The sequence below is a fragment of the Synchiropus splendidus genome, chromosome 2, assembly GCF_027744825.2.
Source record: "Synchiropus splendidus isolate RoL2022-P1 chromosome 2, RoL_Sspl_1.0, whole genome shotgun sequence".
Classification (NCBI taxonomy): Eukaryota; Metazoa; Chordata; class Actinopteri; order Syngnathiformes; family Callionymidae; genus Synchiropus; species Synchiropus splendidus.
In genome coordinates this window covers 34,117,229-34,405,586 of record NC_071335.1, presented here as the reverse complement: position 1 = coordinate 34,405,586, position 288,358 = coordinate 34,117,229, and the positions used below count along the sequence as shown (strand labels likewise).

At 41.8% G+C, this 288,358-nt stretch overlaps 14 protein-coding genes and 1 pseudogene across 21 annotated transcripts; 7 read left to right on the top strand and 8 right to left on the bottom strand.

Moving 5' to 3' along the window:
• The first annotated feature begins 24,485 nt into the window (after nt 1-24,485).
• Nucleotides 24,486-31,738, top strand: LOC128753689 (uncharacterized). Of its 2 annotated transcripts, none has more exons than XR_008413869.1 (2): nt 24,486-31,394; nt 31,645-31,738. XR_008413869.1 is itself a non-coding variant. In XM_053855633.1 (2 exons), exon 2 carries the CDS (start codon nt 25,324-25,326, stop codon nt 31,159-31,161), a length of 5,838 nt encoding a protein of 1,945 aa, XP_053711608.1. In that variant the 5' UTR covers nt 24,486-24,887; nt 25,138-25,323; the 3' UTR covers nt 31,162-31,690. The 2 variants fall into 2 exon arrangements, 1 of the variants encoding a protein (XP_053711608.1); XM_053855633.1 differs by having other exon boundaries at nt 24,486-24,887; nt 25,138-31,690.
• A 938-nt stretch (nt 31,739-32,676) lies between these two features.
• On the top strand, nt 32,677-39,958 carry LOC128753691 (melanin-concentrating hormone receptor 1-like). The gene is made up of 2 exons (XM_053855636.1): nt 32,677-32,780; nt 38,934-39,958. Exons 1-2 carry the CDS (start codon nt 32,720-32,722, stop codon nt 39,956-39,958), a joined length of 1,086 nt encoding a protein of 361 aa, XP_053711611.1. The 5' UTR covers nt 32,677-32,719.
• Nucleotides 39,959-58,223: 18,265 nt separating this feature from the next.
• LOC128753752 (ubiquitin carboxyl-terminal hydrolase 43-like) lies at nt 58,224-103,771 on the bottom strand. The gene is made up of 16 exons (XM_053855807.1): nt 102,937-103,771; nt 96,712-96,849; nt 84,316-84,419; nt 80,888-80,980; nt 79,265-79,400; nt 77,814-77,958; nt 74,823-74,988; nt 74,552-74,663; nt 72,782-72,885; nt 71,287-71,364; nt 71,050-71,179; nt 68,822-68,941; nt 67,548-67,782; nt 66,723-66,881; nt 61,059-61,211; nt 58,224-60,969 (listed from the first exon to the last, which is right to left on the bottom strand). Exons 1-16 carry the CDS (start codon nt 103,510-103,512, stop codon nt 59,909-59,911), a joined length of 3,510 nt encoding a protein of 1,169 aa, XP_053711782.1. The 5' UTR covers nt 103,513-103,771; the 3' UTR covers nt 58,224-59,908.
• A 1,415-nt stretch (nt 103,772-105,186) lies between these two features.
• On the bottom strand, nt 105,187-114,913 carry LOC128754409 (cilia- and flagella-associated protein 52-like). Its single transcript, XM_053857008.1, has 14 exons — nt 114,813-114,913; nt 114,345-114,544; nt 113,564-113,700; nt 113,130-113,258; nt 112,955-113,054; nt 112,767-112,883; nt 112,565-112,665; nt 112,290-112,460; nt 111,444-111,592; nt 110,771-110,916; nt 110,503-110,654; nt 110,263-110,365; nt 106,750-106,861; nt 105,187-105,376 (listed from the first exon to the last, which is right to left on the bottom strand). The coding sequence occupies exons 1-14, from the start codon at nt 114,871-114,873 to the stop codon at nt 105,195-105,197; spliced, it is 1,860 nt and encodes a 619-aa protein (XP_053712983.1). The 5' UTR covers nt 114,874-114,913; the 3' UTR covers nt 105,187-105,194.
• A 968-nt stretch (nt 114,914-115,881) lies between these two features.
• Nucleotides 115,882-122,702, bottom strand: LOC128754341 (cilia- and flagella-associated protein 52-like). The gene is made up of 14 exons (XM_053856883.1): nt 122,612-122,702; nt 122,035-122,234; nt 121,316-121,452; nt 120,913-121,041; nt 120,734-120,833; nt 119,700-119,816; nt 119,532-119,632; nt 119,276-119,446; nt 118,720-118,868; nt 118,497-118,642; nt 117,239-117,390; nt 116,812-116,914; nt 116,314-116,425; nt 115,882-116,145 (listed from the first exon to the last, which is right to left on the bottom strand). The coding sequence occupies exons 1-14, from the start codon at nt 122,670-122,672 to the stop codon at nt 115,952-115,954; spliced, it is 1,872 nt and encodes a 623-aa protein (XP_053712858.1). The 5' UTR covers nt 122,673-122,702; the 3' UTR covers nt 115,882-115,951.
• A 593-nt stretch (nt 122,703-123,295) lies between these two features.
• LOC128754310 (zinc finger protein 501-like) lies at nt 123,296-128,369 on the bottom strand. Of its 2 annotated transcripts, XM_053856834.1 has the most exons (4): nt 128,227-128,355; nt 127,682-127,874; nt 127,457-127,514; nt 123,296-125,146 (listed from the first exon to the last, which is right to left on the bottom strand). In XM_053856834.1, the coding sequence occupies exons 3-4, from the start codon at nt 127,503-127,505 to the stop codon at nt 124,023-124,025; spliced, it is 1,173 nt and encodes a 390-aa protein (XP_053712809.1). In that variant the 5' UTR covers nt 127,506-127,514; nt 127,682-127,874; nt 128,227-128,355; the 3' UTR covers nt 123,296-124,022. The 2 variants fall into 2 exon arrangements, with proteins under 2 accessions (XP_053712809.1, XP_053712808.1); XM_053856833.1 differs by lacking the exon at nt 127,682-127,874 and having other exon boundaries at nt 128,227-128,369.
• Nucleotides 128,370-131,291: 2,922 nt separating this feature from the next.
• On the bottom strand, nt 131,292-137,412 carry LOC128754351 (cilia- and flagella-associated protein 206-like; annotated as a pseudogene).
• Nucleotides 137,413-138,009: 597 nt separating this feature from the next.
• LOC128753783 (TBC1 domain family member 24-like) lies at nt 138,010-142,059 on the bottom strand. Its single transcript, XM_053855857.1, has 11 exons — nt 141,808-142,059; nt 141,519-141,688; nt 141,178-141,439; nt 140,979-141,092; nt 140,430-140,846; nt 140,115-140,354; nt 139,893-140,048; nt 139,252-139,315; nt 139,059-139,157; nt 138,590-138,854; nt 138,010-138,528 (listed from the first exon to the last, which is right to left on the bottom strand). Exons 1-11 carry the CDS (start codon nt 141,972-141,974, stop codon nt 138,350-138,352), a joined length of 2,133 nt encoding a protein of 710 aa, XP_053711832.1. The 5' UTR covers nt 141,975-142,059; the 3' UTR covers nt 138,010-138,349.
• A 1,054-nt stretch (nt 142,060-143,113) lies between these two features.
• Nucleotides 143,114-174,837, top strand: LOC128753785 (syntaxin-8-like). Its single transcript, XM_053855863.1, has 8 exons — nt 143,114-143,222; nt 144,639-144,738; nt 144,819-144,913; nt 145,258-145,368; nt 148,203-148,336; nt 149,387-149,479; nt 164,303-164,404; nt 172,728-174,837. Exons 1-8 carry the CDS (start codon nt 143,206-143,208, stop codon nt 172,790-172,792), a joined length of 717 nt encoding a protein of 238 aa, XP_053711838.1. The 5' UTR covers nt 143,114-143,205; the 3' UTR covers nt 172,793-174,837.
• On the bottom strand, nt 174,016-218,025 carry LOC128753784 (netrin-1). 4 transcript variants are annotated; one of them, XM_053855859.1, is made up of 8 exons: nt 217,804-218,023; nt 215,980-216,503; nt 214,881-215,909; nt 194,454-194,642; nt 190,099-190,248; nt 187,010-187,063; nt 179,192-179,266; nt 174,016-176,806 (listed from the first exon to the last, which is right to left on the bottom strand). In XM_053855859.1, the coding sequence occupies exons 3-8, from the start codon at nt 215,893-215,895 to the stop codon at nt 176,478-176,480; spliced, it is 1,812 nt and encodes a 603-aa protein (XP_053711834.1). In that variant the 5' UTR covers nt 215,896-215,909; nt 215,980-216,503; nt 217,804-218,023; the 3' UTR covers nt 174,016-176,477. The 4 variants fall into 4 exon arrangements, with proteins under 4 accessions (XP_053711834.1, XP_053711835.1, XP_053711833.1 ...); XM_053855860.1 differs by lacking the exon at nt 215,980-216,503 and having other exon boundaries at nt 217,804-218,024; XM_053855858.1 differs by having other exon boundaries at nt 215,980-218,023.
• Nucleotides 218,026-218,839: 814 nt separating this feature from the next.
• Nucleotides 218,840-233,489, top strand: LOC128754028 (phosphoinositide 3-kinase regulatory subunit 5-like). Of its 3 annotated transcripts, none has more exons than XM_053856332.1 (18): nt 218,840-219,025; nt 224,120-224,234; nt 225,132-225,247; nt 225,310-225,378; nt 226,214-226,352; nt 226,463-226,532; nt 226,646-226,820; nt 227,802-227,970; nt 228,051-228,119; nt 228,197-229,080; nt 229,160-229,285; nt 229,359-229,490; nt 230,703-230,796; nt 230,895-230,971; nt 232,392-232,485; nt 232,561-232,643; nt 232,718-232,830; nt 232,927-233,489. In XM_053856332.1, the coding sequence occupies exons 2-18, from the start codon at nt 224,135-224,137 to the stop codon at nt 233,075-233,077; spliced, it is 2,661 nt and encodes an 886-aa protein (XP_053712307.1). In that variant the 5' UTR covers nt 218,840-219,025; nt 224,120-224,134; the 3' UTR covers nt 233,078-233,489. The 3 variants fall into 3 exon arrangements, with proteins under 3 accessions (XP_053712307.1, XP_053712306.1, XP_053712308.1); XM_053856331.1 differs by having other exon boundaries at nt 232,715-232,830; XM_053856333.1 differs by lacking the exon at nt 225,310-225,378 and having other exon boundaries at nt 232,715-232,830.
• Nucleotides 233,490-234,327: 838 nt separating this feature from the next.
• Nucleotides 234,328-251,030, top strand: LOC128754073 (phosphoinositide 3-kinase regulatory subunit 6-like). The gene is made up of 21 exons (XM_053856400.1): nt 234,328-234,417; nt 241,871-241,942; nt 242,016-242,111; nt 242,267-242,358; nt 242,487-242,555; nt 242,714-242,846; nt 243,269-243,338; nt 243,420-243,615; nt 244,622-244,760; nt 245,177-245,263; nt 245,932-246,154; nt 246,372-246,626; nt 246,857-246,947; nt 247,401-247,520; nt 248,157-248,264; nt 248,371-248,467; nt 248,570-248,631; nt 248,718-248,808; nt 248,881-248,942; nt 249,007-249,113; nt 249,187-251,030. The coding sequence occupies exons 2-21, from the start codon at nt 241,897-241,899 to the stop codon at nt 249,338-249,340; spliced, it is 2,298 nt and encodes a 765-aa protein (XP_053712375.1). The 5' UTR covers nt 234,328-234,417; nt 241,871-241,896; the 3' UTR covers nt 249,341-251,030.
• A 992-nt stretch (nt 251,031-252,022) lies between these two features.
• On the top strand, nt 252,023-257,897 carry LOC128754588 (bMERB domain-containing protein 1-like). Its single transcript, XM_053857305.1, has 6 exons — nt 252,023-252,133; nt 253,291-253,429; nt 253,825-253,898; nt 255,445-255,559; nt 256,228-256,298; nt 257,615-257,897. Exons 1-6 carry the CDS (start codon nt 252,055-252,057, stop codon nt 257,710-257,712), a joined length of 576 nt encoding a protein of 191 aa, XP_053713280.1. The 5' UTR covers nt 252,023-252,054; the 3' UTR covers nt 257,713-257,897.
• A 4,261-nt stretch (nt 257,898-262,158) lies between these two features.
• On the top strand, nt 262,159-268,096 carry LOC128753885 (phosphoribosyl pyrophosphate synthase-associated protein 1-like). Its single transcript, XM_053856048.1, has 11 exons — nt 262,159-262,394; nt 262,504-262,701; nt 264,251-264,303; nt 264,382-264,448; nt 265,857-266,029; nt 266,179-266,294; nt 266,360-266,415; nt 266,522-266,667; nt 266,797-266,867; nt 267,014-267,160; nt 267,755-268,096. Exons 2-11 carry the CDS (start codon nt 262,544-262,546, stop codon nt 267,911-267,913), a joined length of 1,146 nt encoding a protein of 381 aa, XP_053712023.1. The 5' UTR covers nt 262,159-262,394; nt 262,504-262,543; the 3' UTR covers nt 267,914-268,096.
• A 1,696-nt stretch (nt 268,097-269,792) lies between these two features.
• On the bottom strand, nt 269,793-270,952 carry LOC128754517 (GTP-binding protein Rhes-like). The gene has a single exon (XM_053857202.1). It carries the CDS (start codon nt 270,809-270,811, stop codon nt 270,185-270,187), a length of 627 nt encoding a protein of 208 aa, XP_053713177.1. The 5' UTR covers nt 270,812-270,952; the 3' UTR covers nt 269,793-270,184.
• Between the last annotated feature and the right edge of the window lie 17,406 nt (nt 270,953-288,358).

The window sequence follows — 288,358 nt, the reverse complement described above, 5'->3', positions numbered from 1 at the left end:
TGACACCTCTCCTAAAAACCAAGCTTGGAAGGCTCAGTGGACTGTAAACTGTGAACTGTACATAACAAGAATGAAGACAAATGTATGAACTGAGGAAGGAAGAGAATTTCAAGTTGAGGAGTCAGGGTGACCTACTTGATCTCCAACAAACAAGAGTCAGAAGGTGAATGAAATAGCGCTTGGCACTAAAAAAAAACAAGATTATTAGAAAAAAACAAACAAACAAAAATCATATTTGGACTGCTGTCATCGATTCAGACATGTACCTCCTCTCTCCACTGAAGTGGGCATGGATTAATGCTGTCCTTGCACAGTAATAATGGCTCAAACAAAGATTTAATGAAAACTAATCCCACTGCATTCAATCACATCGGCAGTACACTAAATCCTCATTTCCAAAGACAAAGACTTGGATCAAACTGGAGGAGAGGAAAAGGCTTTTGCGATGCAGACAGGTTGTTCAAGGAGAAACTTGAATAGCACTCAAACTTGGGAATTAAAGTTGCTTGGCTCTGTCTTTATCTGTTCAATGTGAAACTATGATTCGTCGGCCTTGTGACTGCGGCTCCGTGTGATCAGCTGTCAGTCAAGCCTTTTCTTGGCAGTGAGATTTTCACACAGTGGGACTGCCAGCATTTCCACAAGTGACTCTTTTTTCTCTCCTTTTTTTCATTTACAGTCCACAAAAATGGCAGAACCCATCTGTTGCAACTCACGGTTGTCTGCTAGCATAATATACACACAAAAAAGAAAATAAAGGTTTGTTCATCTTGTGCTGCCGTCACTTTACCATACGCTGATAGATATTAAACATTAAAGCACAAGTGAAACAACGCTCTGCTCCAAGGCAAGGACACAGCAGGGGAAGCTGGGGACACTGGTAGCTTTGAGAACAGGTTAGTGACATAGCCACTCTGCCTTGAAAATAATTTCTTATTGCATTGACAACACTTAAACCCACACCATCCAACATCATTTCTGTATCCTTGCTACTTTTCAATGTCTCGTATTCGCCTATAAAACCGGAGCATTGACACCTGAATTCTTCCACTGCAGTACAAAACATCAATATGCGCTGGCTGCCTGTCAGAGAGAGGTTTATGAAGAGCTGTTTCATTGAGGGAAATGTTAAACATGAATCAACTTACCGTTCAGATATTTCATGAAATCCACAGCTGCTTTATCCACGGTGCACAAGTGACCTGCAAAGAGTTCATTGGTTTCACCCTCACTTCTCTCTCTTTATGTTTAGTTCATTTTAGTTGCTCCTATCTGCCAATCACTTTCATACACGTCAACTCTTTCATGAAAGTTAGTGGAAAGTGTCGATTAAGAATCATTTCCTACATGTTATCATACAGCTTCAGTGTCAGAAGGATGACGGAATTCTACAATTCAGTGGAGACACTGCTGCCCTGACTGACCTGGAGCGGTCTCCTCACATTTGTGTTTCAGCGCATGTAAAAATGGGTTTTAATAAATACCTTCATTTAAAATCTGCACTTTGTGTTTACTGTAGACACAAGATTTCATGAGTTGGTACTTTTAAACACAAACATTTAAGTGTCACTAACATGCAGAACAATGACAAATCTGGAGTAGTTGTTGCTATATGCCGCGACCATCCTCTGCCACATCTACAACCTGAGCCTCAGCCTGGACAAGGTCCCCATCCCGGCTCCTAAGACAGCGCACACCAGGGAGCGAAAACATGATACAGAAAGTTATGTGAGTGACCATCAACTATCTCACTGACCATCCATAGTATGTGCGGCTGCGTAGCTGTGAGTCAGAGGTGGTAGTCAGCAGCACGGGGGCGGCCCAGGGCACCGTCCTCTCACCCTCCCTCTTCACCATCTGCACTTCGAACTTCACTTACAACATGGACAGCTGCCATCTCCAGAAGTTCTCTGATGACTCCATCATTGTGGCCTGTGTGTCTGAGGGGAACGAGCTGTAGTACCGGTCGGCCATCATGGACTTTGTGGACTGGTGTGAATGTCAGACTGCACAACTCTACTGTGTAGTTACCAGTCAACCATCATCATATATACTCCCTGATATTTCTCCTATGCGATATTAATAATGTCTTTCTTATCTTATCCATAAATGTATGGGCGTTCAAAATATTCATATTAAGTTTGCAGAAGCACCAACTGCCGTGATTCCATGTTGCATAGGGGGTTTGCCTTACATCTTTTCTCTGGTCACTTTTTTAGTGATGGGCTGGTGAGGCTTCATGAAACAGTGTGCTCTTTTTCTGTAGGTGGCGCTCTGTGTTTTAAAATGATGTGACATCTCAGTGAAAAATCAAAAAATTCAAGAGTGGAGAGTGCCATCTAGCGGAGTCTGAAAGTCAAGTGGACTCAACACTGTTTCATGAAGCCTCACCAGTCGAATCAGTGACAGGCTAGTGGGGCTTCACGAAACTGCTTTGTGTTCTTATGTTTCAGTTAAACTGTTTTTCAAATCCAAAGATTCCAGAGCAGACAGTGCCATCTAGTGGACTGGAACATGAGGACACTGGTCCATGAAGCCTCAACAGCACATCACTACTCATGACTGAAGACTGGTGTCTGCGGCTGTCAGAGTTGCAGGGAAAAGCAAGCAAACCCTAATGATCGAATGAATATTTCATTGTGATATGACACATTTCCAAGAAAAAAGAGAGAACAAAACTGTTGAAAGACAAAATTAATGGACACAATCTGTAGACACAATTCTTCTGTGTGACTGATCAACTAATCTGTCCCAAAAAAAACAAGTTTAACAACAAATATGAACTAGATATTTTACCAGAGAGTATAATTTAAAGCATTAACCATGATACACAATATGACATACATCCATTTTACTTCAGTGCCTCTAAATTAATGCCCTGTCTGAAAGCATGTCTATTTTTAACTGATCTGCCAGTTTTAGAACATATTCAGGCGTCCACAAAAAAATCCTGAAACAGAGCAGTACTCATGCCAGTAAAGCTTACTTGCTACTTGTAATAATAAAAGGGATATCATAGATTTTGTGTTTAAATTTCCTGTAGTCTGCCCCTGTTGTTGTGAAGTGACCACTCCAGGGGTAAAAGACTGAGGGACCATATGACAATTGATGAGTGTAATAAGAAATGCTCAAGAAGGGCAGGTCCAGCTCCTGTTGCCTCAGCAGAGCACCACCACCCTGGTCAGACTGAAACTCTTGTCCAGGGACTGACAGGACCCTGAACTCATGGAGACAGGTGGCACACCTCTTATCGAGACTTGCCAGAACGTTTTAATGCCTTATTTGCCCTGACAATTTAGTGCCTGCTTTGGAATTTGAAAGTGATGCGATGAGAAGTGCTCAAACACCCCAATCGAAAAGAACTGAAATATAGATGAAAAGTAGAGAAACGTTTGTTCAATATTAATTTCAATTCCTTGCAAATGACTGTGCATGTTTGAAAAGTAATAATTCGATTTCTAGCACCCGTAAAGATCATCATCTCATCATCAAACAGCTTTCTTTTTCCCTGCCATGTTCTGAACAGAGCTGTGGCTTCTGTGAGACGACATCAATTAGTCAGACTCACCTCTGTTTGCACAGCAACGATAGATGTGTGGAAGAGACTGGAAGCAATGAAAAGAACAAGGACAGACATCTAAAAATGTCAAATGCAACAGCGTATTGCAAAGCGACATCCATGTTCTTTAACTGATCTCATGAAGGCTCTGACACGATGAATAAAATATCATTAACTTAAGACAAAGCAAGACACAGACAAAGCAGTACATCGATCTCAGTATCTCACTTTTGGTTTTGTATTCTGTCGATGATTTCACCGCAGGTTTGAGCCACATTTTCCTCTTTGCTTGCATGTGAGCTGACAGCAACAAAGGAGTTGGAAATATTGACTGCAGGAATTCTACACTTCATTGTTATTTTTTTTTTAATTACATGACTATTTCACCCACCTGGACTGCTGGAAAGCAACGTCTGTGTGTTTCCTACACATTTGATTTCAAATGTTAGAAGGTTGATAAGCTTTCTTTTTAGTAACATAACATGATTTCCATTGATGCTGGTCTAGAAACAAACAAAGTTCCTGGTCCCTAAGGTGACATGTACTAAGTACATCACACAGGAGCTTATTAACCGCACCGCTCTCATTATTTCAAAATGAAACATCTGGAAAATCACAGCCTTTCGGTTTATCTCAGAGGTGCTGAAGTACCTGCACCCACACACTTGTTGGCTGTATGCCAGGGCTTACGTTTTCACAACATCCACTGTTTCAGAGGTAAAAGTCTGCAATGCACTCATGGACCATTTTTATAATTATATACCAATAATTCAATGGTTTTACCATTTTCACATTGAAAGATCCATGAGCTCGTTCAAACTGTCATGGTTTCTCAAGGAGGGACCCAGGTGCAAGAAGTGCTGGTCAACAGAAGGTACGGGAGATGAGAGTAGATTAAAGAATTTAACCGATAATGAAACACTAAATGAGACAAATAACCAGAACAAAAAGAGCCGGAACCAGAACGTGGACCGGGAACTACACGCAGGTACTTGGGAAGAATATGGAAGACAAGAAAGGTGAATTAGAACTCAAGCCTGAAGTACAGAGAACACAAAACACACTCAATAAACGGAAAGCGCTCGGTGGTGGAAACACACACACACACACACACACACACACACACACACACACACACGAATAACTATGTCCAAGAGAAATTAAAAGTGAGACTGGAAAACTGCTCACACACGGGCTGAATAGCGAAGGGGAGAAACAGAAACGGAGTGAGGAAGAACGAGGAACTATGGAAGTGGCTGAATAGGAATTCATGTGCACACAGGATTTAGAAAAGTCAGTGAATGGCACGAAAGATCTTGGAAGTCTTGGAAGAGTTTATCTTCACGGAGTGCGAAGCAACCATCTGGCGTAGACAGGTTCATCTCCTTGGGAGGCTTAAATCAAATGAACGCCAGCTGTGTCGCCCATGAAGCGGGAGAGAACGAGGGAACAGGAAATAGGAGAACAACCGGACACAGAGTGGTGAATGTTCAAAATATGGATCCACGTGCTAATCCAATGGGACGTCACATGACCTGCCCAGTTAGCTAAACAATACTCATGCAAAGTTAAGTGTTTTTGAAATAGGCCTTCAGTGGGATTCGAGGCAGAATGGTCATAATGGTGACCATTATGGTGTCATTAGAAACACAAGAAAAGAGCAGCTATTGTTAAAGTTGTCGCTAAGAGTTTAGGATGAGTGCAAGGTGGTCATTGATCCGAGAATGTGAAGCCTGGGCAACATTTCAAAGAGCAGGCGCTGTTTAAATGGCTGCCAAACAAAACACACATCTTAAAAAGGCCTGAAGGTAAATGCCCATATACTGGGTCGATTCAGCCTTTCAAAAATAAAAAAAAATCTCGGTGCTAAAAAAATAAAAAAGGTAAAATAACACCCTGAACCTTTCAAAAACCTTTCAGACTCAATGCCTGACAGTGAGCTCGCTCACAGCTCCACACTGGACCTGTTTGGTTTCTAGTGACCAGAAAGATGTTTGGACACCACAAATGGGATAAACCCTATTCAGCTCCATTTCATGAAGCGTAATAAACAATGACACCAATTTCCAGTGTGTATCTTTTCATCAAACATGAGACATCTTGAACAGCATTGTTTGTTAGTGCTGGAGAACTGAGCTCACTGCGGATCAGAAAAAAATAGTTTATCATGATTAAAAAAAAGGCAAGCAATTGATAGGATATTTGCATGGTCAGCTTCTAAGTAATACGGCAAAATTACAATACACATTTAATTACATTTATTCTTACAGAAATACATGGGCGAACTATGAGGTGCAACTTCGATGAAAAGGAGCTTAACTACAGAGCCCTGGAAGTGACATGCATGTGTTTATTTTTTTGGATGTGACATGCATGACTTTATTGATTGATTGATTTATTATATTATTTTTTTATCCCGAGATAACAGTTATCTCGAGATTATTTTTATCCAAAGATAGTTGTTATCTCGAGACACAATCGTAAATGGCAGCGCATGTGTAACTGCTTCTCTGGCAAAGCATTTGTAAACATCTCCCATGGCTTTGTTGTCATTCGGTGTCGGTGCGTTTCTAACACTCTGATCAAGTGCCTTCTCCTCAAAATAATACCACATGTGGCTAAGCTATACATATTAGAATTGAGATAATTGTTATCTTGTGATGCCACTGGTAAAGGAAGTGTGGCGCCTAACGTCTCTTCCAGGAAGGGATTATTATTACTTTCATTTTATCATTTCGGTTAAAGTGAGAAAATTAACATTTATATTACTACCGCTATGTTTCATAGACCAAATGGTGACCAAATAATGGTGCTAACATACCGGTATGCTTCAAATTTAAATGGCTTTCACACGTCTTGTAAGAGCCAAAGTGTTTTCTGTTCTTGTGTTTCACTCAGTTGTGTTTTTGGGATGAAAAAAAATAAAGTCATGCATGTCAATTCCAGTACGTATAGCTTAGCCACATGTGGTATCATTTTGAGGAGCTCTTGATCAGAGTGTTAGAAACGCACGACAGTGAATGGCAACGTTGATGAACAGTTACGAAGCCATGGGAGACATAGTGGTTACAGGAGGATGTGTACAAATGCTTTGCTAGAGAGGCAGTTTACGATTGTATCTTGAGATAAAAATTATCTCTAGATACATATTTTCACAAGATAAAAATGATCTCGAGTTAAAATAATAAAGTCATGCATGTCACCTCCAGGGCTCCGTACTTAACATACCTTCAAGACAAAGAAAACCAAAACATTCAGTGTAAGTGATTGAAAAGATTGTTTGAAACAGCCTATCACGTAAACAAGGAAGAGTGAATTCTGTAGAGCAGCACTATCAAAAACTGGACTGGTTCCACTTCAGACGTTGCCGAGGCTGGACTTATAATAATGTGTGTGTATCCAAGCTTGAGCATTGAGTAAACTAACTGAGACACATACAAGTCTCCCCACGTTGGCAGAGGAGCAAGGCGCTTTCTGTGCCTGGTGATTTTTATGCTGTGCTCCCTGTTGCTCCGCAGATAGGCTGACACAGTGCCACATCATCAGCAATATTTGGGGGGTGGCTGTTGAAGCTAATCCAACAAGCAATTGCATCCGGAATGGCATTAGTTTCATTAGCATCGCTGGCGTTGATCTGCTCCAAAGCTGTTTGATGTTGCTGCTCCGGGATGCTTCGCTGGTCGTCTATACGCTACGGAAGAATAACCACAGTGCTAATTAAATTCAAAATGTCATGTCAACACACCCCTCGCGCAATTGTGTTCATTCTTTGCCACAAGTCATTCGTTTAACTGTTCAATATCTCTTGCATAGCTCGCTCAGCGTGCTGCAGGGCGAGCCACAGGCAAAGGAAGCGTGGCGCCTAGCGTCTGCTCCAGGAAGGGATTAGTATTAGTTTATATGTCATTTCAGCGTGCTAAAGTCAGAATATTAACATTTACATTACTACGCCTATGTTTCATTTGAAAACAGTAGTAAAAATAGACCAAAAGGTGACCAAATAATGGTGCTAACATATGCTTCAGATGTAAATAGCTTTCTCACATGTTGTAAGAGCCAAAGTGTTTTCTGTTCTTCTGTTTCATTCGGAAGTGTTTACACCGATGTCTTTGTGCTCTGGTGCTTTATATCTACACAGATTTTAATTTGAAGGCCTTTATTGTCTTTGGGGGTTGACAGCGCATACGCCAAGTATGTTTTTGGTTGTGGGTAGGAATATTGAAACATCACCGTACATTTTTGGCAACTGGAATTCGTGACTTACAATAAAGAAAGGCATTTCAAGTTCTACGGCACAAGCTTCAGTTTTTCTTTTTTCATTGCTGTTGGAGAGAAACTGAGGGAAAATGTTTGTCTGGTTGTGCTATTGATCGCAAAAACATCACAGCGAAAACACTCAGGACAAAGGAGGAAGAAGTCAGAGACTAAATGGCGTCTATTTTGTTCAGGGACAGCAAACGAAAGACAACGTACTGTAAGATCTCACTAATGGAAAGTACTTTCTACCTCAGACTTTTCTTCAGGGTTCACTCGCAGTGTGGGCTCTGTCCAAGTAATCGAAGAACGCAGTTGACAAAGCTAGGTCCAGCGAAAGCTGCTCAGTGAATTAGAGCATCAATTTTCCTCACTCTTTTGGGGACTGTTTATTCATTTGATGCTGTATTCGACCAGAGAAAAATCCAAATCAATGTCAAACAAAGCTTCTAAATCACTGCACGGTTGTTGTTAAGAGAATCATTTTGTCTTTATGATTCCCTCAAAAGTGCTGAGGGTGGAGAGCTGGTGGTTACTGAGTTGTTCTCTGGTTTGGTGCTTGACCCAAAGCAACTCCCAGGCAGCCTCTGCAACAGACTGTCAAGTCAGCAGCCGCATTAGTGCAAGTGAGTGTGGCCAGGAGGGCGCCTCGAAGGATTGAAATAGATGAGCGGGGTCGAGTCAACCCAGACATCTACACCTCCTGTTTTTATCACAGAGCCTCCACCTCCATCCATCTCACGGCCCGCCTCAGTACCGTGGGGAAAAGCCCTGTCAGGCGCTTGGCTACTCAACTCTCTTCCAACTCTGGTTCGCATCTTTTCATTGGTTCTGACCGTTCTGGACTGTTGAAGCACTAAAATACCGCTTTCCTTTATTTCAGCAAGTGACATCGTGGTTCAAGTTCTTGGCCCCTCAATTCAGCAATGTTGTTGATGCCATCAATTCGTCACGATGTGCTTCGTGATGAGCCAAAATAAAATGGAGGCACTTGAAGACTATCAAAGCTAAAAGTAGTGAATCGCTTGAGGTCAAATGAAGAAAAAAAGCATGTTTTTGCAAAAAATAAACTCAGAAGTACTGAATGTTCATCTCCAGATACTCAAAGATCTTTGTTCTGTCTGGCATACAGACTTTGAGTCGCTTGTTTCAAGTCTTATTGGTTTAAATTGACATCACATACTGAAGACCCTCAAAGTCTTGTACGTTGCGCCGGGACACACTCGCACTGACACACTTGTGTATCACTGTCCACTGATCAGTTTTGGTGAACTGAGAAAGGTATGTGTTTTGCGAGAAAGCCTCTTTTGAAGAGTCTCATTTTAAACTGGTTTCCTGAGAAATGAATGAAAATGAATAGAAATAAAGTTTTTTTTTAGCTTTAAGGTGTTTCCATTATTGTGTCCAAGCCCTGTATGTTGCAGTCCAGAGTGTTCCCTGTAGAGATGGGATTTAAGGCTCTTTGATGGGCTCTTTCAAAACAGTCGTTCACAAGAGCTTTCCAAGGACACTTCGGCTTCAAAGTTATAACAAATAAAAATAATAAGAGAGAACAGTTTCCCAGTTATGCATTCATCAGTAATCACGTTTTAGTGCATATTATTTTCCAGACAGATTATATGAAATCTGACGGCAGGAAAATGTCCTTCAGTTCTGTATTTACCCTGAAATATCTGCATATTTAAATGTTAAGCAGGGGTAACATATTTTTTTTTATCAAGGAAATGATCACGGAGTCAAGTAATATCATACGATTTGGATCAAAGCAGAGCAAAACTGGAACACTGTTTACACATGGATCTCGCGATCATGCCACATAGATGTGTCCATGCAGTGTCCTCACTGAATTGACCATTACAGAATACCAGTGGTCCGGCTATTTGGTGGGTTTCATCAGTGACACAGCTGAAAATGTGCTTCCAGTCCAGTCACTCGTTGTGTCTCTCTCTACATAATCTCTCTCTGTCAATGCATTAGCATAAGGAGATGGACTGCATCACAAGAAACACCGAGATAAAGAGCTACACAGTCTCAGTCTTTTATGTCCTGGACTCCACTTTGTTTACTGCTGTTGCATCAGCGTCTGCAGACACCGCACCGCGACGTACTTGGAAAAAGTTTTAGTGTCCATGCTTGGATTTGAGTCTCCTTGGAATGTGCACGTCAGCTGTTTGTTCCTGTGTATTCCCCAAACTTTCCGTTGTGAGTAGCTGCGAGGCAAAGATTCGGAGCTTTGGCGATATCATCCAGGGCTTTACACCAATAGCCAACCGCATATTTCAACCTGACACCAACAACACTGTGGTGGAGGAAATGATGTCCAGATACAATCGATCATCCTAGAAACACAACTGGAAAAAAAGTGACGATCACATCTACACTGAATGTTTAATGTGATTCAGAATCTTGGAAGTATTTTAATCTGGAACCTGATGCAGTTGCTCCAATAATTCTGGAGCTCACTGGGAATAGTAGTGGCTGATGATCAGTTTGACTATAGCACAATGAATCACGATGATGGCTATATTCAAGGTTTTATATCACCTTATTTAAACTAAAGCTCTTTTAATGTTTTGAAAATATTTGTATAAGAATTTCAATGTTATAAGAATTTCAAGTACATTCAGAGTAGTGGAAACCCTGACCATTGTGTAGTGAAAAACCTCCCTGAACAAAAGTAAACAGATGCTTTTGTTTGCTTTTGTTCAGGGATTCCTCCATGTTTGTTGTTGTTGTTATCATCCCAGCTGCCACGTGTCTTGTGCATCAGTGTGATCGGTGGACCAGGAACTCCTGCACTGACAAAGGTTCCCTGTCGTCTGGAGAGCACAAATTATTACACGTCAACATTTTTGTGTGTCCCATTCCTTGGCATTTTCTCCACTTTAGGAAAGCCAAGTACTTCTCCTACAGTAGACATGTCAGGACAGGGCATTTTTATCAACAACTTTGAAAAGTAGGGGTGTTTTCTAAAACACCAGAGATTCATACAACGGTGCTACACAAGAACATTACAACACCCATGCCTGCACCTGGGAATCGTTGAATGGAGTCATGCAACACCTTACCAAAAGGCGAACGTCTCACAGCTTTCCATTGCTTGTCAGATGAAGCCAGCTACTGGTGATAACTGCTATGCGCATTTCAGTGTGCAAACCAAGGCAATTGATGCAATGGAATGATGCAAATTCAAAAACGTTTACATTTTAACTTGCAGGCGAAACAGGATGCTGAATTTCTTCCAGAGATTCTGCTGCTCTTGAGGAACCTCTGCCTGTGGTTTGTCCACCAGAGGGCAGTCCTTGATTCTAAAGAGCCATGTTTGAGCTACCTGGGGGACAATGGAGACCTCGACAGGAAACCTCTGGAATCAGCAGGACCTTCAATGTACCTCCACTTTTGTTGAAAATTAGAAATTTAGAAAATTACATCTATTCTGCTCAGAAAGATGCAAGATGTCAAAGATCAAGTCAAATTTCAAATTTGTCAGTTGTCACAGCCTATTCATTGAGATGGAGATTACTGAGTCGGCATGATGACTTGCTAGTGAAAGAAATGATGAAGGCTTTTTCAGAGGGCAACAGATTTAAAAAATCATTTCCAAATAAGAATCACTGCCAACTACGAGTAAGTAGAGAACTTACATCATATGGAAATTTCCACTCGTGATGCCTATGAATTTGTCATAAAAAAACAGGGGCATCATTTCAACTGACCAACATCTAGTGGCAGAACAGTGGAACTACAACAAGTGTCAGGCAGTCAGTGCGCCTCACAGAGTCCAGGTGAGTCCACATGTTAGAACAGTGTGACACTTCAGACCATACGTGTGAGGAAATAACTCCATCATGAGTCAACATTTTCTAGTTTGTGATACGCAACTTGTGTATTCGCAGTATTTGCGATGTTGGTCAGTTGATCCTTTCTTCACGGATTTGGTGGTGCCTGGTTGATTGTGCAGCCTGCCTCTGTTGGCACCCTGACAGTGTCATGTTTGTTTAAGAATAAATGCTTTTCATTTACCTGCAGAGAGTCTCTCCCTCCATCAGGTGTATTGTCACATGGTGTTGTGTTCCTGCAGACCAGAGGTGAAAGCTGTGTTGTTGCTTGTCCTCCATCAGTGAAATAGTTTGCGTCTTTGTGTCGCATCCAAAATCACAGGATTAAGGATCAGTTTTCTTACAGTATACGACATGCCATAATGTCTGAATATGGTGTGTTAAAAACGGTGCACACCTTGTTTTTTTGTTTTGACAGGCTCTTCTTCAACATGGAACAATAGAGAATCGTGACAGGCAGGTGCAATATCCCATTATGATGCGGATATACGGTGTGAAAAGTGTCTGTCCACAGGTCCCTCTGCTGCAAATCCTGCTCATGACAACCCACCAGATTTTGTACGGGAGGGTTTTGAATTGACCTTCTGCTTCTTAGACAGGATACATTCCCCTGGAAACACTATCAAGCATATATATAGTCCATGAGTGACCGAAAGCCAACACTTTTCTTGGATGCAAAGCCTGCTTAAAAAATGTGTTTTCTCAGATTCAATTGAGTTGCGTCAAATTTAGAGAGCAATATGTGTCTGTCAGACGACTGACACGACTCTTTGTCCAAATACATTTTTTGGTTTCCATAAACTGGAGTTGCTCCATGCTGTTTGCCAATGTTTACCAATGTGAATCTTAAAGAGCAGCTCCTGGAGGCTCAGCACACACTTCATTTCACTGAGCTCTTCAAAGGTGGGAAAATCCTTTTGGATGTAATCTAGTGGAGCTGATGCAAACTGGCAAGGAGTACGGTTTCATAACCTGGAGGGTTCAGATATATCTGGATGATTTATATCGATCATTTATCACCCACATATTCAAAGGTATTTTAGGTGACAGCATGAACGTGTAAAAGAGTGACTCACTCGGGCTGAGGTTGGGCATCACTTACAACGTGACTGACTTCAGTAATCTGCCACAACTTGACTTAACTTTCCATAAATAATTGAAGTAGAATGAAGCTCACATAGCAGCAGCATTGTAACAGGAGTGTATGATGCCAAATGAATGAAGCTTTTCTTTGTCAGCAAGTGCGACACGCAGATCCAACCAGAGGTAAAGAGAATTTAAAAGCTTCTATTCATCTTCCGCTATGCAGTATATGATCAAGGCCATCAACATTTATTTATATTATACAATTTATTTTATATTATATTATATATATATATATATATATATATATATATATATATATATATATATATATATATATATATGTCTTTATCTAGTTCACGCATTGGAGCTTTATAAATGCTATTTGATGAAAATATTTAACATTCTGGCCGGACGTTATTTTGATAAAAATTAAATGGAAAAAAAAGTAGTTCTCAAGAAATGAGTGCACAAATTCTCACTGTTTTTGGACAGTAGACAACAGCACAGCAGTAAGTTATTGTTCATTTTAACATATAGAGGTGATCTTCCTCAGAAACAAAGTTGATAAGCTCCTGGCTGCTGACAAATCAGGTGTGTGTCAGTCATTATACTATGTGATTCTTTAATAAATTGTCTGATGCAATAGTATCATGCTTGAGACCTTCGGCAAAGCTAGAAATCGAATACAAGCCCTAGTGAAGAAGAGACCATTTCTACTCTGCAATAAGGAAGGTGACAGACTGATCAGATGACGTGTGTGTTGTGTACATACCTCAGAAAGAACCCCAGTTCCAATGCAGATAATGGAATGGATGCTGTGCCTAGAACCAAAAACAGCGTGTAAGACACTAGGAAACGATAGTGGAGGAACTCGACCCTGCATCCCACTAGATGGCCATGACACCTGGGATCACACTGTAAACAAAAACTCACAAGAGCTGCGGGGAAGTCATTTTGTAGCCATTCTGGTGGGTCCTGGTGGAGTCAAGACTTGACACTGACTGGTACACACCTCATTTAAGGCACATTTAAACCACGTGGAAACACACGTTTGCATTGCAGAACATTTTCCAGGTTGGTATCAAAAAAAGTGTAAAAACAAAGGCTTATCTGTCTTCCACACAAATCAATTGAAAGTGACTGGAGGATGTCGTACATATGTCAGGGTATAGAGCTGCTTTAATACTATAACAAAAAATAGAGAAACAGCATTGTATAATGAAAGTGAAATACTACTTTGTCCGGCAGGAAACACTTATCATGACCTAGTCTACCCTTAGCAAAAAGAGTTTATTCAAGTGTACGATGAGTGTAGTTATTTTATACCAAAACTGAGGAAGTATACTTGAAGTTTACTTATGACATACTAGTTTTGAAATACTTACTGTACTTACACTTACACCCTAGTATACTAAATAAAGTTAACTTCAAGTATACTACTTTTTTTAAGCATATTAATAAGGCAATCCAGAAGCTAGCTGTGGGAGTGGATGACTGGGGCAGAAAACAGACATTTATTGCTATTGCAAGATACTTTTGCTCTGTAATAGTTTTGTAACCCTCTGCTGTCAACCATATCTGGCATGTACTGTACTCTTCAATCATTAGTTTTTGATGTACTAGGGCGATACGCACATTGCCATCTGTACACAGCTGGGAGGTGAATGTGTGCTCCTTGGGATGGTGTACATGATCTACAGAGATTTTGACTATAAATAGTGTGGCCATAAAATATACATCAATTCTTTTTAAATATGGATGTGAAGTACATGCCATGTACACTAGTGGTATACTTCTTATATACTTACTGACTTACTTAAAGTGTACTTTTGTAAACTTAGAAGGTTCCAATTTTGGACAAAGAAGTATTAAATTAGTATGCTTTTAGTAAAATAGAAGTATTTGATTGGTAGTACACTTGCTGTACTTATTCTCAAGTATACTTGACAATATGAGCTTCAAGTATACTACTTTTTGTTAAGGGTAGACCTAGACAAGATAAAAATCAAAGTCAGTACAGCACTGACTTACCACACGTGGAACTCTCCCAAAGTGAAAGCTATTAACCCATATTTTGCGTGAACTTATCACACCTTAGTGCATGGATGTGAGTCAGTCAGTGTCCAAGCTGGTTGTCTTCAGTGGCCGGTTTGTCTTTGGTTTCCGTCTTGACCACCCCAGGAGAACTTGAGCACTAGTCACTTTTGGGTCAATCTGGGCCACCGTGGTGCGTTTGTGGGCAACTTTCTCTCTTTCAATTTGGGATCAGGACGCCATTTCCACAAGACAGCCCTAAGCGATGGAGGCATGGCCGGCTGACACTCTACTAAACTGAACTAGGGTCTCTTCAGCACTCCATCTCCTGGATAGAGAGGGAAAAAATAAAGGTTTTCCAGCAGGTCTCTCTCCCTCTCTCTTTCTGGAACTGACAGAAACATCTGTTTGGGTTCTTCGGGTTCTTCAGGAACTTACCTTGGGAGACTTATTAAAGGTAATAGTTAAACATGAAAAATTCAGTTGGCAGATAAAAACCCATCTGTGATTCTACAGCACGAGGTGCCTGTATCTCCGGAGGCTGGCAAGTGCCTCAGCAAAAGCTGGCGATGGAAAAGCCTGAGGCAGCACTGCACACCTTCTAAATGCATGAGTGAACAAAAAAAAACTGAGCAGTCTAATGTTCTCTGAGCGGAGCGGAGACTGCACCAGGCGGTGGTGATGAATGAAGGTCTGAAAGTAGCGATGGAACTAGCACCAATAGATAATTGAAGATGTCTGATTAAGTTAGCTTCAACACATTCATTTGGGTCTTCACAATGTACAGCATGTTTTCACTGCTTATGCATCTGGGCAAAGCAAGATGGAGGCTGGGGTTAGTGTTCAGCCACTGCTCTGGAGACTCACTTGCTAAAGCACTGAGCCACATACAGTGAACTGTGAACAAAGTGACATTGAACATGAAGGAGTGATGAGAACCAACGTGTCCCTCTGGAGCAACAAGAAACCAACAAGTCAGCCGAGGCACATTTTGGCCATTTCCAATGGCACATGCAGAATAACTGAAACATGGAACACCTAGTTCTTCCTTTGTACCTCCACATTGCATCATCATGAAATGCAGAAGGTTGGCTTCAACGCTGGGATGCAGAAGTTCACTTGCAAATGGCTGGTATTTGACCCCCTTGGCAAGGGAATGTGTTGTGATCTAAGGATGAGGTAAGTATGAAACATGTGGCTGAAACACCTTTTGCACTGAATCCCTGGCCCCTCTGTTTGACATCATGATTCTCATTTATGTTGCTCCTTGTTTTGGTCCTCCTCCGCTCTCCCTGTCTAAACAGCTCGTCCTCGATGTTGTCAGCAGAATATCACGCCTCCAGCCGCCTGTCCTGATCCCATTTCTGTTTGCTCTCATTCTGGCCCATTTGACCGCACTTTGGATTTACCTTTTGGACATTGTTATTTATTTTAGACATGAACTTTTACCCCTGAACAGTACAAGTGAGGCCACGTTCTGAACATGACCCTCGGCTGTTCTGTAAATTCTTGACCCCTCAGGAGTCAAGCCAGCAGTCAATCCGCTTTTTCAAAAGAAGATAATCGAGCGAGAGGCAGAAGACACAGGACCTGTGTCCATTCCATGCTGCAGAATAGCACAGAGATACAACCTCTCACTGAAATGTTTACTCTGAGAGCTGCCCACCACACTGCAGGTTTTTAACAGTTGGAGGAGATAACATACAGTACTCTGTGACCTGTGGAGCTCGTGCACCACTGTGCCTTTATGATCTCTGCCTCACAGGAAAAGCATAACAAATGTAGCTACAGGTTTTTGATTTCAAATGGACAATGGAATTCTCACTGAATTTGAATATTCAATAAATAAAAGACAACCTCAGTTGCCGTCCGAATACAGCATGTCAAAATTAGGAATTCAAAAAATAAAGAATTCAGCATGAAGTGCATACATCCTTCAGACCTGGGATCAGGAACCAGTGGCTTTTTCTTTTTAGTAAATTCATGTTTTTTGCAGTAACATGTCCATTTCTGCAAATAGATGAATGCAATTGAAAGAACATGAATGGAAATAAATAAGAGCTATGACCAGCAACCTTGGAACTCATTCTAGGACTTGCAGGTAGTCCTCACTTTGTTATTGACAGAAGCAAGATGAATGTATTTAAAGGAGATTATTTGTTTTGATTTGTAGATGAGGATTCAAGTTCTTAGATTTTTTTCACATTCATTGACAAACTGCAAAAATGTAATTGACATATGCAGCAATGTGCTTTCATTGAAAGAGAGAAACATGGACACATTTTCAAAAAGGTCAGTGGAATTTGCCATTGACCGTTCAACTAACAAATAGATGGCCATCACAATTTAAAAACAGGATCTACATAAATGAGTGATTATTGAATTCGTTTTTCAATGCACAGATGGAAACTGGGGAAAATGAACTTTCTCTTCAATCTAAAATAAGCTGAATGATGTTTCTCATGACAGTAATATCTGCAGTCTATTGAGAACAGCAGTCATTTCATACAAAATATAACTCAAATGGCACTTCTCCTGTCCTCATCACGACCTTTGCTCACTTCTCATCTGTGCGTTTCACAGAGCTTTGTTTCAGATGAAAGAGAAAACAGGAAGCCATGGGGCGATGTCAGCTTTCCTCCTGGGGATCATCTGTGATTGTCCGGAAACAAAGCAACAGTCGTGACACAGAAGACCACAAAAGAGTGAGTGAAAACTGCCATGCATGTCAACTGTGTCTGATAACAGCAAAACGTGACTCATTTCTTAACTTCTGACTCGCAAACTTGGGCGGGTGCTTTAATGCATATATGAAACAAAGAACAGAAACACTCCCACAAAGATTGAGTTCATAGATGTCAACAGTTTCAGACAGAGTCCTCGGAAGATGCCTGACATATATATATATATCTAGCTATTCATATTCAACTGAGCAAACATTTCCATTTGTCAGTAAAATCAGCCTCACTGTCGCAGTTCATATTTAAAATGTGTGATGAACCGCATAACCTCAGGCACAGACATAGATCTCTGGTTACCACGAGTGGGCGAGACCTGGAGCCTCTAGACAGTTGTTGTTTTTTAAGTTTGTTCTCGCAGCACCTTCATCATCAGCAGACACGCTCTCGTTCAGAGCCAGTTATGGACAGAGGGTCAGCGGAGCGTGGGCTCATGATCTGACAAATGTGTCGGCAGCGGGCCCAAACAGAATTCAATTACAATTTTCCATTCAGCACATACTCATTTGCAAACTACCGGGATTTAAGAAGTTGTACTCTGCATGCCGGGCCGCTCCAGTTTGCAGAGATGGACGGCCGATATCAGAGCCACAAATGGCACTAACAAGCCTGACTTGCAAAATAAAACGGGCCTGTCACTGCCTGATCTGGTCAGATGGAAATTCTGGTGCTGGAACCGACAATTACGCATGTTTTACCAACTGACTGGTAAGCACTTGCGTACATGGTTATTATCGTGCAAAGGTGATGTTTTTTTTACTTTTTACAATAGTTTTTTTTTTTACTTAAAATAGTGTAGATTTGGAAATTCTATGTTTTTATCTGTTTTTTATCCAATATAAACGTGGACATGGACAGAAGTGCTCACTCCTGCTCCTGTTAAATCTATGTGAAACAAATGTAAGGAGAAATGCTTCTCATACAATAATGATAATATATCAGAAGCAATACAATGGGCAGGTCAAATGTAATGGTGGAGCTTGAAATGTTTATTGATTCAATAATGCAGGATTTATTTGTATCCCGCAAAGGTGATGATTTTTTTTTACTTAAAATAGTCTACATTTAGAAATGGTATGTTTTTTTATCTGATGTTATTATTTTTTTAATCCAGCATTTTTGAATTAATAAGATTTCAACCTCCTCCAATAAATTTGACCTGTGCAATGTATTGTATTATCATTATTGTATGAGAAACATTTCTCCTTACATTTGTTTCACATGGATTTAACTGAAGCAGGAGTGAGCACTTCTGCACCAGAACAAGGTTTATATCTACCGTGGTGCCATGGTGCAGCACTTGAGTCTGTTTACGTTGAAAAACAACCCCCAAAAAAAGTAGAATATAAGATAAAACATACACTTTCTAAATCTAGACTATTTTAAGTAAAAAAAAACCCCAAACATTATAATAAGTTATCACCATTGCGCGATATAACCATGTACGCATGCGCTTACCGCCAAATGTCAATTTCCGATTTATTCTTACACAACATCATATCTCCAACCTCCTGACCTTAAACTTAGTGATTCGATAAGGTATCATGGTTTGAGATTACCAACATAACTGAAGGATGATATCGGTTCATTGTGAACAATATGATACAGTGACTTGAAATCGATTGAGTTTCTTACAAGCCAAATTTCTAGCCTCAGTAACGGTGAAATCATGGCCTTAATTCTTGCTGTTTCAAATGGATGAATCCTTATACTCCTAGTTCAAAGTCATCTAGTCATAGTTGAACATTGTTGAGTCGTGTCGTTGGTGTTTTTGCGAATTTATTTAAAAAATATAGAACTAAGAAATCACATTTACGTAAGTATTCACACCGTTTACAGTGAAGCTCCAAACTGAACTCAGTTTCATCCTGTTTCCACCGATCATTCTTGAGATGTTTCTGGAGCTCAATTGTAGACCATCTGTGGTACATTTAGTTGGTTGTACCTGTTTTGGAAAGACACACACCTGTCTACTGTACATAAGGTCCCACAGCTGACAGTGCATGTGAGAGTGCAAATGCCAAACATGAAGTCAGAGGAATTGTCTGCAGACCTCTTGAGTCAGGATTGCCTTGAGGCGCAGATCTGGGGAAGGATACAGAAAAATGTCTGCTGCTTTCAAAGGTCTCAGTGAGCACAGTGGCCTCCATTGTCCGTGAATGGAAGAAGTTTGGGAAATGACCAAGAAACTGACGCTCACTCTGTCAGAGCTGCACTGTGGAGAGAGGAGAACCTTCCAGGTCTGCTAAGCTTGTGGCATCATCTACAAAAAGGCTGTTATTGCTGTCAAGTATAAAGCAAAGGCTGCGAATGCTTCTGTAAATGTGATTTCATAGTTGTTTATTTTTAATAAATGTGTTAAAATATCCCAATATTTTTTCACATTGTCATACTGGGAAATTGTGTGTAGAATTTTTAGGCAAGAGATGAATTTAAAAACTTTTGAAATAAGGCTGTTTACGTTGAAAATAAAAAGTATTTTTAATATTCAAGTGGCTGATATTTGGCAGCTCATGAAAGCATCGCGTTCTATTTTGTTGGTTATTGTTCATGTTTTGACTTTGATCCTGCCTGTTAGCAAGAGCAGCATTCGGGGAAAGGTAGACCCACCTGACACAAAGAGAGAAAGAGCTGCTGAGCTATAAATCAGCCCTTCTCCATTGTGCCACTTCTGCCAGAGTAAAGTCGGGGCTTTTGCTGTTCCATTTCATTTTCTCGGCGGCTGTTCCGTGGCGAGCAGGGAAAACGATTTTAGGAACTTCCTACAGAACCGTCCCCAGTCACACACGACGGTGTCAGTTCTGCATGTCCATCCTATAGTGTCCTGTCGTGCAGTGAACAAACACCCTCAACAGAGAGGACAAAATCATTACATTGACACAGGTTAACAGCAGATCACCAGGGAATCACTAGGTGCGCAGCTTAGTCCGACAGCCGCTGGAGAGCTGGGACAGACACTGCTTCCCATCAAGGGAAAGGGAAATACAATTGCGGATTCATTGCCAAAGCAAGACTTTAATCCACAACCGCAGCGACTGTGATTGAATATTTCACGCCATTATTTGCAATATGGAATGCCTTCTGAGGTCAGAGCACAGATCTCTGAAGTAGAAGGAGTAGTGTAACTGCTGGAATACCACCCCCAATGTGTGTGTGTGTGTTTTTGTATGTGTTATATATGTGTTTTTTACTCTTTTTTTCCACAAACTTTATGACTGTCAATGAACTTTATGACTGTCAATCCGTGGTATTATTATATTGTCAAATAAAAAGTTGCTATTCTAATGTTTTGAAGAAGGAATGGGGCTCGTGCAACATTTTCTCTCTCTGGCATAAGTTTGAGATTATCATCCCTTATTTCTCTCATACATGAGTGGGTTCAATAATAACACAAGAGATGAAAGAAGGGGACAATTCAGAAAGAAAATCTGATTAAAGAAAGTGGTGAGCGGTGAAGACATTCAGAGAAGATTGTTTTTTACATGCTGTATCTCTGCATTTTTAGGGAATCCAAATATTGCATTTTTTATTTGTCAACGGGGGAAAAAAGAAATCAGTGATGGTCAATCTATCGTTTCTAATATTCTGAACAAGTCATTCCATTTGAGCGACGCTGTTTCCAATTTCAATTTCCTGCTACTATTTTCCAGTCAGTTTTTTAGTAACAGTCAGAGACTGTCATGACTTCTGTGAAATGATTTGAATGAATATACTGCATTCACCGCGCTTTTAAGATGTTTTTGCTGGAGGCGATTTCTCAGGCAGTCTGTAGGCAAAAGGGAACACGCCATTACGAATGTATGTCAATGAAATTTGGAGGAGAAAACGAACAGACGATTCAGTTGGATTCAGTTGATGGTGTTCCAGATTAAAAAAAGGTTGAATAAGATAACTGAATGTAGCCACCTTTTGCTTTGTTGGCAGCGCTGCAAACCCTTGGCCTTCTGAATAAGTTACCTGATAAGGTTTTCCAACAGGTGACTACATCATGAAGCTCACCGTGAGAATGCCAAGAGTGATCAAAGTAGTCATCGCAGCAAAGGGCGGCTGTTTTGAAGAACCTAAATTATATATAACGTTTTGAGTAATTACACACTTCTGTTCTACTTCTTCTTCTGTTTTACTGCATAATTCCATATGTGTTCATTTTATAGTTTTGATGCCTGCGTTGAGAATCTACAATGTCAATAGTTGTGGAAATAAAAAAAAAAACCCAAAAGCATTGAAAGAGAGGTGTGTCCAAACTTTGGGTCTGTACTGTACGTCTTCATCGCCATCACCTCGGTACCAACAGTGCAGTACCGTAGCATAGTCCCATATAGAATTGTTTAATTCCTTTCCCCCAATGAACGAACTAAGCTGCGAAAACGCATTTTATAGTTCTATCTTACCAGGACTAATGCACATGTTTCTGGGCCGTCATGAAACCAAGGTTACTGATTCTGTCACAGATCTTTGGATGCATCTGAAAAACTGCAAAATACATGAATAAAATAGCGAACAAGACATAAATGATTTGCCGAGCTGTTGTTGTTGTCTCTATGAGCAGTCTGCTCGACTTCTACTGTGGGTTCCAGTGCACATGAAGGATTATCAACCTCATGACAGTATATGAACCTTCCTTGCAATATACAAACGGATCAGCCAAGATTATGAACCTCAGATGGCAAAGCCAATATAGATGATCAAGTTGGATTTGTTCAGGTAAATAGTTGACTGGGTCATTCTTTTTTCTAAAGGTGATTGAGCTGCATTTTTCCAACTCAATTTCCTTGTAAATGTTGTGAGGTTGCTGAATAATAAATACGGCTTTCATCATCAGAGCAAGAAAAAAGTCCGAAGTTTTTGCCTGCTTTAAAGTACTTTAAAGTGACTACATTTAACAAGCAAGGAACTGACATGTGTTTCTCCAAGTCTCCGAACTCCTTTTGTGAAAACTATGAATGAATTGTCAAGTAGTCTCCCTGTAATAAAGTGCGCTCTGGAGCAGTCCATCAGTCGTTCAGAAACACAGACTATTTTGAGAGTTGCCTGAAGACTGAGGGCAAAACAACATAATATACAGATACATGAAACACTTGTGGTCCTTCCTAGTTCGTCTGCTCACGCTGTTATGGCCGTGTCTGCAGCCCTCAATGAAATCGATTATTTCTCAGATCATCCTCGAAGACACAGGTATTAGTGTGATCATCTGAGATTATAATACATCCTGTGAGCCTTCACTCCCTCGGAAGTCTGCAGTTGAAAATGCCAACATGCACTCTGTCGATTGCCTCCTCAGTGATGTTGATACACCTTAATCCACCACGCTCGTCCTCACAGGTTGGCAAATCAAATTCCCTGGAAAATTAGAAAAAAAAGACAGGAAAAAATGCATCATACAAATGTTTTAAAAAGTAAATATTGTAAATAAAAAGCACAATTGTATTGAAAACCAGGCATAATATGCAAAGATGAATGCCTTCCTCACACGGGCCCCTGTAGCTGGAGAGTGTCTTTAACTGCGGACAGTCCAGGGAGATGTTTCTACCACGACAAAGCTAAAATCCACCTCCTTCTTAAATGTCTTTGCTGTTGCTGCTGTGACACACGAAATTTCCCCACTGTGGAACAAGTAAAGGATATCAAATGTAATCTATACGTGGATCAATTCAAGACACCTGAGTGAAAAACTGGGTTGATTCGCAGTAGTGGAGGGTTTATATCAGGGGCTCAGGGTGGAGAGTATATGAGAGATCTTAAGGGCAAAGGTGACGCATTATAAAGGATAAACCAATAGCGAAGGAAGTGGAGGGCGGAGCACGTACGAAATAGAACTGGGGTTACATGCAGGTAACTTGTACATATAGTGATTAGCTGACGCAGTTACACTCTGATCTGGCCTGCATTTGGATAAGAGTCATTTTGATTAATTTTCTGATGCTGAAATGCCATTTTTATAATTTCCTTTTTTTTTTTTTTCAATAACTGGCAAATATCACTGGAGGAAATGTGAAATGCTGAAGTGACGGTTCTTTGTGCATTGAAAAATTTCTGTTATAACGGGAAAATACATGGACTTAGGGGAGACTTGCTGTAAAACTGTGGGCTTTACACATTGTTTTAATGCAGTTAAAAAGTTTGGCAAGGTCACTCAGTACACAGTGAAGCTTCTGAGGTATACAAATGATATTACCAGGATAGAACGAAGGACCTGCGCTGCCATCACCTTCACTCTGAATTGCTGTACTGTGGACATCACTCCGACCTAGATCCACTTCTTATCTGAAACAATGTTGATGCAGTTCAACGCTTCCATTCTCCCCTTCCAATGCAGCCAGGTACTCAGCTGCAACTGTCAAGCATGAGGTGAACTAAGATTTTCACCTGAGGAGCTTGTTGTCCATGGACAAGATCATGTGTTTTTAGGAGTCTTTTTTAAAAGAGGTGTTTACCATCCGTGGTTAGAAAGGAGTAGTTGGGACAAGAAAAGCCCTACTGTCACTATGTGTGTGGCTCCCTTTAGGTGAACGTCTGAAGGGCAGTGGGTGGGTGATGTGTACATGGCAGTTGAGAAGACGGAATTAGTGCCTCAGTCAAGACTGGCATTTTAAATGTGAAATGTCAAGCCCAAATAAGCTACTTTGGTATTCAACTTTTGCAGTCCCACATTTATTCAAGTGCGAGCTCAACTGGAATCAGACTGCACTTGTGACGGATTCTGTGGCGCTTTGCACAGGAAGTTGACACTCAGTTAAAAAGGGCACAGCAAGAGAATGACAGCACTGAGGCACTGGTTGTGTCGCAGTTCTGGTTTGGTGCTTGATTTTGCTTTGTTTATTCCTTAGAATCTAGGACCAAAGAGCCAAAACCAAAACTCCATGACACTGAGGGTTTGATCTCCTTTGTTGAGCTTTGTTGTATTTGTGGCTTAATAGTAAAGTGTGACTCATAGTGACAGTGCAACCTCATCCTCAGTCCACGCTAGTGCATCATTTGGTTAGCAATGCGAATGACACACGACAGAACCTGTCTTCTTCTGTGGTTCCTCAGCGTTTTCATCATTTTTTTCCTTGTGGATTGTTCCCTGCATTTGAGTTCGCTTGGACCCAGGATCAAGGCAAACTCCTCGCTCTGATCTGGATATGGCAATAGACATTCTGATGGAGCAGTGAAACAGGACGCAGGAGGATATAATACTCTCACTGTATAAAAGGCTCCCACCATGAGTCTGTCACTTTAAGAGCCTTTTGCTCATTTGCATTTACGTCACGTTCCTTTTTCCCATCGTTCCCTTTTCCCATCGTTCCTTTTCCCTATGTGTGGAGCTCGTGTTCGGTCGTGGTCGCGTCGGGTCCTAGTTCAGCAGCACTCAAGCGTTTGAGTGACTGAGCAGAAGTAAGTTGAGCTTCACTCATGTTAAGCACCGTGTTGTACGGATGCACATGTTGCACAGGTCGTTGTTTATATGTGTCCGTAACGCTTGTCCCAGAGTCCGAGTTGCGTGTAGTTCTATGTCGGTCACTAGATGTCGCCGTTGGGCCGTTTATGGATCTGTGTTGCTTGTGTTGTATGTGGACTTAGAGACGCCTGCATCTTTGTTCAGTAGTTAGTAACCTGACGTGAATTGTGATTTCCTTTATTACAGAAACTAATATTGATGCTGTACTGAGTGCTGCAAATAAACACCTCTGAATCAGGACCATCCTCCTCCTCTCTTCGACCTCCTCCGGTATTCTAATCGATACCCCATCTTGAACTGCTGTAGCACCTAATTGAACCCGTGCAATCACTCCTGTTTATTTGGTCCTTCGAGCCGGATACAGCGTCCAAGATGGACTCAGATGGAGAGATCCACCCTGTCGTCAGACCTCGGCGACGAACACGTCCTCCTGTCAGACTTCTAGACTTTGAAGTGGAGTATGCAGGCATCCCTCACAGTGGACAGAAGGGATTAACATCATCAACCACCAGAGAAGATTTATCGCGTACCATGCCCCGCTATTCAGACCAAGCCCCCTACAGTGGACTTTCAGGGCTTGCGGCTCAACCAGAGACCCCTCGACGAACCCCCGGTCATCTCCAGGGAAGCGACTGGCACTGTCCCGATAACCCTTCACCTTCCTACTCAAGTCAGGAGCCCTACTACTCCGAGATGAGAGCCATCCAAGAGGAGAATGCTCGACTTATGCAACAACAACAAGTTTTTCAGTCCGGCATGAGAGCACTGGACGAGGCGCGGTGCGAGATTAAAGAGCTCCTCCAGTTGGCCTGTTCCTTGAAAGCAGACATTGGTCAAGCTGCTAGTCGAGCTCCATCACGCATAGGTCGGGAGCCAAGACCTGTCGTCGTTGGTTGCCAAACCTATAGTGCAACAGATGAAGACGAGGAAGAGAACTGGCCTGATCCTCCACCCTGGCCCTCAGCGGAGACTGACCTTTATGACAGTATTCACAACCTTCAGCTTGATCAACGACAACATGCTGGTCCAATCTACTACGCGGACAACGCTGCTGCCTACCCTCCTCCCCCTCCACCGCTGGTGAAACCAGGCCAACCAGATCACTCCCATGCTTCGGGACCCTTTCCCCGAAGACAACCGACTTTCTCACAGCCACGGCTTATTCCCTCCTACCCAGGCCGCACACGCCCCACGTCTACATCAGCCTATCAGCTTCCAGAAGTCTATGCAACGTCACCCAACCCGGGTCGTCATGTGCCTGAGCAGGTATATAGAGGCCCACAGCCGACCATCCCAAAGTTCCTGCACCCTGACCCAAGTGAGTTTGCGAGGCTTCGCATAGCTTTGGAAAACCTCCTGCCAGTCGATGCTACTGAACTCTTTAAGTACCAAGTACTGGTTGATCATTTAAAGTTCGATGAAGCCAAACTCATAGCGGATGCTTATTTAAACTCACCAACCCCCTACACTCACACAATGATGGCCCTACATGACAAGTTTGGCCAACCTCATCACCTGGCTCTACGAAAAATAGCTAGCGTATTAGAGGCCCCTGAAGTTAGGCGGGGAGATGCCGCAGCATTCCAAAGGTTTTCACTTCAAATCCAGTCATTGGTAGGCCTGTTGCAGACCCTGGGACCTGAAGGTGAAATTGAACTGAACTGTGGCTCACATGTAGCTCGATTGCTGAGCAAACTACCTCCAGAACAGCGAGCTGACTTTCGTAGACACCAGGGCAAGCAACCAAGAGCTGGACATACATTGTATGAGCTATCCGAGTGGCTCCGTTATGAGTCATGGTGTCAAGGATTCGATAATCAGCTCGGGGGAAGAGGAAGCCGAGATCGAAGCTATGCTAAGAGTGAGAGCCCCAAGAAACAAACAACTACAATCCTGCATGGTGCTGAAGAGCCACCAGTGCCCCCCATACAGCCAGGTAAAGAGAGTCCAGTGAAGAACCAAACTAAGACAAAAGCCTACTGTGCTTACTGTGAGAGCAAGGAGCATTATTTCAGTCAATGCAGTGACGTCGCCAAGCTTTCCAAAGATCAACTGAAAGAATGGATCCAGGCTAATAATCGGTGCTGGCGATGTGCTCGGCAACACCAAGCAGCACAGTGCACATTGAAGAAAGCCTGCAACATTTGCCAGAAGAAACACCTATTGGCCCTTCACGAAATAAATACAAGAGCAACAAGTGGGAGCATGAATACTGCAGTTAGAGAAGAAGCCTGCCTAACTAGTTCCACCTCAGATGCCCTCTACCTTGACCGTCATGGAACTGGGAACAGAGTCCTATTGAAAGTTGTGCCAGTGCTCGTACAGTATGGGAAGCGAACTCTGGAGACCTTTGCCATTCTAGATGACGGGTCAGAGAGAACTATGCTTCTCCCTGCTGCAGCTAAGTTCCTTGATATGAAGGGCCTTCCTGAAGATCTCCCACTGCGGACAGTACGTCAGGACATCCAGGTGCTCCATGGCCATAAGGTGTCTTTCAGCGTCTCCCCAGCTACCAACCCTGAGAACAGATACAACATTGCAGGAGCGTTCACAGCTAGCCGTCTCAGCCTGGCTCAGCACAGCTATCCTGTTGATCGCCTGCAGAGGAGGTTTCGACACCTCAGAGGGCTTCCCATTCCAGCTTTGAAGGGAGCCCAGCCCTCCCTTCTCATTGGATCAGATCAGCCTCATCTTATCACCCCTGTGGAGCCTGTCCGGCTTGGACCGCCTGGGGGTCCAGCAGCTATCCACACAAGACTCGGGTGGACCCTCCAGGGTCCTGTGAGAAGCACGGGGCGGCTCACTGACGAAACCCAGTGTCTCTTCATATCCTCACCATCGACTGGCGATGAATTGTTCAAGCACGTCAAAAGGCTTTGGGAGATAGATACAGTCCCCTACCGAAACGAGAAAGAGGCTACTCGTTCAAAGCAAGATAAGCTGGCTGTTGCGGTGCTTGAGACCAAGACTGCCCGGACCAAGGTGGATGGAATTTCGAGGTATGCCACCCCATTGTTGCGCCATCCCAACATGCCACAGCTCAGTGCTCCAACTGATTCAGTCATGCCGCTGTTGCGTAGCACCGAGAGACGTCTCCGTAAGAACCCTATTCAAGCTAAAGCCTATAAGGTGGAGATGCAAAGGCTCATCGACTCTGGCATTGTGCAAGAAGTGGCTCCTGAAACCATTCCACCAAAAGAATGTTGGTATATTCCTCACCACCTTGTCAGCCACAATGGAAAAAATCGCCTTGTGTTTAACTGTTCACACCAATACTTGGGACAGACCCTTAACCAATACCTTCTTCCTGGACCTACTCTTGGCGCTTCCCTGCTCGGAGTCCTGCTAAGGTTCCGTGAATATCCTGTGGCGGTTAGTGGAGACATCAAAGGAATGTTCCACCAGGTTCGACTCCTACCTGAAGATCGACCACTGTTGCGGTTCCTGTGGCGTGACCTAAATGGGGATGAAGCTCCCAAGGTATATGAGTGGCAAGTCCTTCCATTTGGCACCACATGTAGCCCATGCTGTGCCACTTACGCCCTGCAGAGTCACGTTGCAGCCAACAGCCAGCCAGGTGATAAGCTGAGATTTTCAGTTGAAAAGTGTTTCTATGTGGACAACTGCCTGCAGAGTGTGTGCACTCCTGATGAAGCAAAACTTTTAGTTGATCAGCTCAGAGAACTTCTGGCCCCCGCCGGTTTTGATCTGCGACAATGGGCCTGCAACAATCCAGATGCCCTGAGTCACCTACCTCATGAAGCCAGGTCAGAGAGCCTTGACCTGTGGCTTATGCAGGACAAGTCAAACCCCCTCGAGTCAACACTTGGCCTCAGTTGGAACTGGAGCACGGACACCCTGAGTTATAAACATCGGCCAGTGACCTATGAGATACCTACCTTGAGGAACATCTATCGAGTTCTTGCCTCTCAATATGACCCTTTAGGCCTCCTACTGCCCTTCTCTACTCGGGCCAAGCTCATCATTCGGCAGCTATGGGACAAGCAGCGCAGCTGGGATGATCCCAATCTACCTCCCGAGCTCCTACAGGCCTGGTCAAACTGGGAGGCCGAACTGCAGTCCCTACCTCACCTATCCTTCCCACGACCATATATGCCTAAGGACATCCAGCTAGAGGGTGCTACTCACGAGATCCACATTTTTGCAGATGCCTCTGAGCAGGTCTACGGAGCAGTTGCCTACCTCAGGACACAAAGCCCTTCTGTAGGGACCTGCTTGTCATTCATCATGGCTCGATCAAGAGTGGCCCCCAAGCGTATCCAATCCATTCCACGCCTAGAACTCTGTGCAGCCCTGGTGGGTGCCAAATTAGCCTATCTCATTGAGAAAGAACTCACCCTGAATCTGGACCGCATTGTATTGTGGTCAGACTCCACAACTGTTTTGACCTGGTTACAATCTCAGTCCTGCCGGTACAAGGCCTTTGTAGGGGTGAGAGTAGCAGAGATACAGGAGTTAACTGAGAAGTGCACTTGGCGCTATGTTGAGTCCGAGAATAACCCAGCCGATGACCTGACTAGGGGGAAGACCCTAGCATCTCTGGTAGAGCCAAATAGATGGGTTTGTGGACCTACCTTCCTCCTCCAAAGCCCTGAACATTGGCCTGAGCAACCTTCCCTGGCATCAGCCGAAGAGGAAACCGAGCTCCGAAAGGTCACTCACTGTGGACTAACAGCTACTTCACCCCCTCTTACAGGTGACAAGGTGCACAACACATGGCAGGAGCTCATAGATGCCACTGTACAAGACATGTACCAGTCAGAGACATGTAGTCCTTCCCTGATCGCAGAGCATTACCACCAAGCGGAGAATCAGGTCCTTAGACTAGCCCAACAACAGTCCTTTCCTGAAGACTACAAGCTCCTAGCAGCAGGCAAGCCCGTCTCAGCGGGGAGTCGCTTGCTCACCCTCTCCCCAGAAATGGACATGTCATTGAACCTTATCAGGGTCGGCGGTCGGTTCAGACGTTTGGCCGGTCAAGAACACCCATCATTGCACCCTATAGTCCTGGATGCCTCTCACCCTACGACACACCTACTTGTCCAGAAGTACGATAAAGACCTACACCACCCTGGCTCAGAACGGGTCTTTGCGGAGCTGCGAAGATCATACTGGATCCTTCGAGGGCGGGAACTGATTCGAAGATACCAACGTACGTGTCCTGACTGTCAACGCTGGCGAGCGCGGCCTTCTGTTCCTAGGATGGCAGATCTCCCTGTTGCCCGCCTCAGACTGCACAAGCCAGCATTCTACTCCACAGGCGTGGATTGTTTTGGGCCTATGGTGGTGAAAGTTGGAAGACGACATGAGAAACGCTGGGGGCTCATATTTAAATGTATGACGACCAGAGCTGTGCACCTGGATCTCCTCAATAGCCTGGATGCTGATGCTTACCTGATGGCCTTGCGGAGATTCATTGCAAGAAGAGGAACCCCTGCAGAGGTGTGGTCAGACAGAGGGACCAACTTTAAAGCTGGAGAAAGAGAACTCCAAGAGGCCTATAGCAGCATGGTCCAAAGCTTGCAAATCCAACTGGCACAGCAACAGATCAAGTTCTGTTTCAATCCTCCAGCGGCCCCACACTTCGGAGGAGTGTGGGAAAGGGAAATTCGGTCGGTCAAAGCTGCCCTCTATGCCTGCCTAGGCTCCCAACCAGTCCAAGAAGAGGTCCTACTTACCGTTCTGCTGGAAGTCGAAGCCATCCTCAACTCAAAGCCATTAGGCTACGTGTCCGCGGATATTGCAGATCTCGACCCCATCACTCCAAATAGCCTACTCATGGGGCGGCCTGATGGATCCCTCCCCCAAGTAGTCTACCCAGAAACAGAGATTCTGAGCCGTAAACGATGGAGGCACTCCCAGGTTCTTGCGGATCAGTTTTGGTCCAGGTTCATCAGGGAATATCTACCCAGTCTGCAGGTCCGCCAGAAATGGAATTCCTCCCCTCCTGAACTCCTGAACGAAGCAGTCGTCATGGTGGTGGAGCCTCAATTGCCACGCGCCCAATGGTCTGTAGGACGCGTGGTGAAAGTTCATCGCAGTACTGACGGGTGCATCCGGTCAGCTGATGTGAACATCAAGGGACATGTCTACACTCGACCAGTTGCCCGGCTCGTGGTGCTACCTGCTATTCCATCTGGGGAGGAAGAACCTCCACCGTGTTCAGGGTCAATGGTCAGGAACGGTTAAGATTTATTGTAGCAAATGTGCCTTACACATTTGGGGGCGGCTGTATAAAAGGCTCCCACCATGAGTCTGTCACTTTAAGAGCCTTTTGCTCATTTGCATTTACGTCACGTTCCTTTTTCCCATCGTTCCCTTTTCCCATCGTTCCTTTTCCCTATGTGTGGAGCTCGTGTTCGGTCGTGGTCGCGTCGGGTCCTAGTTCAGCAGCACTCAAGCGTTTGAGTGACTGAGCAGAAGTAAGTTGAGCTTCACTCATGTTAAGCACCGTGTTGTACGGATGCACATGTTGCACAGGTCGTTGTTTATATGTGTCCGTAACGCTTGTCCCAGAGTCCGAGTTGCGTGTAGTTCTATGTCGGTCACTAGATGTCGCCGTTGGGCCGTTTATGGATCTGTGTTGCTTGTGTTGTATGTGGACTTAGAGACGCCTGCATCTTTGTTCAGTAGTTAGTAACCTGACGTGAATTGTGATTTCCTTTATTACAGAAACTAATATTGATGCTGTACTGAGTGCTGCAAATAAACACCTCTGAATCAGGACCATCCTCCTCCTCTCTTCGACCTCCTCCGGTATTCTAATCGATACCCCATCTTGAACTGCTGTAGCACCTAATTGAACCCGTGCAATCACTCCTGTTTACTCACATATAACGGTAATTTGGGACAAGCAAGTCCAGAACAAATACAAAGACCGAGCTCAATCGATACTTTTGTCTGTCAATAATGCTGCAGAAGAAGAAACACAGGAGACGAGCAAAACGATGGAAGAAAATGCCCCTTGCTTGTTATCAGATGCATTGAAGCAGTTGCATCTGAATCGTAGCCTCTGAAAACCACACACCTCCATCAGTCCAGGCTGAATCCATGTTTGTTTAAAAAGGAATAAAGTTATTGATTGAGCAAACAGGCTTTGCAGTGTGAACAATTACCTTGTGCTCCTGGGCCTTATTCATATTCTGAGGTGGTGATGAAATAACTGAAGTGTGGACTGAACAGAGCATGTTGAGGGACGGGTCCCCTGCACCAGGAGAACTGCAGTATGGAGGTGAAGCCAGAGAGATGGACAATCTCTCTTTTTCTACGTTTTATAAAATAGATGTCTAAAACTTTGTATATAAAGTGTCTCATAGTTTTTTTTTTTAATCATTAAAAAAAATCCCATCTCTCAATGTCACACCATTGATATTGGTCAATTTTTCTTTTTATTTTTATTTTTTGTATTAATATTTTTTCTTTCCCTGGAAGATGCGTGGAGGACTAAAGGGAAATATTTATATAAGTATCAAGACAAGTGTTTGATTAAAAAGACGCTGAGAGTAAAGTCAGACTCTCTCACACCTCAACAGCGCACAAGAGGATGGTGCATTTGTTTGGGTCATTTCAACGCTCAAGCGGCGGCTTTCTCTCCGTGGCGAGCAGCGCCGCGCAGCGCAGACAGCGCAGGATAGAAGCGGCGCGCTCCCTCTCACCTCCCGCTCCCGCATCCACCTGTCCGTTTCTGCTGGAATCATTCCCACCTCTGGGATCCGAAGAACACGCTTCTCGACTTGTATTCCTTCAGATGGATTTCCTGGACGACTCCAATTTTTCCGTGGCGGACACCAACTTGACGTCACCATCAGGTGGGTGCGCTTCACGTTCACGGTCCTTTGAATGGAACTTATCGCAGCATCTAACTGAACCACCTGCGTAATGTTCCTCTGCTCCTCTTGTTGTCTTGTCGCACTGCCACTGTAGTTGTATATGAACTAACGCTTGTGTGATCTTAACAAGAGAAAGTTATGTTCATCATTATTTCTTCGTTTTCCACACCGTTGGTTAACACTTAAATTCACATCTTAATGAAATCCATCACCTTTTAGTTGATATTTGCATATTTTGTAGAAATAATTATTTATATTTTAATTATTTAACTCCCATTTAAAAATGCTGAATTGTTCTTTCAGACTGTATTAAATAGAATTCTATTATTATACGCAACTATTAAGCCAGCAGAGTCATAAACAGGAGCATATTCAACTTTTATTTTTATTTTTTTTATTTTATTGCATCAAACTGCCTTTTCTGCAGTGTTTGTTGAGGGCTGTCAGAGATGTCCTTCCTAATAGCCATGTGTGACTTGATGTTTGCATGGAGTAAAATCAATGGCAACAATAACAGCAGTCCAGAAATTTTAATGAACACGCTGGAGCTGTAACCATTGGAAGCAGTGGAACACACGTCAGCTTGGCAGCAGAAGAATGACACTCATGCTGCCGCCACAAATGAAGAACGCACATGCAACGTCAAAACTTCACCACCAGTCTTCGAAAATAAGGAGCCACCTGGGATTTAAAAACACTGGACTGTCACTGTGCTGAGTTTTTAATTCAACATCCATGTCATCCGAGGTTGGGTTGCAGCGGCAGAAGCTGGAGAAAGGGACTGCCCTCTTCCCAGAGACCTCAAGCTCTTCTGGGAAATGTTAGCCGGCAACTGAGAGAGATTCTCTCCAATGTGCCCCAGGTCTGCCCCGAGGACTCCTCCCACATGGGTAACTCACCGGGGAGGACGCCGAAAAAGAGGTTAGGGTTAGGGTTAGGGTTAGGGTTAGGGTTAGGGTTAGGCTTGCTCTCCAACAGTTCCCATTCATAGCCAGAGTGAATGAGAGGATGAGATGTTCAAGTCGGCTCACTTTATTTTTAAAGCAAGAGTGCCACCGTCTGAGCTGTGAAAATGAGGCGCCACCTGTTATAGTGGGTCAAGCTGACTGTTCAGGGATGTGACTGAATACTGTGAGCTACTGAGAGGGAAACTTTGGCTCACTGAAGGGATACAGATCTCCGGAGTGCTACATTTCAAAGAGAGAATTCAAAAGGTTGGATCCTGTTTCTGACTCATTCCAGAATGGGAGGACATTTTAGCTAGTATCAGTAGCTAATATCAGATGGACACCAACAAGGCTGCAACCTCATTGAAGCATCTGAATAAAAAATGGAAGTCTTTTAGCAGCAGTGTGCATTATTTATATTCCTTTGGCCATTGTGGGTTAAAAAAGCAAGTAGATATACAGTGGTACCTCAGTTTTCAAACGGACTTTGGACAAAAATTTCGAGATTTTTTTTTTGCTTCGGATATTGAATGAAAATCCAGAACTCGAAAAAACATCATGTGCGCGGACCGATCAGCTGACCCACGACGCGCTTTGTTATTGTGTATAACGCAGCCTCAGTATGTAGACGTGTCCCGTTAGCTACATTTACTGACTGTTTTTTCATCATATTGAGGTGTAAAACCTTTCCTGTCTCCACACTGGACCGTGGTAGAGTGTCACAGGGGAGGAGCTCGCTCTCGACAGGCTGGAGCGCACACTCCAGGGTTTAATGTCCTGTTGTGGGCTGGAGCTGGGACAGGGATGAGGCGAGTCTGGGACAGAGCGTGACTTGGTTTATGACTTTGTCACAGCCAAACTGCACAGAAGCGCACATTCAGAGCTGGACACGCACCGGGCACCTCTTCACTTCTGGAGAGACCTCACTCACTCGGCAACCCCTCCCACATGCAGCGGCCACACACATAGAGGAACAGCGCACCTGCAGCAGACACTCTACATTCACTCCTACAAAAGCCTGTTTTAAGGCTTGGAACGCATGATTTCTTTTACCATTCATTGTAATGGGAAAAATCGATTCAGATTTCGAACAATTCGAACGGCTGTCTGAAACAGATTATGGTCGAGAACTGAGGTACCACTGTATTCGATATCTCTGCTGACAGGCCCCGAATGTGGCTCTGGTTCGACTCTGTTGAATGACATAACACAAGTGAACAGCCAGTCACATGACAGGTGCAAGTCGTGTGCTATGTGAGGCCAGGTATAAGGCCTGAATGTCAGCAAGTCATCTACTTCGCTATCATATTGATCTATCACTCTACTTTCATAATGTAAAGAAGGTCAATAGAAAATGATGATCATAATTTTGGTAGCCCTGCCGACCCACCACAGTGGAATCAGCCTCTCTACTGAAATACAGTAATGTAACTTGCCAACAGTGTGAAAATGTCTAATGCAAACACACAATATCTGTCAGCAAAACCTTGCAGCTTACAGCATAAACTAAACTTGAACGAAATGACATATTTTGTATCATATTATCAGCAAAATAAAACTCAGTAAGATCCTAAAATATCTTCTTTTCACATGGGCCATTAAACATAGTTCTGGAGCTGAACCTTTCAAAATAAGAGACTTACCTTTCAATTAAGTAGCTTTTTATTTTGTTGTATTGAAAATATGTCTTTAAAACACAACAAGACAAGTTACAGCTGTTCATACCAGACCTGCAGAGCTCTTCACAGTGAGGGAAAAAAAGTTATTAAAGTGTACTCAAGAAGAATGCTGGGGTAAAATCTATGGTTTGTAAATTTCCCAACGGGGTTTACCATCACAACACAATAAGCAAGCAAATATATATCCATATAAATGAGAAGACCTCTCCTTGCCTGTGAGCTTGTTTTAAACCAACATGGTGTAGTCATTACCTCTGTCACAGTGCAAGTTGGGACTCAAGGCAGGACTCACAGGGTCAAGTGTCCCAGTGCAAGCAGCGACTTCCTGGAGCTTGACAGAAGTAATATAATACCATCTAACCAGCTCAGTCTGACTGCACTGTCGCTGAGGTCTACCAGACTGTGGAAGCTTCAACTAAAAGAAGACTTGGCTTCTACATAAATAACTCTTGAAGGGAACAATTCAAACCTATGGACAGCATTAACAGAGACAGCCAGTCAGATAGCTGCATCACTGCAGACACAGTGTCACTACTGACAGACGGGTGAACTCAAAACCCTCACATTGTATCTGACCCTGAGTTCAACAGCGCACACATCGACACAATCACCATCTAGGACAAAGACACAAACTCTTACACTTTGACAGTTTAAAATGAACGCATCTGTACAATCACTCCGTCACTCATGTAGAGCACAGGACCGTGCTGAGAATGACTGTACCGTCAAACTTGATCCAAGGTGTGGAGCCTGTTTCACACTCAGCTTTCTGCCTTGAAATCATATTTGACAAAAAAGGACAGCAGTCTGACAGCTGTCATGCAGACCCTCTGACTGATGCTTTAATCCCAGGTCTCATCAAACAGACAACTTTTTAACAACCTAAAAAATACATGTGTGAGGGTCCTTCATCAAGTGGTTCTATTGTGGCACGAATGTTGGGCCACAGCAACTGTCTTGTGAATACTGACTAACATTTAGCAGCCAATAAACGTCGACACTTTCTGATTCAACGTCCACAAAATCAGACCCAGCAGAACCACCTCTTTGGATTGCACAGTTGATGCACCAGTGTTACTCCAGGTTTCCTCTCACCGCTTTTAGAATTCTCCGCCTCAAAGAACCGGCTGCAAGTTCTATGTTCCTGCCATCCGGAGCACAGCTCTTTTGAAGGTGACAACCTGCAGTTTAGAGTGGAGCTGAGCCGCAGTAGCTTTAACTAGCTGTCACCGTTCTCAAAAAAAAACATTCTAAATGGTGGGAAAAGATAAATGGTGGGGATTGGATGTGAAATATTCCAAATGTAAGTGGATTGAACCATTTAGTGAGATAAAAATCAGATAAAACCACAGCAAGGTTAATTCGCTGTCTTTCATGACACACACTGTCCCTTCGCTCTCTCTGTCCACAAGTGATTCAGCCTAATGTCTCCCCTCTCCCTCCTCGGTCCACGCCACTCATTAATCTTTTGCCATGGAAATACCTTCATATTTTATGTCTGATCAACACTTGAGTTGCAGTGCACCTACAACTGAGACCATTGAAGTGTACTGTCCTTTCTCTGTAGCTAAAACTGCTGGAGACCAGTGCAGTTTCAGGACATCCACCACCATATTCTTTCAAGCATCATTCATTCAACACAAGAATTAAAAAGGGAAAAATAGAAATCAAATGAAGAACGAATACCGGTCCGATACCAGGTTAAGTACTCATACTAATAGAATGGCCACTGATACCATTTGTCTTTGTACTGCAGTGAAACTTGTGACCATCGCCAATGTACAAGAAAAACGTACGAGGACTGTTGCTCAAATAACAATATACAGTGGTACCTCGGTTCTTGACCACAATCCGTTCCAGACGGCTGTTCGAGAAGCGAATTGTTCGAAATCTTAATCGATTTTTCCCATTACAATGAATGGAGAAAGAAACAATGCGTTCCAAGCCTTAAAACAGGCTTTTGTAGGAGTGAAAGTAGAGTGTCTGCTACAGGTGCACTGTTCCTCTATGTGTGTGGCCGCTGCATGTGGGAGGGGTTGCTGAGTGAGTGACGTCTCTCCAGAAGTGAAGAGGTGCCCGGTGCGTGTCCAGCTCTGAATGTGCGCTTCTGTGCAGTTTGGCTGTGACACAGTCATAAACCAAGTAACTTAGCTCTGTCCCAGACTCGCCTCATCCCTGTCTGAGCCTCGGAGTTGTGGAGAGCGAGCACCTCCCCTGTGACACTCTACCACGGTCCAGTGCGGAGACAGGAAAGGTTTTACACCTCAATATGAAGAAAAAACAGTCAGTAAATGTAGCTAACGGGACACGTCTGCATACAGAGGCTGCGTTATACACAATATCAAAGCGTGTCGTGGGTCAGCTGATCGGTCCACGCACGTTATGTGCGGCGTTCGAGTTCTGGATTTCCGTTCAAAATCTGAAGCAAAAAAATCTCGAAATTTTTGTTCCAACTCCGATTTGTTTGAATTCCGGGACGTTCGAAAACCGAGGCACCACTATATATGGAAAAAAACCCTCAAAGTAACTTTTTGTTGTTTCAAAAAGTTTAAAAATTCCCTACAAAGTACACATGCCAGAGTACAAAAGTTTCACAGTCATTTTCTGCACAAAAGCCAGACAGTAACTACTGCAGTCCGGCAAGTGTCAAAGTAGGGCTGACCTTTGAACTGCTGATCGGATTATACAGCCTTGTTTCTGTCCTTTGTAGCACTGCCATTCCTGCGTCATTCTTCAATTGATTTAAATTGTTCTACTTGTTTGGATGTATTTTTCAACCATGTTATTTATTCCAGTACCACAAAAACTGAGCTGTATACTGTGGAAGTTTAACATAGAGAAATAAAATGCAAGTAGTTAGGCAACAACAGCATGTTTGTCCGGCCTGCCACCTTATACGCATTCAGTTTTAAATTGAGATTTTAAATGAACATTTCAAAAGCAGTTTCTGCCACATGTACAAGTCACTTTTGTAGCAACAGCAGGTGATCCTTGTGAATGTACGGTAGATATGTGACAAAACCTAGAACCACGTGGAATTAACTGCAAGTAGTGGAGACAGGGAGACTCGAAAATTAATAAAATGGCAAACAATAAAATCAAGACTGACTCAACTTGAGACCTGCCAACACGTGTGGTTACAAGTGTCTCAGGAGACCTAACTTTCGGAGCGTGTGCCCCTTGTGAGGAGGATTTTGTTTATTGTTTATTGTTTATTTTGTTATCACACCACCCCAAAGCAGCGCTACAAGATGGATGACGGGGGAACCGAGGAGGAGTGGGGTGAAATGACTCATGGAACAATGAAGCATTGAAAGTGCACTGTTCTCTATTCATGTAATGTATTACGTCCAGGTCGTCCCTACTTATTGGCCCACAGGTCCTGAGATATCCTCAACATCTTTGTGTTGTTTGGGGTTGTTTTTTTGTGTTTCTGATGTCTGCTGTGCTTTCAAAAAGGGTGATGCGCATAACAACCTCTTCGCTCTTGTATTCTCTTGCTTCAGTTCTGGACGGAACCCTTCACTGCAGCGTCATCCTCCCTGTCATCTTCAGCATCATCTGCGTTCTGGGCATAATGGGGAACTTCATCGTGATCTACACTATCATGAAGAAGACCAAATGCCGAGCCAGACAAAGCGTCCCGGACATCTTCATCCTGAACATGTCAATAGTGGACGTGCTGTTCCTCCTGGGAATGCCTTTCCTGCTCCATCAGCTGCTGGGCGACGGGACCTGGCATTTCGGAGCCACCCTCTGCACGGTAATCACGGCCCTCGACTCCAACAGTCAGATTGTAAGCACATACATCCTCACGGCAATGACCTTTGACCGCTACCTGGCTACAGTCCATCCTATCCGCTTCAACTACATCCGCACGCCGTACGTGGCGGTGCTGGTGATCGTCCTGGTGTGGGTCCTGTCCCTGTTCACCATCATGCCAGTGTGGATGTATGCCGGCCTCATGCCGCTCACCGAAGACTTGGTGGCCTGCGCTCTCCTACTCCCCAACCCGGTCACCGACACCTACTGGTTTACTCTCTACCAATTCTTTCTGGCCTTCGCAATTCCTTTAGCCATCATCTGCGTTGTGTTCCTGAAGATCCTGCAGCACATGTCCACCAGCGTGGCGCCCCTGCCGCCTCGCAGTCTGAGGGTGCGCACGAGAAAAGTCACCAGAATGGCCGTCACCATTTGCCTGGCCTTTTTCATCTGCTGGGCGCCTTACTACATCCTGCAGCTGGTCCATCTCGGAGTGCAGAAGCCCAGCATCGCCTTCTCTTACGCCTACAACATCGCCATCAGCATGGGCTACGCCAACAGCTGCATCAATCCCTTCATTTACATCATGCTCAGTGAGACTTTCAAGAGGCAGCTCCTTCGAGCTGTGCGGCCCCTCAACAGGAAGTTTCAAGTGAATCCCAGCACTACGGATGGAGGGAGTCTGAGTGTCAGGATGGTACCTGAGGAAGCTCAGCAGGAGAACCCGGCGAGCGAGGTGATGCTACCTTCGAATAAGGAGTCTGAGTAAAGTGCTCTTTCAGGTTGAAGCGAAGGCTTCTCTCAACAGAAGAGTTTGGTTCGTGGTAGAAGCCAGACATCAGTGAAACAACCAGGAAAACAAAGGATGACTTTAGAAAACACAGGATATCCTCAAGCCAATGGAACAACCTCTCCACGCTCACTGGCTCAAGAAGTGGATTGTTATTGCGCTCAAGCAGCTGACACCTGATCGGTTGAACTCTTGTTCGGTTGGACCTCCCCGGCCTTTTGAGGACCAGTTTGCCCAACACCTGATCTAGTTTATATGGCGCTGTTGAATGAATTTCGCATCCGATTGAAGATTAAATTGCCTAAGAAAACAAACAAACTTAATGTTTTTAGAGCTGCTGTGGTGTAATGTATTTGTTTGTTTTTACCTTGCAGCTGCTTGTGTCTTTTGTCAATCAGTTACCTGTTTGTGTCTCTTGGCTTCACCAGCTCAGCAATTTACTTCAATGCGTCGCTACTTATAGATGTGTTCCTTGAATATATGATATTCATGATTACAGCGCTGGTGTCATTCATCGGCAGCCAAAATGCCCAGATGCATCACTGGAGCTTTTCATTATACCAACTTCACAGTCATGTCAGAGCAGATGGCGTGTTACACATGAAGCCAGCGCTTGAAGCAAGGTGTGTGAAAATTTGTGTAGATCAACTCAGTGAACAGGAGAGCTGACTCTAGCTTTTTTAAACAAACAAACAAAAAACAAAAACGTGTCGACTCATTCAAAATGAACAAGTTGCATGAAAACATGACCAACAACGCTGGCGACCGCTTCTGTGGCACTTTGTGGACTAGTTCTGTTGTTCTGTTTCCTGGTCTCTGTCTTGTACTGTGTTGTGGTGAAACCAGTGCCCATCAAAGGGACACTCCAGTCTACATTGGCTTGTCTCCCATTGTAAGTATTTCAGCAGAGTTTGCACTATGGTGAGTCATTCAGTACAGGGTCTTCATCCGAACTGAAAGGCTCCGCTTACGAAGTGAATGCATCACAAACAAAGCAGCTTCTAAACATCAATGGCTGGAGCGTGGAAGACATTAAATAATTGACATTGTTGTTGGAAAACTGAAGCTCCAGACTGTTTTACTCTTCTGATCTTCTCTTATGTGGATGTTCTTGATGTGAGTGATGATGTGAGTCATGATGTGAGTTGACTTTCTGTAAAATATTTTCCCAATTGAAAGAAAAGGGGGAAAAAAAGCTGTACTCATCTTTTTTAATGTCTGCAGTGTTTGAAAAAATGACGCAGGAGTTTGAATGTCAATACAAAACGCTTTAGTATCATCAGTCAGAATCTTGTGCCACTAAACCAGAGGAGACCTGGAAAAGTGCTGCACTTCATCCTGTGGATTTGACGGTAAATAAAGTGAATGATAGTGATGTTACCGAGACCACTTAACCCAAGAGAAGAGCACTGCGAAACTGAGATAAGAACAAGCGTTTGAGGCCGCAAGACTGAATAGCAAAGCATAAGGTTACAGTCATACAGTCACACACACATATTTATGTCTTACTAGAAAAGATTTTCCATTTTCAAAACATTTCAACAGCTGACATGCTGTCATTCTGTGTTCAGTTTGGTTACGGTCTAGGCTTCGGTCTTCTCCCCCTCATTGTTTCTGGTCTCACATTAGGTGGCCTTCACTACAAGTCTGAATAGCTTCAGCAAATTGATTTCTTTTGATGTGAAACTGATGTGACACTCACCATGTCAGATGGACAGGTAAGCTAGTCGGAACTCATGGGAGTCACCCAGGCAAAGTCGCAAGTCCAGAAGAACACGTGTCACATAGAAGCTTGAAGGGGTCAAACGTTTCATTTAGACAAAAAAGAAACTGGAGTGGGACCATAACCAGAGCAGCACTAGACTGCACTGAAGCTAGAAAGGCACTGGGACAGTGAAAATATCCACCAAGCCGCTCATTTTTTTTTTTAAATCCAATGTTATCACCCTGTATTTATTTTATCTTTAATAATCACTTTGTCTGGCAATGAGCTCATCCAGACAGAAGGTGGCAGTAGAGCTAGGAAGCTCCCATTACCCACCGGTGAGGAGAAAAAGAGGCCACTCACCAGTCTGTTCTCACATCTATTTACCATTGAAGTTGTTTTATGAGATTGAGCAACACATATTTACATTTTACTTGTGTAATTAAAAAAAAAATGAAGCACAGTCACTGTCTCCCTGAACATTATATTTCCTCAGTTTCGACCCAGGAAATCAAATTCACGCTGTCAGAATGATGTAATATTCAATTTAAATTCCAATTTAAGATTGAAGGTCAATAGAAGAAGCATTGAAGAACAAAAGCTTCTTCTCATCCTTTTAATTCAGATTAATAAAGTATATGGGGAGTGTGTAAATATAATGCCACCTAGTACCTGCAACAAACAACTTTTCTCTGCTGTACTTCTTTAAGTATAAATTGTATATAAGGTTTAAAACATCAGCAATGATACACTGTCAAGTCAAACAATGGCAAACAATCAAATTCTTAAGTCAGGAATACAATGTGAAACGTGCATCAAAACAATACAAAAAGCTAATGAAGGAGTGTTCAGCCCCACTGTTTCAAACACAACTAAACAGGTTGTATGCACGTCTTGCAGGTTGCCAAATGTCACAACAATAACAGTTCACTCAACTAAAATGCTTTGGTTGTGTTTGCAGAGGGTTGTTTGTTTGATTTAGAATTTGAAATATGAATGAGAGCATTACTGAAATTGCCCAACAAATGAGGTGGAAGGACGGTGCCAAGTGTTCTCCAGTTCACAGACCAAAGAAAAGCGACCAGTGTGGAGTGTTCGATGCTGAGAGCACCTGATTTGTTCAAGAATTTCTCAACAACGTCCATTCATTGCAAAGCATCTTCACCAAATAGATGTCCTGAAACGACTCTGTTGTTCCTGTGATTGTTTCTTGAACTCTCATGGGAGGCCTTTTTTTCAGTTTGATTACATTTCCTTTTTCTCTTTCACTTGGCTTTTTATTGGCTTCATGACGTCATATTATCTGAGAATGTATCTGCAGACAAATATAAAACATTTGCATATTTATCAACCTGTGACGTGTCACAGCAATACTTTCTCATCTGCCTTCTCCTTCCTGAGGTTTATTTAGTCTCTGTCAAGTGGTTCTCCCTATTTTTGTTGGCTGTCCAGAAAAAAACGTAGTGAGTCATCACCTTTCCTGTTCTGCACCTGCGCCAGGGTCAGTCTTTTCTGTACTCCAGCAGAAACCATGGTGACATCTGCAGAGCCATCTGACAGTAACTAACAGCCTTCCAGCTGATGACCGTCAAACAGACTGCAGCTACCGCGTGACCAGCCTGCACGCAGATCTCATGCAAAGGCTTTATCTCCAGCAGCATTCTAAGCCATAAAGACATTGACATATAAGAGTATTGTCTCTCTTCTTCTGTTCATTCACCCCCTTCTTCTATCCTCCTCTGTGCACGTGCCTGCCATGACTTTTTTTCCACATTTGCCAGGTGCTTCATTCTGCAGAACATCTTTTGCAGAGTGGTTCTGAATTCCTGCAAAGAGAAGGAAAAATGTGTGTTTTGGAGAGTGATAAATCCCTCGGCACAAATCCACTTTTATGAGGGGAAGAAAAACCTGCACGTGCACGCGGGCTTGTTGTGTTTCAGGGAAGTAAATGAGGTGGAAGAGGAAGGAAAGAGGAGGAAGAATAAGAGGAGAAGTCCCACCTCAGAGAAGAGGAATCCCACCCTGGAGAGGAGAAATACCACCCCGGGAGGAGGAGTCCCACCTCTGAAAGGAAGAGGACTCACCATCGTGGTCCTGCCCTGGAGAGGAGGAGTCCATTCCAGAAAAAAATAATTGAAGCAAGCTTTGTGTCAACAATATATATAGGTGTTGAGTTCCTCTGTTTGGAGCCTTTTTCCATTCAAGCCGAATTGAAAGTTGGCCACACATGACCCTGTGATTGTAAAACCTTACTTGTGATCTTCATTAAATGCTTTTCTACTTTATACTTTGTGTCCTTTTTGAAGTACCCCATAGTTAGTGACGGAGCACGGACTAAACAGAACACTTTTTCAGTCGAACCTACAGCCAGACATCCGCCTCAGAGTAGCTACTAGACTGGTCCGGTGTTTGTAAACAGTGAGGACGAAATATGGCGGACAGTTGTTGTCGTTGGATATGATCTGCATAATCTCACAGTGGCGGATGGAAAAAGGACCTCAGACCTGAACAACATCCGGAAGCGGTTGAGGATATCAGCAAGTGGCCGTATATACAGAGGTAGAACTTCAGTCCACAGAGAGAATACAACTGACAACCGACCAGGCAACATATTAAGAACCGAAACTTGTGTTTAGTTTGGATTACTCGATCAATTCTACACCCTTCCTTGCACTTGAGACACTCAGATGTTCTTCACCATCAACCCCTTCATACTGTGGCCTGAGCATTTCTTGGACTCCAAAAAATGAGGTCACTTTTTGGTTCCGTCAACAATTCCTGCAACATTGATACAGTATTCCTGCGGTTGGCTTGGGTTACTCGACGCCACTGGTGGAGGATCCCAGTGTTGTCCAGGTTCAAACCTGATCAATGGCTTGGACCTGGAAGGAATAGAACCTACAACTAGAGACGCGTTCAGAATTCCCCCCATTATGAGATCTTCAGCCTCATTGCTACGTTGCTTATTATTTCCCCACTGGCCTTTGAAAGGGCCTTTCTCTCTCCCATGTTCATTTTTCTAACTATAGACTTTAATCGCAAAAACACAGCTCTGACACATATCTATCTGGCCACGCTCATTTCACAGAGAAGAAAGCTGTATTAAGTTTAATGTCCTACATTCAGCAATGTGCACAGCTGATGATGGGGCGCCACATTCGCTGCAATCCTGATTTTTCCACTTTCTTCTTCCAGCTCACTCCAGCGTCCTGACGTTCCACCAAAATATTCCGAATTATGACCTTGTCATTTTTCTGACTGCACACTCAATCACTCACAGGCAACATTGGTGGCTGTTTCCGAAAGTGCTACCCTGATAATGCTTGAGGGCTTGTGACTGACACGTGTTCTGCTGTAATGCCGACTGATCTTAGATGAAGATGATGAATAACTTGTCGGTTACACCTCATAATCTTTTTAAATGTGACGTTCCTAAAGGGGAGAGGGAGAAAGCTGCCCCTACACAACACCCCACCTGACCAAACACTTCAAAATACATGGAAAAATATTCATAGAATGGGCACTCCCACCAAAATAAACAAAAGAAAAAGACTCTTTTGGGGCAGCAAAGCTTCCACTGAATGATATAATTTTCCCAACCTTCGACATGTTTTGTTGGCATATCCTCAAAATATCTGCGACTCAAAGCTGCCAACCTTTTCTCTAAACTACACCTGCCCTTCTCATTTTGGGCGCAGATGTCTGCACTGCACTGCTCGAATGATGCATGGAAGCCCTGCTTGTTTGGCATTGTTTACAGCCAACACTTACTCTCACTAATGAGAGGAAATGCTGGGCACGTACTGGGTGATGCCAGACCAAGCTTCTTAACTGAGCTCTGCAGCGCAGCCTGAAACTCAACCAATGAAGTGTTGCATCAGGCTCTGAGGCACAGGCGTCAAACATGACCCACCAAATGTTTTCACAAACACGCGGTTGACTCAGAAAAAGGTACAATTGTTATTTCCAGAGCGCTCAAAAGTGGATGACCTTCAAGCACATTGATGCTATGACCTACAAGCCCTCCAACAGGCTGTTTTCTTCTATTTGAAGATCTCAAGCTCTCAGAGAGTGCAAGCATGAGCCAAGCAGCATCAGTCCAACATGAACACAATGATCAAGTGTCCATCAAAAAAGTCCAGGTAAATCCTGATCAGTCACAAATACCAAAAATGGTCACGCAATGTCAAAGAAGCCTTAAGAAAAAGAGTGGTCCGGATCACTACTAAAATTGAAGCATTTGTTCCTTGTTCCGTTTCACGTTCCATGTAAATCTGTCCATAACTTTCCAGACATTTTGAACACAAACAAACCAATGCTGTCGGAAAAATAACCTCCTCAGCAAAAGTCAACAAAAAAATAACCTGGAAACTTGCCACACTTAAAGCATATGCCACGATGTAGAGGTAAATATTTGGAAGAAGAAATGGCTTTTCAATTTTGTCCACAAGTATGTTCGATAACCCGAACCCTAAACCAAGCCTTCCATTCATTTTGGTCCCTCTGTTATGTTTTTATTTTGTTATTTCCTGTCTGTGTTTTCCTTTTCTTTCATTCCCTCCAGCTTTACAGCAGCGCAGCTGAAGCTTGTCAGATGATCAAGCCGCACTGATTTCTAATTTCTACACTTGGGTTCCAATCTGCGCTGCCTGATGGTTGTTCCACGTCCTCCGGTAAAGTCCTCCTCAAAATTAGCTATTTGAAAGCCATCTATTGTGCGTGTCGTTTCTGCCGCTTCCTTGTTTGTTCTAGTGTGTTTCCTGCCTTGTATAGCCGCGTTGTGCACTCAGCGAGAGTTTTTCTTACTTGTGTCTTTTTTTCTCTTGTTGGCTTTTTCTTCCTCACATGCGTGTTTGAGTCTTCCACCACCGAGCGTTTTTTGTTGTTGGGCCATGTGGATATATCCGAGTGCGGTTTTTGTTGTCCCCTTTAGTTGGCTTTATCATAATTCTTTTCTGTCTTCTGCTTTTCCCCCTCCCTTGAGTGTTTCCCTTGCTCCGTGTTTTTGGTAGTGACGTCCTTAGTTCTTCGTTTCCCGTCTGTGCCCTGTTATATGTTAAATATTGTTAAAACTTAACCTCGTCTGCGTCGACCCTTCTGTAAGCCACTTACTATCTAGCACTTGGATCTGTTCACGTGAGCCAACCATGACACTCTCGCCCCCATGCAATCTACTTCTACTAAATATTTATTTGACAATGTCAGTTTTTTTGTTCAGTTTTGAACACATTCGCTGTTATTTGTTGTTTTTGACACCGACAAACTCAAGTCAATATAAATTTAAACAATGGTTTGTGTTACAATGGTTTGTTCTTAACCTTTCCTCATCTGGTATCCCGACCTCTGAATCCCTCTCATTCGAACCCAAACCCAAATTTCACTTACTTTCGGATTCAATCTTGGTCTGAGATTGTTCCCATCACTGTCAAGCTTACGCTCAACTGAGAAGTGTAGATTCTGTGATGGCACCTGCAGTCAACAACCACGTGCCTGGGTCTCTTAGGAGTGTGTTTACTTTGACCAGTGGTTCACCAATACAGACGTCTCTGTTCATGGAGAACTGGGGAGTGTGTGTAAAGCCTCCATATGGCACACAATACATTGCCTCACGACGGAGAACATGATTAGTTTTTAAGGCATGGTACGTCTTGAGGTCATTTGTTTTGAATAATTCCCCACCTGCATGAGTACAAATTACTTCCCAAGTTAGAAAAGAAATGACCGAGCTATTCTGTTAATGCTGGTGTAGTTAACCAGCAGCCCTTAGTGGTTCTGCATTCAATCTGCCACAGCACTGCTTTTAACCAGCTCACAGAAGGATGCACGAGTGTCATGGTAGAAACGCTGTGACTGGCTCTGAATATCCTCCTCTGACATTTCCTGCCACTGATAGACGTTCCGGTTTGTACTGCTGTGACACAAGAAAAACAAGGGCCACAATGTACAAGCTCTTGGTTCAGCCACACTTTATTTTGTATTGCTCAAGGAAACTACAGATATGAGCCCTTAAAAAAACTTTTTTTGAACAGAAAAAAAAAAGAAAACACAAAACATTAATGGTCTCTGAAAACCTGGAAATTTTATGTTACCAAAACATGCCCTTCAAGTTCAATCTTGTGCCATTATGATTCATTTCTGTGTTGATGTCTTGAGACAGAGTCAATTTGAAATAAATAATAGATGATTCTGCAATTTAAGGACTTGTGGATTTGCTTTTCATTTGCCAAAAAAATGTTCAAAATGTTTCTAGCAGTGCTCCCTGTTAGAAGTTAAAAGTCCTATGCCCTGTTGGCCTGCAGCGGTCACCTTCAACATCTCCACTGTGGCCCCTCATAACTGAAGGAAACGTGAGCATTACGAGTGTGTTTCAATTTTTGGACAGCCAGTGAATTTCATTGTTGCAAATGAAAGCTAATAGGACCAGTTGAACCACCCAGTCCTCCCCACTCCTCATGATTCTCTCCACCTGTTGCTGAGCACGTTCAAGCATTCGACCTCTGCTGCCTCATCACAGTCAGTCAGTACTGGATACGTCAATTCTGGAGTAAACAAGTATGGAAGCTAAGCTACTGAGATCAGAAGAGACAGTCCAAACACCACACGTGATCCCGTAATGCTGTGAGCGCCATGACCCCTTATCGAGCTTGCTGCTGCTGCACTTCTTGCTCTCTCGCTCAAACCACTATTGTCTACATGCAGCGTTACCTGAGGAACAAAAGGAGCGCCATCCCGTGCATCACCTGACCTCACCCTCTGTCTTCCTTGACGCTTCCTAGGACGCACAAGTCCACTTTCCCAACCTGTATTGACCTGTGTTGAGCAATGAACCCACACTGAAGTGTACAGGAGAAAGGAGGTGAAAACATCTCCACCAGTGGCTCCAAATCTGAATTCAAAACAGCATCACTAGATCTGAGGTGACTAGATTTGAAGTGACTCACTAGAAGTGACGGGAGGCAGATTTGACTTGTTGTATCTGTTGAAGCTGAAAGAATGTTTAAGTAGACACAAAGCAACATGAGTGAGGGAACATGCAGCTCACTACCTGCCATCCTCTTGATCAATCACGCTGGTGCAGATCCTACTTCACTGCGTTCATTGCCTGTTGTTTGTTCATGCAGACACGTGCGCAGTCAGACTCCTGGTGCTGCTCAAGCACCAGCACATTTTCCCAGCATGAGAAAAGTGTCTATTATGCTGGAGCCATTTTTCCCTTAAATTCTGGGCTTTGCTTTGAGCTCCTGTGAAAATCGTACCACAACCGCCCGAAAAAGCTTTTTTTGGGGGCTTGACTGTCCTTGACCATCCAGCAGAATATGTGTTTTCCAACCCAGAGGACAGCCATATTTTTTCTATTTACTCTTAGGAAAAGGACGGATGTTCTCTATAGGATGTTTGAATTAGCAGTGAAGTGCTGACCTCTGCTCCCTCATGTTCCTCGCTCCAAGAGCTCTTCATTCTACTCTGGAAAACACATCTCTAGGGCACATGCTGATATAAAAGTACAGGTGGGAGCAGAGTGAAGCAGAGAGGGCTCACAACACCATGTACACTGAGGCTTTGGAGTGTTCAGTTTGAGTCCAGACACGGCATGTTATCATTATTCATTCAGGAACAGTCTGCAGGATGTGAGGGTGCATGTGTCCTTTATGACTTCAATGCTTTTCTCAGATGCATTCATCTTTGCACTGATTCAGTCTTTCAGTCTTTAACACTCCCTTCATCTCTCCCTCTGATCCCTCATCCATGTTTAAGGCTGGAAAACCTTAAAAAGAGAAACTACACACAGCTTTGAAAACAATATCTGAGGAAGAACCTCTGGCACTCAGGGAGCACCTTTCGTGATCTTGACCTTCAATATTGTCCCTGCTGGCGACGGTGACGGATCCGTCTGCAGACACCACAGGTGCTGTGACTCGCCATGTGAATTTTGATTTGTCCAATTTATCGGTGTGAAACGCTCCTTTAAGACTGACCTTTGCTGCCAATGTCGAAGGCGGCAAATCTCCTAGATCAACAACATCAAACTCTGCACACATATTTCTCTATTTGATTTAGTGGGAGATTTTGGTCTTACTGAAAAGCACGTTCTCTCCACGAAGCTAAAAGATCGATAGAAATTTGGCCGTGATTCTTTGAAGACTTAATGAATCAATTTCAAATAAGCCGTCCTCCTGGGAGACACAATGTTTCTGACAAAGCAGAAAAGTCCAGCGTTGATGTTCAATGAAGGTAAAACTATCGTTCGATTTTTGGTGGCAAATAATTCAAAATAGAGGCAACGACCTTGGTCAGATATCATGTGACCTGCAGCCTCTGACTGAAGGAATCATGAGCGTACTAAGACTGGAGGAAACCAGTTTGCTAACACTGGAAAAAGTGATATATCAAGATAGTATTTTTCGTAAAGGGGCATTTAGCGCTCAGGCGGCAGTGAATAAGCATTTTGGGGCGTACTGCAGGAGCTATTAAAAATCGGAAATGGGTGTTAATTTATCCTGTTCCAGAGGTAAATGCATTATCGTGCACAAACTTATGCAGAGATTGTAGCGACAAGGCAACGTCCTTCATGCTTCTTCTTCATTCTTGTGTGTAGTAAGAAGACGTGCCAGGCTGCACTGAATAAAGCACTGGTTTTGCTGAGGGTGAAGGCATGAACATTTGTGTCACTGACAAATGTGTCAGCGAGGACGGATGAGTAACTGGCAGCTGTTTATTGAAGTCTGATTTGGGCGAAAATAGTTGGCCCGCTGCCCATAACATGGCCATGTGTTGTTATGCAAGAGCAGTCTGGGGTGAAACATTGAGATCTCTGTAGATGGATGCCTTTTGCGTTGGATTTCTGGCATCCTTACATTGAGATTCATGTACCTCAGCATAACCTGTTACTGATGGAAAAAAAAAGAGGTGAATCTGTTGCTGGGGTAACATGGCGGCTCAGAAAACCAAAGTTCGGACTTTTAAAATCCAAAGTGATAGCGGTGCTAACCACATTCTAAACATGCTGTAAATATGAACATGAATTATCCATTGATTCAAGTGTGTGATACACTGGTGTGTGGCCTTGTTCATCGTGTTTTCCGATGAGCTATTCTATACTGTCTGTCTGAGGACGGATTTGCTGTTGGAGTTTGTCTCTGCATGTTACAACTTTTTCAGAATTTCAGAAACAAGAGGAATCCAAAAGGATTTTCCAAACAATATTTATTTATTTCCTCGTACTGTCACCAGTGTGTTTACTTGTGCTGCCAGCCCTTTGTTTTCTGTTCCCCCTCTCATGAACACAGAAAGGCTCTGATTATCCCCTCTGCATTGCTCTCATGTCACCAGTTTTACTGTGTTCGCAGAGCTTCGCTCCACATTCATAACCAGCCAGGGCAAATGGGCATCTGCAAAGGTGCTATTAAGATGTCAGTAGCGCTGTGCGAGGAGGGGAGAGCAGAAGTGAAGGACACAACCGATCGTCCGATCGTTCAGCTAGATAAAGAAAGATTTCACACAAAGGCTTGCAGAAGTGATGTGTCCACAGAGTGAACTCAGCAGCAGTGAAGCGCAGACTAACAGAATAGGGCTGTTTCAGCGAAGAGGAACGTTGACAAGTCACATGATCTGACTAGTTTTACCCAATTCATTTCTCATTCCACTCTGAATTTGTGTCAGCAGTCTTTACTCCACTGCTAGTACTGTAGCCATGGCATTAAAATGAACATCAAAACCGCATTCCCCCGGACAGAGTGGTAAATCTTGACATCCCTGGGTTAAACTAGAACAGCTTCAGACCGACGGAGCGTTCCAGAGAGGAGCCTGTTGGGGCCTCATTTATCATTGGTGCAGAGAAGAGGTTCTGAATTCAGCATGCAGGCTGCGGCTGAACGCACCCCAGTAAGCGATCTGCAACGATACATCCCACTCGTCCGTAACCATCATGCTTGTGCACGGATGGGGTCATTTTGCATTCGGCGGGAGTATCAGGAGTTTTGATGGGCTCTGGAGGCAGATCTCCAAAATCAACCACCAAGAGTACGTCCCAAGAGTGAGCACACTCCTCAACACTGAAGACATGCCACACTGCTACAGTGTGTAGTAGTCTGTGTACAGCTTGAGTTATCCCCTTAAAAGAACTCAACACACAGCCATTGTCGTCTGAACTGTCTGCAACAAAAATGAGTGTCGCAGATGATGATGGACGTTTGAGTTCAGCTATATTATGGCTGGTTTGTTGCATGGACTGGGGGAGACTCGTGTTGCCTCCAAAACATACATATATACATCGGCAGTTAACCAGCGTTTAGTCCTGTTCATGGTTGCGGGGAGTGCTGGAGCCTATCCCAGTGGTAGTCAGTCCATCGCAGGGCACACACACACCGAGTGTCATGAGGAGTTCTCAAGGAGTTCGACCCAAGTGCTGGATCGTCGCCAGTACACAGAAAACTAAGATACACAAGAGTGAATTAACAATGAATTTAACATTGTTTTCTGGTGGTGGAATAGAACACGCTCACACGAGGAGAATATATATATCGAGAGAAGAACTAAAAAGGTGAGTTACACAGAACCCTCACACGCAATTGTAAAACCGCAGAAGAAAACAAAGCGAGGAGAATAACAGAGGAGGCGGCGTAAACAGAATAAGCAAAGCGGAGGGTCGAAAGGGTTTACCGTAGGAACACAAAGCAACCATCTGGCAGCGCAGACTGGAACCCAGGTGTAGGCTTGATCAGCGGATGGGATCTAGCTGCGCTGCTGTGAAGCTGAACAGAACGAATGAAAAGGAAACAACAAAATAAGAGCAGAAAAAATGAAACATAACACAGAGGAGGAATTTTAGAGTGTCCAATTGACCTAGTGAGCATGTGTTTGGGGTGTGGGAGGAAACCAGAGTTGCTGGCGAAAACACACACACGGGGAGAACTTGCAAACTCCACCCAGTAAGGACCACAACTGGACCCAAACTCTGAGCCTTGTTCCATTGTGTGCACTGTTGATGCACGGTTTTTAGGAAACGCAAATGCATGTTCCTCTCCTTCACAGCCAAAACACACTTGCTTCAAGACAACAGTAGTGGGCTGCTCTCTGGAGTCTGACTGTCCCATTTGTCCCACATCTAGTCCAGATATGTCCGGGCCATATCTTCACTTGACTTGCCACTGGCCAATTGTTCAAACAGCATGTGGCTGAGATGGTGGACCATAATAGGGCTCCTTTAAATAAAGTAAATGTTGAACTAGATTATTTCCGCTTGCACACTTTCGATCTGACATGTGACATGCAGACTCATGTAAAATCTGGGGGACTTGTTGACTGGAGCTGGGTTCGCTTTGTAGTTCTATTGTTCTGCCTCCAGATTTTGTGTGTTGACATGGTGCAAGTTGTGCTTCAGTACAAGTACAAGTTGATGAATTCCATACTCTACTTGCGAATATATTTGAGGACCCATTATACTCAGAGATGATGAGCCTTTATTTTCCACACTTAAAACTTGCTCAAAAAGATAATTTTTTATATGGTTTTTTTTTTCAGTTTGTAGTAAAAATATTCTTTTTAAACTGTGACCAAATAGATTCGTGTTTTAGCAAGGATAAGTCAGGGTTCTTTCTCATAGCGTAGACAGGCTCGGAGATTTTGAAACAGAAAGTACATCAACATGAAACGAAAGGTTTTTATAGAAGCCCCAAAGCTGTGAAATGAATCTGGACAACTAAGAGTGAAATCGCCTCGGTGTCAGATGACATTCCCACCAGATCAAAGCTGCGCCGTCTGGTGTTATATACTGGCACCACTTCTACCGTGCACGATTCGTGGCCTAGATTTAAACCAAAGGCCAAGGCTGATTCGGACGCCCACAGAGCTGAGGTTATAACTCTCACTGAGACTGACTGATACAAGGCTGACAGCCAGCGGGAAGTGACTCCAGCGAGGCTTCCCAACAACTGCATCTGACAGAGATTCAAAAGAACATTTGAGAAGCCAGGTCTCCAAAACTCACCTCTGGGGAAGAAAGATGGCCAGAAAGCATCTCTTCACATGACCCTGACATGGAAGCTGTGGGACCCAGGGAATGCCTTCATGAACAGAGGTATGTGTTGGGTCACTGCTTTGCTCTGCAGTTTCACAGAATATTTGCTGGAAAGCACATCACACAGTCATGAACTTCAATCGTGTTGGTGTATAACTCATACATCGGTGACAACAGAACAGCAGAGGGAGCCTTGTTTCCCAAATAATCCATCTGTGCAGGACATGTGGAGAAGGTGGAGGCTCATCCTGTCTTACGAGGATATATCCCTCGCCTAACTCTCTCAGATGTTCCCTTTGTGACAGACGAAAACATCCACTTGCAAATCATGAAGTTTAAATTTGGGATGCGGTGAGAATTTTCCCAAATCTAATGTGGCCCTTGAAAGGTAGCGGGTCAGTGATAGGCCTACATGTCCTTCAGTTTCAACAGGTTCCATCCATCCATCCGCTTCAACTTATCTGCTGCCGGGTCGCGGGGGCAGCAGCTTCAGAAGGCCACGCCAAACGCGCTTCTCACGGGCAACATCCACCAGCTCCGTGTGACGCTCCCAGGCCAGTGTAGAGATATAAGCCCTCCATCTGGTCCTGGGTCGACCCCTCCCAGCCGAGCCTGAAACACCTCCAAAGGGAGGCGTCCACCTCAACTGACTCCTCTCAAGGCAGAGAAGCAGCAGCTCTACTTCAAGTCTCTCCCGAGTGACAGAACTTCTCACCCTATCTATCTCTAAGGGAAACGCCCGCCACCCGTCGGAGAAAACTCATTTCATCCGCTTGTATCCGGGATCTCATTCTTTCAGTCATGACCCACAGCTCATGACCATAGGTGAATGGGTGAACAGAGAGCTTTGTCGTTTTGACTCTCTGTTACACACAACAGTGCGGTAGAGCAACTGCAATACTGGCCCTGCTGCGCCGATTTGCCAACCAATCTCCTAGTCTCTTACCCTCCCTCCCCACTCGTGAACAAGACCCTAAGATACTTAAACTTCTCCACTTGAGGCAGGCACTCATTCCACCCTTTTCCAGTTGAGTTTCAACAGGTTATTGAGCAACAGGTTCTGTTCTTTATCACAGAACCGCATAGCTCTCTCAGCAGTCCTTGACTGCTTTTGCTCATGCAGTCAGGAATGTAGGTGGAAGCATGATGCGGAGATGAGGCAGGAGCCAAGGAGAGGATGGATATGGTCAGTGACTTTCCTTGTTGGTATTGTGGATAGTGCTTTTTAGCAAGCGGCAACTCTAGAAGTGAACTGGGCCTGAGTGGAGTTGTATGTTCTCCCAGTCTTTGCGTGGCGTAAGGGAGAGAAGCATGTCACAAAGATCTTGCTTTCATCTTGTCTTAGTGATGAATTATCTGGACTCAGATCCGAGACAGGAGTCTGCTCTAAAAATGAAAGTCTTTGTTCATATCACATGTTCACTTCTTGTCATGGTCCATAAAGCAGGGATTTCCCCCGCAAGTGTACTGTTCCAGCAGTATGAGTGACAGGGCTGCACAGGCTGGCAGAGCTGACAGACTCATGGGTGAGAAGAGGAGGTCAGTCGCAGTGTGGTGGAGACTGACACAAGAGGTCCGTTGGGTCCAATCAGCAGGACTAACAGGAGCTGCCAGAGTCAGAACCAACCGCTGAACTGGAGGACAAAGCCTCTGTGGCATCAGCCTCAAACTGAAAAATGAAGCACACAGCCTGTACAGCAATGAAGAATGTGCAATGTCTCTTCCTACCATTTTGACTCCTTCAAGGATTTCACTAACTCCTCTCGTTGGTTAGAGATAAAAAGACTTTATTGCATTCTTCTCTCCTCATCTGGTGTTGCTTCTTCTTTGGGGTTTTCTGAGCATGAAACCAAAACAAACTTGAACTGCAGGTAATAACAGTGTTATTCAGTGTAAAGTAGGGTAATGATACTATCATATCACTATATCCATTCTTACATATACTTTTGACATCAAGCTTTGACACAGTGCTACATGACTTTTACTTGTGCAAGTCGATATGACTGAATGGTTTTACTCTACCGTTTTCTCTGGTCACTTGTCGCAGGTTAGTCAAATCTATTTGTTTATAATGTATGTTATTACAGTTTGGATTGACTGTTTCAGGGTCTGAGTGTTTAAATATGCTGTTTTTTCTTTCGTACGTTGAGTTATGTGTGGACGTGGCTTGCTGTGTGGAGTTCGGTTGCTACCATAAACAGTCATAAGCGTCTAAAGACTTAAGTTAGGCTGAGTAAATGGTTGAATGTCCGACATAGAAGAAAAGCCAGTGGGAGGAATCAAACAGAAGAAAATAATGTAACAAGCAGAGACAGAAAATCCAGAGCCCATGTCGACAGGAGAGAGAAAAACACGAGTCCACATGAGGACATGAACACACACATCCATGCTGAAATGACAAGCCTTTACAAAGGATGTATTGTTTGTGGTGGATTCGAATGTGAGACCCCACAGTGAAGTGCGGTGACGGTGGTTAGTGAGGAAAAACAAGCAAAGGTCGAGCCAACGCTGGATCATGTTGTGGTCTCCGCTCTGATCCAAATGTAAAACGTCTTCCAGACCAGCGTCTCGGCTGGATGAAACAAATATCCACATCTGTACAACACCATCCTCGTGTGTCTGAGTGTTAAAGCCTCAGGGATCAACAGGCTTTTTATCAATCCACACACCGAGGATTGGTACGTCTCTCTGCAAACACCAAACACAATAGCTGAGTCGTGCCCTCTTGCTTGTCCTAACAACATCCCACTGATCTTTGCTTGTGGGCTCACAATATGCCGCCTCTTGTACATTGTGAGGCTGAATGTCCGGACCTGTGCGATGTGCTGCAGAGTAGTTTGAACACACTCCTTCACAGGGTTGTTCCCAGTGACTTGGTTCCCAGTGGTTGAGCTGCTTATAGTGGCAAATATGTTTTAAGTTATGGTCGCCCCAATACAAGTGAGGTCCCGGGGCCGCACTGAAGCCATAACACTGATCTTGTAGAGATGCAATACTGCAATACTGTCTCATGATACCTCATCTACCCATCGCCTGCTGGCTTTGGCTTGGCTTCCCTCTCAACTGTCGCAGTATGTAATGTGGCCACTGAGGACGTTTGAAAGTCCAGCCCTGCAATGGAGGACAAGCAATTGAATTGCACTCTTTAATATTATTTTCTCATGGATTAGATTATGACTCAGAAAAAAAACTTCATGTTTTGAGATCATTGTGAATCGCATTTATGCTTTTGGGTCTAATTATGTTGAATTCACTTAAGTTGTTGCAGTGCAGTATGAGACAGGCAGCAGGTGTGAATGACCCAGGTTAAGATTGACAAGCGAAAGATAAGGTTTCCACTCATTTTCTGCATTTTATTTGGCTGCACAAGCCAAAAACGTCTGACCAATGACACAAGAAAGAATTTTTGGCATGTCAAAGTGGGTCAAAAACTTTGGGTCCGACCTCAACAAGAACAAGCCCGACTCATCCCTGCAAGAGCGCTCTGGTTATTGCTTGAATTCTACAAAACTGGATTTTATTTGATCAGTTTACTTGCCTTCCATTCAGACTCATTTATTCCCATCTGGAGAAAGTGTTACACAGCGAAGGACGATGCTCATTCTCATGTCAACTCATCTGTGAGGGTCAAAGGAATGTTTAAAGGCTTTCATGTTCTTAAAGGTGAGGCTACTATTGTGTGAGCTTTAATATGAATTGTGCAGACACACAGCCAGTCTCAGTAAAGAAGACACTGCGCTCACATCATTGGGTTTTATTATATTAGGTCTGTCCCAGTAGATTCAGTTTCTACACAATGGAGTAGCAGTGTGACTCACTCCTTCTGAAGATTCTTATCTTGATCAGTCTCCCTAATAATACTCATTCACATGTCCTCATTTATCACGTACATGAGCCTCATCCATTTAAGGGATCGTCCCCCCAATGGTTTAACCTTACACCAGTCAATATCTTTTTTTATGTGAAGCGCTGCCTACCGCATCAGGGTACGCCACGGTTGCAAGGGTTGGTCTCAACCAAGTTTGCTACGGACGTCCCAGTACGTTTGCCGCCATGTCCGTATTTGACATGTATACAGAAGCATTTAGAGGGGCCCTGAATGCAACACGGAGCTGCCAGGTTTGTGTTTCTCCTACTGAGCGAAGACGTGTCATTTCCTTCTTTACCTTATTTGTGAGGCAGAAGCAGAGATGGAGACATCAGAGGCAGAGCCTCTGTTTGTTTTTTTGTTTCTGACAGTTTCACCCCGACACATCTGCATGTTTGTTTTGCTATTTTAGTGATTCATTCATTGCCAGAATGCTTTCCCAGCCTCTCACCCTTAACTTCACCATCCAAAACAATGAAGAATAAAAATAAAAACCACAGTTTCGCAAGGTTTGTGGAAGTTTCAAGGCAGCTTATATTTCCCAGTCTGGTTCCTAATGAGAAGAAGCAACGTGTGAAGCAACTGCTCAGCTGCCGAATGCAACCGTCTTGAGTAACTGGAATAGTTGAGGAGTGGCAGGAGATGTAATGAACTCAGAAACTGTAATCCAGGAAGAACAGCAGCGAGGGTAAGTCATAAATATAATCTTTTATTAATCTTTTGATAAACTGTCTCTCAAGACACTGACGTCTGATGGGAGTAGACCCATGTCACCTCATACTGATTTGTTCTTTTTCTGTGATGTACACCCACATACAGAACAATATTAAACACACATTCTGTAGAAAATGTACAAAACTGGCATAGATTAAAAAAAAAAAAAAAAAGCTTCATTAAAAAGGGTTCAGTAAACAGTGTGTGGCCAGGACAGAAAGCGCAGAAGAAAATTCAGATGTTCATTTAATACTTTCGATGTCTTGATAGTGTTTTCCACTCCCACGCCTGCGGGACCACCCCACCAAGCCTTTGAAAGGCACAAATGACGCCCAGCAGTTAAAAGAAGAGACAAGGATTGCACCTCTGCAGTAAATCTCAAATCAAAATATTTGAGTCCGGCGTCTTCCTGTGATCGGTTTGGCGCTGAAGTGGTGAAGCAGGGTTGTCACACACTCACACAAGGAGCCAAGATTCTAAAGTGTTTGAGCTGAGGGACTGAAAAAATGAACATTCATCGAGCCGCCCTGGACTGGCAACTCCAGCAGCAGAATCTGACATCAGATTCCCTTTTATCATCGCTTGTGTGCCATAAAAGAAAACTGACTCATGACGTCAGACTCTTTGGAGAACAATAATACATCCGCTTTTGACCAAAACCAACACATTCTCACTTTTAATGTGGCAAACAGCGACGAATTGCGAGTGGACTACTGCGTCCCACAGCTTTCAATTGTGGCATATTTTCCCTTTGGTGGCATATCCTGGCTGCACACCATGAAAAAGAAAGATGGAGGTTGTGGTTAGGGTAAGCTGAGCGCCACATATGGTGCTATAAGTACCAAGTGACAGAGTCTCTCAGCTTCCCCCCGTGACCCCTAAGCTCAATCCCTTTGGCTATTGGGAGCGGAAGGACTCGACTCCATTGAAACACCTTAGCACGCATCGCAGGAGGTTGACTTTGGCTTCAACATAGCAAAAAGTCCACTACCAAATAGTTGCTATTTGACGCCTTAGGAGTGACAATATGTCAAATTTCTAAGTTTTCAATTAGTATTTCAAGCTCTCACAGGTCACACGAAAAAGCTTGGTGTACCGGATTTGGGCCCTGAAGCCTCGAGTTGGACATGTCAACGAAAAAGACACATTAATTCTCATTACATTTTAAGACACAAATGTAATGTCATTTGGAGTAAATTCACCATCTGGCCTGGAGTCCCAGACCTTCCCTTAACACAGTGCTGTGTTCCTCCAGCGTCTTGGCTTCATGGGGATAAGCGCAGTAAAACTCATTACGCCAGCTTGTATCCACCATCTCGTTCTTTCAGTCACAAAGCTCATAACCAGAGGGTGGTGAGGTCAAAGAAGACAATCAAAAGTGTCATTAGCAGCATCGATTCATCTCACTAAGACACTTGAACGGTGTGTGTGCTTGTTTGTGTGTGTGTGTGTGTGTGTGTGTGTCACTGCCACTGCACATAAAGTCTTCACCACAAATGCATAGTAGTTGCTCAGGCACTTGGTGAGAGAGCGCGAGAACCAAACAGTAGTTTTGACGCACATCCTTCATTTGCTTTTCACCTTCAAGAACTTCCGTTCAAACACTTGAACGCCCCTGTGAGTCCTTCAAAAGCTGGATTCTGGCACGACTTTTTTCCGACCCAGCGAGGTGGTGCTGTAACGTGTCCTCTGCAGCGTGCTGTAGGACGGCTTGTCTGTGGTCAGGCTGCGTGCTGGGCCGCCAGACTTTCCATTACGATGCAAGGAGCCGGTTCGACGCATGGCCGACTCTGTTTTGGTTGGGAGGCTAATGGAGCTCTGAGATCGCTTGATATCCAGCGTCGTCTGCCCCAGCTGTCCGTTGACCAGTTCAGTGCGCGCATGACCCGAGCCGTTGCGTCGCTCACTTCTGTTTCCGACGGCTCCGTTGGACAATGACGCTCTAGAAGACGTCACTTTGCTCGCCTCCCCATTTTCCGTTCTCCCCGTTTCACTCGGCCTCCTTTGCTCCTTGTCTTTTTTCAGGAAATTTCCTTTGAAAAAAGACAGCAGACCTTCGTGGCTTTTGGGCTTCGAGGTTGGTTGGTTCTCTCCGACTGAACTGTCTCCACGTCTTCTCAGGGTTCCTTCATGGATGGTGGGAGAGCTGTGGCTGGTCTGCACTCCAGCACTGGGAAGTCTCTGCTTCTTTCTGTTGAGGCCGCTGCTGCTGCTGGAGCTGCCGGTCACATTCGAGAGCCCGTCGTCGACCCGTTGACTTCCTTTGCTGCGCCTTGTGCTTCCCACTTTATCTGACGGTCTGCTCTGGCCCTCAGGTACCTGCCCAGACTCCGCCCGGCGCTGACTCCCTCCATTGGCCGCATGGCTTATACTCCCAACACTCAGCGACCGAACATTGCCACCGGCTTGGCCCTGGACTGGCTCCCCTTTGGGTTCATTCATGAGCGTTACAATGGAATCCTTGGTGCAGCGCGGCCGTCGACCAGACTCCAAGTATTGCACCAACTCAGCCGGGTCCGGATCCAGGTCTCGTGTGGGCACGGACTCAGGTTTTCGTCTTTCTTTGGAGCCTAATGACCAGCGAACAGGGAGCACCTTGCTCAAGGTGTCCTTGGTTTTTGTCGGGGCTCTCATGCTCATGCTCCGACCTTTTTGACCTCGCACAAAGGGTCTGCTCTCCGCTGCACCTGCCGATTAAGTCGAGGTAAACTTTGAATTTCTAATCCACATCAAGCTGCAGTAAGATAAAAGCTATAAAGAGACAGGAAATGCTCACGTTTGGCTTCCTTTGGCTCATTGTCCAGGGCGTCCGAAGGCTCGGGCTGAAAAGATGGACAGGCTGTGGAGGAGCGTGACACCATGCTGCCTCTCTCACTGTCTCCTGTCAGTCTGATCAGCCAGTGGTCTGACATCGATGATCTTGTGGAGCCTACGAGAGGGAGGCAGAATAATTATCAGCAGTTCTAGATGCACTGCACGTTGCAGCAGAGGCAGGTGCCCAGACAGCTTTGGATCATCCACCACTTCAGAAGAGAGAGCACTGAAGACGCATTATTTAGACCACAGACGGAACCTGTCATCGGTAATTATTAAGCGAAGCCAGACACCGCCGGTTCTCTTCCTCTGAGTCCAAGACCATGGTTCTCAGCAGTTCAGGAATCTTAGGGAATTGTTCACAAGTGAGGGAAGGAGTAGCTGAGACCAAACTGAATGTGTAAGCAACAGGCATTTAGCAAAAGATGTAGGTCTGCAACAATAAGTCGTTGACGTCAAAATCTCTGCATCGATGTGTCATGTTGCTGTTGGTGTAAACACACACGGGCGATGTGCATCGAGAACTGGTTGTTATTCAGAAGCAGTGAGAAACTGAGGTCCGACTCCAACTGGGCGCCGTCGCTGTACGCCCCAGGATGCACGTCACCACCTCCGGCTGACCGCCTCAGTCACAGTCACGGAGGAGTTCAAGCGGTGTAGTGTTCAAAAGTGTGCCTTCATTTTGGTGCAAAGATAACGCGTCTTACGGATCAGCAAACTTCTTCGACACCATCGTAGAATGATGAACGAGTGTTCCGTGCCATGTCTGCGACAGCTAGGATGTCGGTTAGCACGGAACTAACTTGTAAGAGGAGATTGATTTGCTTTTAATGGTGTCACACACGTCACATCTGTGCTACTAGAGTGGGTTTTTTTTTCACAGTGATGTAGTGAAGTGTCCTCAGTGTCTCTCCTCCAAATAACAACCAGAACTGAACTAGAGAGCTACAGTGAACACATCGATTACGATTCAAATAAGACCTTTTGATGTGGATGTTGATGGGATACATGTATGTATAGTGATGATTTTAAATTCTTCTCAAAGACCAATAAAGACCGCAGTTTTAAAGAAGTGGAGCTCTCTTCATGCTTCACAGGGTTAATACATGATTCTGTGTCATTATTTTAATACACTTGTTTAATCATGTATAGTGTCTGAGTGAGACAGTGAGAGGATTTAAGCAACTTTAGCTCCAACTGAAATTCCAAATGGGTCCACACAAAAGTAATCGCGATCAGTTGACTCACTGAAAAAATAATGAATAGATTAGTCGACAACGACAATAATCTTTAGTTGCAGCCCTAAAAACATGCACAATATGAAAAAATGGACGATTCTCGACCGCAGCTTAGCCACCAAATGCCGCCATATACCAGCGTAATCTGGTGGCCAAGCTACAGTCGAGAATCGGGTGTCCATTTTTTCATGTTTTGCAGATGCCCAGACGCCCTCCTAGCTAAAAGCCTGCTATTAAGCAATAGTCCTTTAGTCATGTAGATGCACATTTATTTCTCACTGTAAAAGAAACTTTTGTCATTTTTTCAAACTAAGTCAACGACTGAAAACACTATCAGTGGAACAAACTTGTTTGTTGTGTGGTCAGTTTGGTCTCGCCCCCTTCCTTGGTCTTTGTCTCAACTTGGTCTCCGACCTTCAAAGTCTTGGGCTAGGTCAAAGGGGAGGCGCTAGAGGGGTTTTAACAAGGATGCCTGGGCTTCAGATAAGGAGGAAGGCAATGGATGGAATAGGACAAACATCTTAACAAAGGCTCTCTAAATCTGGTTTGTCCATTTATTCCAACTGTCTTTAGTTATCTGGCAACCACTTTGTCAGTGTTTGTCCATTCTGCATTACATCACGACAAAAAAAAAGAAAAACCTGAACAGCAAAGAAGCAAATACTCTAATAATAATAATAATACCAGACAGATTATTAGATTGCATTAATGCGAATATAAAAGTAAAATATAAGAGTAAAATCACACACCCCCAAAGATGATTTTACATTTTGTACAATTTTTATACTTGGAAAAACATAACAGATTTTTTTTAACCTCAAAAAGGTGTAAACAAGTTTATTTATGCAGGAAACAAACAAAATATATCATTATTTTTCAGTCATTTAGTGACACTTATTTTCAGTGGGAGTAATTTCAATGTTATTTTCAATGGTCTGAGGGTTAATGCAACATTATATGAGCTGCAGTTTTGGCATCAAAAGACTGTCCAACACTACGTAAGCCAACCAGACACAAGCACCTACTCCAAAACTCCACACAGATGAGAGTCAGGTTTGTGTGGGTGTTATTTATTTGACACTGGAGCTAACTACAGTCTGCAGCTCACACACATCCTCAAAATAGGCTTGTGCTCTGCCTCACCCTTCAATAAAGACTTTTCAAAGTGTCAGAGAGGAGGCTTGAGCTGTCTGCATAAGTGAGCAGAATCTCTTAAGTGTAATGGCAGTGGTCTCAGGACACACTGTTTGGGGATGAAGAAATGTCTCAGACGTGACAGAAATGAATCAAGTCAACACATTCTCTTGCACGAGCATCTCCATTCTCTAATGCAGCAACACAAGAACCTCCATCCCACAGTTTGCCGCTTCATATCACAAGTGCTTTTTCAGATCCCATCTGTAAGCAGCAGCTCAATACAACACTCACTGGATTTCTCTACCAATGTTTTGAAGCATCTCTGCAGTAAAAATCCAGCCAAACTGCTAGCTTTCCAGCACCTGATCTCCTGATAAGAGAAGCAGCTTGGTCATTATTAAAAACACCTGTTGATCAGAGTTCTTCTTCTATGATCTCACAATTCCTGTGCCAGAGGTTCTCACCTGCAAATCTAAGTTTGAAGTCGAAAACACAGACGCAAATAGATAAGATGACAAAGATACATGTAGGTTTTGTTTTATGATATCACCACTGTGGAAGAAAGAGTTATATGAGTAAATACATCTTTATCAGATCAAACCCAAAAATCAAAATGAAAGATGTTCGATAAGGAGACTGTTCCTTGAGGACAAGAATGAAAATGAAGAATGTGATGTGAGGTGAAAGATGGTCTCAGTCGCTGCTGTCCAATGGGAGACACTTCACACACACAATTTCTTATTGAACCACAAAGGTCAGCTCATAAGCACTGTGAACTGTTCCATATATACAAAAGGAGGAGCAAACCACACCTTATTTTTCAGTGAGATTGGAAGACCCACATAGATCACTTGGAGACAAGCTAAGCAGCGGGCATTACTCAAGGATATAAATAAATAATGTGCTCCAGAAGAAGATGTTTTGCAGACCCTCCTCCTAGCAGCTCATTGATTTATTTCATATATAATTAGATCACTTTTTTAATAAATCTTTTTTGGCATTTGAAACCATTGAAAGGTGACGAATGGGACAGCAAGTGGCAGTAGTGTTGCAAAAGCCACTTGCAAATCTCAGCAACTGAACGGACCTTAATATCACTTTTCCATCCTAATATTGTCATTATTTTTTATTGCAATAAAACAAGTCTAACAATGTACAGTATATGCGCTGGAAATAAATAACATTGAAACACTGTCTTTAATCAATTTGGCTTAACTTGTCCTTTCAATTTTGAGTAATACACTGATTTCTTATTATTAAACTGTGTCAAATACTATGATATCGTGATATCATGTTGCCAATACTCCTACCATGCACAGACTATAGGATAAAGACCGACACCACCAAAACTGTACCAGCTGTTTGTAGTACCATCTACTGAATATTTCACTGCAATATGAAGCTTTTTGAGCTATTTGCAAAATAATTCCGGGGTGCGAATATCCTAGTACCTGCAGTGCAGCTGATGTCAGACCAGTGGCTGCCCACACCTCACAGCACCTGCATAAATCCAGACATTTTTTTCTCTTTCACCAGCTGCCACTGTATGAGGCCATTTTCTATGCTAATAAATCAGGGAATGTATGTATAAACATACACATTGTCACTTCAACTTTCTTAATTCTCTTCTAGTCTCAAGAAGCATGACTCATTTTCCCTTGTAGGTGCGAGTGTTGCACCTGGATAACTACATCACAGGGAAGATGTGACCCACAGGCCTTATCTTCTCTGTGTTGACAAAGTACTGCTGCAGCCAAAATGCCTGTTTTGTTATTGAGGTAAGGCTTCAACTATGATGACATTCATAAGCATTGCCAGATTAAGGACACCTTCAGCAGCTTCCTGAGATAAGAAGTATGAACTGGCTCAAAGGAATGAAACACACCTGCACAGACTAATAAACACTGAAGGGCAACCAATGTCGCTAACATGAAAGAAAGTGGTGCTCATTGCTCAGCTGAGGTGAGTGTTACTAGAGGACACACTTCAAAGGTAATGGAACTTACTAGGAAGCTGTGCGAGCGCTGATAACCTGACTATTGAAATGAACACAATAGATCGGGACACCCTTGATTTCACACACAGCCATATTTGTCGAACAAAAACTTAAGACGCAAATCAAAACCTTCCCCTCTGACCCAGACACAGGTAGTGAGAGCTAGTTTCTAATGTCAGCAACGGGAAACACCTGACAAGAGTGAGGGATCTGACACCACTCTGGTCATGGACACCATCCGGTGTTCAGTGCAAAGGAGTCCTCCCTTTTTGACAGCATTGGTTTGTTGGTCTGTGTTCAAAATAACATGGAAAATTATGGATTTCATTTTTTAAGGACATAGGACCATTATTGGCATTTGGTCCAGGGTTGGTGTGTGTGTGTGTGTGTGTGTGTGCATGTGTGTGCTTGTTCATCCTACTTTGTGGGGACAAAACACTATCCTTGTGAGGACCATATGACTTTGTGGGGACCCTACGAAGTTCAACCTCAGTTTAGGGACGAGGACTTCAAAATAACTGGGTTTTTATAATTGGGTTTACGTGTTTTATACTCCTGGTTAAGGTGAGCCATTTGTTGGTGAGAGGCTGTGAAAAGCATTATAGCAACCTCACAATGTCCCCATAAGGAGAGAAATACAAGTGTGTGTGTGTGTGTGTGTGTGTGTGTTAGGGGTGGACTGAAGTTGTTTGGCGGAGCATTGCACTCACTGAGAGTTTTTCTAGTGATAAAAAGTGGTCCGATTCTGTGAATCGCTGTTCGAGCAGCAAACACTCCACACATTCATCACTTGGCAGAGCGACGCGTGCACTTTCCAAGGCCACAATGAACGGGAGGGAAAATCATGAAGCGATGCCCTTGATGTGGCGAAGGACTGATATATAAATACTGCGTACTGTAGGAGCACTTCTACTCAAGAAATAATGCACAGCCGGCTGGTCTCGTGCTTGACATGAACGCATATTAATGTCTGATGCATGCATTTTGAAAAGGAAGATCACTTTTTGGAATCAAAGCATATGTAAATCAATGGGTTATATGGAGAGCTTCTACTCCAGGAGTGAAGGTTAATTCTTTTTGTGCGGTCTTTACCACTTTACCAACATAGATCGATGAAGCAGGTGATTTACACTACGACTCTTCTGGAAATGTTTGTTCATGTGTATCTTAATAGAACTAAGAGGTACTATTCCTACAAAGATATATATATTTTTTCAGGTTTATCAAATGAAATGAATAATGTTGGATACACTACCTCGTAGGGAAAAGTTTGCTGACCATTCAGGGATGATGTTCCGTCTCTGGTAGAAGAGAATGTAGGCTCCTCTGGTACACACTTCCTCCTCTGGAACAAGGTCAACACTGCTGTCGTCGTAGCTGTACCACTGGCCGTCCACTGAGTTCCTGCAGTATGCTGGGTGAATATCTTTTGTCAGTGACCAAGCATCCTTCCACAAAGGCAAACAGGAGTACAATAATAATGCTTCTTTGGCTTCCTGCATTTCTCATCAGAAGCCTCTCCCACCTATCTTGATCATCCTCCCGAGTCACACCTATACTCTTCACATCCTCCTTATCACATCTATAAACCTCAATCGACGTCTTTGTCTTGTCCTTTTTCTCAACACTTGAGCATCTACTCTGCTTTCAGTGTCAGAGCTACTGTCTCTGAGCCTACACATCATGGCAGAACTCACAAGAGACCTCGACTCGAACAACAGCTGACTTTTCTCTCATCTTCAGAGTTCGCTTGCACAACACAACAGACAGATGAGTTCACTGCGGCTCCCAGACCTCCTTTCACTGACTCTTACTTCCCAGCAGGAGGGTGTCTAGCATCTCCTGTCCTGTCCACTCAGTGCAGCCAATTTCCTCCTTCTCACTGGAATCAGTCTGGGCTCACATTTGTCTTTTAAAAGACAGAAGCATGCAGATAACTCTATACTTCAATTCATACAAAGGTATGAGACAGACTTCACATCCATTTAGTCCTGTTGTTTTCTCCTCATCGGTGGGAAAGATGTAAAAGCTTTTTCGCCTTTTGGCTGGAAGCATGATGGATGATGGAAGGAAAGCTCACCTGTGTAATGTCCTCCATGCATTCCTCCGTGATGGTTGCACACAGCATAGAGGTCGTACTGGTAGTCGTGTGGGAGGTTCAGGTCAGAAGGTTGCGGATGTGAACCGGACTGCGGCCAGGCTCCGGGGTTCAAGTTCTTCATGCTCTGACTCCTCTTCACCACATGGGGAGCCATGTCCAAAGTTGTAAGAGGGAAGTGTACCAGTGTTGACAGTTTGTTCCTCTTCTCCCCGACCTGTATAAACAATGACGCTCAAACATTAAGATTTCGTTTTTTAATACGTTAAAAATGTGATGCACTATTTGATGGTTGGCTTTTCTCTACTTCTACCAAAGAGGATTATAAAAGTTAGAGCAGAAATCTTTTATTTGCCTCTGAGTTGCCTGACTCCACATTGTTGAATTCTCACCATCTCTGCAGTCAGCCTGCACTAAATCAGATCTCAGGTGGATAATTCTAGCCATGAATCAGTACCTAGTTTGAAAATGTGCTGTGCCTGTGTTTGCTAAATATGCTCTTCGGAAGAATGGACCTGCTGAACATGTTCCGCGCCTCTCGTCTGAGACTCAATTACACAAATAAGGGCTCGAAAATGAGTGAACGGAGGAACAATTTTCCAACAGTTATTGTGGTAAACACAACATGAAAAATCTGGAACATCTTCTCATGATGTATCTTCTTCAAAGAAAACATTAACCAGGTAGCTTTTACCCCCCCCTACATGCCCATGTACAGAACTGACCTTATATCACCACAAAATAAGATAATAATGTACCATTATGAAAGCGGGAATTCTTCTCTGACTCTGACACACGCATGCAAAAAAGCAAAATCTGAATGGCGCACCAAGACCGGCTTCGGAGAGCCAGACTCTCAGTGCCACAAAGAGAGACACAGGTTGACTCACTTTCACATGACTCACAGTACTTGGTATGCCAGTACTCGTAAACTACTTGTTTTGGGAAAAAAATTGTATCGGTGCATCCCTTGTTACAAAGACTAAATGTCAGGAAATCCAGGTTAAACTCCATTGACTGTAAAAATCTGAATTATTTTCAGCATTTAAAGCCTGGTGATATCATAAGTCAATATTATCTCACAAAAGTTCCACAACAAAAAAATTATAGATGTGTGTGATTCTAAATTCATTTCAACTAAAAGCTCTGGAGTCTTTGGTGCTCAAAACTGCAGTTTAGCCAGACTGTACTCACATTTTCTCAGTGTGAACAGCTCAAAAGTTTACCAGAGGCAGTGCTTCTCAAGAAGCCTATACCTGTCTGAAGCGCTTGAGATGGAGGATGAGGATGTCAGGCAGGGTCCAAAGGCTCATCTTCACCATGCCCTGCTGCAACTTCTTACAATGGGGGCACTTCCACGCATCATCAGGAGCCAGCTGGGAAAGAGAGCAGTGAGTTCAAACTGACTGCAAACTATTACCCAAATGAAAAACAGAAAATGAAGTGTAACTACAGTATATTCTAATGTTATGTAATGTAATGCTGTTTCATCAGTCGCAGCTCTGACAACAACATAGGCGAGCTGGTTATTTTCCTTTCTACTGATACATTCCAGTCCCTCTGAGAAATGACCTTATTTCAGAATGTCTTCACCTGTTTTGATGCACTGTAAATAAAACCAGGAGCAGCAAAACAAACTAAATGAAAAGTTGAGCTCTGTTTTGCATTATAGATTTAGATATTATGAGTGTGAATATCTTGTCAGCCATTATGTGAGCTGAATAAACCACGTGATATTGCACATCCTGGTGGAAGCTGGATCCTTTGTAGAACTGGGAAAAGACCAGAAAAACAAAACAGGACCAGAAATACCAAGGTGCTAAGATGAAGGGGTAACACGAACATAGTTCAGGGCAGCCCCCTGACATGGTTCAGCATGGTTCAGACTCTGAGGAGCTTGCGTTTCCTCCTCCCAAGAACCTCTCCTGCCACAATAGTCCAGAAAATCACTCTGCAATTCGACTGCCTTTGAAGGCATAAAGTCGCCCTTCAATCTCCGCGCGCTGTGGCTGTGACCAACGAGCACGAGCTTGCCACAAAATCTCCCGCTTTCAATTACTGATCCGTGGACACTCTTCTGTCTGATGCACTTGTCTTTCATTTGCCATTTAAATGAGGCTGACTAACTTTCTGTTTTCTCCGGAGCAACATTTAAAAGCCAAAGTTGACAAAGTTGTTTACTTTAATTGCTGCTGAATCTTGTTACCTTGCCATAGTGGACTTATATGTATATATATATATATATATATATATATATATATATATATATATATATATATATATATATATATATATATATATATATATATATATATATATATATATATATATATATGTATATATATATATATATATATATATACCCTGTGCATTCTTTCGAACACCAACTTTGCTTGTTATTCTTCCTCGCCACAAGCAATGTTCTGTCCTCATCTGCACCTAATTTCAAACTCAACGCAAGAATGGGATTTCGTCAGCACAATGAGAGTGACACACTTCTGTTTCACAATCAACCAGGCAAAAGAGGCAGTGAGACTTGCTAAGGGTTCTCTTTTGGACCTTGGTTTAAGAGGAAGGTGTGGGAGTACAGACAGACCGCATCTATAGTGCTGTGCGAACAATGTGCACTCATTCATAAGCAGAGGGAGAAATAATATTCAGCTCCTCTGCTCCTAGCAACAGATTTTTCCTCATTTCAAGGGCTCACAACGTGAGTCGTGTTGCACCTGGCTTCTTTGTGCACACCTTCACTTCAAATTGTCTGGGTCTTTCATGCAAAAGCAAACAAGAAAATGTTAAACTTCAAGAGATGCCCTTTGGAGCCCGTACACACAAACTTCCCAAACACCACACAAAAAAAATGTGGTATTTGTGATATTAAATGTCAAGATGTCTCCCAAGAATTGATTATTTCCATTTTTTTTCTTTTTTAACAGGCAGTATCAATGTGACGTCCAATCTGTTTCTGGGTAAAAAGAAGGAGAGCTCTGCTAAAGTGTGCCTTGAAGGTGTCACAGATGACGTGTAGAAACACCCTCAACAGAGCCACTAACCAAACCCACACATATAATGACTTTTATTTTTAAACCTAAAATGAGAACTTGAGTCAAATGTATACCAAGGACTGCAGCCACGTAGATGCAGCTTACACCGCTAGCATGCTATGCTGACCACTGCTCTTTATCACTCCTCTGTGGCAGACAGGCTCTCATTCATGGAAACTATTCAGCTTGTTATTGCACATACACTGCTTTGTCTTTTTAGAAAATGTGCGTGATATTCGACACACAAACACTGTCACTATGTTGACAAACCAACATTGAGCTTTTATTTTGACATGTCTTGTCTGTTTTAGATTTCTTATTTCATCAAGTGTCATATTCTACTTATTTTTTACATTATCCTTTTAAAAGGATAATGTGAATTTATTTCAGACAAACTGTGGAGTGGATTCAAGTGTGCTCCAATCTTGTTTTCCTCTCACCTGTTCTTCTTTGGTGTACAATTGAATACACTGATCCAAGGTGCAAGTGTGCTGCTGCATGTGCTGCTGCTGCTGGTTTCTCACGCTCTCTGCATCCTTCACCACCTCCTCTTGGATGGTGCCGAATAGCCTGAAGCAAACACAAAGAGCAGAGGGATCTCAGTCAGTCGCCCTTCAAGAAGGCTGAGAATTGGATGCATTCTTTCAGCCAACACTGTAATTATGCAAAAATCCTACCGTTCCTTCATTGTGTGGTCCCACTCAATGACCACCTTCACATGTGCAGGTCCACCAGGGCCGCACAGCTTCAGGGCTCTGAGGAAAAATTACATTGTAAACAGACAATTCACTCCAATTGTAGAAGACAAGGGGTTTGTCAAGTGTTCCAGCACAGGAACTGTGGGCACAGGTGAGACCAGGATTGATGTTTACATAACTAGATATGTCACAGATTCAGAAAACAAACCCATTACTCGCCCAAGCTGCTCATTTCCATCTGCAATATGTTTTTCTACACATTTATTTGCATTAATTCTCTAAATCTATGCTAGTCACCCTTTAAATATCACTGCTCTCAATCTGACAGCATGTGGCAGTAGAGTAACACAGTGCCTAGAACAGACAACGGTGGCGCAATGACAAGGTTTCACAGCAAACTACCATAATTCCCAGACTGTAGCGTGCACCAGAATGTTAAATGCATGAGGATCACTTCTTAAGTAGTTCTGAAAACAGGGGCATCGAGACTGACTCATGAAACAAACTCAGCAATATTCTGAACTTGAATCATGAACTCCTCACATCTTTTATTTACATTAAAACACTCAAAATGTGCTTTTTTTCGCCCGAGTGCCTACATTTCTGTCACCACAGCTAGTCTCAGCTGTTGGCGGAGCTGCAGACAACAACAAAATCAATCAATAAAAATAATGCAGTAACGATGACCTTGAGGTGCCGAAATGTGATTACAGAGGCTTGGCTGCTCCGACACCACGTAGATAGTCTTATGTTCTTCTATTTCTAATGTATATAATTTCAAGTACATTTCCATTGTTTAATGTGTGAATAAACTCCTGCTCCTCTACAGATACAAACGAACAACACGGTCAGCTCTTTAACAACCTAAATGGAATTTCTCCCATTTACGTTTTTAGCTACTTCCCTTATCCATATATAGGCTGGTGGCCTTCCCATTATTCTATCTGCTTACACAGCTTTACATAATTGATTCCATAAAAGAGCCCATACATCAAGTAAATTAGAGTTTGTTCTGAATCTGTTTTGTATTATTGTGCCGGCAGTAAATGAGTGGATGAACAAGCTTTGCCTTCCGACCAAGTTTAAAAGTAAGCCTTACATACAAGATGTCTTGAGGGGTCTATTAATCATGACTAAACATTTTCCCACAGTAAACAGCAAGCTAGACTTCATTGTAGGGTGGAATAGAACAGGAGCTTTTGTTTGAAATCAGAAGGGATAGTTTCTGGACGGCTCATCACTGGGGAGAAGAGAATGTTGTTATTGCAGCTTCACTGACTCCTGCTTCACTCTTTAGCCCAATTTTCCATTGTTCCGCATTGAGTTTTCAACTGGTTCTTTTTTTCTCGTAAATCACATCTCATCAACAGTTCGGCTTGCACATGATGATTAGTCTCACAAAGATTGCAATAAAAAGATGCTCAGAAGTTCTCCCCTCTACATGTCTGCGGACGTGTGATGGGGTGTGTTGTACCTGTCAAAGGCAGGGTGGTACAGAGGCCTGCTGTCCTGCGACGACAAGTAGCTGTAGGCTGCTGAACCTCCCACCACTCTGATCTTAAACATCTGGCCGAAAATCTGCAAAACAAGCGGGTTAGTTACAGTGGTGAAAAATCACTAGATAAGCTGCATTTTCAATCTGAAATTAATCAGAGGTGGTTGTGAACCTGAATAATCACAAGATGAAACATTCATTTAAGCTGAGTATATACAGTAGTTAGAATGGAGCAGGGAATGCACTTGTAATGAATGAGAAGTCTGCCAAAACTGTGACAAAACATCTGCTAAAACTTCATCCAAATTAAGTTTGTTTACCAGTCTTTATCTACAATATATTTATGGTAAAATAAAGTTTTCTCATTTAGCATTATGTTTTTTGGCAAGCAGATGACAGAAGACGACACACTTAAGACTGAAAAAACATTGAACAATGTCACATTGAAAAATCTGTGAAAAGAAAATGAAAAGAAAATCTCTCCGGGATAGAAAAGATTGTTCAGTAAGTAGAGTTATGTAAGAGTAAGTGAACAGCAACAACATAATTGTTCACAACACACTGTTGAGATCTGCTGGACGGCGTTTGAGCAGGAAACATGTTTCCTCCAGTGGTTACACATGATATCATTAATGCACATGCAGAGTGCCCACCCACACATCATTGCTCTTGTGCGTTAGGCTAATAGAAAGACATGAGAGTCTCAAAGCCAACTATCAGTCAGCAGTTAGTGTGATGCCTACAAGTGAATAAATGTTGATTCAAATTCTGATGGACTCTCTGTTTTTTGTACAATATATATGAATAATTTTCATAATATTCTGAAATGTAATTGTAAACTCATTCACCTCATATTCATTTCAGGAGAAAAAAAACATCCTGGAAATGCAGGTGAATGCTGCTATAAATAGCCACCCAGATCACATGACATGGCTAATTCTTCAGTGTAAAAGGTAATGTTGCAACACATGTATGATGTTTTTTGTCTTCCTATGCATGAAAGACTGTGAACTAAACTCCTGCTGATGGGATAAGCGCTAGTTCCCTGCGACCTTTGTTGCTTGAAAAAAAATCTTTTGTCGCCATCTACAGGGCTTATAAGATATTACATCAACAAAACGCAATGCAGACAGATGTGATCTTTCACTTCCATTATCAAATATTAGACGAGTTAATTCAGAAAAGATTTTACAACAACACTCCCTAACGAGTCCACTTTCTAGCTAAGACAAAATTTCCAGCATCAAACCTTATAAACCCCTGCTTTCTGTTAGTCTGTCTCCCTCTCAATAAACATGCCTGCAGTCAAATTTTGACCAGGATCATGGATGTGCATGACTGCAAACCTTTCATTTCCTGCTTTCTGAAGCCATGTGGAGTTTTCACGCTGATAGTTCAGGCGTGAACTGAGAAGCCTGTGTTGACAAATAAGTATGCTGCTCCTGGTCTGTGTCTGGGTAGTGCTACTGCAGGTCTATAGTGACAGTTAGGTGAGCACTGTAACACTTCAGATTGGTGAACACATACTAGCTAATCGCTTGCTAATATGAACTGTTCAGTCATATTAACAGTCAGCACAGTGTTGTTTTGATGCGGAGACGATTACAGGGTAAAACATATTTAGACATAACAAGAACCAAATCAGTACTTTATCGTGACCAATAACGGACTAATATAGCGCTAGATAGGACAGACCTTTGAGGAGCTTTGGAAATTTTAAAATGGCCAGAACAAGACATCAAAAAGTACCTGCGCTTGGGATCCATTCACCATCAAGTAATACAGCTTGCTCAGGATGCTTTGATGAAGCTGGTCCCATGAGATGCCCCTGTCCTCCCACATAAGAAATGGAGGTCCAAATCTGAGACGAGAGCGAGAGGTTAACCCAGAAATAACTCACTATTGTGAGTACAGAGTATTCAGTATTTCCACTGAATACTTCACATCGAGTTTTTAAAGTACAGAAGATTTGTAAAAAAAAAAGAATTATAATAAGTACAAGAGACACAGTAATGCTCACCGTACAGCCTGCTGCCCAGATCCTGCGGTGTTGCAGATCAGGAGCAGGACTTTAGAAGAGCCACCATGGTTCAGGTATTCAGAGGACACTGTGCTTAATGATGGTAACCTCTGACCATCAGGACCTTTGGCATGGTAGGGGGAGGACGGGAGGCTGTGGTGAAACCCTGAGTAGAGGAGGCAGAATATACTATAGTACAAATCCCTCATGAAACATATGACGTCAAGACGGCTGAGTTAAAAAAAAAACCCCAAACATGCTATTTTAGTTAAAGTATAAGAGCGTTTATTTACAATGGTGGTCAAACCTTCAACGAAAAACACCAGCTTCAAAGGCTTTAGTCAGTCGATAGATTTACTTTGGGAAATTACAGAGTTCCAAGATTCTAAATGATGATCATGATGCCTAAGTGGGACAGTGAATCCTCACAGGCCTTCATGTTCATCATCCAGCTCTGCCCCACAGAACGGCAGGGGAAAGTGTGAACACAGCAGACAGCCTGAAGTGAGAAAATGTGATTGCTAAGTGGGCAGTGTCATTCCCTGAGCAGATGTGGCAATGTATTTGGATCACATTCAATTACTTGTTGATAGGTTTGTCTCTGTACCGACTGCTCAGCGTAACCGATGATAAAAATGACGTTTCATTAAATGGTCTGAACACATGGGAACAGGCTTGTTTGCAACTGAAGATAAATACCACAGTGGTACACGGAAATTCCGAATATTGTGCAGCAACTCAACTTCAGTTGGAAGTTTGATGTTTGATTTCAAAGCTTCACTCTTTGTCCCCTCCCTTGGTAAATGTTTCGTGTGGTGGAGCAGATGGGTTAACTGGCAGCCAGTGCCCATGTTAATAGCAAGCAAATAAAAGAGGAACTCAATTGACTCAAACATTCAACCTGTTTTTTAGTCCCATGAAAGAGAAAACTATCTTTCAAATATCAGATAAAGAAACCATCTAAAAAAATAAGTTACGAACATCCAGTTTTCGACAGCCAACTCTTTGATGATTGATCAGACTGGCATCACTCACTGACATCATCAGCTCATAAAATATCAAACACTGCTGTGCCTTTTACTGCCAGCAACAGACAGAGATATGCAGATAACCTCTCATGGTAATGATGACTAAATATCTGAAGCCCAAGGCAAGCTTCACTCCTCCTCAGGCTACACTCTGTACTGCTCCTCTCATCAGCTCCTTCCTCCTTTTTCACTGTATTAGTCCAATACTTCCATCCTCCCTCCCTTTAAAGGCATAATTATTATTTCAAAACTGAAGAGCTCCCTCGCCTATTTTTGGAACTTGAACTCAGTTGACTTAATACAAGATTTTATTAAAACAGCTATAAAGAAGACGAACAAGAGCTGATTGAATCCATGCTTCAAACTGTAATGGTTTCAAAAATACTGAGTGCAATTAATACAAGAAAAATGCAATACCGAAAACAACCAAATGACTGTAAAATGACTTGTGTGATGACAGTGCTGCGTCCATCTGTACCATCTTTTCATTCACGTGCTGTTGCAACAAATAGACAATACAAAGACAAGAGTGGAAATCAATGGATAATACAGGAAAATAATTTTAAAAAAACGTTTACGTGGTAGATTAACAACATTACTAGATTATTTAAATATTGTTATCAATTAATCTCTTACAATTTCAAAGTGCCACCATTGAAAGGGGATCATGAGCAGGTAGGCTGCACCCATGTGTTCAAAACACAGCTTGACAATGGACCTTAAGACTTAACACACTGATAGAGTGCCCTAATAGAGATCTACATTTTATCCTATAAATAGAGCCATAAGCCAGATCAGTTCCATAAAAGATGTATTTCCAATCAAACTCCATGGGAATTCACTAGTGATATGAATGTTTAATGGCCTTTAAAGTGCACAGCTACAGTAAAACTCATATCAGGCAGCTGTTTAGATGCCCCATCTTTTTACTTTGAATTTATTCAGGTAAAATGAAATGGTAAAACGCTGTCTGAACAGCTTGTCTGGTTAATGTCACACACACACATCTTTCAGAGGGGGTGTGGCGGAGGAAATTAAACTCAATTTAAAGCTAGCTTAAGATCTGGCCCCTTGTAAAAGAACAATGTGCAATAAATGTCGCCATTTATCATGCTTATCTACTTTATTTCCCAGGCCACACTGAGGGTATAAATCCAGGTCTAAGTTTAATAAAACATGACATAAATCCAAAGCAGCGACTCAGCAGAGCACCTGCGAGTTACCCCAAGATAACTCCCATTTTTCATCATAATCATATCACCACTAATGGCGTTGAAATTGTTGGGCATCTGGTTGTGATTCATTATTACCATGGAAGGTGTCGTGTCAATTTTCCGCTCCTAGGAACTTGGTAATTCAGACGCGCCACTATTGTGCTGATGAGTGAGTACGTCGCAGTTTGAGTTGATGTAAATTCAGTTTTTGTTTTGACCTGAGCGAGGCAGAAAAACAATAATAAATGTATAAAAGGTAAATAAAAATAATATCTTTGTGGATATGAACTGCCTGTCATGTAAAAATATAGCAGTTAATACTAATAAGAGCGTGAGTACCCAGCAGTTTTAAATAAAAAGCCAACTTTCGTCTGAAAGTAAAGTTGAGAACGGGTTAAATAGCAGAGCAAAAAGCAAAATTAACAACGGAATCCTAAATTTTCTGCTTTTGACTGGAGTTATAGGAGGCTTAAACCAACCCTGGCTACACTGAGCTAAAGTAGGGGGACACCCTGATCTGATCATCACAGGCACACACAACCACCTCGCGACCAAAAGCAACTGAAAACTTCAGATTCCTCACTGAATCTCTGGATGTTTTCAAATGCAGTGAAAGCCACCTTTTCCACCATGTGGCCCAGTATGAGGTAACTACAGGAACACCATTGTTTCTCAGACATCACGATGCATCGGACTAAAAATGGGACTACTTCTTTACAGGTCACACGTATATCAAACACGACACTCACCTGAGTTTGTGGATGAGCCTCCACGACTATAAAGGGGAGGTGCCTGAAAGGCATATATGACGTCAGTATCCGAAACCGAAGTTAAATCGTCGTCGTCTGAAAAGGATCGCTGAAAACCTGTGGAGTACAACTCCGAAAGGATGACCTGCAGAGAGTCAAAGACAGAAATATCATGTTAACCATTTGACACCTAAATAAATTCTGGTTTGCACATAAAAGTTTGTTCCATCCGAAAGAAAATGTTACAATCTACCCTAATGCTTAAATTGAAATCGAGTAATCCGTCACAGAAATTGTTGACATATCAGTTAGTCAGTTAACCACTTCAACGTTTGGATATATTTTCTCAGAAGAGGGCGCTATTCACCTAGGGATCATTTAAGTTTAAAACACAACAATCTTGACCAACTGTTGCAAGGTTTAGATGACATGTGGAAAAAGTGCGGGCGTATGAGCCACATGCAGCCCTTTCAGTGAATTTCTTTTTGCCTGAATTTTGCCCTCATGAAGTCAGAGACAGTACAAATGACTGCAAAATAAAACGTTTTCTCTAATTCATTCCCATTTGAAATTCATATACAACAAATTAGTCTTTTTAGGCCTTTATTTTATTTTTTTTTTCCTTTATGAAATCGATTATTTTTTTAGTAATAGGTATTTTAACAGCATTATTGGTCCCTCAGAAAAAAAGAAGAAATATATTTTAGGAAAAAAATCATTTGAATAAAGGGCTTTTATAACGTATTTAGATGTTAGATCCATAGTCACCAAGTTATTCAACGCTATTGAGAAACTTTAAATAAAAATGCATGCAAAAATATGGTTGATAAAATAGTTTCAGTGCAAAATGCTACTTTATGTTGAACATTTAAGTCACATTTAAGATCAATCCTCTCTTTTGAATTAATGATATGTAATGTCTATCTTTAAATATCTGGTTTGTGAAATGTGTTGTGTGTATCTTCAAATTATGTGACAGGAAGGCTGTGGCAGAGGAGAATTAACAACAGCTATAAATGGTGCTTTAGTTTGACACATAAACAGAAGGGATGCCCTCAACCACAAACTTTGCATTTTGAACATTAATCAGATTCAAACAACACTGACTTCAAAGAGAGCAGTCATGAGGCTGCGTGACTCTGGACCGAGATGAAAGCAAACTAACAAGCTCTCTCCTCAGCCTTCATGATGGACTTGCTTTGGAGAAAAGAAAGACGGGGAGATTGACGACAAAACCCTGACCACTTCGGGCAGAGCAATTCAATTCCGCGCACAATCATCGGCAGTATTTCACAGCTGTACATTTTAAGAACCACTTCACAGTCAAGAATACTGAGCAGTGGTTTAAAACTGATCTTGTGAGGAGAGTGGGCTGGAACGGCCAGATAAAGGTGAGAAGTTTCTTCTTAAGTGGTTTTTCAATGGTTTTCCATTCATTTTACTTCGGTTACCTGTTCAGGAGAAATGCTGCCCTCTTCTGCCACCATTGCCCTCAGAGTTGACATGGGTCCAAAAAGAGGTATGGCCAGTCCAACACGAAGGTACCTCTGGCCCTTGGTACTGAACACCAGGGTCACACACAGTGGCCTGAATCACACATTCACATTGGTCACTTAGTTGCATCACTGCGGCGTATTCTTTCAAAAACTAAACACATGGTAATGACATACTAATACGAATACTTCTGTTGAGCATCAATCAGATGGGAAATTATCTACGAACAGCAGGAGGATTGTCACGGCTGACATTTCAAAGGACTTCTGCCAGATAGAAATCCACAGGGGTTTAACATCTAAAGAAGTGAATGACAACAAGCATGACGAACAAAGATGTTATCATGTCACATCAGCGGAACAGAAGCGTCATTGTCACAAGTGCATTCAGCATTGCACATTCATCAAACATACGGTTTTATTAGATAAATGCATACAATTAAAAAATGATAAATACTTAAATCCGTGACTAACAGAACTGTGCCGTTGAAATGCAATGAAGATCCAAATCAGGCAGATCTGAGCAGTCTCGGATGCAACACAACTGAACACATCCTAGCTTGTGGTTCATAGCCTCCCCTCCTCTCTTCTCTATATTTGAAAAACACCCCGCCAGCTTGGCTTGTGCCTCTCAGGGGCTCTGACTTATCAGGCATTCTGTGGGAATACTGCTGCAGCAGGACAATCCCTGAGAAACGTGTGTGCAGCTTGTGACAAGTCAAACTAAGGCCAGCATCAAGAAGAAAAAGTAATTGCATTTGTCCCTGTATGTCTACAGACATGATGACGTTTGTTAACTCAGACAGGTCAGAGGAAGATCGATCATCGGGAGTGTTTAAATAAGCCGGAGGTTAACAGGTAAACTTTTGTTATCATTGTCTCAGACAGGAAGAAGCTGTTTTCACCCAAACCTGTTGCCATACTGTATATATATTACAACACGGGAGGATTCAGTGAACTATTTGAATGAGGATATGAATGATAACATTTAAAACATGATCAGTATATATATATATATTTGCAGCACAGTGGTTAATATTTTCATAATGTCATTAGGTCTGTCAGTATATTAAAATTTTAATCTCAATTAATCGCATAAAAGGTGAGTTAACTCACCTTAGTAGCAAATTAAACGCACACTCTGTATATCAATGTAACTCAAAGGAAGATTTCTCCTCATGCAAACATTTGTTTCCCACAACAACCCAAAATAACTAATACTGTCAAGAACATTCTTTATAATAACCTTAGAGGCTCTGAGAAGGTTCAAAAACATGCTAAAAGCATAACATTGTAAGCATCAATGGACACTCTTGTGGTGATTACATTTTCCTAAGATACAATACATCACACAGATACATGTGTAATTGGCCATTAAACACGTGATAAGTTGTGCGATTAACTGAGAATAAAAATCCTAATAATTGACTTGGAATTGGAAAAAGTTGTTTTGGTCACCAGGATAGCAAAAGTGATCGTGTAATATATGGGATTTTCAACTTGATTATTTTCTATCCCCACACACACAATATATGAATAGATGGTTTTGTCGCTACAGTGCATTTCTGAGTTATATCTCACCTGGTTTGTCGCAGAGGAATCGGCAGAGAGATGCATAAAAATGGGTCAAACGTGTTGCTCTGTTTAAGGCAATGAGGGCATGTGAGAGAAGACCTAGAGAGCGATAAGAATGTGACAAAATAAATCATTTAAACCATTAGAAATGACCACAAATGAACTTCAATTCAAGCTGTCATGTTAAATAATACAGATAAAAAATGACTCTAAATAAATTTCATTTCATATGGGGCCACATTCTCTCCTGTGACTATCTAGAGTCTTAAACAAAACTTACATTTAGTTACTTAAATGTTTAAAAAAGGGGGAAAGTTTAACTATGCCCTGACATTACACATTTGAAATATGTTATCTGATTATATACCATTTCATTTTCTATACTCACAATAAAAAAAACATAACTAATGGAAGACCATATTTAAGTGGCAACTGTCTTCTCAGGGTAAAACATGTAAATATGATTTTAAAAGGCACTTTATTAAAAGGTATTTTAATTTATTTATCTTGAGGGAAATAAAAATATTTAAAACTAATTTTTCTTTTGCTCCATTCTACTGAGGACCACACAAATAGAGGCAATGGACCACATTTGCCGGTCTGCACTTTGCTCACCTCTGTTCTACAACATGGTTTTGATTTCATATTTTTTCCAACAAATTCCATTTCATTAGATGACCATATCTTGACTTTATTCAGGAAGAAAATTGACAGTAAAACCAAAATATTTGGGGTCAAATTTCAGAACTTTTCAATTAAAAAAAAAGAAATAAATAATAATGAAGAGGAAATAACTGAGGAAAATGAGAGTCAGGACGGAGTTAAAGGGAAACACAATAAAACAGTAGACTGCCAGAGAAACAAGCTTCAAAGGGTCATGTCCAGATATTCCGAGATGACACGGGAGAAGAACAAGCAGATAGACACAGCCTTGAACAGAAAAGCGGCAGAAGGCGACACTTCAAAGTTGCGTGAGCAGCTTAGGAAAAACATGGAGAGCTACTGGATGTGAAGTTTTACTTTTGATTCTAAATAACACGAAAGCAACGTGAGGCAGACTGAAGACATACAGGTTAACAGCAGACACGGCAACGCTGGTTTACACAGTGTATTTATACATTTGGAATCTGGGAATTGCACAATAGTACATAGTCCATAACTGAGTGGTTTTCATGTACAATATTTTCCTTTGTGCTTGTTTCACTGCTCTGTAAGCTTGAAATGACAACACTGTGATGACGATAATTGCTATCCAAACAATCACACATTCGTCAACCCTTGAGGCATCAACTAAATCCAGGAAGTCTCAATGACAAGTACTGAATGGAGGATGAGAAAAGATTGAGATTGAGATCAGATTGTACAAAAGGGAATCCCCACAGCCTGAGGGGTCATCGTGAAACCGAGACACATAAATGATTAAACTCGCATCTACTTTGACTTTATGTTTTCAGAACTTCCGCTGCAGTTGAAGGGTTTAAAAAGATTTGTTTAAGTTCACAGAAAATCATATACTGTAGTTTCATGATGAGAGCTTTGACTGCATTATGATTCTGACTGAGATCCTTTTTGTCTGTTGAGACCCCTCATTCCACGTGAGCATATTACACTGCATCTCTCAGTAACTCAACATTCTTAGACAAATGTTGGCTTTAAAATGCTGTAACTGAGGACGGGGTATCACTGACTGCTAAAATACATATCTGATGATTCCATGTGTGGATGGAGGAATGTTAGACCAGGGTCACTGCCATAAAAATAAATAATAATAATTAATAGCAGAGCCAAAAAGCAAAGCTCTCTATTGACCACTCTTCATCCCAACGGTCATGAGCTGTGAGTCATGATCGATAAAACGGGATTCCGGATACAAGTGGCTGAAATGAGTTTTCTCCGACAGATGGCAGGCATCTCTCTTAGAGCTAGGGTGTGGAGTTCTGTCACTCAGGAGGGACTCGGAGTAGAGCCGCTGGTTCTCCACGTAGAGAGGAGTCAGTTGAGGTGGTTCGGGCATCTCATAAGGATGCCCTCTGGACACCTCCCTTTGGAGGTGTTTGAGGCATTGCCAGCTGGCAGGAGACCGAGGGGTCGACCCCGGATCAGGAGGTGGAATTATACCATGCCTTATATCATTAAATTCATAAGCCTGGCAGCGTCTCAGGATCCCCCAGTAGGAGCGGGTGGATGTGGATAAGCAGATGAGGATGGATGGAGATTGTTGCTCTACAGCTTGGCTGTGATGGATAGCTAAACCCTTGAAACTAGAATCCACAGAATTAATACAAGAATAAATGTTCATTGTAAAAAAAAAAAAACGTCACAATGTGCAACACTGATTTACCTTAAGTTTAAAAGGGACGAGAAATGGACTAGAATAGGCACAATATAGTGGATCATATATTGTTTTCTTTCTTCCCCACTGATAACGAAAGCTTTTCTGTACACATTGGTGCCTCCATTTAATAAGCTGCTGAAGAGTAAAGGTTATGTGTGTGGTGGACAGGCAGCAGACAGAAAACAATAGACAGCAGAAGACAGTGAGCAGTGTTACAAGAAAGTCTGGCACAGGAAAGGTTTTCCGTCACATATTCCAGGTGTCATGAAAAGGACGTATCTTGTGGCACTTCAATATTTTTGTCATCTTCACAATCATAATGAATATATTTGGGTTATTGGCAAAAACACTCAAACATATGTTTTTTTCCCTAACTCAAACTGGAGTCAGTCATTAAGCCATTTTTGGCAGCATGGCAACACTGAATTCAGAATAGCATATAAAACATAGTAAAGATGAACTTGATATCGCTGCTGGTACTGAAGATAAAAAACAAAGAATATATTCTCAACTTCTGAATTATATAATGACTCACATCTATATATCTATCAATCTATCCTCATGCTATCTTTAACTTCGATGTAAGCAGATCTCCCAAAAACATTTTTATTACGTATGTTGTAATTTTATGCACGATACATACAGAAGTAAGTGCTAGTTCAGCCAAACATGTAGATGAGAAAGGTCACCTGTCTGGTCAAACCAGCTACTAATGTACAGGTGACTTTCAGTCATTGAAAACAAATATTGTTGTTCAACAAAGCAAGATGCAAAGATTATCAAGATGAACCTAAATCGTAAGAACTTTGACAGAAACTTGACATAAAACTGGTTGTCTCTGACAGAAAAATGCTAAGGATTTGTATCTTTCATTCAAATTTGAGTTTGATCCACTGACTTCTCAACTGATCAGAATATATTACCTTCAGTTCCACTCTATGAATGTAACTCCACACTATTTATTAATGCGTTTGTAAACTCTAAAGTTGTATTTTTTAAAAACACTTAAAAGTTTGACTCTCCCCTCAGCATTGCTTGTAACAAGGACTATATCCTGGTTATACAATACTAACATTCATTTTCTGCGTTGACACCTCACCTGTACTGAGCCTGGAAGTGCTCTTGGACAAAACTATGGCGGCTCTTGGGCTGATGAGCGCTGGCTGATCTGGGACTGGAGTCAGTGTCCACTGGATTAGACCCCTGTAGACAGGAAAGAAAGAAATTCACACCTGCACAAGAGAGAACTGAATAATACTGCACCTTCAGTGTATGTATAAATATTACGATAGATTCATGAATGAAACAGATTCTTCACTTCAAGTAATTTTACACTGATGTATCTCTTCACATGAACCTAGAGATGATGCAAGTTGTTTTTTCTTTTCAATCTGTTTATCATATAATGAGCCTTGAATTGAGAGACATCTAGTGGCGTATAAGAGCACTGCCAGGAATAACCCTGGTGGAGGATTTCCCGTGTTTGTATGTCAATAATAACAGAATATTGAGCTCCATATAATGCTGCGTTTCTCTGTTAGAAGCACTGACAACGTCATAGTTGAAGTTTGAGCGGTCTGACCCTGATGATCAAAGGAAGCTCAGTCTTTCTGGTAAATAGCATAAACACTCAAAAGTAAAACCTTGACATGTGGACCCATGCAAATTGGTAAAAAAATTCAATGTCAATAATTCATAATCCTCAGGCAAATTATTCAGTCCAAGCCCACTGCCTTAAATAACCTTCTGTTCTTCCACAGTCAAACATTCTATTTTTATATCATATATTTGATGTTAAGCAAACTACTTCTCTCTAACACATATCTTAAAATATGATACAAAGCATCAAAAGAAGTCCAAAGCACGAATGTTAATCATACAAATGAGTTTTAAAAGCAGCAGTCCAGCATGACTGCCATGATATCTTTTTGTTACGTTCAGTAGGGGACACAGTATTTCATGGAAAAGCTATTTCAAACAGCTTTCTTTTTGGGCATGTATGTTTCAATGATGAAATTGAGTATTCATGTCAGAAGCAGCTGTGAGGTGAAAGCATGTTCTGGACCAGACACATCGCAGCAGGTTGAAAGACAGTCCACTTGTTGCTAGGAGTTCTATCGGTCCGGTTGGCATGCAGATCATTCGAGTGCATGCAGATCTAAATCGCTGACGTTCTCACACGGACACAGACCAAAAACACAACAAATCAACAACTGGATAGTGATGCGTCCTTGTGTCGAAACCTTGATAAATTCGACCTCGAGTAATTTGGCAGGTGAGTTTGTGAAGCCTGCACCCAAGCATGCTCTGATGACATAGCTGTTGACAGTTGAAGCCATGCAACCGGTTGAGGAACTGGATCGCGCATTTTAATTTCCAGATTAAAGAGGCAACGAAACACAACGGCGATCCCCTGTATCCACCGCTGTCACACAGTAGAACAAAAGTTTTAGTTAGTTCAGCATCATCGTCCCCACAGAGAGAGTGTTTTTTCAGAGAGAAGAGTGACGTTGTTGCTTCAAGGCAGGAGTGCCGAGACACACAACTTATGAGGTGTAAGCAGCACTTATATTCACTATATTATTGACATATCTCAAAATCATAAGAATTATTTTGTGTTCAAATATAAGTAGAATGTTGCCACAATTATTACAGGCTTTTGTCTGTGTTCTTTACAAAAAAAATGCTGCACTTTAGAGGAAAAGAAATTCTGAATAAAAAAATAAAGTGTGCCTTGTTGTACTGAAAATGCACAGGACTAAGGTTTTTGTGTAGCGTTACACCCCAAGATACCTGAGGACAGGTACCTTGAACTGTGTAAGCATGGCAAAAACCTGAAGAAAGGCCTAAGCCACTTCAGGTGTAAACACTTCATGGTTAATGCTGTGAACGACCGAGTTGGATAAAGGCAGAAGAGAGATATGTTTGTTGAGAAACACAGCCAGGATAGTTTCTCAGTGGGGCTGCCACTGAGGTGTCATGGATGAGTGGACGGAACAATGAGGGAATGAGGGGGGGATCACAAACTCCACTTTTCACTTGTCAGCCTTGAAACCTAACTACCGGTACTGACAGTGTACTGTAGCTACTTGAGGATGAACACAAGGGCCATCATCTAATAATATAGCTTAACATTGGAACCTGATAATACAGTTTCATCTCTGATTCAGGATTCTAAATATTCCAGAGGACATTGTCCTACATTCTTCTCTCAATGGAAAGTCCAATAACTCGCCCTTCAAACATGTGAAAACCCATAAATCACAGTGAATTGTTTAGCACTGAGCACAAGAGTAAGTCGCCTGCTGCGGGTGTGAATTAGAAAGAGTCATTGAGGGGGTTATGGCTGCCACTACCACTCATGTTATTAAAGAAAGCTTGTCCCCAGATAATGGCCCCCACCCGCCGATTCAGTCAGGTCATTACAAGCGCTCGTGCGCGGAATCCAAATGAATACAGCCTCACTCCATATTGTTTAGCGGCTAATTCTGACTGCGAGGATTAAGTGGGAGCACAGGTGAATAAAAGAAACGGTGGCGCGAAGAAAGACGGCCAAACCTCAAAAAGAACAGAACAACAGGAATAAAACCAGTGAGTTGACACCACTTTTAGGAACGCAGCAAAGTTGATACAAATAAGGAGGTCATTTGTTTTGCAGTACAAAATATGGCAGATAATGCCAAGTCTGTGCAATGTAAATTGACAACTATGGCATGACGTTTCATAAACATATTTGTTCGATAGGAATATTAATTACAAAATCCTATTCGAAAAACTGGAAAGTGTCAGTCAGTCACTATTCACGCTCGTTTTATTTAAACTCTACACAGCATTCAATCCATTTTTGTGACATGATAAGCTAAAATAAGTGAGGAAGAAAAAGAATAATACAGTTAATTTATTGTTAACATTGCTAGCCAAATGTGCCTAAAGGTTCTGGTTTTGGAAGCGTCAACCAGAGATGCGACGTCTACCTAGTCTATTGGTTTATAGGGTTTTATATGGCTTTTAAAGCTAGACATGAAGCGGTCAAGTGAAACGTGATTACGCCTTCTCCGTCAGTGACCAGCCTCTGTGAATCACTTGCTACACAGAGGAAAGGTTGACATATTCGCCATAAACGGTTGAAGGAGGACAGCAAGACAGAGAAGAGTGGACATTGTCAGGAGGGGATGAATGATGAAAGAAACGCTGTTTGAGCACGAAACCAGCTGACTCACACCAATTCTTTGGGCTCCGGATGACTGCTGCTAATTCGGCCCATTCAGAGCAGGCTTACGGGGACAAGGCTGGCTGGGAGATAATAGCAGGACTAACCAGCAGTTTTTTAACCCCCAGCTGTCCAGTCTGAACAGTCCAACCCATTTCCATATAATCTCAGGTAGTTTTGCAGATTTTTGTTAGCCTGCTCCTTTGCAAGTTACATTGGAGCTTTTTTTTTTTTTATCACTGCCAAAGCTCACGATCAACTCATCCATTCTCCTCTACACCCCTGACTTAAGTGGAAAAACAAGCAGAAAGTGGACACGCTAACTTTATAAAACACAACTGAATCACTAAACTAGATCAACTTTGGTGTGAATATGGTGACAAAATATTTATTTCCCAACATTTAGAAGGGCTTCTCCATCATCTATGTATGTTATAAGAATGCCGTAAAGCTATCTCCACCTACTGCCTGAGTGCACTCACTGCACATTTTAAACAAAAGTTATGCTACATATAGAATGCAGGGCAATAATCTTGTGTTTATAAAAAATCACAGTTAGTGTTGAAACAAGCAGCTTGGTGGAAGTCGGTGCTGTCCTAGCACCATTGTAGTTTTCTTACTAGTTACTCCAGATGAGTAGATTTTTCACAATACAGTGGTACCTCGGTTTTCAAACGTCCCGGACTTCGAGTAAATCGGAGTTCGAACAAAAATTTCGCGATTTTTTTGCTACTGATTTCGAACGAAAACCCTGAACACGAACAACCCCGAAAAAAGCCGGAAAACATAACGTGCGCGGACCGATCAGCTGACCCACGACATGCTTTGTTATTGTGTATAACGCAGCCTCTGTATGCAGACGTGTCCCGTTAGCTACATTTACTGGCTGTTTTTTCTTCATATTGAGGTGTAAAACCTTTCCTGTCTCCACACTGGACCGTGGTAGAGTGTCACAGGGGAGGTGCTCGCTCTCCACACCTCCGAGGCTGGAGCGCTCACTCCAGGGTTTGATGTCCTGTTGTGGGCTGGAGCTGGGACAGGGATGAGGCGAGTCTGGGACAGAGCGTGACTTGGTTTATGACTTTGTCACAGCCAAACTGCACAGAAGCGCACATTCAGAGCTGGACACGCACCGGGCACCTCTTCACTTCTGGAGAGACGTCACTCACTCGGCAACACCTCCCACATGCAGCGGCCACACACATAGAGGAACAGCGCACCTGCAGCAGACACTCTACATTCACTCCTACAAAAGACTATTTTAAGGCTTGGAACGCATTATTTCTTTTACCATTCATTGTAATGGGAAAAATCGAATCCGATTTCGAACAAATCGCTTCTCAAACGGCCGTCTGGAACGGATTGTGTTGTCCCTACCTCATTTCCAGCTCATCATATATGTGTGTCTGTGCTGAAATTTTATACAACACAACATTTCTAGCTGTATCCAGGAAATACCAGAATGCTTTCTGGCCTTATTTACGATAATGTGTCACCAAACTCATTACTGCAATATAGACAATTGATATTTTTACCATTTCTCGTGAATATACTGTGCACAACACACTACAATGTTGTAACTTCTGGTGCAATAAAAATTTAAGTTCACCCACAGTTAACTTTATTAATGAATAAACCAGAAGCCTGCTGAAGCTCATTATTTTTAGGAATATTCTTTTAGTGCATAACTTTACTATGTAGCACACGCTGTTAAAAACACAACGTTGTTACCACTGAGAATCCTGTACTTCAAAATAGTTTTCAAAGTGTCACTTCAAATTACACAAGACACATGCGGGCTCACGCACGCACACGACATGTAGGAGGTTTTGCTTTAATGCGCTTAGCAAACTTGAACTAAAAAAACAGAGCAAATGAGGTGTGTAGTCTGGCACCTCACCAAGCGCTTCCGCAATTTAAGCCGTTTCTGTTTTCAAACTCTTCTCTAACACCATATCCAACTTCACATCTGCCACACCGGCTGGCACAGCACGAAAAAAAAAAAAAAAAGACACCCACACAGAGATGTTGCTGTGCTAAAAAAATGAAATCAATTATGAAAAATGTTTCAGAAACTCAGCATAAACTCAGGTTCCACATAGCAACAAAGGAGCAGAAGCCTGTGTGTGACACAGGGAAACTCTTCAGCATGGGTGTGGTGGCGGTGACAGAACAATGAACCTGACGGACAGGCTTTATTCACATGCTGAGAAAAAAAAATACACATTTCTGCACTCGCTGGACCAGTTCCTCCAAACACTGATTACACAGCTTGAGCATGAGCTGTAGAATTTTTCTCTGTCTGGAATGCAATCTTGAATTCTAAACGCTCAAGCAACACAATGTCAAAACAAAGGTACGATTATATTTCATCATATTTATTACTACAACACCTTCAGGAAGATGTCAAATTCTTAGTTGTGGACGAGTCATTTATAACTGCCAGCTGACCTGACGTGAAAGGAAGGATGCAGTTGCATCACTCTGTGCAACAATGTATTCTCTTTAGAGGACATATTTAATATTTCACAAACTCCTGCTGAGTTGGCATTTCAGTCACATTGCTTCCCTTGGGGGAAAAGGGGGGGGATTCACACCTGGATGCATGGTGGCAGACGTTCTGCTAGTATGTGACAGCGCCTGTTTCTACTGTAAACATGACCTTTTGCTACCATCTTTAATATACATTGTTATGATCGGGGGGCATACAAATACATACCAAATGGCAAAGCATAAAAGCACAATTAATGTTATGAAATTTTATGTTACAGTATTTACATTACATGAAAACCATTTGTCTTAGTGTATTTAAATGACTGAATTAAGAAAACTTATCACGCTAAATAAGATTACAGTTGCACTGTTTTTATTATAGAAAAAGCCAGGCAATAATTCAGATTCAAAACCTCATGACCTCATTAGGTAATTCATTTGTTTGTGGATCTATTTCTTCCCGACAACAAATCGATTGGTGCGCCAGTCCTAATCCAATAATCACATCTCTCCCTCGCAGAATGCAATACACACCTGTTGGCGAAGCTCCATTAATAGCAGGATTATAGTACTCTGAAGTAAAATTATGCATATGAATTTGAACACAACTAATCAAATATTAAATGAGTCATGATGTCATCGCTCTCTTTCCCACGTGTGTACCGCTTAGCACCGGCCGCTAGAGGAGACAGGGCAAAGGCTCCGACACCTTCACGACCCCAAACATCCAGAATATGGGAACACCATGGACATATCAAAGGTCAAAGTGAGATGCAACATTCTTTCGCACCACATTTTGAGCCATTTAAACAAAATAAAGGCATAATTCATTCATTTTTTATGACTATTTGCACCACAATCAGACAAGTTGGGGTCGACTAGTTCATAAACACATCACATCAGAACAAAGAGGAGACACAATTCTGTGTCACATTTACAATTCTGATTTAAAAAGATTGACATAACATGAAGTATTTCAGTGGTGAAACATTTTTACAAAAGGAGGTTACACAACAGCAGAACAGAGAAAATGTTTAAAGGGTTCTAAACTAATGAGACTTATGCCTCACACATACATCAAATGTACTTTATTTCAATTCAACTGCCTTAAAAAAAAAAAAAGATATCTCAAACAATGACGTTTCATTTGATCATGTCGTGAAAGACAGTGAAACACAGCTAGATTTGCCAATTTATAGAAGCAAATGATGCTCAAGCCTTGCTTGTCTGTAACTGGCTAACATAACAAATAGTTCATATAATAAAAGAGTTGATATAATAGCTCATGTCCGTTGCTGCTGCATTGCCGTTGTGAGTGCTGGAACATTTTTCAACACCATTCAGTCGAGCATCGCAGCACAAAAGAGGAAAGTTGCCAAGTTGAGGACAAACTAAGAGCAACTACTGTATGACAGACCTGGCTCTGTTGGAGTGCAGGAGAGAGGTTGTAAAGGCTATCAGCTGGAGAGTGAGAGGGAAAGGAACTACTAAGTCATTTATTCCCCACTTGCTGATCGAGACATTACGTCAGAAAAGAAGCTTTAGAAAAGGCTCTTGAACAGGCTAAGTGAATTATGGATGAAGCCTGTGCAAGGACACAGAAGGCAGAAATGTATGACCTGAAATATTCCACAAAGCATTGGTTTTAAAGTTCCACCCACATAGCTGATCTTATCAGGGGAGAAGAGTCGCACAATGGGATTCGTGACCCAGACCACACAGTCAGTGCTGCGTCTCAATGATAACCCAAAACTATGTGTAGTTATCTGTGACTGCAATAGTTTAATAGATTGTTTACAACCAAACAAGGACAGAATATTTCATTTTAAAGAAAATGACGTCTTTGATAACCACGCCCTTTTAAATCATTTTATGGAACTAACAAACTTCATTTTTGCCTCCACCGCAGTGGTTATGCGCCAGTCAGCTGTCAGTTGTTGTATTCTGTAAATAAAACAAATCAACTGAATTTCAGATGCATGTTTAAGGAGGGACCAAGTCCGCAGTCACGTGCCTGAAAGTCTGGTCAAACTCAGTCAAATTTATTGAATGACGTTTCAGAATGTTAACGCACCTCCCGTCTAAATGAGTTCATCTAAATGTGACTATCGTGATGACAGCATTGTGTAAGCGGTGTTATCCTTGGCCCTCTCTATGCTGAGCGAACCCTAATATTTATCGGCTTCATGAGTGCAGAAAATAAATAGGTAGCCTGTCATTTATTTTTCGCGCAAACCAAGAACAGCATGAAAGGTTAATAATATAATAATGAGGCATTAATACTGGATGCATTGATGAAACATTAAGCATTTGTTGACTTCCTCACCACAACATTCTGATGGCAAAGAGATATTTAATTACTCATGAAAGTAAATATTTATAGAACATTTTGTCTTCAAAGCGACTGGGAAACGTGGTTATGTGACAGCTTCACTAATGACATAAAAAGGAGAAGACAAGAAGAACTAGTTCAAATGTGTTGGCTAACTAAAACAGGAAAAATGACCTGAGATCAGTCGCGTCACTTGGACACACTTGTGTACACCAATAACAAAGCAAATATGGCACATGGGGTTTGACTTGAGCGTCTCACAGGCATGAGAAGAATAAAATAATGGAACAAGGTGCAGAGGGTGGTCATAATTAGGCATTCATCACACACACACACACAGTCCCCCACTCTTTATCTCCGACTGAAGTTGCAGGGGAGGGCTGCGATACTTCAGAAACACACTTGAGGGATTTCTTTTGGTGGTGTGACAATGTCAGAAACCTTTTCAACATAAAACACAGAGGCAGAAGTCCTATCTTGCAGCAGGTCATGACTTAAATCACTCCAGCCTTCTTTAAGCTGCTGAAGAATGCTGTTTGTGTGGTGCCACTGCGCCACGAGGGAAACCTAGCAAGTTTATCAAGATCTTGCTAGAAGGAGGATTTAGGTGAGCGATCTGCTTTTGTTCACAGTCTTGGCTGCATGTACGGTACTTCAGTACAGCCACTACACTTCTCTGATAAACTCACACAGATTACATTTTTTTCCACAGTCATTTAAGTATTATGTGACTACAGTCAAATACACAGTAATTGGAACAATTACTCCTGTATGAGACGAGAGATATCAATGTGTTTGAGAGAGAATTATCTTAAACGTGAAGTGTGTGCTGCAGTGTTTACAGATCCGTGTGTACCATAATCCAATTCTTTCGCCGCAGGTATTGGTAAAGGTCATAAGTCAGACTAGTGAAATAGTCTCACCAGAGACAAGGCTAAGACTTTCACGGGGCAGGAGCCTGTCCAGGCAAGGATCAAGGAGGGGGGAGATCCAGACAAAAAGCAAACTGAACTCAGAACACATTTTCGCGATCATACAGCCAAACAAACTTACAGGTCACCACCTTACTCAGTCCCTTCTGAGTTAGCTCACAGGTTTTAAAAAGAAGCTAAGTAAGTCAGGGGTGAGTTTGTAGACTCTCTCACCAACCACAAGGCCACAAGAAGGAAACAGTGGGGAAGCCAATCACCACATCACTAGTTTAAGGCTCCAAACTAAAAAAAAGTGAGCACTATTCATCCCTGGCCACCTTTTATTTGGCATTGTTTACCATCTGAAACAACATAGTTTCTACACAGATTATGTTTTCAAAAAAATGGTAGGAAGACTTTCCACCAAGATTTTTTGGTTTTGTTTTGGAGCAGCCACCTCACGCCCCTGAATTGGTGACAGCAAAAACAATAGCATTTCATCATGAGAAGTAAATCTGCTGCCAATCCAAGTCGTCCTCACGCGGTCCGTCTCTTGATATGTCCGACAGGAATGTGCAACTTGAGTTCCGCCAGCAACAGACTTCAGTCATTACGTGGTTTCTTTCGGGATTTTTCCATGAATAACACAGCAAAAACCATCATGTTCATGTTCACCTCTATGATGTGTTATTCGCTTTTTCCGATCACGTGACATTCCGTCTTTTAAAAGCGATAATTTTTCTGTCATTTAAGCCGTGGCTGTGCACCATGCAGGTTAATATGTGGCAGCAACACTGGTGGGATTTTGTTTATGTCAAGACAATGCCTCTCAAAACAGCATGCATTTCACCCTTGAACAGGACCACATACTACAAGTTGCTTTCTATAACATTGCAGCTGCAAGTGAATATGTATAATGTATTTTTCTCAACTCAATCTCAGTTTGATAAATTGATAAGTAAGCTGCAAAAACATCAGTGACAACACCATATCACTCTCAGAGGCTAATGTTTGTTTTTGGTACATCACCGTCTATGCATCTTTTTTCTTTGAAACCATGCAATAATCCTTCATCGCGCTGAAAACTTGCCAGAAGTTCTGCACTTGACACATGGCAATTGTTTCAGAAGCTAAATTGGCTAAGACACACAGCAATGTGGATGCTCTTGCGGTAAATGATGGCATGTTCCACGCTCCTGACAGGAATATTGATTTTAGGAAGTGGAGGGATGCAGCCCCGCCCTGTTACACCAAAAACTACACCCTGCAGGGTTCTGAAAATAAACTGACTGAAGCGTGAAGGTCTTTCCTGATTTTCTTTGATAAGACAAGACTCTTGTTTGTTGCTTCATTTTTGGCAACTACTGCTTTTGACCCATCTCCAAATCCAAAATGGTTTTAAAAGAAAAACATGGAGCTCTCTGGACATGTGAGTGGTTGCTAGGCAACAAGTGGGAAGGAGACAGAGGTGACGCAGCGTTTTGGTTTTTGGTTGATGTCATGTGATGAAGAAAAGCACCGTTTTTACACCAGAACGAACAGCTTTGCTGTTTTGTGGAGAAACAAAGCAGGGGCACTGCAGCTGACTGTGATATCAAGGAGGGAAGCAGGGAAACCAGGCAAGCAAACCTGCTTGGTGTAGACTTTGTGCAGCTTTGAAACACAAAAAAATCACAAGTAAACATGAGAAGGGTTCTTGGGCACAAAGGCAGAAATCGTCATGGAGTGAAGAAAAAAAGACATGGTCCCAGCAGCCCTCAAACATTCCGATTCTGAATGCGGCTCTTTGGATGACACAGGACGACAATGGTGAGATCAAGTACATAACCATCAACTGCAGAGGCCCAAAAGTCATTTCACTATGGAAGACTATACTTTCTTAACAGCCCTGATGAGATGAGAGATGACAATTCGACAAGGGATATTCCACAGCAATCTATGGAGTCTGTGCAGGGAAGAGATTCTCAGAAAACTAGCGCCCTAAATACTTGAAGAACCTTTGAATTTGCCACATAAAATAACACACGAAAATAATAATGTTTACACTCTGGTTCAAACTACAGGCCTGTACTACACTCAGAGGAATACATTTGTGGATGAATAGAAATTGGCCCACGAGAAAACCAATCCAATTGATTTTTAAAATGTTATTTAGCAATATAATAATTTGTGTGGAGTGCAAAGTAAAGCAGGCTTGTTTTAACACAACTACCCAGTGCCGAAAAGACCAATTGGGTCAGAGGCTAAAAGGAACCCATGTTGCAACATCAGAGGGAGACAAGCATGATGGAAGCCATATGATAAATTATTTGTTCATAATTTAGTTTATTTAAAGCTAATTCACCTATAAAATCATAGCAGAGTATTGGCAGTCACACCAAAAGATACTTACCCCAACCACTAGCACATGCTCTCACACCGCTGGGGAACATTGCAGGTACTAAAGTTGTCAAAAATATCAATGAGGGCTGCTACGACTAGTCGATATAGTTGACTATAATCCACATTTAAGTGAGTAACAGATGGGTTCATCAACCACCCCGACTCAAAACGTCAAAAGTACGAGGCCAGTTGACAAAGAACACATCAAAAGACACTTACCTTCCACACCACATTTTACAAAAGAATCAAATATAAAGTTTCAAAACAACAATCCATTTTCTTTGTTTTTAATGAATCTGAATATTTCATAAAGTACAATCACTATCAATACGACGACTAGCCAACTAATTGTTAAGGTTATTGGTACAAAAAGTACTCAAATACTGTATTCAGACACTATGATGCCCCTTGCAGCAGTGAATTCTGACAGGTTAGTATAGCTTCTGTTCATCATTTGCCTTACTGTATAACACTGTTTACTGGTGCAATGGCCAACGCGCCACTGGAGTGTGCGCCAGCGGCCTTTTGCTTGCTGACATTTTCTATAGAAGACCCAAAATGAAGCAAAGAGAACCTGCTACTAAACCTACAGTATGGAGCCAACTCTACCAGTGTCAAACAAATGATCCCAAGTGTCCTCAGCTGTGACACAATACATGAGTGAGAATCAAGTACCAAAATATTTGGGTTACTTATTAAGTACTTTGCAATAAATGACTGTTTTTAATATGTTTAAATAACTAATTATTTACCTGTTGTTCTGTTTTTCATGTTAATAAAATATAAAACATTTTTATTCAGCTTCAAGTATGAATTCTTATCCAAAATACCATGATCACACACGACTACCTCTGACCTTGACCTTTTCCGGGACAAGCCGCAAGTTTCAAGATGAAAGAAATACCCAATAGTTGCACCAGTCATGCATTAGATGTGGTGGTTTTCAAAGAGCACTCTCTTTAAATCAAATATGTATTTGAGTCAGTTTATGAACAAGACGGTATCCATAAGGTTATTTATAAGGTCAAGTGTATGGGAAGCCCAAAAGGAAGTGTATCGATTCGAAAATAAATTAAGGCACCGACACGACTATTAAACTTACAAAGTCAGTGTAGTGACTCAGAGCAGTGTGATAAGGTCAGGGCAAGAAAGCATTTGATCACTCACCTTAACTTTGGCTTTGGTGTTGCTGCTACTGGTGTTGTTGGCATCTTCATGAACTCTGTCCAACAACCAAAGGAGAAACTCCAGGGCATCATGTTGCGAGTTCCCCCGGAACTGTGACGCATGCTTGGCCACCGTACTCTGGAGCGGCAGAACATGAATATTAGCTCATCGTTCCATCACTGCATCAAGCGCTTACTGAAGCAAGGATTTTTACAGATCAAAATAAAGGCAAGTTAAAATTAATAACTTGGAGCACTCAAGAGATGAATTATTTAAAAGAATATGCCATGTCGCTTTCAATCACCAGTCAGATTCAGGGTGACTCTGAATATGATTAAATAAAGTAGATAGAAAAAGTTAGGGCCTAAATTATTGAGGCATTAATAAGACTTATAACTGAATGTTTATTTCGATTAATTATTAAACGGCTTTTATTAACATGTAACAATAAAGGAGGGGCAGAGTTAGCACCAGGGTTTTTCAATTTCATTTTCGCATCGCTCACTCTGACAATAACTTTTCCTTTGTTGTGTAGCTACTACCACCACTGGATATTAGCAGAGTGGAAGAGCGCCTTTTAAGTGAAGAGAAGAAAGGTTGAAATTGATAGACTGTTTTGCTGAGAGTGATAAATGAACCTCTGGGTCTTTTGGGGGAAAACAGTCAACCCATGCCAAGGATGTCAAAGTCACAAGCTGGATTCATTTGTGAGAAGATTAACTGACGAACAGACCGGAACAAAGCGCGGCCCGAGGGCCACGTGCTGCATTTATCCAGGCCTCCTGAGTTCAGAGCAAAAAGGTTTTTCAGAGAGTTCCTGCTAAACTTTAAACAGTCCATATGTGTTTTTAGTTTCAATTTTGTGTCCATATGGCTAAAAACAATTTGAAGTTACTTTGATATTATGACTTTCCCAAGGGCCACACGGTGACTCCCAGGTCGGACCAGTGGCCTGTCTGCAGGAGTTTGCATGATCTCCCCATGTGCGAGTGGGTTTTCTCCGGTTTTGTGTGTATATGTGTGTATATATATATATATATCTTTTAACAGTATTGACCTTTTAGGACTTTTTTAAAGTGTGGAAATCTAAAAAAAAAGGTTTTACTTCACCTTGATACCTGGATAAAATGTATTTTCTATGAGTAACAGTTTTTTTTTTCACTGGTACAACTTGTGTTTATTAAAATATATAATTTACTTGTTCTTTAATCTGACATCACACTGACCGACATGACCAAGCGGTGAACATTCCATTAAGCCCGTGATAATCTTGATTCTGTCCCAATCGAAGCGGTCATGGTGTTTTTTATTGGAAAATCCTTAGAAAAACATCATGATAACAAATATTATTTTGACTGTTTATTTCAACTTTTTTTTCTCTTCACACTTCACTTGTTGTAAGGGAAAGAAACATTATAAAAATATGTATTTTCCTTCAGTCAGTCAAGCCAAACAACTCCCCAGGAGACTGCATCTGAAAGGGTTATTGTGGTAACTGCTACTGAGTTCATCTCTGATAACGACTATTTGACTCAGATGTTTGTTTTCGTATAAAGTTATTTTTGTACAAATATATGTTTACAGTTATGACCTGGCGTGTGGGGAGGGGAGCAGGCTTGGGGCGGGGCTTTGGACGCCCCTGTCCTAGCAGACAGCCTGCCTGAAGGGCCGGACTATATGAGCGCAAGTAAATGTCAAAAATCCCCACCTTTGTTTCCTTGTTCGGCTTGGTTCTTGGCTATGTTCAGTTCCGTGTCATGTCACCAGTGAAGACAACTAATGATTTAGCAGGAGGACCTTCGTGTCATCACCCCTGATGCAATGCATTTTTGTCAAATAAATTCCGCCCCTGCGATTTACATTTTATCTTCTTCATGATGCATTCTTTGACTCACGTGACTTGTAAAACACAGCACTGAACAGCCAATAAAGAAACGACAGAGAAACAATGAATCAAATGGGAACGTTTTGACATTTACTGAATTGGTGACAATAAAAGTGCTAGTTCTTTATCGTGATGAGTAAATCTCTCTCCAATCAGCAGCGGTCCGTCTCTTCGTACGCCCGGCCAGAATGTGCGACTTGAGTTCCGCGAGCACCAGACTTCAGTCATTATGATGTTTCTTTTAGGATTTTTCCGCTAAAAACACACAGAATACTGTCACGTTCAAGTCCACCTCCACGATGTGTTATCAGTTTGTTTCGACATTTCCACTTTGTTTCAATACCTTTGCTCATGTGAGAGTTCACCTGAAAAAGATGTCATGGCAGTGCGCCACAGCCATTAACATGTAGCGGAAATCCTGCAGAGAATATTTTACATTTTATATATTTAGGTTTTTAATACTTTTGTTTTGTTAATACATTGTCACATATATTAAAACAAATATTAATTATTATAGGCTTTCCAATTACTCTACTTCTATTATTTCATTGTTGTACAATAATTCTTAGTTTCTGATTCCTTTTTCTAATTTGCAGAATCAGTATATGATCCCTCACAACTAGTGCTGTGTATTGGGAGGAGTCTGGTGACAAGACATGCACCCTAATGTTGGAGAGACGAAACAATAGATTCTGACACTCTAACTCCATAATGTCAATATAAGTCAACGAAAGTCATTATTTAATGTGACCAAACACGTCATATAGAGAACTAGATGCATGGCAAAGTTGTCTCAGTAGCATCCACTCATTCCAGGGAAGAGAGGATGTATTAAATAATGATACAGGGTACAAGAGATATCGCCAACAACATGACCATATTGCCAGTGCATGACTTGGCATCACTGAATTGTGCCAACCCCATTACACATCAATGTGTAACAGAGTGGCATAAGACACAGCCAACAGTAAAAACCATTCTAAGAATCATTGTGAGCTTTGTTTGCTTAGTCGCTGTTGCTTTGTTGATTCACAGACCATTTAGCTAAGTGGAGTTTCCGTCCCTGCATAAACCCGACAGTATAATTGAAGAGGGTCAGAAGGGCTTGGAAGTTTGACTACAATGTTTAACTTAGGACGTCTCTGCAAACAAGCGATGAGTTGTAGCTGACCTCTGATCAGCTGAGGACAGATCTGGGTCGCAGGTTACGTAAACATCTTTCAGGTTCTTTTATTGGGAAGGAAAGCTTAAGGTACAACCTGGGCGTAGCAGGGAGTTGTACGTTCGCTCCCTCATTCATTCTCAACTGTCTGTCGGCCAGGGATTCCAGCATGAATGAATCAGTTTCAGCTCAAAAATTATCACAGTAGTAACATAAATCTCCTCCAGACAGATGCCGACAATTAAGTCTGTGATATGTGTAGAACCATTTTTGGAAATCCTTTAGTGAGGTGGCAGTGAGTCAACACTGAGCAAGGCAACATGGATTTCCCAAATGTAAATTTGAGACAGAAATACAGAGGGATGAGACATGGTGAAAATAATCAGCTTTGAATCCTGCATTGTTGCTGGATAATAGCGCTACAATGGAATAACAGCTGGAGTTCAAAAACTCCGTATTTAGTTCCACAATTAAGAGCAAAAAGCAAACATTCATCTGTTTTCTGCTCACACTTTAATGCTAGTTGTGTTAAAGATTATTAGCGACCAAATTGGAATTCTGAGCACATTGTTTTTTACTTTTTTATAGTATTTATTCACATACAAAGAACACAGAGGAATCTATCACCTGTCTGCTAAAATAAATTGAAAGAATTATATTTGATAAAACCATCTGCTTTATCTAAAAACACAAGAATCTCACTAAAAGGAGCATCTGCCTGACAACTTTAAGATCCAGCCAGTGTGACGCACCTGCCCGCGACTTCAAGTGCTGCCAGAGAATAAGGGAGCAGAGACAGATGGGTGAAAACAAACCATCAGTCTCGTCGGGCATCCCTGACACACATTTCCAGGACAAAGAGGACTACTTTAGACTTCCGCAGCATCTTTCCTGGTGAGCTTCTGAGGCACAATAAACATAAAAAAAAATTCTCATTTGAGCCCCAGAAAATTCCCCTGCTTTAACAACCTTTGGGTCAAAAGGAGAATATGCTCAGCAGAGAAAAGATGCTGAAAAAACACGCACCTTTACGCTCAAGGCCAAACGTCAAGGAAGACACAACAATGACAGCTTGACTGAGCTGTCCACTGGATCTTAATAAGCCAGTGGCCAAGAACCAGAAAGCGAAGCAGAGCTCTTGGATATAAGGGAGAAAGATTTCCTTCTGCTGCTATTGCAGACAACTTTTTTTCATCACTTGTCAAATATGTCAGCTCACATTACAGACATCAGAAGTGGGAAGAGAAGCGAAGTAGTCGGGGGGATTTTACAGGTTTATGAGCAGCGGTTTTCCTGCGCTCCTTCTCTCCCTCGCTAAGTGCACATCAGACGAGATTCTCAGCAGGAAGTCTGTGTTCCAGACTCAAACATGCAGCAGCATCCATTCACTCTCCACCGTCGCCGGGGGACGAGGAGAGGTGAAGTCCCCGAGTTGATGTACTGATGAAAGGTAATGAAGGAGGAGTGAAGGACACACTTGCTTTTAACTCCATATAACATTAATTACAGGCATTAGACATAAAAAGAGTGGCATCTGAACCCAATCTGCTCCATAAAACATGACGTGACTTCGAGTGCAGCCAATCCCTGCAGTGGAAATGACTATTATTGCAGCAGAAGTGAATGTAGATGAAGCTCATGTGGTTGAAATACCACAAACTAAACGCTTCCTCAGGGCAAATTATGGTACTATTAACCAGTGAGTACTAGTCACTCGACTCGAATAAAGTTCAGAGCTTCAGAGGTATATACAGGTACTTAAAACAGTGTGATAATAGGTCTCTTACTTGAAAACAGTGTGACTGGCTTATGCACTTTGTGAACACAAGTGCTTCAAAAATACTGTAATATTTGAAATATGCAGCCCTTACGTGACAAAGCATGAGGAGGAATAAAAGTGTGTGCAATCACACACACTACAACACGCCAGAGCTCATTAGACTTTAAAATCAAACCATGCTATGGCAGTACTCGTCGTCTACTTTGGGTTCAGAGAGGGTCACTAGTATCCCACAGAAGCCTTCGCTTCATGTGTAAATAGGGATGCCACTGCAGATAAGGCAGAAGATACAACTTGTCTGGGTCAGTCAAGCTGGATCAAAGCATCCAACGCTTTCCAGATATACGTTTATCTGTAGCTTAAACAAACAGATGCTATCATCTCCTGAAGACAGTCTTCAAGATAAAAGCGGGTTTGAATACAGATGCAAAAACCCATCCATTCTGACATGAGAGTTAAACTGTTGCTTATTCGCGCATTTATTTTGAGAATTTAAAAAAGGCACTTAGATTTTAAACTGATAAAAATAAACATTACACTGTCGGAATTCTAAAAAAAAACAATACATTATAATGACTTGATAATAACTCTGCCATGTTTGGTTCTAAAGACCTTTTGTTATCATAAATGATTCATTTACTTTATTATTACTTTTATCACAATACAAATGTACAGTGATCAGAATGTATCTTTACGAATGTTTACTCACTTGCTAAACCAAAGTGTCATGTGCCACAGGCAGCTGGTGGGCCTGCAGCACCTCATAGATAATTCTGCTTGCCACTACTGGTTCTAAGACTAATAGAAGAACTGATCAATATTTGTTCAATCCATTCCTGAAACTTAAGCAGGCCTTTAACCCACTTGCCGAGCGCACGGTAACCTGTGTCTGTGTTGATAAGAATGAATGAACTGGGAATCAGTCACATGATTAGCGAGGAATGCTGACAAACAACCGCAGAGGACGGGAAATGTTCAGCAGGTGAATCAGACAGTGCAAGTATGTGTGACAGATAAGATTCATGGGAGTGAAGTGGCCCGGCGGTCAAATTGCTGCTGCTCCGACGCCACTCTGTGCAGCACTCCTGAAGTGATCTGCAACCTTGAGAGGACTGACTTCACCTTTGCTCGGAGAAATCAAGCAAACAAAAGACACAACATCATAACCAAGAGTTGACTTGTTCACTTATGCTGTGCTCAACACACTACATTAATATGTCTCCCAGTCAGGTCAGAGGTCAAAGTCCTGCTGCAGGCAACTCTAGGTTTGGTCCCAACTGAGAGGACGTGGTATGGCGATTTCAATTGTGTATGACTTCAACATGATCCATGCACCTGGTTACATCCCATAGATGCTGGTGTGGGTGACTGACAGGGATGTTGGACCGGTGTCCTCACCTTGAACTCCACTGACAGCTGCGGCGTGTACTCCAGCGTCCACAGCGCTCGGACCAGAGAGGCCAGTTGCTCCGTCACCTCTCCCCGGGTGGTCTGCTGCTCCTCGTCCGCAGAATCACCGTTCACCTTGCGATGATAGACATCCGTGCGATACCGCTCCAGGCCCAGATACTCGGCCAGCAGGTCGGTGTTGCTGAGACACTGAACCACGGCGTTCATGAAGCAGGTGTTCCCGTGGTTCTTCAGCCCCAGAACCCCGGGGGTTTTGTCGCCGTAACACCCGGACAGTCGCTCTTTCACCAACCCCTGGGACGACACAATGGAGCTTTTCTTCCCGGGCGCCTCATCTTTGAATCCGCCGGTGTCGCTCTGGCCGAACCCGCCGTCGTCGTCCTCCACATCCGGCGGTCTGCCTTCGCGAAAGTGAGCCAAAGTACCCAAAGTTTTGAGTATCCTTCCCATGAAATCCCCAAAAGATCGCAAGGATTTCCTTCTCATGAACCTCCCGCTCTTATATTTCTTTTCCTTGCGCTTTTTCGGTTTCATCGCCTGTTTCTTCGACTTGCGGGAATCCATGGCTCCTGTTCGGGGCGGCGAGAGAGAAGGAAACCGCGGAGTTGCACCTGTCTGCCACACTGTTGTCGGCGGTCCTCGCGTCACTTCTCACCGCTCAGCCGGAAAGCACGAGTCGCCGAGCAGGCACATGGTTCATCCAAATGGTTTCTTTGACCAGCCAGCCTGTCTCCCTATGTGCCGCCGTCACCGGTCCACGCAGACAGGCAGGGTATCGAGTCCTCTCCTGGAGCCGGGGAACTGCGCTCCATCGCGGGTTCAATCTCACTTCCTCATCGGTGGCTCTTCCACTCACTCACCGTGGCTGTTCCGTCTTCCCTCCCTCCGCTCCGTCTGTCTGCAAAACAATACACAACTTATTGACCAATATTAAGTAAAGTACATTAAATCAGTTTTGTTTGAAATGATATACTTCGTCATAATATACTTACGTCAGAATTGTATTTTATTTTACTTTATTTATTTTAGCTTTTTAACTTGGATAAGTCAGGAATGTGTATGTGTGTGTGTGTGTGTATATATATAGGTGGAATTCGATTAATTAATCTACTTAATTTATGTCAATTAATCGCAGTTTAATGGTATGAAAATATTTGTCACAAGAAGCCACATTTTTCAATTTGAATGAATTTGGTATATTACTGAATCAAATGATGGACCCATACATACATTTAAACAACAACAAAACAACAAAATATTGTTTATTTTGCATCAGTTTGACAATGGCACAATAAATCACGATGGTGTCTATATTCAAGTTTTTATATCACCTTATTTAAACTAAAGCTCTGTTGATGTCTTTAAAATATTTGTATAAGAATTTCAATTTGTATAAGAATTTCAGGTACATTCAGAGTAGTGGAAACCCTGGCCTGAACAAAAGCAAACAGATGCTTTTATATATATATATATATATATATATATATATATATATATATATATATATATATATATATATATATATATATATATATATATATATATATATATATAACAAACTCCAAAAGCAAATAAATAATTTTCAGCTTACGTTGACTGCAAGTAAATCACCGAAATAGTAACACATATAATCCAAATGAGGTCAAGGGGCCATTTGTGGCTCTTGATCAAAAACTGCAGAAGTCAGTTGCAGCTCATGTATGGATTCATAAAGAACTCAATGGTTTGAGAGCAAAAAAATCACTCCATCTGTGACAATGGACAATTGACTACAGATGCATTTTTTTAAATCAAACAAACCCATTTGAAATGAAGAAATTAGAAAATTTCTTTATTACATTTTCATTATTACAGCATGAAGACAGACATCAAATACCCAACTGACTTCTTTCCTACTGTGTTCCAGAACACCACATTATAAAACTCATTTGTAAAACTCCCTTACTCACTCTCTTAGTTAGACTTTGAGACACATGTTCCATTGAGATCCACGGTGGAGCCCCTGATGGCTGGGTTTTATTTACCTTATCAGCAGCTTCACTATGTATATGTACAGTAGTTCTGACAAATGGTACACAAGCAGCATGCCGAGAGAGGACTCTATTGTGGCCAAGTCTCAAGCATATATATATATATATATATATATATATATATATATATATATATATATATATATATAGTAGACTAACTAGCAAGAGTCGTTGGTAAGACAACTGATGCTTTGTTGCTGTGCTGATTCTGGTGTTTTATGAAGAAAGGGGAAAAGGAAATTTCCAGCGGAGGATGGCTCCGTCTTCACTGGTGCTGATAAGGGTCCGGTTGTTGGAGCAGATCTTCACACTGGTGATTGTCCCACCGTGTGTGATGCCAACATGGGTCATTTCACCCGCGATGTAATCCCACACCTTCACCACCTTGTCGTTCCCACCTGGAAGGCACAAAAACATGAATTGAAATGCAGAGATGAAAAGCCCTGAAATGGTTCCCAATCATTTTCTGCAGCTGGTTGCTGTTGGTTGTTTGGCTGGGACAGAGTTGGCAATGTTCACATCCTTCAGCACGACATGTCCAGCAAGCTTGCAAGACATGCAGGCTTTTCAAGAGGTACCATAAGGATACACCTGATTCAAGAATGCAGGGAGCACCACATGACTGATGCTATCTGTGACAACTAGGGCCCCGTTTACATGTTTATCCAGCTGTTTTTAAAAACAAAGAAATACACAACTGGAGTATTTGCCTCTCAGCATGTTTGCATTTGCCGATACTGGCCGGGACCCATGGTTGGGCCGTGAGCGCCCCCTAGAAGGTCACTGAAAGTTGTTTTGTTTTACACCTTTGGGCCGTGAGGGTAGCCAGATGCTCAGTTTTAATACATTAGCCACATATGGTGGCAGTAGTGTGTCATTGAATTGAGATGACAGCTGCAAATCTGTGATAGTAAACAACTATGAAGAAGTTCTTGAAAAGAAAAAATGATGGTGCCCCCAAAAACTGTTCATGAAAGCGCCTGTTGAAGCAGTTTTGAAAATAAATAAAACATTTTACATTTTACAGTTGTATTTTCTTTGGAGTTTAAATAAAATATATCATTTTTATTTTATGATATTTAGACATGGTTTTATTATCAAAATCATAATCATCATAATTGCATTCAGTTTCTAGAAATTTTTCAACAGTTTGCATCAAGTTTATTCTTTTTTTTTTTCTTTAACAAATTTGATGAAAATGACTTGCCCCTGGTTCCGCTGCTGGTTGGACTTCTCGATGACGAATAAACATCTATGCGATGATCACATGGTTTCATGTCATTTCACAAGGTTTTGGTTTGTTTACGTGTCAGTAGATGAAATATGGTTATTGATCACAAATTAAATCAAGAGTAATGAATCAGTTCTATAACTTGAGTGGGCCATGGGTCCATTTGTTCTGGGAAAGTTGGGCCCTGAGATCAAAAAGGTTAAGACCCTCTGCTCTGCTTTTCGAAGCAGCAGAGACGCTGTTGTTGTGATTTTCGCCATTCTGATCAGTAATGTGGGCTTCAGCTTCTTGCTACACCACCACCTAAAGTTTTGGAATATCCTGGCAGCAGACATACAAGGGTTGGTACGAACGCAATGTTATTTTAAAATATTTCCAAAGGCATGTATTGCATATCACTTAACATTCAATAATCTCAAAAATCGCATAGATTCTCAACCAACTATTACAAATGTATGACAGATACTCATCGCTAGGGTGTGCCTAACGGCAGGGAAATCCTATCGCAGCACGGGAAGATTTGCGTACAATGAAACGTACCTGTCACAAAGTGTTTGCCGTCTTGTGTAATGTCCATGGCGTTGATGGCTCCACCCTGCGTCACCACCATCTCCCTGATGGCTGTCCCTAGGTGCAAGTCCCAAAAGGTGACCTAAGAGAGAGACACATAGTACTCATGTCATAAACATTTAACGTCTTAACACCGATCCTCCACAATGAAACTATTACATCACTATTCGCGAAGACAGCTAACACATCCCCGTAATGACTGCATGAACATTTGTTTTAAGTCAGACCTCTAAAAGCATTACTTGAACTGCTGTGAGCGGAAGTCTGTGGGCGAAGAACTTAGACATCCAGGGCAACTGTCGATTCATAAAATGTCATGCACCTGTCATCAGGTCAAGTGCTTCCTTCTGGTTTAAGGAAAAATGTTGAGAAAAAGGCAGCAGATTTTGCCAATAGAACATTAAATTTGAGCCACATTTAACTTCGTAATAAAATTTCAGATTATGGCTGTACTGTTACATAAGAAAGACCACGACAAACAGAAACCACTTTGACTAAATAGATGGTTTTACAGAAAAGACGCCGAGAAATGAACATGAATAAACTGGGGAACATATTTATCCATAAATAAACCGCTTATTCATATTTGTATTAGCAGCATATTGGCCAGTAATAAATCATTGTAAAGAACCGCTTCTTGTTGAGTCTGACTATACATCACCCTGGAAAAGTTCACACTTAACAGCACCGCAGTTATAATAAGCAAGTACTTAATTGATCTACTGAGAGTAGACATAGTGATTTAAAGTGGAAGCCTTTTTAATATTCTGGAGACAATAAGTGAAGCTGTCTTCCATGTTGAAGACCCTAATCCTCTTCATGAGAGCCAAACATCACCGTGCTGCACGTCTCAGCTGCTGTAAAGAAGATACCTTTGGTCATTTCTACCCGTAGCTTTGACATCAACATTTGTTCTCTACATTATGTTCTTTGTACACACTCTATTTAGTACCAATACTTCTGTCCGTTACACAGTCTGTAATCACCTAATATCTTTTTCATCCTCAATAATATCAAAATATATCTGAACTCTAACAAGCCTAAAGATTGAGCTCAGTTGTCTAAACAGAATGACAATAATCCCTGGGCCTTGAAGCCGACATAAAAGCCTTTGGTTTCGCCAGGTTGTCACTGAAGTTATTTTTAGCACTGATGGCAGATATTTTTGAGGTGCAGTGACACACACCTCAAGGTTATTTGCATAAGAGTACTAAGGATCTCTTCATAAAAACACCCTTGGAATGCTCTTTTTACGATGCAGATTAAGAGACATGAAAATGTTTCCATCAGGAGAGTGATCAAAACAAAAGTTCTAAATTATGGAGGCTTCATTTCAGACGTGTTTCTTCAAGTGTTTACACATGGCATCTTTGCAACAAGCCTGAGAGACAAGATTTAATTTTGTTTGGTGAGGGCGACACAAGAGCGGGGACGTAATCATTGTGAAAAATCATTCTGCTGGTTTTGGAAGGGAAGAGCAACAAAAGGCTCCGTAACAAATCGTTTTATTTATAGTTTCCTATAAAGCAGTACAGCCTTTCTATGGTGGGGCTTCACTGCTCAGTGTCCTACTTAACATTTTCTCTCATATCGCTGGGATAAAAGTTTTGTCGAAAATTAAAACTGAGGTATAGAAATTGGTTGAGAATCACATCTCATTTTCCTGTTTAAACTGTTAGTTTTACATGCCACACTGTAGACACTGGCTCTGAAAGTGACATCACAGACAGATGATGACACCACTCAAGACATAAAGTCAGGAGCCAAGGACTCAAGCAACCAATACAATATAGTCATTTGTTTGTGCTTTTGGTACCGAGACAGGGTCTGTTAAGTGTAACGTTAAAAATGTCAATTCTAATGCCAAGTGAAAGGTAGTATAATAGTATTATATCTATCTATCTATCTATCTATCTATCTATCTATATATATATATATATATATATATATATAGAGAGAGAGAGAGAGAGAGATAGATAGATAGATATAGATATACATATAGATATATATACATATAGATTGGCTGAAAAAAAATAAAATGACTACTGTCTACATTTTAACACCATTGTGTTTTTCTTCCTTACAACAAAATGTTCCAGTTCAATTTATTATTATTATTATTATTATTTATTTACACTGCAAATATTATTTTTCAGGCAATATTTTTTAAATGCCATGGTAAGTTGTCACTGAAGTTGACAATTCAGACGACATAAATCGTAGGCTTTCATTTGTTGAATCCACTGGTCGTCTTCTCTTAACATGCAGTTAAGTCAAAAAGCTTGGACACGCCTTCTCACTACACACCGCAAAGCAACGGGTGGCTGTTTTGAAGAACCTTCACTATATGTGTTTACTTGTAGCTTCAATGCCTTCATTGAGAATCTGCACTGTAAATAACGGTGAAACCAAAGAACAACAGGGAAATGAAATGAGAGGGCGAGTCCAAACTCTCGGCTGGAAATCCAGATGCAGCGACTTCAAACAGGTCGCTTTCTTACTATTGTATATCTTGAAGGGAAAAACAATGGGTAAAGGATCAGGAAGCAAGGCTGCATTAAATGATCCACAGTTGTGACACTCCACGACACACTCAAGACTAGTAGAGTAGTAGAGTAAGGCGGCTGTCCTTTTTTCCGCCTGCTATACTTGGATGCAGAAAGTCCAAGTGGTGAAGGGGCGAGGAGAGTGTAGGTATTTGTTCTAGCAGACAGAGTGCCTGTGTCCTTGCTTGAGCAGATGGTGGATCTGACTGGCACTTGGGTGGCACATCCGCAGGAAGGCACCAACTACACAACACTCCCCATTCCACGAGTCCTTCCCTCTCTCTGTCTTCCACTCAGTCCGTTCTTCATTTGCTTTAAGCTGCCGCGATGCAACCCACCGGTACACTTCTCACCTTTTGTGGGGCCGGGCCAACCACGCTTCAAAGAATGGGGATTTTTGTCACAGCAGCTTTCATTTCACATTGTTAAACGGTTGTGAAAGGCATATAAGACGCTTACATAAGCACATTCACGGTTACTTTAGCAGCAGGATTTTCCTACGCTTTCAAGGACGGCCTAAATTTCGCCGCGGCGTTTACCTAAATGGCCGATTGAAAGGATTCACATGGATTTTTGATTCTCAAGCACACACAAGTTTGAGAAGCAAAAATGCACCTTGACTGCAAGACATAAGGAGTTAAAACCAAGATGAAAACTCTAAGTTGAAAGATGTGTGATTCATTGTTTCATAGATTGGCAAATTGGATTTCATTACCAACTCAAATGAGTGAAGTGCTTCACACTTCAATCCACTTTATTTGGTTCTTCAATTAATTCAGAATCACATTGCACCAAGTGATTACGCTCCACACAGTTTTACGTAATCCTGAAGTATTCTAAAACTCAGCCACCATTGTCTCTCGCTCCTCAACAGTCCTGCATTTGAAACAGACATGCAATATGCTGTCGATATGAGATAAATACATGTGAAACGCACCTTTCCGTCAGTGCCGCTTGTGATCATCTGGAACTCCTCTGGGTGGTAACACACCGTCTGGAACATGGAGTTGGCTGTCACCAACTGACGGCTGACAAATCGCCTGCAACGGCAACAAAGTGACAAAACCCATTCATGAGAGCCACTCTATTCTATTGAAAGTATAGAACTACTTCCAGCCAGCTACGCTGCGAAGCAGTTGTTTTACCCAGTTTTTCTAAGGAGACGTATGCGACTCACTCTAAGTCCCATATGATGCAGGTACGGTCAGAGCTGACCGAGACACACTCCTTATCATCGCTTTTGATTTTGATGCAATTCACAGAGCTTCTGTGTTCTTTCATGAACTGAAGAAGTCGAGGCTTCGGCTGCGTCAGCTCCCAAACGCACACCTGCAGTACAACGACAGGGGAGAACACTTCCATTGAAAAGGCTATACATTCTTAAGCAGTGAGATGTTTTGATTCTGTGGAAGCAAATTATGGTGAGTCAAGAAAGAATAACTAACCTGGCCCTCTCCGCCTCCGCTGACAATCCTCTTGCTGTCTTTGGTTCCAGCGACAGCAGTGACCCCATTACTGTGTGCATTATGAATGATGAACAACAGACATCCACTTTCCGGCCCAAAGCCCCGAATCTTGCCATCGTTCCAGGCTGGATGAGAGACGCAGGTCAGCATGCTAACACGCTTAACTAGCAAACACAATTCTGAACAATTCCATCTCCAGGTTTCCACATCCAACAATGTAATGTATGCAAGGGTGCCTATGTTTTCAAGGTCCAGTCCATCAGAGCAAAGAGGCCGAGACCTGAACACCTCACCATGGAGATGTTGAGAAGGCAGCCTGACTGACAGTTGTGAGTCTCCCGGATGACTAAGATGCTTACCCTACCGCTAAGGTAGAGACCAGAAACCCCCATTGATATATTAGCTACACCCCCTCATGTGCACACATTACCTCATTGCATAAACAAATAAAAATAAAATATCATTTTGCACTACTTTGCAACAGCAGGAATGAAGTTCAGGCTACATCAACTGCGCCTGTCACTCTCTGTCTAAAATGAAAATGGGTTGTGATGGGATATATGAATTTAATACCCAGCCTTAGTGCTATATTGGTGCAACCACAGATGGAGAGAACCCTGTCGAGACTTCCAGACTCCGGAGGCGTCCTCACCACTGATGATGCTGTGTCCGTCCATCATGAACTCCAGGGAGTTACATGTCATGTTGGGCACAGTGATTCTCAGCAGCTCCTTTGACTTGTTGATTTTCCACAGTCTAATGTCGCCCTCAGAGCAGGTGGCGAAAATCTCAGACGTTCCGCTGACGGCGAAAACAGAAAGTTGTTTGATTATTACCACCATACTTGTGAAGAAAATAGTTTTATATTTGCCTTCATATGCAACTGAAACAAGGAAAATATGGTGACTACACCATGTGGTTGAACAAACCACCGAGGACTGACATGGATAACAGGAAGTTTAGATCATGGTGGACTACATTCCCCACAACATACTGCCAGGTCAAGTTTTAACCTGGGAATGTGTATTCCTCCATTACTTTGAAAGTAACTCAGCCTGCTGTTGATATGTACAGTATAATGGCTCTTGCTTGTGACAAGAGTCATGGGTGACAAGTCTCATTGTTTACACTGATGATAAAGGAACACTCAGCTGTAAGCTATCATCCAAAGATGGTTCTTACTGTATGTTTCCAGCGATTTCAACAACTTCACTTGTCCTATGAAAACTGCTCTGATCTCACCTGATCAGAAAGGCTTTTGATCACTTGTACTTTTAATAAAGCAAACTTTTCAGAAGAGAAATTTCATTTCAAACGTGGTTGTGAAAATGTATTCTGTAGCCAAGATGTTCGTGGAGATACACAAATATATATTGTGTTTCTAGCAGTTAACAAGGAATGACAAAGTAACTATTCATTTCTTGGTTTATGTCATGGGTGAAATAATATTTTCATTTCTTAAAAGAAGCCATTTTCTGCCTATGTCTTTATTACTCACAAGGGAATGGCCACATCTTTGACAGCTCTGGTCGGACAGGAGGTTAAGAGCTCAGTTTTGAACTCTTCACAGTGGAACCCGTATATATGGGAAGCCTCGGTTCCGATGACACACTTCTGATCATCTCCAGTCATCGTGATCGAGGTCACCCGCTTTTCCACCTGGACTTTTCTATGTGAGGTCACAAAGATAAAGATAAATCTCTCCAGTTCACTTCCTACAGTTTGTAATGACTGCCTGAGTCAAGGGATTATAAAACCTGAAGTGAAACTCACTTAAGAGTTCTGAAGTTTGACCCAGAGCATAGCGCGACAGTGCCAGATCCAGACCCGACAATTAGGTCACCTGACTTCAGTATCTTTATGACGCTGACTCCCTTGATAGGAGAGAACAGATCCAGTGTGTGTAACACAGACAAACACAGAAGCCAGGCCCAGCGAAGGGAAGCACAGCACTCAGTAAATAAAGCACTTGTACCAGGTTGTACTTGGTTTTGACAGGACCACAGCCGCTCAGGCGTCTCATGTTCATGTTGATTTTCATTATGTCGCCAGTCGTGGTGCCGCAGAAAATGTATTGATCGTCCTCTGAGATCTGTTGTGAATAAACGCAAGTTAATACTGTGGTGATGAAAAGTTTTTTTTTTTTTAAAAAGGATGAAATACCTCAATGCATTTCATAACTCTTTTCAGCTTGTCAGTTCTACACTCAGTGGGGATGATTTTTTTGCTGGCGACATCCAGCTCCCAGACACGCAGCGTCTCACTGTCCAAAACAAGCAAAGCACATTCAGATCATACAGACTTTTAACACCACAATTTCAGCTGAATCGATACTCACTTCCCGGCTGAGACGAAAATGTTGTCATTTGTGTTTGAGTAGCGAACGGTGAAGCACTGACCGACATGCTGAGCGGAAGCTTGACATCCACAGATTGCACGCTTTGTCTCAATGTTCCAAATCACAATGCTGGAAATACAATAATGAACAATGTGATTTAAGAGCGAGCCTTAAAAGCATTAAACCAGGACAGGTTTCCGAAACAAAAAACCGTCTTACTTACTAAGAAAAGCAACAACAAAAACAAAGTTTTAAAAACATCCTGCTACAGCTTATTCCTATTTAATATTTTGTGATATATTTCAGAGAATTTTCAAGTGTTTCCTATTATGTAGGCGTACTTACTATCTGTTACTGCCTGAAGCTAATGAAATATTTGATGTAAAATGTCTTTTTCAACTCCAAATAAACCTAAAACAAGGCGTTCACTGTACCTGCCATCATCCAGACCTCCGAGGGAAACCAGGTACTTTTCATTTGGAGAGAATGCCAAAGCTTCTACCTTTGTCTTGTGATGTTCCCACAGGGCATAGATGGCCCGGTTTGCATAATCCCAAATTATGAGAGGAGCCTGTTGAATAAAACATCCAACAACAAAAAACACACTGTAGGAAATGAATGACTTCATAGACTTACAAAATACCAGTTGGATGCCACAAAGTTGTCTCCACATGAAGTCAAACACAGAACTCACGAGCTTCCTGAATGCAATGTGTAGTGCGTGATCATGGCGTCCTATTTCATTTTCATATGTTTCCTTAAATTCCCCAGCAAAAATCAAACCCATCCTCTTACAATCTAACGCAGAAACACAGCCCTGAGGACCAGGTTTCATGTGACGCCATCTCACTCTGCTTTTTTATTTACCATCGCTATCATGAGATTTTCTTCTGTAGTATTGTTTCTCTTATTTTATTTTCTTATTATCTCAATTTCTTTGACAACAGCACGGATTTGGATTTGTATTATTTGTGTATTTTCGGTTTTGTATTGCTGTTACATAAGTAAAACACCGTGGTGGACAGTGTGTTTGGATTGCTCAAGCTTTTCATGGTTCATGGTTTGATCCTGTTAAGAGCCTGAGCTGCAGAAAAACCCATTGCAGTAAAAAAGGGAATATTTAGCCTCACACTTTTGGCTGGTCTCCGAGTCTAAAAGTAACCTGGATGAGAAGGATCAACAGCAAAAGCAAAACAAAAGAGTCCTGAGATATACCTTGTGATTCATGAAGTTCACCTGTCCAGAGGCAATAAAAGAGCCTTTTCTGGAAACAGCAACACAGGTCACGTTGTCTGTGTGGCCCTGCAGGAACTCCAGCTTCCCATCTTTCACCCTCTTGATGATGACAGTGTTTCCCAGAGGATAGACGAGGTTCTCTTTGTCGGGATGAAGCCAGAGACCAGAGAACACGCGACCTGAACGCAGATGAATCAGAATCTGAATCAGAATCAGAATAGAATTTATTGCCACGGTCAGTGGGGGTTCCACCAACTCGGAAAGTGCTTCAAAATAAAGTGCTGTTACTAAACTAAAATAAAATAAAATAAAATAAAAAACAAAGGCTGATCACAAATTTAACTGAGAGAAGTCAGCCTTTTTTCATTTTAAGTTTAAGTCATTGTCTTTATGCTAAATTTAATGTCACGCCTGCAACACAATTAAACACGAAAGAGAGACAATTACCGTTGAATCCAATGGCAGACTCTAATTCAAGGTTAGCGACCCCCTGCGTCTCCGAAGCCATTGTTGACAAGACAAAAAAATAAATTGTATTTTAAATTAATTTCCTTGTTCTGACTAACAAACAATAATAATAATAAAATCTTCCGAAACGGGGCGACGCTGTTTTAAGTGGCGGACCCCCGGACACATACAAGTAACACACGTTACTTAGCAACAACAAACAGGAGAGGAAAAGTCAGCCACAAATTATTTCTAGCAGAGTGTCCACCCAAAACAAAACACATAGTGCACTGCGGTCAAAAATACACTTTTGGTTGCGTAATCACCTGCACCTACAAGAATAACTCAACCTATTTGAATTTAGTTACTTGTTCTACCCCCAACTCAGTGTGCTGGCTGGATCTGCAAAAATAATTCGAGGCGAAGTATGAGCATTCTTGCGCGTGGACCTGTGACGATAGAAAGAAGCGTAACAGTTGGAAAAACTTACAACAAAACTCATAACTAAGCCAGTTAACATCCGCATGTTTACCCCACAACCCAAACAGAGAAAAAGTGGATGGGTTATCACAATATTTGGTGAAGCTGTTTATTTAAAAATACAGTTGACTACAGTAAGTGGAATGTTTTTTTGGGTCAAAAATGATCAGCTTTTATTTTACGAAAGCTTCAATGTATCGAATATGAGGTTGAAATCACATATTCTTTAATCGACTTGGGTCATGACTTGTGATTTAAACGTGAGAACCAACGCCAGACAGACGGGAAGCCATTTAAATTGATAAAAATTTAGTAGGATTGTATTTTTATAATTGTAAAAGAAATAGAATATTTGACTGGAATGAGTAATTTTATTATGATTGAAGTTTTTGAAGGCATGTAATACAAAAGAAATTTTAATTCAAAGCAAAGAAACAACAGAATAGAGGATCAAACCCAGCTGATGTAGTTTTATGGCCGAGCATCTTTTCTGATCCCCACAGTATGATGCAATCCTCGTCCTCCTTGTACTTTCACTGAGTTCACTGAACTTTGTAATGACAGAAAATGAAAACCAAAGATTGGCAGAGACAGTAGAAGTTGTTTTATTGCATACACAACGATTTAAAAAAAAAAAAAAAAAAGGAACTGTTCTGGAACTAGAACTGTTCAGGTGGAGGCGGGGCATACGGGAACTTCCAGCGGAGAATACCTCCATCTGCACTGGTGCTGATCAGGGTTCGGCTTCTCGAACAGATTTTGACACTGGTGATGCTGCCCCCATGCGCAATCCCTACGTGGGATATAGATCCTGCGATGTAATCCCAAACCTTCACCAATTTATCATCTCCACCTGGCGAATTGAAAAGTGCAGACAAAAAAGACGTTCTTCATTTGACTTCAAAAGAAAACATAACGCAAATCTGCCTCTTTTATAAATAAATTGAACCGTCACGGAAATAAACGTGTCAGTTATGATTTGATAATAATAATATGGAGCCCAATGTTCACATGTATTCACCTGTGACGAAGTATTTTCCATCTTTGGTGATATCCATGCCATAGATGGCTCCGGCCTGCGTCACCATCATTTCTCTGACCGTCGTGGTCACAGTTAAGTCCCAAAAAGTCACCTGGATGAGAAGTTTGTATTCAAGTTTAAGTTGGTCGTGTAAAGATACACAACTCCACAGAGAATTGTATGTATTCATATACGACCTGCACAGCTAATACAGGTAACACATGACATCAGACTGTAGCTGTAGACTGCAGTCAAGTGCCGCGTCAGCCCTCACGCCTGTTTTCTATTTCTATTTCACACCACCTGGACGTTTGACACATTTTTAAATAATATAATAATAATTATATATTTTTAGAATGATTCGTTGTGTTCTGTCTTGTAGTGTTGTTCGATATTTTATGCAACTATTTAACTGATGCTGACTGATCTTTTATTTGTCCAACCGTGGGGAAATCCCACCGAATTTCCATGATCAGGAAATGAATCCAAATCAAATACCTTTCCGTTGCTGCCGCTGATAATGATCTGGAATTCCTCGGGGTGGTAGCACAGCGTCTGAAACACTGAGTTGGCGGTGACTAGCTGGAGACTCACAAATCGCCTAGAAAGGAATGACTACAGTTCATACAGTTCATTTCTAATCTGTCATGCAGGACATAATCCCCCTTTCTAGAAGAAAAGTCTGTGATAACATGATGCTATCGCCAACATTATAGTGAGATGCAGAAATAAATGTATTAAAGTAGAATGATAACACATCAAAAAGATACATAAATATTTGCAAAAGTCATATATATATATATATATATATATATATATATATATATATATATATATATATATATATATATATATATATATATATATATATATATATATATATATATGAAGAGAAAGAATGTATAGAGAAGTGGGCAGTACTCACACTAAATCCCAGATTAAGCAGGTACGATCAGAGCTGACTGAGACGCACTCTTTGTCGTCACTTCTGATTTTGATGCAGTTCACCGACGCCTTATGCTCCTTCATGAACTGCAGAAGCTTGTGGTTGTTCTGTGTCAGTACCCAGACACAAATCTTTGGGGTCAAATAAGATGCAGATTACACAGTTATATCATATGTAACAAGCCTGGGGGCTTTAACACCACTGTTTTTGACCATGGTTTTTGAGGTGGATCATATATTATATACTGTGACTCTTGAGAGGGGCCAAAAGCAAAAAAAGATACCTGAATATATGGCTTAGATCTAACTTTAAATTTGCTGATAAAATTGTATAAATAAGGAGAAAATAAATTATTCAAGGACGGGGCTAATTTCTGGAAGTTTACAGGCTAAACAGGATGTTTACAGACCATAAATTGAGCCTTTTTACATCAAACTGATGAAATCACAGGTGTTTTATTTGCCTTAAAGCACTCAAAATGCATTGTTTTCGGCCGTGTGTCTGCAGCTCCACTAACAGAGCCGATCTCCTGGAGAGCCAGAGAAGAGAGGAAGCAGCTGAGACCAGCTGTGGTGTCGGAACTTCGAACACATCGGCAAAAACGGCTCATTTAAAGCACTTTAATGTAAATAAAAGATGTGAGGAGTTCATGATTCAAGTTCAGAACATTGCCCTGTTTGTTTCATGAGTCAGTCTCGATGCTGGACCCTGTTTTCAAAACTAGTTTAGAAGTGATGCTCATGTATTTTTAAGCTGGGTGCACTGACCTTTCTACAGCGCAGACAGCACCACTGCACCCGTGGCTTATAGACCTTATCATATTATAAGGTCTTATATTAAGTTTGAACAAGATCTATTTTCCCTCTTCCATTTAGTGGGTGTGTCTAAGATGCCGGTGCACAATATGGTCAAAAACGTCATCACCGCATGAGTGCCTATAATGTAATTATGTTATCTCATTTCATATACACTGTATCTACAAGAATAAACAAAAAATATTGGAAGATCTTTTTAAGCAGTGAATAGTAGCAGAAAAACATCTACGATAGAAAGGCACTTTACTATATCTTTTATTTATTTTGATTGACAAAAATACTGTAAAATGACCATTACTTCGACTAAAATAATGCCATTGCGACCTATTAGGAGCAATGCAGGAGGAAAAACAATAAAATGGCTAAGAAAGAAAACAAAGCCATCTGTCTGATCAGTGATGTCACATGACCTACAAGTCTACCTGGCCTTCTCCTCCACCACTGATGATCCTCCTGGAGTCACTTGTTCCAGCGATGGCTGTCACACCCATGCTATGTGCATTATGAATGGTGAACAATAAGTTTCCTTTGCGGGGACAAAATGCTCGGATCTTGCCATCATTCCACGCTGCAAAAATGTAGACAATTCGGAAAAAAAAAAAAAAATCAGACACTTATATTAAACAGTTTTAGAGACGTTCCTACCACTGATGATGCTTTGGGAATCCCTCATGAACTCCAGGGCGTTACAGAAGACGTTGGGCACAGTGATTCGAAGCCGCTCTATGGGGCTCTTGGTGTGCCATAACCGGATGTCTCCCTCGGAGCAGGTCGCAAATATCTCCGGTTTTTCGCTGAAACACATGAAAATGTGCTCTAGAGAAATAGTAACGTAAATATTGGAAAACAAGGAGAAGAACAGGGAATTACATCCATTATATTCTTAAAAATGTTATCTGTGTTTCATTTGGTATTGTAAGACCTTTTAAAGCGGTGAAAATCTTAGTGATAAAACATGTAAATATAAAAGCATTTTATTTTTTATTTTTTGGGGGGCCAGAAAAACAGACAGGGAAATGAGGGAAAACAGAAACTAGAGACCGAAGAAGTGACTGACTTGTACTTCAATTCAAATAGTAATACACAACACACACACACACACACATATATATATATATATATATATATATATATATATATATATATATATATATATATATATATATATATATGTATATGCCTGGCCTTGTAATTTACTCACCATGGCATGGCAACATCGGTCACAGCTCTGTTGTGGCAGGAGCTCAAGAGGTCAGCATTAAAGTCATCCAAACTGAAGTGATACAGGTGTGACGCCTCCGTGCCGAGAAAGTACTTCTCATCGTTCCCTCTCGCCGTGATGGAGGTCACCTTTTTATCCAGCTGGAGTTTTCTGCAGAGTCACAATTTGAGCGAACAGTAAATGCAGTTATTGAGATAGACGTCCGTCTAAAGCAGTATATGGTGGAGGTCCCTACTTGAGAACTTTGAAGTCATCTGCAGAACAAAGAACAAAAGCACCGGATCCACATCCTACGAGCAGCTCGCCTGACTCCAGAAGCTTCAAGGCTGTGACTCCCTGAACAAGAAAAGATAGTGGAACTCTGATCAAATGAACACAGAGCAGTATGATTGGCTCCATGTACCATGTGGTATTTGGTCTTGGTTGGACCGTAATGGCTCATGTGCCTCCTATCCATGTTGACTTTCATGATGTCGCCAGTTGTTGTACCACAATAGATGTGTTTATCGTCCTTTGAGATCTAGGTAGAAAATGATGCCATTATTGAAGGGAGTGACTGTTCAACTTGGATTTTTAAGACCAAAACAATCCAGAGCTTTGCGGTACAACGACTGCAATACGGGCCCTGCAGCGCCAATTCACCGACCAATCTCCAACTCCCTTACCCCCCCACTTGAGAACAAGACCCCAAGATACTAAAACTTCTCCACTTGAGGCAGGGACTCATTCCTTACCCGGAGAGAGCAATCCTCCCTTTTGCGGCTGAGCAATTCGATAAAGCAGTACAATATGATGTGCATGAAACTGAGTTTATTATTATTAAATTTCACAGTGCAACAGAGGAAATTTTCACTCATCAACAAAATAACTCCAGTGTACAGAAAGAAAATGTTAGTATCAAATGCCTCACAAATGCAGAAGCTTTTCCAAGTATCTATGTACTAAATATTGATACAGCCCACATAAATATCAAGATGATGTTAGACAAACAAGTATGTAGCAAAAATACAGGTACAATACCATGCAATAAAGTATCACAGTATTTTATTGTATTTTCCATTAGTAATTACTAGTAACAACACATATTTATTTTATTTTATTTTATTTTCAACTGATCACTAAGATAGTCGTGACTAGTCCATTCTCTGTTGTGTTGCAACTAGACTCTTTCACCATGTACCATATTTTATGATGGCCTTTCTGAAAAACAGCTCAATATAAAAAAGAAAAAAAAAACAGGGAACAAAAACACATAGTGCTCTGGGTGAGAAAAGGAAACAAATGGAAAATGATTAAGGAATGTAAAAGTTTGAAATGTGTTGTAAGTGAATAGATCTGACAATAGAGAGAATCAAAACAAGGGGAATTATGGAGTTTTTACAAAACAAAACACATTCTTCTTTGCAAACAAGCTAATAAATCACAGAGATGAAATACCTCAACACATGTCATTATCCTTTTCAACTTGTCCGTCTTACACTCGGTCGGGATAATCTTCTTGTTGGACAGGTCCAACTCCCAGACCCGCAATGTTTCACTGCACAAAAACAGAATTCAAAGGCAACAATACTCACAATACGCAGCTTGTTTTCGACTCAGATTTCCTAACAACTCACCAACCGGCCGATATGAAAATGTTTTCATTCGTGTTGGAGAAACGCACAGTGAAGGACTGGCCGACTCGGCCGGCGGACGCCGGACCCCCGCTGATGGCTTGCTTTGTTTTCAGGTCCCAAATCACGATGCTGGGGAATCACAGAGATACGGCCGGGCATTAGGAGTGGGGTCTTTCATGTTCATCTCAATACTCAACTGCAGTGTCTGGACTTTGATTTAGAATCTAGACATGATATACAAGGCTACGGGGAGAAGAACTCCATTAGCAAGAGAAGGACTGGACTAATAGTCAACAGAAGCTGATGGGTTTTCATAGTTTAAAGCTATTTTACCTTCATAAACCTTTTACGCTGCAAAACTAGAAATGCTTTTTCTCTGACTTGACACCGATCTACCGAATACCTGCCATCATCCAGACCCCCGAGAGAAGCCAGGTACGTTTCACTGGGGGAGAAGGCCAACGCCTCCACCTTCCCTTTGTGATGCTGGAAATTCCCATGGGCGGCTCGCTGAGCGTAGTCCCAGACAAACAGGGGAGCCTGGCGAACCAAAGCATATCCAAAATCGGCCAAGGCTCAAACAGAAGGAAGCACAAGTGGTGCATATTTAAATCCTAACAATGGTCTCTGCGATGAAAGGCTTGAAGGAAGGTGGGTATAGATAGAAAGCAGGTCAGTCGACATTTTTGCATGAGCTTCTAGTCTATTGGGAGTTGGGAGCATATCCCAGCTACCTGGGGTGTGAGGCACATGTAGAGCCACTGAAACCGCTTTACACTTGTGGACTGTGGGAAACCAGGAAACCAGAATGTCTGATGCAAATAAATAAACAGAGGGGAGCACACTATACAATGACAGAGTAAATGAGAGACTCTTGAGTTACAACAGCAGGAAAGTGTTGCGTTCAAGCACTTTCTTCTCCAAGATTCCTCCATTTATCTTCATCACTACACCATCACGAAGAACCACAGTTAGGCTGAGTTCAATCATTAACAATGGTCTAACTGGAAGATACAACCAAGGAAGCCCTAAGACAGTGAGGTGACATATTCAACAAATACCCAGCTATCGCTCCTGAAACTAGAAAAACAGACTCCCGCCATTGACCTCAGTCGGCAGTACCTTGCTGTTCATGACGAAGACCTGACCAGAGGCGATATATTTCCCACTTCTGGACACAGAGAGGCAGGATATGTTGTCCGTGTGTCCATGAAGGAACTCCTGTTTGCCATCACTGAGCCTCTTGATAACCACTGTGTTTCCCAGAGGGTAGACCAGGTTCTGCTTGTCGGGGTGAAGCCAGAGACCAGAAAGCACATAACCTACAGAAATGAAGAATTTGTGTAGTCAACAGTTACCCAATTGAAGTGCAGTTTATTGAGGTCTATTTTGGGGTTTCCAAACCCTACAAGGCTCACAGTAACCATGCCCTTACACTTGTCATGACCCTTGCAGGATACCTTGGTGTAAGACCAGTTCTGGCACTTTAAAACTGCTGCGATCCTTTTCTAGCAAGCTTGGAAAAGAGAGAACTTGGGACTTTATTCTTATATAATTAGTGTTTAATTTTTGCTATTTTTTCACTTCTGCCTTCTCGTGAATCATGCATTCATATCGAAGATTCTCAACCCAATATTATTTATTTATTCCGATTCAAACAACATGTTTCTCAAACAAACGCATCCGTTGACCGATTTACCGTTGAATCCTAAAGCAGATTCCAGTTCAAGATTTAAAATGCCCTGAGTGTCAATTGACATGACGCTTCATGAGTATATGTTCCACTTGTGTGTCGCTTGTACTGCTTCTACAGCTGCTCCTTTCTTTTCTTATTCACCCAAGCTTTGATCAGTCGGTGCTGCCTTTCATTGTCCGATAACGCTTTCATTTTCATTATTACATTCCATACAGGTCATTCAGCAGACACTTTGATCTCAAGCGATTTAAGTTCATGTCACATCATTGGAGGCTTAAACCTTGAGCAACAATGGATTCAACAAACGTCAACTAAAAGTAACAGTGACACAAGTGTTATTCAGTGTTGTTTATACTAATAAGCTTCCGCGAAAGTATATTAGTACCGTAATTTACGTGAGGATCATTGAGCTGGGAGCGCCACCTACTGGACTCTGAAAGTAAAGCAATAGTGGACAACCTGTGAGAGACGAGATACTGTGTATGTAGCCAGCGTCGGAGTGGCGACCTTTCCAGGGTGTCCCCCATATATCTCCCTAGGAAGCAGCGGTTGAACAGAAATGGAGTTTTGTCAGCCCAATACTCATAATCTAAATTATCATTTGGATAGTTCAATACTCTCACCCTTTTACCGAGAAAATAAAATTTAAAGTAATGTAATTCACTTAAAAATAATGTATCAGCAGAACTTTTTAATGTATATTTCAACACCAGTTACAGTCACGTGAATGAAGCAATCAGTACAGTAAAACAGTATGAAAGTATGTGGAATTGAAATGTGAAGAATAAATGAGGAATGGGGGTTCATTATGACATGCACTTCAGAGATGCAAACACCCCAACAATGAAGCACCCTTGTTGTATGAAATAACAGTAAAAGCAGTGCGAACAAGAAGAGCACACTGGTCAGCTCTGTTGTTTGAAGACACTTAACCGAACTTCAGAAGTCCAAACAATTTGGGTTAAGAACACAAAAGGTATAAACATATATGAAATAATAGTCTTGATAAAGCGATTAAATATTCCCTCCCGCCGCATCATTACCTTGCACAGTCGTATTTGTAGCGTAAATGATTTTGTTACAAATCTGAATAGTAATACAGTATACACTTGAATGGAAGCAGGTCTCATGTCACCTGTCTGCAGGTGGGTTATTTACACATGCAGGGAATAAATGTCCTTTAAAGTCAAAGCATTGAGGAAAGTGCGCTGATAAAAAGCAACTTTTTCTGATGATTCTTGGCGAGAACATGTCCATGTCTGAAGTGATCAGTCCCTGTTATTAGTGGTCCAAAAGAGGATTTGGAAAAGTGAATCTAAATGATTAAACAAAAATATCTTTGATACCAATCATCAAAACAAGTCACCATGTAGAAATCTTACATGATGTGCTTCCATGACCCTCGGACATATGTTCAACTCTGGCTCTTCTCAGTGGTGGCTTCACAGCTAAGAGGATCTTGAGACAAGTTCATTGGCACCTGCTGCTCGGTGTGTGTCCTCATGTGACGATTGAGACAATGACTCCAGGAGAACCTCTGACCACACGTCAGGCACAGATAGGGTTTCTCACCCGTGTGTATCCGCTGGTGCTTCAGCAGTGATCTGTACCGTGTGAAGCTGGCTCCGCACTCTTCGCAGGGAAAATTATCAGATTTGATGTGTACGTGTCGCTCGTGCTCCTTCATGTTGCCCAGTTGCGAGAAGCCTTTCCCGCACACAGGACAGAGGTGCGGTTTCTCCCCGGAATGGATCAATCTATGAATGTTCATATCTCGGCGGGAAAAGAATCCTTTGCTGCAAATGACGCACTTGAACGGTCGCTCCCCGGTGTGGCTCCTCATATGTCTCTTCAGTCCTTCGGAGCGGGAGAAGCAGCTTTCACACACGGTACACTTGAACGGCTTCTCACCTGTGTGAGAGCGTACGTGGCGCCGGAGCTCCGACGCCTTGAAGAAACCCAAGCCACAGTCGCTGCATTTGTGAGGTTTCACCGGCTGATCCTCGTGAATCATCTGATGCGTCTTGCAGTGGCCCGCCTCAGCAAAGCCCTTCCCACAGACGGAGCAGGTGAATGGCTTCTCCCCAGTATGAACCCGCTCGTGTCGGATCAGTTTGTGCAGTTTCTTGAAAGATTTGTCGCAGTAGGAACACTGATGAGGTACCTTTGGTCCTTTGGCGTGCGTGCGTCTGTGCCTCTCCAACTTGGACGGCCTGTCGAACACTTTACCACAGTCTGGACACGGGTGCTGGTTAGTCCTGTTGTGGGTGTTTTGGTGGCGAAGCAACTTCTCCAGCTGTGTAAAACTCTTGTCGCAATCTTTGCACTGATGGCGTGTCTTTGGCATCTTTGAGTGTATCGGTTTATGTCTCTCCAATTTGGATGGCCGGTCAAAGATTTTCCCACAGACGGGGCAGGGGTAACACCGGAATATGCGACCTATCTCTGGCTCCCGGGGCGTAGGGTCGTAGTCGCTTGAGTCATCGGTGGTACCTGAATCAGACTCTTCTTCAGCGTTGTCATTCACCTGGTCTATGTCTGCAGAGCAACCACAAAAGAACAGTCAGTCAGTCATGTTTCAATCACAATGTTCCTACTAGTGTGTTACACGTTTATGGGTTGATAATATGGATGGTTCAGGACAATACTGGATTGTAACGGGCAGGGATGGTGGAGGAGAGGAGTCACGGGTGGAGACGGCTGTCACAGAAGAAAGGCAGTGAGAGTGAAAGGAACTCTATAGGACAAGCTGTGACACCTGCCACGATGTACAGTTTAGATCAGTGATTCTTAACCTTAGGGCTGAGGCCCACGGTTGGGCCGTGAGCGCCCCCTAGAGGGCTCACTAAAAGTTTTCTTGTTTTAGCTGCAAATCTAAACAACTACAGAGAAGTTCTTGAAAAGAAACGATGATTAAGAAAGTGATGGTGCCCCCAACTGTTCATGAAAGCACCTGTTGAAGCAGTTTTAAAAATGAATAACATTATTTATGGCGATACTTTCAATTACATTTACTTGTATTTTCTTTGGAGTTTAAACAAAATATATTCTTTTTTTACTTTATGATATTTAGACACGGTTTTATTGTATTCAGATCTCAACAGTTTGCATCAAGTGTATTTTTTTCTTTAGTAAATTTGATGAATATGACTTGCACCTGGTTCTGCAGCTGGTTGGACTTTTCTATGGCAAACATATTTGCAATGATCACATGGTGTCGTGTCATTTCTCAAGGTTTTGGTTTGTTTTACCTGTAAGTAGATGAAATATGGTTATTGATCACAAATGAAATCAAAAGTAATGAATCAGTTCTACTGAATGGGCCCCGGGTCCATTTGTTCAGGGACAGGTGGGCCCCGAGATCAGAAAGGTTCAGAACCCCTGGTTTAGTCTCAAGCAATTCGCTCAACTCGTGAGCTTGGAACGCCCCCTACTGTCTATACACGCACACCACACGAGCAGAGAGATATGAACAGCAGGAACAGACAATACTTTTGTTTGGTGTATGTCATTAGAATGTTAAATCCAAGTTGCTAATATATTAACCTAGTGAAAAAACGTTCATCAGACGCCAGCAATTTGTAGACTAGATCACATCACCTACAGTCTTCCCTCAATGGAGAATTTAGTTATTTTACACTGGTTAGATTGTGAGAGGAACTGTCCTGCTCGAGGGGTCGGGTAAAAGGAGAAGAGAAACAAGTAGAAGACAAAAAAGGTGACAAATGAGGGCATGAAGAGGACGGGTGCGACGACGGCCATTGAAATATGTCAACGTACAGGAGGCTGACATAGTCTAAAGCCAAAAGAAGATAAGGATGCTATGGTAATGAAACTAAGTACTTTTGAACTTCATTCATAGGTTGACCCATTCTATATAGCAGAAGAAATAAGTTTAAAACTACTATCGTGAACAAAAGTCCACCACACGCTCCACAACTGTCACACACCGGTGTCGGCTGTCAAACGCCACGGAACTGGACAGCACGCCGCGTCATGTTCACATGAAAGTGCAATGCTGCGAGTGAGGCATTATCGTGAGATGCAGAATTGTCATCATGGAGTTTGTGTTTGGCGGTAAATCGTGTACGATATGTTATATACCCATCCCTACTTTTCACCAATCAGGTGTCTGAAGACTGGAATCCGTTGTTTCAGCTGGCCCTGCTTGGTTAACCAATGTGTGCTTGTTTGGTTGGCACAAATCTGTGCACCCACTGCAGAGCCTTTGTGAGTTACCCCTGTATTAGTGTATACCTGCAGAAAATTGGTGGTTATTTTCACCTACATAATTTTTTCCATTGTTATCATGGGAACTCACAGACCAAGCAATGTCCAGAGCGGAAATGTCATGGACAATCCTGCCTAAGTGAATGATGGGAGCCAGATTAGGAAGTGGGTCAGGTGCAGACAGGAGAAACCTTAGAGAGAACTTTGTGCTACAGATTCAGGAGACTACACGCTAGAACGGTAGTGTGGTAGTTGAGACCACAGACAGTCCAACACCAAGACAGTTAGGGGCCAGAGACTGAGTCGAGGCCGAGGACCAGGGCGAGACCAAGTGATAATTCTCTTACACCACACACTCGTGTATGGGGAAAAAAACAGTGATCAAATTTATTACAAAACCTATACAAACAAAATAAAATTGTCGTACCACCCAACCCTGGTCACACTGATTCATAAAACATAACATTTCACAGCAAAAGTGGGTTGCGCCACTGTTCCGTTTGAGTGATCTGAGGCAATAAAGTTTTGCTTAAATCCCACAAATCTGTGTGTGCAGATAAACTAACATGACTATTGATATATATTAAGTGAAGCCACATCTAATAGACAAACACTTACATTCTTCCTTGGGCTCCGTTTTAAATTCGGGTTCTGTTTCTGGTCCCATGACTACAGTCTGCGAGGACACACACAAACTCAAGGTCAAACATGTTTGTTCGTATCGTTCCAGTACAACAAACACAAGACAACCATGCCACTGTTCCAAAGTCGTCTAGCTCGGCGAAGCACTGCACACCGACACCATAATAACGTTTGGTTGCGCAAAACATTTCTCTGCATTACCTGGGTGCATCGAATACTGGTTGAACATTAAGACCAAGAACATTTCATGGATTAGAAACCATCGGTTGAGAAGTTCGCTCTGACGAAAGGTGAACGCTGCAGACACAAGAATGTAATACGACCATGATCATAACTTGCTTATGATTCGCAGTTGCGCTCAATGGGGCGAGGCAAATCGCCGAGGCCTGTCTCACTGCAACAAAAATGAAATGTATCACACAGACACGTGTCCCATTTAAACGTACATACAGTGAATTGTGCAAATTGTTGCCAACTCGACACAACCGAATGGCTGATTCTAAGACATGCAAAACCAAACAAAAGAGAAGCCACCTCTGTTTGTTCGCGTTAATATACTAAATAACCTTATCTGACGTCCTAGCTGTTGTATCTACCTCCCGCCGCGACCGTTTCACAAAGACAGATGTGCAGAAGAGGTGAATTTGACACCCAAATTCTGGCGAAACGAGCTGGTAAATAAAGCTAATGGCTAATGCTAACACGCAATAATTAGGTTAGTTTGTGTCATAAAAAACAATGCATACCTGTTTGCAATCGCGGTTTACGACTAGTTACTTCAGATACCACACCAACGCCAGATATATCGTGTAGTGTTGCGAAATATATTGTGTTTAAAGGAGAAAATACATGGCTGGACGAGCAGACTGGCTCTGATGCCCCAGGGTGCTGCTCGCGTGACGCGTTCAAATGCTCGGCGTAAGCTACGTAAAACAGTGTTACATTATGTTACCTACATTTACTGTGAACGAAAAAACGCTTTTGATCATCGAAATGGAGATGATTATTCTTGCAAAATCAATTTCTTTGATCGTATATTTCACACACAGTTTGGGGTCTGACCGAACAAGTGTGTACTACGGTAATACAATAGTAAGTACAGTAATCGTACAGTGGATTAGTTTGTTTCAGGGTCAATTGACAACCATGTGTTTATCATATTAATGGTTTGCAAATTCCTATTCACTCCGGACTTAAATGAAGCCTTGCATGTACTCTTGCAATCAAAATGTGATGAACATACATTTGTCACTCTGTGATGGGATGTGCGGTTTTAGATTTACTCTCCATGTTTATCTGAACGCCGTGAAACGTGTCATGTATCACTTTCATCAGAATCAGAATCAGAAATCAGAAGAATATATTTATTAATCCCAGGGGAAATTATGTTCGTATCATGCTCTGTACTCAACATATCACAATAAATTAAAAATAAATAATATTATAAAGTGCAAAAAAGCTATTCTGAAGAGCTTAGAAACCATGTGAACCATGTGCAAGAATCCTTCACTGTGATTTTTTTTCAGAGATGAATTGTACGTTTTCATTGCCACAGGAAGAAAGAACCGGAAGCGTATGAGTCTGTTGAGTCTGTTCGTGTCCGGCACCGTTAATCTGCTGCCCCAGCAAACCATAGCGAACAGAATTGCACTGGACACCACTTACTCATAAAACATTCTCAGCATTGTCTCGCAGATGTTGAAGGACCTGCGCCTCCACAAGAAATAGAGACGACTCTGTCCTTTTTTGTAAAGGGCCTCAGTGTTCCGAGTCCAGTCCGGTTTATTGTCTATGAAGACCCCAAGATATTTATAGTCCTCAACCATATCCACATTGACCACCCCCGTATGGAAACGGGGGTCACAGGAGACTTGGTCCTCCTTTTATGGCTCTCAATTCACAGTCACTGAGGTAACACACATTGAAAAGCAACTACAATTAATCCAATCCCTTAAAATCAAAAGGGTCACATGCACACGCACTCATTTTTTAAGGCCCACAACCTTAAACTGTTGAAACATTTCTGATATTGGATATTTCTGATACAATAATTGACAAATGGATTAGTTGCTCTCAGATCAGGCTCTGGGACCATCAGCGCAACAAAGTATTGAGGCCACATTTGGAGCAAATAAAATGTTACTGTTAACTACTTACAACGCCATCATTCGACGAGTTGCATTTTTATCAACCTGTACGCATCATATGCTGACAAGATGACTAGTCAACTGTCAATATAGTTGTAATGTAACACATAACCAGTGTGTGTGTGTTTATGACAATTTATATATACATTTTCTAATTACTCTTTTTAAGTCCATATTATTGGATTAGGTCAGATGTCCTTTATTTGTCCCACAGTGGGGAAATTCAATGTGTCACCGCGGCCAGGAATTAATCACCACGAAGAATCAAAGACATTAAAGATACACAACAAACATCAAAGACATTCACAAAGCATCACCAGATATAAAAACACAGAGCTAAAACAAAAACCCTGAGTGAAGTCACAAATTATCAAACACAAGACAATAAATAAAAACCCCTAATATTACAAGCAAATATAATGACAAAAATAAACTGTAATAACTGTGAGAAAAATGCACCATTATTCCCATCAGGTTACACTGTGGTACAATCTGACAGCACTTGGCAGAAAGGTGCATTGAAATCTCTCCTTCATACATGAGTGTGGATCAGCCTGCCACAGAGTCATAGAAGGTCCTCAGGAGCGTTCCCTCCACCCCAAAGGACCGCAGCCTCCTCAGCAAGAACAGAAAAATCCGTGTGTTGAGACCAGTCCAGGTTGTTGTTCAGGTGAACACCCTGGCATTTGTATGATGAAGTCAGTTTTGCCACCTCTGGAGGTGAACAACATGAAGCAAGGAAGCACGTTGTTAACTGATGAGATATAAAATAACAAATAAGAGGTTGAAACTATTCAGGATACTGATGACTGACAAGCTACCGCCTGCTGAAGAACGACGGTGGCCAATAATTCCATCAGATGGTCCAGTGAAGGTGGTCAAAGCAGCAGAGCAGCATCAAGGTCAGCTGAGTCATGACATCGTAGTTATGGTTGGCACTGTTATCTCCAACATTGTTGGCACGGTGGGAACGTTCATTGCAACGGTCAACAATAACTGGTTGACTGTCTGCATGGAAGACTGGAGCATCTGCGAGGAGTCGGACACCGTGAGAAGACAGGGACTCAGGTCAGAATGTGTGGTGACCTCCGGCTTGCCTGACTGCACCCGCTACAAGGACCCGCCAAAAGATATTTCACTTTCTGTCTAAAAACAGGCACATACAAAAAGAAAACACAGCAATCAGTAAATTGTTTTTTTTTGACAACAGAGGTGCCTCATAATTGCAATATAACTTTATTATAAATGTATTCCAGGTGCTAGAAACCAAACCACTGCAGCATGTTTCTAACACCTTCGCGTTGAATGCTGTTGAGAATTGAATAAATCACTGAATCTCAGTGAATATACTTTTATTCTTAATTATTATTATTATTATTGTGGTCAATACATACTGACCAGGGACCTTAAAACTTCATAAAAACTTTGTACTTAGAATAGCTTTACATTTAATAATCAAAAAAATACATTTAATCTCTCTCTCTCTCTCTCTCTCTCTCTCTCTCTCTATATATATATATATATATATATATATATATATATATATATATATATATATATATGTGTCACCCAATGTTGGATTTGTTGGAAGGGAAAAATCCTCACCACCCTGCAATACAAGAAGAACAAAAAACAAAACCAAAGACAACATAAAAAAGCATTTATTGATTTTTTATTGATTGTTTTACTTGTGGCCAGAGCTGGAGTTAAAGCCTTAAAAGTGAAATTAAAATCACATATTAGTCGTGTAATGCATTTTTCAGTTTACAGTTTTCAGGGGTGACATATGACCAAAAAGCAGAGTGTGAAGTTTATCAACCACAAGGGAGCAACAAGGTAGCGAAAACAAACAAGGACAATAACATTAAGAGGAAGGTGAGAGCAAAGAATATGACTGTCGCCGGAGCTAGTCAACGCTGATGCTCGCCATAACGTGGATGAAGAAGGGGCAGTACTGGAGGAGAGCGCTGACTCAGCGGCTGAAGTAACTGAATATAAGAAGATGAAGGTCCAGGAACTGAAAACTCAGCAACAGAAATGAAAGACAGCAAGCGAGAGAAAGGCAATTCAGCTCAAGACCGGATGTTGTTAAAATGACATCTGTGCCAATAGATGTATGTATTTGCTGAGTTGGGCTTATTCTCCACAGAGGTGGAAGGGGTGCGCTTCATTCATTCATCCACAGCTCTGGTCAGTTTTATTGTCCCCATTCCTCCTTCTCTCTTTCCTCTCAGGCCACCCACATAGACATGAGGCCTGGGCACGATGCTCTCGCCATCTGTCCTGGTCTGGCATCGTCCTTCGGGAGCCAAGTTTGTGTCGAGTTCTCTATTCTGACATGGCTCATGTTGGTCTGGGCCGAGTGGGTCACTGCAGTGCGAAGGTCAGTCTACAATAAAGCCAGAGTAATTTGAAACAAAAATCCAAGTGGAATTCAGAACACAGTCGTGGCATTGAGACACACCAGTTTAACAGCTTCCCGTCGCAGCTCCCATTCATTCCACTCAACTGACTGATCAGAGAACGTCTCCATGGGTTCCGTGTCGGTCTGTGTGCTGACCTCACATTTGGGCCGAGCATCCAAACTGGTTCGAAGCTGGAAGGATGAAACTGCATTTTAGCTGAAATCTGGTAGAAACAGTCCTTTGTGAAGTGCAACCGCTGGTCAGACTAGAAGGAGGCTGAAACATTGTGTAAGAATCAGTTCAGTGTCTTTTGTTCTCAAGTCCAAGTCAAGACTCAAGTCGCTGATAGGTGCAACTTAAAAGTGACTCGAGTCCAAGTCGTAGACTTAAGTCCTCATCTGTTTGACCACAAATCCATTTTATTTTTGTGATTTTATTGTAGTTAGTTATTCCTATCCTGCTATTCATCTTCTGTTTGTGTGTATGCTTTTATTTTAACAGACTTTCTATCCATCCATTCTTACAAGAAAGTTCACAACAAGTGAAAGTAAACATTTAAGGAAATGTGACAAATTTGAAGAAAAAAAAGTTCACGTCACACGTCTATCACATTGTACGTATACTTTGTGGTCCAAAAAATGGCAGCAGATGATAAAGTTGATTTTGTGTTTACTGTTGTGTCCGGCCTTTGTTTCATTTCATAGATAGTGACACCCACCTGCGAGACTTCATAACCCTCCTGGTTCCATCTATGTGGTAAAGTTGAAATATTTGCTATTTTCAGAAGCGGACATTTCACCCTCTCCGTTTTCAAAAAATAGTTCTGAGCTGAAAACATTGCTTTCACGAAAACCCATGTATGTTTGCAGACAGGACATTCCAAAACTGTCGGTGGCAGTGTAACAAGAAGCTTCAATACAAATAAAAAGTTACATTGTACAGATGCATTTTATACACAGAGCATCATTTTTTAGTTGTTTTTATTGGATTGCGTTTTCACCATTTTGTGTTCTTTATTATTTTTTTTAATCATATCCCTCTTTTAGTCCTGTTTCTTCTGTATTTGTAATTGTAAACTTCCTTTTTGGTCATTGCTGTGGAAATGTGCTATATAGATAAATTGACCTTGACCTTGACTTTAAGAAGGCTGCGGACTCACCTCTGAATAGGTGCTCACGAACTGTTCGTGGAGTTTGAAGAGTCTGATCAGTTCTGGGTAGCGTTTGCTTTCTTCTTCCACCATTGAAACGAAGTAATCCGGCATGCAGGAGAAGCTCAGTGCAGCTTCTTTGGAAGAGAAACTGTAGAACTTCCCCTTATGTCTGAGGAGCCCAATAAGTGGATTCCCTGCACATCGAAATCAGACCAGTCATTGTTATCGAGTTAAGACAGCTGTGTGCAGAATGATTCCCACCTGGAAGTAGAAGACCACCAGTTTTTACCAGCGTGTAGCCACAGAATCCATTATACTGCAGTGGCAGCTCATTGAAACCTTCTGTCCTTCCAGGCAGGAGCCAGTCCTGGTTCTCCATCTCCTCTGGATCAATGCAGTCAGCTGTAACATTAATTCAAGTCTCATCCTATGGGGAAGCAACTTGGCAAGCAGAGCTTGTGAAACAAGGCAGTATTCTGAATTGTTTCTGCTCTTGGATGAATGTACTTTGTAAAGCTTGAAAAGCAGTTTTATCAAGTACCTATGTCCATTTTACAAAACATATTATCCTACAAATAATTCACTTACAGGCGTATGTCTCGCCTGTAAATGCTTTTATAGCCAACATCAGCTTGAGGGTTGATGTTGAGGCGCATTGTACCACATGACCTCTGCAGTGCACCGGGGTCTTCCTTGGCACAAATTTGTATCATGGAGGTGTTGAGAGATTGTCCAGCTCAGACCACCACTGTTGAGTGAACCACTACTGGAGGTGTGACGGGAAGCGCAGCTGAGTACATCAGGGTTTCCCAAACTTTTCAGTCCACAACCCCCAAAATAACGGTGACACTGACTGGCAACTCGAACCCAACAGTAGAATACAACCACACAAATGTGTCGATTTAAGGCTAATACAACATGTATAGGTCTGAACAAAAGAAGACAATATTACCACCTTCAGTTATCATTTGCAGTTCATGTCAACATTTCACTTTTTTTTTGCAATGATTTAGCAAAAAAATATTTTTTTCCAACATCCTCCAACCTATGCCCTTTGATCCCTGCTTAGGGAACCTCATGCAAGAGAACTTAGAATAGGTTTACATGTACTAAACGTGATGCAGTACGAAATATGAATGGATTGTCACTACCAACAGGTTACTACAAATTGTAGTTAGACTTAGTTGTTGGACCACATGCCATTTAAGTCTCCCCCACGATGCTTAAAATCTGGTTGAAGATGGCTTTCCAGACAATTTTCAGCATGTCTCCCGTCTCTCCACGTGACTACAGGATGGAAAGCCACTTCATAAGAGAACAGTCAATCCCAACACAGAGAACAGCAAACATGCAGCAAACAACTTGTAGTAAACACACCCAATGTCACCCACAACACCAAAACAGACCACTGCAAAGCATGCTGGGGGAAACCCCTCAACTCCGCCTTCCCCAAAACGCCACAATACTATGTGGTACGCTAGTGGTAAACCAGTAGGGGCCAGTGCTGTGTGATGCGGCTCAGTCGTGCTGTGGACGTCATCTCTCAAGTCCAACCTGAAAACTGAAACACACCTGTGCTTTCTGTCATTCTCTCAGCGTCTGTCTTAACCACAGAGCCTCCCAGCAGCTTGTCAAAGTCAGCCCCTGAGAAGATCTGGGCCTCAGAGGACAGGAAGGGCTGCAGCCCCAGCATGACCTCCCCAGGTGTGTTGACCATCTCTGCCTCCTCCTGAAGTTCAGACCAGAGCTTTGACAGCTTCTTTAAGAACAGCTGTATTGAAACAGATTCCAAAGGTTGAAGGTGTGTAAAATAAGACCATTGCAAAGAAGGCTCAACTCACAAAAACAGCCCCCGATAGCAGGCGCTCCTTTGACTGGACAGCTTCTATCAGCAGCGTCAGGTGTGATGACAGCTCAGACTGGAGGTTCATGACACGTTTTTCACTGACTTGGGCATCAGTCTAAAGAAACAAGCTGTTTTGTTATGGTTGAATCATCACGTCCTGTTCTCAGTTGTTCAGGTCACAAGTGTTCATCGTAAGAAAACATAACCTCATCATCGACAGCAGGCTGGAGTAGCTCACCAGCAGCAGCTTGAGGAAGCCCTCATACTGTCTGGCGTTGTAAAGAGCCTGTTTGAGTAACAGCAGAGGAGCAGCGCCACCTTCAGACAGGCCCTTCACATCCTCACTGTGCACTAACTTCTCCAACACTGCAGTGTATTTCCACACCAGAGCCTGGCAAGTGTTCAGCTCCTCCTCAATCTCTTCACATGTGACTCTTGGAGGATTCTGGAGGCAGGAAGGAACTGCAACCCGGGATTCACAGTGAGGAACAAGTGACTGACCATGAAAAAAAATAACAGTACAGAATGTGCATGCTGCATTAAAATACTAGAAAATCTGACGTATAATCTTTTCAATATCTGGGTCTCATTTGAACCTGAATGTGGAGCCTACTCACATCTGTTATTCACCCAAACAGACACACTAGATGTATGACCATAAACCAACATTTCAGGGGGATAAAGAGTGTCAAGCTGCTTGGTTCATACTTATCGCCCGAATGCTGGCATCCTCATCAGCCTGCCCGCAGACTCTGTTGAAGAGCCAGACCCCCGTGACCACCATGGCCAGCTCCTTCAGATGCCGCTCCTTCTCACTCCTCAAAAGCTTCATGAATTTGCCCATGTTGGCTGCGGGGAAGATGCTGTCCAAGGCAGCTGTGAGAGAAGGAAGCGTTAGGCTTGGGTGTGACTGAGACCTGTCAATGGGCACATAGTGGCTGTGATTCAATTGAAAACAACCAGTTAACCATTGTAAAAAAAATAAGTGACACAGTCAAATAAAATTTGGAGTAAATGTTCGATTATGGGAGGAGGTATAGTTTATTACATTTTGGTGCTGATCTGCATCCATAAATCATTTGAAGGACTCATCACTCTCTTTCCAGAGGGAGCTAAAAGACTTCTGAACGCTACTGCCACCTGCTGTCCATTTAGTGACATCAAATTTCATTTAATAAGATTTCTAAAACAAATGCATATGGATGAAAATGAGCAGAAAATGAGCGTAGCAGAGGTCTGCAATATCTGTATATATTATAATATTTGATAATAATTCTATTTGTATTTTTCTGTTGTGTCTCACTTCAAATCGTCAAGCCACATCGCACTAGATACTACTTCCTGTTTTTGGTTGAGTGTGAGGAAAATGCAAGCCTTCTGTGCAATGTTCAGTTAGCATCAGTGCTTTCATCTCACGCTGCAGCCCTGTGGTACAAGTTACCTGCAACCTCTTGTACCATGTGATCTGACGGTGAGTCCACCCCAGAGCTCAGCAGGATGTAGGTGATGATTTGATGGTAAAGAGCGTACAACTCCTGGCTGCTTTTGGCTTTGCTTTCAGCGATATCTGAGCCCACTGGTCTCACTCTGGACTCTCTTGCTTCACAGATCGCTGCCAAGAAGTCACCTGCTCAGATAGAGAACACAGATGAAGTGTATGACCACGTTACCACTGTTAGGACTGAAGTGTGGACGGACGGTGACTCACGTCGGGTTCTGTAGTTCCTTGTGAAATTGATCTGCATTTTGATGGTGTCCAGAGATGGATTCAGTGTAGGAGCAATTTTCTCCAGTTAATGGAAAAGAACAGCGACAACGTCAACCTCTCAAGTCCTACTTTAAAAAAAATTCAACTTTTCTTTCTCCAATAATTTGTAATTATTATTATATACATTTTAAATATATATATATATAAAATGAAATAAATATATATATATTTCAATTTCAACATAAAGAACCTCTAGTCTTGAAAGAAAGCTAAGCAAGAGTTTCGTTGAAGAGCGAAGCCGGGACAGTGACACAAGCAAAGTACAGCAAGTGCACAGTAATCCCTACATTTTTGTGCTATTCAGACACACAACTTGAACATTTACACTCACAAAGACATAGTTGCTATGTAACAATCTAGGTCACTTTGGAGCAAGAAGCTCCATGGCCACATATCTGACCTTGATCTGAACCCACTGATAAAGCTTCTCATGTCACTGCTACAGTATGTTTTTGAAAGGCACAGAACATTTCCTCACCATTTTGGCGAGTGATGGCCCCATCCACCGACCACAACTGTTCGCCAATTGTGAAATTTGAAGGTGACTGTTTCTCCCAATTCAATCAGGCTGCAGTGGTTTTATACTCTTTGATGAAACGTGCATACATTGTCCAGTAGATACAGTACTAACAAAGACATGAGCAAACAAGGGCATCAAGGCCCATTGTGAAGACAGGAAGTGATGAAGACACGGTTACAAAACGAAGCATGTGACAAATTCAAAGTTGATTTAACCCTGATCCTGATGGGGACATTTTTGTCCCAACAGAATCACGTCATATTTGGGTCAGGTGTGTGGTGTTTGACTGTTAATTTCTGAAAAGATACATTTCCCCACACTTCTATAATGTTGTAATAGTTTTATTCCATTTTTTCCCCATTAAATCTTTAATTCCACTTCTTCGCTAATCATAACTGCCTAGTACTAAATATACAATTTTAAAATCAAATCCCTTCTTGCTAGTTTCAACTCAAAAAGGCTTTATTTAGGTTTGTTTTTGTTATGGGTGCTTTATTTATGGATTATTTATGGAATGCAAAGTAAAAAATTTGGAGTTAAAGAGTTTGACAGTGTTGGGTGTATTTTTCCCCAATAGTTGAATACAAAGCAAGACTTAACACACACACCTCCGCATGTACAGGAGCTGACCTTGACCAATCATAACAGGCAGAGATGATGAAACAGAAACTCAGAAGAGAATAATAATAATAACGATTTTATGCTTCAATGCTTGTTTTATTTAAATACAAAGGTGATGTGAGACTTTGATCAAATCTTTTCTCAGGAATACATTACTTACAATGTAGTGCAAATGGATGAGTTGAAAAATGTGACAAATTTTGTTAAACAAGAAACAGGATCATTGTCATTGTAAGCCTTGTTGGGTGCAAGTCAAAACAGCAGTTTCGCATGAATAAAAAAGAAAATACAAGCAAAATCCCATTAAATATGCTTACAAAGAAATAAATAGGATTTAATCTGAAACTTTAGGTCTCACTGTTTTAACAAAGAAGAAGCTGGCAATGCTAGATTGAAATGGAATGGCTGCTTAATTTTGCGTGGAGAGACATTGTGACAGTGAAATAGAATTCTGGATGCCCCAAACTTCCACAGCCTGGATCTTAAAGGGCCCCTTGCAGAGAGGGGTATTTTTAAACGTGCTGCATTGTTGACTGTATCCTGCCTCCAGATCTTCATGCAAGCACAGCGCACAGCCACCGTCACCACCTGCAACAACACATTTCATGATGTTAGCTTTGAAGCCTGAATCGTTCTTCTTAATACGCACCAATGAGAAGCTGCCGGTCATCTCCGGCTATGAACTTGGATGCCCTCTGTTCTTTAGTTCTCTTTGGCTGTTTGGCTGTCAGAATTTCCTCTGCAGGGCCAGTGAATGGGATTGTCAGGTAGCTGGGGTTTTGAGGGGTCCCGGCCGGACATGTCAGAGTGGCCCCAGTAGTTTGGCAGCTGCTGCCGTTGACTTGCTGCGGCGAAGCTCCTCTTGTCATGATGTTTACCATTGCTTGCTGATAGCGCTCCATACTGGGTCGCAGCTGAAATAGAGACAGTCATTTTTGACAAGTTAAAATATGTCTTTCTATTTCTTTTATTTTTTCCTGTACACCCTTACGTACAGAGATGTATGGTTGATAATGCTAGATTTATAATGTAATGAAAATGAGAGAGCGATTTATGAATGGCATCATCCACTGTTTCTCATCAGAAAGGCGTGCGACATGTATAAAACTTCAACTTACCGTGAAAACAAAACATTCCCCGGTTCCAAAATATTGCAGCTCTTCACTGTCATGCTTGTGTCTTTCGCTCAGATCAGTCGATATGAAGGCACCAAACACCTGTGTGCAGAAAAAAATAATGTTCGCTTTAGTCACTGTTGAAAAAAAATATAATGCTGAGCCAAGCCATATTTTTTTGGAATAAGTTGTGTACCTCTTCATCAGTAGTTTTCACAACTACTACTGCAGGTTCATGTCCCTCCACGTGGGAGTAAAACCTGCACAAAAGAATGCGTTATTAAATGATACGTTTACCACAAGAAGATGAGCACAGGGCAATCCACATGACCTTCAGGTTGACTGAGAATAATTTCGACTGGAAATGAGGTTACTCTGGAACTCACAATCGTTCATGACCAACCACGTCACCTGACTTCAAGTAAACATGTTGACAGTCTAAACTTGCTGACAGAAGTTACGTAAGCAGCTTTGTGAGTGCGCTTTCTTTTCATAACCCACATTCTGTTTGTGGTCAAGACTTGTGTATTGTGACTCACATCAGTGAAACAGTGAAAGATCCACTTCACTGACATGTGAAACAAGCTCTTCTCAAAATGGCTGAATTGGATCACAGACGAAAGAGCGCCCTCTTTTGGACAAAAGAGTCTTGTGGCGTTACGGCACAAAAGCTCAGCAACTACATTTGTTAAATCAGACATTGAATACCCGTTAGGAGGTGGGTTGTCAGTTGCTTTCAGGGATTGTAAGAAACCTCCTTGTTACAATGGATTTAAAGAATTTTTTAAAAATGAGCGAAATGTAATCGAAGGTGGGAAGACACATCAAGACACGTACGACGCCAGACACCCTCCATGCTCGGCTTTGCTGAAGATCTTGATGGGACTGAAGAGGGCAAAGCGCTCAGGTATCCACGCCCAGACCACTCTCATCTCTGTGCCAGTCACAACCGTGGAACTGAAGTTGTTGAAGTCAACCGAGTCCACTGACTGCCTTTAGAATGAAGACACAAATCAGAATTTATTTTCTACAAATAATAAATAAAAATCTATGACACACCTCTTCTGGTGGCTACTGACTCCTTTTTGCATGAGCGAACTCCTATTGGCGTTAAACAGAAGGTTGAGCTCCTGCCTGGTGGCCATTGGGATCATGAAGGCCTTCTCTAGAAGAGTCTCCGCTGAACAGTGGCGGGCAACATTCTGCACGAATCGTATCATGTCTGTTCGGAAGTCTTGTACGTCTGCCACACGTGAAGACACGGATACTTTGTAGAGACTTAACAAAGCCAAGGCAACCCTGCAGGGGTCAAGTAAATGATCAGATGGCAGGTATTTTGAGCAGAGCAGTCAAGATGGATGACGTCTCACTCACCTGTAAAGAACCTTGTAGCCCTCCAGCAGATACACATCAAGCACTCGGATGGCATACGTAAAAGGCAGCTCCGCAAATATCCACATGATCCAGTCGGAGTAAAACTCAAAAAGATTTTGGTGCGAGCTGGCGATCAGTTTGCGGATACCCCTGCAGCACCTGTTGGCAAGGTCTCCGAAGGTCATGCAGGAAGCGCGGTACGTAAGAAAGGTCTGGTCAATGTAACGCTTGTTCGGGTCTTTGAAACAGATAAGTCTTGAAACGCTGTGGAAGCACTCGGCTTCATCTTGGCTGAAGTGCAAAATGAGGGAGACCAGAGCTGGGAGGATGGGGCAGAAGTTCATGTCGGGGAAGTAGTTGCCAAGAGAGAGGAGGATCTTTTTGGCGGAGTTTAGACCAGCTTTGTTAAGACAGTACCTGGAATAGCAGGAATTTGGAAGATATTATCCATATTTCTTCCTATATCACAAGTGGAGTCATGACAGAAGGGAACCCTAAATTTCAATCATGGTCCAGCTCTAAAAGGAGGTTACTATGGCAAATGTTTACCTGGGTATTTCACCGGCCTCCATGTAGTCCGGGACCGGATGTGAGCTTAGTTTTTTCTCCCCAAAAAGCCTTTTGGACAGTTCATAGTAGACATCTCTCTCCGGAGTCACAGCGCTGCAGGAGATTTGAAGCATTTCATGTTGAAATACACGACTCTCATCCTTCATCAGGTGTCCTTGAAGATCACGCAGAACATTACCTGGAGTGAATCCCATGGATGATATGGTAGTAAGCTTTGGCTCGCAGTGTATGTGGCGTAGCCCAGAATCCTTTACGGGCCATAGATTTCAGTTGATGATGGCCACTCTGTAGAATCTCCTGATATCTCATAGCAGCTTCAGGGTCGATCTTCTCCCAGTCGACAAACTGGCCGTACTTCATCCCTGAGCTGGAGCAGATCTCCCAGTTGTCCGACTCCGAAATAGTCATCATGGATACTGACTTCAGGCTGCCTCTACTGCCTACAGGAGGAAATGACGCTTGAGTCACGTTATTTACGACTTTAAGGGGCGGAATTATATATATAAAAAATATGATCACCATCTAGTTCTCTTGAGGGTGAGTTCTTTTTTTGTTTTGTTTTCCTTTCTTTTCTGGACGCCTGATTCTGCAAAGTGGAGTTCACCTTTTGACCTGACGGATTTGAACTTGTGAAGTTGCCTGCATCAAAGTCAGAGTAATCCTCTGATGTTTCGTAACTGTAGAAAGACCTGAAGAACACATCCTGTGTTAGATGAACTTATTTAACCGATCGAACCAAATCTCAACGTCACATTAACATCCATATAAAACCTTACTGTACAATCTTGTGCTTTTGATTGGTACGTACCTGGAGCGAGGTCTTAGAATTGGATCCTTGGTCTGTGTCTGCAAACCATAATTCTTAACGTCTTCGGCATTATAGTAGGAGTGGGACCTCTGTCTGCTGCGTCCTCCTGCTACTGGCGTCATGTCCAAGTCATGGGAGAACTCAACTGTTCCTAAAACGTTGATCATCTGGGAAATGATTCTTGAACCAAGCTGGTCACTAAAACGTTCCCGTTGCAGACTGAGGACTTTATATGTTTGTGGACAGCACGGTGTGACTCAAGCAGTGGGTGTGTCTCCTGTTTGGTGTTTACAGACAGTGAAAGGCAAAGGTTCCTTTGAGTTTACACTGTTATACATGAGAACTGTACATAAGATAATGGAAATATACAGTCACAGTTACATATAAGACACATCAAACCACCAATGGTGATTCTAAATTCTGATGATTCACATTGAATTAATATTCATTTTCAAGTTTCAAGTGTAACAAGGTCCCATTATCACCGGAATGATACATAACCAAGTTATGATTAAACTTGCCAAAACTGTTCAATAGTTTCAAATGAAAACATTGTAAGGTCATGAGGAATATTTGCAAGACACAAGTGTTTTTCAGAAAACTCTGCATTCTCAGTAGTACTCAGCAAAATACAAGTATTCCAGGAACCACCAAAAAGTTATTATTCGACAAAACAGAAATCTGTTTTCATCTAAACAGACACGTTGTTTGGCCATGACACATAAAACCTCTCCACGTTCTCCTCCCATATAAGGGCTCCACATGGAATGGGGAATTTCTCTCTCCTTTTATGGCGCTGTTTTTTTTTTCATGTTGTATCGAATGGAAATACACAGATCGCAGAAGCAACCCTTATAGTTATTTATTGAATTGTAGAAAATAATGTTCCACTGGTTTCAACATTGTCGATGGTTATTCAATCTTTTAATATTTAGATCATGTGTCATTGTTACCATATTTATTCTGCACATTAAATTCAAATCTGAAAAGAAATATTAATTATAGAATTGAGCTTTTGTTTAAGTTGTTCTTCATGGACAAAACCTTCATAAATATCTGTTTTCTTTTTATTGTATTGTATTATTTATCAGCATGTCGCACACTAAACAAAAATAATTGCATATTATGCATATAGCATGGAGGGCTTTCATTTTTTGCTTTTTTTTTACAGTGTTGAACAATAACATACATTAATGCTCAAATAATTCGGAATAAATTAAGTGTTTGTTTCGTTTTTAAATGAAGATAGAATGGGCGCATAGAAAACGAATTAAATCAATGAAAGAAGGTGGTCCCTCGCGAGCTACCGTAGTTGAGTCTCGCTAAACCAGGAAGCGATTCTCACTATTTACATTCTGTTTATTCGGGTTTCGCGGATTTTCCTCACACTTGACCACCATGTCACAGGATACCTGGTGAGAAGGTTTTGACGGGTTATTATACACATACTGTATGTCGTAGATGGCATCAATCCCAAGTAATCCGTATGCAACTGAGCCAGTTCTCTCTTAAAGAATTCGATGCCGCAAATCACAACAATATCGATCACATACACGTACAAACCTGAGTTTCAGGCGATGTTTGATGGCAAGCTGACAAAGACGGGTTGTTGTTTGTGATATTGATATCTGTGGAAGTTAACTGTAAACGAGAGGCGACTCAAACAAATGTCACATGATGAATTCCAGAGCAGACGTCACAACAAACTGGCCAAATTTAAAAGAATGTATCAAATGTTGGAAACATCCTACCGCCACCCTTTTCGTTTGCCGTTCCTTTCTGCTAAACAACAATCGGATATCTGCTTTTTATTGACGAGAAACAAAGTAACATGACCTTAACAGCACTCAAATTCTCCAAATGTCAACACACGCCAGCTTTAAATGTGTGACAATTGTCCAAGTATCTCATCCAGCCTGTCATTTTCGGTCCCAACGAGCTTGAAATGATAATTTAAAGTCAACTTAAATGTGTTGTGTTGACCCTTAGAGACCAACAGTGCATTCGTTTTCAATGGCCTCATGCAAATCGAAGTGTCATTAGAATTGACATAAATTATTCCGGAAACAACCAAAAAAAATGAAAGAAACTAATATTGTCGTCAGATAATTTGACAGAACTAACACGTTTGTGTTAGATTTTCTTTGTGTGCTGAAGGAGGACAGTTAAATTTCTGATAACAAACTCAACATCTCTCAGTCTCAAAGCGATAAATAAAAGTATATTGTTCAGAATCACGATGTCTGAGGCAGAGCTTTTATGGAGATGCTGGGAGTCTATGTCGAATATACACTGTTAATGCATCATATTTAATCTCTTGTCCATGATACAAACCAGGATATTGCAGGCTCTTAGTGGTACTGCAGCGTCATCAGATCTGCACTCAGAAAAAATGTCTACATCTGGTCTAGGATCTCATCTGTGCCAATGTCACCCAACGACTTTGCCAAGGATAACAACACTTTTTGCCATGCGAGTAAACCATCGGCTCCCTGCTCTAAACAAACTGTACGGTCAGGTGCTGCACATGAATCTGTCAAGGCTTAATAAGTTTCACTGCCACATTTAAGACAAATAATACATTAAATGTAATTCTTACAATTAAATGTTGTGTATGTAAGATTGAACTCTGGCTGGAAGCAAATACCTTTCACTAATTTGCTGCAATGTAGGCATTATAAACTTTTAAAAATCTGAATATCTTAATGTTAAAAATCGCTATTCACTCTATGAGTAGTGAACTTGTGTATTATATGGGATAAATGTTTTCTTATGAGTGACACAAATATTTTATTTTTTTAGTTATATCTTCTCTCTTTTTTTGTGTTTAGGTTACAGAATTATGATGCTACCTGCCGCCTGGCACAGGAGGTTGCTGAGAACATCCATGAACGGAACAGGCAGCAGAGAACAGGCGGAAACCCTGCCAAGGTACGTCCGTCTGTCATTAGCTATCGGAAATGTTTATCCTCTCCTGATGTTCTCCGCGATTGTCATCGTGTGTGTTCCAGATCAACATGACACTACGGGCTTCACTGCAGAAGCTCAAACAGAATATTGCTCAGCTGAAAGAAAGTTTGCTGCGGGCCTCGTCATCTCGTCGGATGTATCCTTTCCTCCTGCTGTGGCCATCGTGTAGTAACAGAAGTCCTTCAGTAGGGGGCAGTATAGGCTTTACTTTAGCGCGATACTAGTGCCAACTTCAAGTTGTGCCCAGTGGGTTTCCTTAGAGGGAACTAAAACTAATGGAAGTTTATTTATGTTCATTGTTATTATTTATTTATTTATTTATTTTTACAAATATATCCATAGGTAATGTTTAGAATTCAATTAGTATTTACTGTTTTAAAAAAAGTTAATTTCTTTTGTGGTTTTTGACACATATGTTCTTATCACAAATGCATATGGCTGGTAGTTGCAATGTTTTGTTCTTTGACATGGCCTCATCAGAATGCAGTCAGAAGCGGACAGACGGCAGAATCTCATTGATGACCTACTCACCAGAGAGAAGCAGCTCATTGCTACTTTTAAAGGGGAAAGCACCGATCCTCAAACAACTAGGTAAATATGGAGGTTTGGAGGCAAACATTGTTTTTTCCCTCACATCGTCAGGAAGCGCTTGTGTTTACAATGTTTAGTTGCGCACACAAAAGCATATGTTCAATTTTTATTTTAGTTTTCATGGGTGGTTTTCCAAATTCAAAGCATTGTTATTGTTATCTGAAAACTGCTGACTTCATCATTCAGTTTATTAACTTTTGTCCTTGTTTAATTGACAAACAAATTTGAGTCGGCCTGTGAAATTGTCTTCAGTTTTTGTCTCACTTTTGTATATTACATGCAAACAGTATTATTCAGTCCTTTAAATGAAGACTCCTGTCTTTGGTTATTAGAAGGAAAATATGAATATATAATATGGGAAAATATTATGTATTAATTGTCTATGTATTAAGTATGTACTGTATTTATTTTTTAATTCAGTGTGTTACTAAAATTGATGACCAGTAAATGTTTTTATGCCATCCCTTTTTAATATCCCAATATATACTTACAATTAAATGATTCTCAATACAGAACAGAACTTAGTGGGTTTAAGTTATTTAAAGAATAGGAAAGTATTTTTTATGACTTGTAATAGAGGAGTTTAATAATGGTTGCATAAATAAAGCAACTTAAGAACAGCCAACTTTTAAAAGTCCCTGCTCCTTTTTAGCGCCATGCTAAACACACTTTTATGGAAAGTGACTCATGGTTGTATTGCAAAAGGGGCCAAACTAACATTTTTTTTGGGTGAGTCAGTTTTCGTTCTCGCCGGTAGATATGGATCCTTTTTATTCTCCTCCAAGGGGAGGAACCAAGGGAATGTCAAACAGAGTTGAATCTGATAGTGATTTGCCATTGCTCATCTCCAATATGACAGAGAGTGTTGAGCACCGGAGTAGAGGGCGGCACCAGCATCTCTATAGCTTGTGTATTGCCACTGAAATCCTGTCATTTGTTATTTATTTCTTTGAGTTAACTGTTTCTCTGTCATTCTGTGTCAAGAGTTGGTTCCAAGAGCTGCTTTTATGGGCTTCATTTTTTTTCACTGAGCCAATTCCATTAAAGATCCTGTTTAAAAAAAACGGCCATCAGATTGGCAACATTCAGCGCTTGGCGTTACATGTCAGGAAGACTTTTTAAAGTTGATGTGCTGTGATCTCAGTCTGGGAGTGAAAGCCTCTTCCCAGTGTGTGGTCTAGCTCTTGGACACAGGGGTGGATGTGAGCGTACTGCAATTCTCAAATCATCTTTCTTACGTGGGATTTTTTTTTTTTTTAGTGAGAGGCAAATTTCCATCACAGTCTGAGAAAAAAAAGGACCAACATGGCGCCTTGAGTCCAGTCTCGCTTCACTCCCTTGGCCTCTCTCCGCCACCTTTCCTCAATTATCCACTAACCTTTCCCTTTTATCGGATTGCACTGGAAATAATTGTAATTAGTTAAATCTCTGCTGTCCGAGTCACTCAGTCACAACCGGGATGCTCCGGCCTCAGTGGCGGCACTTTAGTGGTCTGTGGCTGCCAAGAGATGCGCCTGACTAGGTTCTGGCGCTTCCCACTGACTGGCTAATTGGATCTTCACACACTGGGCACTGGCAGGAAGGAAGCAGAGGCCTCACACACGCTCGCAGAGTGATCAAACATGTCAAAGAGATTAGATGCTGGGGCCTAAATCCCTTATCTGGCCAGCGGTTCTATTATGGCCTTACCATCAAGCATTTAGCTACACCTCACACACAGCAGCCAGAAATCAAGAAAGATCGATGTAGTGTCTAAAGTTAGCGTTTATAACTGGATCTGATGTGAGGTTCAACAACATAGATTTGTGTGGTGCTTTCATGGGCTTCGTCTGTCTGTTAGCACGTGAACCAATTCCTCATGGCCATGGGTGTATTCATTCATCAACAGAGGCCTCCTCCATTTTGGGGCATCTCTGCAAGATCTGAAAATGACTTGCTTTAAAAATGATCATCATCTTAATACTTACAGTTGTGTACAAAGTAGTGGTGGGACGTTAATGATTTAAGATTTATTAATTACAACAAAAATTTAATTTAATTTAACAGTCTGCTCTCCAGACGACAGGGAACCTTTGTAAGTGCAGGAGTTCCTGCTCCACTGATCCCACTGATGCACAAGACACGTGGCAGCTAGGATGATAACAACAACAAACATGGAGGAATCCCTGAACAAAAGCAAACAAAAGCATCTGTTTGCTTTGGTTCAGGGAGGTTTTTCACTACACAATGGCCAGGGTTTCCACTGCTCTGAATGTACTTGAAATTCTTATAAAATTGAAATTCTTATACAAATGTTTTCAAGACATTAAAAGAGCTTTAGTTTAAATAAGGTGATATAAAAACTTGAATATAGTCACCATGGTGATTTATTGTGCTATTGTCAAACTGATGCAGAATAAACAATATTTTGTTGTTTAAATGTATGTATGGCTCCATCATTTGATTGAGTCATATACCAAATTCATTCAAATTGAAAAATGTGGCAAATATTGGCAAATATTCTGATACCATTATTATTATTTTTTTGATCGAATCGCAGCCCTAATACAAATGCACTCTTAGTTTTAGTAAACAGCAATGTTGCTGTCAAATTCCATGACATGTTACTCCGTCCAGAAGATAGCTGAGAAAAGATGAGCCGTGTAGCTAGTAGAATGTTGCCTAGCTTCCTAATTCACCAAGCGTTTTGTGGCAGATTCTAAGGTTTCTCTATTGAGTGTTATGCTCAATACCATGCTTTGTTTTTTGTTGCCAAAACTTGTTTCTTTCATAAGCAAATTGTATCTTGAAGTGCAAAACTCTTGGATTCCGTTTGCTTGCACTTGTATTTCCAGGTCAACTCTTATGTCCGGGATGCCGCAGACAAGCAGCGGTGTAGCGGCCAATCCATGGCTGGTCAATGAGTCAGAGGAAACCAGAGGGCTTAGTGTTGGGGAGATCAAACAACAGCAACAGAGAATCATTGAAGGTATCATCACACATGACTGGAAACTCTTTGCTGTTTATTTATTCCACAGTCGGGAAAAGTGCTCTTTAAAACTGGTGCGTTTATCAAACACGTGTTAAGTTAAAATGAGGTAAGACTCACGCACGGCACATGAGGCAATACAGAATGCAGTGGAACATTAATCCTTATGATAGGTTTTTGTTTTATATTTTAAATGTCATATTAATCTTTCACTCGATTTTAACTGAAACATAAATGTAAATAATTACGTTTACTCCAGAAAACATGTTGTTGAAAATATTCCAAGAAGATTTCCTCCCATAAGCGGAGCGATTTTGGCAAATACCTCTGAAACTAAAACAAGCTGTCATGATAAATTAAACCCATTTATCTCAAAGTTAAACAGCAGTAAAGGAACTGATTTGATCTTTGGCATGTTAAACCATTTTGTTGCCATTCCAATGAACATTTTGAATCAAAGTTTTGCTAGTTTTATTTAATGTTACTTGGAAGTCTTACATTTCCTTGTGTTTGCTTTTCTTTTTCTCTCCATCTTCAATACTTTGGTATCTTCACCGGCTTCTCAGAAGGCACTGTGTGAAGTCAGTGTCTGGACACATGTCCACCTGAATCCATGTGACACTTCATTCCAGCGTCTCCTTCTCTGCGTCTGGTTATTTTCAATGTGAGGATCAGAGATTCATGTAAAGACAGTCAAACTAAACCACATGTACTTTTCTTTTCCCCTGTGGGATTTCTGCTGGAGTGTGGCAATAGCTTGTGCCTCAATCTGCGGTCGTTTAAAAAAAAAAAAAAAAAAAAAAAAGGCTGCGGTTAAGTGTCAAATTTTGAGCCACAACTTTCCTTCCATGTTGATCTTCATTGTTTTTCCTCTCTACTGTGGATCTCAGCAGCTGTAATAGCAGGACTCGTGGTATCTGGATCCCAAAGAATTGTCACTTGTGAGATATAAGAGCCAGTTGTATCAGACTCAAATATCTTGGCACCTTGTGATCTGGAATATCAAACTGAATGAATAATATTATTCTCTTGGTCTCTGTCTCCCTTCAGCCCAGGATGCAGGCTTGGACGCACTTGCCGCTGTCATCAGCAGACAGAAGATAATGGGGCAGGAGATTGGCAATGAGCTGGATGAACAAAATGGTAACGTTTTGCTCTGTGTTTCTTTCAGAGGAATTCAAGACACATTGTCTCACAATTGAAACCCAAATGGAATAAGTCGACTGAACATTATGGTCTATTATGGTCCATCGTTTTTATAGGAGCTTTATACAATGTTAACAAGATGAAGCGTCCTCTTAACAAAATAAGTGTTCATAATTCATATTTGACAACAATAAGTAGCATATATAGAAATGTTTCTGTAGTGTAATTTAAAATGTTCTGGATATGAGAGCTACAAACAGTGTCTATCGCAAGCCTGGTCGATGCAGAGTGTCTTCCTCTGGTAACTGGAACGCTCTGAACTCGACTGTGACGTATTTCCCACCTCCCAACTTCTGAGGTAAATATAATTCAGCAATAAAATAGATTTGTCGCAGCAGATTTGCGATTGTTTGTAAACCTGTTGGCCATTGTTGCTTTTTCCAGCGAGGCGGACATTTTGTTAAATACATATTACCTCATAAATGCATCCGTTTTAAAGGGCAATAGAGCCCTTTAAAAAACAAACATAGGCAAAATTCAGGTTGTTGCATAACAAATATTGTTATAGCAAAAAGCCAACAAAAGTTGTGGCTCAGCAATTAACAAGAAAACAAACTGTTTGCTTTAGTGTCATAGGTTCCAGCATGCTGTTGGTCCCCTGCTCATTGTTGGAGAAGTTTGGGTCACTTGCACTGAAAAATAAAAAATGAAAACTTTCCCTGAGATGCAAAGAGCCAAATTCAGTCTAGAAAGCTGCACAGTGGATTGCAATATCCTGTCTGGCCCATTGGTGGACTGAGTTTAGACTTGAAACTGAGTGACCCTTCCTTCTGCAGAGGGATGGCAGATGTTCACTGATATTGGTTGTGGCTGATGCGAGAAAATAGCATGTTTCCCTTTCCTCATTAATTTGAAACACAAATGCTTCAACACCATTTTCATCTTGATCTTCTCATGGATGTAAATTCCAATGGGCCTCGACTACCCCATCGCGCTGCGAGACGCATGCCACCTCTGGGAATGTAACGACTTCCATGTGTCTTAAACCCGAGTGGTTCAAATCTGCCCAAGCGTTTGCACCTGTTTTCACATTCTGGCATGGTAATGGCTGACTCACATATTCAATTTCAAATGTGCGCCTGAAGGTAACAGCAACAGTGCTGTGACTCCAGGGCTGGATGGAGTGTGGATAAAATGTTAGGCATTCACGTTCTTTATCAACCCGTTCGAGCTCGTGGTGATTTCCTGCGGATTGTGCTGCAATATTTATGGCCGACATTTGGGTTCATACAGTGTGCCGTCACCCGGGAATAATTTATTGGGCTCTGGCGCTCCACAGAGTTCCTTTATCTTGCCTTATTTCTTTTGGGACTTTCGCTACAGCCCCATCGCTCATCTCACATCCTGCACACTTTTTTTTATCAACTGTTCCATACAACCACTTCCTCAGCTGTCTTCCACCATTTTTTTTTATCTATTGGCGAGAGCTTTTTCACCCTTTCAAAGGAATCCGGTGTAGCATGTATCCTTGTTAGCAAGAAACCCACTAGAGATATCAAACTGTTTGAGGTGCTACCATGTGGCTTGTCAAGCAAAGAAAATGCGATGGGTTAATGGCATGAATGTTTCATGTGTGTGATTAAAAATGCATTTGGAAATATGATAGGAATAACAATATTATGGTTTAAAAAATAAGTATTACAGTGAATGCATTCCAATAAAAGGCACAGACTCACACCATTTCAATAGAAAAATGATTTTTTTTGAAAATATTGGAAGATAACATGATACCCTTGAAGTATGTGACTTATTTTGTCTGCTAATCTAAATTGTATTGTATGAATCGTTCAATATCTGCGCACATACCTGACGCTTGATAAGAATTTTACATATATTCAGGAAATATGACACAAGCAAAACCGTTACCATTTTTTAAACTGTTTTAATATTATTGTTTTCTACATCCCCATGGTGAAGATAAAAGAAAATATTGTCTGAGGTGCGCACTGATATTCTCAACGCAGCACACCACACGCATAAAGATCGAGAAGCTCATCCTCCCTCACTGTTACAAAGAACCTTGGAGGAAACCCAGAATATGTGTTTTAATATTACTAAGGATTGGGGAAAATTCATGGAAAAAAATGCATCACTTTCTTACTGTTAGTAGCCAGTTTGAAGTTCTGAATCTAAGATAGAAACATGGATGTTTTTTTCATGATCGGAGTCCGCTAATCTTTGCTAAACCTTTCTATGTTACAACAAGAGACCGTCTAAAATATGAACGTTCTTAAGAAACAAATTCACAAGATTAAAGCACACATAGACAATCCAGCGAGTCTTTGATGCTCTGCAAACCTGTGTAATGACTTATTCCTCCCCTGATCACTGTACTGTGAGCGGACTGTTGCCATATAAATAGATTAAGTTCCTTGTAATTTTTTCCTGCTGAAGTGCAGCTCATGACCCCGGTGCGGCGGAGGCCTCAGTCATTTCCTTTTCGAGAAACAGATCTGCGTGAGATCAGAAGTTGACCGCTTCACAGGTTTCATCTCTCGCTCTTCACTCCATCAAAGTTGTAGTGTTTTGTAGGGAAGCTTGTTATATAAGTATAACCGTCATTATAAAATTATTATTATGTATTTGAGGACAGTCATTTTTATTGAAAGGGTTTTGGCTTTTTTTCTCTCCACCATTTTATGTGTCTATTTGCTTTCTTCCATCACTTGCTGTATAATGTATTTGAAATATTTAACTAAAATGTGTCATACTCCTTTAAAGAAATGCTGCTTCATAAAGTACCTTTATGTCACACCGTTACACTGATAAAACCAAAATATTTACTTAAAAATATTTATCAATAATTTATATTAGAATATTTATTTATGTAGAATCTAGATGTAAAATGGAATTATATATTAATTTTTTTTTGCTATTTAATCCTTGTTTCATCGTATATAAATCTAGGTCAAATTTAACTTTTGACATTTCTCTTAGCCTTTTGGGTTGATGGCTTCTCACAACAGTCACTATATACAATCCAGAGTGCTGGTGTTAGTCAGGCAGTGTAAAGAATGTTCTGTAAAGATTGTAAAACAATCCATATATTCTCAACATCAGTGGGACCTGTTTCCATCGTCCTTTTCATCTTGTTTTGCAAAAAAATAAATAAAAACACTGTAGTACTGCTTAGCTCCACATGATGGCATTACAAATGAACGTAGTTCCTTCACTGGGTCACAAGGTCAGTACCTTTTCATTGGAGAGTTTTAAAATTTTGTTTTTTCAGTCTGATAACTGCGGATTTTTCTGAGAGCCGAGAGAGAAGAAGAGATGTTGCCGCATGATGGAGTTTATCGGTGTCCACTTGTGTGTCAGATTAGATGATCATTGATGTTCAAACAAACAATCTTAAGAATGGGGAGAAGCACTTAGCGCTGCAGCGTAGTGACATCAGTGGCCACAGCTCCGAGCTCCCTGTGAAAATAAACTCTCCTAATGATGACAGTCGGCGGAGCGTCAGGCCTGGAATTGAAGATTAATTCTCTGTTTGTTTGATTTGCTGTGTTTGAAATTGAGGCTGGTTGAAGTGAGTGCTGTTTTCCATGATGTTCAAAGGAGTGTTGTCATCAGCCGAATGTCAGGACTGAAATGAGGCGCAAAATGTAGCATCAACTTGTGTGACCACAGTTTAGATGACGAAAGTTGTAAAAGGCTGGAACTATAAATGGATGAGGAGGTAATGTTTCGCTTCTCCCCTGTGCTCTTATTGTGTGTGTATATAAATGATAAAAAATGAGCAGCATAGTAAAGCCTGGAAGGAACTAGAGATGTATCACTGCAAAAATAAATCGTTTCAAAAGTGGGCTTGTTGTCAAGGCGGCTAAAACTTTTGTGGCTTTCACCTGGCATGATGTGGATCTGAGGCATTCATAACATTTGAATCATTCATGTCTATGCAGTGAGACATGGTGGATGAATCTCAATCAGCTGTTACATTCTGAACATCCAACTTATGATATGTCTGGCCCTTTGCTGCCATAACCATGGGAGGTGTTTCTGTCAAAACTTGTCGAAGGAAAGCTCAGGGAAAGCTAGACTCAAGACTGAAATGTCAAAGCGCAGTGTAGTAGCTTGTTGTCTTGTGTAACTGTTTCTGTTGTGCAGCTCTCTGCAGTAGCTATATGCTCTGTCAGCTGCACTACAAGCACCAATTCAGTGCAGCCTGAGAAGGGGAAGGGGTTTTGTTGGAGAACCTTTCAAAATAAAAGAAAATCTATTTGAAAAGTGATTGCATTTAACTGAAATCTCTGTAAAGAAACCAAATCTCACTCCTTCTTGGGCAATGGATTTTTGCTAGTACCGCGGTTCTCGAGCACAATCCGTTCCAGACTACCGTTCAAGGAGCGAATTGTTTGAAATCTGAATCGGTTTGTCCCATTACAATGAATGGAAAAAGAAATCATGCGTTCCAAGCCTTAAAATAGTCTTTTGTAGGAGTGAATGTAGAGTGTCTGCTGCAGGTGCGCTGTTCCTCTATGTGTGTGGCCGCTGCATGTGGGAGGGGTTGCTGAGTGAGTGACGTCTCTCCAGAAGTGAAGAGGTGCCCGGTGCGTGTCCAGCTCTGAATGTGCGCTTCTGTGCAGTTTGGCTGTGACAAAGTCATAAACCAAGTCACACTCTGTCCCAGACTCGCCTCATCCCTGTCCCAGCTCCAGCCCACAACAGGACATCAAACCCTGGAGTGAGCGCTCCAGCCTCGGAGGTGTGGAGAGCGAGCACCTCCCCTGTGACACTCTACCATGATCCAGTGTGGAGACAGGAAAGGTTTTACACCTCAATATGAAGAAAAAACAGTCAGTAAATGTAGCTAACGGACACGTCTGCATACAGAGGCTGCGTTATACACAATAACAAAGCGCGTCGTGGGTCAGCTGATCGGTCCGCGCATGTTATGTTTTTCCGGCTTTTTTCGGGGGCGTTCCAGTTCTGAATTTTCGTTCAAAATCCGAAGCAAAAACATCTTGAAATTTCTGATTTGTTCGAATTCCGGGACGTTTGAAAACCGAGGTACACTGTAAGTGTCTCTCCGCTTGAGCAATACACTTTGCCACTGATAAGTTTTGAAGCGGCCATTTTGTTCTCTCCTGTTTTCCATATTATGACCTTATTAAATTGCAATAGTTGTTTTAAATTTCATTGTAAAGCTCTTTGGTCAGTACCCTGCGGTGGAAATGTGCGAAACTGTACAAACCAACTTGACCCTGTCCTTTTACTGCCCAATATATGTTAAGGTGATGATATGCAGCCTATAATGTAACAAATCACACATGTTTATACTCGTACATGGCCATTTTTATTCAGAAAATGAAGTTTCATTTCTTGTTGCTGCCTTTGAGTCAAACATACTCGTACTTTTAGTGCAAATTAGAGCAGGCACTGCCTTCTTACATCATTTCTTCAAACTATATATCCAGTTTAATTGTGAATTCCATTTAATATGTGTCGAAAAATAATTCATGTCTATCAGTCCACTGATCTCTGGTATCTTCACTTCATGTTTATGACTTATAAGTCATCCTTATGGAATTCATAGTTGTGCTTTATCTCTGTGTTTGGGGCATCTAAGGTTAATATAGTTGAAAGTAAATGTTCAAACACCTGTGTTACAGCCGGACTGCAATCAATCATGAGGCCTCGTCTTATTTCTTTATCACTTCCCGCAAGCATCCATCCTTGTCTAAGCTCTGGCGATGTTTCAGGCAAAGAGAGGGAGCGCAATCCAAGTCTTTTCGTGTACGTGACATGAAAATTCATTGTTTTTTTCTTTTCTTTACTGTGTTTTCTTTTATCTTTTACCACAGTTTTATGTATCTATTTCAATAATAATCTTTTTATGGGAGGAGATAAATGAATAAATGGAAGAAGTACTACATACATTTTTCAATGATATCATTTGTCATGGCCACAAGCACAGAACTTCTCCAGTTGCTAATCGCGTTACATTTCCTGCTCCGTTTTCACTCACTTAATATGTCTCAGCTGATTACGCGAGTGTCAGTTGTATTATTTTATCGTAAACATAATCGTTCCCACTCCTGCTGGTTTTCTGGAAAAGCTTTCCAACCTTTTTTTTCCCCTCCAAAGTGATAAATAAGACAGATATTTTGCCACCAGAGAAGCTCATTGTACAGTGTGATTTAGTAGGTGTGGTCGCGCGACTCATCTGCAGAGCCGGATAACATCCAGATGTCCACTAGCAAGACCTTTCAGAGACTGGAAGTGGTTGTTTCCCTTTCTCTTCTCACCCATTTATCATGTAAAACACACACGCACACTTTGGCTGGTCATTGTCGGGGGGGGAATCCCAAATACTCATTTGTTAGAAATTGAGAAAATTAAACCACTAAGGTATGATTTTGCTGGGTATTTCCCACCATACTGTGTGGCTCCAGTGAAGTTAAATAACTTATTGCTGGGGTGGCAGCTACTTTGAAACAACCACACTATAGAGCTTCTTTGCTTTTTCAAATGCGTTGATCTATCCATCTGAGTCATGTTGTGGTTGTTTTTTATGTCAACCAATTAACTTGCTGTAGTTGAGTCCACCTAACCTTAGCTCGAGTCAAGATCTGGAACAGAGGGATCAAGAAAAAGAAGACTTAATTGGTCGCATTCACTCTGGAGTTCCCCACATTTGTGATCTAAATTCAGTGTAGCTGCGAACTGGACTGGTCTCGACAAAATAAAAAAGGCTGAAAACAAGACCAGGGCCTTGGAAATGTAGTCTTAAAACCAGATTGCGTTTTGAGTGCTACAACACCAACATGCTGGTGGTGCTGCGATGTGTCAAGCTAATGGCGCCAATTGGTATTGTCTAGCATTTTTCCACAGTGACAAATGTCATGGTGAGGATGGCATCTCTCACTTGAGATTAAAGGATTTAGCAAATCATGCGGCATAAGCCTGACTGAAACATCGCCCTGGAGGAAACCACGTTTGAGGATTTTAAAGAGGAAGATACTGATATGCCAGATAATGTATTGCTCCCGACATGTTACTTATATAGCGCTTCAATAGTGCTTTCCATGCTTATCCAGCAACTATATTGCATTACAGAAAGTCACCCATTCACACACTGGTGGCAGGAGGCTGCAAACCAGGGTGAAGTGTCTTGCTCAGATGCACAACACAAGCACATCTTGAGCTATGACCGGACTGACAGCCTCTGCAATACACTTCCACAGCCAAATAAAAGCCTCCATGCCTTCATATCTTTTATTTTTTCAATGTCACAAATGTAAATTATAATGCGTGATTCATGTTAATATAAAGTCTATATCTGTACACATTTACGGACCATGATAATAATGAAGGTGCTGTCCCAGCACCAATCGAGAAGCTTGTCCTCCAAGCCAGAAATCTCTTGTGGTCACACTTGACAAAAAACAAGTGGAACCCTCACAACATACTGAATACACGACCCGCAACATGGAAGTGGACATTGTTTAAAAAAAGTCCTTGCGGAAACCCTGCCTTGTTGCGGTCTTTTTTTAGGGTATGTTGGAGTGGTGTGTGCACGACCCAATGACAAGCCGATATTGATACGGTGCTGTAATATTTCCGAGGAGAATATTTCAGGCAGATGTGCAGGAGAAACACATTAGCTGTATGTGTTGGTGGTCGGGAACCTCTGCAATCTGAGCTGCCAGTTCCTTTGGCTCCGAGCGAAGGATTCCCTGCCATGTTGTTGTACTAAAGTCTGACTCAAACTGAGGTTCAGGTTCATTTTGGCTAATGAAAGTGACAGCGCTAACAAATCCCCTCCTGTGTTTGTCGAATTGCTCACCACTCTGGTTGTGGGACCCACGCTCAAAGGGCCCTGAAGAATCCAAATCTCTCCTTCGCATGGGTCATCCTTGTTAATGAGTGGAAGGACTTACTTTGCAAAGTGAGCACGTGGTTGTCATTACGCTCCAGGGGAAGATTGCACCTTCATCTGCTGGGCATTTGAAGTGTGTGTGTGCACAGGTTAGACATCTGTTCCGTAACAGCCTGTACTCGCTGTGTGACTGTGTTACTGGACGTAAGTGCCGTACTAGTGTGTGAGCTCATAGTGTTTGCACTGCACAACACATGTCTAGCACATGTTTTAGGGTGGTGATTGGCACAGCGGCTACAGTTATATCTGGATTACAAGCTTGGAGGCCACTGTCTATTGTTTATGAAGCAAAGTTAGGAATGTTTTCAATCACACAACAATATGTTTCCGTGAGGAATCTGTCAGTACCTTGTACCTCAGTCTTAGTTGTACTGGGCGGAGAGGTGTACAGTGCCACGTTTAGACTTTGAAGTGGACTCTAGCGCCGTGACCACATCAGCTATTTTCATCATGTTATGTCATTGACATTATTTCAGTCACGTTCCAACACTGGTCCCGCAGTGTTGTCCCACATGACCACCCACGTTGACATTCCTCCCATGGTATTACAAAGGTTTTTCATTGAAGCCGCATGTTGATGATGTATTTGGCAACTTATAGAAGGGGTGATACATGTTTTCATGGTTGTCTTTTGTTTCATGCAAAATGGATTGAGCTAAGTACATGGAACTTCAATGTTGGAATTATGCATGCGTCAGCAACACAACGTCATTGTCTTCTTCTCTGTATTTCCTCATAGATACCATGAAATCTTTTATATTTCAACCTACATGAGTAGGTTTCCGTCTCCCACGATAAAGCCCTCCGCCTGTAGACATAACATTTTCCATTCGACTGTTTTTGTCTGCGAGTGATGCTGTGAGAAGCTTCCATGATAGCGATCACCAGGCTTTTAAAAATGATTTATCTCTGTCATTTCTGACACTGTTGCCAGTCTTTAATCTTGCTATCTTCTTAATAGAAGCACATCTTGTGGGTGGGGAAACGCTCGATGTTTGGTTCATCTCATAACTTTGAACGCAGAGGCTCAGATGTGGCGCGTACGCTGGCGGATATACCTATTCATTTACTGGTTTCAGATATGATCCTCGCAGTTTGTTTGCTTATTATTCGCTACCTCACAGGTGATGCATTTTTCAAACTTACAGGGCTCATATTATGCAAAAATAAATCATATTTCTTAGGTCTTTGGTGCCCGCCCACCCTGCAAATAATTTTTCCCCTTGATAAATTATCCAAGTGACTTACATTCACAATAGTTTTTATTTGAGCACAGTCTTCTATCTGTCCTGCTGTCACCGGGATGAGAGCGGATAACTTTTTTTTAATCTCCTGAATTAACTGTGAACAATTTTAGTACTTGGCTCACATGAAATAGTTTTTGTTTGGTCCAAGCCTTTTGCCTGAAAGACAAATCACACAGATATTTTAGATGAAAATACTCCTTGAGTGGTGAAATGGTTAAAAACAAATGGCAGAAACTCATATGACTTGAATAACAAAAGCAAGTAACATAATACAGTAAAATAATATGGAAACCCAAGAGAGATATTAAGCTATGTGTTTTGGCAGTCAACATAAAATAAAGCTATTGAATTTATTTTTCCTAATTTTCTTCAGGAAGAATCTCATTTTCCTTGACAAGTCAAATCCACATTTGAACGTTGAGCTTTGCAGGCAACTGATGACCTACACAGCATGTGGTCTTTGTTGCATCAAACCTTGCCGTTTGCTGTCTACAGCCTTTGCAGGAGGTGGTTTCTTCTTCACGTGAGGAGTTGTTTCAGCTGTGTTGCTGGCACAAGGTTTAGACTGGCCTCCATGAGTTGAGGGTAATTATAATAACTGCACATCTTGTTAGCGTCACTGACAATCGTTTCCATACTTGCTGTGTATTTCACCAACATCGTCATCTATGGAAGGATATGTAAAGGTTAATAGGCAGGAACACTGCATTTGCTTTTTACAGCTTTTTATTTTTATGTTTTTAGCCCGTGAACCTGCTCAATGTGTCTATTTATACTTTGAAGAATGGGGTCCTGTGGCTCATGAGGAAGAGGAGGAGTCACCTGAAGAAAACATTCACAAACATGGCCTCGTGTCTGCTGCCAGGCAATAAGCAACAACCAGTGATCTCCACTCGCGTGTACAAGGCTAGTCATGATGCCCAGTGTTGTGCACCTGAACACATCTCCAGTGTGTGCGTGTATCGTCTGCCGCCTTGTAATGACGTGCCAAGCGCTATAATGTCAAATGTGTTAATATGTGAGTCAGCGTCTTTTTATCGGAGCATGTTTCTTTTTGCGTGTCGTCTAATGTGATCGCCACGGGGCCTGGCAGAAACATCAAAGTCCAACATCTCAGTCCGTCGCTTCGCCTGCCAGTACTGCCAGGAAGCTCTGTTCACTTCGTGGAATGTTGGGTTGTTAGACCAGGATCGTTTCTGAGAGACCACTGCGGTTAGTTTACAGCTCTGACGGTCTCCCGAGCCGAACACAAGGCCTTTGACTGTCGCTTAATGTTTCTTTCTTCTTTTAATTTGTCTATATTACTCTTGATATTTTGATGGTTTGGAGACGAAATGGTCTTCATGATACCTTTTTTTGTGGTAGAAATGTGTGATCCAAATGAGTCCCCAACACATAGGACCCAATTCATCATGACCTGGCATCACTTTTATCCAGTGATGACCACAAATGTTTCTAACTATCAGACGACATCTCTAGTTTTCTGTGATATTGAATCAGTTGAATTGACCACATTAGTAATGATGCCTGACTGTGATTATTCACGGACAATTTTGCCCGGTACATTCTCAGTGTCTACAGAAGCAAAGCTAGTATTTGTTGATAAATGCTTCAGCGCTATTCCTATTCATGCAATGCTCTTGAAAAGGCCCAGATTCCCTGCCTTCAGTTAATCCATTTGAGCAGAACGAGGTGATGGAGCGTTTTGGCGTCTCCAAATAATAAAAGGTATGTGTGATGACATACATGTGGCACGAGCCATCATCGCGTAAGTTGCAATGACAAGTGAGGTTCTCATTCTTTTTTAGAACAAGCTATCTCAGAACAGATGTTCAACCCCAAGTTAGTTTGTAGAGTGTTAGATGTTTGTTGGAGGAAGCAGAAAAAGGACCAAAGTTCGGGAAAACTTACCCTTAAACATTGTAAGTATGTACTTATATTTTGATACATACCTTTCATCTTGACACTGCCAGCAATTTCCTGTTAACACAAGAAGAAAACATAGCTATAATTCACCATAACTCAACATAGTGCAGGACATTCACACTCTATGGCATCACATATCGGCTAATCTCAGGTGGACTTTTGTGTCCAGTGTTGACGCACAACCTTCCACATTGCTTGTTGACACTCAGGTGTTCCAATGGAAGCACATGCTCATCCTCCCGCGCAATGATCCAAAAGAGGTTGGAGAGTCGGACGTGTGGGGGGTGGTGTTGAAGGGTCGATTGTCACTTCGCTTCATGTGCTACGTGTGGATTTGCGCCTCATATGCCGCACTGCCAAGTGTTATCTCATGAATGCCACCAATGGTCATGTGACAGAGATCGTTGTGAAGATGTTTCGTTGAACTGATTTTATGAGCTCCATCGAGCTATAATCAAAGCATTAATAAAACATTTTATTTTATTTTCAAAAGGGAAAATGGCCGAGTGAAATTGGAATATTACGTTTTTGTCATTGAACTGCAGAGATGAAGATGCTGCGCTTCTCTCTGGGAGTGAGCAGGATGGATAGGATCAGGAAGCAGTAGATCAGAGGGACAGCACATGTGGTGAGGTGTTTAGGAGACAAAGTCAGAGAGGCTAGATGGAGATGGTTTGGACATGTACAGAGGAGAGAGAGCCAGTACATTGGTAGGAAGATGTTGAGATTGGAACTGCCAGGCAGAAGGTGGAGAGGAAGGCCAAAGAGGAGGTTTATGGAGGTGGTGAAGGAGGACATGAGGTTTGTAGGTTTGAGAGAAGAGGAAGCAGAGGACAGGGTGAGATGGAGGAAGATGGTCTGCTGTGGCCACCCCTGAAGGGAGAAGCCGTAAGGAAAAGAATATGTTTTTGTCAGTGAATTACATTCAACGTAATCTCCGACTCACCATTTTGTGTAGATACATAGGCTATTGCCCAGAATACATATGGAACTCTGAAACAAAATGCAATTTGTGACCTATGAGATGCATCGATTTTTGTGACAAATAAGTCTTTTTATGCAAGGACCTTGTCAGTGGTGAAGATTTACAACCATAACATTTTGCCACTGAATATTGATGCTAAATCTAAATGTAAAGTCAGATGGATGTTGCCTTTACTCTTGTTTTATTTTGAAAGAATTGAAGTTATAAGTTGTGTTTTATATTAGTAGTCCTTTGTCTAAGTGAGATCTGTTGTGCTGGTGTAACAGCTGCTGCTGACTGTAACGTCAGTGTGAGCTGAGTGCCACATGATGCACCGGTGTTTGGCTGATTCACTTCCATGGCCTCTGATTTCCATATATTTAAGTACAGTCACGTCATGTGCTGGACATAATTTGGTATAATGGTTCATTGTAATTGGGTCATAGTCACAGCGTTGGTTCGCACCTATTAAACTGAGTAAAACTACAGCGATCCGACAGTTACCGAGTGAAATTATTGCTTAAACATTAGGGCACCAAGCCGTGACATCTCAGCATAGAGATGTTAAGTATCATTTCTTCCAAAGCCCCAAACGTGCCAACATAACGTTTTCATTTGCGGAGTGTACTACCTCACAGGACATTTATCATCACTCGGCTAACTGCAGCCCCAGTGTGAAAATCAATGATGCAGAGAAAGACCCCCAACCTGCTGTCCGAGGGGGGCTGTCAGTGCGCTGAGACTGACTGCGGCTTGGATGCTCATGTCCAGCAGTGAGACTAATCTTTACACATGTGGCCCAGCACTTCACAGGGCCAGATGTTGGAAAGGTATAGTCCATGAAAAACTCACAAGAACATCTGCAGATTTTTTCCTCTCTTTGACCCACTATCTTGTTGCGGCAGCAATTCCGACATGTCTGTGGAGAGATTTGCACTCCGGCCTGACAGTTTGTACTCTAAACCCTCAAGCCTTCACTATCCAAACATTGAAAGGCTGACTTTGTTTACAATAAAGACTAGATCCAAAGGAAGAAAAAAAAACAATAGGCTAATATAAACTGTTAGAACGCCGTGCAACCTCTTGTAAATGCCATAATTGCGCTGTGCAATATCACGCTGAGCGCCTCTGTGTATGCCAAGCAAAGTTTCAGTTCAGTTTGCAGATGTGTGTGTGTGTGTGTGTGTGTGTGTGTGTGTGTGTGTGTGTGTGTGTGTGTGTGTGTGTGTGTGTGTGTGTGTGTGTGTGTGTGTGTGTGTGTGTGTGTGTGTGTGTGTGTGTGTGTGTGTGTGTGTGTGTGTGTGTGTGTGTGTGTGTGTGTGTGTGTGTGTTGGCAACGGAGTGTTTCCCCCATACACAACCATTAAGCCCAACTATTCCAACGTCCACTGATCCTCACAGAATGGAGTTGAGTAGGGTAAGAAAAACACCATTTTAGTTTGGAAATATCCTCCTGAGAAATCATCCCCTGAATAAGTACCAGGTTTGAATTGTTAGAAGAAAAGAATTAGCTCTGGGATTTGAGCCCACAGTAACACACAACTGCCCTGATGCTGGTCGCTTTATACAATATTCATTCAGACACCACAAGAGACGGATCCACATCATCCCTTCATATTTGCACAGTTGTCCACAATACTTCAACTTTACCCGAGAAAAATGAATCCGTGTATCTGTGGCATTGCAGTTGCTGCCACTCATGACGGTATTATCTCAGAAATATGTTTTAAAGAAACTTCAGCATTGTTTTATTCCTAAAAAGGTGAAGAGAATAATTGTTTAACTGAAATGTCAAGTCTACCCTTCAGTTACTTGCTTTTAAACCTGTAAATCTCAATTATTTAGATGGTTTCTGCAAGACAACCATAAAAACAGAAGGAAAAAAAAAGATGTTCAAACAGTGTTGTGGAAAATATATACGCGCTGAAAGTCCCTGCTTGACTACGAATCTAAAACGTTGATTCATTTTCGGTGTAGTCAAAGGTCATGTTTTAACTGGGCTCCGCTGTGGCACGGCTGTGAAATCATCCGTGCGTTGAGATGTTTTACAGAGCCAGGGCTGAATCACGAAACTTGGCATCAGCTCAGCTAAAAACATCCGTCCTTGCAGCACTAAAGACGAGTGTCTTCACCCCACTTCTGCCATTTCATCTTAATCTAAATTATTGCCTGATGTGTGGACGGTGTGCGGAATATCTCTCAGGAGACGACGCATAAACCTATTCTACGTCTCCCATCTCCATCTCATTGCCACACAACACAGTACTCACGTGTCTTACTTTCATTCCTCAGATTGTTCGCCAGCCAAACATAAGCTGGCTTGACAAGTGGTGATGGATTTTCATGAAAAACACTTCCATCTATAAGACAACACCATCTCAGGCCAGGCACAAATATTGCAGATAAACTTGAGAGTTCATCCGTCTTTTGTACTACTCTGTAACACTGGAGCTGCTCCATCTGTTGGCAGCCAAGGTATTTTCACAAAACTGTGGTGGTGTGAGAAGTGAGAATCAACCTGTTCACGGAGATCACACATCATTGATAGCATTACTATGTCTGATAAGGAGCATGTCTCACAGCATGTATTTGGTTATAAACTGCAGAGAGTAGTTTGGGTGTGTGTCACATAAAACGCAATGTGAAAGGAAAGAAAACCCTCACCAAGTTTTCAAGTCAAATTCTGTATATAAAAAGTTTTTAAGATGATGCTGATGATGTTTTCCATCTTTGTCTCCTAGAAATCATCGACGATCTGGCGCACCTCGTCGACAAGACGGATGATCGGATTCGCAACGAAACGCGGAGAGTGAAATTGGTTGAGACGAAATCTGCCTCATGTGGTGAGTTTTCTGATCAGCCATCCCTTTTTGTTTGAATAAACATGTTGCTTAGCTTCAGGTGAACATGAGCAACTGTAGGGAGCCTAGAACTGAAAAATATTTGCTTTTAAAACTGTTAAAGCAACAATACGTAGGATTTTGGCCTTTTCTTTTTTTTTTTTTCTGTTTCAAATTGAATAGCGATAACTTGCTAAATTATTACTGACCTTATAATGGCAGATATATATTTCCATTATTAATATAATTCCCTTTGCATGTATATGGTTTGTATTCCCTCATTTCCTGTGATGACAGTATTTGCTGTTCACTGTCCACGTGAACAGATAGAAGTGTGGGCAGCAGGGGCGGGGCTGGATGCCTGGTGTCCGTAACTTAGTCTCTCGGCTACTCAAATTTTCTCAAGGTGGGACCACCGGATATTTCCACCAACGACAGTGATGTCACAATTGAGATACAAATCCATTTTGTAAAACTGTTTACAACAACATTTATACTTAAACACTCAAACAGCGAAGCTTCGTGCCACTAGAGTGCAAGTGACTTGCGTTGCTACATACAGCAAGTGAAGAGTGTTCTGAAACTACCATGATATATAAACATGAACAACATTAGCTGCATTTTATAGTTAGATACATGCACCGATAACTTTGTATTTGTATCGTAACGTCGTGAACGAAAGGTTTATTTATGCTTTTGTGTATATATTATATATAGTAGACATCGATCGTGAGTCGCAACAGATAGAATCTGCAGTTTTTTGTTTCAAAACTTGTCAGGCATCATGAGTTGGAGGAAATGGCCAGTAGCTCTGCCTTGGGAATATTTGAATAGCAGAGAAAATAATTCACCTACTACAGTGTGCAATTGCACACATATTCCTAAACTAGATTGTGGTGCTTTAATAAAGTCAAACTATCAATGGTCTGCTAATATCCTTCCATCCAATGGAACTTTTTCAATATTTGTCGTCAAATAAATGTAGCCAGTTGATATAATTTTACAGATTCACATAAGTATAATTTGTTTTTTATGATGTAAGTTTTCTCTTTTAAAATGAAGAGCTCTCCAATTTTATGTTATATAATTGTTTATATTATATATTATATTGTTTTATATTATAAGAGAAAATGTTTAAACAGATTGTCTGGACAATTTTACCGTTCCCAATGAGAAAGGGTATTTTGAACTCAACACATTACATTTCAGCTATATAATATCATCAGGAAGGGAATTCAAATGGGACAGGAGTTTGCTGCTCCACACTTCCTCTCCAGAGTGATGCTGTTTAATGGAGCGGAATAATGGCTCTGATGAGTACAAGCCCTCTTGCACATAACTTGTAGGTGGTCAATGGTGAGTGGATTGACTTGGCCTGTCACGCCTGCGAGCATGCTCTTGTAGGCTTTAGTTCTCTATTGAGGATTCACAAACTGCCTTTTGGGGGTTGCAAATCAGGCCCCAGCTCTTTTGTCTACGCACCAGATTTTGCCGTGGCAGTGACTGAACGCACGGTACGTCATCATTGCCTGCTGATGGTGTCACTTTTGTTTGACTTTTGTCAGTGTTTGTTTTTCTAGAATCTGTAGCTCGTTCCTCTTTGAGACGGTTGCTCGCCGGTAAATCCGAGGAACGTGCGCGGCATTAGCCCGGCTCAGTTTGCACTGTGAAAACACACGGTGTTGTGTTGTCAAAGACAGTATTATTGCGCCATAAAACTAAGCTAACAGGAGATGGTGGTAAGAGCTGAGGCTGCACTCTGGAGGTCAGGACCTAGAATGCTTCATTCTGTTGGTCGTGTCCCCATGGTACTTGATGGTCAGTTTATTTGTAGATCCCAGAGCTCCCATCCATTCGCACCACAGCCCCTCCCTCATCCCCGGCTCAGTGGAATGTGTGTAGTTGCAGCATCTTTTGAATACATGCTTCTTTGTTTTGTGTTGTTACCTCGCTACGTACGTTTATGCTGTGAATTCCAACCTGTGTATGTATGTCTGTCTGTGTCTCAGAGCATCAGTGGAACATTCTCCATGGGCTTCTTCACGGTCCCCTCAATGTACTCTTTCTTTTCCCATTCCTCTCTGTCATCCCCTCGCCGTTGTTTGACACTTGTCTTTGTGTCAGGCAGAAAAAGAGCTGAAAATGCTGCATGCCACGAGTGGTCGCAAGTCTTCGCCCCTTTCTTCCCGGCAGCGTGTTTATAATTCCTGAGTTTGTGGTCCTATTTATTTTTGAAAGCAGCCCTCGTCCAACGGCTGGCGTTTGGTGTTGTGTCCCAGCTGAGTTTGTGTGAAGACTTTGACAGCAGACAGCATAGTTAAAATAGTTTCGCTGGTAGATAAACTGAAGACAAGTGAGAAGTCGAGAGTCTTCCGCCAATGCTGAATTATGAGGAAAAAAAAAAAAAAACCACTGGTGAAGAGGCATGTTGGAAACATCGTATGCTCAGATCAGAAGAGTCAGTTTTGCTTGGCTTTAGCACAGTGTAATCATTTCTACTGAATTTCTTTTTGAAATTACTCTTTGATTCATTTTGCAGTGTTGATGTTGCTCGGTATTTTGGATTCTTTTTCGGTGTTGAACTTTTGGCAGTGTGTCCAGATGGAGCCAGTCATGGGCAGAAACTACAGTCAACTTTGGCAGTGGGTGTACTGGAATATTTCCATCACTCAGATTTCAGATCTTTGCTGTGGCCAGATAGTAGTTTAATATGACGGTACCTAAAGTCCCAGCACAAGAAACTATTTATTACTCCAGTCATTCATGTTTTTATTTCATCATTCATTATTATTTATTTTGACTCCGAAGAACCACCCCACCTGTGTGGAAACTAGACTCAGCCCAGGAGTGGCACATCCCAAGGCATCTAATAGTGGCTTTAAGAAAGTTGACTTTTACTTTCTATGATGACGCCGAAATAGCTGTCTATGTTGCTCACACTGGTGTGTCAGTGGAGTGAAATGTTTCCCTTCTCATGTGATATTCCAAAAGCAGGTGTTGGGGTTTGAACATGGAAGAGGCAGGGCATAGTGAGCACCTAACCCTACTACAACTTTTACTTGGTATTCATATCGTGTTACATGGCTATGCGCTATAGTCACGGTTGCCTCCAGGTCGGCCCTGCGAGTGTGATGGGCGGGTAGGGCTTCATGAAACAGTATCCGCATTTTCAGAGCTGCAAAGATATTTGACTTTAAGCAAGGTTTCATTGATGCCTTTTAAACTGACAGCCCTACACTCGAGAACACCGTTTCATGAAGCTCCATCAGCCCGTCATTGGGTCAATTGCAATCCAGTTTGAGGTGCTTTATATACCAGGTGGCTCAAGTGTCGACGCAGAACGTAACCTTAACCGCCATATCTGTCTTTGACTCACGTCACGCATTGGCCACGGCATCATGACATGATGCGGAAGGCGAAACATGCTTCATTTCAGAGGCTGTTTCACCAAGAGGCAACGCAGAAGGCTGACTTTGGGCTAATGCTAGGACCTTCATTAGCAGACCAGCCCTACGACATTACATTACCTTTATTCTTCCCTAATGAAAAGAGACATCAAGGTGCCCCAGAAAAAAAGGAGATTGGGCAGGTGATACTTGTAAATATAATTCCAACTTTTTATCTCCAACATGTCCGAGCTGGAACTCAATCAATAATTGTCATGATACTTTAAAAAAACGCCTCTGAATAATAGATTTGTGAATGTTTCTTAATGTTTGTACCATGTAAACCATGTCTATATGTGGAGTGTTGCTATTTCACAATACTTCAATTTACCTGTATATGTGAGAGTCTTCATTTAGTTGCGCTGCTTGTCTTGCATTTTAAAATATTTGTCTTTTTTTATCCTCCATGATGACTAATATTTAAGAAATGGAGAGCAACAAAGAAACTCTACTGGGCAGTGTTTGTTGTCGGTGTGCGGTTTATATATATATGGTCTTTTATGCTGATGCCAGTTGTCGTCTGGCCAGCAGCGATCCGTGAACCGTAGACAAAGGGGCAGAGATTGCAGGAGGTTGACTGGTCTCATGTCTGTTCCGAGCCTTGGCTAATTCTTCTTTTTCTCTGTGACTTGTCTTACTGATGTGTCTGCAAATTGCAAAGATGGGATGAACCCAGTCTGTGACCTCCAGAGCTCCTGGGTGGTCAGTCTGGCTGCAGACACACATCATCTCCCCCAGAATCCTTGTCACAGGCGGGTTATCATCTGTTTGCCAAGCAAGAGCCATTTTCTTGTGCATTTCCGTTACCTGCGATATGCAAATTTGACAATGTAACAATAATGCAACAATCCAAAAATATATAAAGACTTTGTTACACTTGTTTGAAGTATTCCTTTTGTTCTGCTTGATGTTGTGAATAGTAATTTGAATATTCAAAATAGCTAGCAGGGTTTGCCCTTGCTAGTGCAACAGTGTCAGAGAACTTGACATCAGCACGGTGCCATGTTGTCAAATGCTTGGCATGAAATCAGCTTGCGTTTTCTGATTTTGAAGAGAACAATATTCTTCTTTTGATGACCTCTCTTCAGCATCATGTGGATCAGGATCACCACATCCATGGTAATCCTGGCACTATGACTGACTCGTACCCCATGGAAAACAGTGGCTAGAATTTAGGTGCTGACTTTGGGATCCTGGTTTTGGCCTTACCCTAAGGTGGTGCCCTAGTGTACCTAGGGGAACACATTTTTTATGTTCAAGATTGTCAAGGGCAGTGTTTTAGCTGGTCTCCAAAACCAGACATTTTCTGAGAGACCAAATCAGGCAATGTTGTCTTTGCAACCACCGTGAGGTCATGAGGAAGGCTGCCCTTACCTGTGGTCATAATGTGCCAAGACTTTCCGACTGTGGTCGATGCTGGGCTTATTATCATGATATTATCATGATTCTTATAATATTATCCGATGGAAGAATCCGCATGTCTGGGGGGGGTTAAGAATGAATTTGTCAAGATAGCAAGACATGTTCAATATTTATGGACCAAAATCCTGTTCCCGATCTGAACTGTGCCGTGGAACGAAATGGAGTTGATCAAGAAGCAGAGAAACAAAGAAGCAAAAGAGGACATTTGAGATTTTTTGAATCGAAGATCTTGCTCCAATCGTAATTGCCTGGCCCGTGTCTTCCCACATCCGAGTGGCACATTTTAGTTCTGTATTCTTCCAGTTCTTCCGGGGAAAAAAACCCCAAAATAAATCAATAAAAATGCACAAAACCGCTATCACCTGATGCAGTTTCATATTGTGAGCTGTGTTTCCTCACTTGTCTCCACCTTGTTTATCTCATGTGATTTTGTAAGATATCTGGCTTGGAGGAGGTGATTCTTGGTCGGCGGTGGGCGAGGCAGAATCTTTACCATTCAGCTGGATCTATCTCTCTCTTTTTTGTTTTGAAAATCCTAATCTGTGTGTCGCCCCCTTTAGCGAACCCCTTTTTTCGCCCCCGATCATACAGTTGGGGCATTTGCCTCTCTAGAAAGATGTCAACAGAACTTTGCCCCATCAGTATAAAGCTGTTTGGAAGCCAAAAACAGCCTTACACCAGGATCCCGTGGGTCCTTATAAGCAAGTTCCAGAGTGTTAGAGGGTCCTGTTTCCAGTCATCCAAGGTCACCAATTTGTCACCAGTTCTTCTCATACCTTTTAGTCACAACATTTCTTCATGTGAAGGTGACTTCCTTTTTGTTGCTTTCAGGGTCTTTGCAGTCGCTGTGTCCTTGTTGACCCTTTTGGATCATGACCTCCTCCAGATGAACAACCCGTATCTCAGATTGTGGGGTTGATGGGAAGATCAGTGCAGCGTCATTTCAATGCCTTAATCCTTCTAGAATTTAACTTTCACACTGAAAAAAAAACAAAACAAAAATGCATTGACTTTCCTTGTTACACCTTGTCAGGTGTATTTAACTCTCCACAATTATTATTATTTTTATACTATGCTTACTGGAGAGTTTGTGGACCTCTTATCCCGGGGGTCTGTCTCTGGCCAGAAGATACGGAGATGAACAACACATGAGTCCGCAACTTTTAGAAAATGAGGTGCACAAATGTGACTGTCTCATCATCTATTGTCTTAAAATAGTAAGCTCTTGCATGCACATTTTTGTGGGGTGACGTTTTAGAGAAGTGGAAAAACAGAGTGGGAGCCGCGAGGTTGGTGGAGGAGGGTGTCAGAGTCGGAGAAATGTAAATATCAAGTGAACGCCAGAGTGAAATATGAGTCAGATGCCATGATACAACAGAGGCAGCATAGCAGTCTTTTGTCAGTTGCCCAAAACGTCTCTTCAATATTTTTGCTGAGGGAATGATGAATATACCTCGTGGGATCAGTGGTGGAATCCACTCTGAATTATTCCTCACATGCACAGCTTTTTCCTATTGGTATCAGGAACCCTCTTTGTACGTCAGGTATCTTGTACATGCTGAAAGTCCAACCTGTGACATTCACTCACCTCACCCTTTTGTTTTGCCCACAGTCTGGACTTGTTCCTCTCGTACTCACTGATGTGTTCATGAACAGGATGTTGAAGCGCCACCTCTTTCTCAGGGTGGTGTTCTTGTCTGAGGGTGTTGTCTGCTGTAGAACTGTAATATTTTCAGGTCGTGGGAGCGAAGCTCTTTGATGAAGTGTGAGTGAGCGTTTGCACGTTGCACTTCTTTCGTAGTATCGGTGGAAAACAATGATTCCCCTCGCAGGGCGGAATCAGAAACACATGCTTATCACAGTGTGCGATCCGCTGCAATAAAAGCCTCCGCGGCGCTTGAGCGCATGTAAATTGCATTAAGTCATCAAACGCAGAACGGTATTATTTGGTGCGGGCAAACGCGCCTGGGACCCGCCGCAGATCAAGGAGCGCAGTAATTAGGATTGAGTTATGCGGACCTCTTGTTTTCCCTCCAGACTGTTGGATTCCCCTCCGTCTGACTCAGATCAGGTGAGTTCCTCAGCTGCTTGACATTTGAAGGTTCAACTTTAAAGTCCACGAAAATTTGTTGGACGACCGAGGTTTTGATCGGAACCAGATTGGCGCGAGGGAACCATGAGACAAAACAGTTACGACGGCTACGTCTGCAAACGACTTGAAGGATATTATTTACACGCATATCGACTATAAATCCTATAAATGTTGATAAAGTTTTGTCTTAATTTCCAAAAACACTTCATACGACACACATACACCAAGACACATGTTCCTCCATAACTTGGATGTAGCCTGTAGAATTTTGGACTCTTGGACAAGGGAGGGGTCAGTGGTCTTTAAAATACTTCTCAGCCAATGAAAATCTCAACTAGATATGCTCCTGTCAGGACGAACACTGATACTGGCTGGTAATTTGTGATCATAATGCAGTTGTGATTGACTATAATAGGTCCATGATGGGTACAGATGAACCATAAATATAGGTTCTGGCAGGCTTTGAGCTAGGAGAGCGTCTGCAAAACATGTAAAAATGGACGCCAGATTCTCGTAGCTTGTCCGCCAGATGCCACCATATACCAGCGTAATCTGGCGGCCAAGCTATGTCAAGAGTCAGGCATCCATTTTTACATGTTTTGCAGACGCCCAGACGCCCTCCAATACATGCTGCTAGCTAGCTACAAGCCTGGAGCATGTATCGGGGCTCCAAGTGAGAGAGAGCCCTCAGCGGAGGCTGCTGCCTTCCTCCACCGAGAAAGGGCTGGACCTCTGCCTCCATCTTCCCACTGTCACGGTTGTACAGGCAGGTGTTGCTCAAGGCTTAACCTGCCGTCTGACTGATGCTGGAAAACTTTAAATCGCGTATTGAAGTCATGTTGAAGCCTTTTAACTGCTTCCCCCACAAGGTGTTTTTGTGGCACTGGGTTGCAGGGTGCAAACGTCACACAGTTTGTTTTGGTGCGCCAGTGCAGTATGCTGTGGGAGGGGCTCAATACAGCACATGGGGCTTCTATGGATTGTAGGTTCTTTCATGTTATTAGCATGTTCCGATCACAGAGTTTTTTCATTGGAAGCAGGTGATCATGGTCGGTGGCCGAATTGCAACTGATGCACAGTGTTTACTTTTTTTCCCGTGAGGCCTCTGAGGTGGTTGTGGCTGCATTGAGTCGACCTCAGGGGCCTGATGTGAGCTTGCCTGCAGAAATCCAAAGGACTTTCTTTGGGAGGATGAATGTGGCTGTCAGCTGATGACGTCTATGACGCCATCCTCAAGAGATTGTTGTGAATGGGACAGTCGTCCACAGTCATCATGAGGCAACTGGGATGTCCCAACTAACAGACTGTAAACTGGTTCCAGCTTTTGTTCCACCTTCGACTGACATTGTTCTTTCCCCGCCCTCAGGGATGTTGGTGGTGATCGTGCTGCTTCTCATCGCCATCGTGGTGGTCGGCGCGTGGCCCGTGTAGCCGACAAGGACGGCGCTGAAGACTGCATCGTCTCAGTGCAATGGACGAAATGTCTTTTGTAAACTCACTCATGCGCCATCCAATATAGTCACTGCTGGATTACAGCTATAAATCTTGGGTCCCGGATCAAACTCTCACCTCAGCCACCTCAGGCGATTCAATGTCCTGATTGGTTGCAGGGTTTTAGTCTTCTCAATATTAAAGCAAACTTTTTGGTGTGTAAATTGCTGAATGCTTTTTGTCCGTGTGGATATTTCTGGTGAGTTTGAATAAATGATGATCGGGTTCTTCTCCATTGGACAAATCACTCTGAACCATTGTTCTGTTGTGTGTACCTAGATCCAGTCAACATAAACAGATGTAACACTTTCGAACTTTGTTTATACCTCTCCTCTCCCAACATCCGCTGAATCACCTGCTTCATAGTTCCACTGGAGAAATGACTGGTTGTCAATGGTTCCCGGAGTGTGCTCATACAGTCTGTGTTCGCCATCTTGGGAGGACACAGCTGGAGTCGCTGAACATCACTTTTCCACTGATGTCATCAAACTATTAAAAAAAAATACAAACGTGTGCATGCTTTTTCTTTTTTTGTCTTTTAGTGGATCAAGTGAGGAGATTATGTAACATATGACCGTCTAATGGAGTTAGAAATGAGTCAGCAAAATAAGATTTACTTGCGTGAATGTTCCTCCAAAAAACATTATAAATCACTTTACGATTTATGGGGGATTATGGCGCCCCAATAACCGCAGCACAGTATTGACTGGTCTTCAAAAGTCACTGTGAACGTTCAAATTTAATTGGACGATTCTATGCTTCCGTTCACCTGAGGACTCAGTTACTATGTGAGAGAAAAGCGTTGTTGTCATGGCTGTGGGGACTGTGCCAAAGTGGTGTGTGGCACAGTCAGTAGTCTCTACTGTCGCTGTGCCGGAGACGTCGGACCTTCCACACAGGTTGCCAGTTCATTTGTCTTTGTTTCTTAAAAAATAAAAAAAATAAAAAAAAATCCATTTCGTGTGGGTCTAGCATTGTTTCAAATGCCCCATGAATAAAGAGATATTAATGTGACACATTGATTGACATGCTTCTGGACTGAGTGGGTGTGAGAACAGTACTGTAACACAGCAGGATGTTACTGTGTATATTGTCAAACTTTCCTGTTTAAAACACACAAAAAAAACAAGTGGAACGTATTTAAATGTTATAAGTTTATTCCAACTAAAATCTGTATTAAGTTCTACCATGTTGGTTTGTTCAGTAGTTATTACTTCTTTTTTATTAAATGGCAACAATCTAAACAACCACAAACATGTACAAATAAAAAAAAAAACATTGAGAAAGACAATAAAATCCACAATGTCTCGTGTCATTAAATATATTCATATGAAATAACTGTAATATATTAGTACACCTCGTAAAACAACATCGCAAAAAGTCAAATGTTTGAGTGACAGCTAAACATTTACAATTCATAGCATGAACACAAAGGAAGGTTTTGTCAGGTGTGTGTGTGTGTGTGTGTGTGTGTTGTGGAGTGGAAGACTGATGTTCTCCATCAAATGAGGCGCTCCACGGGCTCATGATCGACCAGGTTCGAAGCATCGTGCGACCACACAAAGAAGCAAACTGCATCAAATAATTGGGAAATGTGGTTTGAATCATGGCGGCCTCCAGTCATTGCCATTTCCCACATTTGTCCCGCAGCGTGACGAATGAGGGTGGCAGGTGAACAGCAGTGTCCTCCGGTTGAAATACCATAATTGTCTTTCCAAAAAGTTGGTGGTCTGAAAAGAATCTGTCGCTCCGTTATTATTTTCCTCCTTTTGTAAAACTTAATTTTAATATTGTTTTCTTTTTTTGTTTCACAACTATGAACTACTTTTTTTTCTACGTAAAAATGTATAGATTCGTTCTCATATCTTTAAAAAAATATCGCCTCCTGAATTTAACTTTCTTTATTCCTCTCTAGCTTCACTTCATAGAATGACTGCGCTTTAAACTCCAGTACATAAAACCCTTGATCCCCATGATACCTAAAGAAGCCCAACTCATGTCTCCTTTTCATTGTTGTTTCATTTTTCACTCGTGGGACTGTATGGTCACTACTCTCTGTTTTCACGCAATAAATATCACAAAGTTTCTTCTTCCGCTGGTGATTTACTAAGATTCAGGAGCCAAATGTCGCAGAATCTAAACAGAAGATGTCATGTTTGGAAAGAGACAACAGGATTACAGGATTGGGACACTACAAAATGCTGTTTATCCGCCCGTAATGGAACATATCACAGTGGCACGAACATAGACAGTTCATGTGAAGGGTTTGTGTCAACACAAGGAAGTGTCTTCACTCATTGATGCGATGGTGATAAACACATTGTTTTCGTGTATATTTGAAAATATTTGAAAGAACACTATCATATTTTGATTTGATGCCTCAACATTGTGCTTCATGAAGCAGTGTCGGAGCTCAGAAGGTGGCGCTAAAGGGTGTAAGGTTGTTTAAAGTGAAACATTTTAGAGCAGAGAGCGCCATCTAGGGGGCTCTAGATGCAGACGCTGTTTCACGAAGCCTCACCAGCCCATCACTACTGCTAACGTCACATGCACACCTTCTGGAATGGCATGGTATATTTTTGGCGGGAGCAGAAGCGTGTGTTATGGAGCAGCACCAGTCAGATTTAAATGACATCGACTGTTGTTATCTGAATGGAAAATTCCACCTTTTTTAGTCCATAAACAGGAACCACAACGTAGATAAAGATCAGTGATGATGATGGGATGAGAAAATGGGATATATAAAATTGACATTGCTTTTAGATATGCATATATAAAGCTGTGTCATTTGAAACGATTGTAGACTGGACATGGAAAACACTAGATTTGGGTGTGGCTGCTGCTTTGTGTCCAAAACTAAATGAAAATCACCAAACAAATGCTTTCAAGCTGGTTAGTGTAGGTCAGAAAAAATCCATGTTATAAAAGAAGGGCTCTTTTTCATCTGAAATCTGATATAAATAAACAATACTTTTGAATTATTTCTGTTATTACCTGTTTAATGTTGTCAGACCTTTGTGTCTTTTATCTCACCTGGTGTAAATATGTCGACGAATCTAAGGAGACTTACTAGAGAGTTTAGTTCAAACCTCAGTTAATAAGATAAACAACCCTTGGTTAGCGATATTCTGAAGTCAGAGCTTGTTTGTTGTATCTACGCGCAGATGTAGCCGCGCAGCAACGTGAGAACCCACGAGCGACAACACACAACAATGTTTTCTTGTTTTTATGGCACGATTCAGAAGCATAGAGGTGAGGAGGCGGGCTCCCGGCTGGTACCACAGACAGGAGAACCACGCAGAGGTGAAGTGGTGTCTCTCAGTGTCCACCAATAATAAAATAGGACGCTTTCATAACAAGATATGAGGAGGACTTTATATACTGGTAACTGGTGCAAATTCGGCAAATCCACAAGAGACGGATATCAGAGACCGTAAACCAAATCTGTAGAGTGAGCTCCGACCAAAGTTCACTGGAAACACAAAGGATTCTCTTCATGCTACTACACAAATAAGCAGCGACATGGACAGTTTCAGTCTAAATGTTTTTGTCTCTTTCATTTATATTCTTATTTGACCCGCTCAGCCTTTCTCTGGATTCTCCCCCGACGTCCTCCCGCGTCCGTCTACGGCTTCTTGCACTTGCCTTTCTTTTCCCGCTGCTGGAACTTCCTGAGCCGCCGCGCCCACGTGTCCCTCCACTGGATGACCAGGCTGCCTTTGTCGGCCACGACGCCGCTCTGACCCGGGGAGTCCTCGTCGTTCCCCAGCAGCAGGTACCTCTTCCCGGGCTTGATCTTGGGGCACTTGCAGGCCACGTCTTTGGCTCGCACCCACAAGAACTGGTCTCCCCGCCGGATTCGACTCTCGCCTTGTTTGTAGACCGAGATGATGTTGACGGTGAACTTCCACCACTCGCCGGACTTGTCCGCCTTCAGGATGTGGACCTGTACAGCTGTGGGGGCCACAGAAGTTCTTGAGGGTTTGTCTGTCGCTAGAAACTAAAGTAAGCTGTTTGTCAAGCTATGTACGAGGGCTACCTTTTAAAAAAATCACACATTGTATTGCCAAAAACTCACCATGTTGGTTAAAAGGATCCCAGAACCACAGCTAGAATACTGACTCTGGCAGTTGACCACCGACATATTGAGTGCTGAAAACTTCCAAGAGCCACTTCTGTGGTCGAAATGTGTGGGTATACTTTTTGACAAAGTCGACTGTGGTCTGTTTCTCAAAACACATTCTCAATATTCAAATCTTCTGTTGCCTTCAGCTCATGTCCCCCATGAATATACAAGTAACGTCCGACTTACATCCTGCTCATCCACTCGTACTTGCGACCACAGCCAGCAGATGCTTTTTTAAAAATTCAATGTCTGGCACCGCAGCACACAGCAGCCCGCCATTGTGTACGAATAAGTCGGATGTTACTTGTCCAGCGCTCCAGAAAACAGCGATGTTTAATGAATAGTTTTCCATCAGCTTTCCAGTCACTGATACAGTTCGGATGTAACTGATAGAAGTGTCCTTTACATTCACCAATCTCTTGCCACTGAAGTGAGTTCCTCCCAGAAGGGTTCTGTTGACAGTAGAACCCCCATGGCGCCCCCTCCTGTGCCCCTTTATTCCCTTCAGTGTATCAACCTCAGAATCCTGTTGCATCTTGTGACCATGCAGTGCGACAGCCAAAACCCTGCTGAGCTTTTCTCCCTCATAAAACAAGTTCTGCAGATTAAAATGGGCTTGAAACCAAACGTTCCCTGCGCTCAGTCGCTCAGTCAGTGACTAGCTGAACACACAACAATCCACAACTTAATGGACGCTAGTAACTTGAAACAAGGTGGCACGAAATGAGGCTAAATAATAGAATCTTAGGAAAAATACGCAGGTCCAAAAATGGTTTTGGTCAAGGGTACAATTCTATGTGATTGATAATAGTAAATTTATACATAAAACATGTCAAAGTTTCTCACTTATCTAGAAGGCCAGACTGACCCAGGCGTGTGGCCTCCAAGCAGTGCTATAATAAATGTCCCATTCTGCACTGCAACAACTTTGATTCTTGGTTTAACCGATTTCAGTTTCAGAAAACTCAGTTAGGCTCCGACTCAGCGCTGACTGCGGTTTAAGCTCTGATTGTGAGAGGCTGTTTGCCTTCTGCTGATGTCTCACTTCTTCGCTCCTCAGCAAGTTGAGCACAATGCTCGCAGAGCGCCGCGTGTGAATGACAATTCAAGCTTGAGCGGACTCAGACAGTCAAGCCAAAGCTGCTCTCACCGACCCAGCAGCAAGCTAGCTACCTCTTGTTGAAGAGGAGGCGCCTTGGAGCCCACTGGCTAACACCCACAAATCCCTGCGCGGCTAAAGCCGCAGGCCTGTCCGTCAAGCCGCCGAGGTTTGCCGCGGGATGCTTGGTCAAGCGGTTCAGCTGCCTGACTTCAATCATTGTCGCGGGGAAGGAAAAAAAGGCGAGAGGTCATATGACTTATCCGCACCTTGAATGGCGTCGAGGGTGGACGGATTGCCACAGGAATGTGGGGGAACCGTCAGGTGGTGGGGGAAGTGGGTCTCCCTTAATGAGGATCTAGAAGAGGGCAGGAACTGTCCGTCACGCTGCTTTATCCACCGACATCTGTCGCTGTTTGATCATTAGTCTCCCAAAGTGAGGAATTAATAAAACTAACTGCCTTTTCATGGGCTAGTTCTGATCTCACCGGGTCAATGCCTACACATGTACGGATATATATGGAAGACTTATGACTGCCAAAAGTACCTAATGATGAAGGGGTTCAAAACAGAGATGTAGACAAGGAAAAAAGGAAATATGAGTTGAAATATGTCTAAGACATAACCGCCAGCAACTGCAAAGGTGGCAGGCCTAAAAAAAACAAGGCAAAAAAGACTCTATCGAAGTTAAATACCAGGGAAGCTCTTCCTTTTTCAACCCAACCCAAAAAACAAGTGCATGAATGTCAACATACAGACTACAAATGAAGTTGAGTGCAGGAATAAACAAGAAAGCTAGACACAAATTCATGGGCTATCACAAAAATTAAAATAAAAGAAATAAATTACATAAAATGAAGAGTAAAAACGTAGGCGAAATTTGATTCAACATTCACCATGAAATTCAGAGTTTGTTCTGGCGACTGTGAATGAATTATTGATAGCAGAGCTGCATATCTACACTGGGATCAAAAGTGACATTTATTTATCTTGAGGCTGAGAAAAACAAGTCGCAAAACAGGATGAAGAAGCCACCGCAGATTACAAAAGGTACATGTACGTTTTTCTTACTGAGGCTCCATGAAGAGCCACCTTGTCTCTTGGATCGACTTACCATAGTCTTTCTTGCAGTACTTCTTCATGTTGATCTTCAGCTTCCCTTTAGAGGCTTTACAGTACGACTCGCAGTCTGCAGGAGGAAGGAGAGGAAACGTGATTCATGACTCGTGTTTGTGGGTGGGCTTTTATGTTTCAGGCTGGGTCTCCCAGTCAAGTCCATACTTGGGAGGCCATTTTGACCAGGTTGTAGTCTTTAACAGTTTTAATGAATAAAGAGAGAGTTTAACTTGAAGACAGGCGTTAAAACCAACTCCAAATTGTTTCAACCACTGGTGGGAGTGTAGCCCAGCAGACCAGCGTCCTCTTACTTGGACACCTCGCTCTACAAAGCTCACCCTGCTTGTCACCTCAGCCCCCCGACCTCCAGGAAAAACTTTACCCGGGGATCACTTCAAGCTCCCAGTGAGGAGCATGTCAAACTCCTGCATTCACAGCAGTTTGGGCCGAGCAGAAAGAGCGCTGGGGGGCTGGCAGCTTTTCCAGAGGGTAGCGGAGGTGGGGGGATTTTAAAGGGGGTCAATGCCACACAAAGGGAGGTCAGGAAGGGAAAATTAGCCATCCATGAAGCTTTAGGCTGAGGATCCTTGTTTTTTGGGCATGTGGGGGTGTGCGCCCTGCAACTCTGGTCACACTTAGGCCTGCTGTGGGCAGAGGGGTCTCTCCATCTACTACGACAGCTGATTCATTTAGTTTTGCGTGTGGAGCAAAAGACAATACCGTGGGTGTCTTTGCCTATTTTATTCTCCTGGATATGTGAATGAATCAGCAATGATCCGCAGACATGTCCAGTGAGCACTTGACTTTAGAATTTTCAACCAGTCATGAGGAGAAGGAGGTGTCCTCTTTGCAAGGGAGAGAAATTCCAAATATATTCTGTAAAGTATTCAATAAAATAAGACGACCAAATGAAGGGGGAAATACAGTCAATACAGATAGAAGTGTGCTTAGGCTTCAGCATGTTAAATGTAAGCAAAATGAGCTGTTATTAATAAAAAAATCTTCAATATAAATTGACAAATGTGTGAAAATGAATGTGACTCTAAGAAAAATTATTATTCAAACAAAAAAAGGCCGGTAGATTGTGAATGACTGTGCTCAAAAGTCACAACGTTGTGACAAGAATTGAAAATCTGAAATGTGCAAAAAAATAAATTAATTAATTAAAAAAAAAAAAATAATAATAATAATATTGCAAACTAAAGAGGTAGTCGTACAGTACAGTTTTCGCATGCATTTTTGACGATCAATAAATCTGGGAGGCTGTGAGTGTCAATATTGGTAAATAAATTATTTCATTTTTTTTAACTGAATAAATAAGCCTCAATAGCTATGTTTTTTAAAGTGAGACGTACCAAACAAATAAAAATAAATGACAAATATAATAACTAGAAATTTAAAAAACATGAATTGTCTTTCCTTTACTTTAGCCAAGGCTGCTGTTGAGTTGAATTTGTGAAAAAACCATGGTTCACATTGGCAGTGCACTCAATGGATAAGTTGTGTCTTCTTGCTGCGCCTGGCTCATGCCAGTCTGTGGTGAACATAACCATTTGAATTACATGAGAATTTGATTTTAAAGGAGCCATGAAATCATCACTAAATTCCTTTAATCTTACTTAACCAGAATAAGACAAGGTTCTTGTAGTGAAACCTTTTTTTTTTTCATTTAGCAATTCCAAATATGATATAGTTCTGAAATAAATGCGGAAAAATAAAGACATGAAAGTGGAAATATTTATTTCCGTTCTGACATTCCAACATTTATTTCCTTTACTTTAGCCAAGGCTGCTGTTGAGTTGAATTTGTGAAAAAACCATGGTTCACATTGGCAGTGCACTCAATGGATAAGTTGTGTCTTCTTGCTGCGCCTGGCTCATGCCAGTCTGTGGTGAACATAACCATTTGAATTACATGAGAATTTGATTTTAAAGGAGCCATGAAATCATCACTAAATTCCTTTAATCTTACTTAACCAGAATAAGACAAGGTTCTTGTAGTGAAACCTTTTTTTTTTTCATTTAGCAATTCCAAATATGATATAGTTCTGAAATAAATGCGGAAAAATAAAGACATGAAAGTGGAAATATTTATTTCCGTTCTGACATTCCAACATTTATTTCTATTTATCTCAGAATTATGACACGCCCATCATTCGGCATCATCCATCTCAACACAATGAATGAACTACACTAGTTCTTAAATCATCTACCAGCCTCCCTCTGCTTGCCAAGTCCTTGATTTTGTGCTGATCTAGCGTTTAATCTTGGAAGTCCCACTGTAATGAAGACAGTATGCGAGGAGGAGGGAGCGCTGGGTGGGCAGCTGGTGACATGCTCGAAGAAGAGTGATGGGGAGGGGAGAAAAGAAGCCTTAATATGAACAATCTACATTGTTGTGCAGCAGATCTGTGCTCTGAGCTCTGTACTCTCTTTTATTCTCCTGTTGAATGCGGTTGCCGGGGCGACAGCGGCTCAAGAAAAAATGCAGCCCAAGAAAAAGAAAAGGAGGCGGGAAAATGGATAGTGGCGGAGAGGAAAGAGGTTGAGGGTTGATTAAACGAAGACGGGAGGGGCGTTTGAAGAAGCGGTGTTTAACCAAAAATAAGCCAAAATCCTCTCATGCTAGCTGTGTGTGGATTGAAGAAGATATTGGATCAACACTCGACAACAGCGCAGTCCGCGATCAGGACCTGATTACCATGTAAATGACAGGAGGGGGTGGACAGGCAGTGGAAAGGACGCTTTGTTTTCTCATAACCCCCCTTGATGCCGTCCTGATACTTGTCTTTGATAGCCTTTCGTTCCCCATTAGTGTACCCCATGAGACGCAGCTCCGGGCCCCGCTGAGAGAACCCCAAGATCCCCATTTAGGGCCCGGCAGTCCCCTACTGGGAGGACAAATGTTCTCTTTGTGCTGCATTACAAGTCGAGGAAGTGGGAGCCGTCCTGCAGCGCTCAGCTAAAATGTGCAGTAGATGTAGTTACTACCGCGCTTTGTTTACCCCCTTTCAGATCACTGAGAGGTGCGTAACTGAGAGGTGGACCTCTGCCCTGGTATCAAAGTGCTGCTGGGCCACTATTAAAGCTAATCGTTCTCATTTGGGACCCGTCTTGGATACGCCACTGTATCGTTCTGAGCCCACAGGCCAGCCTACCAATGCCAAATACCACAGATAAAAGCAGCCAAAATGAGTTTCCCGTTCAGTTGTTGGCGTTCTGAACTGTTGCGTCTTGTGTCGTGAAATGAGCTACGTGCGGTCGAGCTGGTGAATGTAATAATGACGGGATTCCATTTCTATTCTGGTTGAGGAACATCTTGGTATCCATCTTGATTTCTGAGCTTTGACATATAAGATCATATCGGCCCGCTGTGGGCAGGCCGATATGAGTGGCATCTTCTCCCTAACCCAGAACCAGCTGCCATCAGATCTCATGAACCGACTTGCAAGTTTGAGTCCAATCTTTTTCTGTCCACTTCAATTTCCGACAAAGCAGTGGGATCAAACTGAATCACGCTCGGTGCCAAAATTATAAACACATATTATTTTGTGGAAATATTTAAATATAGTATAAAAATAAATTCATTCTTCCACGCTGATAGTATTTTTAAGGCTTCTTTGTGTATGTGAGATCGGTTTCTCTTCTACATTCCCGAAGTTTCCAGAGTAATTGTTGACATCTCGGAAGCCAGATTGTATGTGATCTATCCAAGTCTCTGAAGCACTTGTGGGCCAGGAAACAGGACTTCATGGGCTGGATTTGGCCCCCTGGTCTTGAGTTGGACTCTTGTGCTGTAAGGGATCTCAGTGGCCTGGAGCCCATCCCAGCTACTTGGTGTGAGAGGAGGTCCGTCATGGACACGAGGCACATATCGACTGGCTACGTCTCACACACACGCTCACACCTACGTGGTGTATTTCTTGCCTAATATGCTCGAGGCCTGTGGATATAGATGCAAAGATGGATATGAGTGGTGGAGAGGTGTGAATGGCAGCCCAGGAGGGGGGCTTTCTCCCTCCGGCCGACTAAGAGAGAAACAAATTGTGACAAATAAAGCGTGTAATTAGATTATGGCGACCAGTGTTGAGCTCCTCTTCTGCTGCTTACACCAGAGCTAAGTTGGGAAAGTGCTACACACACACATGCACGCGCTCACACGCACATGCATTGTGTTGAGCAGGGTAAAAAATGGGTTTTGGCAAACTTCAGCCCAAGAAGCTCTTTAGAATTCTTGACCCGATCCAAGCGTACTTTCTGGTGGCGTGCGATGGGTCTGAATGACCTCAGTCCTTCGGCGGTACTGTAACTGATGAGTTTCAGATGAGTCAGCGGCTTATTATCATTTCACCCAAAAAAGACTTTTGAGTTACGAAAAATAACCCGTCCGAAGTTGGATGTCATTAAAAAGTGTTTGGAGCAGTAAAGTAAGTAAACAGAGCATGTTTTGATAATGAGAATGGGATCCGGGATAACAGGATTGTGTTGACGTGACAGGGCGTGTGTTTGAAGACTCATGTCTAAAAAATCCAAGGAGGGTTCTTCCTCGGATGCTGATCACTTCCAGCTTGAGGAGGAAAGGTCGGAATATTTAAGATGGAGCCGTAAGAGCCTCATCATCGGCGCTGCGGCTAATCACCCACGCTCTCGCTCACATCCTGTGGATCCTGACGGGCCATCACAGGTCATCGGCGCCTAATCTCCACCACATTTTGTTGCCTCGCAGACGTCTCTGTCACGACCCGTGGGAGTGGCGACTCACACCATCCATGACCTAGCAGCACAATGTGTGTTTTGTCTGCGCCACACCATCAGAGGTATTCTTCATGCATTCCTGCCTCCCGTGTGGTCGAGCGAGGAGGGGGGCGCTGCTGCCAGAGACAAATTAATATCCACTCCGTTTTCCCCTCACACCCCACTTCTCCATTCAGCCCTCCAAAACAGCCCCCGCCCCTCGTACAGCGGAGACACCTGCCCAACAGCTGTCAGCAGATCCAAATCTCATGCCTCTGCTTTTTAACGTAACAAAGTTTTTTTTCAGTCGCTTTGATCTTTCGCTGGAAAACCTTTCAGCCCAAAACGTTGGATCACAATTATCCAAACAATTTCATGGCAGAAAAATATTGGGACCACATTCTAGTCAACAGAGCCAAGCGTATCCTCACATCTATACCTGGGACAAGAACTCAACTAGGTAGGTCCATTTGAGACCTTATAAAGCAGTGGTCCCCAACCTTTTTATCATTGCAGACCTTGACAGTTGGAACGTGGCCCGGCGGGTATGAAGTTGCTACTTTGACCCATCATATAAGGCCTCTGCATGTTTGTGCGCCCACTAAGACTCAAACTCTCCTCCTCTTGACCAGTGCCTTAATGCTCTCTTACTCTGGTCGCTATGGTAACGCTTAAGCAGGGCTTCAAAATAGCATAGAGACACACCTCAAAACCCAATATAAAGTGCATGAAAATTTTAAATAACCACATGGTTAAATCAATGGGAGCCCTGAGCTTGTTTCTCTGCAACAAGACGTCTCCCATCCTGGAGTGATGGTAGACGGCCGCGATAAATCCATATTTCAAGTACCACTCCTGGTATTATTTGTTAAAAACTTTCTTCTTCTTGGAAGTCGTAGTCTTCTCCTGTTTCTTCACTGTGCCTTTTTCCCTTCACTCATTTTTCGAGCTTGTGGGTTACATTTTGGCTCTCAAGTGGTCAAGGCTTAACCAAGAGAATCTATTCATTTTTCAAAAAAAAAGGTTTTTCAAAAGAAAAGCTCCTTCAGACTCATAATAATACACATTATTTCTGGTTTGGCGTGGTACCAATTGATCCACGGACCGGAACCGGTCCCCGGCCCGGGGGTTGGAGACCACTGTTATAGAGGATACCCCTCTTTTGCCCCTTTTGACATGACTCCAGTCCAACTATTTCCTCCCATCTGCTCCTTCAGCTGAGCTCGCACCTCATCAGCATGTTCTTCACAGTAATTCATCCCAATAACACTGCAAATAAATCTGTTGATTTCCATATCAAAATATTTACTGCTTGTTTTAGGTCTTTCACGCGAGCTTATTTGGAAACTGCTATTGTTTCTCAATGTTGTCAACAATCACCACATCTGTTTGCCATCAGACAATAGGTGATATCACTGCTATACATACCCCGCCCCCATTCCCACCCCACTCCCCACTGTTACTCACATGAAGGGAATCCCTAAATGAGATGGGATAAAACGTAGCCATGTCTATAGATTCACAAAGTTGAAGCTCCATATCAGTTTCCACTTTCTACTTTCTATAAAGTCAAACGGTCCCAACTCTATCATGGAATCCCTGGCTGAGGTAAGCAACATATCCCCGCTCCCTTGCAAGGTAGACGGGGTCTTGACAAGGGGGCCCAGAGAAACTCCAGATATTTGTGCTGCGCACCACACACAGTGTTTCGTAAAGGCAAAGCGTGAAACGCAGGGAGACGAAGGAGGGAGCAGAGAGCAGGGCATAACAGAAAAAAAATAACTGGAAAGAAAAGGAAAGTGGTGGAGGAGGGAAGTGGACCGGCAGTATCATGACTGTGCTGTCAATCAAAGCTGCCTAGGGAATGTTTGGGGACCTAGGAGAGTTCAACAACAGCTGCAGGAGGACACACACACACACACACACACACACAATCTAACACAGAGCAAAGCCAACTTTTCCACAATGAAACCAAAGAGCAAAATTCCATATAAACATGTTTACGAAGCAATTCCTGTTTTCCCCCTCTTTCAGTAATTCTGAAACACGTTTAAATGTATTAATCTTAATTAATCGCATTTAATCGCATTTCAATATTTCACACCGCAACTGACAAATTTCAGAATCAATACACATACGCTTTTATATCATTGTGAAAGTGCTGTGTTGAACTATGTGCTGCAGTAAGTGTTTGTTTTCTGACACATCATGGTTAGTTTGGCTGTTGTATTGTATAGTCTGATTCTGCTGAAAATGGCGCCCTAAATAGGGGAAGTTTAAATGTGTAAGATGAAAATAAGATTAAGTTATGAATGTTGTTGGCGCTGGTTTGGATCAACGATTCTTCAGCTATTGTGCTTCACTAACTCTACCCAGACCGAACAGACAGATGAAGAAGCATGTTTTGTTTTTGTTTTTTTAGATAAAGAAGAAACTTTTCTTTATGTACTGTACATACGTTGTGCTGTGCATAAGTGGTAAAGCTTGGTGGAGAGGGAACCCACTGGCTTCGTATAAGTGTGGTGTCACAAATTCACTGAGTATCTACACACTTCATATCAAACAAGAATTCAAAATGTGAAACAAATGCATAAGCCAGAAAATTTATGCATGAAGGATAGGGCCCTGTAAATAAAATCAATTTAATGAAAAAAATATATATATAACAAACAGTCACCAGTGTTTTTGACAGTATGACCAAACTGGAGTTTTCTGGCAAGTTCCATTAGAACTTGAGCGGATTCCCTGTTTTTCCAGAGCGACTTGGCTGGCACCCAAAATTAAAGGAGAGCAGTAGAAAAACAAACTGGCTGAATGCGAGAGCAACATCACGCTGGGCTGCAGTTACGCTGATTAATTGCGAGAGATTAAAGGGGCTACGTCCCAAAGTTGCTGCCAATGATTGTAATATTCATGAGCATTAAGAGAGGAGGGCAAAGGGATCCAACTCAAACCCTACTTCTCCACCAGGGTGTGGTGTGATGCTATAAAAATCCCTTTAATGTGTACAAGAAGCAGCAAGGATCCCCACTGGAGAGTCAAATATGAGTGGGAGAGTGACAACATGCCGGGGGTTTACTCACCTAAGGGTTCCTCTGTGCTGGTGGATGGGGTTGTTGGAGGAGTGACTGGAATCTCTGCTCCACATGACACAAACACAAATGTACATCACGACAATGCAAAGGTATCGGACCTCATCAAAAGAAAGATGACATTGTGTGTGTGTGTGTGTGTGTGTGTGACACTTCAGCAGACAAGGTCCTGTTACCCATCAACATTTCAGTTGACTGTGGGATGGAAAGATCTTGAGAGCATATTGGGTTCTCTGAAATGCAGCAGCCTGCTATTGATGAACTATGGCGCAGCTTTTTGGACTTAAAATAGGCATCATTTCTTCACTGGTGTGATGGTTTTCAGTTGTAAACAATTGAATGCACATCTGGTGACACTCGACTATACAGTACTTGCAATGTTTTAACATGCTTTTTGTTCTCTATTCCTTCGACTATAAAATCAATATACTGTACAGTTAACCCTACCATTATGGCAAAGCTTGCATTTTTGACCGCCATGTTTAAAGTGAAAATCTGTAGTATGTCTTTTATTTGTGAATTCAATGCCACATGGGTTAAACACATTTCTAGCATGTTTTAGTCAACCTCACAGCTCAGAGGTCCTCTCTGACCAAGAAAACCAGCGTGGTCGCACGCTTGTTTCAAAGATTATGCCATGGATGTCGTCTTCAAACTAGAGCACATCCTTCCTCCCCTCCCTTACTTCAGGTATATTTTCATTCTATTGGCAATAAAAAAAAAGAAAATTAAAATATAATCCCTGTACACTGAGCAAAATCTTGTGTGATAACGCTACAAGAAATCTGAGTATGAATAATTACATGTAATAATAATTTTCTTGCTACTTTTTGTTTGACTGGTTCAAGTACAGCATTAACACTGCATTGTCAGCTCAAAATGTACGACTGTATTTTTCAGACTATAAGTCGCTCTGGAGTATAGCACCAGTCAAAAAGTGCATCACGTAGAAGGAAAAAAAAACTATATAAGCCACACTGGATTAAAAGTCACCTTTTGGGGGGGGAATTTGTTTAACAAAATCTGTTGCATGAAGTGGTAACACCACTAAGGTCCTCCTGCAAAGCCTTCATTACTCCCAAACGTGATATGTGTTGTTGTGACGCTACATCATGTGCGATCACACAAGAGTTCTGGCTTGGAGAACAACCTCCTCGATCGGTGGTGGGATGGAATCTAGATTATTGAGGCACATCACAGACGTAGTACATCACAGATATAAAGTTTACTCCTTGGCCATGTTGGTCAGTGTGAAGTGACGTTTAAAAAACATGTGAAATTAGTTATTTTAATACATACAAGTCAGACCTGAGTATTATCAGTAGGACTAGAGAAATGTGGAAAACTGCTACTTGGTCATTTAAAGTGGACCAAACTTTGAGTCCCTCATTCATTTGTCACATTTCTCGCGAAATTCAATTTACCAAAGTCAATACTTTTGTCAGAATTATCTTGAAATCTCACCGCTCTATTTCAATGAACTTCTGCCAATATGACTACAGACTTTAAAAGCTTTTTCTTTTCTGAATATATATATATATATATATATATATATATATATATATATATATATATATATATATATATATATATATAAAGGACATCCTGATTCTAAGATACAGAAATGTCAGACAAAGACTTGATTCTCTTAATCTGCTCCCACATCCTGTCTTGTTTCGAACAGTGCAGAGAGTTGACAGAGAGAAATCATCCGCTAAGAGCTGGTGTCTTATCTCCAAAGGTGCGGGACAGTGTGGAAGATATCAAACACAGAATGTGTTTCCTAAGTGTTGGCTGGGAAGAAGAGATGGAGCCCTTCTGAAAAATCTGTATAAGATAAGCAAAGGCGTATTCATGGGCAAAAACCGCAGCAATGTATCAACGTGACAAACAAGAGAGGAAGAAAGCAGTGGTGGTTACAGCTGTGCATAGGTGTGCGGCAGAGGAAAGCGAGAATCAAGTCTTTTTTATGAAACAAGGGAGGGAGGAAACCCGCCAGCGGCTTTCAATTCCTCTCTTTTACCATCATTGTTGAGCACGTTTTTGGTAAGATAAGGTCACCAGCCTGTTGCTTGTCCTCTCATTTGAGCATCCTTAATGGTGTTAACATGTTTTTTTTATATATATAATTGTTTTAAGATCAATGATCATACGTCAGTTTTCCCTGTTACCAGAGTCTAACTTAAACAATTGGTCAGTGACTGACTGGTCAATAGGGGGTGCTGGGTGCACTTGTTCATCTTTTTATTAAGGAACTATTTATTCACCACTTGGGTCATCATTTATCATGACAGAGTAAGAAATATTGAGGAGGGAACAGCTTCCTGTTCTCTACATAATATTAGTTGGGGCACTGGAAAAAGTGCCCCTTCAGCATAGTAGCACAGCCAATCACAGACATGAACTGGTCACATGACTCCTGAAACGCATCCATTCAGCACCTTGGGATCTGTTGGCCTCAGGTTGGGTGACACAAACTGCCCAAGAATTCAAGGGCTCTTATTTTTTGCTTCTTTTTGTCTCTGTCAACAGTCTCTTCTGTTGTGTCTCTCACCAGCCACTACTGCAATCGGTGTTTAAAAATAAAGGAATTAGTTTATACACTGTACACACCGAGTGAGTGGTTTTAGATAAGTGGGACAAATACCTCACATTTAAAAGTAGCTCACACTTCTCTTGGGCTGGACTTTTTGATTAAAGAGGTCATGTGACCCACATGTGTGCTAGTCGCTTCAATGAAGCGTTTAAATATGTACAACTGAACTGACCAGTTCGCTCTGATAATGAAGTCAGACGTCAGGGGTTGTGGTTTGTCCATGTGTGCTGTGGGACAACTCGTGATTTCAAATGAGCTTACATCGTGGTGACTGTTTTAACAGGACTGGCCTTAGAACTTAACCCTGATTTATGAAGCTCTCAGCAGCTACAGAAGTGGTGTTGTTTAATAGCATGTTTATTTAAGTGAGAAGATTTACCCGACGCTTGTCTGCTGAGTGTTGTGTCACTTTGTTTGGATGTTCTGTGTTTGTGTGATGTGTCTTTTGGAATTAGCTGACAAGGTGTAGACCGGTTCCACGTACTTATGCAGGGGGCAATGGGCGAGCGGCTCTGCTGGTACCCTTTAGCACAGCGGTTGCACGTGATACCAGTCACGCCGTCTTTACAGGGACATTGTCCTGTGGTTTGGTTACAGGTTTTGCCAGCGGCACCCACGGGATGGCAATCACATGCTGTGAGGAAAGAGAAATAAGAGAGAGAGAGGCACAGTGAGTGGTCTCACACGCACACGTGGGGAGGCACAAACTGCAGGGTGCAGGTGGGTACACAGTGGCAGCAGCGCCGGTGATCAACAACAATAGTGTGGTGAGAGACAGGCGTGAGGACGTGCACACACAGACGTAACACACTGACTCATCTTCACCTGTTGAGAACTAAAGAACAGTTTGTACCGACTCATTCAGGATTATAATCCCCAACTTCTTTAGATGGATTCACTCTCAGCATCAGGACCAAGTCAAGATGGTATGCTTCATATGCTGTCGTGTTTTTCAAAGGTGACGTAGCCTAAACCTCAAGGCTTTTCAATATGTCCTCCTTCCTCCTGAGATGTGAACCGTAGCTGGGTTTTTTTTCCTCAAATGATGGACAAAACTGTTTCAGATTTCAAATGTTTTTGTGTACATCACTACTGCAACTATATTCAGTTTTTTGCGTGGAAGTTCCAGCTCACCCTGATCTCAGAGCAGCCACAGATAGCAGAAGGATTTTAAGAGATTATGTCCAGAAAATATTCATAATTCAACAGCAAATTCAATTCTTGAAATAGCCGATGGTTGCCACTCAAATAACCACATTCTATTGCACTTGAGTCTTATCTACTTTACAAAAGACTGAATCAGAATTAACCTGCCACAGCTGGATCACTTCACCAGTATGATGGCAAAAATCTCTGCCTAATTCAAGTGTGCATGTCGGCGTTTGAAGGCCCTGGTGGACTCCAGCTGTGCTTGCACGGCTCGACAAAACGCTCAGGCATCTTTGGAGAATAATAAAATTATTACGGTTAATCCTAATTGCCTGGTTCTGATTAATTCTGGGCTTTGATAGCGAGCCCAAAGCGTCTGTCACACTTCCTCCCAAACTTGGGGGGTCTATCAAACACATATGCTTCTGGAATCATTCTCTCAACTGATTTAAATTCAATTCACAGATCAGATTTTGAAGAACATTTGAGGACAGTCCCGCTGAGGGTTCTTCTTGAAGAGTGAATTTGAAAAGCTAAATGAACATTTAACAATTGCACTGGCAGTTTAATGAAAAGCAGAGTTTGTGCTTTAAAAATCACCTGTTTGTTGCTCACACACACCCGAGCCCCCTCCCTGTGGATTGTTCTGTGTTGTGTCACCATGAAAGCCTTCAAATTTTGGTGGTTTGGCTCACGCTGTTTTAAACCACAATTTAATATGAAGAGCTAAAACAAATGGATAACGTCAGACCACCAGTGTGCAACAGAGCACAGTGGATTTTTAATCAAGTGCTTTTTATTGGAGTGAATTGTCAGTTCTTAAGTTATGAAATATCACATTAAATTTTCAACGGCAAATTAAAACTATGTTGTAGACTGGAGAATCCGAAAATATTTAAAATTCAAGCATAAAAAGTGACAGGTCGACAACTTGATTGTCGTCTAATTTTGTTACCTTCATTTTAAGTCTGTTGTGTGACAGTGTAATGACTTGAGAAGTTACAATATTTTCAGGAAATGCAGCTGGATAATAAGACTAGGGACAGATTATTTATTTTTTTATTTTAATTTTTTTTTAAGTGTTCTGGAGCCAGGAAGTCTTTGAGTTTTGTATGATGTAATTTTAAATTTTATTTTACATTGTAAAAAAATGAAAAAATAAATAAATAAATTAATTAATTAATTAATGCATACTAATGCATACAATAATAATAAGAAATTATATAATTTCTTATTATTATTGTATGCATTAAGCCGTCAGGTAAGCTTAAGGAAAACAACTGCCAGTAGAAGAGCACAGGGTTTAGTTTAGATAAGTTTACAAATCTCATTGATATCTATGACAGTCAAACGTATATGAGCTGACTTGGACAGCAGGGGGCAGTGGCGTTCTGGAACTCGCTCACACAACACTCACAGAAAAGCAAGTGGAGCTTCCAAAGTTGCTTTGTTTTCATGGGATGTTTTGTCGTCATACTTTTGAGCTGAGCTGTTTTACATTTAGATCAAGTATAACGCATCAATGAATTTTGAAATGAAGCCTCCTAAGCAAAGAGGTCACCCTGCGTCTTTAAACGATCAGGCGCTTGCTCAGGTGGAGCCCCAAACTAAAGCCACTCTGCTCTCCAGAGTGGGGCACAACAGAGGCTCTTATCTCTATTGCCCGTTTCCTGTGATTCAGCTTCTGTTGCAGCCCTTATCTTGCGTCTGTTCTTATCAAATGATTAAAGCCTCTTAAACAGTGTGTGTACCTATTAGTACCTTTATCTGAAACATCTGCTTTCATTGTGTGGATAACTCTGACACACATACTGGCCCTGCGGAACATCTTGTAAAGAGCGTGGAAAGGCGCCGAGCACGTTCTTGGGCCAGTAAATTTAGGAGTGTGTCAGTGCCACTGGAGGCTCACGGGGGCAAAGAGCATTTCTTCTCGCAGCATCAGAGAGTTTGGGTTATATTTTTTGAAAGTGTCTGCTCCGAAACCACAACTCAAAGTTTCAGGCCTGCCAGTAAGTCCTCAGCACATGGTCCACAGGTGGGACTCGCTTTTCCTCCCTCGACTTCAGTCCTTCTCACCCACTTAAAGGCTACAGGACCTGCCGCATGCTTGGATGATAAATTGGTAGAATCTCCGAGGGGCTGACCTTTACCTTTAGGCTGAAGGGTGGACTTGCTTTGAGGATGTCAGTGAGGGCTTTTTAGTTGAAGAGCATATCCACTTCACAGCTACTACAGATCTACTCGAGATGGCTTCAGCAGATACACCCTGTCGGTGTGCGCAGGGCTCACAAACGTTTCCATCATAAATAAGTTGAGAATCTTGCAAATAACCCCGAGTGTTGTTTGTAGACAAATTTGGGGAAAATAATTCTCTGTATGCTTTGAGTTAAAAAAAAAAGACAAATGTTCCCTGTTAATGGAAAAGTGGGAGGATTTTCCTGTGATTACACAATGTGGGGACTTTAAACTCTTCCAACATTTTTACCATAAAAATAGTGTTTGAAGTCTGTTCTCCATCATTTCAAGCTTCTGGCCAAAAGGAGAATAACTCTGAGATCTGAAGCCAACGTCTGCCTGCAGAATGTAGGCAAAAATCTTGAGAAAAAGAAGAAGATGGCCTCTTGAAAATATCACCACGTTTATGCGGAAAGTGATCTGCAAATTATAGGACGTGCAGAGACATAAAAATGGGGTCAAATTTCCACAATTAGCTGGCTGGCTAGACTCGGCGGAGCATAGGGGTTAATGATACACAGTTTGGTGTGATGAATGTGTGTTTGCATTCCTGGCTGACAGAAGAATTGGGCCCAAAGCCATTGAAGGTGTTACTACTCACGGATGGCTCAAGGGCTGAGAAATTGGGATGCATTTGATTAAGCGATCGGTTATGAACCGGTGATCATTACTACACATTCTTGCTACGGGGATTCTCGGCAGAGTGAAATGGCGAACTGAGGGCTTAGCCTGTCAGCATTATTCTGTTCTTCCTCAGAAGAGAATCCTTCAAAAGTGCCTGCGTGTTGATGTATGTAAAGCCTTTTTCCCTACGAAACATCTCAGGGGTGTTTCTGGACTTGTTTGCACAGAGATCCTCTGGTTGTTATCTTTCCCTGCAGCTATACCAGAGGTGAGAAAACATACCCTCTCTCTTCTCAATCACCCCTCCTCTCTCTCTGTGACCCTTATAGCTGCGGTGAGGGTTTATGGCAGGCGATTCATCCCTCCATTCAGTTGTGCGCACACCTGCATGGGGGTGTCCTCCACTCATCCTCTGCTTTAGTTTTACCTTTTTTTCCACCACCGGAGTTTGGCATTGTCTCCTTTTCTGTTCCATTCTGCGGTCTTGGCTAAAAACTTCCTGGTTGGTTTTTGACCTGAGATCACTTCACACCTCAGGTCTGTTTGTTTTGCTTGTTCTGTCATCTCCTCTGCACCCCCCACCGCCCACAAATGAAGGCAAATAACTTTGTGTCAAGAAGGAACACCCACTCCACCCGCCCTTACCATCACGACCTCCTCGGTCCCAGAGGACTTCCAACGCATCTCTGCTGACAGAGAGAGATGTTGCAACAGACTAAGAATGTTAAGACTCAGCTGGACTTATTCCCTGTCCTATCAAAGGACACAACGCATGAGTGACATGCTAGCTAGCTAGATGAGGTACATTGAGGTAAGCTGGAAACACTTTACCTTTGCAGGCTTTTCTGTGAGAGATGGGCTTCGACAGATCTCTGTAGTAGCCCTCTTTGCAGTAGTGACAATGACGACCGGCCGTGTTGTGTCGACAGTTGAGACAAACACCTCCACTTTTCCTCCCCGACAACTTGTACAGCTCCATGTTGAAGCGGCATCTGCGCGCGTGCAAGTTACAGTTGCAGGCTGAGGATGGAAGAACATCAAGAACTGATGAGTGATCAAAAACAGAAACTGAAAAAGGGAGTACAATTCTTCACAGCAGTCACAGTACTGGCAACAAATGAAAATCAGTTCGTGTTGTGAATGCACATTTGTGTCTCTGGTCTATGGAAGCGATGAAGCAAGGCTTTCTAGTTGGATATATATCTACAGTACAAAATGTGTCAATTGTATGACACACAATATTTTTGGCATGGACACTGACTACAATAACCTACCTAGTGAATACATTTCTGTAGTACATTCTGCACTAAAATCTATTATTTCTATATATACTAAAATAATTGTTATTACAATTTCAAATTCAAATTCAAATGCTGAGTAAAATGTTTCCCATCGTATGTGACATTTGATGCAGACTTACAGTGTGGCTGAGGCAAAACAAACAGGAGCAGTCTTCACTGCTCCTATTAACATGTCACATGGTATATATAGCACCTCATATGGCTCTCCACATTACAGACTCTTCTGTCAAAGTCACCTTGACGAAAACATGGTGGTTTGAAGTGCTATATATACCAAGTGACACATTGTAGCACTGTAAGTGAAAAGAGCTTTGTAGGGATACGTATCGGCAGGTATCTTGATACAGGAGTGGTGATACGATACATCGGGATATGTTGCGATACTATAAGTTCAGCAACATATTGCGATAAGAACCATCATTTTAAAGGGGAAATTAGATAATGTAGTGCAATGTATGCATGAAAAGAGTTCATTCTTATGACGTCAGTTCAGCTTTTCAGTTAAATTCCTCACAGTGGAATGAAGAAAAAAGAGTGCAAGCACAGCAGACACATTGCCTTCTTAATTTAAAAAGTCACAGCTTGTACTTGGAGTAGTAAATCCAGTTTAAATCGAATGTCTGGAAATGAACGTAGTACGCAACAAAGAAAGGCAAAGGCAACGTGCCAATACCTTGAGCTGTTCTCCAGCTCCAAAGCATTAAAATGATATTGGATAATTCTTAGTTTAAAAGGCGTGGTATGTCCCTTTGGCATGGGATACTGTAATATTAATCCTACCACTTTGTAGATATCCATTTTAAAATTCCTGTTGATGACTTCCTACAGTATTTTCTCAAGCTGCTGTTAAAGCATTTTTAGGTCAATATCGGTTTTGCTGGAAGGCTCCATTCATGAGCATAAGTGGAACGCACCATTAGCTGTGCTTGACTGCCTGAAGTATAAATATTTTTAAACATCCATTCATGCGCACATTGTTGAACCGCTCCCATGTTGGTTATGGCCTGTTTCATTTACTCAGAAATGTACCAGAAGTTGAACTTTTGAGCCCAGTACTATCAAAAGATATGTTCCCATTCCAACATTCGCTGCAAATCCAATTAAGATGAGTAAATCCCCCAAAGCTTCCTGGTTACTAATGCATGGTTGACAGTTCTGAGTTCAATTACCCAGGTGATGTTTATTCATGACTTTCTGGCAGCAGAAAAAAGGCAGGAACATTCTTGACTTAATTATGGACTACCTTGCAACACGCCAAGGCTCCACCACCACCAAAATATTCACTCATTAGTGACACCTCTGATCGAGCTTGCAGCTCTGGTGCGTACAGGATGCTGAAAATAGTCATTTCCAGGTTGGAATAAGTCTGAAGATGACAAACGTATCGGTTGGTTTACTCAAAGAAGGTAGTTGTCAGTGGAGGCTGTCAAACTCCCGTCACTTTTAATGGAATAACTTGAACTTTAGCCACACAGACCACATGATAACATTGGATGCGGTTGTTTGGACAACTCTGAAATGATCTCTGTCACTGCGTTGAAAACCTTGAGCTGGCTGTCAATCTAGCCTTTGAATTCCACGGATCTGAGCATCTGTCTGCCTGTCTGACCTGGTGAAAGCTCCATCTGCGAGTCTGCCTGCAGGTCACAGCGCCGACTGTGAGCAGAGCGGAGAGAGAGGATCCATCTCAGACCCGCAGATATTCTCTGTTGCGCCACTGAGCTTCTTTCACACCCTCACAAAATGAAGACGGGGAATTACCAGACGGGGCATAATGCTGTCAACCTGGGAGGCATGTGGCTTATTGTAAAGGCGCTTTACAGCATGGAATTGAAGGTGTGCTAGTGGAGAGAGCATTGTGTGTCAAATTGTCTCTGGCATAATAGGGACGATTGAGTAACATGTATTTTAAACCTCTTTGGGAGTCAAGGTTATTGTTAGCATGGAGACGAGAGGTTCCATGTTAGGTGTGTTACTGCTTTACAGTTTGTTTCTGCAAAGCTTTTTTTCTTTTGTTAAACATTGATCCATTTTAATATTCTCATAATATATTTATATTACTATGACCACTTTTAACAACAACCTAATCATAAAAGCATATGAAGAAATGTATTCATCAAAATGTATTCGGTCTCAACAAGAACAAAACAAAACAAAACGTTATTGTAGTATTTTTGGTAAGCATCTGAGAGTCTACCGAAACCGAAAATATTAGCTACCTGGTTCCAAAAGCTGACAGGAAACAAAGCTTCTTGATAATGCTTTTTTTTAACTGTAGTTTAACAACCCACATTTCTCCAGGTTCCGAAATGTAGAAGTCTTAAGCTACTGTACCACTGACCTACATTCAAACTGTACCTTCCCCAACATTGCTGTTTTTTTTTCTATTCTATATTCTCTCTCAATTTATTGAAAGTGCTTCTTTTCCTTTGCTTAGTTTCTGTGGAATATTGCTGTTACTTTCTGATTTCGCAGCTCATGCTAAGTCAGCCAGTCTATTTTTGACAAAGAGATCCAACGTCCCAATATGCACAACCATATTTTTGGTGTGATGGACTTTCTAAATGAATAAATATCGACTCCAGCGCCATGATCAATTCTTCTTTTATCTCCAGTTTTCCGATGAATTGAACTATATAGCGTCATAATCTACGAACTGAACAACTGTTTTCTTTGATACTGCTCTGGGCGCGTGTCATAAAGAATGTAGTGTTGCAGTTACAATGAGGCAATGTAAACCGACAACAGTTTGTAGGCAATAAACACATGCTCCTTTAAGTGACGCTGGCTGGATTTAAAATGTTCAACACCTCATTTGAGTACGGTTACAGACTGGAACAGCAAACAGCGCCATCTTTATCTTTGGCTCTCAACTGCAGAATTTAACAGGAAACTGATTTGTTTATCGGGTGTCGCTGGTTCCCGCACTTCTTAGCAGACCCACAAGTGTGTTTTGGAAAGTCGGCTAATTGGGGTCTGCGAGGAGTTCCCAGCCTCCGTCATCTGACCTCAGACGTGTAGCGGCACACAGGCCTCCTTCCCATTCTGCTTAATTAGAGGGACATTTCAAGACACAGAGCCGGAGGTTAATCCCGCCGATGATAAGCCTCGGTAAGTAATTGAGCGACTGTGGGTCATCGCCTTTAAAGAGACACCCAAGCCAGCGATCACTGTCACTTTCTCTGCAGATCCGCACAGTGGATGGCTCGACAGATCCTCTTTACCGCCATGTTGGGCTGAAAATAAAATTCACTTCATTGTCCCTAAAGAATGTGTCTCTGTAAACAGCTGCAGATTTTTTTAAGAGCCTATAACAACTGCTGAATCAAAACACAGGCTGACACAATAATTGCGGATTATTAAACACACTCTGTCAGTATGCTCCTCTGTTTATTAAGTTTATAATCATCTGCTTCATAGCAACCCTTTTAGTTGACTAGATTAGGCTTCTATTTGTCTTGTAATTACACTCACGGTTTAGTTATTAATAGTTCACGCAATGCTCCACAGTTGTGTCCTACAAGTAATGTGATAAAGCACAAGGTGGAAAAAACATTTGTCAGTCGTCCTCAACTCTACTGCAAACATCCCACCTACGGAAGGATTAGTAGAAGTGTTAATGCAAGCAAAGAAAAGAGGAAGTGTGATGAAGTGAAGGGCGTGCCAAGTGTCCCCCGGGTTTTTGGTCAACGGCGCCCGGTGCATGTGTATTGGGGAAGACCCTGGGAATATCAAGAACCCCCATTTGAGGGCGTGAATGGACAGAAGAAGTGGGAGAGGATGAGGCCTTGCTTTCGAGAATACAACACCCTCATTTAATTCCTTTATTGCAGCCAATTAGCAGCACCGCTTTGGGCCCTTGTGAGCGCTCCATACCTCCTTCACTTGAGCACTTATGACCCCCAACTCGACTTACACTCCAGAAAAGGCCAAGGTGCACTTTTTTAATGGGCTTCTTGGCCTCCACACTGAACTGAGGGCTGAAGATTCACACACAAAAAGACGAGGAGCAACCCAACTGGATGAACGCAGAGCCACATCAACTCATACAGAATATTCATTTCTGAGATATCAAAGCTGGATGAATATGTGCTGAGGAGAAGGAGTCCATTTGCATCTCTGACCGGACTAGATTCTTCTCAATCTGTTTATATCCACTGCTCTTTATTTCATAATTTAACACTCACATGATTTCCCGGATTCATTAGCACAACTTCTGTCAGTTAGTAAGAAAATGATGGGATTCTCTGACCAGTGTGATTAAAGTTCTGTGAGAACTGGTGCGCCTCAGTGCTTGTGGGGATTCCCTGCGAGACTGGTGGAGCGAAGGAGTGAAGGTTAACGTTAAGCCTGAGATTTAAAGATCACTGCAGCAGATTCAACTGTAGTCTCTATGTTTTTATTGAAGAAACTATGACAAGTATTTAAAATTATATATCCAAAACATAAAAAAGAAGTTTTATATGGATATTTTTTTCCAATCTCTGTCTTTAAAACTAAAAAAACAACTTTAAAATGAATTGACATGCTTTCCATAATTAATATTAACAATGAAATGATTAAATAATCTGTCTGCATAAGCTTAGCAGTTGCTTATGTTGCACATCCGAGTTAAAAAGTCAGATTTATGGTCAAGTTTTTTGTATTTATTTGTGTATATTGGTATATTGGTATATAAATACATAGAAAGGTGATATCACATAAAATGTTCAGATAATAATATTACATAAATTTATACCAAAAAAGCAAAGTGAGAAGTAAACGTGGTTATTGAATTTAATCATTTTAAATAGCTAATATTTGAAATATTTTTTGGAATTTTAATTGTTAGTCACAGTCGATATTGTATACCAACTGGATGTGGATGTTCATGCCATCATATCTCCTGTCTTTGACTTCAAAACTGGCTATATAAAATATGAGTACTTTCTTTTAATTAAACTTAAATGAAAGTGGACAGAACACTTTCACAAAATGCCATAATTTGAATTTTGTGCAGCGTTACTGCGGACCAAGTTGATGAAGGCATTTTTACCATTCGACCTTTTTATGAGTGGCATCATTCTGCAGAAGGCCGGGTCGCTCCGTGAAGGAACATAAATCCAGTCTGCCATCATGTGGGAGCTAATAAGGCCTTTCCTTTTTTTGAAGGGTATGACCAGCTACAGAGAGGCGTAGCAACAAAGAAAGACCCTAATGGCCTCCAATTTCCCGCATTAGTGCCCATTTAATGGCTGACCTGCCCTCTCGTTAGGCAGCGCCGCATGGGAGCACTTTGCAGCCCAGCGTGCGCGCAAACACACACACACCCAGGAGAGCCCACATCGGTCCCTGCAACGCTTCCACCCCACTCTGGGTCTGCATAATGGGCCAGTTTGTAAGAAGGTGCCCTGTGATCAGTGGTGCATCCATTTGCTGAGTAATCTTTTGATGGAGTGGTCACACAACCAGTGTGTGAGTCCGCGCGGGTGTTTACAAGGGGGAAATGCTTTTTACAGCGTCTGTCTTTGTTTACATGCCCGATGCCCCGGAGACCTGTAAATATGTCTTGAACTAACTAACTAATGTTGAAATAAATTCATTCCCCAAATTGAAAAAAAACCACCAGCTGACAGGAAGTGATAAAAGACGCCGTGAGGAGGCTGGTGAGCGCGCGCTTTGCGTGCGTTAGCCGTGCCATAAAAATGCCATGGCTGTAAAATGACATTGGCAGCTCCCATTCATGGCTGCTGTGCTGAAAGGCCCGGTCGACTGAATAAAGATTCCTCAAGCCTGTCAGGTGCCCAAATCTCCACGGTGAACAATGCGCACAGAGAGCAGCTGTCTTAATAGCGTGAGGGACTGACAGCTTCAAGAGCGACGCGTTGCTGCGAGGGCTCAAGCGTTACTCCATCCAGTAGGGATTTATACAACTTAATAGGACAGTGGAGTGTTTGCCAGATCTATTTCAACACAGCTTGGGTCTTGTACGTCTCTTTTTACACTCGAGCCTTTGATAAACCTTTTGGCAACACCATCGATCTGCTGTGTGAACGGATATCGAGGAACTGTAGCAAAAGATTCTTCCTGGGGATGATGTCGATTCGGAACACCCCGGATTTACAGTCGGGAAGAATGCGCCTGGTGGGAATGGCTTACAGGAGTATTGAGAAAGACTAATTAAGCAATGAGTTCTTCCTCACAGGGAAGAAAGGAGTCTCAACAAATGCACGGCGTGTCTCTTTGCTCCCAGCGTCTGATCTTATAATCACATCTTTTTTACACTCTCCCTCCTCATCCTCTAATAGCTATAAGTCAATTGTGAGACGCTTTGCAAGATCAGCAGTCCTTCTCAGCAGGATCCTGGCCGCCTCACTATAGTCCGCTCACCTCATTGTACGTGATCCAGCCATTAGCCTGCCCTGTCACCTCTGCATTTCGCTTTATCTATCCTCAAACACCAATTAGACCACGCTCGGCAACTGAAACATGCGAGACAGATCTCTAAATCGTCCCTGAAAACAGAGCTCCACCGCCATGCCAACATCAACCTCAGACTATTTACTTTGCAAGTTTGGTTTCCATGAGACTAGTAGATCCATAGTCTGGTTGTAGATTCTCCTAACTCTTGACAGGTCCTGTTATGTGCTTCTGGCCCGAGGCACGACAGGGATGGGCCGCTGCTATCACTCCTGAACAATGACACTGAGTTTACACTGGACTTACCCACGCTCCCTTTACAGCCAGGATTCCTTCTAATCTCGCTGCCTGAGCTATGACGGCAATCGGGCCGCCGCGACAGTGTAAACTTAAGCTCGCGTATTGTATCAAAAAGCTCTGATTGGCGGCTGTGAGCTGACAAAATAAACAGCGATTGAAAATAAGATGATTAGAGGATTAGAGGAGTTAATTTGGTGCCTCAGGCAGGTAACAGATACGGCGATTCCTCCTTCACGTCCCTGAGAGAAGAGGAAGGAAAGGGGATAGCTTCATCAGCGCTAACTGCAGTTGTCTACTCAATGTTTTTATATCTTCTGATATGTTATGATGAAGGGCACTACAGGGAATGGTTTCTGGTACTGTGTCTGCAGCCTTGAAAATAAGCAGATGCCCGTCGGGATGTGACGGCTATGCGCCCTGCAATTTAGCCTTTCCGCTTGCTAATAGTTAAGTCCAGTTCTGGTATTTTTGTATCCTTTTTATAGTTGAAAATATGGAAGAACACTGTAAAATAGAGGTGAAACTTTTTTCCTGTCCATATGTTCACACACTGTCCATGTGTTAACACATTGCAAGTCACGTAGCATGTAGCATTTAGCATTTAGCATGGAGCATTTTATCAAGCTAGATATATGACTTGGGCATCAGAAAATGAACAGCTCCAATTATTTTTGTTTTATTTTGTGGCTACTCATCACACAAACCACCATCAAAATCGACAAAACAGAACAACAACTAACAACAAAAACTAGGGTTGGGACTTTAGCTCATTAATTTTGACTTATTAATGACAGAAAAAAATGGTAATTTTGACACTAAAAGCAGATGCATTGTGTATAAACTTTCTTTCGGATTTTTCACTGCCCTAATTCTGTGCCATCATAACCAAAACACACAATGGATGAATGATGAACAAGTCGAAATGATATTGCACTGATGGAGGGAAAATTTGAGTTTAAAAAAACTTAAGAATATAAGTACATACATTTTTTCTCTGCACTTTATGCAGCACAATTCACTATGGAGCACTTCCACCATGATGTTTAAGCTCATGTGTGCAGGGCCAACTTAAATTTGATCTGAAAAAATGGGATTGATTCCAAGTAATTTGCTAAAAACGAATTGCAACTGTGAAGTACAACTAACAAAGTTTTCCAGCTTCTGAGATTTCTTGAACAACAGAAAAAATAAGAACTATTGTGGTCCACTTCTGGGTTCCATGTGTCCTTCCGGAGGCTTCAGCACAGCTCTAACATTTTCTAGTTAATTTCCAGCCTATTAGTTACGGTTAGCTAGGTTTGGCCCAGGATCTGTTTAGACAACTATGAGCAGGAATGGTCACAACCGTTGGACCGATGGATAAATTAACCACCAGCTCACTAACCACAGATCAAGAGTCTAAGAGTTGGAGTCCCAGGCCGCAGCAGCAGACTTCATCCACACAATATGTGTAAAAAATGACGCTGAACACATCCAAAAAATGGTTCTATGAGGAACCAGCCAAGAGCCATAAATCTAAAATCCACAGAGCAGCTAGCTGGGTGACATTTTTATTGTCCTTCTTTTTGACTCCACACGCCTTCGACTCTCTGAAGTTTCCAAACTACTTTTTCTTTCAACAAATTCCATGGAGAGTAAATGTTTTGACCGATCGTCCCTCAAGTAGTGCTTCACTGTTAGAGTGTGAAATGATGCCCCTGAAGTATTCTTTCCTGGAATATGCATTCAGGGAGATGAGCTCACGAAGAGGGAAAGGGACAGCCAGAATCCAACTGGGGCCAAAATACTTCAGGCAACACAACCAATGAACATGTGAGCTCATTTTCTTTGGCTCATGACGGACGCCACATGTAAGTGGATGCAACCAGACGTGATTGATTATCCGTATTAACACTCTCCAACAACTGTGTGAATTGATCATGTCTTTTGAACTCTTGGGTACAACTTTATTGTTTTGCCCTTTTCAGACAATGTATGTGTTAACAGTCGAGTGGGAGAAGCCAGACATGAATTTCAAATGCAGAGTGACGATCAAAAAGAAAGTGCCGAAGGATTGTGTTGCTTTCAGTCACATTGTCTTTGGACTTTTAAAGATGTCTGCCTAACATTTCAGCCTTTGTTCAAGGTAAAATCAGATGTTATCGCCTAATGTTGGTGAACTACATACTGACTACTGGTTATATTTACTACCAAAGCTTATTGTCTATTGTGTATATGTGTGTAAACCGCTATTATAAAGATGAATATTTGTCTTATTTGGAAATAAATGATTGATTTTGTTTCATTTATCCACCAACCGAGGAAAAAGCATGAATATGACCCATCCTGCTCATCGTTCATTACACATATCTGGGGCCAAACCTTGTAAATAATAACTTACAGGTTGTAAATTAACTAAGGTCCGGATACTGAGTACAAGCCTCAGTGGGAAAGGAAGGATGCTGTGCGTTGACAAAACCAAAAAGCGGCCTGCTATTTTTTCTAGTTTCAAGTTGTGGATTATTTATGGTTTCCTTCCTTCCACATTCCAAAAACGTACAGAGGCAATTGATGGCTAAATGGAAGGTATTATTAAGAGGGGGCCTTCATTGGACTAATAACCTTTCCAGGGTGTCCCACGCTTCTAGTCTGAAGCTGGCTGCCTTTAACAAAAGTTAAAAAGCAGAGAGGAGGCAATGAAGAAAATTTTATATGCAATATACTTTTTGGTGAACTAAAAAAAATGAAGACATTTTAAACTCTGAAATAGATTACCACATCTAACACAGAATTTCTTTCAAATACATTATGAGAATTCACGTCTTTTGGTTTTAGGGATATATAGATATATTTCTATTATTAATAACTTCTTAATTGATTTGAAATAACGGTCCTTTCAGCCATGTGGTATTCATTCTATGAGAACGGTTGGCTACTAATGGTCATTCATTCAGAAGCCAGTTGGTAGTACTTCATAGCCATGGCATTAAGCAGGAGCTGTAACACTCAGACTTCTACAGTCTGCTTGCAGCTGCTTTGGTGGATGCTGATAGTTTGTGACACTGATTGAGCAAAGATATTTTCATTGTGCCAACTCCAGAACTACAGACTCTACAGCCAAGTTCACTCGGTATGAAGGGAACCACTGCGCACATACACTCTTAAATTACAGTCTGAACAGTAGTCCTTGGATTATTTTAAGAAGGGGAAATCTGTTTTCTAGCAAAAATCCAAACATATCAAATGGCTCTAACTAGTTGTGACCTGTGGATGGATGAGTATGAGGAGGCAGAAAATGATGGGAAACAGATACCCCTCTGTAACGAAACCCAATTTTTGTTAAAAAAAATAAAAAAAGAATCATGAATGGTCTAGTTTAATCTAAAGTATTTTGACAGCTCCCAGTCCATGCATGCATGTACTTCAGATTTCCTTTTGTAAAACTTGTGGTAAGCATGTGGTAGAAGGGGGAAAAGGCAGTACTAGAGCGTTCTTCTTTCACAAAAAATGAGCCCTGGCATATATTATTTTGAAATGATATCAGTGCATAAATTGCAGCTAACACGTAATAGTACTAAACATAATTTGGGCGACACAATTTTCAATGAGCCTATTTGGAGGTGAGCAATTGCACTAAGTTTGCTAAGTCAGATATGTGCTATTACCATTACAGCTCGCTTCTGAGCATAAGGCACGAGCTAGAGATGCTCACAAGTTATTTTATACAAGTCTAAAGTCATTGGGACTTGGGACTGTGGTACACACCAATAAGGTTGCTGAGCTAATGTTATTCCACCTTTACGTTTTACTTCCCTTTATTTTCTTTGACCAACCCTGTTTGTTATTGGGGCTATGGGTTTTAATTTCCCTTAACGGAAACTTAATATTGTGTTTGTTTCTTACAGTGGATATTGGCCTGCGTGATGAAACAGCCTACGTCATCAGCCTATCAGGCAGTTTCCAAGACCAAAGACCAAAAGAGCATATCTTTTTGTAGTCATGAATAATTTCAGAATTTAAAAAACTGACCTGTTTGCACCCTTCAAACTTCTATTGTTCTAGCCAAGCTGAGTTTGCTTTTTTTTTTTTTATCCTGCAACGCTGACCTTTTCAAGGAAAAACTCATCCATCAATATGGAAAGAAGCTGCAGCAACTTTTTTTGAGAAACATCCAGACATTTGCAGAAATATGCTACATAATCACTCCCATATCTGAAGTTTTCTCTCTGTGTTTTGGAAGACTATCATAGCGAGTCCAGACGTTAAGCCTCCGTTTTTTCCTTAAAGTAAACATCCTGGATCACCTTTTGAAATTAATTCTTACAGTTCCATGATAACGTAAATATTTTCAATAATTTCCTTTGTGTTTGCTTTGTCGTCGTCATTAAAATGGACCTTTGTTGTTCGAAGCGGGAACTTGAAAATTAGAGGGGGGGTGTCCACGCATCTGCTGTTACACATACATCCCACATCCCCACCATGGAGGTCGCCCTCATCTCCAAACACCATGACCCAGCAGCCCGTGGAAGCTGTTTAAATAGCACTCGCTGTTAGCCTGCTGAGTCAAGATTCTTTATATTTTCTCTCGCCTTACCATCCTCCAGGTCTCTCAAGTCAACTCTGGCTCTGGTTTTAGCTCCTTTCTCAGTATAACAGGCCTTCGAATTGGAGTTAAATCAGCTGAGGTCGGCACTTTTCCAGTGCCTCTCTCCTCTCCGCCGGACAACAAGTCTAATTGGCTGTATTGTCCCAGAGGCACAGATCCCCAACACCATTAGAGAGTGAAAGAGGCAGCGCGTGGCTCGATTTTAACACATATTTGCAATGTGTATTCGACAACATGCGAGCGGAGACAAGATACTGTGGGAAAGAGAGCGGAGGGTCAACAAAAGAGAAAGTGTGGACCCCTCACCCCACCATGGGGGCTATCTGTGAGAGCTAATGAGTGATGGATTAACCCAGGATCACCCCCGGCAAATAGAGATGACCTTCCCAACTTTCCTTCTCTCAATGCTTTTCTTCTCACTTCACACAACAATCCGAAGAGAACATGTGCACATCAGCGCAAACATTATTCAGTCGTCCTGACAGTGTGATTCTGAGCTGACATCTTGAGCGGTGTCGAACATAAACAAAGATAAAAGTTGAGTTGCAGCATTACTAGCATCCATTCAGTTTTCCGACACTGACTGGCCTTGGCGCTGTTGTAGTGCACTATGGGAAGTGACAAAAAAGAGCTGAAGTAAGTGGCGTTAATTGTCTATATTCTTAAACTCTAAAATCATTACAAAGCATTTATTAACACAACAAATAATGATTCATGCGCTTTGAAAATAATAAATAAATAAAATAAAATAGCTTTTCCAGTGTAAATGTAGCATTTGACTTGGTGCTAATGATGATGACCTCCTATTTCTATTTCTATTTGGGCACAGGCTTTTGCATGTTTGAAAGTCATTCACTTGAATGAACACATGCAAGTGCCATCCTTTGGAGGCAGGCACCTCAGTAGAATTACTCTCAGTCAAACACGTGCTCACACTTCTAGTAGGATTCGATAGTGACGTCAAATGAAATAACTTGAGCTTTCGCTGATCTCTAAATTGATGTACCTGTATGTACACGATCACATATTACAGTCTATTTTTAGGTGCTGACTTTGGGATGTGTTTACGATGACGTAAAAAATACAATTTCAGGATTATGAATGCTTTGAATGCATCTTAGGTTGGATTAGACACTAGGGGCTTATCATAGGATTTGGGAAGGAACAGTATATGACCATCCTCACAGGGCATGTGTGTACAAGAAATATGAGTTAGAGATCAGTTCAGAAACATATTCTGCGACTATTCAGGACAACCTTGCACGCGGCATGTACAGAAGTGCTGCCCAGGTAGGTGGTCTAGGGAGCGAGCAGCATGAACGTTACAACGTAAATGTTTTCGAGAACCATTACTTTTAATCAAACGCTCATCTGCTGCGGACACAAAAAGCCTGTGTCTGTTTTTCATTGTTGTTGTTAATGCTGCCATTACGCTGCAGGAGAAGGAGGCGTAACAGAGAGTGTTTGGTCTTTGATTTTTAAGTGGGAACAGATTTGAATAACTGCAGCATTGAATGCACCAACTCCTACGCTCAATGAGGATAAAGATATGAGGAGTAATTAAGTAAATTATGATGCGTATGTTAGACATGATGACATTGCTCGTATCAGTCTTGGGACACTCGCCTGTTTCAGATCAAATATATGAAGGGATAATTCAGTTTTTGTGTGGCATTCTTGAGGACTTGTGTACACAAAAACGGAAAATGTAAGCAACACAGAAACCTGCTGGTGCTACACAAAGGTGATCTGACCACTGCTTTCCCTCACAAACAAACAGACTTGCGCTGACCTCGAGCTGTTTATTGGGCTTTTAATGACGCTCTGTTAACACTTGCGGCCACTGTGGCTCACTAAACAATGCCATGGAATTGCAGTTCAGATAGGCCATAAGACTTATTAATACTGGGCATGTGTTGGCAAAATTGAAATCAATTACAGAATGAAATGTCCAGCCCACATTCGCATCAAAAGTTGAATGATTGGAAGCCGATGAGTTGAGTTATTTCGTCTGCATGGAGACGGAAGAACGAGAAAAAGTGAGTTTCAACAGAGCTGGGTTCAGGATATGCCTGTTCCACCAAGCCATTATTTACTCAGTGAAAAACACCACAAACAGCAGAAGGTTTTAAGTCCTGAATACATACACCTAGTTTATTTCAGCCCCATCAGCTCAAGCAGGTAGTGCAAGTGGCTTAATCTACGGTGGCCTGAAGTGGACATAAAGTAAGTCTGAAGAGGGATTCATAAGAAAGGATAAATGTTTACAGAAGTAAAAATGTAACAAGCCTGTGACACACATGCTTTTATAGTAGCCTAGACTCAAGCAAAACCCATCATAAACATTGTCTCCACCACTTCTCAAATGTCACATCGCTAATAGTTTTTGTCCCCCACCCCTCTTCAAAACAAACTGACACCCTCGCTTCCTGAATGAAAAAGCAAGATTGCCTGCTGTATTTAGAGTTTAAATTTTCAGAAGTATCACATTTAAGGTAGTTTAAATGCTGGGACTTTTGCAGACATGCATATTTAATTTAGGCAAATAGCACAGATTGCTCTTGTGTGTATAAACTTTCTGACGCAGGGAACATTTTTAGGGTTTTAGGGTTGAAGTTGGACAGATGAATGGATTATTTTTATTTTTATTTTTATTTTTATTTTTATTTTTATTTTTATTTTTATTTTTATTTTTATTTTTATTTTTATTCCCCCCTACTAAATTCACATCACCTGATTTTTCCTCAACAGACCTGAGGTCACGTTCATGTCTGAGGTTTTCAGTGTTGGAGCTTGCTATACTGGAGTTGGCACATTCGTGGAGTTGTTGAGTGATGCGGTGAAGTTACTGGCATCTAATGTGTGAACACATGCTCATGTTCTCTGGCGTAGCATTTAATTACCCCTAATTATCTGGTTCCCCCTCAGACCAAACATTTCCATCACACATAAGTGCCTCATCCTGCACCAAGTCACTCTCTCTCCTTACACACACACACACACAGCAGATCCCTGGGTGCTACAGGGCACGGAGATCCTCCCGCCTGCAATAACCGTGGCATCACTTCACCAATTAATTCATTAACTGACGACTCCTAGGGCACTGAACCTCAGCTCCAATCTTGGATGGAATTCGAGTTACTGCAGCGTAAACACTTGCTGGCAGATAAAGAGGCACACATGTTTAGACAATCTCTCTTGAAATGAACACCAGAAACACATTTTTGTGCAATATCAAGGCCAGTTGGCTGAGGGGAGCGACACATGTACACGCTCTCAAGAGCATCTAAACAGGTGACGGGTGGGAGACAGACATCAGCACAAGAGTGACAGGAGCATTTGGTCTCTGGGTCGTTCAACTATATCACCAAACCCCCAGGCCTGGCCTCAGTGCTGCCACAGCAGCCATTAGGAAGTGCAGTGGTATCTGATCTGGCATCCTTTAAGACTTTTTAAACATTATACTTCAGCCCACTATGTTTCAGTAAGTGTAACTCAATCACACATATGCACTCTTCACAGTAGTGACAAGCCTTTGTGTTGTCAAAAGTACGAATTTTGTTGTGTTGTTTATTTGACCACAATAATAAAGATTCATTTACACAGATGAAAGTGCCTTATAGAAATGTTAGGAGGAATCACATTGATGAAAAAAAGTGATTCTCTAAAAGTGATTTTTTTTTTTTATCAGGGATTTAAAGGTGGTGGTGCATGTTGTGTTTCGGATCTTATTGTTCCAGAGTTGAGGAGCCGTGACCAAAAAGGCTCTGTCACCTCTGGACTTAAGTCTATACTAAGTTTGACATCGGTGGTGTTAAAGCTTCCCTCCATTGGTCGCCTCACTTAGTCAAGGCACTTCCATCCAGGTTACAGCGGTTGGATTGGAGGGTTGGCGGTTCAACCCATTCAGTGCATATCAGAGTCACACCTCTTTCAGGATATGACTACAATTGCAGCTTACCAGCACCAGTATGACTGAGGTATGAATGGGAAGTGATTTTCTGTATTTTATTATATTTTAGCCAATGCTTCTATTAATTGTGAACTTATTTTATCATCTTCCTTTTTATCTCTTGTATGGATGGAAACAATTCAATGCTAACTGGACACACAGAACATGATCTAAAAAGATCGCAAGTATGAATCGTGTTTTATGTTTCACAAGCAAAGGCGATTCGATATCTTGAAAGGTTTGAGCCAACATGATTTCAGCACTAAGACTTAAGATAGGGGTTTTAGAGCCTGCATGCCGTAAAGTTGACATTTGAGCTTTATGTAAATGTTGCCGAGGGCAAGTTCATGTTTACTTTGTGAAGTTTGCAATGGTGTTGAGGTTTGTGTCTCGAGTGTACAGCCTCCCATCATCATCGGTGTAATAAGGAATGGTTTTCTGGTTTGGAGTTCTGTCTCCTTTTTGCTTTACAGTACATCTCGGCGGCCAATGTTATTACATGCAGCAGTATCACTTCATGCAACATTTGATTGTCAGTTTGTTGGAAGAATTTAAGAAACAGTCGCTCTGGAAGATTCTCGACTGAAGTATCAGATGTTGAAACAGAACCACTGAGACTCGTTCTTTGTCTGCTGAGATCCAGAATGGAACAGTTTATTCAGGGCTTAAGGCTTTAATCTCAAAGAGAGCACTGTAAAACAAAATATATACTGCGATAGCCGCCATCGCTGCACTGACAGCCTTCAACAAGTTGTTTTCAGGAGATTTATCGGAGTGTTGAAAATGAATGTGAGCATAAGGCACTGATTCCTTTCTTGGGCGTGTACCTGCCAGCACGTGAGCCACGTCTCGAAAGAGTGTCAGCCACACTGTGTAAGAGGTGAGGAAAAGATCCTCCATGATCTCATCAGCCCAGCCAATCGTCACCGGCGAAATCATAACATTTCAAAACAACCATACCGAGATAGAAATCACTGCAGATTGATCACTATGATTACGATAAATAAAAGAACAATGATCACCATAATCAGTCTGGATATCAAAACAGAAAGCCAAGGTTGAGATCAACAGAAGGCCATATACAGCTGACGCGAGATTGTGTATTCAAACCAGAGGCTCAAAGATTTTCACTACACTCACACTTGACTTCATTTCTATGAACACAGCAATAAACATCATTTAAGTATGAAGAGCGCCATGATTATGACTGGAACAAACACTTTGAATATTACATTAATAGCCGTGAAAATAAACATGATATTTATGGTATATGAAACCCTGATGTTTCACCTGTTTTCACTTGTTGTTGTGTCTAAACGTGACCAGTGAAGGACTGGTCATGTCAATGTTTTGCACTTAAGTTACCTACAAATAATAAGAGACTACTGCTATTATTTAAACGACTACTACTATTTAAAACTTCACACAAGGCCTTTTTCCTTGCTATCTGCAGTGCACAATTTATTTTCAAACTAAAGTGCCTCTACCCTCCAGACAGAGTTAAGCCTCAGAAAGAACAAAATACAAATGACAACAAAAGTTCAAAGCTGTTGGGATAATCAGTATTGCAAAAAAATAAATAAATAAATAAAAATCCTGCACTCACGGACGTGATATAAGAAGAGGATAGGTGTGACTATGGAGAAAGTGCAAGATAGGTTGTGGGGGGTATGAGGCTGATTTACAGGAAGTGTTGGTGAGGCTTCATGAAACAGTGTCCTTATTCTCAGAGCTCAGAAGGTGGCACCCTCAGTTTTAAAAGGGTGTAGGGGTTCACTGAGATGGTTGTTTGAAGCCTAACATTTTAGTGCAGAGAGTGCCATCAAGGGGACTCTAGAAATGAGGACACTGTTTCATGAAGCCTCACCATCCCATCAATAGTCATTGTATCTGATTCCACATTGTTTCCATGACAATTTTCGCATTATCAAGTGTTCATGCAAAAGAAAATTACAAGGAAGGTACTGTATTTACCACCTGCTATCTGATTTATCAGGACTTTGCATGTAAAAATGTAGACCACAGTTAATAAAATCCTTCCTCCAAAGGTGCGTCAGAATCTTTTCAGAATTCAATCACAGCCGAATGACAATGGGCAACTGGCGCCAAAATTCTAGCTATAAAGCGTCTCCTGCCAAACGCTGAAGTTAATGGTTTCAAGATCTTCTTGTATCGTGTCTGACTTGGATGGCTTAAAATTGGAGCTCAATTATTCAAATTTTAAATCAGGCGCCCAGAGGAGTACCTTCTGATCGCTGTCAGCATGGACACACACTTCAGGATATCGACCAACATGCTTTTTGTTTTATACACACTCGTTTTTGCATCTGCACCAAAGAGATCAAACAGATCCAAGGAACTACATTTTCAAAATCTAAATTTTTAACCTCTTCTCAAAGACTGTCACGTTTTGAAAAACCCACAAAATCTTGTACTACTTGTCCCATGTTCATCATGATAAATGCAGTTGGGGGTTTCTATATCTCATATGGAAAACATGGTTATATCCACAGATCACAATTTCACAGATAAATGCTCTCAGCGCGCCCCATGGTCCATGCATTTCTACCTCATTTGACTAAAGCCCTTTCCTCTCTAGAGTCAATAACTCAAATGGATCAAGCTGCACAGTCATGAGCTTCCTTCAAGATTCTGATGGAAGCAATCAGCAAAGTGCACTTCAAGAGGACAGACATGTTTCCAAATGGGTTTTTATGACTCTTTTTTTATTCGTGTGTGTGTGTACATGGCTGTGTGATCAAATTGACGGGTCTTATCGATGGGCTGATGCTGTTGAAAAAAAACATGAATGTGATGATATATTGTCTTGTAGACTTACTTAGATTAAAAGGCTTTGATGATGTTCTGAATCTCACAATAAAGGTTTGTATTCTGTAATACTGACCAATGTAACTATAGAAATTATTATTATTATTATTATTTAGGTGCATTATGTGTATACACCCTCCATGTCTCTTGACCTTCTCTCTTGTATTTTGCTGTAGTTTGGACCAACTATAAACTTCTAACTATTTACAGTGATTTAACAATTGACATTGTATAAGAAATGAGAACAGAGAAGAAAGTCTGTTAATTTGTGGATAATTTGATGGAAAACCAAACTCAATCTATCTCAGACTAAATTCTAATTTCGTATTTTATAGTTAAAAACTCGAAATAAAGGAGAAGCAACCTACTGATTTAATGTATTTTCCATGTTCATTGGGAATAACATTTGAACTGAGTACTTTTTTGAGATCGATTTGAGATTTTTCCCTTTTTATTATTATTATTATTATTAATAATACTATTATTTTTACAATGTGTCAAATACACTATTCTTACAATTCATTTTCATTGATTTCATAGTTTATATGTTGTAATATATGTAATGTATAATATATGTTGCCAATTTCTTGTCTGCAGTCGTACGACTTTGGTTTACCGCAGACCTTCATATAATGTGATATTGTGATATGGCGAACTGAAGAAAGTCACTGTGGGTCACATTGTATTTGCTTTCTTTAGCACATCTTGAGCCAAAGGCCTCCCATCTAGAGTCACAATGAATACAGCAGATATTTCCACTGCAGTGCTTCTGTTGATTTAACAAGGTGTTCATATCTACCAGGGAAGACGAGTGAGGTTTTAAAAACTGCACAAAAGCAACAAACAGCTGTGACATGCCAAAGAACTCTGTCAAAGATGTCAGGCAATATTGAGCTGGCTGAAAACCTGCACCTTAACTGTTGGTGTTGTCATTAATAAAGTCACTGGAACAATTTAGACTTTTGTCACTTTGAAAAGACAGTACATTTCACAATCTTCCAGATGCATCTGTATATGGGATTCTGTTGGTAGTTCATGAATAAATGGTGGATAAAATAAAATCTAATTTGCTGTGAATATGAATTTATATCTGCGATACATTATTGTGATTTTTTTTCAGCTGTTTTTTTTCCTTCATTAAATCTTTGTTAATTTTATGACAATCATGAATGACAATCATGATTGCAGCAAAAATATTGGTTTTCTTCAACTACCACTATTATTATTATTATTATTATTATTATTATTATTATTATTATTATTGTTATATTATTATTATTAGTAGTAGTATTATAGTTGTGGCATGGTGAAGATGTGATTATGATTAAGCTGGTTGGGTAACACTTTAAACTGAGGAACATATATTAACTATTAATAAGCTAATTCGTTATTTATTCACTGTTAATAATCGGTAATTAACGTGGTGTTTAGAGTGAACTTTCAGTGACCATTCAAAAGTAAAATTTTGTCAAGCTTAACAAGACGTTCAGTATTTAATTACGAATAATTACAGGCTAATAATGTTGCTAATGCACATACAAATAAGCAGTTTATTTATGGTAATATATGTTTTCTAATCTAAAGTGTAACTGCTAGTTGTACCACTTGAAGTGACTAACTACAGCAAATAAATCACAATGTATTTATCACATTTGCATTTAACAGTAACTTGAAATCTAAGATTTAGGTTATATATTTATTTATTGCAGTACATATAATATGAACACGAATTTATTTTTTCTTTTATATATTTCTCTGTACTACTACAGCCACAAGTGTGAATGTAATTTTCCTAATAATAATAATTATTATTATTATTATAATGTTTGAAGGAACACTCAGCTGCTCGAGTCAGTGAACGCGCCATTGGAAAGACGGATGAGGCGACTTACCCACGCACTCGTTGGCCTCCCTGGCGGTCGCTCTCTGCCACGGACGGTCGTAGTGGAACGGTTTGCACCTGTCGCACTCCGGTCCTGCGGTGTTGTGCTTGCACTCGCACACCAAACCTCCGTCCCGGTCCTTCACGCAGCGCGACGCGTGTCCGTTACACTTGCATCTGCCCCCGACCTGCAGGTCCGACACCGAGTAGAAGTAGGAGTCGCGGGCCAGCTCCGAGTCGTCCTCGTTCTCGTCCCCAAACGTGTGCAGTCGGCTGAAGACCACCTTGATGTCGGTGGCCGTCACCCAGTCCTGCAGCACCGGGGAGTTGTCGAAGTCGTGGGCGGACGGCCGTCCGTCCAGGGTGCTGAAGGCGATCAGGCCGCCGGTCAGCGGGTACATGTCGGTGTGGGAGTCCGTGCACACCGCCTCCTGCTCGTTCTGCTTGGTGATCACGGCCCGGTTCGGCTTGTTAAACATCTTCCTGCACTGGGTCGAGTAGAACTGGAACGGAACCCACGTTTTCCCGTAGTCCATGGACTTGTATATGACCATGGATTCTGGTCTGGGGGAACAGAACTGCAGGCTCACGTAGGTCACCTCGAACTTTTTACCGAGGGACAAAGTCAACGTGACGTTCTGCGGATACTGGATGAAGTTGTCGGACTGCCAGCAGGTGAGGTTGTGCGGGTTGTTGAGGTCAGTGAGGTACGCCGGAGGATGGTACTTCTTTGGGTCTGAAGCATCGCACGTGTGGCAGTTCCTGGTCCTCTCGTCCACCTTGTCCGTGGAGGTCACCACGCAGTATCGACTGGGCGTCTTTCCGCAAGTGCTGGACACTTTCACCTCTTTCCCAAAGGCGGAGTTGACAAAGTCCGGGATGCAGCGGCGGGGGTTGCCGTGCTCGTCGTAGCAGGGGTCCGGAGGAGAGGTCTGGGCTGCGAACATCCCCATCCCGTATCCAGCGAAGGCGCCCCGGCAGCACAGGAGCACGAGGGTCAGCGCAACATCCAGAGTCCGCGTCATTGCTCCGAGACTCTCTGGAGGTGGGAGAGAAGGTGACCAAAGCCAACCACCAATAAAAAGCAACTCTGAAACCACGACACTCACCTTTGTACTTTTAGGTGAGTTTATTTCAAACCACCTCGCGCTTCCCAGAGACGGAAAAGCGGTGTGTCCTGGATGTGGTTTGACACGCGCGCACACACTCACTCGCGGACGCACAAAACACACACTGTCGCTCTCTCTCCTTCAGGCTGCTGAGGACCGTCAAGGACTGATCTCGATCAACACGCCGTTTTAGGTCCGAATATCAAGTGAGCGGGAGGTGGGAGGGGGTGGGGTGGGGTGGGGTGGAGTGGGGGGCACCAGCAGGAACGACGACATTCACTGGTGACGCACCAGGAGGAAGATGGATCTCTGCCTCAGAGACCGACTGAGCCGGGGATTCCATCCATCAACTGAAGCCGCATTGCCCCTCGATCAATGGAATAATTTACCTTATTGGAATGACGATTCATTAGCAGAGTAGTGTTTGGAGTTTCACCCAGAGATGCGTTTTCATAAAGCACCAGAACATAAATAAGAGCTCTGCTGTCAGAGACACGCTGTTATGCAATGGACATCCCTGCAAACTAAAGTTATGTTAGTCGCAGTAACAGCTTCAGGAAATGAGCAGAAAACAAAGGCAGTAGTGAAGCTGTAGTAGTAACACTGGTAAACATACTACATAACATAACTTTTTTTTAAAAATACATAAACAAGAAGAGCTATGGTACATTGCTGTGAGATTACTAATGATAGTAAAGCAATTCATATAAAGTAGTAAGAGGGTGAAAGTGAACCTTGTAATGACAGAGGAACCAGAAGAGGAAACAAGTGGAAAAGTATGCAATTACGTAGAAAATGATAGCAGTAAGAATAAAAATGTGTAGTGCTACTGTAGCAGTAACTGTACTGTCCAAGTCACTGCTTTAGTAGTAGTGACAGACAGAGAAGCAATAACAAGAGGAAATAATTGATGAATGAGATGTGGTTATAACTCTAGAAGTATAACAACTAGTAAAGGAAGAATGTGGTATTTGACAACTAGTTCTAGTGTGTAGTCATGTAACTATACTATCAGTAACTAGAGTTACCAAAAGGTAACGGTACAAATATTAGGAGTACTAGCACGATAACTTGTTTCATGAAGGTATTAGTAGTAAAAATATTCAAAGCCGTAGAACAGTAGTAATTTGTATATTCAAAAGTATTTATTTATTTATTATTTTTGCTGACGCTAACACTAGCGGTAGCAGAGGAAAATGTAGCACTTGTGTTGAAAGTCTTAAAAGTTCAGGTACAGAAGAATAAATAATATAAATAAATAAATAAATAATATCCATGAACAGCTGGCAGCAGTAGTAGGTACTAATATTAGGAGTACTAGCACAATGACTTGCTTCATGAAGGTATTAGTAGTTAAACTATTCAAAGCCGTAGAACAGTAGTAATTTGTACATTCAAAAGTATTTATTTATTTACTATTTGTACTGACACTAATACTAGTGGTAGCAGTGGAAAATGTAGCCGTTGTGTTGATAGTCTTAAAAGTGAATGTATAGAAGAAGAAATAATAAGCAGTAGTACGTAAATTCGGTTGTAGAGAAGATATATTGCTTATTTATACATGGACACTACTAGCAACATATTAGCCTCCAATTAATCGCTATAATGTACCAGTTTGTGTCAAGTTCAATAACAACAATAAACAATAACAGAATTACTGAATTATTAATGTGTTAATAAGCACGTAATTCGCATATAAATGTGTCCCCCATTCTAAAGAGTCACAGAGAATCCATCCATAACAGTATTAGTAGCATGGGATGTGGTGGCACTTACCGTGTTAAATTGTTTTTGTTTGCATTTATGTACCAATGTGGTTCTTACCTTGCAGTCAGGACAAAGCTTGTATCTCAGTACTTCTGTTGCTCCTTATTATACAACCTCAACTTCCATCAGCTTAAGCATTAGCATCGCTGCGATGATAGCAGCGTTAGCAGTAACCGTCCACCAACTAAAACCAAGTAGGTGGTCATAAAACAGGCAGTACTCTTTAAGTTTCATATTTTCCTCATTCCTCAGTGCCAATATTTGGTGAAGGAGGTCAATATGAAACAATAACGAGTGTTTCAGCTGCATCGGTAGCTGCTGGTGGTAAATACCGCCATCTTGTGCCTGTGTAGCAGAACGATTCGTCCATAGCAAAAGCGTATTTTTCCTCAGTGAATTACCACCAAATAATACACTCGCAGTTAAAAAGTACATGTAAGGAAGTGGCAATGGTTACTGATGTTGTCATGATGAATTCAAGGAAACTGTAAACAAGTGTAATACGAACACATTTAATATACATTTTCTTAATATTCCATTCACTGACCAATCTTTATTTATAACATTTTCTTACACAAGGTCACTCATTAAGAAAATAATATTCTGTTTATAATGGCATGTTAAGCCGCAGCATGACACGATAGGGGAATTCACCGTTGTAGATTATGCGAAATGTAAATGATAATCAAAGCAGCAGGGGGAAGTAATGCAGTAATTTCCTTCTCCAATACAGCTGACGAGAAAAGGCTTCAATGAGCTGGAACTCAACTTTTAATGTTCAAATTATTCAGTAATTTATATATATTCATGAATGATAATAAACTGTGAAAGAGAAAGCTAAGCTGATCAAGTAGCAACGCCGTTGTACATGTAATATATTAGCAGGAAATATATGGAAATACATAATACACCCTTTTAGAGGCGAGGAAATCGTGTGAAAATAAACAGACTGGATGACTTCCTCATTGAGTTCAACATCCCTACAAGCAACAACAAACACACCTTTGCATGCACACAAACACACAAACCAACCAGCCGTCTTCCTCTTTGTGCTCACATGCACAGCTCTCATACATTTCCTGTTTGCTGTGTATCTGAGCCGCACTGTGTGGGAAGCGCAGTGTAGTGTTGATCTCAAATCAACATCCAGGGCTGATTTTACTCGACAGTGGCCCGGATGTGGCTTCACCTGCCACACATTTGTGTTGTTCAATGAATACGCTCGGAGGTTTGTGTCAGAGAAGCAGCGACGACATGGAGGCTGTTCAGTAATCTACAGGTAAGGGCTTCTGATTTATCTTAAAGTTCAGTCGACTGTTTATCTCCACATTGGTAGCACACATTTGTCACTATTTATATTTATATTAAGGACATTCTGAGCTTGTAAAGTGGGATGTACAAAATGTGAAATTCCCAGAATTAGCACAGTTGCCTCGTACTGCTACTTCCTCATGAATGGATGCAGTTTAAATCTGGTATAATATAAATGAGCAAGTACAGGTGGTTGTAACATCTTGAGAGGAAGCTTTGTGGGCACCTTTCAGTGGAGGATTTTAAATCTTGTCCCTAGGGGACGGCAGACTCTGAACTATATGGAGAGTTTGTCTCTAAAAATTCTAACTCTGGAAGTTCATGTTGGGAAGGGATTAACCCGACGAACTTGCAGTCGAATACTGGTCGTGTGTTGCCAAAACATTACCAGAAGCCTACATGTGAGCTGTTGTCGTCTAAATAATTGCTGCTATATTACTGTTTCGGGTGAAGTTAGATACGGCAAAAGATGCAAAATATATTTAATAACTGGCTTTATCGATGCATCACATTTCTGAGAAAGAAATTTCTTCCTCACAGTTTGAATATCAGAACATAAAATCTTCGTTTTGCCAACACGTCCGTCGGCTAATGTGAAATATTGTAAGAATTAAGTTTTCAATGATAGTGTCATTAGCTTTTTAAATACACACCAGCATCAGTCCTACAGACTCACAATCATGCATGCAGAAATCATAGCCATGCATGAACACGAACACAACAAGTGTAAACAGTAACCAGGTGAAACAGGATGAAAGGCCAACTGAAGGAAGTCGAGGTCAAACCTAACCTGGAGTTGTAGAAGTGGTCATAAATGATCCCACATGCAAGTCTGCTACCTGTCTTTGGGGTTATATCTGTGTTAGTGTGGTGGCGACCAAACAATAGGGAGGCACCTGCTTCCTCAGCTGGGCCAGGGAAGTCTTCTTCCTGTTGGGAAGCAGTTGGTAATGGGATCATCCTACCAGGAGCTCCCTGTGAAGAAAGGGAGTCTGAGAAAGAGGCCCGAGAGAGGAAGTGGGGCTCTCAGTGCTGACTTGTACAAAGACTAGCAGCTTCATTTCTTTCATCTTTTGGTTTTGCTTGGTTTCAGTGATTCTTTTTGCAAATGTCGGTAATGAAGAAGTGGAAGTGACTGTTGAGGGCGGGACGATTCACGTCCTCTTATGAAAGACATCAGACTCATGCAGTTGCAACACTGGGACCTTTGTAAACAAGTGTGACGGCACTTGGGTGTTTTGGCGATTCTTCTTTTTATTGCAACTTCAAATGTGGACTAAAAAGAACATATTCTTGTTTAGCTTGACAGGCTCAGGACGTTCAGTGCCGTGCAACCCAAACAATCATGTCGAATGCACCAGTCACTGAATATTATTTTTCTTGGCAAACCTCTTCAAAGTGGCAACAACTCGTCATTCCACCACCAGTGATTTCACTTCACCATAATTGGTCACAGAGAAACTCTTTCTTTCACATGATTGTGGGTCTTCATTCAAATCCTGACCACAATAATGGATGACTTACTTCCACTCTCAGTGGGCACTACTCCAGCTCTTTGTATACCTGACAAAGACTTATGAACTTGGCACACGAATCCGACGTACAGCACTTGGTCTTAACTCCGAGACACAGTGCATCCTTCGGAAGTTTTCACAGCTGGGAAAATGTAAAGGTTTAACCTCTCAATGAAGATCAGACAGAAGCCATGTTGAAAGCTTCATGCTAAGAGCCGAGCAACTCGATCTGCGATCAGAGCACGACTCTTGTAGGGATGACACTAATGGTTGTGCTCACATCATTGAGCAGTCACTTAGGTTTCAAAGGCTATAAACCAAGACTGTAGTCAGTTCTGCAAAACATTGGAACTCTTTCGAGGACGTAGTACCTGAATGTGCATTGCTATCGTGTAATTCTCACAGATCTTTGAATCAATGATTTGAGAGCACGTTTTATTATTTTTTTTAGAAATATTTATTTATTTATTTTCAAAAATGAAACAAAAAATACTTAAGAGAAAGAGAATGTAAAGAGAATGTAAAAAGACAGAGAAGATGGTATGTCACGATATAAGTACACTGTTTTCAGATTTCAGACCGCAGTTCCATTGATGTGCCGCTTCATTTCAGAAAGTCATAAAACAGATTTGATATTTTTGTCAAATCTGTCCAACTTTTTGTGAAATGTATTCTTTCTTGGGCCACAGAAAAATTCAACCCCCTGAGCCTTGATTCTTCCAGGCCCCGGGTACACACCTCTTGGCTTCCAAAAGACAAATATTGAACAGTTACATTTTCATTATTAGACAAAATCAGGCAGGATAAATTTAGGATTTAGTCCTGCATTTCACAAATAACTTCACTGCTGACTTTCACAACCGTTCAAAAAAAATTGTGTGATGTCTGGAATGTGTTAAAGTGGTTTATTTTTGCTGGTGTTATATACTGTGTTGGTTAAACATTTGCAACTAAAGCAAATTGGAATTTGCTTGGAGCGTACATTTGTCACAGTGCAGTTCGGGTGAGTAGAAGTTCCCTCTTCTTTTATGTTCCTCTTCGTCAGAAGCTAGTCATCGAGTTTTTGGCAACAGAGTACTTCTAGCTCTGCACATGACCAACAGCATTCAGCTCCCTGTTAGACCAGGCGACTTGAATGCTCTTGATGTTCACATTTACTTGTAGCCCATATATTGATCATAGTGCCCTTTTATCTAGGAATTGCAGTAATGTTAGGTTGCTTTCATGTGTTTATTACCTCCACCTCAGGTTATGCTTTTCATTTCTCTGTTAGTTTGAGTGCAACATACAGTAACTCAAAAAAATATGGACAGAAAAAGTCATTTGATGTTGGTGCTTAAATTTGTTTGAATTCAAATGTTAGGTGAACTGTTAAAGCATTGTGTGATCAACACTGGTTAAACTGAGCAAAAGTCCTGGTTCAGTTGTATAAAATATATCACTTTTTATGCCAGTGTTTCTGTCATTCATCCGCGAGATGTTGACGCCTCAACTCTACTGCCACGTGCCGTTCGTTTGAGTACTTGCATTCGGAATGCAACTGACATGAGTAATAAGACTAAAACACATGCACAGCAATAACATCAACTTTTGGGTGAAAATGAGTGGCTTTGCGGAGGTATGTGCTGCCCGAGTGCCTTTCTAGATTCATCACATGGCAATTCTAGTTCTACCCATGATATCAATATTGCAATTGGTATATAATTACATTTTGTTGACAGTCTTTAATCTTCCTTCTCAGTATTCTCTATTCATCGATGTCTCCATAGAAATCTGTCTTCTGCAAGGAGCATGCTTCACTTGTTCCAACACCTCACAAATACTTTTCCCTTGTATTATATTTTGTATTTCTCACTTCCATGTTCGGTTTCCTCCTGTTAAAAATAGCCTTTTATCTGCCCTTATACTGGACAACTAATCCTGAAGCTTCCGAGCTTTGAGATCGGAGTTTTACAACCAATCGTGCCATTTGTGTCATTGCTTTTTTTTTTTTTTTTTGTCTCGGAATCTCCATAACACATATTGTCAGAGGCAATTCCTGATATTTTGTCCTTTGCCCAGGGTGGATTTCATACGCAGCAATCTGAAAAAGAGCTTGTGACTGAATAAAGAAAAGTCATACTTGAATCATAAGAACACCTCCCTTCAACTCGGTGCAGAATTCTGACTTGTTCTTTATATGATCAGAAACATCTCTGTCGCTGCCTCGGAGAGGATGTATCACAACGTCTGGCAGATAATGGCTCTCCTTATCAGTCAGCACGAGAGCTTCTTGATCAAGAGGATTGTTTACCACTAAATACGAGCATGTGACACATTATTTTGATATCACAAAAGTGCACAACAATTTCACAAGTTTAGGGAAGTAGCATGGTGTCAGATTCAGATTGAGAATGACGCCAACTAATTTTAGCGAACGATAAACACACGGAACCACAAAAAGCCGAGCAAAATAATTCAAGGAAGATTTGATTGTGAAATTGTGTTTTTTCCACTGTTGGCCTGACGGGATCCATTAAGAAAACAAAAATAAAAATCCAATATTTCAGAATTTCTATTTCAAACAGCTGAAGCAATGCTGTAACTTTCCTGTAATGTTTGGTCACATGCCGTCTACACAGCACTCAGATGGCAGCATGTTCCGCCAGTTTTCTTAAACCAGTTGGTTTCATCTATGTAAAGGGCTTTCAAATTGAGTCATTCAGCACCTGTTCTGTGGTGCCTCGAAAATGGAGAAGCCAACGCATGGGACTACCCCGTCTTTCCATTTTGCATATTGGAACGTATGTGGTCATCAGATAAATACATACACTTTGTAATCATTTAATCATCTGAGTTTAACAAAAAAAAAAAAAAAGCTCCCCTATCTATGATGCTTAACTATGGCCACAAGCTATGGGTAATGACGTAAAAAAGAAAAATCCACATGGTGCTTGCACTCAGCCCATACAAAAAATGGTGAGCTCAGTCACCCAGGAGAGGCTCAAAGTTGCAGAAGCCAGTTGAGGTGGCTATGATATAGCCTTCATAGGACGCCTTTTAAGGAACCCCATATATGTCAGGTGGGAGGAGGCCCCAGGGCTGACACACTGCTCAGGCTGATACGTCTCTCGGTTTAATCTGAATATTGCTCGAGAAGAGCTGGAGAAGGACTGGACTACCTGTGAACTGACTTTGGATAAGTGGTGGATCAATGGAATTTAACTGGCTTTATGAGAAAAATAAATAAATAATTGACGCAAATAATAGACGAATAACAGTCGAATCACGTCTAGACTTTCTTTGTCAGGGCACAAATTCCAGGTGCACCACATTATACATTGGTGATGGAGCGAATACATCCATGATGAAAGAGTAGATGAGGTTGCACTGACAGAAGGGAAATTCAAAGATGTCAGGATAGAAGCTTTAAAATGTTCTGGGCGCCAGTAGTAGACAGGTATTTATTTATCTGTTTCAGATAAACATGTCCCATATTTGTAATGTTACAATCCTAACTTTAACATCTGTGGGGTTTTTTTTTCTTTTCCTGATAATATCTGTGACAGAACCTGTACAGAAACATGCAGCACACATCATGCACGGAGGACAGGATCCAGCACGCTTTGGATCGGTGTCTGGATGGACTCAGACAGAGCCCAACTGCAGCTCACCACTGGAATGGTAAGACAATCCAATCACTTTCAAATGAACTGTTAAAATAAAATAAAATTAAAATAAACTATACTCAGTATCCTCTGGGTACAAGCTTGTAATGAATGCGTGCGCATATAATGAACACAGAGCGCCATCTGATGGTCATTTGAATCATCATCAATGATCATTATAGTAAAAAGAAAATCTAAATAAAAAACAAAGCACTCAAACCACGTAACTCAGTAAAGGTTGCCTTCACTGAAGTTTGCTGATTATTTCTGACTCACCATAATATTTTAATAGTATCAGGAGGGAAAGGTCATCACTCCATCCCCTTCAAATTTCACTTCAACATTCTGATAATATTGAAATCACATTTCATGTCATCACAACATGCAGGTCAGACACAATGTCAGCAGTTAAACCAGAGAATAAATGCTGTGACAGCCCCTGTCAGACAGCGATATGTGAGATCACAGGGGAAATGCGTTGATGGAGGAAGTTGCATTGAAAAAAAAAAGAGTCACGCTCTGACATGTGCTTTGTGTTGCACTGGAGGCAGGGGTTACTGCCAGTCATTTTATTAAGTCCACAATCATTAGTGGGTGATTTGTTTCCTTTAGTGGTCCCTGTAAAAAAAGCAGCAACCTGCCACTGTTGTCTTCTTTTTTCAATATGACAAATAATGCCATAGTAAGCATGAGTTATTTCTAATATGCTGTAAAATTCATAATATAATGCACAGGGAAAAGATGGAAACTTAGTGAACTCAAAAGACATTTTCAATTTAACAACATTACTGTAAAGTTAACATCTATTTTTTACACATTACAATTTAATACACCAGTGTTTCAGTGGCATCATTTAGTCTGTGTTAAAAAAAAACTTCTCATGATGACTGACGTAATTCCCCTTGCGTTTCAGTGTTGATGTGCTCAGCAGGCCAGTCAATGAACCGCTGGAGCCTCGAGGAGCTGGTGAAGAGGGACCCAGACAACTTCCTCATCCTCTTACAGCAGATTATCAGAAAAACCAAAGAGGTGAAAAAACAAACCCCTGTATATTGTTCAAGATTGTATTTTTTCATGCTGTGTGTGTTCAGGTTCAGGAGCTCTCCCAGTATGAACTGGTGGCTCCACTCGCAATCATGTTCTACTCCACGCTACTTCAGGTACGGCTCATGTCAGATATGGATCATTGAAAATGATTGCTCTCTTTCTCTGCGATGAAATAATGCATATGTTTCCACCAAACAATGGTAATTCAGGTTTTTGTGAGGTGATTTTCAAAACATACAACTCCACAAAATAGGACTGAAAATGATAAGTAAGCAGTGCGCCAAATAAAATCATTTAAAAGGGTGACCTAGAAAGGTTAAAAATGGCAAGTTATTCTTCTCCATAGCACCCAGCATACTGTAGCACCATTGATTTGACTGCAATGTTTATTTCAAAAATGAAAATAAAATAATAAAAGGAATATCAGGCAAAACCTTGTAAATGTAAGACATTGAAATACGTATTCAAAAAGGTGTGATTTATGACTTAAAAATAAATAAGCTCCCAACCTTTTTAATATAATAGATACATTTTTGTACTCGTCTTTAGAAGGTCAACATGAAACCCCTCAATACCTGTGAACATCCAGGCAGTGAGCACTGTGACTGGGCTCCAAGTGAACAACAAACTGGATTCCACTGATATTGTTGACTCCTTGAACAAGGAAAGCCAGGAAAAGGTCTAGCTGCAGACATGAGCCGGACCCGTCTGAGTACATAGGGCAGTCACAGATACATGAGGTCTCTCAAGTGGCATTTTTCACTGAGGACAACAGCTGCCAGGAACTAACTGAATAACTACCGGTTCTGGTTCTGTTGTGGATTTTACCTCTACAAGGCACAAGAGGATGTTCTCACCCCTGCATTTGGCTCAAGGAGCAGCTCCTTCAGTGACACACTGATACATCTCCCACCATTGATTTACCTCTAACCAATGTGTTGTCCACAGACACCTTACTGCCCGCCAGACAGGGAGCTGCTTGAAGAAGCCATCGAGGTGTTCCGCTGCTTCCTCACCTGGCCTGAACCTTACTGCAGTGTGTGTCGAAACCTTCTTTCCACACTCCAGCTGGAGATCAAGGCCCCAGGTGAGCACTAGTTTATCGCTTGCTGCTGGTCAGACAACAATTGTGGAGGAGTCAGTGAAAGGTTTGTGAATTGAAAGCTGTGGTTAAAATCCCTGCTTTGATCATCACAGGAATTTCCTTCCAGAGATTGGTTAGAGAGGAGCAGAGTCTGAACACAGCCACTGAAAACTCCAGAACCATGTAAGTACCATAAAGATCATGAACTTTATTTTCAGTTCTCTTTTGTTTTAGACAACTTAAAAGCAAGTTCGTGTTGCTCTTTCTTTTCTATAACATAACGGTGTTTTCCTCAGGACTGTTCTGCTGATGAACCCGGCTGAAGTTCCTCCTGACTTTCTCTCAGTGGCTGAGCAGCTCTGCAGCATTCAGCACTCACAGAAGGAAACCTACATCACTCTGATCAAGCATGCGTTCCAGTCCACTCTAGGCACCAAGTACCCACTTCACAGCATCCAGAGAGCCCTGGAGGTACCATGAATTTTAGAAATAAACAAGCCATCTCTTAATATAGGGATTCCATCTGACTCATAGGACGTTATCTCCCCTCCTGTGAGCCATGAATGGCAACAGACTCAATGGTGATATGCAACAGGTTTAGAGGTTCTGATAGCTTTAGCAAGTCTCCAATCTGGTTTTAAAATACCAACATTCGCACACACACATGCATATATATATGGAAATGGATAATTAAATTTTGTGACGATAGCATGATAAAACAAGAAGAAAATAGCAAAAAAAACAAAACACAATTATGCCATGCTGTTATATAGATGTTATATAGATAATTTCATTATGTATCGTCTCATTTTATATAAAGAGTCTCCATATAGATCTTAAAAGCACTTTTTAACAAGGACTTCTTTCCTTACTTTATATTGTTAATTTTCAGGGGCATGTCATTTATTTAAATTACATTTTTTGTCGTAATATTTCATATTTACTAAAATGGAAACCTAAAAAATAACTTTTCAAATAGCAATGGATGATACTTTTTTTTTAATGGGAGGTCTATGCTGCTGTAGGAAAATGATAAAAATAAAAATAAAAATGCACTTTGATATACAGCACATGAAAGTATATGACTTCAACAGTTCCTGTCAAAAATATATACCTTTACCTTTTTTTTACTAATACAAAAAGCTTAGCGCTTGAATCAGTCAAAACACATAACATTTCTTCTTGATCAGTTTTATCGTGTCACACTGACCCATGAGGGCTCCCTAAATACAGGTGGACACCCTCATGTGGCTCCTGGGTCATACTTCACGATTCATTGCAATGTCTTTGACATGACACTGAACCTAAAAATTAGATCAAAACTATAACAAGAAAGCCTGGTAAGCATCAGCAGATTAGACCATGCTAGTGGCTACCTGTACTGACCTACCTGTTTAGTGACTTGGTGAAGCTATATTGCCATGTTTATGACAAGTTCCAAATGTTTTTTAGGGAATGGGACTGACAGAACTTGGAGAAGCCTTCTCTACATTGAATAATCTTTTGGAGACGGCTGCTGCCATGGGTGCTCCTGAGAAAGGCCGCAGCCATATCATTGCTGGACTTGAGGCACTGAGGGAGGCGCTGAACATCCCAGGCTCCAATGGAAGGAAGTCTGATGGTATTAACTCAGATTAATCATATTCATAACCATGTTCAAATGTACTCATGGCTCTGTTTTTTTTTTTTTTTTACCCACAGGAATGCTACAAACACTTCCAGTCCCCACTGCCAAATGTCACATGTTCCACTGGGAGAACGATAACTTTGGTATGTTATGTTGTCCCCAATATGTGAACACTAACCCAAAGAGTTTGGGTTCATGATATTGATGATTCCTATTGCAGATGTGTTGAACAACCTCTTGGATCATGATGTTGAGGAAATTATAAAACGTGAACAGACCGAAGAGGAGCTGAGCTACGATGATGACGATGACATCGACAATCACACAGGGAGTGAAAATGAAGACGCAGACAAGAAAGAGGAGGAGCTTGATCTCGATTTGCCCTCGCTGACTTTCATTCCTGACGGCAACGATGCCAACTATCGGGTCTCAACCTTCTCCACTATTTCCTCCTTTTCGACGGCCTCCAAAGACTCCATGTTCTCAACGTTGTCTGCAGCCTCCGAGTGTTACACCCCGTCGCTCATCTCCGTCACATCTGGAATCGACAGTGACTACTTCGAGGACCCAGACGACAATATAGGCCTTCCTGTTTTAGGTGAAAAGGTCTCACCCAAGACTCTCAAGACATCGGTTCGCCTCAGCCAGCACTTGCATCGCCTCTTTGTGAGGCCCAAGAGCCCTCGTCTGCTGTATCGTGCCAAAAGTTTAGGTACTGCGGAAGCTAAAGACTTTTCTGTGGTGCAAAAGAAGCGCTCCAACTCTTTACCCCAACAGGTCCAGTTCAATACTACAAAGTCTTTAATGAACCCACCGCTTCAGACTCTCCAGCACGTGTGCTTTAGAAGACGGCCTATTCTGAGTAGTGACGGAGAGAATAAGGACACTACGCTGAGGGTGGTGGTGTTTGGTGCTGATCATGTGGCAGGGAAGGTGGCGCGGGCTTACAACAGTCTCCGACAACGGGAAAGCGAATGTCCACGTCTTAGCACAGCCTTCAGGCTTCAGTTCTATTTTGTTCCTGTCAAGAAAAAGACAGCGGCAACTCCAGTGACGAATCATGTGACCCACATCACGGCTCAGAAGGGAACTCCAAGGTCGAATGTGAGGCGACTATAAGTAACATCATGTTTCAAACGCTAAAGTGGTTGAGTGCTTAACTCTTTGTGCATTTATGCGGCAGGACTTTAATGTCCCTGGCTCAGTGGACAGCACTAATGACATTGCCAATCTCCTTGGCATGTTGGATCCCTGGTACGAAAGAAACACTCTCAGCTTGCTTAACTTGCCTTCCAATGTTGTCTGCCAGGTACGACCACTCTGCTTTTTGTTGTCCACAAGAATGGACCACACGTTAATGCCACCTGCATTTTCTTGAACAGCAAACATCCAAGACTGAGTCAGAGTCCTACAACAGTTCTTATGAGCAACGCCTGCCCATCCTGGCTGACCTGATCCTGTACTACTGTCGCTATGCCGCCCGCCCTGCACTGATCCAGCTCTACAAAGCGGAGGTGAGTTTGCTCTCCAGACTACACGGAACCTTTGTAAGTGCAGGAGTTCCTGGTCCACTGATCACACTGATGCACAAGACACGTGGCAGCTAGGATGATAACAACAACAACAAACATGGAGGAATCCCTGAACAAAAGCATACAAAAGCATCTGTTTGCTTTGGTTCAGGGATGTTTTTCGCTACACAATGGCCAGGGTTTCCACTACTCCGAATGTACTTGAAAGTCTTATACAATTGAAATTCTTATACAAATATTTTCAAGACATTAAAAGAGCTTTAGTTTAAATAAGGAGATATAAAAACTTGAATATAGTCACCATCATGCTTTATTGTGCTATTGTCAAACTGATGAAAAATAAACAATATTTTGTTGTTTAAATGTATGTATGGCTCCATCATTTGATTCAGTCATATACCAAATTCATTCAAATTGAAAAATGTGGCTTCTTCTGGCAAATATTCTGATACCATTAGACTGCGATTAATTGAGATTAATTAATCACACATTCTCTAATTAAATAGATTAATATTTTTAATCTAATCCCACCCCTAAAAATACATTTGAAAATGTCAAATAGTATTTTCAATGTCTAATCTATTAAGGTAAGATAGATTTTATAGTCAATTCTGCCATATACATAGCATATAGAGGATCGAAATGTCATTACTTAACGGCGACATTGAACTATAAAATACAACATAAATAACAAACACAACAGATACAACATGAACAGCAAAAAGAAACATAAATAACAACCAAAACATAAGGAGCAATGAAAGTGCAAACAACTAAAGTGCAACTGGAAATGTGTGTGTGTGTGTGTGTGTGTGTGTATGAGTGTGCACGTGTGAGCAAATGAACTCACAAGTCCCTGAGATTCTAACGTCTCACTGTCCATACATAACCTGTTTCTGTGACGGTCCAAGCCACGCTGTTGTTCAAGTTAAAATAGCCTGAATAGGCAAATGTTGATAAAGAGATGCCACATAGCAAATTAGAGGTTGGTCCATGTCATTGACCAGTCAACTCAATGACAATAATGCTTTGTAATGCAGCTGGGATATGAGACCGGTGCTGTATGCCTGAGAAATTAGTCCGTAACTGACGAGAATAATGTCATGACCTTTGATGTGACTGATGTTCGCAGAAATCCATGGCTTGGATTCAAGCTTGGGTTCATCAAAACATTGGTTGATTTATCTGTTACAGTTGACGTTAGCATCCGGAGAGAGGAAGCTGGAGGTGTTTGTTCACTCCCTGGAGCTGGGTCACAGTGCAGGAACACGAGCGATCAAGGCGATGGGTGAGTGACATAGAAAGTTGATCACTCTTTTCATCTGCAGTATGACATGTTCTCTGCCTTGTTATGCCATATGTAACTGTGCTATTGTCACCGTGTAGGTGCTGGCAGTAAGCGGTTTGGCATCGATGGTGACAGAGAAGCACTGCCTCTGACCCTGGATGTTGTGTACAACAAGGTAGGCTGGTGTACAGAACTTTTATTCTCCTCATTGAGAATAAATGACTGGTAAGATTAGTATATTTCTGCAGGTATTTGTGATAATAATTACACAACCATTGAGGCTCCAGTGTGTGATCTCATGTCTGTGTGGTTGTAATACCAGGCGTCAGGATAAACCGCTCACAGTTAGTTAACCACTTGCTTGGTTGCAAGGCGGTTTGTTGCCTTCAGATGTACTTGAGAGTCAGCAATATGAAGGGGCTGTTCACAGTATTTGGATCCACATCATGTATATTTTGTGACATTTATCCCTATATTTCATCATCCTTTGCACATTTTAGTTGTGTTATTTTATTTTATGACATCACTCTGTTTTACATTATAATGCTTTTTTCATAACGTTATTTCGTGGTGTGACAATATTTTGTGATATTTATATCTTTTCTTGATATTGTCAGGTTACTTCTTGATACTCATTGAAGTAACTCAGACGAGGCTTTTCTTCTTTTCTTCTTATTAAACTCAATGAGAACTTCTTCACTCAAGCACAGTCACACTCAAAAAATGCCCCACACTGCCTTCTGCAGGAAAAACCTGGCACTAACTAATAATGCAAGATTAGTTATTTCATGGTACTTATGTCATTTTTCTTGATGTTATTTTGAGAAACTTACCACATTATTTTGTCAAGCTAATGTTATCGCGTCATATTGTGTTATTACGTCACTTTCATTGCACTATTTTTCAATACTTACCACGTTATTTCGTGACATTAGCTCATGATATTATCTTCAGGGCAGGGCCATGTACAGCAGTGTCGAGGCGATGACGATAAGGTGGACACTTGTGCGCTGCTTGTTAGGTGAAAATCAGGGTTTATTTATTAGGGTTTATTACACTTCAAGTGAGAACTTCTGCGCTCATCTGTAAGCAACATGTAGTTTCCTGTTCATGCAACACGTGGAGATTTACCAAGCGTGCAGACGACCGAAATAGACATCAGCTTCAACCACTTTATAACACGTTTATGCTCCCGAAGGTGTTACTTCTAGCTCATTTCTTGTCAAGAGGAAACATGAGAAATATCACAAAATAACGTGATAATGTCACAAACCTAATTCTGATCCAACAGTCAATATCAAGCCAACTTAAGGCTAGTAATAGTTTTGCCCAGCTGGAATCAGAAAAACAGACCCATGAATTGCATCTCATCAGCCAGTGAGGTTTTTCAGTTCCTGCCGCTCCATTTACTTTGTCATTCAAATCACAATCTACTCGTTCTTATGACTCTGTCCACTTGTTCCTTTTTTTTGGCTGACATGTCCACTTCATGCCAATTGTTTTGGTTTAAAGTGTAAGCAGCAGAGACTCTATTGGTTCCCTGTCTTCATGTATATAAATATCCTCATTTGATAGATGCTCTTGTGTGTTTTTAGGTCACGATTAGTGGAAGAAGCCAGTGGAAAAGGGAAACGAAAGTGTGTACTTCAGTAAACTTGACCAAAGCCTGTAAGAACCCTGAGGAACTAGGTATACTGCACAAACACAATCTTGCTTTTAAATAAAGGAAAAATGACATTAATCGACTGCGTTTCACTGGATCAGACTCAAAGATGGAGTGTTTGCTGCTCACCATGACGGAGGTCCTGAAAAGACAGAACAGTAAAGCCAAAAAGGGCATTAACCAGGTGAGGATCCCAAACGTTTGTCTCACACTCTTTCAGTTTCCGACATACATCTACTTTGACTCACCTTATAGCAGCTGAGCCTCACTGAGGTCAAAGTCGACAAGGTGCAGGTCAGCGGTGTGGAAAACACAACCTTTGCTGTGTGTCTGGACCAAGATGAGAAAAAAATAATGCAAAGTGTTGTCAGGTATGATTTATGCTACTTACATTTCTCTAACAAAAAGGTTGCAAAGAAGTAGAATTCTTGAATTTCAATGATGTTTGTCTGTTTTCCATGATACAGGTGTGAAGTCTCAGTGTGTTTCAAACCTGACAACTCTTCAGACTGGCGCCTTCGAAGAAGACATCAGACGGCTCAAATCAAACCGCTCAACCCCACGTTCTGCTCCCTTCTCTGCTTGCCCATAGTCACCTTCAGTGGGCCTCTTCCTTGAGTTCCACGGAACACGGTGCTGGAGCAAAAATAAATAATAATATTAAATCACATTATTGTGTTATAGGACCGTGTCTTTATCTCAGAGAATACACTGTAAAAGCATCTATATATTTTTCTTATTCGTTTTTTATATGATGTTGTTATTGTATAGCATGTTGGGTTTTGTTATGTTTGTTTTTTGTTTTAAACTGAGTGATGCCATGGTTTGTGTTGTGCGATTATTAAACTGACCAGCAGGGGACAGTGTTGACAAATCATTTGCCTTGTCGCGTAACACGGTTGTAGAACACAATTCCGAAATTGAAATACACTGTTTTGCACTTTTCCCCCCCCACACAATTGCTTTTTTTAACTGAAGTTGTATGTAAGACTAAAAGAGATCATTGTCGTTTGGTACAAAAATAAAACTGATGGACGTTTGTACTACGTCTGACTGCACGTTTTGTCTCTCTCGCTCTCAAATTGTGTGAAGTGCAACAATATAAAAAAAATTAAAAGTAGAAGTAAGTGAAGAGAAAACGATGGATCGCTCTGGGTTGTCTTATCTGAAAAACGTACATAAGTTCAACTGGCATGTTACCATCACCGGAATCCACTGCTGAATTCAAATATTTTAAATTTTAACAAAGCAAAAGTTTAACAATTTTGTAACAACCACAGAAATTCTATGTTGAATGTTATTACAAATCTACTCCAGTTTTCAGTGTTTACGACTTTTTTTTTCACAGCACAGTTTTTCAAACTGACCTGATCCCGTAAACTCAAAGGATGTTTTTACAGCATTTGATCCCTGAAGCGGGAAGTGCCACTTTCTACGGTAAGAGACACACCTAATTATATTTTAGGTCAAGAGGGACTCCACCTCGAGAGAAAATACTTTCACAGACACAAATGATGCCAGCAAAGCACTGTGTGTTAAAACCTTTCCCAAAGAGCAATCTGTCAACCAGCTGTTGTTGTTGACCAAATGAAATACAGCTCACTTATTCAATGAAAACACATCAAATTAATAATACTAAAAAAAACAGACGTATTTATTATACAGTGACACTGGAAACCCTCGATTGATAGGAAACTCCAGAGTTGGCACACGCTGAACTCAACCCTTTTTGTTGTGAGGCTGCAACATAATTACGTACGTTGATAAACGGGAATATCAAGATATCATCATCCCTGACTTATTAGAAATTCAGAGCAACTCTGATTGGCTGTGACGCGTATTTACTTCCTGAGTGGGCGGGGCCAAGCCACAAGTGAACTGAGTGCGACCTGGCGCGGTTCAATTGTCCAAAAATAATTCGACGTGAGAGCTGCGGAGCCTTTCAAGCTACACTGAATGTAAGTGTCTTCAGCACATATGTGTCTTTGTAATCATGTTTGCATTGGCTACAGACGTTATTGCTGCAAGGTGTCATGTACAAGTCGTCGTAAGTAGTTTGTTGAATTGAAATTGAGTTGTTAAAACGTAGAATTTGCGTTATTGAACTCATACTTTTGACACGCGACTGGAGCAGATTACAGCGAAGACAAACGTGTGCTCTCGCTGTCCGTTTTGTGAATGAACACTTCCAGGTGGAGCTATAAAAAGCTTGTTGACTTGGCGCTTCATCGCTTCATGACACCGGAAAGTGCACCGGACTGCTGTTTCTTCTAGCCTCCTGAAATAATAACTCAGTTCCGATAACACTGCTGGTCTTTCTGCAGCTGCAGTTTTCTCTGTAAATTAAGATCACATTTTCGCTTAGTCTCAAATCGAGAGTATCATTTAGCAACATGGAATTTAGAGTGTTTTCCCCCTTTCTCCTCGTAAAACAAATCTGATCTTTTAAAGTAACTTTTTGAAATAACGTCATAGTAACTATAAACTATGAAATTTCTTGAATTGTTTGAATCATTTAAACAGGTCGTATTATATATTATATTACTGAGGACATTTGTTTATTCAATCAAATCTTTATTAGTATCCCTGGCAGTACGCCACACATTCATAATAGTCACACACTTAGAGGGACGGAATCAGAACATGTTTTTAATGTGGCTCTTGTTTATAAGACTGTCTTGTATTGTTTGTTGTCTGTGAGCTGTGCTCCGATGATTCGGGGTTTTGAGAGAAACTTGTGACACGAGAAAGTGATTTTAGTAACATCATGATGTGTCATATTTTTTCCCTGACACAGAGCCTATATTGTTTTGGGGGAATCTTTGTTATGATCTGTACAGAGGCTTTGTTACCAGATACAATGAGATTATGTAATAAGACTGACACTGGACTCTCTGGAAGGATTCCTCACTGGCAGAGGGAGAAACAGGTTCAGTTCAGGAAAGTTACCGAAGTGAAATCTGATAACCTTTGCAGTTCCTCTGGAGATTGCTGGAGGCTTGGGAGCCACTTGAATGCAGCGGTGTTGTCATACTGCCGACAACAATCTCAGGCCGGCACCTAACATAAGCATGCTGAAGGTGGCACATGTCGCTGACCATGAGGAAATCAGTAATGATAAATCGGAGGAATTAACTCCAACTGGTTGCTGCGGCAAAGCTGTGACTACGACTCTAACTATTTCAATCTCCAAACAAAAGCGTGTGAAGCAGGTGCCGTATTCTGCAAAGGTAAATAAACTGTGGCACGCTCTGTAAAACAACAGGTTTTTCTACTAGCGATTGCCAAATCAAAACTAGTCCATGATCTTTGGAAGAGTTTTAGTTGCGGTGCTGGGAACAGTACATGGTCATGCAGAAGGAAAAGTTCAAGTTGAACATGGCTGGAAAGCCCACAATGTCCAGTGACCCAAAGACATAGTTGAAGCTTAATTTCTCTTCTTGCAATCTGTTTTGTCTGTTCCAGACATTCTAGACATGATTTTTCTAGCTCTTTCTTTTATTCATGTATTTATTAAACATTTGATGCTCCACCAGGACAGGGAGACAATGGTACATGTGCTATGTACTCCCTTGTGTCAGCACATAGAACAACACATTTATTCATGTCTTTTTTAAAAGTAATAAATACCCATGTTCCTAACACCAACATGCTCCAAAATAAATTAATCAATTTAAAAGAAAAAGAAAAATAGAGAAATTAAATGGCACCTGTTGATGAAGTGAAGTGAAGTGAATCTGTCTGGCCAATTACATTTCTATTTCCAGGCGTCCTCCTAAAATGGACCACATCTGCTTTCTGAGTTAGTGGGATTTACTTTTAACTTCTGGCTCACTGGCTGACCACAATAGAAATATAATAGATTTTTGCATGTGTTATTGAGAAATATTTGTGAATGGCAGATTTTTGTATTTATTTGAGATTCTTCTATTTTTCAATGGTTTCAGTCACGAGTGGTAATAAACCTGTAAAATTCAAAGGGAAACTTGTGGAGCCCTCGAGGTGTTCTTAAAATCCAAGTGTTCGGAGAGGAGATGGTGGAAAGACCCCGGCTTGTCTTTGACCTTTGACACACAGTTATTGCATTAACTGGATGACCCCCTTTACTGTCTGTCAGTCACATGGATACCCTTTTAGCCTCTTATGGGGAGTTTGCCTGACAGAACTTACTTCCCCTAGGATGTGAATGACCGCTATCTTTCACCATAAACCATAAACACACAACATTTATTTAACTTGCATGCCACTGCTAACTCGTACCCAAGTAATGCTAATGCTACTAACATCACCTTTTAACAACACCTTTTGGACTTATCTGAATCCCAAATCCACATTTCTTGGCAAAGCTTTCTACCTGACTACATGGAAGGCTGTTTTTAGCTTTGTTATGTGTCTATTTGTGGTGCATCCTGTACACGTATCCTCACACAGATTACTTACAGTAGCAGCCTGAGACCAATGAAACTTGACTGTCGTTACTTTGGGGACAAAAAGTCTGCTCAGTAGGAAAACACATTTACCATGTACGGCGACAGGAATTATTGACATTTGGGTTAGCTGGATTTATGAGAAACGGAAGTGTCAAATATTCCTCAAAAGGTGCTTTATAAAGGCTCTAAAAGTAGTGAATATATATATATATAAAAAAAAGTAAACAGACGAATGCATAAAATATTCATTCTGTCTTACGGTAGACCAAAGAATGGATTTAGAAAATTTCCATGAACGTAATGAACATTATGATTTGCATGAAACGTTGTGTCATGATTTCTGAGCAGCCACGCACAGAACACGCCAAAGACACAGAAGTTCAGATTCCGATTTTCATCCGTGTTCTTGGCAGTATCCAGGAATGTTTTTTTAGTGGGAATTCCAGTTCCGTTAAGAATTACTCCTGAGTTTTATGAGATAATTACTCACTCCCACTCAGCTTGCTCCACTGCTGACTGGTTAAGCACAAACTTTGAGCCTGAGGTGGCGAGAGAATCAGCAGGAACAATCGTGCTTTTCAGTAAAGCTGCTTTTAGCCTTGAAATGAGTGGATTTTACACAAAGAATTGAATTGATTGTGCTCTCTGATGTATGTTTGATCTCTGGGCCTTTTGTAGATTGAATGAAAAGTACTGTAGGGGACAAGTTTTTATACATTCATAGTCACCAGTTTGTTTTGGGATGTTACTAAGTTTAGTTTATTCAGGGTTCAAAAAATACTTTTTCTGATTGACTTCTCTGACAATATAACTGGACTGACGTCATAAAAATAAACTTGTTTTCTTGCACATAATACTGTACTGCATTATCTGAGTTCCCTCCTCAAAATGATGTTTCTTATTACTATATATTGTTGAAACTATAGTATCGCAATTTATCATAATGTGTTGGATAACCACTCCTTTATCGTGATATGTATCACATTGCAATTTACCTGCCATTTTGGAAAAAGTGGGCTTGTAACAGTGAGGGTGCATGAGGTGGAGGTAAGGGTGTAACCATTAATGGCTTGAGCTTCAGGATATAATTGAGGAAATAAAGAATTTAGAACTATAGGATTCCAAATGATTCACTATCATGACGCTTGGAGCTTTTAAACCGATAATTCTAGTCGGTGTAACTGAAATAATGACCTGGATACTGAACAGAACATGAATACAAAAACTGAAGTCGAGGCTAAACATCAGGTTTGGCCTCTCCTTCACTTTTCTGTTTCAGATACAAGGTAACTATCAAAATGAAGTGCAACATTTCATCAGGTTGAATGAGCACTGTTTAACCTGCTACTACTCTCTCTGACCAAACAACAGTGCAGTTGTATTTATCAATGCTGCTGGACGTGCCTGGACGGTCGGTTGGAGAGATTTGTCTGGTTGCTGTTATATTTTACTTCACCTTTACAAGTCCAACAAACCACAAGCAACCTATTTAGAACAACTTTGTTCTTGCAAAAGCCCAACTGTTTCCAATGTTCATTTGTTTTCTGCTGGAGCGTCTTTATCACTATAAAAGTGCAGAAAACATATTTATAGAAAGCGATGTATAAAGTGATTGAAATCCATTGTTATCTATTATAGATGCAATCCATTGATGACATTCATGAACTTCATTGTTATCCTGCTCATCCTGTCCTGTTGTCCTACTCCCATTTCTAACAGTCTTTGTCCAATATGGTTCCTGCCTCCTCCAACCATCAGATAAAAACCGTCCTAGTCATTCTCAGTGAAAACCTGAGCATCAATGCAGGTCTCTGTCAAGCTTCCCTTTCACTCTGGCTGCCACTATTCTATCATTTAACACCCTAACCTTCTTTTTTACTCATGCCACCCTGCCTGCACTCTACTCTTCACCTCCCTTGATCTCTGTCCAGTACTCATCAGCTCCTATTGTGTGTAGTAGATCTATCACTATCCCTACAATCCAACTACATTGATCTGTGCTCAGCGCCTTCTGAATGGCAGCTGTCGATCTAACATTGTTTTAACATGTCAGGGTTTCGACAACAAACTAGCATTGCACACCACCTCTGCTTTTTAAAGATGAAATCTTTCATGATCATGAACATATTTCTGCGAAGTGGAAATATTGATACAAACTGCGTGTTCCTCATGTAAAAATCCCCCCCAAAAAAACATCATAATGACTGAAGTCTGTTGCTCGCACCAGTCAAGTCAGGCATTCCGCCCAGACATATAGAGAAGCGGATGGCTGCTGACTGGAGAGAGAATTACTTTACGTTTACTGTTTAATAACTTGCGTTTTTACTTTCACTACTTTGCTTCTTGATTTGCTGCGTTGGTTTTCGTGTTTTTTGTTTTTCTGGTTGGGAGCAGGTTTCAAAAAATCCTCTTGGAATCCCTGAAATGTAAAACAAGGGAGTTACTGGAAAGGGCAGGTGTGACCAGGGAGGAAAGTCAAGATAAGTTTAAGGCGGAGAAGGCTGAATGGGCTGGTCATGTCAGCTGGTGTTTGTGATATGATTGATCACGGAAGTACTCCATTGTTTTCTCTCCAATGAAAAAATATCAAGACAATTAAGCATGAGGAAGTATTTTCTTTATTCTCAGATTCCATCAAATGTTGCTTGAATCAACAATGAGGCTCACAGAATGAGTAAGCCACATGTTTGGCCAAGAAAACAACTCCAATTGAGTGAATAAGCATCGGTGTCATGATGCAGTTTCAGACGCGCTAAATTGCTCTGTCCTTTGCAGGTGATGAGACAGGTATTGGATTTTTAGGCTTCCAGAATTCTTTTGAGGATGAATTGCACATGAAAGTTCTGGCCCGATCTAGTCAACTTCCTCATCTTGTGCTGTTTCTGGAACTAACCTAATGCCCTAGTTTGCTTCCCTCTGTTGAGTCAGATATGTTGATATCAATCCGATACTATATGACTATAGGTTCAGTGAAAACCCTGTTTTTTTTTATATGTATATAAACATTATGACATCAGGAGGCAGAAAGTCGGATGCCTGCTACTGGTTGGCTCCAGCTGTCAATCAACAGAGAGCAGGACATGACGTTGGTTGCTTTTGGCTGTACATTAAAGGACGAGCCCAAAACAGACTGGGTTTGCTGAGGGGAAGTTGAGATTGTTGATTTTGTGATAAGAATATTTTGAATGTTCATATGTCGACAAGATACAAAAAAGACAATCTCAGCTAACTTCTTGGCTATTTTGGGGGTTTTGCTTCCTCAATTATGTCTTCATAACAAGCACGTCTTCCAGGGTTCGTCCAACAACCTTTACTGTTCTACATTTGGAATTCCCCATTACGCACATTCCGGGCCTCTTCTATTGTGGATCCAGCTCCATGGCTCAGTGAGCACACCCTTCCCTAGGCCGCTGTCAGGTCCTTCCTGTTTTCTGACACGTCTGCAGCATGCTGCCGCGGAAATGAGAGCTCCTGTTTTTTTTTGTTTTTGTTTTTTAATCGTGCAGCATTGTTGAACTGTAGCAACATGTGGGTCTGACTTCTCCGACAGAGAATGTGTGTGACGGATGTGGGCTGTGGCTGAAACGCCAAGTCTCATTCAGAAATCCACGAAAAGACACAAACTTCATTCTCACTGCTTTCATGTGCCATTCAAATCATGCCGAGCAAGACATGCCACTGAAGTTTTCCAGCTTCAGAAACATTTCTGTTAGAACTGAAAAAGCACCCTGACAGCATTTCCAGCCAGAATGGGACCTAACACTCTGAATTGGCTGTTCCTGGACGTGTCACTTCAACAGAGCTTCAGCTTCAACTTTTTGAGTTGTTTACTATACAGACTGACAAAAACATTGCCCTTTTGGTTGGTCTTTTTGACTACTGGCTGTTTTCTAGTTTTCATTTGTTGTTATTGTTAGGTTTTTCCTTTGTTGAGCATTTCACTTGTTTGTGAGAGTGTCTGTTTGCGGGGGTTTACTTCGTCATTGCGGTGTTGGTGACTCACCAGGGCTTGCCAAGCCACAGACTTGAGAGTGAATAGAAATTATGAGCCTGTATGTACTGGCTATCAGAAAATACTCGTCAGACCGGTGGTTTTTACGCTGGAGATCACAGAAACAATATGATCAAAGAGGAACAATGTGTCTGGACTTTAATGACAGATACTTACTTTGTCACAATTTAACAGCAAGGCTCATCACTCGAGCAGTGACAGAAAATCATCAACAGTAGCGCGTTTGAATTGTTCCAGGTTTCTCTCCCATGTTACTTCAGGTCATGTTTGTGATTGAGTGGGGCAATGGAGTGGGCGTAGAACGTGCTATTTTAGGACACCCGAAGGTGACAAAAGATTTCTGTGCTTGTGTTTGTCTACTAAAAGTAGGTTCTGTGGTCAAAAGATAAAAATGAATCTAAGGGAGATGATTCATGACTGTGTGAATGGAAGTAAGTACGTCACTATATTTGCCACAAATTTCATATTGCCATACAGTAAATAAACGGTAGAGCACAAGATATTACTCATAAATGAAACTGAATTCTCAGATTTATATTATGATAGTCCAATAGTTGCAGCAACTTCTTCAATGTAAACCATGGCCCATTCCACTGCTTAGCAACATTTGTTTGTCATCTGTTTGTTTATTTACATACAAGTGCTTGTTGTTTCTGCACGCCTTCACCGGGTCAATACAAATCACGTTCATCCCATTTTTGGCATTGGCACTCCCACACACAGGGCAGGAGAATGAGGTTCTGACTGTGGAAATGCATCCAGATCGTGCCTGTGGCAGACCATATTTTATTGCTACAGAAAATGCAATTTTGTTTTTGTTGCTTGTTTTGTTTTTTAATACTATTTACAGTTTAACGTTTTATATCCAGTTCTTTTTCTTTCTTTTTTTTTTTCTTCTTAGCAATATAGGTCAAGAACTATGTGGAGGTATACATGAACATTGACACCATTCTTTTTTTTTTTTCCTAGGGGAAAAACATTAATGTTCATCAGCGATGGCCCACTGCCATGGTTTAAGTTGGCAAAGCCCAGAGCCAAAGGGTAAGTCAATGCAAAAGTTGATCCAAATATATCAATTAATATATATTTATATATATTCTGTTCCCATTTGTAGCCACAAACTACCCAATAGTGCCAGAGAAAGAACTCTACCGCAGTCTGCAAGCCATTTTGCCAAAAGAGACGGACCTGCAGGACACCCTGAATCGAGGTAATAAATTCACTGCAAGACAAAATCATCAATGTATACTGTATACTGTGTGTGTGTGTGTATATATATATATATATATATATGTTTGTGTATAAACACAGTAATATATTTTGAAATAATTTCTGTGTTCATTTCTTTTCTGTGTGTACAAGCAGGCATGCTGCGTTGGACGCTCCACCAAAAGGTCAAAAACAATCCTGCCAACAGCTTGTCTTTGGTGTGGGTTCTGGTGAAAGAGCTGGAGAAGGTAATTTCTTAATAATGCACAGCATATTGCGATGGCAGGACCATAACGGAAGAAAGAGTGAAGGATTCTGTCTTATCTCCTTGATCATCACAATGCAATACAGATCATGTTTGTTGTTTGTCCTGCAGGCGGAGAGGTTTGATAATCGCGGGATCATTCTCCCGCTGCTCCACACCATCATGTATGCCATTGTTCAGGTACCGTATCTTGCTGGGTTTCCTGTCACTATCATGCATATCGTCATGCGTCTTTGCCCTTCCTCAATAAGCAGATCTGTGTCAGTAAACGAAAGGCTTGGTTTTTCCTCTCCAAGTGTTGCTGTTGACTGGTTCTTCTTTGTTTGTGGTTATTCCAGACGGCCCACATTCCAGATGAGCTGTATAAGCGGGTGTACGACATCTGTAAGAGGCTGCTGATTCTTCCGCATCCCTACTGTGCCATTGGGCTCAGTTACACCAGACAGATCAAAGCGGAACGCTCCGTTCCAGGTATTCCTGGCTTTTCAGATTCCCAGTTGAGGCTGGCACATGAAATGAACATTAAGAATTGAAGCCTCTCACAGGACGTTTTTATGATCATTACAGTGAACAATGTGCTTGTTATCGCTGCTTTGTGTTGCAAGTCGATCAGAGCAACATCAGAGCGTGACAGCATATAAGCAGTGTGTGCTTGCCTGTGCCTGAACCCATCAGTTGGGTTATGCTGCAACATTCCCTCATGTCTCTTGAGCAAACAGTCTCTAGTTTCTCTGTCATGGTTGAATCTGCCAGTGACCATCCTGTCTGCCAGTATTCTGTCATGAACACTTAAGAACTTTAATCCAATGGTGGTTCCTCCTGTGAATAGCTTTGAACGTTAATGAGCTGATCTAAGTGTAAGGCTTGTTATTAAAAGTCAGTTTAACCTGCAGGTTTGAGGTATCAGAGGATGGTGGTAGCAGAACAGGGACTAAAGAATGACTACTATCCATGTCAGGAGAGGTGAGTGACGATTGTGTTCAAGCCTACTTGGTTAGTCACGCCATAGTTCACATTGGTGACTCAAGTCTGCTCTGTCAACAGGGTTTTTGTTCTGGCTGATCCAGATGTCTTTACTGGAGCGATGGCGGAAGGGTTGAAGAGAGACATTAAGGCCTCCAACTCGGAATACGAAGACTTTGTATCACCTTACGATCACATGTGTTCTGTGGTGCAGCACACCCTTCAGGCCGTTTTAGGAGAGGAGTGCAACGCTGCTGAGCTGGCCAGGGGTCTTCAGGCAAGTGAGGCAGCTGGGGCTACATGTTGTGCATCTGTCCTTTGGAGTCAATGCCTTTTGTTTTGTTCAGAGCATAGTATTCTTGTAAATGTATATGGTCCTAGTGCAGGTGATGATTTAGAGAACCAAGAATATGAGGCTTTTAAAACTTCTTCAGAACTAAGAAGTTTAATGTGACAAACACCCAGTGTATTAAAGCAGCTTCAAACACGCCAAATATTTATAGTATACAGTTTTGAATTGAATTTCTCTCCTAGTGAATCTGCTACAATGAGGACCTGGGCTTGTTTTTTTGGAGATAGTCTGGTGTTTGATGGCATATTTTAATTCATACATTGTATGCAAGATAACATTTTAATTCTGACTGTGTTCCGGACGACAAAGTGCACCGGAATAAAGAAGGAAAATAGATCTAGTTCATACATAAGCCGCACCGTATATATAAGCCGCAGGTGCAGTGGTGCTGTCTGCGCTGTAGAAAGGTCAGTGGTGCACCCGGTTTAAATGTGCATGAAGATCACTTCTAGACTAGTTTTGACTACTGGGTCCAGCATGGAGACTGACTCATGAAACAATCTCAGCAATGTTCTGAACTTGAATCATTAACTCCTCCCATCTTTTATTGAATTAAAGCACTCAAAATGCGTTGTTTTTGCCCGTGTGTCCGAAGTTCTGACATCACAGCCAATCTCAGATTAGCGAATTTAAATTCAGACTGTGAGAAAAAAAGTAGCTGCTGATTGTCCGGAAATATAACAGTATATTTGCTTGTATTAAAACATAAATGACAATTAAAATATTCCGTATGATCACTTGCTGAGAGAAGTTTGAAAAGTTGATAGACATCCAGCTGCACTCATTCTCAGCGGCGGTGTTTAGACACAGCAGATGTGTTGTCTGCCGCAGAGGCCGCGGCGCAGTTGGAGCTTCTTTGCTGTAACTGTATTGTTTGCATGTATTTACCTTCCTTTGTATGTGCCACGTGTGTTTGTGTGTTTTGCTACAGGAAGCGTGTGTTGAGCCGCACTTTCAGGAAGTGTTGGCGACCGTCGAGCAGAGCGCGGAGGCAGGCGGCAGGGACAGGGGGTTGCTGAGCAGTCGTCTTCAGCAGCTGTACGATAAAATCGTCACAGGCGTCAAGTCAGGTATGAGAAGGAAACACAGAACTGATCGCTGTGCAGCAGCTGCAGTGCAACTCATGGAAACCCACAAGGCCCACAGCCTGTTCTCTGACTCATTTCAACCCAGACGATAATTTCTCATAAAAGAGTTGTCTTGTCTTGCGGTCATTTAGTCTTATATAATCACGCGTGAAACTGCTCTTAGATGTAACTTTAGATCAGGGAAATGTGTTTTCTGCAGTTCATTTCTTGTGCATGTTCATGGTCATGCTTGAATGAAGCATATTAAAAACAGGGTCGTCCTTCACAAGAAGTTTGGCCTAAATCAGAGTCTTCCAGTCTGAGGGATGCTGAGGAGACAGGGAGGAAGCTGTGGGCCTTTGTTTTAAGCTTTGTTGTGTTACATTTCGCCTTTGTCTCAAGCCCATGTGTGTGTTTAGAGTGTGTGTCGGGTGGATCACTGCACGACTGCCCGCTGCCCAACCCAGAGATGAGCTTCCACATGTGGACAAATGACTTCGATTTATGTAAGTAGCTTTGAGCTCAGGGCGTTTTTGCTCGGCCTGGAAGCTTTTTTTCAATATGTAACTAGCACTTAAGTTCTAAACAGACGTCACAAGACAGTGTAGGTTGTTTGTGGCTTCTTGTTTTGATACGCTTCTCACACACACGTGAAGGCAGCACTGAAGTTCAACAGCCTGTAGGGGAGCCTCTATTGAGCGTAACCAGAAATTCTTCTCTTTTATTTTAGCCACTCTCATGTCTAATTTGCTCACACATTTCTAGTGTAAATAAATAAATAAATAAAATATAAAAAAAATATGTATTTACTTATTATTGTGTATTTATTTATGTATTTATTTGGGGAAAATTTAACTGATACTTATTGAGCAATAAAAATAATGACTAAAAGTTTTAACACTTATATTCAAGTGTTAAATCAAGTTAAATGACTGTCAGCTTCATCTCTCACCTTCTGCAGTGACAGGAACGCCTGCCTCACAATAATAGTGAAATGAAAATCATTCATAAACCTCTCACTAACTCATATAACCATTCACAACTACCTCAACATCTGTTCAGCCCAGAAAAAATATTCTTTCGTCTTAGCCGGGAGAAGTCTGTGCTGTATTCATAAATCATATTGTAACCTCACTTCAACTCCACTGAGTAAGTTCACCATAACATGCTTCAGGGCGAGAGCTGGGCAGGTGGTTGCGATCAAGCTCCACGGATCACTTCTCCCTCAGCCAGGACCAGGATGACGGCGACATGGATGAAATGAGAGTGTCTGAGGCACGACATTCAGTCTTGTCCAATGACAGCGGGATTGTAGGAGATCTGCCCCCTGGTCTGGATTCGCCAAACATGTCCTTCCCAGAGCCTCCAGTCAGCTCTACTCCTGCACTTGGCAAGAGGTAACGACAGCGCACCCTTCAGTTCAGATATATTTGAAGACAGACTGAATGCACAATCTCTGCCTCCAGCTGGTCACTAGTGTGGGAAACGGTACCAGACTGGAGTCCAGAAGCAAACATTCACACAAAAACGATGGTTTTATCAAGTGAACTGATGCTGTTGCTAACACTCACTTCAGCAGTTTCAGCTGGTCATCATTATGAATCTTTTCTTTAGAGATTCAAAGTTGAGCCGCCGTGGCGGGATGAAGATGAAACCCACCCACCCCATCGTGTTGATGCAGGAGACGCCGGATAGCCGAGAGCGTAATGGGCGAAGAGGAAGTCTTCCATTCTCTCTACAGAGGAGGACAGGAAATGGTGCAACGCAGAACCCCTTTCCCAAAATGCAGAGGAATTCCACGGCCAGAATAGTCGTCATGGGAGACGACAGAGTTCTGGGTCGCCTGGCCGAAGCCTATTACTATTTGAGGTATTTTTTTTCTCTTCATCGGTCTAGATAAGGCAGAGAAATGATGCTGAGGTTGATATGGAAGTGTTTTTGACATTGACATGTTAAGCCAGTAGAGACATCATGATTACATAGTAGTAAACAGTTTCGAACAGGTGTTGACACGTAGAGTGTCAGCATGGTTTTGTAACATCAAGTGGAATGCCGATGATGGTTAATGGTCGGTGACAAGTCTTGGTTTGCATTGGCAGGAAAAGGGAAGCACGGCGGCTCTTTCTTACAGTCAGAGCCAACCTCCAGTTTTACTACATCCCTGTTTGCTCGGCCCCAGTCTCTCATGACGTAAGTTGTGTTCCTCTTATCAAAGTGCTTCAATGAGTTCCCGACATGTGACAAGGAGGCTGCGGCTTATGGTGAACGTAGTGGCTGTCCGTGATGGCAAATGTATCGTGACGTGTTTTTTATATTCTGACCACCTTCAGCGCTGTTCCTCTCATCCTGCTTTCTGAATCTTTTCATCAAAACCAGCATTGGCTTTTCCGCCTATGAGCGTGAGAGCAGCTGTTGCTAGGGACCTTTCGCCAAAGGAAGCCCTTGAGCTAATCATTGGAACTGATCCACACGACAGCGTGGCCTGTCATGAACAATTAATCTCGTGTGTCCTCTCACCATGTGTTAGCAATAGCACCCTGTCATTCACCTTAACGCTGCGATGAGTTGAGGAAACTCCCGCACTTGAGGTTGGGTCATGCTTTCTCATTTCATCCAGTTCACCGCACAATATTCCCTTTGTAGAACAAGCATCAGTCTGTGAGGATTCCCTGCACTGTTGGCTCTTACCTGGGCCGGGCGGACCCTTGGTACAACTGCAACGTCAAAAGTTTGGGAGCCACTCTCCCCCAGCTTACTACAATGGTGAGAGAGCGCTTCTGCTTTGGACTGCTTCATTAATCGTGAGCACGATTTTGGTCATAATAGCTTTAATATCTGTATTTAAAAGGATTTGGAGAGAAAGGGAGTACATTTAAAGCCGACTCTTGCTTGTCCAAGCTGCGTGATTCACTATAAGCGCAACAAAACGGTGTTACGCCGTCCAAGACCTGTCAATCAGTGACGCGTGACCCGAGTGACCCACGTGACCCGACCCGTTCGCTCGGCTGGTGTTTCAATGAGCAGTGGCTGAGAGAAAGACAAGAGTCCAGACCCACCTGCACTGTGCTACACATTATTATTATAGCATTTATGCTTGTGAATTCACTGTATAAATGGTCATTCTCACACAGTATGTCGGAGGAAATATAGGAATATATTTGAACCGTATTTGTTCTTGAATATTTCTTGAATAGTAAATCATCTGTAATAGCATATTTATCTTGGTAGGCCTTTGTAAATATATATTTATTTATATTCATTTTTTGTTTAATTTTAATTGTTTTTTTTTCCACAAAAAATGGCTTCACTTGAGGTGCTCTCGTAAATATGTACATTTAAACATGTTGTCTGTTATGATGTTGTGGTGCAGTAGTGAACAATTTGTCTCTTTCGCCACAGCAACCGACGACCCTGGGGAAACCCAAAGAGCCCTTTGTGTCTGATGCTATTTCCTACTACCTTCGGGCTGGCCAGCAGCCGGTCTACTTCACCATATACTCTGTCAAGGTATTTGAATTCTCCTCTTCATATCAAAGTATAGTTTGTCTCTCTTTTTGCAGCTCTTAATATCACGAGTAACATGAGGACGCTCCCTTTCTGTTTTGTCTTTTAGATCATTTGCACGTCGAACAGTCTTGTGGAGGATGTCTTTCTCACCCATGTGGAGCTGGTCTTTCCAGATTTTCATCTGATTCCAAAGTCACTGAGAGGTGAACTGGGAGAAAAATGTCCCAACATTTCCATTTCTACTTCTCCTTATAGGCCTTATATGTGCATGAACTGAACTGGTTTTATTTCCGTCTTCCAAATAGAAAAGCAAAGGAAGAGTGCGGGAGACATGTGTGGAGCTGTTGCCACATTATGCTATAAAGAGGTAGCTTTTTCACTTCTAAAATCTCTTTATTTTCTGCACAGTTTTAATAGCTTTAAGATGCTAAGTGTGTGTACGTGTGTGTCCAGGCCAAACTAAGTGGCAGAGACACTAACCGAGCGATGCCAGTGAGGACGTCTGCTGTTCAGATTGATGCCATTCCGGCTAAGGACGATGAAGGTTCGCCTCAATGCCAGCTTTGCATTTCCTCCTCGCACATTAGTAACTTGTGTACTTGTCTTCCTCTTCCAGATGTGAACTGCTTAACTGTGACACTGAAAGATCAACCTGCAAAAACAAAAAACATCTCCCCGGTAGGTTTACGTGACACTAACTGAAATGTTCACTTACTAATAACTTTCTTTTTTTTATGTGTAGAATCCCAAGATTCGGACCAGTGAAGTTAAGATCTGCGCTATGGGGGGTCAGTCCATCACAGTTACTCTGGATCGAGACTGTCGCAGGACCTACAAACATGTGCAGAGGTGTGGCGTCTTTTCTACTGCAATCCATTGGTGTTGTCAGAAGTGATGTAACAGTTACTTCTTTATTTGTCAGCATCGAGATCTTCCCATGCGTGGACCCCAGCTACAGCGTTCAGAAAACCTTTCAGTCCAAAGTCGCCGTCGGAGATGAGAAGTCTGGACTGAGCAAGTACATGAACAAAGGACTTCCTCTTCCAATCAACACATTTTCTGGCATCATCAGCTGACCTCCGCTCCGTTTCTGCTGGCACCGACTCATGTTATTTACCGTCCTGCTCCTGAAGTTTTCCGTCTGGCGAAACTGAGAAGAATGAACTACCTGAACTGATGCTGGGCCACAGGTGTGTGACAGGGCTGAGACAAAAGCCAACAATGCTGGGCCACAAAACAACAAACAAGGACGTGCTTCTATGGGCCGCACAACACTAACACAGACAATAAAAACTCACACAGTGTCGCATCTGGAGCACTTCCTGTCTGACAGTCTACATTTAGTCGCCATCGCAAGTGTCTAAATGAAGCCTTCATTTTACAGTTTCCTCTTTGAAGAGCATCACTCTTTCATCACTATTGTGCACCGTCATGGCAGCGTTGTTTTTGTCTCCCTTCAACGCCTGAGTTGAAAGATAATTCAAGGCTTTTGTTAATCCATGCCTTCAACTTCATTGTCTTGAAACCAATTTTGCTATGACCAGCTGTGCCTGTATCGATGAGTGGGTGTAGATATGGATTGAATAATTGACAGTGTCATAAACCCCACAACACTGTCAGTCTATTTTTTAAAATGCAGAGTGGGTGGATTCCTGTGGTTGACGTTGAAAACATTGAGTCTGTGAATTCTGGTTTGGCCACTATTCCTGGTACTGTTCATTGACAGGAATCAGAGCTGGAGCGGTGACAAATGGCATGACACAACAAACCGCTCCTACCTTGCAAAGGCTTTTGTCTCATGTGAAAAAAAAAAAGAAAAAACTTTCTAGGGAGCAAAGTTCCTCCTCTGTTTTCCCCCAGAACTTTTTGTAATCCATGACGCGTGCCATCTGGTCATCTGAAACCAACAACATGCTGGCATGACTCTCACTCATCCACCTCTTCTCAAGGGTTCATGTGAGGCGTTGAATTCCAGTTGACCTTAAACTATTCAAACCATTTTGAGGTTGAAACCAGATTCATCTGTGCTGTACCTGAAATGACATGTATCAGCACTGAACATTTTGGCCCTTAGCTGGAGGGCATTGGGCCAAAATGTTACATAAGTACACTGAAAAAAAAATTCCTAAATCAACTGAGCGCGTTTTCATTGAAATAATACTAATGTCAGTTATTTAAACAACACTTTACCTTCTGCGATTCATAAAACTATTAGTTCTGTCTGATGCAAAAACTGACATCAATGAAATCATTCGATATCTTTTTTTCCTGTCTGTCACAAGAGCTGTTTAAAAAAAAAAGAGTTGTGAAAATGTGAAAACCCTTTGATGTGATTGTACTTGTGGCTTTGTGTGGGTGAGATTAAAACCACATACTCATTCATATATCTTCGTATCTGGAGCTGAATCATGCCAACATGAAATGAAGAGGTGTCCTGCTAAAAAGTGTATCTTCTGTGATATTTGGGGAAACTGCAATAACATTGTCACGTTGATGAAACAATGCTCCGATGTCAACACCTTCAGTTAGAAAGGTGCTGTTTGGTACAGCTGTACTTCTGTTTTTTTGTTCCTCCATGTAAGAAAAAAATCATTTTAAGGTCTTGATTTAGCGTTCAGAATGTGACTCCTGATATTATGCCATCTGCTATCTGTTGAAAATCGTGGATTGAATGTTCTATTTTGCACATAATCTATATTGCACAAAAAAATGAAGTTGTAAATAATAACTTGTCTGTAAATATGCGAAAAATAAACAGTATTTTAGTTTCCTGCAGTGAGCTTGTGTTTTAGCAGTGTTGTGTGAATAAGTCATTTATATCCTACCAGCAACCCGAACATGTAGATATGAAAATCATCGATGAACAAGCGCAACAACGCGTCACTCCTCCATAGGACTTCAGTGAAAAAAAAAAGAAAACATGCTGACGTACATTAAATTACAAACAATGATGCCATGTCTTGTATAGTCTTTGTGCAGCCATTCATTGAGCACTATCATCCTTACTTTAAGTCTTAGAGTGACAATTGAAATCTGTCCAAAAAAAATGAAACGTACAGAATGAAGTGAGAAAAGATTTTAAAAAAAAGTTAAACCAGTTTGTATCAGTGCCTGGATGATGAGAGATTAATTTTGGTTAGTTGATTCATTTCGAGTAATTATTTTCACACATAAGTAATTACACTTTTCAGGGATAATTTTTAATTACACCAATTCTAAGCGCACCACGTCATAGATTGTCATCACACAACCAAAACATCTATGGTGGAGGGAAATGCTTAAGTAAAAAAAAAAAAAAAAAATCAGGATAGAAACATTTTATACAGTGAAGTACTCGCTCATCTATGGAAGCCTATTCTTGCAATGTGGGAGAAAAAAAACAGTAAGCAAAATATATAAATAAATAAATAAAATAAAAATCATCAAGCAAAAAAAAGTTGTTTTTTTTTGCTTTTTTTTTCTCAGTTTTTTTTTTACCTGGCAGAAATGGGCTTCCATACTCATCTCTTTAATCTTAACTAAGAACCTATTCATTTTTTTTCTAGTCATCTTTCTATTTAAATAAAATTAAAATAGAAGAGAAAATAAAAACAACAGCAAAAGCTTGCCTGGCTGCTTCTCCCTGTATGTTTCATAAATTCAAGTATATTCATTCACCACTAGATAGCGCCACTTCTTCTCCATCATCTTCCCCAACACACCTGCAGGAACGATCCAGGAGAAGCGCCTGAGCATCGCTGCTTGTGAGTGAGCACAAAGCTGCACCATCAGGAGGCGAGGCGCTGCTCGGATGATGGAGAAGCAGCGATCGTGTCACCGGTACGGATCCGTTGAGAGCAGCGAGTGGAAGCGAGGCGACGCGCAGCCAGGTGAACCAATGAACGAGTGACTTACCCCCGTGTTCACCTCCTGGGTGTTTTTAACAGCCCAGTTTACGTGAAGTGTTTGGATGTTTGTGACGGTGTGTTGCGTCTCTGTTGCCCGGCGGTGGCGGGTTGGATGTAGGCGCTAACTGAATTTCCACAGGTGTTGACCTTTTGGCTTCCACACTCTGATGTAACAACAGAGCGTTTATGACTCAGCCCACCTCATTAATTGTGGGAATAAAGAGGCATGTGGTTAGAAGCCTGTGTTGGTCACTGTCAGTAGTTTTCTGTCCAACAAGGATCATGCTGCAATTCTTTTCAGTCGTGTGCTGCTGCTACCGTTTCTCAAAAAGGTGTTGCTGCAACCACAAAGCTGTGAAAGTTTTGACGCTCCCAGGAGGACACTACATTACAACAGTCCAAAACTGGCATTTTAGCAGAGGATCTGCTATGTCTGCTCAACATTTTTGTCATCCGGAACCTCCAAAAATTCAATTGAAAATAATCAATGTTGCAAAAGGAATTGGCATAAAAGGGTTAGAGTCACTACCAGCGTGGATGTTTGTGAGGAGCAGAGGCTGTAAAGGCGCTAGATGACTCATCCGTGCCCCTTAAAGCCTCTGCAGCTGGATCTGATGTCAGACGCATGGCACTGACTGCAGGAGAAAGACAGCAGCTGTTGGACTTCCACTGTTGGTTTTGTGTTTGCCTGGGTTCAGACTACCAAAAATGAGTCTAGTATCAACGTATGGAACCTGCTGACGCCCCACTCTTCATACATAGGCAAAGGTTGTCTAAAGCAGTGTTTCCTGCGATGTACTCCCCGTAAAATTCAACCTGGAACCTGATGACAAACACCAGAGTAAAAAAAAAAAACATTTATCATTATTAATAAAGCATGTAACTATTTAATGCTATTTAATAAATAAGATCTAATGCGTGAGTTCCAATGCATATTGTTTGAATGGGTGGAGAGCAGTACTTGAAAGTCACTTTTCAAAAGAGTATATTTTCCTAAAGATATCAAAGTAAAAAAGAAGGCTGCCATGCAGTTTGTGTGCTGTATTTACCTGGAGATACTGCTGCTGCTAATATATGGGAGTTTATGGCCAAGTGTCTTTTGATGTCTTTAAGTAAATACGATGTAAATATTCCCACAGATAGAGTCCCTCCTCCAGAGGACGATGTGGTGTCCATGGCCGATTCGACCATCACCGTGGATGATATCGAGGGGGAGCTCCTGAAAATTGAGCGGATCAGGGACGTGTTGGTGCGGAGGGAGTCCGAGCTCCGATATATGTGAGTGCACAACAAGCCGTCTGTACAAAGCTATGTTATGAACTACACTGTAGCCACTGTAAAGGAACCTTGGCAGAACCAGGATGGTCAGGTTTAACTCCGGCGTACGGAAAATTTGGTGAGGAAATTCTCAGTGTTTTACTTTAGATAATCTCAGAGGTGATTTTTGTCATCTATTTTCGAAGTTATCACCCCTTTTTTGCACTTTTTTTCTAAATCGGAGCCTTAATTTTGAGAAAAGTATTCATAAATCTTCTGAAGGATTGAAGCTATTGTGTGGTTCAAAAGCACTTGTGGTTTCAATAGATGTCACAGCTTTTACCTTAAATGGGTCAAAAGCTATTATGCTTTTAATCGTACCCTACAGTGTGTTATGTTTGTATGTGCCGATGCAGGATGGATGACATACAGCTGTGCAAGGAGATTACGCGACTGAAGAAAGAACTCCACAAACTCGTCTCAGTACCAGGTAGGTGGAGCTACATGGTCTATGCCAGTCTCATGTTGTAGTTGTGATCTGTAAGTACCGTATTTTCTGGACTATAAGCCGCAACTTGATCGGCCACCGATTATGAAAGGCTGCTCTCCGCGTGTTCAGTGAATGGCGAGCTGCTGCCTTTCATTGCCGATCACAAAATCCGATCACGTGACAGCCGGCGCTCTGATTTGTGATGAGTCCACTCCTTTTTCTTTCCCTGCCGAATCGCCGCTCGCTTGGCAACGGCATGTCTACTACGGAGTTTTTTTTCAGTCTGTCATGTAAAGTTTTCATACTGCAGCACCAGCACGTTAAAAGGCGCCAACGCCACAAATTCAATATGCTATTTAAAACACGAAGCACAGAGAGTTTACCATGCTCATGAAGGTGAAATCGCTGGTTCCTCTGCAGTGTGAATGCTCTCCCTGTCTCTCGGAGCATCCCTCATTTTTACAGTCTAAAGATCATCATGCTGGCAAAAATATTGAGCCTCATCACATCAAACCGATGACATGACAGGCGTTTTATTTACCTTTAAAGCGCTCAAATTGCGCTGTTTTCAACACTTTAAATGTAATTAAGATGTGATGAATTCATGATTCAATTTCAGAACATTGCCGAAATTGTTTTACGAGTTAGTCTCGATGTTGGACACAGTTTTCAAAACTAGAACTAGAAGTGACCCTCATGCATTTTCTGCGGTGCAGACAGCACCACTGCACCCGTGACTTATGGACCTGTGTGGCTTATGTACGAAAAGGATCTGTTTCTTCTGAAATTCTGTGGGTGCTGCTAATATTCCGATGCGCTCTATAGTCTGGAAAATACGGTAGTATTTGTCTATAGCTTTTGCTCACTCAAACTCGTGTGTTAATGGGCCCCTGTCCTGCTGTGGTCAGGGGCTCTTAAAATGACATGCTGACGGTGCTAAAGCCTGTATAAACCTTATAAAACCCACATGGTTGTGTCAATAGATACATGGACATTTTATCCTAGTGACAAGTGTTACAGTGAGGATGGAATAGAGGGACCTCATGTTCCGAAAACAAGGCTGCAGTGCCGAATTATATTTGTTTGCATGCAGCGGGCAACAGCCCCTTTTCCTGTACAAGAAAAGTGGCCTTTCCTGGGGCAATTTTTTCTTCATTCTTAAATCATTTAGAGTAATAAGTTACTATGTCATTATTTCTGTCCAAATGTATTTTGGCATGTGACTGGCCATTTGTTTGAAGCTGTGCTGTGCAGAGCAGCAGTCAAATGGCTCCTCTGGTCCTCTGAGTTTTGATTCATTTGACTAGCATTTTTTTCAGGTTTAATATATTAAACCTGGCCTAAACTAAAACTATTGATCTATTTATCTAAAGAAGTTGACACATGAAAGATTTATTTCCGTGAATGTTATGTTTTATAAAGTCAATTCTTCCTGCTTGTCCTTATTGTTTGGGGAACATTTCCAGAACTGTGGAAATCGTTGTGAAATTGTATGAGTATTTTTTTTTTCAGAACTGTTTTCTGTGTGCTGTGTTGTTCTTTCTAGACACACACAAGTCTAATGAGGACCGACAAAAGGAAGAAGAGCTCCTGGAGAAGATTCACAAGCTGGTGGAGACCAGAGACTTCCTGGTGGATGATGTGGAGTTTGAGCGTCTCAGGTACTTCTGACAGCCTGTCAGTGGAATAAAGGAGGATTAAGCTTGGAGAATGAGCAAATCCTCTCGTCTAATTGGTGATGGATGGGAACGCTATGAAACCGTCTGTTCCAAGAGGAGGAGGAGAGGAGGTTGATGAAGAACAATCCTAATGAATATGGTAATCAGAGATTTGCCGTGTGCCACTAATTCCTCCCGTCGTGACCCATTAAAAGTGTTGCAGCGCTGCCAACGGCATTGATATGCTGTGAGGCGCCATGGCACCAACACACCACCGGCAGCTTCTACATGAGCAACACATCGTCTCCCCATTCTAAACACACTAAACTAACAATGAGTTCAGGACGAATTTATCAATTCACTGAAGAGATTCGAAAAAAGAATGTCTTTGAGGGACAAAAACATAACCACTTAATTTATATTTTAATAAATTAAATATAGAAAAGAATCAATATATATGTGTAAATGAGGGAATACATTAAATATAATAAAATGGTGGCAAAAAAATAAAATGTTTGCGTTTAACTATTTATTCATATGTTTTTATTTCTGCATTTATTAAAACATATTTCTGATTTCATATTTCTGAAACGTGAAAACAGATTTCATGTGTTCCAACCTGAATATGTTTTGCATGTTTCCCCCTAACCATTTTTTTTAAACATCAACAGAGAGAAAGAGGAAGATAAAGAAATGGCAGATTTTCTGAAGTCCAAATTCCCTAGGAACAACAGGAAGACAGGTAGGTCAAAACACAGTTACTGTATTGTTTTTGTTGTAAAATAGTAGGTTATTTATTTATATACATTTAAAGGTGCCATATTGTGTATTGTTTTCTACAGTGATTAGATCTTGCATACTTATAGAGTAGCTTTGCTTCAAAATAAAAGCGATATTTTCAGTTAAAATCGTGTTCTTTGTTTTGCATAGCAAGAGCGAGCGGAACTACAAAAACACCGGATCAATGGTATCAATTACCAAAGTATGTAAAGTTGCTTTGGCAAACTTCTTGGTTAATTTGTGATGCTTCTCATATTGGCAATGAGCAACAGAGGCGTTGATCTGAGGAGCGCTGTCACTGTTTCTGTGTCACTGTTTTTGTGTGGAGATGTTCTCTTCCTCCCTCAGTTTGTCCTCAGTCTTGTCAACGGTACAATAAAGTTCTCAGTATTAGTCTTTAGCTCAATCCACAATCTTACACACCCCTCAAAACCAAGTGTTTAAGGGCCATGTGTGACTTAGACATTGGTCACCCCTTTAATGCAGATCGCTCCTGAGTCATAAACACAAGCTATAACTATCATGAGAGAACTCTGCTACTGCAGGAGACGACATTAACCCAGTCACATTATACCACTAGCTGCACATCCATGTTATATAAGCTGTTATCTTGATAAAACAACTACATTACCACTGACAAAAATGAGCATTTTGTCTTAAACAAAAGCCCCTACTATCCGCTACAGACAGAACATTTATAAAATATTGTCCATAAAATGGGCCAAGATACTAGACTTAGATGTTCTTTATTGTCACACCACATTGGCAATGGTTTTAGTAATATTTATGTCTCCATCACCAAAGAAAATACTTACATTTGTAATTCGCTTTATTCGCCGCTTTGGATTCAATTTTTTTGGCTGAAAATATACAAAGCATTCTGGGTATTCCTCAGTCCTAAGGTAGGTCCTAGCACATCTCAAATGTAAGGAAGGTACTTTTCTCAATTTCCTTGCTAAGAATGGGTTTAGTGCGCATTTTTGAGCTTGAGGATTAAGGACAGAGCCTTTTGCATGGGTCATTTTGAAGAACAAGCCTTTTCCACTGGGCCTTACAGTCAAAAACACACTTCCTCGTCTCTCAAGAAAGTTGAAATGGCAATATAAAGTCACTCTGTGAAGTCTGTTGGTGCACTGGTGGCGGTATTTATACAGTACCGTGTGTCTTCGAGTGGGTTCCATCGAGGCGAACAAAACAGTCGATCACCACGTATGGTGTAATCTGTCAAGTCGTTCAATAGTCACCTGAGCTAACCAACTATCTCTGCTGGCACGTCAGGTTTACCAACAAGACGAGCTCCGCAGGCGCCTCCCTTCAACAATTCTGCTCTGTCCTTGCTGAAGGAGTGCTGCGGCTTCACTTGTTCGGTCATGTAGCCCGGACCCCCGAGCAAACGGACTCAAATGGACCTCAGACATCGAAGAGACTTGCATTTCAGGACCTATTTTGTACAAAAAGCTTCATCATTTGATGGATAAACTGCAAAATAGAGTGCTGTTGCCTTTTATCTGACTCCATATCATAACAGCGTATGTCTTCTCTGCTTCCTCCCAGGGTCACTGTGACCGCATAATTTCACATTACGCTGCTTAGTGATGTCTTTGTTTTTGGCTTACAGTATATCTATATGTGAATAAAAGCATTTCAAAGTGTATATTTTTGCATTCAGCAGATTAAGGAAGTCCACGCCATGCTTTCCAGAACCCATTCTTGGTTTGGGTCTTCCATGGCCATAAACAGCAGTGAAGGACTCACCAGTTGGATCCGTCGGTGCAGAGATAGATAGTCGTCTGTGTTCTCCATCTCGATCTTGGTGCAGCAGAGGCAACGTGCCACCACTGACTCTGCCGCTGTTAACACAAATAAAGCTGACTTTCAGCCTCAGATGACCCTTTGAAAACACAGAGCAAAAAAGATTCTTGCTTCACAAAGAATTGCTGATTTAGCCCTGTATTAGTGGCACGGTGGGGAACTTCCACAAGTTTCTATTGATTAGCTGTGTCATAATATAGAACAAGAAAGAGTCCCTTAAGACCCCAGTCTCTTGAAATATTTATGCTGCCTCCGCTTCATCTTGGGTAATGCATACATGAATGTCAGAACGTGTCCATGATCCTTGCTGATGTGCGTGTGTGTGCGTGACGCGCCGGGGTCCAGGCCAATCATATGGCAGAACCAGGTAGCCCAGAAGACTCGTCGCTATAGCAACTGTTTACGGACCTCGATGAGGCTGTGTGCGTTGGCTATAGGAAATTCCGAGCATTCGTTTTCATGCATAGTGGAAGGTCTCTGAAGTGAAACCCCAGGACAGTATTGGCACTGTCGAGTGAGGAGTGTGTACTGAGGGAAATCCACCAGAAACACTGGCACTCAAATATGCATTCTGCTCAGCTGCATTTAAAAATGTTATATGTGAAGTAAAGATGACTTCTGAAGGCTGTTTTGTTTGTCCAATAGTCGGCCACTGTCTTTTCTGCGCTTCAACTTTCCAGCCAACGTCTCTCTACAAAGTGTGGTGTGCATAAAGCATAAAAGCCCATACGTAGTGACTGAGTCTGTAAGCACACAAGAAGGGGAGTGTTGCAAACGCTGCTGATAAATGAAATGTCAAGCATTGATTTAATAAGAGAAGGAAGTTGTCAAGGAAAGCAAGTAGGAGGGAGCCAAAGATTATCTCCTGCCGAGTCGCAGTCAGATGCCACAAGATAAAGGTCATGGCTGCAGTTCAAACCTCATAATCGCTGTCGATACAGAGAGGCTTCTGTGTGAAAAATCAATGAAAGGAAAGTGCTTTTCAATGACTGAGCGAAGCGGCAACATACTCCTCCATTCACGTTCTGTTGTCAAGGATGTACTGTACCTTCTCTCTCTGGAATGTGAAGTCAGGTTATGGCTCATTAAAAAAGAACAATTGAAATCCAAAAAAGGAATGAAGAAAGCATGTTGTTGATGTTTGTAGTTACCTGTAATAGGCTTTAATTACACTTTGTTTTCATCATTACGGTAAGTGTGATCAATGCACCACATTCTTCAGTGGTGTCGCAAGCATATTTAACTAGTTACTCAGGTCAGTGACTCTTAACCATAGGGCCGAGCGCCCCCTAGAGGGCTAGAAGTTTTTTGTTTCACCCTTCTGGGCCGCGAGGGCAGCGAGATGCTGCAGTAGTGAGTCAATGAATTGACTTGACAACTGCAAATTTGTGATAGTCAACAACTACGGAGAACTTCTTGGAAAGAATAAATGATAAAGCAAGTGATGTCGCCCCCCAGCAGTAAAAACTGTTGAGCTGTTGCAGCAGTTTTTAAAAATGAATTAGAACACTACTTCAGAGTTTATTTATGAAATTCCATGATATTTAGACGTTATTTTATTATATTTACTTTTATATAATAATTGATTCATGACCTACAGCTTATCCGATTTCCTCAACAGTAAATTTGACGATCATGACTAGCAACTGGTTCTGCTGCTGGTTGGACTTTTTCATGACCAGAAGGTTTTGGTTTGTGTCGAAACTGTCTTGGCTGCCACCTGGTGATGCCGTTATGGCACGCAGTTTCGCTGCATTTTTTTTAGAATGTTTTCGTTATTACATAACACTTCAGCATTTTTCAAACTACCAATGAGAGAAAGAAAAAGATGAACCTTTATTGCTGCTTCCATGGTACAGTCGACTGAATTAATGAATTTGAATACACTTCCCCAAATTCACATCCTCAATGAACAGCAAAGTTGGCCTCTGTTAAAAAATGTTTCTTCTTCATTTGACTTGAGTTTACTTTATTTAAGTTGACCTGTGTTTTTTTCTGGGTTACCTGTGTGCTTGGGGGCAAATGACCACAGTATGTGCATTGATACAATAATGGATCGCTGGCCTTATAATTCAGGAAAACTCACTGAAGACAGTTGTCCTTCAAGTGCCATGATGCAGCACGGATAATCAGGTAGTGTTAGGACGTGTTAGCAGTATTCTTGCAGAGACATTTCCAGTTCATATGACAGCAGTCAGTGGAACCTATGGGGAAGTGCTAATGTGTCACAGTCTGTTCTGTTTCCTGAAGGTCTCTTTCACCTTTACAGCGGTGAGGGGAAGAATTCTTTGATCCCAGTCTGAGCAGAACACTGTGTTCTAGTGCATTAACAATCCGGTGCAGTCGAAGCACAAAGGATGTTTTACACAGCCTTTTTAGTTTTTGTAAAATTCATTTTTATAGTATCCATTAGCGTGTCTTAATGCCAACACCAGCTATTATTCAGAAGTATCTTGAAGCACAATTGCATCAAAAACAATGTGTGCCACTACAGCCAGCACTGTCTGTTCTCTCCGCTCAGGCAAATGTAGTGATTCTTCTCATCTGTATCGAGGCTTCATGACCATACGTCAGGATGGCTTTTGTACTCCTGCCCATCTTGAACTGTCATTTATTTAGAGGTGACTAAGGAGGCGTGAGGAAGAGCACAGAAAAAAGGATCATGGAGGGAAAATGTGGGAGAAGATGACAAGACTAGATTAGATTACAAGAAATCACCGTCATAATATCCACAGAAAAATATCAATATTTTTTTTATTTTTTATTTGTCATTGAAGTCAATTTTTTAAGTACCCCTTAAGAAAATTATAAATAAAATAAACAAGAATAATTATACAGTTATAGCTGACTGAGATTGGAAGCCATTGTTGTTGTTGTAAAGTTGTTCAGAAACTTATTTTATGTGTAGGAACTTTTAAAATCTTGTTTGAAGGGATATGTTTTTTTTTATTTATTGTATGGCCTCATAATATCCTAACTGGATTATGTGTGCTCTAATTATGGATTCCACATTAATGATTACTTTACTTTTTTTCTATTTTTTGGTTTTGTGTTACACTTTGTTTCATCACATTGTTATTTGCTGCATTGATGGCTGCGTGTGAACAAAAGAGCCACCACTGAGATTTCTCCTTTCAAAGTAGTGTTTGTTGTCCTTGGAGAGAGCGACAGTCTTCGTGGGTGATGAAAGAATATGTTACACCATCATTGCGTTCGATCCGAATATTACCGAAGGCACCTCTACTTGGTTCCTTGTGAAGCTTTTCACTTCAGTCTTTGGATCTAGTCATGTCACATCCACTACTTTCATCCACAGATGGGAATGTCAGTTCAAGCTTTGACTAGACTGTCAAGTCAAGTGTCGCTCACTCCTTTATGATCTGGGAAGGATGAAGAGATGATTCAACCGCCTGCTTTTTTCCACGGAGATGTTTGTAGAATTCAAACTAAACACAGCGAACGGCAACAGCTTTCATTGGACGGTTTGAAACAGTTGAGCTCTGGCGTCCTCTAGTGGTCCTTTGGTGATCTGCACCATTTTTATGACTTTTACAAACGACAGCCACAACGGGCAAACGATATGAGTGAAAATAATACACAGCTTAAAAGGCACTATAATCTCAGATAACTGAGAACATAACAAAGATATTTGTAGACCGCAGGTATTTACTATATTCGTGTACAACTATAAACTGAATGAACACTTGCCTGCAGATTAAATGGAGTTTATTTGTTGAGCAATGGAAAGACAAAAAATACAAAAACGACATTTCGCCCCCAGAGAACAAGAACTGAACAATCGATCACGAGTTTGGTTTTCATTTCTGCTCAGCCACGACTTCCTGCCAGGTAGTTCGCAGGGTTCAACACCCATAAACACGATATGGCGGCGTCACAAACTATTCGATTTTCATTGGCTAATATCAGAACCGTCACGCCTCTCCGTGTCTCTATACGGCCTCTGATTGGCCGTCTCCATTGTAGCTCAACCACTAGCCTTTTCCGTCTCGGTTGCCCCTCGTTCCCCAAAGTTTCGCTGCCTCACATGTTGACGGAGTGCACTGTTTTTATATCCTTTTTATTCCGCGGAGGCGCCGAAGCTTGGTTTGTTACGCCACCGAGCCCCACAGCCCCCAGTTACGAACAGTTTCCTGCTGGCCAGGAGGCTGTATGGGTTCTGAAGGAGGACGTGGGACACTATTCCAAACACGAGTGGTGCTCAGCGTTGCATGTGGCTTTTGTTTCGGTACATTGATTTTGTTTTTTATTTAGTAAACTACTCCTCCCACCCCCATAATTCAAGCACCTATCTCAACTCTCATGTTTTGTGACGGTCTCTTCTATTTTAATTCCAGGTGGGAAGGTTCTGCAGTGTACCAGGCAGCGTAAACAAACATGCCCATAAGGCGTTTCGGAGGTCATAGGTCATTGGTCTCCCACGCTCCGAAGCTGTCGTATGGTTATTCCAAGATGAACATCTCCAGAGGTGGCTACCGTGTGTTCTCTGCCAACTCCACCGCCGCCTGCATGGAGTTGGCCAAGACTATCACAGAGTGAGTGACGACGTCGTACCGGCGGTTTACCTAGTGTGTTGCTTAAATCGGGTCTGCTGATGCGCTCAACAACCGCAAGATCGTGAACATAACCGAGCTGAAAGGTTGTGTGCAACTGTCAGCACCGGTTTTGTGGTTAAACTGCCCTCACACTAAGTGGCGATGAACCCTGCTTTATTCGAAAAGTGAGCCACACTCCGTTAAATCACGACTTGTGACTAAACTTGACCTAAGAAACATATGACATTTAAAGCACAATAAGAAATAATTGTTATAACACTCAAATCTCCACGATTGTTTACATTTTGTTATTTATAAAGCATGATAATTCTAGTGTAAATCCATTGGATATATACATTAGTGATGTGTTCATGTGTTTTGATAAGTGAATATGTTGCTTGTTTTGATAAAACGTGCCATTCTAATATCTGAAAAGGCAGGGAGGTTGATGCACTTGGCTGTGCACGGTGACTGTTAATGTGTCTGACACACACATACCACTTTTTGACCTATGGCCGTCTAACTCAGGCACACGCATCATGAGGTGCGTGATCAGCTCGGCGGGTGAATGTCTGCTTGTCCCCAACATTTAGTCTGACAGTTTGAATGATGTGTGCTTTAGAAAAATCTGTCATTCAGAAATGTATTGTCTTCGCTGACATCTTTCATTGTGAAATACAAATATAAAATACTGTTCAGCTGGTTTGACTGATCGGAGTCAGTCTGGTCTGAAGCACGTTGAAGTTTGTTTAAGATCAATACTTACTCTCCTCCATTGTTGTTACTGCTACTACTACTACGTCTAATAATAATAATAATAAACTGCGTAAGAGTATGTATTTTCCAGCTGTCGTGTATCCACGTCATTAAGTTTTACTCTCAAAACTTTTTTAAGTCACTGCTTTTTAACAGCCGCAACACTTGTTATTGTTGTTATTATATTATTATTATTAGTTAGGGCTAGGTTTACTCATGATGAATGGCAAATTGATCACACATTTTGTATCTGTTCTAAATGTAACTGTACGGGAGACTTTATCAATACAAGAGTGGCCACTAATGTTTACAGTTATTGTGCCTTCAGCCTGTTTTTGAACCTTTTAAGTGCCTCTGAGATTATTCTAAAGATTGTTTTTGTCTCTATCTGTTACGTTGGGTTGTTGGAGTAAAGACATCTGCACGAGGAAAGCATTACATTGAGTTACTTTTAGAACAGATTACCTTTAGAACAGATACAAAAATGAGTGATAAATTTGGCATTTTCCAGTTAACTCAATAAGCAATAAGCGAATAAGCGAAATATGAAATTGTGACTTGAGTGTGGAAACTTGCGTGCACTGAGAGACTGTGTTTGCTGTGTGGCCAAAGACGTGCAGCCAAGTAAAACCTCTGGGATCAGCAAAGTTTTGCAATGTGTGACTAGAAAAAAACGTTCTTGATCAAATAGAAAGTCAGGAAGGCTCTGCACTCCTGGTCGTGTCTTCATGCTTCTGTCCCTCGCCCAGCTTTTGTCGACTTATTGCTGAGTTAACGTCTGTGTTTTCTGTAGGCGTCTCGGAGTGGAGTTGGGCAAGTCGGTGGTGTATCAGGAGGCGAACGCTGGTGAGATGCTGCCCTGACATTGTTTTAACTGACACTGTGACTTCAGAGCTATGCTAACCTGCATGTTGGTTGTCACAGAGACCAGAGTTCATGTGGAAGAGTCGGTCCGTGGACAAGACATCTTCATCATTCAAACCATTCCCAAGTAAGACGGATGAATGATGGGAACTAGGGATGGGCGATATGGACCAAAAAAAAAAAGATCACAATAAATGTTGTAATTTTCGATAAAGAAAATTATGACTATAAATATATTTTCATTCTATTCCATGTGTTGGACACTACAGTCCCTCTTGACACTGTTTTATGGTGACACTTGTTAGTGGAGTTTGTCTCCAACATCATCATTTGTTTATTTTTAAATATCATAGTTAACTAAGTGAAGAGATGAGAAATTCAGTGTTACACGCCGCTGGTGTCTGACAGACTGCTCTGCCAGCTTTATTTAGGGGTTAAAGTGAGCCATCTGTATCTCATGTCTCTTAACACTTGACTTAAACTGGACACATTTCCTAGATGTTATTGAAGAAATGTTAGGTATGTGAATAAATGATCATTTAGTCATATTCTATTCTCAAAATCATTATAACTGTCAGTCCATGTCCAGTCTTGCGTGATGAAAAACAATTTTCTCTCCTAAAATGGTTGTTTTTCATTTCACTAATACTTTCGAATTTGTTGATGGTCCCAAACTAATGCCAGGTCGTAGCATTAGCGCTGCCTGAGAGAGTGTGTTCCTGATCAGTGAACCCTAATATGGGATGCCAATACTGGAGCGGAGCTCTGTCCGATATCCAACTATTTTCACCACAGTGTTTCGCTGAGGCGCCAGCACAGCAGGAGACCTGCATGTGTTGATGTGAACCAGGGCAGACGACCGCGTCAGAAAACCTATGAGGACCACTCCGTCTAATAAAATAAACACAGAGCCAGAGACTCAGAGTCGACCAGTGTCATCATCGAAGGTTTCCTGCATTAAAAATAAGTTTAAAACTACAACGGTGAACCAAAGTCCACCACACTCTCCACAACTGTCACACGCCGGTGTGGGCTGCCAAACGTCGCAGAGCTGGAGAGCGCAGCGCTGTCGCGTACTCATCATGTTCACGTGAACAAGTCCAATGCAGCGAATATGCTGCATGTTTATTGAATTTATCGTAGGATGCTGAATTGTAATGGTGGAGATTGTGTTTGGCGGTATATTGTGTACGAAAGGTTATCGCCATCCCGAATGGGAACTTCATATTCACAAAGTGTTTCCTGTAGAGCAGCCTTTTATGTCTCTTTCAATTAAAGCTACTCAACAGATAACAGGGAACGAGTTCAAAACGGAATGAAAAATAATTTATTACATCGTCAAATTTATATTTAGTACTCCTGCCTTGAGCACACAGTAGAATGCATGAGGTTTTGTATATGCTCACAACAATAACTGTCCAGTTGTTCATCCAACATTAAGATGAATCATATTTGTTAGATGCCAAAGAGAAAGATTTTTGTTAATATATATTTGTCCGTTTGTTATTGATCCCTTTCTCTGTGTTGTTTTGCAGAGATGTCAACACAGCCATCATGGAGCTGCTCATCATGGCATATGCTCTGAAGACATCTTGTGCCAACAACATCATTGGAGTCATTCCGTACTTTCCCTACAGCAAACAGTGCAAGATGAGGAAGAGAGGCTCCATTGTCTGCAAGCTACTGGCCTCCATGTTGGCCAAAGCTGGTATGACACCGTTTCACTTCCACCCAAAATGCACTTCCAATGAAGTCAAGCCTGGACTCAGACATACAAATGTGAACTTCTGTGTAAACTGAACCCATGAGTGGAGAGAACCCCGGATCCAAGCACATTGCTTCTCATCTGCTTTGCAGGACTCACTCACATCATCACAATGGACCTGCATCAGAAGGAAGTTCAGGGCTTTTTTAGCTTCCCTGTTGACAACCTGCGAGCTTCGCCCTTCCTCATCCAGTACATCCAGGATCAGGTGAAGACAAGAATAATCTCTGTCCTCTGGATTCAATAGCTTTGATATTAAATGTCTCTCGCCAGATACCTGACTACCGGAACGCTGTCATTGTAGCCAAGTCACCAGCAGCTGCAAAGAGGTGAATGTTTTTCCAGTGTATTTTTTTATTATATGTCATTACACACACACCTTTCTGTCTGTGTTTGATGTTTGACTTCCCCCTCATGTATGATAATCTCAACCAGAGCTCAGTCCTACGCTGAGAGGCTGCGGCTGGGGTTGGCGGTTTTGCACGGCGAGGCCAATCATTCCGAGTCAGACATGGCTGACGGAAGACAGTCCCCCCCACAAACCCGCACCACCACCGGACACACTGGCTTGGAGCTGCCCAGTGAGTCAATTCAATCTGATCTGATCTGCTCGGTGATGGGATTCATTTTCAAGATTTGCATCTTGAATAATGTGAGCTCATACTGCACAAACGTTTCTGTTTTGACCTCCCTGCTTTTGTGCCTCACAGTGATGATGGCGAAGGAGAAGCCACCGATCACTGTGGTTGGGGACGTGGGAGGAAGAATTGCCATCATTGTCGTAAGATGTTTCTGACTTTAAGAGAATAAACATGATTTTGAATTCACAATTTTACAAGATTTATTCAGCTAAATGCTAGTGATCGCGAAGCGCATTAGTGAGGAGTTATTTATTAGTCAAACTGCAGCTGTGTTGTTATACTGTAGGATGACATCATCGATGACGCAGAGGACTTCGTAGCTGCTGCAGAGATCCTGAAAGAGCGAGGAGCGTACAAGATCTACGTCATGGCCACACATGGGCTGCTGTCTGCTGAGGCCCCCCAGCTCATAGAGGAGTCTGCCATCGACGAGGTACGACGTTTTTATTTGTTAGTTCTCATCTTTGACTCGTTGATCATGACTTTATTACATGTTTTGTTGATAATAATAATCATAACAACAAAACTATTGTTACTGTTATTGTTATTGTTGTTATTATTATTGTCATTATTACATTATTGTTGTTGTTATTTAAGAAAATGTTTTTATTTACACTTCAGATGAGATGAATAGAGCAGTGTGTGATAAATAACTTTCCAGTTCATGCAACACAAACAATGCAATTAAAAATGGAAAAAATTTAATCTTCATTAAAGGGTATGTTGTTGAGGTTGAGGTGGTTATTACCTCTGCATAGATTATAGCAACAGCCAAAGGCAGCATAGCGTAGCGTAACGTAACGTAACGTAACGTAACGTAACGTAACGTAACGTAACGTAACGTAGCATAGCATAGCATAGCATAGCATAGCATAACATAACATTTGTCTAACTGAAAGTAGCTGTTGGTGCAGACCTGTCTCATTCTTTGGCTCCTCTGTCAGATCTGAAATGATAATCGATCACACTTAGTTTTCAACAACTAGAGCAGGATTGACCACAGACTTTGTGGCGTGTGACCCTCCAGGTGGTGGTGACCAACACCGTCCCGCACGAGGTGCAGAAACTGCAGTGTCCCAAAATCAAAACGGTGGACGTGAGCATGATCCTGGCCGAGGCCATCCGCCGCATCCACAACGGCGAGTCCATGGCTTACCTCTTCCGCAACATCACCGTGGACGACTGAGGCGACCCGCGCACCTGGTTCACACGTCGGTGGCACGTGACCAAGCACACAGAGGACCAATGCTTGACCTTGTGTTTTATCTTCAAGTCCAATCAGTAACTGTTTACAAAGTCTTCTAATCAAAGTATTCTTGATCTTGTATATGATTTCATTAATTTACTCTGTTGGGGGAATAAAGCCTGTTCTTGCTTGTAGTTTAGTTTCATCAGAGTTTTTATTGGAAAAGAGAACATGACTAAAAATGCCATGGAGAAATGATGGTTAGTTTGGACTGGCTCAGTGTCTCTTCTGAACTGGCTTCCAGCTGCAGTTCCACTTGAAGTGTTCTCACACGTGGTGACTCACCCATTTCGTTCAAGGCAGAAGCACCTGCAGATTTCTATTCTTGAAATAAACCAAGTGTGTTTAGTGTCGAGAGTGTGTACAGTGTAGTATAAGGTAATGTTCAACTCAAACCACAGCGCCGTTCCAACATGCCAACAATGTTTATCACATCAATACCTGATTCAACCAAATATGAGAGCAGTCGTGAGCCTCTGAGAGAGAGCTGAGACCTTGCCTGAGACTCTGAACTTGTTGGAAACGCCTCAGAAACATTACATCTGCTGAGGAGCTTCCACCAAGTCCAGAGGCACAGACAGAAGAGGAGGGGGTTTTAAGAATAGCCACCATAAAAACATTGTTTTAAAATCAAGAAACCTCACCAGACCGCCAGTCGCCGTCGCCGCGCCTTCCTCCACAAATGAACCGACACAGAAAATGAAAAAATCTTTATTACAGATTTAAAGAGGAACTGTGTCAACTGTTGCTCTGCCACTTCCTTAAATTCAAAACAGGAAACTCACTTTCGTGTAATCTGATGAAGCTGAAGTGAACCAGGCACTGCTTTTTTCTACAGATGCATTTATCTGTGAATGAAATTCATCTCTCCAGAATGAAAAAAACGTTTTTTTAAAAATATATTTTCGAGTGGCGGGCGCGGATTTGGAGCCAGAATAGAAGTGGAACAAGATAACAGGTGCCCAACATCTGTGTGGCGGGCTTCACAGTGGTCAGCAGTTTGACCTGGACAGACTGGTGCAGGCAGTGGTGCAGTGCAGGACGTCCCTGAGGGGCTGGATCAGGTTCAGGTTTGGCTAACAGGTCAGGCATCAGAAACCACGACCAAAAGGCCTCTGTGGGACGCAGAAACCGCCACACCACTAGTGAAAGCTGCGGCAAAAGTGACCAGCACTTTGGCAGGAAGGAGTGTGTAGCTTGTACATCTGGATTACTAGCTCAGTCTAATGTCCTCAGGAAACAGTTGCACTGCCCTCACCTGGTCAAGTCTGTTCTCACTAAAGCATTAACATCATCTTATTCAGTTCCTTCTTCATCTGCTTTTTTCCTCACTCTCAGTGTCACAGTGTCAAGTTCTACTTAACAGAAGACCTTGACCACACCCCAAGTGCGTCAGACAATAGCACGATGACTGGGTTTCTTTAAATCTTAAACCTCAAACCCAGTAACATACTTCACTGGTAACATCGCTGCATAAATGTTCGTGGGCTACAAATGTGTTTTTAAATCAGAATCTAAATCTGGATGAAGGAACCATAAATGTCACGGTGGTACAAACATTCCTTGTAAAAGTAGAGATACATGAATTAGTTCCTTATATGACAAATTGTAAACTTCGCCACTGATTCAATATTCTAAGGTTAAATAAGGTTTGTTACTTACAATATGGTGAGCAGATGACCTCTGTTGTTGCTAATTTAATGTGGTCACTGGGTGGCAGTGTTTTCTACCAGTGTAGTATTCACAGTCCGGACGCCTTCTTACAAACAATGAGATTTATTAAATAAACAAGTAAAAAAAAAAAAAAACAGTGAATGATTTTTATTTTAATTGTTTGAAATGTGATGCATTTTTTTTTCATATGAAACGGTGCATTGAATTCACTGTACAGAAAAAGAAATATACACTCGCATGTTTAAAACCAAATATCGACAGAGATGATGTGCACTTACATGTGTGATACAGATCTGACAGAGCACATGACAGTTAAATACAAGACTTTCATTGGTTGTTTATTTATACATATATATCTATACTGACACCAACACAAGCTCATGAATATCTACAGTTAATTCAGCTTCATGTTTATATTAATTCAGTTGAAGTCCTCTTGTGTTCACTTCTGTGCATCTCGGATCAAGTCTACCACTGCTCCGTCTGAATGACTGTCAGAGACGCCTGGTTCTGAGCTGCCGTGTCATCCTTCAAAGTTCATGAGAGAATGCAGCTGTTGGTCTTGTTCATTGGCGGCCGGAAGTTCTCCTCGTTGGGGAAGGTCTCCCTGCGTCGGCGCAGGGCCGGGCTGAGGCGGCTCGGCAGGTTGGCTTGCTGCAGGAGCTCCTTGAACACCTCCACCACGTTGGAGTTCTCCTTGGCAGAAGCCTCCACATAACTGTTATTCCAGTCCATCTCCACGGTGGACAGCACGTCCTCGCTGGACACCTGCCGCGTTTCCTCCTGATCCACCTTGTTCCCCACCACCACGATGGGGGTGAACTTGTCCTCCTTGATCTCCAGAATCTCATCCCGAAGACTCTTCACCACCTCCAGGGACTCGGGGTCGTCCACGGCGTACACCAGAGCGAAGGCGTCGCTGTTCTGGATGGAGAGTTTGCGCATGGCTGGGAAGGAGTAGCTGCCGCTGGTGTCCAAGATCTCAACGGTGACTTTGACTCCGCCGATGTCATACTCCTTGCTGTGCAGCTCTTCCACCGTTCGCCGGTGTTTGGGTTCGAATTTGTCCAGGAGGAAGCGTTGGATCAGCGCTGTCTTGCCCACTCCCGCCGCCCCGAGGAACACCAGTCGCACCTGGGTCTTCTCCTTCACCTCGAGAGACATGCTTCTGTGGCTCAGGTCGATCTGTGCAGAAGAAAGAGTCTCACTCGGCCTCCAGATGGTGCATTTAATAATACCGCCTTCAGCAGTTTCTGGAGAGCGGCTGGGTGACCTCCTGGGGTGTCTGCTCTCTGTGGATGCTCCACTCACTGCTGCTCCGCGGCGGATCACCCGCCGTCCTTTTATGTGCTTGGAGAGAGAGCCGCTGCAGATCCAACCAATCGGCAGCACCTAGCTCCGTGCGACCAATAATGAAAGGACATGCAAATGTTCATGCACAAAGTAGGAACATTGGAGGGAAAAAAAACATGCTAATAATGTTCTAATAAATTCAAGGCTGCTGTGACAAGCAAGGCAAAGGAAGATGAGGAATCAATGGCAGCGCTTGTCTGGTCCCATGAAACGCATCACTGCTGGGAAGTATTCGGCTCCAGATTTTAATAAGCAGGAGCCCTGAAAGGTCGGATCAATAGTCACCACTGACCTGTGGCTGGAGGGGCGGACGACCACTGCTGCATGAAACGTTCTGTACCAGCTGGTGATGACTGACTTTGACTTGGCTTTTCTTTTCTTTTCTTTTTTTTTCACCAAATCTTCCCTGATCATCAAAGTATGTACAGGACCAGTTTCACCTCACAGTCCTAACAAAAGAAAAAAAAAAATCTGAAAGCTTGAAAAGCCAACAAGCTCATATTGCAGGTCTCTGAGGGGACCCTTTTGAACACATACATAAGACAGAGAAGTTTATAATGTGGCCCTCTGGTTTTACGGCGAACCGGAGGGGAACCTTCTGAACACATGCATAAGACGGAGAAGTTCAGAATGTTTCACCGTCACTTCAAAAAAAGATGTTTCTGGCTTTTCTCTGTTGCACAGCTTAGCTGAGGGCTGTACAGGAGTGCGCAATGAAACCTCCCATAGGGCCACATTATGTAGTGCGAGGGGCCATCAAGCCGATGGGCAGAGGGACAGAAGAAAATCAATGTAACTACAGTATTATTACTGAAATATTATTATAAAATAAGTGTAGTTACACCATGACATGTGCCTAAAAGCCCATTAATATAACTAAACAAAAAAAATGTACCAGTTTAGCAAAACTACAGTTAAATCTAAGACAAAAATAAATAGTTATATTAAGCTTTACAAAGGAATTCACAGTATCCATTGGACTATTCACCTCTTGAGGGCCATAGAACCGCGTGTGGCTCCTGGGCCGCACTTTGCACTTCTGTTCTCGCTTCTGACCTGTTCTATGGTAACATGTTTGAGCTGCGATTCTTGTGTCGTGCCGCCAGAAACCTGTGTGGGTTTAGTGTGTTTGCATTCATCCCCCTGTGCTCCTTATCCCATGTGAGCGTGAGCTCACTAAATAGAGAGAAGCCTTAATGATTTGGCACCAGATGCGGATTCTTTCTCCTGCGTGATTCTAATCATTCATTCAGTCAAAGAACAACCGAGCTGGTCTGACTGTGTTTCCTCAGCCCCCCAGAGGTGTTGATTCCCGGCATCATGAATGCGGCTCTACACGCTGCCGACTAAATGCTGCTGCTGCTGTTGACACTCCCTCTGCCTTTAAATATTAATCCCACATCTGACTTGTTGTGATGTTCCCTCTCGCAGCACCCAAACAAAGTCTACCTGATTTAACTGGATCATAAACATTCTGTCAGACATTCCACAGATTTGAGACGCTTTCTGCCTCATCGGCATCCGTCATCCATGAAGCCGCTCTGATCAGCAGGGACGCAGCCAAATGATGGGGAGCTCCAAAAGCACAAATTTGGATTTGCCTAATAGCGTCGCGCATTAGTCTCTCTCTAGGCACAAATGGGATTTCGCATTTGGAAAAAAAACTCCATCACTTTTAAATTACAGTTTCAAAGTTTCCTCAAGGAATTGAAACAAAAACGTTTTCCCAAAACAAAATTTAATAAATGAAATTGTTCTCAAACAATGTGAGACAAGTTGACATTTTCTTTTACATTTGCATATACTTTATCATAAAAAGAAACATGGATAGTAAACAAAAAAACTCTTATTGAAACATTGCAAAGGTAAATGTTAAAATACAAAATATATTATTTTAAGCCAAGATATTGAATATATAAATAAGATAAGACACAAATTCAAGGCAGAGAAAATTCACCCAAAAATAAATAAATAAAAGAAAATAAATCATAAATATTAATGAACAATTCAATGCATCAGTGAATAATGAATGTATTATGTGAGAGTTAAATTATCCATCCATACACCCATTTTTTTTGGGGGGGGGGTCACAGGGGCAGCAGTCCCTCCTCTCAGCAGACACTCCTCTCCCCAACCACCTCCACCTGCTTCTCAGGTAGGATTCTGGGGTGTTCCCCAGCAGGCTGGGAGATATAATCTCTCACACGTGTCCTGGGTCTGACCAGTGACCTCCTCCTTGACAGACATGGCCAAAAGATCTCTGCAGGGAGACGTCCGGGGGGCATCCTCACCAAATGCCCCTCATCTGTCCCTCCTCAGTGAGGAGTGCACCTGCTGCACGCAGGGTTGGACGGTAGATTCACAGCTGGAAGATAAGGACAAGACCAATGAATATCAGTGATAAATAGGTTCCCAATGACAGATTGAATGATTCTCCATCTCACATTTTATGAAAAGAGGCAGCTGGTATGTTGTAAAACATATAAACAAGTGTCCAGATTTATTGCGTTTCAGTAGTGAATCCAGAAAGACCTGCAGCCAGAAGTCAGTCCTTCTCCTGCGCTCTTATTAAGTAGCTGCTTTTGGCCACTGTCGGCTTCACACCGCAACACGTGTCCGTCACTGTCATCTTGTCAATACAAGGCGACCGGATGATGGTGTGGGAGTCTGACAGTTGCCAAAAATAATTTACATGTAAATTAACCTTCACTGGTCCGATCCCAGAGGGGCCGACGCTCTGGACTGAAGCGTACCAATGAAGTCGACATCTCAGGTGTCTGTGAAAAAATACAGACAGACCTTTAAAAAAAAAAAAAGACCAAAGACTAGTGATTGAATCTGGACCCTGTTTCTGCTCCAGTCAGGTAGAGATGATTTGAAGATATTTACTGCTGTTTTCTGTGGTTGCCAGCATTGTATGGTTTTCGATTTTGCTCACCATTATGTGCGAGCCATCTATTTTAAAGGCTTTTGTCTGTGTGCATCTCTCACTCTCACGACTGCAGCGCTCCCTTCTTATCTGAGGCTGCTGCTCGCTCTTGTCTGGACTTTATCTCCGGCACACAAGATTTCTATCTTCAGGCCCAGCAAATGTCACGATTCTGCTGCTGCTTGGTGTAGTGAGCGCAGAGATACTGTGATCACCCATTTGTTTAACGCGTCAGGACGTCCTCGGCTTCAGAGGTGGACAATTTGCCTTCGGTCCTCAGGATGCGTTCTGGGATGCACATTGTTCGTTGCTGCTAATTCCACCTCTGAACTGAGTAGTTTTGGCGTGACGCCTGAAGTGAATAAAGCTCTGCGCATTCAGAGGCAGTAAAACATATTCTTGTCAGATGATGTTGAACTTGAGTGTGATGAACGGTGGAGTTGTGCACGTGCAAGCGCAGTTCTTTCTCCTCCTCGTCCTCCTACGTGGCGTTGTCTACTGAAGCACTGCGTCACGTCCTTGACCCTTGGAGGGCTCATGAAACTGACTGATGCGCTTGTGTCTCTTCAAACTTGACAGTGTTACAGACTAAGAAACAAGCAACCTCTGAGATAAATAGTCCCAGGCCACGCTAACACAGCAGCAGCACTGAAGACAAAGTACGAACCATTCCACCAACAAAGTGCAAGCGAGCTCAGTGGTTAGTGTGTTGTCACCGCAGCACTTACGGTTACATCAGCACCTTTTCCTCAGTTTAAATGAATGTATTGAGCGATTAAATCCTCCCTGTTTTCGTGATGGGAAACTATTTTCATGGTGCGTCATCCAACCTGGATGTTAACATGTTAATGACGGGTGCACTGGAGACATGTTTCTTCTGCCACTGTCGGCAAAATGCGCCCGTCTTGTTGGAGTCTTTCCGATACCAAACTTCAAATGTGGGTTTCCGCAACATATAAACTAGCATGTTGGTGCGCAGCGGCTTAAACGAGAGCAGCTGTGCCATCAGAAAAGTGATCTCTTTTTAAAGATGAAATTTCATGTGGTCAAACGCATTAAAATGAAGTGGAAACATCGAAACAAGCTGCTAACACATAGTTTCTGTCTTTTTTTTTTTTTACATGGGTAGCACAGGTGTGAAGCCAAGGTGTGAAATGCACGATCGGCCACTTTAATACAGTGATATCTTTTATCAGCTCAACATTTAATGTTCAAATGACCCTCAGATTGATCAGCATTAGTCACAATTCTACAGTCTACAAATCGATATACATTTTAAACTTCATAGAACTACGAATTTGAGCGAGGCAAGAAAAAAACAGGTAGTCAGGATATGCAACTGATGGCAGACTGTCCAGATGCAGACATGACCAAGTCCATCCTGGTATGCCATTGTGTTCCCAACTCGTTTCCATGAGCTTTTCTGTTGTTTTGGGCCATTCTCCGTCGCATTTGGTTGGACGGCGATCTCATGAAAACCCTCTATTCAGATGTGCACGCTAATGCAGCTAGTATTTCATCTGAACCAAACTACGCTGACATGCACAGTGTCAAGCCAAGCTTTAATAGCCAGGAGTGGAGAAGAAAAGACTCCTCCGCCGCACCACTTCCTTGATCCATTGGTAAACAAACCGTCTTCCGATACCTAGAGGAACATTCTAGCGACGAATATAGCATTATTCCATGTATTCGGGTATGTATTTTGTTTAATACATTTGTTTCGCATTATTCACATTTATCGGATCAGGCGTGCACGTGGACGCCCACCTGACAACATCAAACAATCATCATAATGGACCCCCCCGATCCAATAGGAATGTCATTTGGAACAAGTAGAGATGGGCCACATGGCAGCCTTGTGGGTAGCAAGAAGGTTGCAGGATTGAATGATGACGATGTATTGAATGGGGCTATTTCAGGTAAGACGTGTTTACATGAAGCTTTTTCATCCAGAACAGACATTTATTCCGACTACAAAGATCCATGTCAACACAGAAAACATTTTTTTTTTGTGCATTGTAAAGTCCGCCATTGTTGCAATGCATGAAGCGCATGCCCATTAGACTGACTGTCTGGGGACCATTTCAAGTGGAGCATTTCCATTGCAAGAAAGTTTCAAACAGTGACAACGGCGTGTTCAATAGTAAATAACGGCAGATTCTACTGTAATCCACTCACTGTGAAAAGGCGCCTCAGATGCTGCAAACTCTTATAGTCTGCGCAATCTTATTTCATCTCCTTCTCATAGTTCTTCCCAGTTTCATTCAATAATCTGCTTTCTTTTGTGCATTTCTTAGAAAATTGTTACAACGTTTATAGATCTAATCCACAATGTTGTGCGATATCCCGGAAATTTTTGGCCAACAAGGGCACTCCCACTTCCCCAATATTTGTGCAGGCAGTCTAATCCAATCCGACCTAAAAACTGAAATCAATGCAATTTTGTGTGTGTATATGTACGCACCAAGTTGTGGAGCCAAAAGAAATTGGCAAAATGGAATGTTTTGTGTGCTGTATTTGAAATTGTTCGGCAATTTCTCGGAAATTGATCAACTTTATTATGCTTTATTCTTTTCACATAATGGTGACGTTTCTTCATTGCTATCACTACAGCTAAAGGAAGAGCATAATAGGGCCACCTTTAGCAAAATAAGTTTGCATTTGTTGTTACTACATGGGTATGTTTTTCCATTAACTATGTAAAGTGAACAATTCAGTCAGTTTTGGGTTGAGTTTTGGGTTAAGGTCCTCATCTCGTCAGGAAATCTTATTTCAAGGCTGGTGGTAACATACTTCAAGGTAAGGTAAGTTGTGTTTTACATGCAAAACTTGCAAGGCAAGTCAAATGTCAACGCTAAAATATAACTTCCACTTCTAGATCACTATTTAGTTCATGTTTCTGCTCAGTGACTGACAATGGTGTTTGGATGACTGTAGACAAAGCTATTATTCTGTTGCTCCGACAACTCCACGCTTGGATGCGGGGGATCATGTCAAACTAGAGCTGACAACATGGCGCCCACACAGACCCAAACATGTCTCACTAACCTGAATCATTTTGTGCTAATAGCCAGGAGGTAAAAATAGCATTGATATTCATCATTCATCATGTTTGGCGCGAGTGTCAACAGTGTGTCTGCGTGGTGGAGTCAACAGCAGTCAGTCTGTGCTCCCAGTGACGGTTGGCTGGTCAGCGCTGCCACTTCCTGTTAGGGATGTTACGTCTCACGTTGTGTAGCTCTGGAGAGTCTGATGTGGACGAGAATCATTTAACGCTTCCCCGTCACCCTGTCATCTGTGGGAATTCTTCACTATTGTTTTGGAACCAAAGGATCTTGTTTAGTAGGATGGGCTTCATGGAAGCATAGGAGCCTATCTGCCCTCAGTGAACCTGCTTGTGCCGTTCACTCATCGCTCAGTGCCAGTCCAACATGGAGCATGAGGTGAGTGTATGTCTGAGCCTGGGCAGTGGCAAACCAACAGTTGGTGGCCCACATATAAGTGACTACAGGTCCAAACAGGTCACATGGCAGCAAAGCAAATCTGTTCCTCTGATCACATTCAGATAAACAAGCAGGCAGCTTCACTGTGCCAAATGTGAGACACAAAACAACGTCAAAATGTTTCAGGAATAATTTGATATCAAAGTCAAAGCCAAATATAATTTTAAAATTAGTGGTGAGACTTTAATGTAGCAGTCTGCTCTCCAAACAACAGGGAACCTCTGTAAGTGCAGGAGTTCCTGCTCCACTGATCCCACTGATGCACAAGACACGTGGCAGCTGGGATGATAACAACAACAACAAACATGGAGGAATCCCTGAACACAAGCAAACAAAATCATCTGTTCAGGGAGGTTTTTCACTACACAATGGCCAGGGTTTCCACTACTCTGAATGTACTTGAAATTCTTATCAAAGTGAAATTCTTATCCAAATATTTTCAAGACATTAAAAGAGCTTTAGTTTAAATAAGGTGATATAAAAACTTGAATATGGCCAAAATGTATGTTTGTATCAAAATGTTTAAATGTATCATTTGATTCAGTCATATACTAAATTCATTCAAGTTGAAAAATCCAGCTTCTTGTGGCAAATATTCTTCTTTTGTTTAATAGACAGCCCAGGAAGATGCTAAAGTCAGCCTCCCGGGACTCCTGCTCATGGACTGTTCTGCCCTATTTGAGTTTTCTTTTGACCCCTGGTATGATTGAGTTTGACACCCTGACTGTACCCCCCTCTCTTGGAGCTGCTCATGGTTTCTCACTGATGCACGAGTCTAGTAACCCAGTGATGTTGAGCATCATCTTGAGCACATCCTGAGCTGCAAAAAGCTGCATTATTTTTTTGGGACCAACCATCTAGATCGACAGCTGCCTCAGGCTTCATCGATGTCTATTGATGGTTTCACTGCAGTCATATTAATGTGACTTGGCCTTTCAATACGTCCGATAAAACCTCTTCTGCATGGACCACACGTGTTTTGTAGACTATTATTCCATCTTTAAATGTTGACTTACTGATACCGTATGATATTCCCTCTCATTGTTTTTTTTTTTTTTTCATGGCTGTAACACTGCGCCGTCAAATCGCAGTCAAGCTGAAGCACGACAAGGTATTACTTTAATTTAATCCACTAGATGTCAAATTCTTCGTCGCGAACTTGCTCGGACGAGCCAACTGAGTCACTTCTGAGGTCAGATTCTGTATGTTGCAGCCATGACATTTTCTCACACAGTTCAGCGGCCGAGTGAGTAACACGAGGACAACTTCTTCCAGATGAAAATAATCTTGAGTCTCCCAGGCTTCAGTTTGATGCACAGTGACTAATTCTGAAATGTAGTGCTCCTCCACCATGCCCCCCACCCCCCTGTCCGTCCCACTGTCTCTTAGCCTCTTGGCCATGGGTCAAGTCGAGGCCCAGTCGTGACTATGGGACTCCCTGATGCAGAACTGCCGGGGCGTGTTTGTCAGAGTCTCAAAGCTCAGCAGAGCTCATTTTGGGGCAAATACAAAACACTGGTGACTTCAAGATTATTTTTTTTTATTATTAAAATCTGAAGGCTGCATGTAACTTTTACAAGTCCAAAGCATGAATTTCACTTTTCTTCTCCGTATTTCAATGATAGAATATATTTGAGTCAAGGCAGTTCACCCACCTATGAACACTCTTCAAACGTACGTCTTCCTATGTCTCACTGAAGCAAGGTTCCTACACATGCAGACGCTGCTGTCAGCGCCGCTCATGCTGAGTGGTGCTGACAGGTAATTCACAGACGGCGCAGAAAGAGAACATACCTCCGGGGCATTTTCATGCTTACAAGTCACTTTCCTCTTGTGTAACACTGTCAACAAGTGTGAACTGAAGTCTGGCATTTCCTCATGGCTGATAAAAAAAAAAAAAAAAGATCCACAGGCCAATGAAGACTGGCGACATGTGTCAAGTTCAGAACGTCTTGTTGAAGGCTTTCGTTGCCACAGACAGCAAATTGAAGTGGTGGCAGAAAACAGCTGAATAATCCCAACTAAATTGTTTTCTGTAATAGCATAGTTGTTCTTCTGACTTTGGAACTTCCACTGGTGTAGGCCGCCCTGTTCTGCTCTAACCTTGTGTTGCTAGGTTTGCTAAACTGGATTTCCTGATAAAGCTAAACTATCTGACCCTTTCTTCATTTTTTTCACTTCCTGTTTGGTCTTGAAAGCACTCTGTAGTTATGGAGGGAGTCTGTTTGTAAACCGCAATGCAGAAATGTCTCGTTCTGGCTTGTTTACATTTTAAATGGCTGGTTAATAATTGTTCCAATGAATGTGAGATATAAGATAAAATTCCTTCTCCTTGGTTAAACACAAGGGGAATATTATTTTTGATCTTATCAAGGGAAATCTTGACATTTTTTTCTTATTTGTTCTGTGGTTTTGCAGGACTGGATTTTTCTCAAAAATTGTAAAATCATATAACATAAAATCTGAGTCAGTTATCTCTAGAAACAGAAGCAATATATTTATTCATTTTTTTAGCACCTGTTCTGTTGTCACTATGATCCTTTATAGGTTGACAGCCAGCTTTAGTCTGTCCCAGCGTCACAACTGGTTCCAAATCCACACGTTTTTTAATATTTAGAAAGTGAAAAACAGAAAAAACAAAGAAAGCAGTATTAACATCCGGCTAACATCACACACACTCATATTTCTAGCACTAGCTAAATGCTAACCACAAGAACAATAACGTTTCCTGAACCTTCCAAAGCATGAAATGAACTACAAAAGATGTACAATATCCCCGCACAAAAGCTTCGAAGGGTCTTCAACACCAACGTAGTATGGTGTGATAGCACGACAGCACCTTCGAATGGGATATTCAAGTTTGCCAACAGTTCACTTGAGGGCGAAAATATTCAAAATCTAGATTAAGTTGAAAATGCAGGATTTAAAGCTGAAAAGTTTCAATTCACAAAAAAAGAAAAAAAAGAAAAAATAATGTAGCTTTGGTAGTCCAACTGGCCAACACATCTTATTGTAGTATTGTGAATATTTGAATCATTGAATCAATTTGATCATAGTAAACATTCCTATAGTGCTTAAAATGTGAATTTAAAGATGTGAAACGCTCCCATTCTTTCCATGGTTCGGGTCACGGTGGTGCCATAGCCTCGGCTTAGTGCGATGATGTCATGACTAGTCGACTCATGAAGTCACCAGCGACCAATTTAATGGTCGACTGTGTTGACTAGTTGTTGCAACTCAGAGTAAGATGGGCGCCACCTTGCTGCAACGCTGGATGTGATGCCAACCATGTCGGGTTCGTACGTCACCTCATGCTTGTGTAGCTGAAGACCTAAACTGCACGTGGACTGTACCAGCCCAGAGATGGACAAGGCTCCTGTGCAGAGAGTCCCTGGTCTGGTCATGAGGCATTAGTTGCAGGAAATGAATGAGTGTCCAAGACCAGGAAATCAGAATAGAGGGTTAAAAATAATGGTAATTTCTTAAAAAAACAGAGAGAAAAAAACTAAGGAGCAAATGCAAAAGTATGTTTGCTTGTTTCTTGAAGATCAGTCAAAAGCCTGTGAGTGCACGGAGGACCTTTATGGTGGAAATAATATTGCTGCAGATGACAAAACATTGCTTATACACAAGGGGCTGCATCTAAATCGCTGTGTCTGTTAAAGACGCTGAGAGACAGCACAGCATGCTGTTGTCCTTGACAACAGAGAACCCTGCAGGGACATTTTACATTATAGCTGATGTTCTGCAAACCCCAGCTGCTTGGACTCAAATGAATGTTTTTACGAGGAACGTGTCGTGTTTTATATCTGAAATATTCATGAAACGTTCCTCTCACTCTCTCAACGCAGCTTCCATCCTGATTATGGCTGCGCTTTTCCAAGACATTTCTGTTTTCTGCATGATATGAACTGTTTTCTTTTGCTGCTGCTGCCCGGATATAACAGAATCAGCTGTCAGCGCTTTAGTTTAGTGCGGAATTATCAGGCAGATCTGAACCCTCAGTGTCACACAAACGTCTTCCGATTTGAAATTATGATGACACACATTTTCTGTTAGTGTGTAAAGCAACAATATAGCTATCATCTACCCACTTGCTATGTTCTGTTGCATCTCGGTTCTGGTAATTGGGGTCAAAACGGTTTGACAAAACGTGAAGCGAGAGTCATTAGTTCAACAAGTATCATGGCTTTATGTGGCATTTGCTGCCATGACGGGATTTAGATGAGTTATTTTGCTGTGCAGTATGAGTGGAGGACAACGTCAGATGTCACAGTTCAAGTGAGTGGATCATCACTGGTGTCAGTTAGGTCAGGCTGGAGAGCCCAAGAAGAGGTCAGGCCATGGTGACTGCTGCTCTGACAGCAAGAGGGGAGGAGCTGGGAGCGTCTTCCAGCCACGGCAGGTGAAAAACAGGGGACACCCTGGAAAGGAAATATGTCACCACAGGATATATGTAAACAGACTGAGGAAAACTTTCACTGCCTGTATGTGTTTGTGGTAGTTTTTAGGTTTTCAACTGTGCACCCCTCTCCATCAGCATTTAGAGGGCTCAACAGAGGGCTCAGTCGTCCCTGAAGCACCCCCTCTGTGTCACCCCTAACTGCTGCTTGAGGCCCAGCAGGTGTCCGTCCGCTTCAACCAAAGCCATTGACGCAATGTAACAAATCCTTGCAGCCACGTTGTTGTGTTTCCGCCGCAAGCTTATACCCTAGGTGCTTCCTTTCATATGCCAGAATCTTCCCAGTACGAACAGTACGTTATTGGCCGATGGGGACCAGAATACCAGGTCAGGTCTTGAGGGTGGTGGCAGCAAGGCCATATAAGGCCTTGACCAACATCTGCCCGCATTTTCCAGTCACTGCATGAAGGCAGTGAGGCTCTGCTTTTATGGATGTGCTCTTGTTTCCCTCACTCACTTGAACTCAAAGGTGGCGGCAAGACTCTTTAAAACCCGGTTGTGCTGCCAGGCATCGTGGTCCTAAAAAGACACACCCCACTCCCAGGTAGAATGTGCCACTGCTGGAGTTTCAGAGGTAATAAAAGACATCATACGCTGCCCTGATATTGAAAGTGAGCTGCTTGGATTCCATGCTCAACTTACTTTCCTCCACTCCGTGCCACCTGGTCCTTGCTTCCCAAGTGACACCACAATGGCCCAAGTAATGTCTTCCTCCTGGTGCTTCACCTTGTCCACTCGTCCTTCAGCAGCTGAGGCTTGGGTCCAGTCTTCCATGTTGTACGTCCCACAGTATCCACATGCTTGAGGGCTGTCACTACCTCCTCAGCTGCTCTCCTTTCGAGGCCTCCCATCGCAGCTGGGAGATTTTCACTGTGCCATCTGGGTTAGTACGGACTGGGTAGTTACCCTTGTAATGGCATCTCTCCCGCAGACTGCCCTGAGCCAGACCCCTTTTGGTTCACATCAAGCATTTATAGCACCTTGTTTTCTTGCTTGTGTTTTCACAAACTCTCCCATTGAATCTAGGGCCGCACCTTGAGGCAAGTGGGGCGAGTGGCTCTGTTTAACATCAGGTTGAATTCAACAATTGTCACTAAAAAAAGATCCCATTTGAACTATGTAGCACCAGAGTTGCAATCCTGATTCAACAAAGAACGAAGGAAACTGAACGCCTCGTGCGACACGCCACCCAGCAAAGGAGCATAATATCAGATAGAAACATCAGCAGTTTGTTCAGCAATTGTGTTTGTCAGCATTTTGCTGTAATTGCATGTTGTTGTGGATTTGTGTTGATTTCATCCTGTGTCAGGAAAACAGTCCCCACCTGAGAACCAAGGCTTTCATGTCTCACATTTTCTGATTAAAAAAAACAATTAAAGCAACAGCACAGAATGGAACGCCACTTGAATTTCAATGTTAAAGTGGCGGGTAATGTCTTCAAGGATTAATGATGATCCACATGTAAAGGCTTTTAATGGCCGAGGTAATAGAGGCATAAATATGGTCTGAATGAGCATTCTATAAATATGATTCATGAAAATTCAGAAGTGCTCTGGGGGGAGCAGTTACCGGCTAAAGATGAGCGATATGTGTGTATATGTATGTGAAGTTCACACAGAGCAGCAAGAGTTCAAGAGCCATGTATAATTCCTTCATTCAATTTTCCTTTTCAAACGAAAATGTCAAAACATAAAAAAAGTGTTGCTTTAAATTGATTAATTTTTTACCATTTTTTTCCGCACAAACCAACTCAATGAATCTGTTTTTCAGCATGGAAAAAAAAAAGATTGACCAAAACAAAATCCTCTAAAACTGAGTGGGGAAAACAGTTTGTTAAAACACCAGCTCTTTGGCCTGTGTATTGATCAGTGTTTCCACAAATATGTAACCCAGTGACTACCTGGAAAACCTCTGAGGAATTTGTCTGAAGCATAGATATTGAACACGACCAATTAGCATGGCAGGTAGCCTGGTAAATGGTGCCGCTTCTTCCCTGGCTCTGCAGACGTGTAATTGGGATGTAGTCCCTGCTGTTGCTAAGGGTTCACCTGACAACAAGCGCAACACGACTGAGCGGGACAATTCTCCGAGATGATTCATTTCAACAATGTTGTTAATGATGATGTGATGTGGTGCCTTGCAATTTGGCGCTGAAGCCGCAGGGGTTTTTATCTCTTATAAAAGTTGCAGTGGAGAAATGAGAAATGAATTGGAGAAACGGTAGCCGACAGGGTTTGGACGGGCACGACAGCCAACTAACAAGAGAGACAAGCATCACTTTATTTTCATGGCTTCTTGTTTCCACGACTGCTGTTTTCCTCCCTGTACTGAAATTGCGCCTGATGTTAAAACAGATACACACACCCAATTTGCGCTCATGTTCCGTATCAGTGAGCCCTGTGAGGACCTGAGGGCTGCAGAGATTCTCAAACTTCCTCAAACGCTCGTCGGTTATTTTTCATTTAAAGGGTCCTATTAGATTTTTCTACGCTTCACCAGTCATCTACAGTGTTAGCAAGGTAAAACATGGCCGTACACAGAATGTGAAGGAACAATGTTCATGCATTTAGTTTTCCAAGTCGGCCTACCTGAAGAGCTGTATTGGACAACAACATCACAGGAAGGCGTGTCAAGTTTGTTCACGTAACCCGCCCAAAAGATCGAGGGACAGATGCCACTGCAGGCGTACAGGATTATTACCTCATAATGCTTCATTTACACCTTTTACAGTGTATTTAAAGCAGAGTTCATGAGTGGAATGAACATGAGTAGTGTCCAAAATCTGCTTTTTTAGCTGTAGTTTTATGCACTACATTTCCTCTGGAGCAGAAATGCATTATTTTTTCAAAAAAGTCACATGCAAAGTGATGTTTCTAGTGGGTCAGGTTCATGTCTGACCGTTTTGGCCCAATACCTTCCAATGAAGTAAAGCAAGAATATCAGAGCGTTTCCCAGACAGAGCACGGCACATTAGGAAGCACATGTTCCAGGAAGGTGCTGTCAGTCCGAATCCTCCTCCTGCAGACATGAAGCAAATGATCAATGTGAATTGTGAGAAACTACTGTAATGTAGGTCATAGTGAAAGAGATCATAGGACTGCAGTAGTGGGGAGGCAAAATGTCTTAGCAAGATGACACATGTTTTAATATCATTTTTCACGAACAAGCTATTTTTGTTTAAGATGGTAATTTAGATTTTCCATCACTTTAAACTGTAGCTAAGTCACTTCACGTTTAATGGAAGGCCATGTGACTCTTTCTAGTTGAGGCTTTTTCAGAATGTTTTATTAAATATTAGTTGATAAATGTTAATTTATTCATTATTAAAATTAAATGTTGGAATGCCCAGAAAAAAAGAGGAGGAAAACACATTAATCTTTTCATTACTGATCAAGCCCTTTACTGTTTTGTGTGCTGTTCCATGTCTATGTTTTATATTCAATGTTTTTCATTTCTCTGTATCCTTCCATTCTTTTGTCTTGCTCCACATGGGGCCTGGACAGAGTCTGATGGTGGTGTGTGGCGGACACAAGGGCCCAGTCTTGTAGACGAGTGAGGGCTGCTCACCAGGTTTCTTCAACTGTTTGCAATGTATTTCACGGAATACATTTTAATAAGGAATTATCACTGAATCCAATGCGGTGTGTGTGTGTGTGTGTGTGTGTGTGTGTGTGTGTGTGTGTGTGTGTGTGTGTGTGTGTGTGTGTGTGTGTGTGTGTGTGTGTGTGCGTGTGTGTGTTCAGATAAGGTTCTGGCACAGTGTGGGCCGTGGATCATTAGAATATGCCTCTTTGAAGCACTTTATCTCTGTCATGATTCTGCTCACATGTGCACAGCAAGAGCTGTTCAGGCTGTGGAACAGTGCTCAATATTCCGCACTAACTCATCTATAAAGTGCTGCACGTCCAACGCTGGTCTTCCCTCAGTCCGGGGAAAGTTACCTCTGATGAATATTGATTCCTCTGAACAACTGGATTCTATTTGTTGATGAGTGTTTGACCTTTATTGTCGTTTGAAATCAGCAGTGGGCAAGTTTCTCCAAGCTGCAGCCTCCAGGAAAATGCAAATACTTTCCTCTAGCTGTGTGTCGAAGTCGCATAGGGAATCTTCATAATACTTTCACTGTGAGTGTGAGAAATGGATGGAAGACCTCAACTCCATATAAATGAATCCCTTGAAAAGTCATGTCAATTATTAAGGGAGTATTCACATGTTATAGTGTAGTTTCAGATTAAAGAGTAGTGAGTGTTCTATATTTACACTATTGTGACTTTTTCCTTTCCATTTGTCCTTGAGCCAGTGCTGACTGACACATGGTTCTTGTTTTCTTACGTGTCGTACGTAAGGTTCCTCCCAGATCTGCCAAAAGTGATGTGGATCAAGTTAGTATCTGTCACATGACTGGATTTGGAAACATTTTACTGCATGGTTTTGATGTTAACTTGTTCTGGGGTTACAAATTGTTTTAAAAAAGGGTTTATTGTTTATCATTTTGTTTTTAATGTGCCGTTTTGAATGTATGCCCTTATGCATAGATGTCCATTTCACCATTTATTTTGACCGTTTTAGAGTTTTCATGACCTTTATTTTCAAGAAAAAAAAAGAAAAGGTTTGTTTTCATTCGTTATTTACAGAGAAAACCCCAACCAAAACCAATCAATCAGTCAATATCAAATTTGTTAAAAATAAATAAATAAATAAATAAAATATTTGGTTTGTCCAAACCATGTGACTTTCACTTGAATTTATTTATTTTTCCACGGTTTCACGTGACGACTTGGTTTCCATGCATAATGTTGATGCCCCAAAGTAGAATTCCAAATGATTGTTGCTGGATCCATTTAGTCCCCACAAAGAGCAGTACAAGTGTGAGTGCACATATGCAAAGTTGGATTCTGCAGTAAAAGTATAATTCAACAGACCAAACCAACTGTTATTATTGACATGCTCTGGTTTGATTCTGCGTGCCAAAGTGTTTGGCGTTCTTCGCCCACACTGTCATTTCTGCCCACACTGTTGCTCTCATCGTACCGCCGTTTGCTGCTATGACTCATCCGTCACAGGACATGACTCTGCTCCAAATACATTACCCAGCTTGATAGCCTGTTTAAAAAGTAGGTCAGATTCAGATAAGTCAGAGACCCCGTGATATTTAGAAGATGTGAACTGGATAGGTTTCATAAAAGGACATCAAATTATTAGGTGGACCCTGTGGTCATTTTTGTGCATCAACACGCTTCAGTTTCATTTTGCTTTGAAACGGACCTTTGCCCTGTGCTGGTTAACTCCAAACTCATCTTTAACTGCTTCGATGACAGAGAGTTTTACTCACTTTATTTTGCATTCCTACCCATGAATTACCAGGTCGGAGGGTTTAATCTTCGCTTGACAGACAGAATCAGGTGGATCAATAAAGAGCTCTTAGTAGCTCCAGACAAGACCCATTGAGTGGGTTATCATTTCACAGCAGACAACAATAAATACCACTCTATTGTCCGGCTGCCACAGTTGTGCCAGATGTGTCAGCAGTAGACCTGTTTCTATAGCCCTCTGTCGCTAGGGTGAGGGGGGATGTTCAGGTTCTGGTGAGGCCTCAGGATCTCATCTCTATCTGCATCTCACAGATGATGTGGTCCTGTTGGCTCACCACAGTGTCAATGGAAGTGCTCATGAATTACTGTGGGTGTGGTTTGAAAACCAGCGGCATCCATCTAGTTTCTTTCACCTCTCATGGGAGGCAGGATTTGAAATGAGTTTTCCCTTCTCCTAGATTAGGATGGAGAGCTATCCAGGGGTGAAGGGTCTAGTCAGGCCTCCTCCTACCAGCTGGGTTCGACCAGCGGTCCTGGTCGCACCGCGGTGTTCTCCCAGCGCCTGGGGAAAGGAGAATCTTGAATTGCTTGGATGGCCGACTATGGAAAAAGAAGTCTGACCAAAACTTGTAGGAAACACAGAGTGGCCTTGACCAAGTGTTAGTGCTGTTAGGTCTTGAAAATGTGCAGCAGTGATTTGTGCTCAGATGCCGGTGAGAAGCAAAGAAAATGGATCAACCGTGATAAACAAGATACTTCATTTGAATCGATTTCTTCCACCCAAGATTTTATCTGCTTTCTTTTGGTTTGGCATCTAAACCCATCCTTCAAGAGTGATTTATTATGCTGTGTATATGCCATGTATGGTATAGTCGCATTGTTGCATTGTTTGGGTTTGGCCTCATGGCGGTGACTCGGTGAGTACGTGGATTTTAACTGGACCGTTTCAATCCTGTTTGTCGATTTACTCGCTGTTTTGATCTCAGGGTTGCCAGGTTACAGTCAAAGACAAGTGATGGACGCACACTGGGCTCTTTCACTGACTTTGATTCCTGGAACACACATTTGTTCCATCACACCATCCACTTTTATGCTCTCTTTTATGTTGAAATTTTGCTGGGTCACAAGCATTATTCTATCTTTTTGCCATTT

Bases quoted from the DNA above. Each gene is read 5' to 3' on its own strand.
- LOC128753885 (XM_053856048.1), top strand. From the start codon at position 262,544: ATGCCCATAAGGCGTTTCGGAGGTCATAGGTCATTGGTCTCCCACGCT. The intron at 264,449-265,856 runs GTAAGACGGATG...GTTGTTTTGCAG, and splicing joins ATCATTCAAACCATTCCCAA to AGATGTCAACACAGCCATCA. The intron at 267,161-267,754 runs GTACGACGTTTT...GTGACCCTCCAG, and splicing joins AGGAGTCTGCCATCGACGAG to GTGGTGGTGACCAACACCGT.
- LOC128753785 (XM_053855863.1), top strand. The intron at 144,914-145,257 runs GTATCCTTTCCT...TGGCCTCATCAG, and splicing joins GCCTCGTCATCTCGTCGGAT to AATGCAGTCAGAAGCGGACA. The intron at 149,480-164,302 runs GTAACGTTTTGC...TTTGTCTCCTAG, and splicing joins TGAGCTGGATGAACAAAATG to AAATCATCGACGATCTGGCG.
- LOC128754028 (XM_053856331.1), top strand. From the start codon at position 224,135: ATGCAGCACACATCATGCACGGAGGACAGGATCCAGCACGCTTTGGAT. The intron at 226,821-227,801 runs GTACCATGAATT...AATGTTTTTTAG, and splicing joins GCATCCAGAGAGCCCTGGAG to GGAATGGGACTGACAGAACT. The intron at 227,971-228,050 runs GTATTAACTCAG...TTTTACCCACAG, and splicing joins CAATGGAAGGAAGTCTGATG to GAATGCTACAAACACTTCCA.
- LOC128754517 (XM_053857202.1), bottom strand. From the start codon at position 270,811: ATGTCTCTCGAGGTGAAGGAGAAGACCCAGGTGCGACTGGTGTTCCTC.
- LOC128753689 (XM_053855633.1), top strand. From the start codon at position 25,324: ATGGACTCAGATGGAGAGATCCACCCTGTCGTCAGACCTCGGCGACGA.
- LOC128753784 (XM_053855860.1), bottom strand. From the start codon at position 215,895: ATGACGCGGACTCTGGATGTTGCGCTGACCCTCGTGCTCCTGTGCTGC. The intron at 194,643-214,880 runs GTAAGTCGCCTC...TTCCATCCTCAG, and splicing joins GGAGGCCAACGAGTGCGTGG to CCTGCAACTGTAACTTGCAC. The intron at 179,267-187,009 runs GTGAGTAAACCC...TTCCTCCTGCAG, and splicing joins CAGCACAGAGGAACCCTTAG to ACTGCGAGTCGTACTGTAAA.
- LOC128753691 (XM_053855636.1), top strand. From the start codon at position 32,720: ATGGATTTCCTGGACGACTCCAATTTTTCCGTGGCGGACACCAACTTG. The intron at 32,781-38,933 runs GTGGGTGCGCTT...CTCTTGCTTCAG, and splicing joins CAACTTGACGTCACCATCAG to TTCTGGACGGAACCCTTCAC.
- LOC128754073 (XM_053856400.1), top strand. From the start codon at position 241,897: ATGGCCCACTGCCATGGTTTAAGTTGGCAAAGCCCAGAGCCAAAGG. The intron at 242,112-242,266 runs GTAATAAATTCA...GTGTACAAGCAG, and splicing joins GCAGGACACCCTGAATCGAG to GCATGCTGCGTTGGACGCTC. The intron at 248,632-248,717 runs GTAGCTTTTTCA...GTGTGTGTCCAG, and splicing joins CCACATTATGCTATAAAGAG to GCCAAACTAAGTGGCAGAGA.
- LOC128754409 (XM_053857008.1), bottom strand. From the start codon at position 114,873: ATGGCTTCGGAGACGCAGGGGGTCGCTAACCTTGAATTAGAGTCTGCC. The intron at 113,259-113,563 runs GTACAGTGAACG...TTGTATTTCCAG, and splicing joins GGAGGTCTGGATGATGGCAG to CATTGTGATTTGGAACATTG. The intron at 113,055-113,129 runs GTGAGTATCGAT...TGTTTTGGACAG, and splicing joins ATTTTCGTCTCAGCCGGGAA to TGAGACGCTGCGTGTCTGGG.
- LOC128753783 (XM_053855857.1), bottom strand. From the start codon at position 141,974: ATGATCAACGTTTTAGGAACAGTTGAGTTCTCCCATGACTTGGACATG. The intron at 141,689-141,807 runs GTACGTACCAAT...TGTGTTCTTCAG, and splicing joins ATTCTAAGACCTCGCTCCAG to GTCTTTCTACAGTTACGAAA. The intron at 140,355-140,429 runs GTGAGTGAGACG...TGACCCCTGCAG, and splicing joins GGCTACAAGGTTCTTTACAG to GGTTGCCTTGGCTTTGTTAA.
- LOC128754341 (XM_053856883.1), bottom strand. From the start codon at position 122,672: ATGTCAATTGACACTCAGGGCATTTTAAATCTTGAACTGGAATCTGCT. The intron at 121,042-121,315 runs GTATTCGGTAGA...GTGATTCCCCAG, and splicing joins GGGGGTCTGGATGATGGCAG to CATCGTGATTTGGGACCTGA. The intron at 120,834-120,912 runs GTGAGTTGTTAG...GTTTTTGTGCAG, and splicing joins ATTTTCATATCGGCCGGTTG to TGAAACATTGCGGGTCTGGG.
- LOC128754588 (XM_053857305.1), top strand. From the start codon at position 252,055: ATGATGGAGAAGCAGCGATCGTGTCACCGGTACGGATCCGTTGAGAGC. The intron at 252,134-253,290 runs GTGAACCAATGA...ATATTCCCACAG, and splicing joins GCGAGGCGACGCGCAGCCAG to ATAGAGTCCCTCCTCCAGAG. The intron at 256,299-257,614 runs GTAGGTCAAAAC...CTGGCACGTCAG, and splicing joins TAGGAACAACAGGAAGACAG to GTTTACCAACAAGACGAGCT.
- LOC128754310 (XM_053856833.1), bottom strand. From the start codon at position 127,505: ATGGGACCAGAAACAGAACCCGAATTTAAAACGGAGCCCAAGGAAGAA. The intron at 125,147-127,456 runs GTAAGTGTTTGT...GTTGCTCTGCAG, and splicing joins AACGGAGCCCAAGGAAGAAT to ACATAGACCAGGTGAATGAC.
- LOC128753752 (XM_053855807.1), bottom strand. From the start codon at position 103,512: ATGGATTCCCGCAAGTCGAAGAAACAGGCGATGAAACCGAAAAAGCGC. The intron at 96,850-102,936 runs GTGAGGACACCG...CTGCCGCTCCAG, and splicing joins AGCTGTCAGTGGAGTTCAAG to AGTACGGTGGCCAAGCATGC. The intron at 67,783-68,821 runs GTATAGGCTTCT...TTGTTTATACAG, and splicing joins ATCTCAAGCGCTTCAGACAG to GTCGGGGAGAAGAGGAACAA.